Source organism: Diospyros lotus, chromosome 5 (assembly GCF_014633365.1).
Source record: "Diospyros lotus cultivar Yz01 chromosome 5, ASM1463336v1, whole genome shotgun sequence".
NCBI lineage: Eukaryota > Viridiplantae > Streptophyta > Magnoliopsida > Ericales > Ebenaceae > Diospyros > Diospyros lotus.
In genome coordinates, this window is record NC_068342.1 from 36,100,030 (window position 1) to 36,340,515 (window position 240,486).

A 240,486-nucleotide genomic window follows, 5' to 3' on the forward strand; every position below is an offset into this window, starting at 1 on the left:
TGAAATCTCCAGTACTATGATTCCAGAAAGTGAAATTTTAACTAGAAGCATACGCTTTCATGCAAAGACAGTAAAATTCACAACAACCAAACATTAACATTTTTTTTTTTTTGGTTTTTTGTGAAGATAGTAAAACTTTTTAGAGTATCCACCTGGCACCCTTGAGGCTTGACAAAAATAAACAAAACACCCGTGTGTTTTTTGAAATGTTGGGATCTCTCTCAGGTCAGCCATGGCAATAACAATTTGGCAATGCTGATTAGCGAGAGAGAGCAGAGAGAAAGAGAGGGAAGGAGAGAGACGAGGGAGGAAGGTTGCTCGTCCTCGTTGCTGTCACCATCATTGTCCTCAGCCATCTTGTTTTCATCCTCAAAGGGCTTGGCCATGGCCGAATCTCTCTCTCTCTCTCTCTCCGCCCACCAGCTAAACCCCATAACTAGTTACCAACCCCATAACTAGTTACCAGGTTCCGTCCTAACCTCTTGGAGCAGTGATTCAAATTACACATTTTGGATTGTGGTGCTTTTGCATCCTGGGGTCATAAGGAACACAATCCAGATCCACAAGAATGGGGATCGCAAGCATTGTATGATTTTAGTTAAGACAATTAAAAACTAGGCAAGAAACTTAAAACTAGAATAACTTGAGAGAGAGTTAGTTTGCCTCATCTTTTTTGTATTTTGCATCTTGAATTATATTCAAAATTTCAAACTTAACTTCATTTATATAGGATTCTTCATTTCATGAGTTGTACAATAACATAGAAAAGAATTTAATAGGAAAAAACTGCTGCTAATGGCAAAATATGAATCAAACTAATTTTGACTAGAGTACAACCAGAAAATGTACCACGACACGAAATAACGACCCAATTAAGCTTGCACTCTCCGTACCATAGAATTAGCATACTAATGTGCCTTTTACGTGTTCTCATACCACCCCTAAAAATGTACCTCATTCCTGGTAACTATGCCCCATTGTGGTACTAGTGATGCTGACTGTTTTAGAGAGAGAACGAGAGAGATGGGGTGTTGCCGTCAGCAAGGAATATTGGTTTACAGAGAAGAAAGAGATGTAGTTATTTTTGGTATTTTTTAAATTTCAATAGGTTATGTGATGATAGGGGGTAAATGAAGCGAGTTTAATGATGTCAATAGATGTTACCTTCATTTTCAATAACATGGACTTTGTGCCTTTTTGCCAAACCTCAAGGGTACAAGGTGAAATTTATCCAATCGTTTACTAGAAAGTTTACAGCCCATTTAGTGGTGGAAAACATTTTCTAATTTTTAACTCTGATTATATAACTAAATATACTTTAACATTTTATTTTTTCAAAAAGCATTAGCATTCACTTCTAGAAAATTTAAAAAACATATTTTTTGGTGTTTTCCCATTCATAATAAAAAGTTAAAAAATTAAAAAATTGAGTTTTCTATGTTTTTTATTGGAGACTCAACCACTGAATAGAAAATTAGAGTTGAAAAGTTAAATGTTTTCTGAAACTAAATGGGCAGCCCTCCCTTAGTTTTGCTGGAAAACTCAAAATCTCATGTATGAGTTGTTGAAGTTAAACCTTGTTTCATCGAAACGTTGTGCCAATCCCCTCCACGACTCTAGCTGATGAAGAAACCAAAATTCACAATTTAAGGTTCATTATTCTCTTATATGCTCTTCTTTCCTCTGCCTTCCTCACCAACCAAACAAAAAACAACCTATTATAAACCTACCATAAAACGACATCAAGGATATATTAATTAATTAACCAAATACGAAGTGCGGTCTAAAGTCGCAATCTCAGTAAAGATTTCGTGTTTACAGGCCTAATTAGTTGAATTATATTGTGTGAAGGTCCCCAATTTTGAACTAACAAAATCCAGCGTAAACCCTAATTGACTTAAGTCTCCGCCATGTGTGCGCGTGCGCGTGTGTGCGCGCGCGCGTCTATAGAGAGAGAGAGAGAGAGAGAGAGAGAGAGAGAGAGAGAGAACCTGCAATAGACAATGGAGCAACCTGCAACGCGCTCAATACAGTGATTGCAATTGGGGCATCGCGTCCACTTCTTCCTTTCGGCAAGAACCCCAAACACGATATCGTTCCCATCCCTCGTCTCTCCGCTATCTTCGCATCGGTACCCCGCGTGCCAGGGAAGCTTGCACTGGAAACAGAAGAGCCGCTTGCAATACGGACACTCCGATCGCTTCACATTGCCACCGCATTCGTTCAGCACCAGCGCCGAGCACTCCCGGTTGGGGCAGTAGCACCGGTCCAACCCTAGAAAAAAGTTGTCGCGGAGCACGTCGCACCACGAGTTGAATAGCTTCTGGCCGATGATCGGCCGGCAACGGATGGCATCCAGCATATGATCGCAGTCCACGGCGGGACACTTGACGTCTGCGGCGCCGTCGTCTTGGACCTTGACCTGGATGTACCTGGCGATGCAGTCCGTACAGAATGGGTGGACGCACTGGGCATTGTTCACGAATCTCCTCTCCGCCGGCCTAGGTTCGACGCATATTTCGCAGGTGAAGGGTGAGAATTCCGGCTCCGTCAGCGGTGTCCGTTCCTGCCAGGGTTTCTTTGCATTCGCGTTGCCCATTGCTAATGCTAGGTTTCTGGCTTGCTTTGTTCTGTTTTTATCATTTTTACTTGTGGATTTTGGTATATTTATCTTATTTTCAAACAATATAGGAGATTATTGTTATTTTTAAAAGTGTAAAAGATAATCTCTATAAATACGTCAAATTATAAAGCTGGTAGTGCAATTTACTAAAAAAACAAAAATTGTTAATTTAAGATAGAACTAATTACCTATCTATTAAGTAGAAGATTTCTGGGGTCGCGGTGATCCCAAAGTAAAGTAAAAGATTAATTAATTAGACTATCCCTATGACTCTATCGACAAGTCCTTTGCCCAAAATTAAATCAATGGAAAAAGTTGAGGAAGTCGCTGGATTTCAAGCTTTATTAAAGTTTAGTAAATTTTAATATTTAATAATAACTTTTGACATTTAATTAGCTATTAGTGATATACACTGATGTTAAATTTAGAACACATGTAAATGGATAATTTTTTTTTTATGTATTTTTGTATTTAATAAATGATATTTTATCCTCATTTATGATTTTCTAATTTTGTATGAATGAATTTTAAATTTTTTATTAGAGATTCCATTCTTAAATTGTTAAAAATATAATAATGAGATTCAAGTACAAGAAATCTCAAATTATTTCTAGTCTTTAGCTTTCTTAAATAGAGATTTTAAGTAACCGAATACGGACTAACACGAAAGTTTGCTACTTTGTTTAGTATGAAATACAAATGATAAGTGATGATGAGTCACTTGTCACAAAATATGAGATAGTTATAGTAAATGAGTGGGTGATTGTTGATTGAATAATGTATTGAATGTGATGTTGATAACAAATCACATAACTAAGAGAAATAATGATTTGTTATCAATTGTGATTATATAACTGATTCTCTAACTTGAGCTAATATGGTTGTCTTGTGTGTTGGTGTATTAGATTTACTAGTAGTGCAGACTCATCCAATTGCGAAGTGGGAATATTCACTATGCGACCTTATTCGATTAGAATGCAAAGGTAGGCATTTGCCAAATAGGATCTATTGTCTTTATTATGAAGCAAATGTCTTGTGCATGTTTTTTATTGGTTTGTGATAAGAAAATTTCTTAGCCAAATCATGATTGATTGAAAATGAGTTTTTAATGTATTATCTCATCACTCCAACTAAGGTCTATCGCATAGTACTAAATCAGTGAATTTAATCAATTCATAACTCTTACTCAGTCAGACGTTAGTAATAAAATGATTAAATTACACAATAATTGTCAACAAAATGAGTTCACTATGAATTGACTTCACTGCCATTTAGATTATCTTGATATGTTGCTAGATGTTACTTAAGATCGTTGAGATGTTTTGTGAAGATAAAGAGATTCTCAAAATAGACCGAAAAGTTTAATTGGCATAAAAAGAGTTTGATGTTTCCTAATTGTTACTTGCTGATTGTAACGCCCCGTTTTTCGAGCGCGTTATAACTTAAGACAATTCTGGGATGATTTTTTTTTTTTAATACTACTAAAACTAAGACTAAACAATATGATTGCTCTTATCCATCCCAAAATTTTCATTTATTTATCTCCAAAGAGAATCATCATCAATATCAAATGCGGAAACTAGAATTGAACTTCAACATACTTCAAACATTAATAATATTACATAATCGCCTCAACGAAATTAGTAACACAAGATTATTCAATAATAGTACTTAAGTCCTTCAACATAACATGAAACATGATGTAAGTTTTTTTTTTTTAACATAACATATCATAACTTAAAGCATAACATAACACAACTGATACATGATCGGGTCCTTATACAGGAACTAAATGCAGAAATTAACTTCATAATGCCTTGCATCTTTACAATTCATCCGCTTCTATGTCTTTGCTGCAAATCTCATCTGGAACGTTTGAATATTCTAGGGGTAAGGCCCACATTAGATGATGAATCATCTAAGTAAGAGTACACCATAATGCATATATTTGAATGCAATGCACATAACATCATAACTCTCATGTTTGGGTCGACTACACCTTAAGATTACCCGCCATTTTTCAATCTTCCTGCTAGACCGAGGTGTATGGGTACACCCTTGGCAAAGCAACGACACTAGTACCTAATTCCAAACCCATGCAATGCATGATCGTGAATCTCATCATGCTCATATGCATACTTTGTCATCAATACATGTAAATGCAATCCACATGACATGTTCACATCAAGACATGACAACATGATAGAAATATTTACATAAAATCAGGTTTTGGTGGAACCATTTACAAGCCATTTTCATAAACTAAATATAGTTGAATAATACTACTTACCTTGTAAAAAGATAATTTTGCCCCTAGTGTAATTTTGCTTCAAAATTCACGTCGGACTTCCAATTGTACTCAATTATGAACCTTGACGTACCCTGATACCATAATTACTTAAGAAAATCATATTTCTAATTTTTCTCTAATTTTTCTAATTTCTCCAATTTCCTCCTATTATTTCCTCAATATTATGAAATAAATACTTTCTCATAAAAAATTTTCAATTTCTCTTCACAATAATTTCTAAAACAATATTCCTAAACCCTAGAAATTTTCTCATAATTTTAAAATCTATATTCTATTTATTTCTCATTTTCCCTTTGATTTTCAAGCATCTATTGCCTCAAAAATCCATAATAAATACTAATCATGCATTTTTCTTCCAATTTCACCATAAAAAATTCTAGAATATCATTCTAATATTTCTAAAATTTTTAAAGAAATTTTTGAAGATAGCTTACCTTCTCGCGGAGTGATTCGGTATTCTTCTATACTGTAATGAAGTCTCGGTTTGCATATCCAACAATGCATTTTGCTACAAATTTTCACACGAACTACTAAACTCAACCTATAAGATTTTTCTAGAAATTTTTGGTATTTTTTTCTCTATATTCTTTCTTTCTCTTTCTTAAATCTCTCTCTTACTCTCAAATTCTTCTTTCTTACAACCTTTCTCTTTCTAATTCAAGTCCTCCAACCTTTCAAATTTCCTCTATTTATAGAGGTTGAATTAAGTTTAATATAATTGTAGTGATCCACTATCTTTTATTATTTTATCATATTTTTTAATTATTTTCACTAAATCTCACTCATAATTTTTAATTATTTGTCCATACTCTATTTTATCTTCCACATTTCTCCATTAATTCACCCATTATCTTCGATTATTTGGCCACACTCTACTCTGTCTCCCACATTTCTCCATTAATTCATCCATTATTTTTTATTATTTGTCCACACCATATTTTGTCTCCCACATTTCTCCATTAATTCACCCATTATCTTTGATTATTTGTCCACACTCTATTTTATCTCCACATTTCTCCATTATTTCATCCACTATTTTTAATTATTTTTCAACTAAATCTTATTTTGAATGGACTATTCTTTTATTTAGTCCATAAATTTAATCCCACTTTCTTAGCCTACTAACTCTAAGCCCATTTACTTAGTCTTTTTTTTTTTTTTTTTCAATTTAGCCCACTAATTCTAAGCTCATTTACTTAACATTTCTTTTCTTTTCTTAACTTAACCTATTAACTCTAAACCCATTTACTTAACATTTCATTTTTCAAGTTAGCCCACTAACTCTAAGTCCATTAGTTTTCTCAATTATAATCTCTAATGAATGTTAAAAAAAAAATATTTTAAATACAAAAATTAATTACTATTATTTTCAAAATACTAGGATATTACACTGATGAACCTAGAAAGTCATACACCCAAAAGAAAAATGATCAGAATGAGAATTGTGAGCTTGGATTATGTTCTCAATGCTATTAAGAATTAATGGAAGGTTTCATTGTCATTAAGAGTTAATGACGATCTTGTATGCAATAAATGAAGGGCTTTGTAGCATTGAATACCAAACTGTAAACTATTTTTATGATCGGTCAATAGTTTTTCAAAAGTTAAAAATTATTGACTACTCAATAAATACTATTGACAATTTTTGTTTGACAATTAACGCACAAAGGGTTTGGGAGTCAATGGACTGTCCACTAACTCCCATGTCACCTGTCAACTATAGATATGCATGATTTTGAATTGGAAAACCACTAATAACTCTTTCATTAAGCATTTAAAAAGGTAGATTAGAAGATTAAGGACGAAGTTGGAAATTGCTAAATTTTCTGTAGAATTCCTTCTCCTTCTCAACACTTTCTTCCTTCTTGTTCTTTTTTTCTCAATTTGCTCAAGGAGTTGAGCTAGGTTTTGAAACCAAGGAAAACTAGAAGTTAGCACAATTCTTGTGGCTTTCAATTAACACAAAATGAAGTATCAAAGAGTTTTTGAATCTTATTTGGTGTGGAACAACTAAACCATTAACATTTGAGAAGGAAAGAGGTTAACTTGTGATGTTCTTTCGACTTCATACTTTGAATCTTCAAAGAGGTATTTTACTAAATTATTTAATTTTATATTTAATGAATATTACACATTGATTAAACACCCAAATTTTATACAATTTTGTATTTAATTCCACTACAAACATGTGATATAAAATTTTAAAAAATGGCACAACCATATGAGATCCCCAACATTAACATATAAAACCCACATAATCATATGAGATCTGATCAGCATATTTAGCACTCTTATTTAGTTGTCAAAGCTTAACATTTAAGTATTCAATGAACATGATTACTACTCATTTTGGGCTTAATATTGTCAATATAGGTACACATTACATGCAAAGCGGACATGGAACAAAAAAAGAGTGATTTTGGTGCATGATGGGAGTTATAATAAAGCTTGGAGGCGTGGTCGAGTATCAATTTAGAAGAAAGCAAAAGAGTATCAAGAGTAAAGATTGGAAGATGATAAAGCAAGAGGCCAAAGAAGAAGGCTAGCGGTTTACAGGGAAATGCATACCGCTATAAGGTTTAGTTTCTGGAGCTCACGGTCTTATAGCAGAATACTTACCGTTGTAGGACTACTTTAGGAATTGCTATCTGGAGCTCACAGGTCTGCAGCAACAAGCATACTATGGTCCTACCGCAGGTAGCATTCTGAACTTCAATTCAAAACCCGATTTCAGCCCGTCTCCATCCAAATCAATGGGAAATGAGAGTTTTCACTATGCACGACTTTAATAACCTAAAAAGCACTATATAAAGATTTATTCTTGAGGGTTTTGGGAGTTTTTGGAGGGAAGAGAAGCGGACGGAAGATTAAAGATTATACTCTTGGGTTGTGTTTTTCTTTTCTTTCTCAATTCTTTGCTATGGATTCCAACTATTTCTTTTTCTTTTGATTGCGAGAATGCATTACTAAGTGTTTGTAGATAGGGTGAATGATAAAATCTCAACTTGTAATGGTTTGATTTAAAGTTACTCGGTTTACTATTTTCTTATTCATTCAGGTTGATTGTTTGTTATGTTCATAATGTTGTTTTAATGCTTGATCACCATTGAAACATATTTGTGATTTGTATTGCTTTAGAGAAATTCAATATGGATTAGACAGGTAGCAAACAACGTAGGATCCTATAATAGGTAGAGATACTATTATGCCCTATGAAATCATTTTGTGATGATCTCCGTGATTGAATGCATTTTATATGTTCGAAGCTTAGTCTATGATAGTTAGTCTCATATATATACATAGAACTGAATGACCATCGAAAGAGGCTTTTGGTTGTAATTGGATCATCAATTTTCAACCTAAAATAAGGAATAGCAAGATCTGAGTAATGAATAATTGAATCATAGAAGACCGACGGTGGATTCACAAACCCTAGTGCCTTATCCTTGTGAGTTTTGAATCAAAGGAATTGCTTTAGTTGCATCTTTTATTAGTTAATCACTTTTCATTACAATTGAAGTCATTGTTAATGTGTGTGTTAGGTTAAGGTTAAATCAGTTAGAGTAACCGTCAAAAATTAATCTTCGTGGGTACGACACTCTATTCATCACTGTATTACTTGTTACGATCCGTCCACTTGCGGGATAGAATTAGGCAGGACAAGATCTTCAACGTTAATGTATAAAATTTAATAATTTATTTGGATCAATCATGACCTGTCATGTCACCTACTAATTTAGTAGGGGAAATTCTATTCACAGCCCGCATTATTACTTTTCATAGGCACTCCGACCAAAATTCACCAACATCTTTCAAAAATCATATTTTACCCTTCACAGCCACAACCATCTTCCTTCCCTTACTCCCCACAACCACAACTACAGTTGCAGGCTCGCAGCCATTCATCTCTTTTTCACCCATCTCTTTCTTTCTCTCACTCTCTCACACCCATCTCTCTCTCTCTCTCTCTCTCTTTGTCCCCGAATACACACACACACACACACAAATATATATATATATATATATACACACACACACACACAGATATATATACACACAAACACACCTATATATATACATACCTGTATATATATATATTTACACACACTCTCTCTCTCTCACACACACACACACCTACACACACACACACACACACACACACACACACACACGAAACGCATGGCCACAGCTATGGAACCATGGTTCCCGACTGTTTGAGTTCCCAGACTACTAGCAGTCGGGGAAACAAGGGTTCCCCGACTTCCAACAGTCGAGGAGCTCAAGAGTTCCTGACTGCTGGCAATCGGGAACCATGGTTCCATGGCTGCGGCCATGCATTTCGTGTGTGTGTGTATATATATATATATATGTAGGTGTGTTTTCGTGTGTGTGTGTTTGCTTCGAATTGGATTTGCCCAATATACATTCATTTTTTAGTTCAACAACAGAGTTCGTTACAGTTAGTAGTTACCATGAACATAGTTCTTTCTCTCCCGCACCATACACACACAAACACATACATATATATATATATACACATGTGCGACAGCCATGGTCGGCCATGGATGCTGACCCTCTCTCTCTTTCTTTCTTTCTCTGCGATGGCTACGAGGTGGGTTAACGAGATGACCCACCACCATTGCCAATGTGGGTCACAACTGGGGGGGAACCGTCGAGCCACGGGATTTGGGGATCCCTCAAACTGCCGAACGTTGAGGTTTAGGGACCCTACCGAATCGCGAGGTTTGGGGGTTCGAGAAACCCCTCATCGCGGGGTTCGGGGATCCCTCGAACCCTTGAACGTTGAGGTTCAGAACCCCCATCCCCCGAATCGCAAGGTTCAGGGGTTCAAGAAACCCTCGTGGTTCGACGGTTCCCCCCTCCAAGGTGGGTCAGCCATTGGCAATGGCGGTGCCGACCCTCCTCACGGCCATTGCACAAATAGAAATGAAGTGTGTGGGGGGGGGGGGGAAGGGTCGGCTAATGGCAGTGGGTTGGCAGCCATGGCCGCTGCCTGTGTGTATATATATATACGTATGTATTTGTGTGTGTATGTGTGTATATGGTACGAGAAAGAAAGAGAGAGGTGAGACGACGATCGGGGGTGGTCGGATGAGATAGTGGGTTGTGAGGGTAAAATAGAAATTTTCAAATTAGTGAAGAATTTGATAAGGTATAGGCTATGAAGAGCAATTTTATGGGGTGCGAATAGAATCTCGCATTCAATAAATTTGTGAACCCAATGAATTTCTCTAGCAAGGTCCTTAAACCAACCTTTACATGACATCCAATTTGTAAAAGTGAAGGTGTAATATCCTACTTTCTAGGTGTATTATAATATTATTAAGATTTCAATATATTTTTTTAATAATTATAAGTTTTACCCAAAAATTAACCAAATCCTTTTTTTAGCACAAAATAAAGTTAAAGTGGGTAATCAAAGCGTGTTCTCAAAACAACCAAAAAATGCACAATGATACACATTCTCATTCGAATTAAATAAATAAGAAAAATTGATTAAAAAAAATAAAATAGTGTGGAACTAAACTTTTACCATATTTCTTTTTCTCTTAGTTCGACTTTGGGCTACAAAGCACATTTGAATATACCAATATAAAATAATAACAATTAAGTAAGGGTTAAAATAAATTTATATAAAAATATAAAAACAGTATGTCACGCTTCTATGTTATTAATTTTTACCATGTGATATAAAAGAGGTCATACAAGTTGCACCACACAAGTAATCTATAATAACAAATAAACCCACCATTTTCACCAATTAGCACATAGTTATTTGTTACTAAATACAATCATCACTCAATAATATATTAATTTTGCAGCATAAATGACAGATATGATGTGAAATCATCACATAATGATGATTGCATGTCCCATATGCTCAACATGAGACAAGAGAAAGATAGTCACTCACAAATTTTGTTATATTTACCTGTTTAGATATGTATATCCTATCTTGGTTTATATGTAAAATTGTTTACCAGACTTTTACTTGTCTTGGAAAGTGTCGTGAGTCTCCAATCATCTTTTTCGAATTTTTTTAGGTCTTATTTTTTATTTTTTTTCTATATTCTTTTCCATTAAATGAATGAGGAACACACACCTAACTCAAGTGCCTTTTTGTGCGCTTGGTTTGGTGCATGTTTCACACGCTTAATACTTACATATTTTTTTACTCTATCGTCTTTTATGGTGCTCCCTTGCTATTGATGACCCTTTATTCTTTTCTTTTTCTCTCTCTCGTCCCTTTTTCTTCTTTCATTCTTCGTTCCTTTTTAACTAAAACAAGTTTGAAATCGTTGGATTTGAGGTCTTACAGATTGGTTGTTTTGGCAAGTTGCAATTTTTCGACAACCTTTCTAAAATCACCAATCTCATTGTTTTCCTTTTTTTTTGTTCACAATCTTTTCCTCTCTATTTTTCACTATTGTTTTTTCATTGATTGAAAAGCCTCAATTTTTTGGCCAAGTCCATATTTTCTCAAATCTCAACCAAAACATCTCATTTTTGTCACATTCGAACTCTCAAAAATGAAAACTCTTTATCAAAACCATTTAAAACTCCCTCAGACCCCTTTTGTCAATAAAAATTGAAAATAAATTGTGAAGAAAACCCTTACCCAAACCTTTAAATTTATAGCCAAAATCAATGTCACCATGGTTGGAGCAGCCGTGCCCACTCGTGGTTTTCTTGACAATTTTTAGTTTAAAAAATTATAGTTTTGTCCATCTTTTCATTTCACAAAGGCACAAATGATTTCTTTTTTATTACACTTATACCCCTCTCAACTCAAGAAAATTTCACTTTAACCCCTCAATGAGTTTTAATTTTCTTCCCCTAAGTCTCTAAGATATTTCAAGAATATTTACAAACCAATCCCTAAAATATTTCAAAAATATTTGCAAATCAATCCTTTAATCGTTACTAATCTTATCTTAATATTTATCCAAAAACAATATCTTTAAATTTTAATTTATTTTAATCTTATTCATATATTTAATATATTATAATTATTCCCAACATTTTCAATACCCCTTTTAATGATTCGTTAATGAGTCTAGACGTTATTGGTAATTTATTTAGGCATTTAAGTTTTTTTCCTTAATTAATTGTTGAAAATAATTTATGTATTGATAAAGGACGATTAATGAAAATAGAGATGATAAATGTAAGTAAAAATAAAATTTATAAGCACATATAAATGGAATTTAAATGTGTAGAAGAGTCCAAAGTTGTGGGCTAAATAGACTTGGGGCCTAATATGAGTGGACTTTTGATTTGGGCTTAGGCCCGTATGTGTAAATATGTGAGTTGATTAAAGAAATGGGAAAAGAAAGAAAATTGGTAAAAAGTCTATAATGGGCTTAAAAGTAGTGTGTGTGTGTGCGCGCGAGTTGATTAAAGAAATGGAAAAAAAAAAAAGAAAATTGGTAAAAAGCCTATAATGGGCTTAAAAGTAGTGTGTGTGTGTGTGTTGTGTAGAAGGACAAATTGAGAAGAAGAAAGGACTGAGGTGATTGGAGTTAGACAACAGCCCATTCCCTCCATATTTTCTCTTGTTTCCTTCACAATCAATCTTTCTTCTTATCTCTCCATTCTCTCTTGCTTTCCTTCTCATTCATCTCTTCTTCTTCATCTTCATTTCCTTCTTCTATTCTCTTTATTTATTGCTCTTGGTTGGAGTTTCAAGTGAAGATTTGCAAATTTTGGAGTATTTTTCATCTCTTTAGAGTTGCACCATTTAAGACAAGTTCTCCTGCACTTTCTTTTAATGGGTTGTGCAAACATTTCTTTCCTTTCTTTTCCATTTCATTTCAAAAAGCTTCCATTGTAAATATTGTAATTTTCCATGAAAATGTCGGGTTGTTTTCAATTTTGCATCTTAGTAAGATGTTGGGTCTTGTTGGTGTTTCTTTGAGGTTTGTTTACCATATTTTTACTTCAAGGAATGATATTTATGGGTTAGGAAGTTAGTGGTGATCGTTTTGGGGTGTTTTGGGTCCGTTTTGTGCTTTCTGTATGCGTCGAATTGACTAATCTTGGGGTTTAGTCAACTTGGTAAAGGCCTATTTTCTCAAATTTTTGTGCCAGCCCTTGGCCCAGTCGACTAATCAGTCTGCTCAATTGACTAAGCATTAGTTGACTATTCCTTTCAATAATTGACTATTCCTTCCATTAGTCGACTATTCCCTTTTTTTTAGCACTACGCATGTTGCACTATTTTGACCATAACTTTTTGTCCTGATATCAGAATTAAGATTTTTTTTTTTTTGGTAACCCTAACTTGATAAGGTTCGATTTGGAGTATTTTGGGCACAATTTGGTTAATATTTGACCTTATTAATGCCTTGTCAAACACAAGTCCTAGTTATTAAAATAGTATGTTTAACTATTGAATAAAAGATTAATGGCCATGATTGAGGGTATTTCTATGTGAATTCATGGGTGATAACCCAAGTCTTAGAAGGTGTATAACTTTTATTGGAAAATGATTATGGGTGGTATATTGATTATGGGAAACGATATGGAATTGAATCTCAATGAATGATAAGAAATCACATGAATGACTATACCATGGGCTCATGAATGAATATGTTATTGAAATGTTTAAATGTGCATGATGTGATATGTACATTTCTATAATAGAGTATGCATGTTATACTTATGTGAAACCCTATAAGCATTATATGGCATTATTATTTGCGCCCCTATTACTATTATTTTGGCATGATGGCTATGTTCCATGGATGAGAAAAGAAAATGATATCCTATGAAGCGCTTGATGCAGGTGAGGTATCCATATAGCCCGGTAGGCGATGCTCAAGTCAATGAGTAGCAAATTTATATATATATATATATATTGATAGAGTTGTAACCTAGGAGCCAATCATAAGAGTTGTGAGTTGGCTGCATCTTTAATTAATCTTGGACATATTTTGATTAATATAAGTATTTTTCTTATAATATGTGACAATACGTTCATATTTATATTTTACTATTTAAATGAGTCCCAAAGAGTGTAGCAATGTCAATTGAGTTATGATGAGATCATACTAATGAGATCGAATGACTACTGCTTCATTTTTAAACTATTCCTAGTCATAGAACTACAGAGTGGGGGCCTCTATAGTACCGTCAAGACCAGTACACACTATGCATGCTTGTAAGAAGGGTAGTTAATCTCATTGACTACTTGTGTAGTGACATTAATGCAAATGTGTAGGTGCTTATTGGTGAATAAGTTCACTGAATGACCTAACTTGAGAACACTCAAATGGTAATTCTTACTAAATGTCAATTGGGAATTCTATATGGCGGCACGTGCTAGTAATCTCTTTTCTTGAGATACCACAGTTATCTTGTATGAGGAGTGTCATATTCTGATGCCATTGTACGGGGTCCAGTAAGATGGGTCCTTAATAGGGTGGTTATTGAGTATGATCTGAATTATTCAAAGGTATGTGAGTACGCAAGATAGAATCTATCGACCTTAGTAAGATTTAAAAGGTATATGTCCTATGTGAATGATGAAGTCACAACTCGAGGAGTCGTTGGCCAACGCAGATAGTTGAGAATTAATAAGAGTTATTAATTCGACTACAGGAGTTGTGGACTTAACTTTCATATACATAGTGTTAGTTATTAGAAATTTGACATTTTACCATACTTCTAGACTATACCGGGGCATTATGATAGAGGGATCAAATAACACTGAAATTTGTCACGGAAAGGTTCATTAGAAGTATCATTTGCATTTCATTATGATATGGGGGCCATGATATGTTGCTAGACATCAATCTTGATCTAAGGGCAAGATAATAATTTTTGTCATGAGATGAAATAAATTAAGAATCATAATCGAAGAGTTTTATTAGGAATAGGATTCTATAAATTGCCTTTTGCCATCTTCATAGTAAACCTATAAGGTCACACACAAACAAAAAAAAAGTTTCATGAAATTTTTAATGGGACCGAAAAATATTTTTGGGGCCCATAAGAATTCGTGGATTTTGGGGCGAGCTAGCACCCGCGAAAAAATTCATAGGATGTTGACAAAATGAGCAAAAAGTAAAACAAGGTGAAAAACCCAAAATTGGGTTTGAGCCTTAGCCCAACATGTCTAAAACATGCTTGGGCTTTTTATAAATCCCTAGTTTGACTAGGGTTTGTGAGATAATAGTTGGTTCTCCATTCTTCTCTAAACCCCCTTTACTTTCTAGAGAGAAAAAATGTGGTTTTTGTGAAAAAATCAAGAGATTTTTCAAGTGTTGGATTAGATCTTGTATGATTGATGCAAGGAGATTGAAGGGGCGTGCTCATCGACATCGATTGAAGATTCTTTTTGGTGTAGATTACTTATAGAGGGTGGGTAACATGTCGTGGCACAAAGATTCATCTATTTTTCATTGAACAACCAAAAAGTTTGTTTTTTATTATATGCTTCTCATTTTGAAAAGATTATATATTTGCAAACTACATCTGTTTATTTTGGGTTTTAAGATTAGCCAAAGAGTTTGGCTAATCCAAATAATTTTTAAATTTTCATTGCATTTGAATCTAAGAAACCCAACATATATATGTATACATACATGCATGTGAATAAATGGCTTTAAGAGCTGAGATGATCCATGTAGATGGAGGGCCATGTGGGCCAATGCGATGTATAAAGATCTATGTGATTATGCGAAATGAAATGCTGCATAAATCCACAATGATGATGGTATGAAATGATATTAGTAATGGGAATTGAATGATGGGTTTAAATTGTACTTGAGGGAGTCGAGTGTACTATATTTCTATTATCCATCCCTTCATTTTTGGTTCCGTTATTATATATATACTTGTTGAGTCTTCTGGCTCACCTTATTTAATCTTTGTCATTCCAAATAAGAGCAAGGAGATCATTGGGGGCGAGTTTAGTGGGGCTTGAGCCTAAGTTTAGAAGTATATAGAGACGTTCCCAACAAAAAGGTTCGTATTAATAGGTTTGCTGAGGGCACATTATCAGGAGATTTTTATTTTGTTAATTACATTAGGGCCTTTATATTCATTTTGTATAGGCCATAATACCAGGATGATGTAAACTTATATTATGGCTTTTGCTAATGATATTTAAAGTTAGAAGTTGTTATGAGCATTTTCTGAATCGTCTTGGACTATTGTCTAGACTGATTTGGGTTGGGGATAGCCCAATGATTGGGCCCAACTTCTCGAAGCCCAATGAACCTAAGGCCAAAGACATCTCAGCAAGGTCGCGTAATTGCTAAAACACGAGCTCCAACCGCAATAGCAAGTAAGCTCTTAGTGATGCCTCTAGCTCGCTGGTCGACTCGATCAACTCGCAAGAAGAACCATAAAACAGGATAACCGGAGATAATGTCCACATGTCTTATCCGTGGTAAACCAGGTCCCAGATAGTGTGGAACTTTTTCTCCTAGTTTTATGGAGATGATAAGGACACATTGTCCCTTACGATGTGGCCCCATTATTTTGACTTTCGTGTAAATTGTAAATGCCCCATTGTTTTAAATCACAGTCGACCAATTCTGAACGTCGACAGAAGTTGTGATGTTAGATTATATTGTTTTATATCATTTTTATGATGATCTCCTTTCGGATGTCCTATACTAGTGAGATTATCTGGAAGAAGGCTGCTACAACACCCCTATCCCCTCACGGTCACACATACATATTTCCAATCTTCGATCAATTCTCATAATCCTTTATGAGATTCATCATTTAATTTATTCATAATAATATGTACATTTTCCTTTTAATTTCTTCAAAAATTTCTTAAAATTTTAAAGTGTTACCTAAGATGAGTTGGAGTGATATGAATAACTTTAATTTTTATACAAAAGATAGAATTTCGATTTACGATCTCCTTGCAATCAAAAACAATATTAAAGTCAAATAAAACAAAAAAAAAAGAGTTATTCTCGAACACGCAGGGGCGGATGCAGAGGGGGGCTTGGGACTGGGCTGTACTTGGGAGTTTATATATTTATATATATATTACTATTTATTATATATTTTTTTACTATTTATTATATATTTTTTTTACTGTTTAATTGGGGCTGGCACGGGCTGAAGCCCGTGCCAGCCCCCCCTATATCCACCCCTGCGAACACGGATGACTTAATGTAACAAAATACAATTGATTATAACTCTTTAATAAACAAAAAATAAAGACAAAGACAATAGTAGTACAACAAATCGATACATGAATGAATGGTTGAACACCATCAACTTTAAATGGAATACTTGAGAATTGATAGACTGTCACTAACATTAATAGATGGCTTTTAAACTCAATTTTTCAACTTTCCAACTTTGGGAAGAAAACAAAGTTATAGTTTTCTAATTTATAATTCTTCCTCTAAGTTATTGTCAATTATTATTTATTTTTTTTTTGGGCCTCCAACTTCACTTAATACTTAGATAAATTAAGAGTTTTTATAAAACGACTTTATCGACCAAACTCAACAATTTAGTTGGTTGAATATGTATTTTGAGAGATGACCCGATATGCTAGAAGAGTTTGGTCGAATATACAATCATTTTGGTTGATCAAATTGGTTTTTTTTACAAAAATAGATAACTCATTGATCCGACGTGATCAAACTCGTCAAGGTTAGTCAATCAAACAACTTATTTTGATAAATCTCGAACTTGGGACATAATACTTTGGAGGAATAATTCTTAAAAGGGTGATGATTAATTTATTCATATTAATTTGTGAAAAACCAACCAGGATTATTTTTGTCTCTTGAAAATTAATTTAAGTTTAGATATATTTTTCAAAACCAATTTTTTATTATAAAATATTTAATTATACCATGAAGTTAACATATCTATTTATTCATTGTCACTCAGTCTTAAGTAGCAAAGCAATGGAAACTTTAGTTTAAAAGTATATGCATATATATATATATATATATTTTTTTTAATTTAAGTTTTGTAATTTTGTAGTAGACGACAGCAGTGATAAGTTTAAAATATCAAATTCCAAATTGATGACTCTAAATTGAATCCCCCATTAAGTTCTGGTGACATAATTTTTACCAACTATAAAATATCACGAATAATGATATCCAACACCTTAATTTAATTTACAACAATTAAATTTAATTTATGATTACTAAAAAAATGATAGATTATTATAAGTGTGATTCGAAATTTAAATTTGACTGTGATTAGAATAAATCTACAATTGAAGATTCATTTTCGTGGCACATCAAAATTTATCATCGTTGCTTATTTTCTTATTAGCATTTAGATTTATATAGTTTAATTATTTTTTTGTATATAAATGTGTCAAATATTCTAAAATTACTTTTTTTATAAATAATATCATAAAATTATTACAATAATATCACTATTGTGGTAATAATATTATTATAGTGATATTTTATTTTTTTTCTTAATTTAAATTTTTTATGTAAGACTTTTATATTTATTTGTATGTTTGATAATTTAATGGTGATTTGTTCTCGATCGTAAATTCGTACAAACTGAAAATATAACGCAATTGAGTTTATGAGATAAGTTATTTTTATTATTAATAATAATAAAAAAAACAATCAACAGAATGATTTATTTTCAACATGACCATAAAAGTCATCCGGAGGTGGGCTAATTTGATCCAAGTTGCTTGAGATTTTGCATAATTTGGGCATTAATTAATGTAAGTTTATTTGTCAATATGTCTGGTCTGGAGAGGGACATATCCATGACAAGGATGGAAGAGTAGCGAAGCAATAAAAAACTTGTGAGTCGAGACAAGGGACAAGGTACCATGGTTTCTTCAATTGCCATACGAGTTCTATTTCAGGCCACGGATGTAGTGACCGTAAATGGCAATTTAATTTAATTTTGAAATAATTGAATTTAAAAGAAATATTAAAATAAATTATAGCGATTAAATAAAAATAATAATAATAGTAAGTAGAAAAATAATAAGATTTAACTATAATTAATATATATGAGTTTAGGAGTGTATAAGGATTAAGAGGTTAAATATATATATATATATATAGGTTATAGGAAGAAATTGGTGGCAGCGTGAGGTTCTGGAATGGTCAATTAAATAGCAAGCAAGCTCAAGTTATCATGTAAGACTAAAGAAATGGACTAAATTAAATGAAGATGCAGCCCGCGCAGGTGGCACGCGGGCGTGTGAAGGCGGGCGCAGACTCGGGTTCGAGTCGCAGGGGGGAGTTGCGCATGCGAGACTGGAAATTGGCTTATTTTTTAATAAGCCAATTGAAGTTCAAAACGGCGTCGTTTCGAAGGAGGCGGTGGCCTCCCCCGGCGGCCTGCCGTGCGCTGCCACGTGGCGCCCCACTCCCTCGCTTCTTTTTAGCCGATTTCGGGCGTGAATTCGAGCAGTACAAACAGTAAAAAAATTTACAGAACAGCAGCGTGCCCGAGGAAATTTTGAGAGATTCTGGGTTTCAAAAATTGGATTAAACTCTGTTTAATTCTTGATTTAATTATTCAGGTAATTAAATTAGTAATTAATAATATTTGCGGTTAAAATTTTATTTGAAATTCAATTTTATTAATTTTATCAATAATTAGAATATTACAATTTGTATAACTTTGACCGCGTTTGGTCAAATTGAGCTTAAGGCTATCTTCGTAAATGCAAGTTCTCTATACCCACGTTGTCGATTCTTTCGTTATCAATTTATTTGACCTCCCTTCGTTGAATTTGGCTGTTAATAAATTATGAAATTTAAACGGTGTGTTTAATAATTTAATTTATTAACCTGGTTTCGAGGGTATTATTCGATGGTTGCCTACGGGGGTTTGTATCACCCTCAATCCTATGGGAATGATGTCGTACTCACCCGGGGCTAGGTTCTTAGTTGTCGGGTATTATTATGGATTTTCGGTTATTTATTGGCTAGAGCGGTTGGGCAATGGGGGCAATGGTTAGCTGTACGGTGACGGTGTGACTGTTATACGGTCTATTTTAGGCCGTTAGATGGTCTCTCCTGGTCACTGACCGCTGACCGGTGTCAGGCACTGCTGACCTACTCTACCGTTATGTGATTATAGCATGCCTGATTATTTTATTTTTGTTGCATGGTTTGGTATGCACATGGGTACGGGCTGCATGATGGGATCATCATGATTTGGTTATGCTTGATCACGGACATTTTAGATTGGTCAGGTTACATCCAGCACGGGCATATGCATCGCGTGTGATTTACTACGTGGGCAGAGCATGGCCTGATGTCTGGATGTATGGGCGCCTTGTATCACGTTGATGCTCATTACGCCTTGTATTTTATATGCATTGCATGGTTACTGGTAGTTATTAGTTCTCGGATGGGAGTACCGTTCCGAGGGAGCCTTTGGCTCGGCTGTCGGGAGTACCGGCAGGGATACGGATGACGGGAGTACCGACCCGGGACAGTGCGCACAGGTTTGTGGAGATTTATGTTACCTTTCAGGGCAGCGGCAGGTTGGTATAGGACTTGGGTGCCAAGTGTTTTATGTGGGCCCAACGGACCGGTATATGTTTTATTATGCCGCACTGTTGCATTGTTGCATCACATGACTTGTGTGTACATGTGGGTTTATATTTGGGATGATCTCCTCTTCTGTTTCATTTACAACCTTCCTTTTCATATAAACTTGCTGAGTCTTGCGACTCACCTTACTTTCCATCATTCCATGCAAGGGTAAAGCTTAAGTCGAGGGTGAGGACCGCGCCACCTAGCAGCCAGCCTTGTCGGTAGGGTGTACAGTTAGCTGCCCCTGTTTTCTCTGATGTTTTGTTAGGAGTTCTGACTCTCATTTTTGACTGTGCCCGGTTGTCCCTGGTATCTTTTATTTATTGGCACAGGTGTCTGTATATTTTTATATATTCCGTGACCGCTGTTCCAGCGAGGTATTTGTAGGCGTGCATGTATATTGTTTTGCTTCCGTTGTTGTATTTTTATATGTATGCATGCCAGGGTATTTTGTCTTATGTCTATTTCTCTCTCCTCTACGTAAGCGCTTTCGTTCGGATAGACCGGGTGGTTGGGATATCCGGGTAGGGGTGCTTACAACGGAGTTTGACCTCCTCCTGATGCAGGTCAATCTATAAGATAATGAATGAGCTCAACGATTTGGCGACAAATATTACCTCCAGGGGGTGTTTGGGTTACTGAATTTGATCGCTTATAAACTATTGAATTAGGTTGTAAGTTAGTAACTTATTTTTTGACGCGTTTGACAATATATAAGAGATTAAACACTCTATAACTTATAAATTTTTCTAACAACATTTAAGAAAAACTATCCCCAATTTTTCCAAATAAGCTCCTAGGAATTTTTTGCGTTAACCAAAGAAATATCTGATTTATCCTCAAACAAAATATATATTTTCAACATCTACCTTTCTTTATCCCCCTGCCTTCTTTGTTGCCATCGCCGCCAGACCCATCTCTAGTTGTCACCTCCATCTTCGGTCGCCGCCTCCAACCAGACCCATTGTCGTCTGCCGTTCTCTATCTGCCTACATCGTCGTTATCCTCCATCACTGTCATTCATCGCCTCTAGCCTATTGTCGTCGCCTTCATCTTCTCTTTCGTTGCCTCTATCGACACCTCATCTCACCATTGCCCCCACCGCCTCATTTGTTCACTGTATATGTATATTTAATTGTCGTTGCCAAAAATATAATAAATAAAATTTTGTGAAGCGGGAAAGACTGCAATGGAAGATTTCAATATTGTGTAGAGTCAGCCAACTATAGGTCACCAAAGTAAGAAAGTCTTACGAAATGAACTGCTTTTGTGGGACTTCTTTTCGAAAGAATGGTATTTTTGAAGGCTAAGGTCTTTCCAACAGGATTTGGGCTTCCCAAAGAGAGTCTTTCTGAAAGGGAGGAGTTTTTTTGAAAGAATAAACCTTTCTGAAAGGAATAGGGGGTTTTCGGAAAGAATGGGCCTTATGACATGGACCTCTAAAAAAGCCTTATGACGTGGACCTCTAAAAAATGATTGAGAAGGGCTTTCGGAGAGAGTCTAGATCCTCTTTTGGAAAGGATTGAAAATGGGCTTTCAGAGATAGTCTAGAACCTCTCTAGGAAAGGACAAAGGCGACCCTTGGAAAAGATAAGGGATTCCTTTGGAAGGGTGATCACGTAGCTTCAGAGAGGACTATGATCTTTCCAGGAAAAATGAAGTATTTTCGAAGAGAATTGCGAACAACCAACAAAAGGTCAAAAGGCTCGTGGGAGATCTTCCTCGCGAAGACCCTCTGATACTTAAGTTAGTTACCAAAAGAAATGCGTACAGAATGAAAACTAAGGCTTCAAAAAGAAAAATTTTGATGATAGATAATTACCCAAAGTCATTTTCTAAGTACTGTAGCATGACTTTTATAAGGCTCGAATCTAAAAAATCATCGCAGATACACGTGTCAATGGATCTGAAGAACACGTGTTGATTGGCATGTTTTCTTTCGAAAAGAACCGTCTCCTTATGGTAAAGGCCTTCCGAAAACGCCTTTTTTGCTATCTGAGGCTATTATTATTTTTTTCGATATTGGGGATACAACAATAACATAGATATATTTCACATATATACTCATAACATATAATTCAATGTAGGTTAAATTAATATATTTAATATTTTTATTAAAAATTAGCATTTTAATAAATTTTATTTATATCATTCTATAATATTTTTATTTTTATATTTTTGTCAAATTTTGATAGTGTATCAGTTTTTTCAAACCAAATACATAACTATATAATTGATAATTTAAAAATACATTTATTTAAACACACTGCTAGTTTAAACGTTACTTAATTTTTAAATTTTATACAACCTAAAAACTACTTAAAAAAAAAAAAGCCGAACACCGCCGAGGAATGGTGAATAAGTTAGTTGGCCAACAAGTTACTCCGAAATTTTGCGATAAGAAATAGAAGAAGAATGGTTAAGCAGAAGATAAGGAGTGACGAGAGACCCAGGGGCCAAATCCAGCGCTCCGCATCCCAGCCGCCGTCACACGCCACAAAATGCACCTTCCTTCCACACTCGTAGCAGAACTTGGTCCCGCATCTGCATCCACCAATACATATAGTCACATCCATCATCTCATCTGATATCCTTCTTTCCACCAAGAAAACAAAACCATCAAAGTATTGTGTGCCTAAATTAATTACAGGCTGTTGCCCGATTGGGGGGGGGGTGTTGTATGGGTTCCATCTCACGAGTCTCATGCTCCCTCTCAATTTGTTCACGACAAATTTTATGTTATTTGAATAATAATAAAAAATTAAATTAATTATTATATATTATCACGTATTTGTATTCGTGATAAAAATAAATTAGTAAATATTTTTAGTATATTCCCTAGGCGTCAGGCGTCCGCGAGAGAGGGAGAGAGAGAGAGAGGGCGAACCTGCATCTGACAAAGGAGCAACCTTCGATAAGCTCGACATAATGATTGCACTCGGGGCATCGAATCCAGTTCCTCTCCTCGGCAAGAATTCCAAACTCTGTATCATTCCCGTCCCTCGCCTCTCCGCATCGATAGCCGGCGTGCCAGGGAAGCTTGCACTGGAAGCAGAACGGCCGCTCGCAATTTGGACACTCCGATCGCTTCACATTGGCGCCGCACTCGTTCACCACCACCGCCGAGCACTCCTGGTTCGGGCAGTAGCAGCGGTCCAGCCCTAGCAGCGCGTTGTCGCAGAGCACGTCGCACCACGCGTCGAACACACGCCGGCCGATGATCGGCCGGCAATAGATGGCGTCGAGCATATGATGGCAGTTCGGCGCGGGGCACTTGACGTTGGCGGCGCGGTCGTCTTCGACCTTGACCTGGATGTACCTGGCGACGCAGTTCGTGCAGAACTGGTGGACGCACGTCGCATTGTTCTTGAATCTACTCTCCGGCGGCGTAGGCTCGACGCATACTTCGCAGGTGAAGGTTGAGAATTCCGGCAGCTCCAGCTCCGGTTCTTGCCGCTGCCGGGATCCTTTTCCATTCGCGTTGCCCATTGCGAGATTTTTATGGCTAAACGTCACTCGGCTCTGGCTTGCTCTGCTTTTCGTTTAAATGGTATCTTTATTTTCCCTTTTCCTTATTGGTTTGGAAAAAGATGAAGAATGTGTTTATAATTGTCCCCAGATAGACGTGAAATCTCAGATAGAGATAAAGATATATTCCAAGATGGATTTAATTTTAAATTATTTAGATATTATTTATATTTTGTTTTTATAATTTATTTGATAAATAGCTGTAACCGCAGAGATGGACAAAATTAAGTTTTATATATTCTATTATTACGTAAACATAAAACATCATTTTTGGTGTTCGAAACTTTTTTTTAAAAAAAAATATTTTTATGTATTTTTCTTAAAAGTAAAAATAGGGACAAAATTTATTTTTAATAAAAAAATTATAAATGCTAAATGCCACCTTTGAAGGCGAGTGATAATGCTTAATTTTTTCACTAATAAATTTATGTGTCATCGACAGCGGCCCAATCTTTCATGTCAATGTCAAGATAATGTTTGAATTGTTTAATAATTTTTTCATAAAATCCACATATCATCTAAAACATTAAAAAGATTGAGAAAGAAGAATATATCTAAAGTTTATAATTAGTGATAAAAATTTAATTGAACAAAGAGCATAAGATATAAGTCAAATCTTTCTTTCTTCTTTTCTATCATGCCAAGGTCGTTTCTCAATAAATAAAAAATGGTGTGATAGACTGAATGAGAAAAGAGAAGACCTAACTTTTAATTTATATCGTCAATAGTGGAGGGTACCTCCTATTTTCACATATATCTCTGTAGTGGAGGAGTCACCTCCTATTTATAAAAACAGTAAATGGTAGACGACGAATCTCAGGATTATTTGTTCCCACAATCAAGAAAAAATCTCGAAAACAACAATTTTCATTAAATATGAGGGTACCTCACGGGAGACTGCTCTAAAGAGTTTCTTGGGACCTTCTTGATGGGTTTGTTGTCAAGGTGGTACCCCGGGAGACCTTTCATTGCCCATCACTTTCTTCTAATTTTACATCGAACTTTGCTAGGCAGTATAATAGTACAGTTACAACTTTTTCTTGTTTGAATATGAACCCTGAAAACGCCAATGGCGGATCAAACAAACAAAGGCTGCCTGAGACAGACAAAACACAATTCATAATATCCAGTTTCTTCCCCAAAGCTGAGAGTCATAACAATACAATACTAAGGATCAAAGTTGGTACGAAATCTCCTAATTAATCTACAATCCAACTTTAATTACTTCATCTTCATCCTTTGTGGGTTTTCGCTTTCTTTCTTCTGTATGTATTGGGAACGAACTTAATTCATTAATTGTCAGCAGAATTGGATTCTGCGATTAAATCTTTTCTTTGATTGAAGATGGGGGAAAAGATATTTTCTTGGCACTTTCTCGGCCATTTTCTTCTTCCTATTCTTCTTCTTGTTGTGGGCTTGGCGTTGGAAGCTGCCGTGATGTGCAGTGGAAGAACTACGAGCGCTTTCGTCCGGCCGTCGGAGAGAAGCGTCGATATGCCACTCGATAGCGACGTCTTCCGTGAGCCTCCAGGCTACAATGCGCCACAACAGGCCAACTTCCTTTCCCTCTCTCTTGCTTTTCTTTTCTTTTTCTTAAGTCTTTCCTTATTTCTTTCAACTTTCATTCTAAAGCAGGCTAATAATAATAATATTATAGAGTCTCAATAATTAATAATAATAATTATTATTATTATTCATGTTCAATATGTTGGCCCAAATTGTGGGCCGATTATTGGTCAAATTGCCCATTCTTGTGTTGAGCTCATGGTAGGATTAGGTGAAAATGATTTGAAACTTAAGACATGATAATGATCATTGAGTTTAAGGATAATTTTTACCCCCTCAAACATGAAAAAGGATAAAGTGGCTATCTTCTCATAATACAACAATCTCTTCTAAGTTAAATGTGCACTCATTCAATTGCAAATATAAGGGTGAGTAAAGAACAAGAGAATCCAACATAAAAGAAAGAGAGAGAGTTTTTTTTTTTTTTTTTTTTTTTTAAGTTGGAGATTGGGGGTTTTTAGATAGTTAATTCAAAATCAGATAATAGTCTTACCCGAAGACTTGATTCAAGATGACTAGTTATATAGGAAAAGAGTCGAAGGCTAAAAATTGAATAAGATATTAAATATTAATTAATTTTTACTTAGGAAGAAAAGAGAAGATCGAGTAAGACATTAAATATTAATTAGGGATTAATTAATTTCTCCATATGAAAAATTTGCATTGCATATATCCTACATTGAGGGGAGGGAGAGGAGATCTCCATTTTCCCTTGTGTATGCCCAATCTTATACACGCATATTCAGGACCTTTTACTATCTTCTTATTAAGAGGTATTTGTTAATCAAGATAAAAGGGAGAAAATGTCATATATGGAAAGCATTCTGGATGTTTGGTATTTCTAACGTGTTTGTTAAGCTTATTTGACCATTTCCGGAAAAGGTCTCACGTGATCTCTTATCTCTCTCTTTCAAGATAAATTTATCCGACATTTTCCCTCGGATAAATTTATCTGGCTTTTTCAAGATAAGAATCAATTATTTATCTACCCCTTGTAAGATAGTTAATGCCATTTAATGCATTTTAAATATTTAAATTTATTAAAAAAAACTTATTTATTCAACTCTTATAATTAATATTATTTAATATATGTTTAAATTATTATATGTTTTGACAATTTTTAAAATTTAAATGACATTATTCATTTCATTGATTTTTAAAATTTAAATTTCTCTCTCTCTATATATATTTTATTAACTAATATAATTCCTTTCATCAATTTTTAAATTATTTTATTTAATTTTATATTTTATTATCTATTATGAAAATATGTTTTGGACATTTTTAATTATCTAGGTGGAATTATTGTAATTCTAACAATTATTATTTATACTTTTCAACTCTTTTTAAATTTATTTTTGAATATGAATTTAGAAAATAAAATATTATTTTTAATTTTAATCTTAATTTTTTTGACAATTCATATTAATCATAAAATACTATTTTAATCATAAATTTGGTAATAGGGATATTTTGATAAAAAAAAAAAAACTATTATTTTGATACTTATCATATGTATTAACAAACACATAGAAAGAAAAAGTACAGTTACCAGTGGATTCTAAAAAATTTAACAAACAATCTGATATAAACCTTGAAATGCTTCTTGCCCTTATCTTGACCATTCCATATCTTGGTTCAAAAAGCATCCCAATCTTATCTTGATACCACCTTAGCTTGCTCATTTTAACAAATGCCCCCTAAGCCTATAAAACCATAATTAATATAAAAATAAAAGTAAAAGTTTGTAAATTAGCAATCCGGATTGGAAATATTTGGAAATCGTTTGAAATACCACTTAATTTTGCAATAATCCCCCCACATATTTCAAATACTTCGAACTAAGAAAAGAATAACTAGTGCTAGGTTAACGAACTCGAGTGTAATGCCTCAAACCTAGTGTTTTTTAAACTATAAACTAGGTCTATTGAAAATGAAATATAATTAAGAGAATTGTCGGTGGAACTTGTAATTTCTATGAACCAATAATCTTTCTTGTAAATTATGATTCTCACCAATCATATTACACCCTTACAATTCTCGCTGCTCATCATGGTTTCTTTCTTGTAAATTATGATTCTCACCAATCATATTACACCCTTACAATTCTCGCTGCTCATCATGATTTCTTTCTTGTAAATTATGATTCTCACCAATCATATTACACCCTTACAATTCTCGCTGCTCATCATGATTTCTTTCTTGTAAATTATGACTCTTACCAATTATATTACACTCTTACAATTCTCGCTACTCATCATGGTTTTGTGCTAATAGGTCGTGCATTTACCTAGTTAGTTCATTCATAAGTGTTTTAGAGATTTAACCACAAATCTCATAGAAACAATCCCACTTCACACTCATATAGATGATTACATCAAGTGTATATTACAATCTAATACACCAACCATAAAAGAATATGCAATTCATTTAAAATCTATGCTCATCCTCACTATATATGCAGTTTTAACACTACTCATACATCATAGGAGGGATTTGAATTTTTAAATATATAGTGCTATACAAAATTGACAAATGACTTGTTATTATCTATAAGAACCTAATACATGAGACCCCAATCATATAGATTGGGTTCCTATCATTGCAATGTTTCAAGTTAGCTTTAATCCAATTCCTCTCAATGTTTATAATATTAATTTCCTACCAAGAGATTTAGTTAGAAGATTGGCCAAATTCACTTATGACTTTACATAATCAATTGATATAATTCCATCTTTAAGCAACTATTTTATTACATCATGTCTCAATTGAATATATCAATTTTTCCATTGAAAGTGTTATTCTTTGTAATGTCTATTAGTGCTTGGCAATCACAATGCATTGACACTAAAGGTGTAGATTTCATTCTTAATAGAATATCTATTAAGAAAATTTTCAACCACTCAGCCTCATTACTAGTCAATTCTAGAGTTACAAACTTTGATTTCATGGTGGATTTAGCAATAATAAATTGTTTGGTTGATTTCTAAGGCACTGCACGCCTACCAAGGATGAACACATAATCACTAATCAAATTTGTCTCATCTGAATTTAAGATTAAGTTAGTATCATTATATTCTTCTAGTACAATAGGAAACCCATTAAGTAAAATACCATAATTTATGATACCTTTTAAATGTCTCATAATTTTGATTAATGAAGTCTAATGATCTCGATTGAGATTTTGTGTATACGTGTTTAGTCTACGCACAACATAAGTTATCTCAAATCAAGAAAAATTCATTAAATGTATCAGACTCCTAATAACCTGTGCATACTCAAACCAGGCAACATGATCACCTCAATTTTTCTTCCGTTGAGTGTTAGCATTATAGGAAATACCTACTAGTGTCACATTAAAATTTCTAAAATTTTTAACAAGTTTGTCAATATAATGTTCTTGTGACAACATAATACCATCATTTTACTCATTTTGATCTTAACACCCAAAATGACACTAGCTTCAATTATGTCTTTCATATCAAATTTAGATGATAAAAACTATTAGTACCATGCACTCTTAAGATAAGTACAAAAAATAATATACAAATTTATAATCACACATTCATTAGCAATGATTTTTGTATACACTCATTTATCTACCTCAACAAAAGAAAAATCATTACTTAGCAAAACTTGATCAAATTTTTCATGCCATTACTTAACTAATTGCTTTAGTTCATATGAGGATTTAAAAAATTTACAAACTTTATTTATTTGATCGGAACGACACAACCTTTAGGTTGCATTATGTAAATCTCTTGTTTTAAATTATCATTTAAAAATGTAATTTTGACATCTATTTGGTGAATAAAAAGTTTGTGAATTGAAACTAGGTCAATTAAAACACGCATAGATGAAATTTTAGTCACATAAGCAAATGTATCTAAATAATTAATATTTTATTTCTAAGTAAAACTTTTGACTATTAATCTAACTTAAAACTTGTCAATAAACCCATAATTAATATAAAAACAAAAGGAAAATTTGTAAACTAGCAATGTGAGATTGAAAACCATTTGAAATACAATTTATTGTCGGTGAGATCTTCCCCATGTCTTGAACGGTGATGTCCTTTGCGCTTTCTATGGAAAACTTAGGGCCTGTTCTCTTTCCCGTTTTCGGGCCGTTTTCTATTTTCAGTTTTTGAAAACATTGAAAATGTGTTCTCTTTATCATTTTTCAAAACGCGTTTTTAAAAACAACTAAAAATTTTGTTAAGGAAACTCAAAACAACAAAATGTTGTTTTGGGCGTTTTCAGTGAAAATACACTGAAAACACAAAATATTTTGAAAACGCGGAAAACAGCCCCCAACCCCCCCCCCCCCCGCGGGCACACGCAGACCCACTTCCCTCCCTCTCTCTCTCCCTCTCCCCCCATCTTCTCTCTGTTCTCGCTCTCCTCTTCTGGCCATCGACAGCCATAGCCACCGCCGCCGCCGACCTTCAACTCCACCGCCACCACAACCAGCGCCCCTCAACGCCACTGCAATCAGTACCGCAACCACCATCATCGACCTTCAACCCCATAGTCGCCACCGCGACCAGCACCCCCCTCCGTCACCTTCAACCCCATAGCCAACGCCACCGCGACCAACGCCATCGCGACCAGCCCCCCATCGCCACCGCAACAGTATCGCGACTAGCGCCCCTCACTGCCATAGCCACCGCGACCACCCGCCGCCCCCCCTCCCAGAAAACCCTAGAACGAAGAAGATGAGATGAGTTGCGGCTAATTTGATTTTTTGTTTTGTTATTTAATTTTTTTTATTTTATTTATTTATTAAACTGAATATGTGATATATTTTATTTGTATTAATTTTTTTAAATGATATTTCTAAGGTTGTTGATTTTTTTTATTTTATAGTTTAAAATTTTGAATCAAATTTATAATTTATTAAATAAAATATCATAATAACAAAAAAAAAATCGTTTTTAAAATTTCAAAGTAAACGCGTTTTCTAGTTTTTTGTTTTGAGAAATAATTTTTCAGAATGACAAAAAGAATGCATTTTTAAAAATTTCAAAACAGACACTCAAAACACAAAACTCAAAATGAATTCAAAACTCAAAACACAAAACTCAAACACAAAGAGAACACCACCTTAATGATTTTGCTGTTTTTTCTATACGAAGGTTCATATAACACAGGGAGACCACGTGGGAAGAGCAGTGACAGTGTCGTGGGTGACCCGGGATGAACCCGGATCGAGTTCGGTTCTCTACTGGAGAGAAAATGGCCAGGACAAGATACAGGCCGAGGGCATGTACGTCACATACAAGTTCTACAATTACACCTCTGGTTTCATCCATCATTGCACCATTAACAACTTGGAGGTGGACACAAAATACTACTATGAGGTTGGGAATGGGAACACAACGAGGACTTTCTGGTTCATGACTCCTCCTCAAGTTGGTCCAGATGTTCCATATACTCTTGGCCTCATTGGTACAGTTTTATATTTGTCTTTGTTGTGTTCCTTTCATTTTATGGGGGCTGGATGGAAGGAACTTTGATCATCTACTCACTCTAAAAGTTTATGTTGATCTTATAATAAAAAGGACTTTAGAGGGCTTCATTGTACATAAATGATTGCTTTGCGTCCTTTAGCTGATAGAGAAGCTTGCAATTATTTGTCCAATTATATTGTGACGAGCGACGAGCATTTTTGGTAATCGGTGCAGGGGATCTGGGGCAGACATTTGATTCAAACAGGACGCTTACCCACTACGAGTTGAACCCCGCAAAGGCCAAAGCCGTCTTGTTCGTGGGAGACCTCTCTTATGCGGATGACTATCCATTTCACGACAATGTTAGATGGGATACGTGGGGAAGATTCATCGAGAGAAGTGCTGCTTTTCAACCTTGGATTTGGACTGCAGGCAACCACGAGATTGATTTTGCCCCTGAACTCGTAAGCACCATTTGGATTTTTTTCTCCTTCTTTCAAGGGAAATGGGCCCCGTTCTCTTTGCATATAATCTGTTTGAAAACATGCCTAGGAGAAAGTGAATGCTTGTATCAGGAGTGTGAGCACCATATATATGGATTTTCTTGGCATTTCTATGTGTACAATCTGTTTGAAAGTACGCCTAGGATAATTGAAAGCTTATATCAGGGGTGCAATCCCCAGATGGATTTTCTCGTTCTTTCAAGGGAAATGGTTTCTATTCTTTTAGCATATCTAATACATGCAATCTATATCTGTTTGAAAATATGCCTAGTAGAATTGAAAGCTTTTATCAGGAGTGTTGTGATTTGTTTGCAGGGTGAAACCAAGCCATTTAAGCCTTACACTTGTCGGTATCACGTCCCTTACAGGGCCTCCAATAGTACCACTCCCTTTTGGTACTCAATCAAGAGGGCTTCAGCTTACATCATTGTTCTGTCTTCCTATTCAGCCTATGGTAAGGCACTTGTCTTTGTGGGAAAATTGTATAAAAACAATTGTTTCTTTCAAAGTTCTATGCTATGTTTGGAATAAATGAATTATCTTGTTTGGTGTGATGCAGCTTAAAGTTTGGAATTCAGAATTTGGTTTAGTTATGTTCAGTTCCATGGAGTTAGAATACCTAGAATTGAAATCCATGTTTCTTTTTTCATACCAAACGGGGTGTTAATGTTGTCGGTTTCGAAACCAACAAAAGAAATAAATAAATAAAAAGGCAAGCCCATGCTACCAGGTAGTAACCCACTAGGTCGGGGTTGATGGACCCAGGGAAAGGTCTCAAGTTGGAGTCCCCCTTTGAGCACCCTCAGTGTGTCCATTGTGGCTTGGTTGGTTAACCATTCAGACCATAGATTTAATAGGGTGGGATACTTACTGATACTACCAAGAAGGTCCCTACTAGGGGGTTTCATCCCTAAGAAGAGTCTCTTGGTGCAGGCATTGCATGCAAACCCAAAGGGAAAGCAGGCTGTTCTAAGTCCCTTGACAGCTTATTGCTATCTCTTGTCCCCGTAGTTTCCCCTTTTATTCAACAAAAAAAAAAAAAAGAACAAATATAAACTGCTATAGTGATTTTATAGTAAGATTCACATGTTCATCTGTTTCAGGTAAGTATACCCCTCAATACCAATGGCTCGCAGAGGAGCTACCAAAAATCAATAGGAGCGAGACGCCATGGCTGATAGTTCTCATGCATTCTCCATGGTACAATAGCAACAATTACCATTATATGGAGGGGGAAACCATGAGAGTGATGTTCGAGCAATGGTTTGTGCAGCACAAAGTCGATGTTGTGTTTTCGGGCCATGTTCATGCTTATGAACGATCTGTAAGTCCACAATTCTCCTCGTGCTGGCAGTACCTATTTCTCATAATAAAATTAATATCCTTGGTAGAATTTCTTTATCATGAATAATGTGTTGAAGACATTTTTACAAGTATAAACTATTTTCATAGTGTTTTTCTTCTAAATATAAACCCATTCACATTGTTTTACATAAATATCACCGTCACATTGTTCTGTACATAATTAAGTCAAAATGTAATTCTCTTTGTGTTAATGGCCAAGATTTATGAAGTTTGATGGACAGCCAATGCATATGGATATGTTGCAGGAACGCGTATCTAATATTGCTTACAACATTGTAAATGGCATCTGCTCGCCTGTAAAAGACCAATCTGCTCCTGTATACATAACCATCGGCGATGGAGGAAACATCGAAGGCTTAGCAAACAAGTAAGATCAGAGCAAACTGTTGGCTTTCCTTATTTATTTATTTATAATTAGGATGCATGTAATTAGGGTCCTACGTTATAGGAGGGATTTGTATCCATGATTATAGTAATATGAGCAATTATAGGAAAGATTGTTTCTACAATTATAGAGCTGTATAAATCAAGGTGTAACAACAGTGAAAAATATAAATTCATCAAAAATCTTCCTTTAGTGTCCGTTCTCCACCTCTGTCCTAATCTCTATATTCCAATTTCTGATTTGGTATCAAAGCCACGTGGCTGAGAAGACGAACACCGCTGCACCCATAGTTGTTCAGTCCGAGACCTCCAACTTTAACATTGGAGTGGTTCTAGATGAGAACAATTATGATCTTTGGGCACCTCTTGTTGAGATGCATATTGCTAGTAGGAGAAAGACAGGTTACCGACGTGGGTCATTGAAGGCTCCTAAGGAAGATGATTCGAAGTATGATGACTGGTTCTCTAAGGATTAGCGAGTTAAAAGCTGGTTGCTCTCTGCTATGAAGCCAGAGTTGATGAAGCGCCACATTCGTTTGCCGATTGCAGCGGAAATATGGCGTGCGTTGAAAACTGTATTCGTGGATGAGAAAAATGAAGTCAAAATTTACACTCTTAACTAGAAGGCATTTCGCATTCGCCAGAGTGGATGGCCCATATCTGTTTACTTTGGGGAATTTTATGAAATTTTCCAAGAATTAGACCACTATAATAAAATAGCTATGACTTGTGAGAAGGATATCAAAATATACCAGGAGCTTCAAGAGCAGCAGCGTGTATACATTTTCCTTGGTGGTCTCGATGATGAGTTCGAACAAGTTCATGGCGAAATTCTTCGAAGAGATCCTCTCCCTGGTCTCCAAGCATCTTATGCTTATGTTCGTCGAGAATATGACCGAAAAATTGCTATGAAAAGTGAAGTAGACCAGGTTGAAGCCATGGTTGCTCGGAATCATATATCTCAGCGCCATATACATGGAGATCAATCAAAAGGTGATTGAGTGTCACGAAGTAAGTGTGCCCACTGTGGGCGTCCTGGGCATTCAAAACAAAAATGTTATGAGCTCATTGGATATCCGAAAGGATGGGATAAAACCAGGGACTCACGCCATGGCAAACCACGAGCATCCATTGCGGGAACAAATGACCCGTATGTTTTGTCTAAAGAGGAGAAGCCGAACCTTGTAGCAGAATCTGCCACTGATGATTGTAGTGTTGCCTTGATTACGGCTGTTAGTCACGAAGGTAAGGCCTTATCAACTTGTACTTCTGTTTCGAATAGTGCTTGGGTAATTGACTCGGGAGCTACCTCTCATATGACTAATGATTCCAAATTGCTTAAAACCATATATACATCCTCTCAAACAGATATCACTACTATAGATGGTGGTACTGCCCCAATCATTGGGGCAAGTACTATTGATCTTCCGAATAATCTTCACCTAGATACTGTCCTTGTTGTGCCATCACTCGACTATAATCTCCTCTCGATTGCTCAAATAACTGCTGCTTTATCTTGTCTTGTTATTTTTGGCCCAAACTCATGTATTTTTCAGGATGTTCGGATCGGGAGGATGATTGGCTCTGGCACTAGACAAGGAAGGCTGTACTATCTGGACTTGTCATCGGAAAGTTCTTGTCAACTTACTAGAGCTATGTTGTTTGATGGGCCTCAGATGAAGAAGTCCAAGTTTGTAGGTGATATTTGGCTTTGGCACCGACGTTTAGGTCACGCATCATTTGGTTATTTGACAAAGTTATTTCCTAAGTTATTTGCTACAGTTGATGTTTCTTTATTTAAGTGTGAAATTTGTGAACTGGCCCATAGCCATTGAATTTCTTTCCCCCCTAGTTTGAATAAAAGTTCTGTGCCTTTTATGACAATCCATTCTGATGTTTGGAGACCCTCAAAAGCTTCTACCCTTGGTAGCGCTCATTGGTTCGTTATTTTTATTGATGATTGTACTCGTATGACCTGGGTTACTCTTATGAAAACAAAGAGTGAAGTATGCTCAGTTTTTCAAAAATTCCATAAGATGGTTACCATACAGTATGGTGCTCATATCAAGGTCCTTCAAAGTGATAATGGTCGTGAGTATGTGAATGTTGCTCTAACATCTTTCTTGGATACTCATGGGATTGTTTACCAGACCACCTGTAATATCCCGTTCGAGCGATAGGAAGGATCGGAACAACTTACCCTGATAGGCCTACGCGAACTTCCTAGGAGGGTCACCCATCCCTGGATTACCCCAGGTTAAGCACGCTTAACTTGGGAGTTCTTTCCCAACATTCAGCCCAAAAGGTATTCAACTAGTGTTGTTTTATTTCTTACACTATCCTCGATATATACTAACTTCTCTGGGCTCTCGGGGTATTACATTCTCCCCCCCCTTAAGCATATGACGTCCTCGTCATGTGACCTTACAACCGGTCCCAGATCTCCCCCCTCGCATGGTCGATGTGGGATTCGCCTAAGGTGCCTACACGCACCCCCCATAGGGGCCTACACATACCCCTCTCGGGACTCAACCTCCTCGCTGAGGTTTGCCCTACCACCGCGCTCAGAGGCTCGAGAGTCGGCTCTGATACCACCTGTAACGACCCGATTGAGTGATAGGAAGGACCGGAACAACTTACCTTGATGGGCCTACGCGAACTTCCTAGGGGGGTCACCCATCCCTAGATTACCCCAGTTTAAGCACGCTTAACTTGGGAGTTCTTTGCCAACATTCAGCCCAAAAGGTATCCAGCTGGTGTTGTTTCCTTTCTTACACTATCCTCGATATATACTAACTTCTTTGGGCTCTCGGCCCGTTCGAGCGATAGGAAGGACCGGAACAATTTACCCTGATGGGCCTACGCGAACTTCCTAGGGGGGTCACCCATCCCTGGATTACCCTAGGTTAAGCACGCTTAACTTGGGAGTTCTTTGCCAACATTCAGCCCAAAAGGTATCCAGCTGGTGTTGTTTCCTTTCTTACACTATCCTTGATATATACTAACTTCTCTAGGCTCTCGGGGTATTACATTCTCCCCCCCTTAAGCACATGACGTCCTCGTCATGTGACCTTACAACCGGTCCCAGATCTCCCCCCTTGTATGGCCGATGTGGGATTCGCCTAAGGTGCTTACACGCACCCCCCATAGAGGCCTACACACACCCCTCTCGGGACTCAACCTCCTCGCTGAGGTTTGCCCCACCACCGCGCTCAGAGGCTCGGGGGTCGACTCTGATACCACCTGTAACGACCCGATCGAGTGATAGGAAGGACCGGAACAACTTACCCTGATAGGCCTACGCGAACTTCCCAGGGGGTCACCCATCCCTAGATTACCCCAGGTTAAGCACGCTTAATTTGGGAGTTCTTTGCCAACATTCAGCCCAAAAGGTATCCAGCTGGTGTTATTTCCTTTCTTACACTATCCTCGATATATACTAACTTCTTTGTGCTCTCGGGGTATTACACCACCTGTCCGTACACTCCCCAACAGAATGGCGTGGCAGAGCGGAAGAATCATCACTTGCTTAATGTTGTCCGAGCTTCTCTCTTCGAAGCTCATGCACCGGCATCATATTGGGGTGAGGCTCTTTTATCTGCTACCTATTTGATTAACCGCGTGCCTTCCCGTATTGTCAATTTTCAAACCCCGTACCAGACCTTATCCACCTTGATTGTAGCCCCATCCACCACAAATTTGCCTCCTCGAGTTTTTGGATGTGTGGCATACGTCCATCTCTATAAACACCAGCGTAGTAAGTTAGAACCCCATGCCATACGATGTATGTTTGTTAGCTATGGTCCTCACCAAAAGGGGTATCGCTGTTATCATCCTTCGACTCAACACATGTTTACCACCATGGATGTTCATTTTCATGAATCCTCCATGTATTTTTCAAAGGATGAATTTCTGGGGGAGAGCAGTCGTATAGAAATTCATAATCTTGATTATAATGATATAGCTCTTCCCGATATGGTCTATCATGATAGAATGAATGATTAGGCCCTAGAATCGCCCGTGGTTAGAGGGGAACAACCGCCCATGGTTGGAGAAGAGCAGGTGTCAGATGAACCGCCCATGGTTGGAGGAGAGCAGGTGTTGGGTGATATACAAGCCGAGACCATAAATGATCATTTGGCGGATGATGATTCAGGTGAGCAGGCCCAGATCGAGTCCAGTGGTTTCCCATGCAGTGATGACAGGTCCAGCAACCTAGTGCCACCTCTAATAGTGTCTAACCAATCAACTCCAGCTCTGAATTTCCCTGATTTGGTACCTCCGCGACACCTTCCACCACGAATCAATCGAGGTATTCCTAAACTTACATATGAACCCGATCCAAAATGCAAACTTTTGTATCCTTTAACTAATTATGTGTCTACTAAACAGTTGTCGGAATCAAATAAGTCATTTGTGTGTCAATTATCTAGTGTATCTATTCCCAACAATGTGCAGGAAGCTATGGCCAATCCCAAGTGGCAAGCAGCCATGAATGAGGAATTGCATTCTTTAAAAACAAATAATACTTGGAGAATAATTGACTTACCAACTGGGAAGAAACCAGTGGGATGCAAATGGGTCTTTACTATCAAGTACTTGGCAGATAGCTCGATTGATAGATACAAAGCGAAGTTGGTGGCAAAGGGATACACACAAAAATATGGCATTGATTATACAGATACATTTACACCAGTGGCAAAGATCAATATTGTCCGTGTGTTACTATCCTTAGCAACAAATCTTGGATGGTCGTTACATCAATTGGATGTGAAGAATGCGTTCTTGCATGGAGCACTAAAGGAAGAAGTTTATATGGATCTCCCACCAGGATACCAGATTCTAGATACAAGAAGAACCAAAGTGTGTCGATTACAAAAGTCATTATATGGTCTCAAACAATCGCCTAGAATGTGGTTTGGAAGACTTACTCAAGCAATGAGACAGTTTGGCTACAAGCAGAGCAATGCTGACCATACTTTGTTCATTAAACGGAGAGGAGGTAAACTAACAGTTCTCGTAGTATATGTTGATGATATGATAATTACAGGAAATGATGAAACTGAGAGAGTGGCTCTCTAACAATATTTGTCTACAGAGTTTGAAATGAAAGACCTTGGCTCCCTCAAGTATTTCTTGGGGATTGAAGTATCCAGGAGTAAAGATGGTATTTTCTTGTCTCAAAGAAAATATACACTTGATTTATTGAAAGATACAAGGATGGAGGCTTGCCAACCAGTTGATACACCTTTAGAGGAAGGGTTGAAACTTGGAGTAGAACCAAACCAAGTACCTGTGGATAAAGGAAGATATCAACGCTTAGTTGGCCGATTGTTGTATTTGGCACATACTCGACCAGACTTGGCACATGTTCTTGGAGTTGTAAGTCAGTTCATGCACAATCCTAGAGAGCAACATATGAATGCAATCACGAGGATACTAAGATATCTCAAAGGGAGTCCCGGGAAAGGTATACTGTTTAGAAAAAATGGGCATCATAAGATTGAAGGCTATACGGATGCAGATTGGGCAAGATCAATAGACGATCGAAGATCAACATCAGGCTACTTTACATTTGTTGGCGGAAATCTGGTTACATGGAAAAGTAAAAAACAACATGTAATTGCTCGATCTAGTGCAGAAGCAGAATATCGAGGGATGGCGCTTGGAATTTGTGAAATGTTATGGATCAGATATTTGTTAAAAGACCTTGGTTATATCAATTGTCAGCCAATGAAGCTATTTTGTGACAATCAAGCTACGCGTGCTATTGCACACAATCTAGTTTAGCATGATAGAACAAAGCACGTTGAAATTGATTGGTTCTTCATTAAAGAAAAGATAGACGGTAGGATTATTGAAATACCGTATATCAGGACAGAAAGTCAAATTGCTGATATCCTGACAAAAGCAGTATCAAGGCATGTGTTTGAAAGGTTCTTGTCCAATTGGGAATGTACGACATCTACTCATCAACTTGAGGGGGAGTGTTGGCTTTTCTTATTTATTTATTTATAATTAGGATGCATATAATTAGGGTCCTACGTTATAGGAGTGATTTGTATTCATGATTATAGTAATAGGAGCAATTATAGGAAAGATTGTTTCTACAATTATAGAGCTGTGTAAATCAAGGTGTAACAACAGTGAAAAATATAGATTCATCAAAAATCTTCCTTTACTGTCCGTTCTCCACCTCTGTCCTAATCTCTATATTCCAATTTTTGATTCAAACTATATATGTGTATGTAATCTATAGTTAAATTAGAGCCAGTGCTTGTAATATTTGCGTGAGGAATAATGGACCTTTTTTGCTTTGTGGGCAGCTTCACTGAGCCACAGCCAAAGTACTCGGCGTTTCGCGAGGCCAGTTTCGGGCATGCCATTTTGGACATTAAGAACCGGACTCACGCCTACGTGGGTTGGCACCGAAACGAAGATGGGTATGCTGTGGAAGCCGATTCGCAGTGGCTTTTTAACAGATACTGGTATCCGATGGATGATTCTACTACCCACAAGTGAACGATATAGAAAACGATGAGTTGTTTCTAATAGAATTGTCATTTCTCATTATGGTATTGCATGTTGCAAGAAGTTAACCTTTTAACAAATCAAATGCAATTGAGAAAGAATAATGTTAGGAGTTACAAGTGATGTCAGTGTCATCAATTATGTGACGTCTCCTTATTAGAGGAGGTTAAGAAGACTACGTGTCATTGTTTTCTTTACCTAACATAATTAGGAGACTAATACATGACTGATGATACCATCATAATTCTTAACATTATTTGTTTGAAAATATGCCTAATTGACCCAATGCACACCAACTATTATAAATATATATAAAAAAATAATAGAATTAAACTTGGATCAAAGGAATTGTTATAAGTGCAAATCAAAAGCCAAAAGGTAATAAGATCTTTCGCATTACGATTAAATTTATTATAATGTAATTAGAGTTGGCAAATAAGCCAAGCGGCCCATGGACCTGATCAGGCGGCCCGCCTCCCAATCCAGCCCAACCCAATATTGTAGCAAATAGGCTGAGTCGAGCTGGTACTGTAGCAAATGGGTCGTGTCAGGCTAATACTTTGTGGCTCGCGGCCTGACTTGGCCCACCAAAATGATCTGGCCCAACTCGCCCCACCAAAATGGGGGTGGTAATCAAAATAAGGGTGACCCATCAAAATTGTCTACTAAAATGGAGGTGGCCCACCAAAATGGCTCGACCTGGCTCGGTTCACCTTGGCCTATTTATTAAGGGCCATAAGGCTATGCTAGTCCCCTATTTTCCATTGTCGAACCCGACCCACCTCCTTTACGAGCCAAATTCAACTCGGCTCATGAAATGGGTGGGCCAAGCGGCCCATTTTCCAACTCTAAATGTAAGAGTATATGAATATGTTAATGTATTGTAACCTGTACAATCGGCCAAACCAACCAAGAACAAGCATAAAATCGAGAAAAGTAAAGAACACAAAAATATACGTGTTCGAATCAATAGATCCTACTCACGGTAGAGGCTCCGCCTCTAGTCAATCCACTAATAGCTTTCGATTACAACCGGATTACAAGATCACAACAAGAATAAAAACGTATTGCAAATACATCAACTGAAATCAGAAACAAAATACAAGAACAAGTATAGAATCTGTTCTACCGATCTCAAGATCGTGTCAAGAATCTAATCTATCAGTTACACCAAATCTCTCACACCTCAGGCGATTCAATAACAGAGATTAAAGCAATACAACCTTACCCTGTGATCTTACCAATAAAATCGAAGCCAATCGAACGAGAGAAGGATTCACAAGCGAGAGAGAGTCTCACTTCAAGAGCGCCGATCTTAGGGTTTAAAAAATGAGAGAGTAATAGCAGGTTTGGACAAATTAGGGCAAGAAACTGCCCTTATATAGCTGCAGGCAATCGGGTGGGCTTAGGCAAAGCGCATGGGCCACATGAAAAATGGGCTTGCCTCACAAAACTGATCTCGGCCCAAATGGCTAATGCCCAAAAAATAATCAGCAAATCAATCATGTATATATATTTAAATGTTAGTTAAATGAACATAAGATGAAACCTAAATATATAACAAAATGCATACAAACAGCATATATCAATTATATGAAAAATACATTTTGAATCATAAATCCTAACAAATTCCACCTTGATTCAAGAATGGATTTAATAGTGGACTTGACCAGAGACCTCTACAAACTCTCCCACCTACAATAGGAGCACATTGAGCAACAACACAGCTTGCTCAAACTTAAAAAAATGAGACCAACACGACTAATACATGCCTTATTTAAAACAACAGAAACCTCTATCAAGAGTTCTATAAACAAGACATCAGGGCTAACATTCAACCTTCCATTAGACACAGAAATTTCCTAAGGTTCCACCTTAAGACTGACAAATTTCCACCTCAAACTGTACCTTATCAGTTTGTTCAGGTAAGTATAATTCTACAAGGCCATCAAATACTACAAGACCAGGCACACATCAACATCTAGAAACAGATCCTAGACAGAAACCAGGAACTCATAACAACTCCCAATAAAGAGACAAAGAAAGCAACTTACTACCCATGGGAATCAAAAAACACAGGCATCTATGGGAAACTCTACCCCATACCATAAAACAGGATTTATACAGCCCTCTAGGTTACAAACCTAAACAAATCCATTCATGCCTAACATGCTTAACTCTAACAGCTCTCTTATGACCAATGTGTCCTAGTCTTTTAATGCCTAGACTCCAAGCCTACAGAGCTTCTATACTCTCATAACCATCAATTAGGTTGGCTGATTCTTCTCTAGCTTTATTTTTCTCAAGATCCTTCTTTTTTTTTAAACACTTTTTTCTTAAGTGACCTTCTTTCTTACAGTACCAGCAAGTCTTGGTTGTTGAGTATCCCTTTCTTGACCCCCCGATCATAGGTTTATCCCTAGTGGCATTTCTATCCACTTGACCACTAACCTGCAGACTCTCTGCAGAACTTGACCTATTATCCCTCTTAACCTCAAGATCCCTAAATCTAAGAGCTGACAACACATCTTCTAAGGTCAAAGAAGATCTACCATATTTAATTGCTGTTTTAAGATCTTTACAAGCTTCTGGCAAAGAGTTTAACAAAATAATAGCTTGATTCTCATCAGAAATTTTTTCATCAGCATTGGCTAATTCTATTGTAATCACTTTAAATTCATCTAGATTTTCCTCTAGGGTTTTTGCAGGGTTCATTTTAAATCCAAACAACTGTTCTTTCAAAAATATTTTATTAGTTAGAGACTTAGCCATATACAAGGATTCCAACTTAGATCATACCTTTGCAGTTGATTCTTCTTCATTTACCTGGCGCAGGACATTGTCTGCTAGGCTAAGGATGATCAAGGAATAAGCCATCTCATCCATGTCCTGCCTTTCTTGGACGGTCATGGAGAGTTGCTTATCCTTCTCCTCCTTTATTTCCAACAGAACCTTAGCACACCGATGTTGGACAAGCACTGCTTTCATCTTTTTCTGCCACATGCTAAAATCACCATGGCCATCAAATTTATCTACTTCCAATTTAGATGGAGCCATATAGAAAAAATATAAGCAGGCTAAAAACAGGTTAATCAAGAATCGAACAAGTTAAGTAGTCCAAACAGACAAGCTCTAAACCTTTTAGACAAATCAGATTTTAAACACTGATTTTAAAGAAAATAATTTTGGATTTAAAACAAAAACAAGAATTCAATACAATATTTAGCCAAAACAGAACGAAAGACTTATTAGATGATAAACAGAATCAAGAACTTCAGAAAGAGTTAGGGAAAGAAAAGATATAGGAATCAAGTAGATTTGAGCATGCTTTAAATAACTCGAGACAAGGAATTTAGGCAAATCAGAAATCACACATACATAATTATTGAAAAACAGTAATGATTATGAAATTAGGGCAAAACAAAATAGATCGCAAAATTAGGGCAAATGAGAAATTTCTTACCCAATCGAAGATCCGAAAAAGATCTTCGTGTTTACCTTTCTGGATTTGACATGGTTTGGCCCGGATCTTTAATCCCTAGGGCTCTGATACCACTTGTTAATGTATTGTAACCTGTACAATCGGCCAAACCAACCAAGAACAAGCATAAAACCGAGAAAAGTAAAGAACACAAGAATATACGTGTTCGGATCAATAGATCCTACTCACGGTAGAGGCTTCGCCTCTAGTCAATCCACTAATAGCTTTCGATTACAACCGGATTACAAGATCACAACAAGAATAAAAACGTATTGCAAATACATCAACTGAAATCAGAAACAAAATACAAGAACAAGTATAGAATCTGTTCTACCGATCTCAAGATCGTGTCAAGAATCTGATCTATCAGTTACACCAAATCTCTCACACCTCAGGCGATTCAATAACAGAGATTAAAGCAATACAACCTTACCCTGTGATCTTACCAATAAAATCGAAGCCAATCGAACGAGAGAAGGATTCACAAGCGAGAGAGAGTCTCACTTCAAGAGCGCCGATCTTAGGGTTTAAAAAATGAGAGAGTAATAGCAGGTTTGGACAAATTAGGGCAAGAAACTGCCCTTATATAGCTGCAGGCAATCGGGTGGGCTTAGGCAAAGCGCATGGGCCACATGAAAAATGGGCTTGCCTCACAAAACTGATCTCGGCCCAAATGGCTAATGCCCAAAAAATAATCAGCAAATCAATCATGTATATATATTTAAATGTTAGTTAAATGAACATAAGATGAAACCTAAATATATAACAAAATGCATACAAACAGCATATATCAATTATATGAAAAATACATTTTGAATCATAAATCCTAACAAATTCCACCTTGATTCAAGAATGGATTTAATAGTGGACTTGACCAGAGACCTCTACAAACTCTCCCACCTACAATAGGAGCACATTGAGCAACAACACAGCTTGCTCAAACTTAAAAAAATGAGACCAACACGACTAATACATGCCTTATTTAAAACAACAGAAACCTCTATCAAGAGTTCTATAAACAAGACATCAGGGCTAACATTCAACCTTCCATTAGACACAGAAATTTCCTAAGGTTCCACCTTAAGACTGACAAATTTCCACCTCAAACTGTACCTTATCAGTTTGTTCAGGTAAGTATAATTCTACAAGGCCATCAAATACTACAAGACCAGGCACACATCAACATCTAGAAACAGATCCTAGACAGAAACCAGGAACTCATAACAACTCCCAATAAAGAGACAAAGAAAGCAACTTACTACCCATGGGAATCAAAAAACACAGGCATCTATGGGAAACTCTACCCCATACCATAAAACAGGATTTATACAGCCCTCTAGGTTACAAACCTAAACAAATCCATTCATGCCTAACATGCTTAACTCTAACAGCTCTCTTATGACCAATGTGTCCTAGTCTTTTAATGCCTAGACTCCAAGCCTACAGAGCTTCTATACTCTCATAACCATCAATTAGGTTGGCTGATTCTTCTCTAGCTTTATTTTTCTCAAGATCCTTCTTTTTTTTTAAACACTTTTTTCTTAAGTGACCTTCTTTCTTACAGTACCAGCAAGTCTTGGTTGTTGAGTATCCCTTTCTTGACCCCCCGATCATAGGTTTATCCCTAGTGGCATTTCTATCCACTTGACCACTAACCTGCAGACTCTCTGCAGAACTTGACCTATTATCCCTCTTAACCTCAAGATCCCTAAATCTAAGAGCTGACAACACATCTTCTAAGGTCAAAGAAGATCTACCATATTTAATTGCTGTTTTAAGATCTTTACAAGCTTCTGGCAAAGAGTTTAACAAAATAATAGCTTGATTCTCATCAGAAATTTTTTCATCAGCATTGGCTAATTCTATTGTAATCACTTTAAATTCATCTAGATTTTCCTCTAGGGTTTTTGCAGGGTTCATTTTAAATCCAAACAACTGTTCTTTCAAAAATATTTTATTAGTTAGAGACTTAGCCATATACAAGGATTCCAACTTAGATCATACCTTTGCAGTTGATTCTTCTTCATTTACCTGGCGCAGGACATTGTCTGCTAGGCTAAGGATGATCAAGGAATAAGCCATCTCATCCATGTCCTGCCTTTCTTGGACGGTCATGGAGAGTTGCTTATCCTTCTCCTCCTTTATTTCCAACAGAACCTTAGCACACCGATGTTGGACAAGCACTGCTTTCATCTTTTTCTGCCACATGCTAAAATCACCATGGCCATCAAATTTATCTACTTCCAATTTAGATGGAGCCATATAGAAAAAATATAAGCAGGCTAAAAACAGGTTAATCAAGAATCGAACAAGTTAAGTAGTCCAAACAGACAAGCTCTAAACCTTTTAGACAAATCAGATTTTAAACACTGATTTTAAAGAAAATAATTTTGGATTTAAAACAAAAACAAGAATTCAATACAATATTTAGCCAAAACAGAACGAAAGACTTATTAGATGATAAACAGAATCAAGAACTTCAGAAAGAGTTAGGGAAAGAAAAGATATAGGAATCAAGTAGATTTGAGCATGCTTTAAATAACTCGAGACAAGGAATTTAGGCAAATCAGAAATCACACATACATAATTATTGAAAAACAGTAATGATTATGAAATTAGGGCAAAACAAAATAGATCGCAAAATTAGGGCAAATGAGAAATTTCTTACCCAATCGAAGATCCGAAAAAGATCTTCGTGTTTACCTTTCTGGATTTGACATGGTTTGGCCCGGATCTTTAATCCCTAGGGCTCTGATACCACTTGTTAATGTATTGTAACCTGTACAATCGGCCAAACCAACCAAGAACAAGCATAAAACCGAGAAAAGTAAAGAACACAAGAATATACGTGTTCGGATCAATAGATCCTACTCACGGTAGAGGCTTCGCCTCTAGTCAATCCACTAATAGCTTTCGATTACAACCGGATTACAAGATCACAACAAGAATAAAAACGTATTGCAAATACATCAACTGAAATCAGAAACAAAATACAAGAACAAGTATAGAATCTGTTCTACCGATCTCAAGATCGTGTCAAGAATCTGATCTATCAGTTACACCAAATCTCTCACACCTCAGGCGATTCAATAACAGAGATTAAAGCAATACAACCTTACCCTGTGATCTTACCAATAAAATCGAAGCCAATCGAACGAGAGAAGGATTCACAAGCGAGAGAGAGTCTCACTTCAAGAGCGCCGATCTTAGGGTTTAAAAAATGAGAGAGTAATAGCAGGTTTGGACAAATTAGGGCAAGAAACTGCCCTTATATAGCTGCAGGCAATCGGGTGGGCTTAGGCAAAGCGCATGGGCCACATGAAAAATGGGCTTGCCTCACAAAACTGATCTCGGCCCAAATGGCTAATGCCCAAAAAATAATCAGCAAATCAATCATGTATATATATTTAAATGTTAGTTAAATGAACATAAGATGAAACCTAAATATATAACAAAATGCATACAAACAGCATATATCAATTATATGAAAAATACATTTTAAATCATAAATCCTAACAAATTCCACCTTGATTCAAGAATGGATTTAATAGTGGACTTGACCAGAGACCTCTACAAACTCTCCCACCTACAATAGGAGCACATTGAGCAACAACACAGCTTGCTCAAACTTAAAAAAATGAGACCAACACGACTAATACATGCCTTATTTAAAACAACAGAAACCTCTATCAAGAGTTCTATAAACAAGACATCAGGGCTAACATTCAACCTTCCATTAGACACAGAAATTTCCTAAGGTTCCACCTTAAGACTGACAAATTTCCACCTCAAACTGTACCTTATCAGTTTGTTCAGGTAAGTATAATTCTACAAGGCCATCAAATACTACAAGACCAGGCACACATCAACATCTAGAAACAGATCCTAGACAGAAACCAGGAACTCATAACAACTCCCAATAAAGAGACAAAGAAAGCAACTTACTACCCATGGGAATCAAAAAACACAGGCATCTATGGGAAACTCTACCCCATACCATAAAACAGGATTTATACAGCCCTCTAGGTTACAAACCTAAACAAATCCATTCATGCCTAACATGCTTAACTCTAACAGCTCTCTTATGACCAATGTGTCCTAGTCTTTTAATGCCTAGACTCCAAGCCTACAGAGCTTCTATACTCTCATAACCATCAATTAGGTTGGCTGATTCTTCTCTAGCTTTATTTTTCTCAAGATCCTTCTTTTTTTTTAAACACTTTTTTCTTAAGTGACCTTCTTTCTTACAGTACCAGCAAGTCTTGGTTGTTGAGTATCCCTTTCTTGACCCCCCGATCATAGGTTTATCCCTAGTGGCATTTCTATCCACTTGACCACTAACCTGCAGACTCTCTGCAGAACTTGACCTATTATCCCTCTTAACCTCAAGATCCCTAAATCTAAGAGCTGACAACACATCTTCTAAGGTCAAAGAAGATCTACCATATTTAATTGCTGTTTTAAGATCTTTACAAGCTTCTGGCAAAGAGTTTAACAAAATAATAGCTTGATTCTCATCAGAAATTTTTTCATCAGCATTGGCTAATTCTATTGTAATCACTTTAAATTCATCTAGATTTTCCTCTAGGGTTTTTGCAGGGTTCATTTTAAATCCAAACAACTGTTCTTTCAAAAATATTTTATTAGTTAGAGACTTAGCCATATACAAGGATTCCAACTTAGATCATACCTTTGCAGTTGATTCTTCTTCATTTACCTGGCGCAGGACATTGTCTGCTAGGCTAAGGATGATCAAGGAATAAGCCATCTCATCCATGTCCTGCCTTTCTTGGACGGTCATGGAGAGTTGCTTATCCTTCTCCTCCTTTATTTCCAACAGAACCTTAGCACACCGATGTTGGACAAGCACTGCTTTCATCTTTTTCTGCCACATGCTAAAATCACCATGGCCATCAAATTTATCTACTTCCAATTTAGATGGAGCCATATAGAAAAAATATAAGCAGGCTAAAAACAGGTTAATCAAGAATCGAACAAGTTAAGTAGTCCAAACAGACAAGCTCTAAACCTTTTAGACAAATCAGATTTTAAACACTGATTTTAAAGAAAATAATTTTGGATTTAAAACAAAAACAAGAATTCAATACAATATTTAGCCAAAACAGAACGAAAGACTTATTAGATGATAAACAGAATCAAGAACTTCAGAAAGAGTTAGGGAAAGAAAAGATATAGGAATCAAGTAGATTTGAGCATGCTTTAAATAACTCGAGACAAGGAATTTAGGCAAATCAGAAATCACACATACATAATTATTGAAAAACAGTAATGATTATGAAATTAGGGCAAAACAAAATAGATCGCAAAATTAGGGCAAATGAGAAATTTCTTACCCAATCGAAGATCCGAAAAAGATCTTCGTGTTTACCTTTCTGGATTTGACATGGTTTGGCCCGGATCTTTAATCCCTAGGGCTCTGATACCACTTGTTAATGTATTGTAACCTGTACAATCGGCCAAACCAACCAAGAACAAGCATAAAACCGAGAAAAGTAAAGAACACAAGAATATACGTGTTCGGATCAATAGATCCTACTCACGGTAGAGGCTTCGCCTCTAGTCAATCCACTAATAGCTTTCGATTACAACCGGATTACAAGATCACAACAAGAATAAAAACGTATTGCAAATACATCAACTGAAATCAGAAACAAAATACAAGAACAAGTATAGAATCTGTTCTACCGATCTCAAGATCGTGTCAAGAATCTGATCTATCAGTTACACCAAATCTCTCACACCTCAGGCGATTCAATAACAGAGATTAAAGCAATACAACCTTACTGTGTGATCTTACCAACAAAATCGAAGCCAATCGAACGAGAGAAGGATTCACAAGCGAGAGAGAGTCTCACTTCAAGAGCGTCGATCTTAGGGTTTCAAAAATGAGAGAGTAATAGCAGGTCTGGACAAATTAGGGCAAGAAACTGCCCTTATATAGCTGCAGGCAATCGGGTGGGCTTAGGCAAAGCGCATGGGCCACATGAAAAATGGGCTTGCCTCACAAAACTGATCTCGGCCCAAATGGCTAATGCCCACAAAATAATCAGCAAATCAATCATGTATATATATTTAAATGTTAGTTAAATGAACATAAGATAAACCTAAATATATAACAAAATACATACAAATAGCATATATCAATTATATGAAAAATACATTTTGAATCATAAATCCTAATAGAATATATGCAAGTGTTTGCGTTTTCTTCAACTCCAACAAGTCAATGTTCCATATTCAACATTCAAATAATCTAATTTTCTATTTCTATTTTATTCATTTGAAAACAAAAATAGAAGATATTATTTTCATTTTAAATAATCTTGAAATATTTAAAAAATAGAATAATAAAATGTACTTTTACATTTTTATTTTCTAAATTCATAAAAACGAAGTATCAAAATTATAAAATAATATGTTAAATTTTGATTTTTAAATAAAAAAATTAAAATTGAAAATAGTAACCTACAAACTTTGTTCGATGTCTCTAACATAATAATTTTTGCGTAGTTGCAAACTAAATTAGGAAAGTCATGGCAGCCGCAAATAGAGAGCTAATTGTGATGCATATATGAACCAAAGCCTCGTTAACTAGACTCGGAGGGAGACTTAGAGGAAGACTTCCAAGGAAATCCTGAGGGAAAGTCTCGAGGGGAAGGAACCACCCAATTGATATGCATACTAACATTGGCCTGATCACGAAAGCTCACCAACATTAAATGTAAAAGTTAAGAATAAAGCATAAAAGTCAAAGTTGAAAAGGCCACAAAGGGCTTGAGAGATGCTTTGGGCAAACTCTAGGAAGGGATGACCAAAGAATCTCTAGGAGAGTCCATGAGGCCTCCTAGAGATGCCTCCCGTTGGATATTCTCGTGATAGATGTGCAAATAGATATTTTTAAAATTTTATTTAAAAATTATGTAATAAATAAGAAAAAATGCAATCCAAGTTGATCTTGAAATAATAGGGATGATTATCACAAATCCCTTGTCTCAACATTTAAGTAAACTCTTATTCTATAAAAAGAAATTATTTTTACTCATTCAAGATCTCTGTAATATCCAAGAATCTAATTTAAGCTTCATAATATTTACGCGATAAATGCCTTACACCCTATGACAATTTCTTTCTTATAGAGTCCTAAAAGCTTGAAGATAGACCTCTAGATATAAATTCTATTGTTGTGTTTAAGCAACAACAATTGACGTCATATATAAAAAAATCAATGAAAAAGCTAAACACATAATATATATGAGTTGGTTCACACAAGATCCCAAGAAACTAGAAATAGACAAAGTGAATAGGGCTATGACATGGACGACATTCCTAATCCCTAGAGACAGTGAGAGACTCTACTAGTAAAGGCACTTAAAGCCCTTGGGACAACCCCTCAAACTATCCCTTTGAGTGAGTATGAAACATTACAATGACAACATGAAGAAAACACTAGGCCTCTTGGGAGATGGTGATCTTGCTATAGAATGTCGTGCCTCAAGCTCCATCTGTTTCCTCCTTTACAAAACTATGTAAAAAATAGGCATAATGAACAACTGCTTGAGAACCATCCAGGGACCATGTGAGAGAGCCTCCCGTAGGAACATCCATCTCTCCTAGAGACTTTCTAGGAGAAAAAGGTACGAGAGACACTCACAAGATAACAAGAGAGACGGGGCGTAGCCCTAGTCTAAAAAGAAGTTGGGGTTGCTCAACCCCATAAGGAAAAACACCCAAAAATCCTGGAAAGTACAATAGTAAGAAAAGCTAGAATTCTACCCAGGCCTTAGCCTAGAAAGAAACAAGAAGGGGTAAATCAATCTATCTTTAGTGCCCATGAGATTGTAGACGTGAAAAAGATGATTAAACTGGTACTAGAGCAAAAGAAATTGATACCCATTGAAGAATACCAACATAGGAGAAAAATTCCCATTTATTCTTGAAATCATAGAAAAACCCCTTGCCCCTAAATTCAAGATGCCTTAGCTCAGTACTTATTCTGGAAAAAATAATCCTCATAATTATATTCAGAACTACGAATCAATGGTGTTGTTACATGGCTAGGAGGATGCTATCGTGTGTCAGGCCTTTTCTTTGACCTTGACCGATTATGCATGTACATGGTTCAATGGATTGGAAGAACAATCTATTTCATCTTTTAATCAATGCAGAAGAGAATTTATTAAGGCCTTCATAATCAACAACCATCCATGTATTTGCTTTGCAACGATAGAGTGGCAAGGAAACTCTCAAGGAATACGTAAATCAATTTAGAAATGTGAGCTTCGAGACTCAAGACTTGGAGGTAGGTGTCGTAATCATTGCAATCCTTCAAAGGACAAAAACAATCCCATTACATGAATTTCTCACTTTGGATCAACCTGCTTCTTTGGTAGATTTATTCACCTGAGTCAATAAGTACATTTTGCAGGTTGAAGTAATGGGATAGACATACGAAACAAAGAAAATGACAAGAAAAGGAAAGAAATGGATGTTGATGGCTCTCCAAAACTCAAATTTGAATAATACATTTAGCTTACAGATCCGAGATCAGCCATTCTGGCAGCTATTGAATGATTGGACCTTATCAAATTCCCCAAGAAGAGTAATAGACCTTTGGGGAGAAAAATGGATGCTTTCTACTAATTCCATGGTACTCATGTCCACTTCACTTACAAATGCCTCGAATTGATGATCAAATAAAGGCTTTGATCAGAGAAGGAAAACTAAGAAGATTTATTATGCATATCGAGATCTAGAAAGGGGAACAGATAGATTACCCCTAAGATAGGAAAAAAACAATCCAGGGTAGGAAGAAAACTTCGATAGGTGAAAAGAATGAGTTAGCCAACAAGAAAACAGATGTTCATGGTGATAGGAGCAATTCCAACTGATTCAGCAAAGGCAAAACAAATGCAGGTTTGGGGAGCACAATTCACCACTCAAATATCCAAGTCCTCAAGAACCCAAGAATAGCAAAGGCTCATAAAGGAATTGATGGGGAACACTTGAATATTAGAGATGCTTCAAGGAAGTACCATAAGCAAAACTTGAAACACTAATAATTGTATTCGTTTTTCAATATATAATGCCTGAATAAAAAACCTTAACTTTGTTACAATCTTTTTTTTGTGTATTATATTTTTAAGGACAATGAATGCATGAAAAAGACCAAAATCTCGGAAAGCAAACCAACCTAGCATCAAAAGAGCAAAACATGCAAGAACGGTCTAGGGTTTACCAAGAAGAATAAAGGATGGATGGACAAAACTAGCATCAGAAGTGCAAAAAAACATGAAAATGATCTAGAGTCTATCAACCGCAAAACCTAGAATTAGAAGTGCAAAATAGGTAAGAATGATCTAGAATCACAAACACCAAAAGCATGAGGATGGTCTAAGACAAACCTAGAATCAAAAGTGCAAAATGCGTAAAAATGATCTAGAATCAAAAAAGCAAAAAAACATGAGAGTGATATGGGACAAACCTAGAATCAAAAATACAAAATGCGTGAGAATGATCTATAATAAAAACGCAAAAAATGCAAGAATGATCCAAGATAAACCTAGCATCAAAAGCACAAAAGGTACAAGAAGAATTTGGGGACCATCATCCGAGACGTCGAAGGCTGTTAAGACATTCAGTGAGCTACAAGCACATTGGAATGCACATAGTATAAAACTAGAATGGCTACAAGACTTGGTGTGAAAAACCTTGTAGCTAGTGGTTAAACCCTAGCTCCGTTCAACCCAACTCAAGATCGCTTTGGTCTTACTTAGAAACCCGAGGAACTTCAAAGGCTTGGTATGAAAAACCTCTATTCAATTTAACATGACTCAAGATTGCTTTGGTCTCAAACACAAAGAACTGTTATGATATACTGGAATCATAAAAACTCAAGTTCCTATTGAACCAATGGAATATAGGTACCAAGGACTAACTATGAAAGCATGCAGTTATCCAGCAACTCAAAAAATCCTTCAACCAAACAAGTTCTCTCAAAGGATTAGGGAGCAAACACAATACCCCTCTCGAGAGAAAGAGAAAGTGAAGAGTAAGTGTCAAGGCAACTAAACCATAAACGGTTTATGATTCAAATGCTAAACTATGTTTCTAAGTCAAACACTTGAAGTTTTATTATCGTGTTTGAAAATTAAACACTTAAAATTTTATTATGCTCTAAGTGTTGCTACCATGATATGCAGAAAAGCAAACAGAAACAATATGAAACGGTATGGTAAGAAAAAAGAAGCAATGAGATGAAGAAAAAAGTCATTTTATTGCATTCAAAAGAAAAATCAAAAAAGCCCTAAAGTTTACTACTCAACCAGGCTGAGAGGAATCTCCACCAGAAGTATGGAAGACTAGGCAAGAGCTCAAAAGTTGAGAACAATATTTTATGTAAATACATGTAAGTATTTTTTTACATATTTAAACTATGATTACGTAAATAATTAAATAATTTTTTAAAAATAAAAAAATAAGAAAATAGAAATAACACTATTCATTTGGTGTAATAGGTTAGAGATGACTTGATTAGATAGTGTAAAAATTGTACCATTTTAGTGAAAAAGTTGCACCATTTTAAAATTTTGGATTGGAGATGGTATAAGAGAGGTTAGCAAAAAGTTCGCTAGTTCTCGGCAAGTCCTAAAAGATAATAGAGCTCAGGCGTTGGTCCAAAGTGGACACCACTTCTCCTTGAAGGCACAAAATCAAAGAAGACCACCACCTGGACCCCTCCACTGGGATGAAATTGGGCAGGAACTAAAGCATGCAGTTTTCCCTAAGGAAGTCCATCCCAAACTCAGTCAGAGGGAACCTAAGATTAGCAAACCAAAGAGGCTTCGTGGACTCCCATACAACCCTCATCCACGTTAGCAACACAAGTATTCATCCCCTAGGGACACCAGGTACATACAGGAGCGGATCTAGGGGGAGGCACGGGCTGCAACTCATGTCAATCTCAGCTCTCCTAGCAAATTTTTCCTGAAATTTGAATTATTTGGGAGAAGAGAGGGCTATAATGAATGATGGATCTAGAGCTAGCCCTCCCCAGATCCATCTCTAGATCCGCCTCTGGGTACATAGTCTTTAAGGAAACGATATAATAAACAAATCTTTCCCAGGCCAATTATCGAAAAAATAATACCTATTGCCTAAAATTAAGAATAATGTTATTTATTTAGATTAAAAATGTGATATATTTGTATTGGATAATAAAAAAGTATAAATGTCAATATTTATTATGCACATTTTTATTATCAAATGAAAAAGTACCACTCAATCTCCAGTTTAAATGAATAGTATTACTCTAGAATCAATTATATATTTTGGTACGTTATTCTTAACATTTTAAATGAAACTTACAAAAAGGGTTTGAAGAAACGAGGAATTCTATGGAAGACGAAAGCCTGGTCGAGGAAGTCTATGAATGGCTGAAGGAGTCTTCGGAGATGTTTGAGAGATTAAACATCTTACCAATATTAGTATGCATTCCACCCAATTGGTATGCATACTAATATTGGCCCATTCACAAGAGCCCACTAAGATTAAATCTTAAAGTTAAGAATAAAACATAAGGGTAAAAGTAGATAAAGCCTCAAAGGGCCCAGAAGACCCACAAGGGACTGCTAAAGAATCTCCGAGAAAGCCTATAAGCCTTCCGTGCAAACAACTACCTCCTTCAAAATCTTATCCAAAATTTGTGTAACGAATAAGAAAAAAAAACTCAATGCAAGTCAATTTCAGGATAATTATTACAAATTTCTCAACTCAACTATAAATAAGTGAGCCCCTTTAGTTGTAAAGAGCAATTGAGGGTTGTTGTGAAGAGCAATTGCAGAAATTGCCTCTGGAGAACAAAAGTGGTGGCTGCATATAGAATTCCCCTTTCTTAATCACATAGGGCATTGCACAATTTTTAAAGTCGGGAGGTTGGTGGTATTTTTAAAAAATACAGAGGTGCTCGGTGCCTTCTAAACAAAACCTTAGGGGTCTTACGTGATTTTTTTTATTAGATTGGAAACTGCTCACTCCCTTGACATCATAGTTTTTGGCTCTTCAATAATGAAGGTTTCTAATACTAATATACATTCCCGATTATGATATTACTTATTTAAAACTGGTTTGTTTTGTTGGGCAGTCAAATACCAACATGAGCAAAAGACGAGTGTAGCAGAAATGAGAATGTTAAGATGGATGTGCGACCATACAAGAAAAGATAAAATTAGAAATGAAGTTATTCGTAATAAGATAGGAGTAGTGCCAATAGAAGAGAAGATGAGAGAGACTAGACTATGATGGTTTGGTCATGTAAGAAGGAGACCAAGAGACGCTCCTGTGAAGAGAGTTGATGAAATGGAATAATTAATCAAAAAAAGAGGTAGAGGCAGACCTAAGAAGATTTTGAGGGAGACATTAAAGTTTGATATGAAATGTATGGATCTCAATAAAGATACGACAAAAGATAGAAATATATGGAAGTCTAAAATTCATGTAGCCGACCCCACATAGTGGGATAAAGGCTGTATATGTTGTTGTTGTTGTTGTTAAGTCACTTTTAAGATCTCTTTAATTCCTTCCACAATCCGTTGAATTTAACTTAAGCATTAAATATGTTTATAAATGAAATATTCTGTAAATTCTGATAAACATGAAATATTCTGTAAGTTCTGATAATTTCTTTCTCATAAAGTAATAAAAGTTTGAAGATAAATCTCTAGACATAAATTCTATTGCTGTGTAACAAACAAATTGATTTGGCTTTTGGAATAAAGGGGTGCTTGGATTTTGGATTATAACCAAAGGAAAGGAGAAATAAATTATTGAAATTAGGATAATTTGGGGTTAAGATTTCTCGAGCAATAATTGGATAGAAAACACACTCCTTATACAAATATTATTCGTTACTCTCGCATTTTTTGACATAAATAAAAACTTAAATTTAATTTGTAATTTTTAACTTATGTTTCATCTACTTATTCTTTTTTTTTTTATTTGCTTTAGGTAGTGTTTGTTAACCAAGATATAGATTGAAAAAGTAGAATATAAAACGCATTTCAAATAAAAGTATTTTCTATTGTATTTGTTAAATTTATTTGACAATCTTTGAAAAAAAAGTCACCTAACTTTTTATTTGATTTTTTTTAGATAAATTTATCTCTCTTTTTGTCGATAAATTTATCTTGATTCTTACAGATAAAAAAAAAATGACACGTGTCCTTTAGTACATTTCAAAAAATTTAACAAAAAATTTGATAAAAATTTTGAAATACTTTTCAACTTGATTTTGATGATTTTATATCTTGATCTGAAAAATATTTTAATCTTATTTTAATATAATTTTATTTTATTCATTTTAACAAACACTACTTAATAGAGATATAAACACTCTTAATTAATTTTATTCACATTCTTATTTTTTAATAAAAAAAACTTATACTTATATTTTTATATTAATTTTAATATTAAATAAAATTAATTAAGAATCCACTTTTATATCTGGAAAATGTTAAAAAGCCCAAAGGGCTTACCGACGAGTTTATCGAAAGGGGACAAAAAGACGATTTTGCCCTCACGCCCTGTTTTCTCCTTTCCCCTCTCATAGATTGTAATTGCCCTACTTCTCTCCTCTCCCTTCCCATCCCATGGTCGCTGCCCTAGTCTCGCCGCCGCCCTCACCTTACCTTGTCGCTATACCTCCGTTGCCTCGCTGCCCTCGCCTTCATCACCTTGCTGCCATCGTCACCTAGCGACAATAGGCGAGGCGAGGCGACGATGGCAGTGAGGCAACTAAGGCACAACAACAAGGCAATGCGAGGTTAGGGCAACAGCTATGGAAGCGGAGAGGAGAGAAGCAAGGTCGGACGCAGTGGCCCACTTTGTAAATTTAAATTTACAAAGTGAACGGGATAATTTTGACTTTTTGCTTTTGTTTTGGTAAATCTCTCTATGAACTTCCCGACTCTACAGTGGAGCTCTTTATATCAATACCCTTTAATGGCTAGCTATTGCTTTCACCTCAATTCATGATTGGGACATCTCCCTTTACTATTGATCAATATTTTATAAACTTAAATTAGAGATGGCACCAAACCATGCCAATCCTGGCTTCCTGCCCACCCCAAATAAAGTATAAATGGGTTTAGGGTAAATGGATTTGCACAAGGTTGCGTAAAAGGCCATTAATATTTAGACTTAATTTATTTAAGTAATATTTGTTAATTAAAATATAAATTAAAAAAATAAAAAATAAAAATATTTTTAGATAAAAATATTTTTTATTATATTTATTAAATTTATTTGACCACGCCTAAAAAAAATCACATAATTTTTTATTTATCTTTTTTAAATAAATTTATTTCTTTTTTCTTTAAATAAATTTATCTTAAATTTTATAAATAAAAAAATATGCATATATCTTTTAATATATTTTAAAAAATATAATAACCACTTTAATAAAAAAAATTAAAATATTTTTTAATCTTATATTCCCTCTTTCATATTTTAATATAAATTTATTTTACTCAAACGGTAGGTTAGAAGGTTAATATCACTATAAAAAATATCAATCTTTTGGGTTAAATTCATTATAGTTGCATTGCATGCTTCCCAGCGCTCTCCATGCATCCTTTCTCTCTCCATCATTTTCAACCATCACCACCAGTCACCATCATCATCGTCCTCGATGCCCAGCTCCTTGTGGCAAAGTTCAATTAGAAATTGAGATTATAATAGCCCATGACCTTGCGCCGATTCAAATTTTCTCTTGGGTGCAATTGGCTGTCATAGGCGGCGCCTATTATGATTTTAAAGGTTGCATCCCCAACTTTCAAATTGACGATGACAAATTAGAGAAAAGTTTAATAGACTTTAGAATAAATCTGATTATATTTATAAGTTTAGTTTGGATCTTCTTCAAATAAATTAGGTCTTAATCTTGGTTTAGACTTTCTCAATTAAACTTTATTTAAATCCTAACGCTTTATAAGGTATCACCACATTAAAAATGATTTATCTGTCTTTTTTTTGTAAACTGATCAAATGACTCATCAATCTACAATTCTACTCTCCCAATATTATTATTATTATTATTATTATTCGTTTTACTCTTAACGGTCTTGCATTCATTCAATGCACAGTGATACTTCCATCTGAAAGGACATCATCCTAATTTAATTGACTAATTATTTATTGAAGGTGAAATTACACTGGCGGAAGTGGTCCCCGACTCCCCGGAATTCCTCACAGCATTAAAATAGCTTTACCTATCACTTCAGGCTGGGGCGACTTTACTCCAGGGGCAAAACAGTTATTTTGGGGGTGGACCCCATTTCTCTCTCTTTCTCTCTCCGGAAATTCTATTTGCAACCATAAGTTTTGATCTCTGTAACCCACTTTTAATATTCCTAAAATACCCTGAGATGAAAACTCATATTTACCCTTTATTTAAATATTTAACGCTCAACCACCCATCATTACTTTTCAAGCGCGTGCACTTACTTTCTCGACCACCATCGCCACAGTCACTTTCTCACGCACAACTAAATATCACGCAACCATTATTATTCAACACCGAGCAACAGCCACTATTATTGAACATCAAACATTGCTCAGCCGAGTTCTCATCGCCATAGCCATTATTATCAGCGATGGATGATTATTATCTGTAAATGTTTACGCAAAGTTTGACAAAGAAGATAATGAGTATTCATGTTTTGGTGAGAAAAAACACAATTTATAACATCTATCACTAGTTTAATCACATAATTTATATATACATACAGGACAAATGAATTAAAAAATAAAAAATACACTGCTTTGGAGGCGAGGGGATGTCCCGAATCCCGAAATTCGGGCGATTTGGGATTCCCCGAACTCCAAGTTTCGGGAAACCCTTAACCGCCCGAACCCCAACGTTCGAGAAAAACCAATTCTCCCGAACTCATGAGTTCGGGAAAAACTATTTTTCTCGAAATCATAAATCAATTCTCCCTAATTCAATTATATAATTTATTATATAATATTATACTATTATAAATATATAGAATGCAATTGTATCCATTCTCCCGAACTCATGGGTTCGGGAGAATGGATACTATTATATATATATATTATATTATTATATATTATATGTATATTATATTATTATATATATTATAATTATATACATACATATATATATAATAATTTTGTGTATAAATTACTTCGAATCATTGTCTTCCAAATCTTTGGATTAATATTATATATTTTTTTTAAATTAATGTTGCTTTAATTTTAATTTTGTTTTTGAGTTAATTTTAATTTTTGATACCAATAAATCAACCTAATCTGATCCAAATTTCACTGTGCAAAATTCAGTAAGTTCGATTTCAATTTTGTATATCATTTACTTTCATATTTTATATCATTAATATCATTATTTTCATATTTTTAAAGAAACTCCTTAGCCCCGAAGGGTGAGATTCGGGGAACCCCTAACCCCCGAACAACGAGATTCGGGGGGTATGGGGTTCCCCGAATCTTGCCCTCCGGGAAAGCCCTCACCTCCCGAACAGCGAGATTCTAGGGGTGAGGGGTTTCCCGAACCTTACTGTTTGGGAAACCCCTAACCCCCAGAACAACGAGATTCAGGGGATATGGGGTTCCTCGAATCTCGCCTTTCGGGGAAGCCCTCACCCCCCGAATAGCGAGATTCGAGGGGTGAGGGGTTCCCCGAACCTTATGGTTCAGGGAATCCTTAACCCCCCGAAGGAAGAGCATTACCTAGTTCTGAGATTTCAGGGAACTCCAATGAAAAATGTGAGTGAGGCAAGCGAAGTGGGCGACGACGAAAGGTCGGCAGTGGTCTGTGAGAGTGGTCTAAAGAAGAAGAAGAACATGGTTTGATGCGCGAAGAAGGAGAACAGGAAGAAGACCAGGGTTTGATGTGAAGAAGAATAATTTGAATGCGCGTGGGGTGTGTTTTTTGAGGGATGAATGTTTAGAGGGTATATTTGGTATATAAATGGTTGGACAAAGTAATAAATATGATTACGAATAGTAAAATTTAATATTTTATGTGTAATGGTTAAAAAAAACAAAATTTATAATTGTAAATAGAATCTCCCTTCTCTCTCCCCTTGGAAAATAGGCCCCCCAAATGACCAATTTTGCCGCCCTGCGTAAGTCACCCAGCCCAGGGTGCACAAAATTGCACTCGGCAAAGGAGGCGACAAGATCACGACATCACGTGGTGCCGGGAGACTTTGGAGCGTGTGGCTAGGCCCTGCATGGCACGTGGCATTCTGGAAGTGGAGGCGCCCTCTCTTTCACTTTCACATTCAGAGTCACGTTCGCATGCGCGATTGGCCAAAAAGAGATTATTATTAATGAATAATAATAATAATAATCCAATCACCTCAATTTAATCGAGCGTCAACTAAATTATGAGTGTGGTTCATTTCACAGTTCACACCTAACAAAATTTTCTTAATTGCTTCAAAATGCCTAAGTACCATCCCAACGATTGAATCATTTCGAATGTTCTCGTATACATTATATTTTTGATACTCGTAAGTAGAGCATTTTATCTTGGATTACATGTAATCAAAATACCTCTCACTCAATTATAAATTTATTCTCCTAACCACCCCCTCTCTCGCCTTTTCCACGATCACCTCCAACGACCATTTGTCATCGCTTTTCTCTCGTCGTCTCATCTCTCATTCGTCAACCATCACTACATTTTCTTTCTCTATGGAAGGAAAGATATAATGACAATCGACGCGTCAAAGACAAGACAGCATAAGGCGACGAGTCAAATGCCGCTACCTTAAAAAGAGGATAGAGATGAGAGAAAAAATGACCACAGGAAAGAGGAGTCAATTTGTAATTAGACGAGGAATTTTGATTATTTGTGTTTGTGTATAGTGTAACGTGTACAAATAGCATTTTCATTACAACAATAGCTAATGTGATTTTAAATTTAAAAATATAATAATTTATTTATTTAAATATTTATAAAATATAATTATTAATTTGACCCTGTTATCTAATGATGTCAATCATAATAATTGAGATGACTTAATATTTAAAAATATAAGCCAAAATACATTAATACTTGGCCTTAAAATTGATGTATTTGCACATGGAACAACCGCCTACCTAAAGCAAACAAATTTGACCAAATAGAATTTAGAAAGTAATATAAATGGAATCTTAGGGGGGCATAGGCTTTATATTTTATAAGAGTTGATTATATGGTCAAATACTTTTTAACAACACTCTGAAGCCTATTGCGAAAATTAATTGATGATCTCTGTTTTAAGAAATGAACTATATAAATTCATTTGTCATAACTTAAAAACAATGCAGATAAAATAAATAAATAAAAATATTGATGTGCTATAGATAAAAACCCATTAAGAGACTAAAACAGTTTAAAATCCTAAAATAATTTTCTGGACTAAAAGTGATATCATGCAAAATGTGTAAATTTTTCCAAAGACCGAGAAACCGTCGTATTAGAAGACTAGAAGACCACTACGATCTTTTATAGACCTATAACGAGGGATTATTACTGTCTTTTAGAAACCGTAATTAAGCTTTGGCCTAAAACTTGTCTTGTAAATTTTCTCTTGAATAAAAGATCACAAATAAAGCATCAACATGATAATTTTAAAATTTAAATATTTCTTCAAAAAATTTTCAAAAAAGATTGACATTATCTATTAAAATTTTAATTCTAGTAAATTTTGAAGTATTAGGGATACTCATTAGAAAGATGAAGGAATCATATTTCTCTATAAATAGATAAATTCTTATATAAAAAAATATATTTTTTTATAGTAATTTTAATAATGCATTCAATCCTTTAATGAAATTTAATGTTTAACTTGAGTATTAGAATATTTGTGAAAAATTATTCTGCATTTTTTAATTATTTTTTTATAAAATTTAAGTAATTTAATGTTGATATTTGTAATTTATATTAGAGAAGGACAAACCTTACACGTAAATTGGGTCAAATAAAACTGTTAAAAGTCATCTCAAAATACAGTAAAAAGATAGAAGCGGATGAAAGAAAAAGCATTCAAACAAAAATGAGTTTCTTTCACAGGGGCCAAAATAAAAGCAAAAAACAAGATAGGACTCATGCCTTCGTCTAACTCTTATATATTCAAGGAGGTTATTGCCTCTCTTGCCAAAATTCGAATAGTAAAGAACCGATCGTAATATGTTGATGTTATTTTAATAGATCATGAGTTTAAATTCTGAACTTTTTGAGATATATTTTGTGATTTACCTCCTTCAATAAAATTAAAGAATTGAGCGTCGAGAGAAAGAGAGTCATCTAAGGAGTTTGTTAATTATAATAATAAATTTTTTTAAAAAAATACTGAAATAAATATTTCAAACATTAAGAAAATTTAGGTTACATGAAAATAAAAATGAAAAATGTTTCTGATACGAAACGAAAATGCAAAAATGGACATTTTTTAAAAAAAAAAAAATACATAAATGAAGTCTGAAAAAAATAAAAAAAAAACATTTCAAAAACAATTAAAAATAAAAAAACGACTCCTCCGTGCAACTTTGAAGAAGATATTCGACAAAGGGGACGCCAGATTCTATATTTTATTTACAGAAAAATAAAATATTTCATCTCGGTAACATAATCTGATAGGAATGATCACTTAATACTTAATTTAGCATCTATGGTCAATCGTTGACAACCTTCCGCAGACAAATATGGATCCATACGCGAGGGGGCTCCGCACCAGCTGTCTACCTTTATTTTTGTTTTTAATTTGTGTCATTCAATACCAACTACCAAGTACGGTGTGGGAGAGAGCGCGCGCTGAATATCTTTCACTTCGCTCAACGAAGCGAGATTATGAAATTAATATTCGAATTTTAATATTATTCATGTTCTAAAGTTATATCTAGGCGACACTAAAATTCAATTTACTCCAATTAATATAATTAAATTGATTCAATTTGTTGGTTATTATTTTTGTATCAATTTAGTTTGGTTAATTTTTTTTAAAAGTTCAATTTTTAATTTTTAATACAATTTTTGAGTTAGAATAATCGAACTAATTAAATCGATTGAATTTTAAAATAATATTATTTTAATATTTATAAAATAACGTCGTTTTATTTAATTCTATGTATTTATTAACGTTTAATTTAATTTTTTTTTAATTTTTTTGCATATCTTCAATTTAATCGATTCCATTTAGTTTATATAGTTTGAATTCGACTTTTTCAATTATTAGTTAGTTAGATTTTTCAAATTAATCGGTTAGTTCGATTCGATTGTACTCATCGATTCAATTTAATCGATTAGTGAATTTCGATCACCGAATTAACCATTTACACATCCCTAATAATACCAAGCATTACTTAGTTGACGCTCAATTTTGATACTTATAGAATTAATAATACTTTTTCAACAAATTAACAATTTTTTTCACAATCAATTATTTTTCAAAAGTTATAAACAATTTAAAGATTAAAAATGTTTATAGTTTTTAAAAGTTATGACTACTTTTACATAAATATTTTCAAAAAACAAAAAAACACTTTTTATACATAGCAAAAAATATTTATAATTTTTAACCAGTAGTTAATAATTTAAAAAGAAATATTATTAATTTCTTAAATAATTATTTTTAATCCTGTATGTATCAAAACTAAGTGTCAATCTAAAATTATTAGATAAAATATTATAAAACATAATGCATTTACATCCGCCAATAAAATTAAAGTAATAATATTCATAACAATGATGTGACAACCCATATGAACTGTATTTATTGTGTGCGCTTTCTTGTGTCACAGACGAACACTTAATGTGTAGAAAGATGTCTAATAAATATAGTTTACATGAGTTGCCACATTACTATTGTTTATCTCTATTAGAGATAAATAGCATTACTCATAAAATTATTTTATTATTAAAAGTAAAGTATAATAAATACACATTATCTATAAATAAAATGCAACAACAAAAATGATCAGTATTCGTTTTTATTAATTACTATTAAATACATACACTTTTAACAATAAATACAATCAAACATGGTCAAATATTTTTATGTGTTCTTTTTAAATCAAAGGGAGCGATTATAGACGAGATTGCAACGACAGGGAACGAACTCTGGCGACAGGTTCATCCGGGGAAGACTGACACTTGCAAACACTCCGACGCTCGAGTGAGTGAAAAAGTAAAGAAATGACAATGTATCGGTAGGTCAGAGAACATAACATACCTAAGTTCTGAAAAAAGCTGATTGATATAGGAGGAGGAGACGTCATCCTACATACATGCGTTGTGCGTTTGCAAGTGATGGGACTGAGTATCCGGCGTCGATGGAAGTTTCCAGGTGATAGCATGGTGTCAACGGGAACCTCATTAATGTCGATGGGATTTGCCATTAATAAGAATGGGATCTAGGGCGAACGCGTAGATACCCAGTAGAGGCTGCAATGATGTTACTGCAAGTTGGCGTAAGGCCATGATGAGGTCGAGATTGGACCAAGAGGGATGGGTCAAATTTGGCCATGAGATGGGTCGAGATTGAGCCCGGACGATCCACAGGCCCCCAAGTCGGATGCTGGAGAAGCAATCATTCGAGGTAGAAAAAAGGAAGTCTGGGTAATTTGCTGGCGTTGTAGCTTAACCGAGGCGGCTAAGGGGCCCGAGCTGACTCCCTCCTCCCTTTGTTGTGATCTCGATTTTCCTATTTTCGATCAGAGTCCTTCTCGAGATTGTGTTGATGTCCGAAAGGAGGACTCGGCTAGGGGATCGGTTTTGGTCGTGCTTGTAGTTCGGCTTCATTGTGTCGGGCGGCTGACGCATCCTCCATGTTTATGTTTCCCGCTGCGTGTGTCCGGAGATCGTCTAGGACGGTGAGAGGCTTTTCAAGCCAACGAGTTGGCGAAGGGACCTGCTCTCAACCCGATCATGATCGCATGTAAGGAGACTATCGAGTTAAGGTCTCTGATATGAAGGGCCTCCTGAAAAAACATATTCATGCCCGAAATGGTTCGTGTTCTCCTTGCTTCAAGTTGATGAGACTGGCCAACGTCTTATGATGAGCTCGGCTGGTGGAGAAATGAGTGAGAAAGTGAGTGGCTAGCTCGGGGAAGTCATGAATGAAGTTTGGCTCTAGGGACGAGAACCATAACATGGTCGACTTCTTCAACGTGCTAGGAAAGAGCCGGCACATAATTGGGTCCGAGCTTCCGCTCAGTAGCATTGTGGTGCTGAATATGGTGAGATGTTCCTAAGTGTCGGTGGTGCTGTTGTAAGACTCCAAAATGTTAGGGAGGCAAAAACCGTTGGGTAAAGGGGCGACCATGATGAACTTTGAGAAATGATGACTTGAGGAATATAAGGACACGAAAGGCGGGGGAATAGTGGTGTGGGTGGCTTGATGGTGTTGGTGATGATTACTTTCTATTTTGTAGTCAACCCGTTCGTTGGGTTGGTCGCACTATTGGTTTTGGGTCAACTCAACAACTTGGTTCAAGAGTTGTTAGACAGTCTGGAGAAGGACTTCTACGACAGCTAGGTTTTGTGGGAGACAGTCAGTGTCATTTGGCTCCTGGGTAGGGGGGCTTCTAGTTTGCACCATGGAAAGATGATGGGGTTGGTTTGAGAGGCTCTAGTGAGATTATGGGGTAGGTAAGTTTTATCGAGCCCCACGGTGAGTGCCAGATGTTCCTTCTTGACCAAAGGGAGCGATCGGAGACGAGATCGCAACGGCAATGAGTGAGCTTCGGCAACGAGTCCGTCCTGGGGCGGTTGACACTTGCAAATACTCCAACGTTTGAGTGAGTGAGAAAGTAAAAAAATAACAGTGTATCAGTAGATCAGAGAGTAGAACATACATTTGTTTTGAAAAGAGCTGGTTGATATAGGAAGATGAGACATTCTCCTACATGCATGTGTCGTGTGTTTGCAGGTGATAGAACTGAGTATCTGGCTTCGGTGGGAGTTCTTAGGTGATAGTATAGTATCGACAAGACCCTCATTAATGTGGATAAGATATGCCATTAATGAGGATAAGATCTGGTATAAATGCACGAAAAATCAATAGGGACTGCAATTATATTGTTATAGGCTGACGCAGAGCTAAGATGAGGCCGAGATTGGACAATGAGGGATGGGCCAGATTGAGCCATGAGATCGGCCAAGATTGGCCCGGGGCGATCCATTATGTAATAAATATATTTTATATAAAATGAAAGATAATAAATGCTCACTCGATGGTTGACTTAATTAGATAATGAAAAATTAAGAATGATACTATTGGATACCAATTCCAAAACCTTTAGAAAACTCCTATGAATAGTGTTATTAGTTTTTAATAGAGATGAAAAATGGTAATGTAATAACTGAGAGAAAATATATAGTATTATTATTTAAATTTTGATTATTAGACATCATTTTATCTTCTCTAAATAAATATTTTTTTCTGCACAAATTATCACTTTATTACTATTCATCTCTACCAAAAATAAATTTCATTACTCAGTAATTATACCATACCTTGCACGCGCGCGCGCAATAAGGTTCCATTCCTGGCTGCCCAAGTTATCGACTGCTTGCCGCCTTGTCCATCGTTTTCTTCGTGGTCAAAAGATGCGAGCTTCTTCTGCAGCTTTTTCCCATTGCACAATCTCCCGAATCTACCAGCTTCGCTTAGCAATGCGAAATCTTGGCTTTTATTGGGAAATAATTTTCAAACCCATTGTATAATCTCAAACCTTCAACTTGTCGGAACCGCAGAGCCCCATTCCTGCATGTGACCTCTGAGTCAATTCGTTGACTCTTCTCGTGTATAGTCGTACCAGTTTGTGGATATTCCCCGTATATTTAGCCCAATTTTTCTAATTGTATCTCCACAGATGATCTGTACATGTGTGTATGCGTAAAGAATATATATGCGAGTGATTAGTGAAGGAGATTGGATTTCAGTAGGCTAGGCCGAGCCTGGCGGGTGGCAAACGAGATCGTCGAGATGGGTTTTTCTGGGTTTCACGTTCTTGTTTTGCTCGCTTTGTTGCTGAATGCAGCGGTTCTCTGTAATGGCGGAACCACGAGTGCCTTCGTGAGGCAAACGGAGAAAACCATCGATATGCCTCTTGACAGCGACGTCTTCCGCGTGCCTCACGGCTACAACGCTCCCCAGCAGGTGTTTGTTCTTTGTTCTGGATGAAATTTAATAGGTTTGTGTTGTTTCTGGTTCCGAAGCTTGATTCTTGTGTTTTCACTCTGTGATAAGGTTCATATAACACAAGGAGACCACGAGGGGAAGGGGGTGATAGTTTCATGGGTGACCGTGGATGAACCTGGTTCAAATTTAGTCCATTATTGGTGTGAAAATTGCAAGGGGAAAAGCGAGGCCAAGGGCTCTGTTGTTACCTACAAATTCTCCAACTATACTTCGGGTTACATTCATCACTGCACTATCAAGAAATTGAAGGTCTCTTTTAAACCCTTTTTATTCCCTTGTTTTCTGTGTATCGCTCCAATTTCAAGCATAGTTGTGTTGCGTGTTGGGTCAATTATGGAAATGATTTAATTTTGTTGTTGTGTCGGTATGGCAGTTCAACACTAAATATTATTATGAAGTTGGGATTGGACACACCACAAGAACTTTCTGGTTCACGACTCCCCCTGAGGTTGGCCCGGATGTTCCATATACATTTGGCCTCATAGGTAAACTTCCTTAATTTCTGTTCTACTGCTGTTTTATATTTTGTTAACGATTTAACCTAGTGCTTTATGTTGGGTATCTGTTTCGAGCATCCTCGGTCTAGCTAGGGGAGTCTTTGTACCACTCGCTTCCAGTTTTCTAGATTGCAAAATGGTTTTATGTACTCAACATTTGAACTTGTTTTCTAAATTTTCTTTGGAGAATGAGAACTGGATATTTTGTAGAAAAATTGGAGATACAATTCTGGAAAACATTTTCCACAACTAAATGGCCCCATATTTGTTCAACTTGTCTGCTAACTGTTTTAGGGCAATGCTAGGTTTCTGTCCATTGTTCTTATTTGTGTTGCTGTGCGTCGGTATGTTGTTCTATATTTAACTTTTGTCGACTCTGGACTAACTTTTGCAGGGGATCTTGGTCAGAGCTATGACTCAAACATTACTCTCACTCACTATGAGTTGAACCCAACGAGAGGCCACACAGTGCTCTTCGTGGGGGATCTTTCTTATGCGGATAACTATCCGGCCCATGATAATGTAAGGTGGGATACATGGGGAAGATTTATTGAGAGAAGTGCAGCCTATCAACCTTGGATATGGACGGCAGGAAATCATGAGATTGATTTTGCCCCTGAACTTGTAAGCACTCCCCGCAGTGTTTGTACTTGGTAGAGAAATTATTATTCTCTCTCATCCTTTCTTAGTCGTGTCACAGCCATTTCTTATTCATCCAATGAGAGCTTGCAGTCTGCATATTCTGTGCAATTGAAAATTTTATGGAGTGTTGACTCGTAGGTGGACTATCTCCGTTTAAAGGTGTTTAATTTTGAGATATCTCCAATGCCCTCAATGACAATTCTATCTTCACATGCTTGTCAAGGCGCACTATTCTACTGCATCAATTATGATTTTTTTCCCTCGATCCTCTTAACTGCCAAAGGCAATTTTGAAGCACCGAATTAAGAAAAGAAAGATTATGCTACTTATTATCCTTGTTCAAACCATGTTATTATGTTTTGGCAATAATCTAGTTTTGTTTCAGCATGGCAGAGCTTGAAATTTGAATAGATTATGCTAAATATGATGATGCATTGTGAATAGGAATCTTGTACTTGGGTTTCCATTTAAATCTTTCCAAAAGTGATCTGTTAAGAAGGAGCTGCGTGTTTTTGCAGGGCGAGACAAAACCCTTTAAGCCTTATACTCATCGTTACCCTGTCCCGTATAAGGCATCACAAAGCACTGAGCCCTTTTGGTACTCAATCAAGAGAGGCCCAACATACATCATCGTCCTGGCTTCATATTCGGCATACGGTAAGGACTGAGGCTATTTGTAGTTTTGTACATTATGTAAGTAATGCCTAAACATAATTGCTCATTGTGTTAAAATCTTTAAGTTCCACGCATTAATGTTGCTTGATGTTTAATAATTTCTATTTGAGGGACTCTGCTACGGGAAAATAGGATTGTGATTTGTTCTATTCCACGCAATGCTTCTATGTTTCACCATTTTGTTCAATTATTGATGACTTTTAGGAAAATACACGCCCCAGTACAGATGGCTTGAGGAAGAGCTACCAAAAGTAAACAGGAGCGAGACCCCATGGTTGATTGTTCTTATGCATTCCCCATGGTATAATAGCTACAACTACCACTACATGGAAGGGGAAACTATGAGAGTGATGTATGAGGGTTGGTTTGTGAAGTACAAGGTTGATGTCGTGTTTGCCGGTCATGTTCATGCCTATGAACGTTCGGTAAGAGCATTTTACTATCCATGTCGTTACCTTTCCGCAGATTTCTTTGCTTATTTGGACTTTCTCATTGTATGTGGAAAAAAATTAAATATTAATTTAGCCTGGCAATGTAATCGCAGGAGCGTGTATCCAATATTGCCTACAACGTTGTAAATGGCATCTGCTCTCCTGTAAAAGACCAATTTGCCCCTGTGTACATAACCATCGGCGATGGTGGTAATCTGGAAGGCTTAGCCACCAAGTAATGCTTTGTTTCTACCATAGAATTGCTTTCCATCGACATGCATTCCTTCATTTCTCGGCCTAGGAAAACTAAATACATTCTCCTTTGTGGTGCAGCATGACAGAGCCACAGCCAGGGTACTCGGCTTTTCGCGAGGCCAGCTTTGGCCATGCCATTTTCGATATTAAGAACCGGACCCATGCTTACTATGGTTGGCACCGCAACCAAGATGGGTATGCTGTGGAAGCTGATTCTTTGTGGTTTTCCAACAGATATTGGCACCCAGTTGATGATTCTAAAAGCATGCAATGCTGATGACACCAAGTCCTGGAAACAACAAGAAGAGAAGAAGAACAGAGCAAAACACATAAAAAAACAAATAAGAGGGAAAGAAAGAGACGAGTTAGATGATCTGATGTTGCCTGTTGCTGTGGACCCCACCCTGTAATAGATTTCTATTGAAAGTGAATAAAGATGCAAAAACTCTTCGTTCTTGTCTGTTGATGCTTCTCCTTGTTTGTCTGGAAAAGCCTGCTGAGCAAAAGCCCCTTACGCTATGGTTTCTGCTGCACAATTGCTAGTGTATGCTGTCTATTGGCTTTTGGCATGGTTTAAAGAATTTCCGAAACATAAAGCATTCGATAGTCAAACAGTTGAACTTTGGTGCTGAAAATCATTTGTTAAAAAGAAAGATCGTCCCAGCATAAATCATTGGTTAAATTATCTGAATTTCAAAATAGAGTCTGTGCACTTATCATGTCGTACAAACTTTAAAGGTAAAGTCATAATCTCGAACTGAAAAGATAAAAATTTAAAATGAACATGAGAAAAGTGATAAATATATTTTAAAATAAACAAAAATAAGATGAGCGATTGCAAAATACGTTAGAAAGAAAAGATTGTGTTAATCTTTTCTCTATAATAATAATAATAAGAAGAAGAAGAATTTAAAATTATTAAATATATTTGGAACTTTTAGAAGATTTCTAGACTAGAGGCTGCATAGAACATTTTGAAGTTCTCTTCATAGTTATTGTTGGGAGAAGTTAGAGAAAAATATTATTCCGTCTCTAACTAGCATAATATTTTTTTCGATTCAAGGTTATCTCGTGACGCTCTAAGAACCCCTCTCTCTCTCAAGCCATCTTCGACCCATCTCCTTACTTAACTTTTTATTATATTATAAATAATTCATTTCATATTCTAATTTTGTTTCAAAAATAGTATGTTTTTTAACCACACTTCCTATTTTCTTTTCTATTTCACTTCTTATTTCATTTATTTATTTTAACAAACTTCAATTCTATTTATTTTACATTTTTTCTAATTTTCACATATATGCAAAATCAATAATTAAATACATAAATTAATAATCAAATATACAAAATAATCAGATACACACATAAGCAAAAATAATAATTAAATACACAAAACAATCAAGTACACATATATAAAATTAATAATTAAATATACAAATCAACAACCAAATACATAATATCAATCATTCAATACAAAAATAAATAAAAATACTCTCCAAAATCTCACAAATCCACTTACTACTCGATCTATTCCTCACCTTGCCATCGTTTTGCTTGCCACCTCCGCCTCCACATGTTGCCATTCTACTCGTTTGCCTCCTCATCCGTTGGTAGTCGTTCAATGCCTGCAAATCGTTTTCTCTGTTTTGCTCGTCGCCACATGCTGTTGTTTATCGCCAGGCGTCTTCTCCTTGTTTTGAATTTGCGTTTGCTATCGTTGGGTGGGAGAAAGTGATAGTTGAACAATTTCTGTTCTCCAACTTTATTGAGAAATTTAAAACTCAACAAATATTTGATTAGTGACAAAACAAATAAAGAGCAGCGTTGGAGCAGTTTCCTTGGAGATTACTCTCCAAATTTTGGCTTAGCGAGCAATTCCTGCTTGCGTTGGAGATGGCTTCATAGCTTATAACTACTCTCTATTTCTTTGACTGTCCCATATCTTCTTTCTCCCTTGCCGCCCAATTGCTCTATCCTCAGTGTTGTTGTTGATTTACAACTCCGATTGCTCTATTTCACTGTTGATTCACAAACAAAAATTGGACTAAGTCACTGTTGATTTACAAACACGAATTGACATTTCCTGTTCAGTGTCACCATTTACATGCAACAAGAATTGTTGCTACCTTTTGCAGCCATCGATTCACAAACACAAACTTCGATTGCTCAGTGTCACTGTCGATTCAATTTGAAAGCCTATGATTTCTTTTATTTTTCTTTTTTTTTCTATTTCATGGTCTTATTTCTTATGAATCTCGTATTGCTTTATTTTGACTCGAAGGGGTTTGATTCTTGTCTATCAGCTAATGATTTTACTTTCATTGTGATAATCTAATTGTGTTGTTATAGTTTTTTAGGGTGATGGAACCTTTTTTTGCTAGGGTTGTTGATTATTGTCACCCTAATTTTAAGACTACCGCTATTTGATCAAATAAACTCATTCAGAATTATTACAAATTGAATGTTGTTGATTTTATTAATTTGGAAGTGAAATTTGTCTAGTGACAGTTAAAGGGATATGTCCACTCTCATTTCAATCTAGCCATAACCTTCCATCTCCTACGCCCAGATCTACTGGAAATTGCTAGCTCCCAACCCTCAATCTAGCCATACCCTCTGTAATTAGTTCCCTTTTTTTTTCATGGCAGCTGCCTCTCTCATCTCTGCCTCTTCCCATAGCCGTCATCTCCTTTGTCTCCCTTCTTGGCTGTCGACCATCGGTGCATCTATCACGGCAAATACAAAGTAACATTTTTGTCAGAGGCGATGGACATGAAAAAGAGGGAAAAACAATTATAGAAGGTATTTTTGTTATTTTAGAGCCTCTCGATATGCCTCTTGAATAAAGTACCATTTCTCTTTTAATAGGAAGAAATATAATAATTTATTAAATAGTTTGAAAAAAATATTATTTTGTTAAAATATTTAAAAAATTATAATATTTAAAAAAAATTCCTTACTTCCTCCAGTTCGCCTCCTGTCTTGCCTTTTGCTGGTAAGGATTGATTCATTGAGCGCCTGACAATTGGAATTTGTGGATTCTCCTCTCTTTCCTCACACCTAAGGCTTGACATCCTTCATGCTTGAACTCCGAATTAGCAGTAAAATTTTTATGGTTCAGTCACTTCCAACAATCTTTTCACCTAACACTTGAAGCGTAACAGAGAGTTGAAGTCAAAAGAGGGGTTCCGGGGATTCTTACAGGGCGTTGTTCTGCTTTGTGACGTGTGATAATGGAGATTGGGCTTGCCGAATTGTTGATAGTGGCATGGATCGCTGGGACCTTGCCTATACTCATCGCCTCCATACCCTTTTCGCAGCTTAATTATTTCCATCAATTTTTGTTAGGGTTTGCCAAAAGAGGCAAGACAATGCAATCATCTGCACATGTAAGTGATTTTTTAGGTTGTTTTTGGACAAATTAATGGAACTAAGAGATGGGTTACTCTGAAAAGTTGGCATTTTGTGAACCATTTTTATTGTTATTTTTCCTTGTGTTGAAGCTTTGAGCAGATTTATTACATTAAAACTTCTCATGATTGCATCATTTTTTTTTTCCCACTGAAACAACTGTATGTTGAATTGAATTGTCGGGTTGCAGAAATTCACTTTACCCCAGAAATTCTTCTGCCACTTCTATGCTTTGGCTGTGGTGTGGACAACATTCTTGCTTGCAGTCACTTGGTTTTATGCGTATAAAATGGCCCCACTAATCTCCAAGCCATTGCAATATTCTACTCTGACAAGCTACTTGGCTGGGAGTTCACATATATTATTCTTTCATGAATCTAGTCCGCCTGCAGTGAAGCAGAGATACAGGGTGTGGAGCTCTGTGTTTCTTCTTTCGTTAATGGAATTTCAAGTGTTGAGACGCCTTACTGAGTCGATATATGTGTTTAAGTACAACCCTTCAGCTCAGATGCATATTTTTGGCTACATTACTGGGCTATTGTAAGTTTCACGGGAACCTTATCATATTATGTTAAATTGTATCAGTACATTTTTTCTTTTCTACTTGTTCTAGTTGATTTTTTACCTGGATTAATACATCTTGATCTTTGCATCTACCATCTACATATATTTCCTATCAATGTTCCAATATTCCACTATCTAATCCTCATTTAGTTTTGGATAAACTTTTTTTATCATCTTTGTCCGTCAAAATGAAAAAAGCCATTGTGAATTTAGAACTGATTCAGGCACTGTTGCAGTGGCCGCAGCTCATTTTTTATTGCATTTGGCCGATACAGTGTTTCTAAAAGGGTTGACCCCAACAATTTTTTTTTTGTAGAACCCATGTTGAAAAGGTTTGACAATTTTAAACGCTAGTGGTTGGTTATCTAATGCAACTCCCTTCTCTGTTCCTCTATCCGGGCGGGTTGTGGAAAGGAGGAATATTTTCATCACCATCAAGTCGTGAAGGAATTAATCAATCAACAGGCAGAGTCAACTTTTATGTCTTTAGGAATCTAGAATTACACATAAATGCATCTAAAAAGTCATGCCTGGTAGTTAGGGGTGCTCATTTTGTCTGGATCAGACCAGGCCAAATTTTTGCAAAATCTCAAGAGTAAAGACAGGACCAATCAAGGAGAACTAAACAATAGCATAGCATTTCCTTTGGTTTGTCTACTGTAGTATTCTGAGTTTCTGCTTTCTTTGCCTTATTTTCTTCTTGTTTGTTGTAATCTGAACTGGCGGAAAAAAAAAAAAAACACAAAAGAAAACTATTAGCATCTATTGTATTTTGTGACAATGGTGTATTTTTGTTATGTTGGACTTGTTAGTTAGTTTTATTACTTGTTGCTGTTGTTTTAATCAATGGCATTTCTGTAAATTAGTCAATAGGTTTTGGTTATTATATAAGGCTGAGATCTAAATGAATAAATCGATCGATGAAGCATTTTTAACTCTCTTGTTCCCGTTTCTGTGTTAATAAAAACTCATAACAGTGATACTACATAGGAAGAATAGAAAACTGAAGAGTTTTTATCCCTTTAGACCATGACTGAACAGAGAAGAACAGTGGGTATGTGGGTTTTTTGCTAACTGGGTTTTTATTTTTTTACTTTTTAGTTAATTTGGTCTTCAGTCCAAGATTGGGATTGGACCGGCCTGATTTTTTCTAAATACTTGAACCAAAGACCAGTCTGAAGACACTTTGGTCCAGCCTTCTGGTCTAGACTGCAAATTGAACACCCCCACTGGTAGTTAGTATGCCTACCAGTGTTGGATTGTTTTGGTGCTTGCTTGATGGTGTCACATTGCTTCGTCAATTCTATTGGATCAGTAGGCTCCTTTTCACTTTATTTGTTTTTTAATGCTTTTTGTTTTTATCTGTTAATATGGATGCATCTCTAGTAGATACGTTATAAGTTGCAACGTACACTTTTTTTTTTTTAATTTTTCTTAATTAATTTTTCAAATAGACTTAGCTTTACCAACTAACTCATTGGTTATTTGCTTTCTATATATTGGCAAAACCAATAGGATTAGACGACTAGTTGCATTGCCTTTATGAAGGTTTGTGGACAGGTTTTGATTATGCCCATTACTCATGTGATGCTCCCTTTTAAGGCTCATTGCAGCTATTAAGTTATTTCTAGGTCTTGCCTTGGTTGAACTTGAGATTTTTCTTTTCATCTCATGATGTTCCCCTCAGTTTGTGTTCATGTGGTTTCTTTGCCTCGTTAATGCAATTGTGTTTATCTCTGGTTGTTATGGTGTTTTCTGTTGGCTGGTATTTTTCTGCATTTTGTTTTACTGTTTTTACCATTTGATACACAAATTATATTTTATTGGAAATCTGTTGTGTTATCTGCACCTTGTTGCAGGTTTTTGTTAGTTTATGGATCAAAGACAACACCATCAGGCTAGTTTCTAACATTATGTCTCTTTTTAGAATGGGAAGGCCACTTCTTTTGTTATAGCAAATTCAGTATTTGTTTATCAATTCTGATTTGATAAGTCTGAAACTTTATTTCTAAAGGATTAATGTGAATGAGTAGTTATGGATAGGATTTTCTTTTATCATTGATAATATTATACTCATATAAGTTTTGCAAAGATTTTTCTGATCTTTGGTATCTTTTTGACTTTAGTTTCTATATAGCTGCGCCACTTTCCCTTTGCTGTGCATTTTTACCAGAGGCCTTTGTACTTGCCATGAATCAGATGGCTGACTTTCTTATTAAAGGGAAGACTCAGATTCCAGTCACAGAATTTGATTGGTGGGGATTTGTGAACCCTCTCCTGAAACTTAAATGGTACTCATGGAGTGGGATGGCTATATTTTTTTGGGGTTGGATACATCAATGGAATTGTCATGCAATTCTTGTAAGCTTTATTCTTCTCAAATATTTCATTTAATTGTTACTCTTAGGTTTGCAATTCTGTGTTTTATCAATAATTTGCTGGCCTTATGTTCCTCATTTATTTCTAGTTCACTCAAGTCTTTGTTTGTCTTGTCAGACAGCATTACAGAAAAATGTTACCATCCCAATAAATTGGTAGATAACTGCCAATAAAGTTGTTCATAAATGGAGGCTGCTACAGCAGTGTACGTGCTTCTTGTTGCATTTAACAAAATACTGAAAATAACTACAGATCAATTTTTTAAGGAAGAAAATATTTTTAGAAATTGGCCAGTATGTAGGAAAGATCGTTCTCAGATCTAAAAAATATTTAGGGAGAAACAAAGGCAATCAACAAACTAAGTTATGACAGTGCAATGCTCCAGCAGAGATGTTTTCCTCATGAATTTGTTGGTTCTAGAGGGAGTCCACGCTGTCAGATCCCTGCTTCATGAATCATGATGTGTGATGCACATTAACATGTGTTATATGCTCTAAATGTTACAGTGCAGCATATCGTTCAAGAGTATGAAATGAATTACAACCTTTTCGGTAGCGTTAGTTTGGGGAATGCAAATACAAAAACTAAACTCTGAAAGTACAAAAAAGATGGACATTTCATTCAAATCTTCTTGTCTAGCAACTTCATTAGATTATGTTCTTAAAATGCTATTATTTTTGTGTACCCTATCGTATATTGATATGTCTTACTTATTTTGAAGTCTTAAAGGTCTCTGCATGTATGGGTTTTATTTCATGGAAGTGTTAAATTGATGTAATGTATGATATGGTGACAATCACATCTCAAATGCATAATAGAGCTCATGTCAGATGTCAAATGAATGATATTTCATTTCGATAGTCCATTGAAGCCGTCCCCTTTTATGGCACTTTATGTAGCTGGGGAACTGGAATGGCAATCTTCATTGTACATTTGGGAGGCCCATTTGGGCATATTGCACTCTAATGCTGTCATTATTGACTGAATCTTCTAGTTTTTGATCAGGGCTCATTGAGGGATGACCCAGAACAAGTGGATGCTTATGTAATTCCTCATGGTGATTGGTTTGACTATGTTTCATCTCCACACTACCTGGCTGAGATTGTAAGTCACACATGCCCTACGGCCTCCCCCCCCCCCCCAAAAAAAAAAAAAAAAAAAAAAAAAACCCTCTAGATCTGACTAGCCAGGAGTAGTAGTTGAATATTTCTGGCACATGAGCTGGGAAAAACAAGGTTCCCAGTCAAAAAGATAAAGCTTCATACATACTGGCTCATTCTGTTGCTTGCTCTGTTTTCTGCTGTAGGTTATTTATGCTGGTCTTGTAGTTGCCAATGGTGGTTCAGACTTGACAATCTGGCTACTCTTTCTCTTTGTGGTATTTGCTCAAAAGCTTTACTAAATGAAAATCTTTCTCTTAGTTCCAACATGACACCCTCTACTTCCCCACACACCCCACCCAAAAAAACAGAAAAGGAAAAATAAAAAGGTGCTTTTATTCTTATAGTGAGATAAGTTTGTATTGGTGTGGCAGGTGGCAAATCTTGTTTTTGCAGCAGCAGAGACACAGAGGTGGTATCTACATAAATTTGACAATTACCCTCGAGACCGGTTTGCTATCATTCCTTTTGTTTATTAGTGTTTTTTGTACACAGTATCGGCTAAGGTTTAGACATATTGAATTGTTTGGCATGGTTGTCAATCAGTTTGTGTTCAAGTTGGAGAAGCTTGTTTGTATTTTGGTTCGTAAGAAATTTCAAAGCCCAAGTTTGAAAGGGAATGCTACAAATCCAAATAGCTAGAAAGACTGGGTGGAAGAAGGATGCTAATGCTAAAACTAGGTCTCTTCCAGAGGGTACATTTTGGAACATGGAAAGAAGAAAGCCATAGATGCTGAGAACCAAGTCTTCTGCAATATCATATGACCATTTTATTCTCTTCTACCCTTCTAAGGTTAGGATGTAGCCTTGACCTAAGACAACATCAACCTACTCTCTAACTTTGCAGTGAGCAAAGCTAATTTGGTGAAGAGACAAGTAATCATATTAATTGATGTTTTTTCTGGAATCCTGGTTAAATGGCAAGGAGGGGAACAATGGCTACCAACAGGCCAAGGATCAAAAGGACGAATTCGCCTTGGTGGGCTCATGTCTAATTAGCTACTTGGTGAAGGCAATAGCTTACCAAGGTGATGATCAATAACTAGGGTGACATCGTGTCTAATTAGCTACTTGGTAAGGCAATAGCTTACTAAGGTGATGATCAATAGCTGGGGTGACAGGATGATTAGCCACAAGGAGCGAAAGCCTGACAGAGCAATGCTGCGCAAAGACATGGATGGTGAAGAGGAAGAGGAAGGTAGGTGGGAAGCAATAATTGGTATGACAGTTGTGGCCATCAGTTTTCGGCGATGGCTTCAATGTAGTAGCTCCCCCCCCCTTAATTTTTTATGTTCATTTTTACCTTTTTATTTTAACTAAATTTATTTTTCAATTAAAAACTGTTGTTTTGACATAAAAGTAGATGACGTCAACTTTAAAGTTATTTGAGGGGTTGTGTTTGTAAATAATTTAAAGCACTTGAATTTTTAGAGCTAATTTTAAAATATATTAAAAGGGTAAAATCACGTTAAATGTGTTTAAATTTTACTTTTTTTATTTTATATTTTGGACAAAGTAATGCATTAGATTAAAAAAATTAATGATTTATTGAATATCATGTCTGTCTAATAGAGGATTACTTACTACCAATAAAAAATAAAAATTAATTATATTTAAATAAGGACGTCAAATTTTACATGATTCATTATATTATCTATAAGGTAAAAAAACATATATATTGTACAAGGCTTTCACACTATATCGTATTAATCTACATGTGTGTGTGTGTGTATATATATATATTCTATTTTTGCTTAGCATGGTGATGATACATTATATTATGTATAAGGTAGGGCACAAGTGATCTGCCTAAGTCAATGCCTGATTGCTGCTTATTGGGAACTGGCAGTGGCAACTGGCAAGGCACACTGAAATATCACGTAGTCAAATACAATACTAATATTTATAAGAACCTTGAGAATGTAATAATTTCAAAATTTAACTGAGAAATTGATAAAAGAAATGAATAAATTATTATTTTTTAATTTAAACTGATTAATTTATAAGAATGAATAAGTATAGTATAAAACAAGTAAAAGTACAAATATTGAGATGTATTCCGTCTATTGTTATTCCTAGATTTAGAAATAACATTGGGCGAAATAGGGGTGTCAAAAAATATCCGAAAACCGGTGAACCGAACCAAACCGTGCCTTTTGGATTGGTTCTATGGTTCAACGGTTAGGTTCTGGTTCTAAAAAATTAAGAACCGATATATTTGGTTTGGTTACTGGTTTTTCTTTTTAAACCGTGGTTCGAACTGAACCGGAACCGATATTATACTTGTATATATATTATAATTTTTTGGGTATATATATACATACGCATAAATATATTATTACTTGCAATTTTAATATGCTAGTTTTTGTTTATTTCTTTTTTGTTGTTGCTTATTGTTATTCATGAACTCTTTTATTTTTAGACTTTTATGCGCTATTGCTATACTAAATAGTCGATGTAATCTAATTTGATGAGGTAGTTTATGAATTATTTTGCTCTACTTTTACTTCAAGATTTGAAGCATTAATGAAGTTATGGGTTTATTTTAATTAATAAATTTGTTTGTAATTTCATATTTTGCAAAAATATTTAGAAGCTAAATGTTAATTGGATAGAGCCGAAACCGAATTGAAACCGGTCCGATGCGACGGATTGGTCATGGTTTGGTTTTATATATGTAATGGTTCGGTTACGGTTCTTATTTTTTCGGAACCATTAAAAATGGTTCGGTTACTGGATTTTTATAGAACCGGACCAATCCGAACCGTTAACACCCTTAGGGCGAAAATGCTGGATCTCTTTATGCAAGGGTAAAACTGAATATATTATCAAACGAGGGGATAGAAGTGAGATTTTCCTAAACCAAATGTTAGAACATAGCGAATCTCACGTTGCCACGTGTGTGATTATTATATAACAACCATTCCAATAATTTACTCCGACATCCATCCAGGATTCTAAGAGTTTGGTGAGGGTTGAGATCTAATCCAATTTTCCAAGCCCTCTCTTTGGTTCGAATTTTCTAGAGATCCAATCAGCATTTCGTCTCAAAGAAATCACAATGTCGTCAACGTTCAGTGGAGATGAAACCACTCCTTTCTTCGGCTTTCTCGGTGCCGCGACTGCCCTTGTCTTCTCTTGCACTCAAACTCTATCTTCGATTATACATTAAGGTAATGTTTGTTAATCAAGATATAGATTAAAAAAAATAAAATATAGAAAATATTTCAGACTTTTGTCTTTTTCAATGTATTTGTTAAACTTATTTGGCAACTCTTGAAAAATAAGTCACGTGACTTATTCTCTGATATTTTCCATATATGCTTCTCTCTCCTCCCTTTGAATAAGCATATTTTAGACTTTATAGATAAAAAAAAAAAAAAAACGATATATACGTCCTCCAATGCATTGCAAAAAACTTAACAAATAGTTTGATAAAAATCTTAAAATACTTCCTATCCTTATCTTGACCATTTTATATCTTGGTTTGAAAAATATTCCAATATTATTTTGATACAATCTTATCTTACTCATTTTAATAAACGCTGCTTGAGAAACACATAGTGTGCATCTTTTTTGTATGTGTTTTTCTACGGGTCTTGAAGATCATGTTGCGAGTGTTTGAGGTATGGGAGCTGCATATGGGACGGTGAACAGCGGCATTGGGGTGGCGTCGATGGGCGTGATGAGGCCAGAGCTTGTGATGAAGTCGATTGTTCCAATGGTTATGGCTGGTGTTTTGGGTATTTATGGCTTGATTATTGCTGTTATCATCAGTACCGGGATTAACCCTAAAGCCAATTTGTATTACCTATTTGATGGCTATGCGCATCTTTCCTCTGGTCTCACCTGTGGCCTCGCTGGGCTTTCTGCTGGAATGGCAATTGGGATGTTGGCAATGCCGGTGTTAGGTATTGCTCTCGCTGAATTGATTGTTTGTTTGTTTTTTTACTTATTTAAATTGTTTTTATATAAGATGGTTGAAACTGAAGAACATTTTTGTGCTTGGAAGGGTATAATGGTCCTTTAGCATGGTAAGTTTTAAGATTTCTCTAAATTTTCTCAGTAGGATTACACCACAGTCATGGGCTAGGCAGGCCATTTAGTAGCAAATTGAAGAAAACCCTTGAATGGTTTTTGTTTACCTGTAGGACAATAGGAGCACCAGAGGCTATGGATAGTGGACGTGTTCATCATGCTAGGAAAATGTGTCCAAGTTAACATATGTGGTTCAGTGGGAAATTTGAAAAATTATATATTGGGCAGATTATTGTGCATTTTTTAGTTTCTGCATCCTATGATTTGTCATGCTTAGTTGATTTTGAGTATTGATGGCCTGTGTTTGCATATGCAATACAAATAATTTCATGGTAGCTTAATGGGATTCTTATATTATATGGGGATATGCTATAAAGTCAAAGAAGTTGTTCCATATTGTATTTGAGATGGTTTCACCAATTTACAGCAAATTTCCAAAAGAATATCAAAGATTGTCCGAAAAAGGATATATGTTGGCTAGATTTAACATTATTCTGCAACAATTCTTTACATCATGAGATGTTGCATGAACCATGAAATGGTGTCTTGGTCTATTGTTAATAAAGCATTGTTGTTTGTGCAATTTTGTTCCATACTTGAAATGGTTGAGGAAGTAGAGTTTGTGGTTCTACAGTGGTGCTCACTTAATAGAGATTATATGAACTATTTAGATAGATTCTGTGGCAAGAAGCTTTGCATGGGTGGTGTTTAGACCATTCCACAGAGAAATTCCTAAACTTAGGGGGGAAAGTGAAGAAATTTATATGTTGTTCTTCATTGGAAATACTTGGAAACATAATTGCTTTACAAGCCATTAGTCAATCTTCTTTCAATAATATATTGACCAGGTTTGTGGCTTAGTCAAACTTGATCACTATGTGGATGCATATAAAGTTCTTCAATATAATGGGAGGGGCTACTTTGTTAATTTATAGACCCATTTGTGTTGGTATTTGTGGCTTGTATAACAACATTAATACAAGCCTTAATTCCATTAAGTGGGACTACATGAATTTGAGCTCTCCAATCATTTTTATCTATGACCATATGTTTTGTAAGGCCAGTAGATCCCATGTCATCTCTAAATTTGTGGTCTCTATACACTAATAAAAGTCAATATATGTGGAACCCTAGTCAGACATTATAGCAAATATGTAAGCTACACAAAAGACTAGTTGGACAGTGATAATAGAAGGCTAGGGGCTAGTCAGGCTGTTGGCTGCCTGTCCAAGGATGGCATTCACTTTTTTTCTTATTTCTCTCTCTCTCTCTTGCCTAAACACACACACCAAAAAAGAAAAAGGTTTAGGGAAAATTGTGTTCTCTCTCTCTCTCTCTCTCACACACACACATGTAATGGGTAAGCTAACCTTTATCTTTAACATTATTTCTATTTACTTGCCCAAACACACACACACAAACACAAAAAAGGTTTGGGGAAAATTGCGTTGTGTCTTTTAGGAGGTGGGTGTCTCCTTGGAATACATTAAATTTTCTTGATGTCATTTTGGTGTGATCTGGTGGTTCTTATTTCCACATTTTTTTGGATTGTAGAACTTGATAATGTGTCAAAGAAACTAGACTGCTTAAAAATTAGTTTGTAGAACCTGTATTCACAAGCCAATATGAGCTTGATTTCCTTCATCATCAGAATGTATAAACTTTGAAGCCTCGTTCAGTTTTAGAAAACTTCTTTTAGTTTTCAACTCCAAATTTACAACTAAACATATCCTAACATTTTATGCTTTAAAAAGTCATCCATTCATTTACAGAAAGTTTTGAAAATGTCTTTTCTTATGTTTTCCAATTTATAGTATAAAGTTAAAAAATTAGAAAATTGAGTTTTCTATTGTCTAATTAGAGATTCAATCATTCAATAGAAAATTAGAGTTAGAAAACAGAAAAAATTTTCTACAACTGAACAGGCCCTGAGCTTCTTCATATTATAAGAGCTTGATATGGCTGGTATTGGAGGAGCTCTTGCCATGACCCAAAGTAGCATTACTTCGTGGTTGATATGTTTACAACACTTCTGAGACAATGTTTATTGTACGAGCAGACAACTTCAATCCCTGCAGCATTAGCTGCAGTTGTTGCTATGCAAAAACTCACTTTTCTAATATTGTTTTATCTTAAGAGTAGAACAGAAAAGTGCCACTTTTATTTGATTAATTTTCGTGCTGGATTATGTTGAGACCCCAACCTTTTGCTTGCTACCAAATGTAGTACTTTTCTTTTATGGTGGCAAGGATTAAGCCAATATAAGTGAATAGATAGAAAAAGGCCCTTGTGCATGAAGCAATCTAATCCAATGGATACTGTCAGGACCTCATGTCCTGACAGCGGAATTTCTCCTTGCGAGAGAAGATTTAGGGTTGAAGAAAGGTAGGAAGGAGGAAAGAAGGTTAGGGAGAACAGAGGATTCGGGGGGGAAGAGAAGTTGAAAGAGAGAGAGAGAGAGTGTGTGTGTGTGTCTGATTCTATTATGGAATTCATTCGTGTTTTCACATTCAATTGGGAGGCTTTTATAGTTCCTCCTTAGCGCTAATCTTGGGCTGTTACAATTCTAACAGAAGCTAACAACTAACAGCTATTTTAACCGCCTACCAACAGCCTCTAACCACTAACTGCTACCAGTCCTACACATCGAAAGACCAAATTACCCTTGATTTATCATAGGGTCCTGACAATTACCCCCAGTTGAGAACTTTCTTGTCCTCAAGAAAGGGAAAGAAGCTTGGCCGCCTGCGGAAACTGCTGTAGTAGATCAGGGAGATATTCCCACATGTTGTCGGGATGGAGAAGGGTCCATTGAACCAGCACCTGCGTAAGAGGAGCCCCTTGCTTATAGATCACCCGCTTATCCAATATCAAGGCCAGTTCAGCTGGAGGAGGAGCTTCTGAAATAAGATCCGACAGAGTACCAGCTGCGCGCCCACCGACTTTTTGAGCAAAGAGACGTGGAACACTGGGTGGATGTGGGACGAGGCCAGGAGCTGCAGCTTATAAACAACAATCCCAAACTTTGCCATGATGGGAAAAGGCCCAAAAACTTAGGGCTGAGCTTGGATACTTGACTGTGAGTAAGAGCTTGTTGATAGGAGTGTCTTAGCTTCAAGTAAACCATATCCCCTATTGAAAACTCCCGTTCACTACGCCTGCGGTCAGCAAATTGCTTCATCTTATGCTGGGCTGTAGCCAACTCCCTTTGCAGCACCTGCAACACTTCCTGTTGCTGCTGTAAGTAATCATCAACAGAAGCCATCGAGGAAGACGGTAGTGTGGCTGGAAGGTGGGGAGGCTTATAGCCATATAGGGCCTGAAAAGGAGACATCCGAATAGAACTATGGTAGCACAAATTGTACCACCATTGTCCAAGGGAAAGCCACTTGTGCTAGGCCTCGGGCTGAGCAACACAAAGACAATGCAAATAGGCCTCCAGACACTGGTTAACCGGCTCCATCTGGCCGTCTGTTTCTAGATGGTAAGCTGTGGACATGTGCAAACGAACTCCCAATGACTTGAATAGGTCCTGCCACGTAAGGCTAGTGAAAACTTTATCCTCTCCGATGCTATGGTTCGCGGCACACCATGCAAGCTGATTACCTGGTCCAAAAAACTGTTGCCACTTCCTGTGCCGTGAACGGATGAGAAAGACCTATAAAGTGAGCAAATTTAGTGAACTGATCGACCACCACCACCAATACACAATCTATACCCTTCGATTTTGGCAACCCCTCTACAAAATCCATGGAAAGACAAACCCAGGCTTGATCCGGTTTTTCTAAAGGCTGCAACAACCCTAGTGTCGCCACAGACTTGTGTTTACAATGCTGGCACACATCACACGACATTACATACTCTTGTACACTCCTTGTAAGATCGGGCCAGTAGAATAGCTGTTTGACTTTGTGGTATGTATTCCTTATACCTGAATGGCCCCCTACCGGTGACCCATGTAAGGCTTGCAAAATTTTGGATTTAAGTTGTCTGCAATCCCCAAAAACCAATCTGCCACAAAATCTAATTAGCCTGTTAGACATAGAATACCTCGGTTTACTAGCAAGGTCGATGTAGCTGTTCTTGCAACTTCTTAGTCCATTCCGCCAAGGAATAACTTGCTGTTACCACCTGCATCTAGTCCGACACTACTATTGTAATGGCTGCAATGATTCCTTCCTCCAAACATTGGGGCAACACATTTGATGTTGCATTGTCTTTCCCCCTTCTACAGGGGAGGATCTACTAGTGAGCTACCTTGGGCTGAAGCCCAGCACAACCCACTACCAGATCCAATTTTTTAGTGTAAAAAAAAAAATATAATAATAATAACAACCCAGTTCAAAAAAAATTACGACCCACCCCAAAATCTATGATGTGCAGCTCTCCACTCCTGGGCATAACCCATTTATAAGTAAAAATTGTAAGTTCAAGACCAAACCCACCTAAATCCTATAATTAATTTCAAACAAGCCCAAATAATAGCTTCCTCCCTTAGAATCGTTGCCCTTTTCTTTCTATAGGAGGACGACCAAGTTCCCACCATTGTCCCCTTGATTGGAGTCCCTGGCGACATCTTTGGAACCCAATTGCCCAAACCTATTCAGAATCTGTACAAATATAGAGGAAGAGAAAGAGGCAGAGTAGTAGGTAAGTTTCAGAGTAATACAAGGAGATTATGAATTTAATGTTTTTGGAGTTGGAAGATATGGATGAGTTCAAGGGTTGATCCAGGAATCTATGTTGGGAGAGGCTGAAATTTCAAAAAGCTAATGTAATAAAATTCTTATGTAACCAAAAAGTTAATACAATAAAATTTCACTAAACTTGTGCTCGATGAGATTTTGAAACAAAAAATTCATCTACAATGGAAACTAAATCTATTGTGAGAGCAAGTTCTCTTTCGATGCAGAGTGTCATACAATCAACAAGGAATTCACCCTCCATTTTGTTACGAAGTGTCTTCAAAAGTTTCATTGCTGAAAATGCCCACTCAGTAGTTGCAGTAGAAACATGTAATGTCAATACAAGATGAATCAATCTAGTTATCATAATGTATGTATCTGACCTTCTACCCTCGATCAACTCCTTGGCACAATTCAACAAGTGTAGATATTTGAACCGTTGTTCAGGAATCACATCATGAACATAATACCGCAACTCATATTCCAAAGCACGAATATCTTAACTGCTAAAATCTTCATGATATAACTTCTTTGCAAGCGTACAAATATCATCATTATTGAATGATTCGAATGAATTTTTGGGATCCAAAGCCACATTGAGAGAAAAGAGTTCTACTGATTTATCATTAAATCGCGTACTTAACTCCATCAGTATAAAATCTATTGCTTCATTGAAAACATCGAAGTGATAATGGTACTCAACTGTAGTCTCATCACTACAACAACCAATTAGATACGGAGAATCTAGGTCCGATATGTGAATGTTGTGTGTTGAACAAAACCTTTTTACTTCCTAAAAAGGCTCTTCCCAACCTTTTACTCTCAATTCTTGAAGGATAAGTTTCACAACAGAAACATATCTCATAGTAGCCAAATTGTTTAGGGATTTTTTTCTGAAGGGCTTAACAAAGAACATAAGTTATTCTCATAATTCTATGCATTAAAAACAAGTTGTGCACAAATTCAAAACATGCAAAGTGTTTGTAAGTGCCACAAACTTCAGCTCGAGAATGTGCTTTTGGACAATGGACTTTTAAGATATTCAAGCACCTTGCAAGTTGCAGGTTGTAGGGTACATGTCTATCATTCTTTTTACAGAATCATAATGAGAACTCCAACGTGTTACTCCAGTGCGATGCAAATTACCTATTTGATTGATTCAACTTTCAGACTCACACTCTCTAATACTTAACATATGCTCAACTTCTTTTCTTTAGCACTTTGCAATTCACTAATGCGTTGAGAAGAAGAATTAATAATATTGATAATATTGTTCAAATGGGAAAAGAATTCCCAAATAACGTGACATCCTTAGCTGTAGAAACCAATGCCAGTTGTAACCAGTGAGCAAAGTAGTGAACATAGTATGCATGTGGATAATCTCTAAGAAATAATGCTTGAAGTCCATTCCAAGTACCGTGTATATTATTAGCACCATCATATCCTTGACCTCTCATTTTGCTAACCTAAAGGTTGTGTTGAACAAGAACATCGGATATCTCATTTTTTAGGTTCAATGACGTGGTGTTACTAATGCTTTTGATTGCAAAAAAACATTCTATCAAAATACCATGATTGTTCACAAACTTCAAAATAATGGCCAATTGCTCTCAGTTAGATTCATCTTTTGCTTCATCTACAAGAATACATAAGTGTTCATCTCTAACATCTTCACGAACCATTTGTCATACTCTGTTGGCCATAATGTGAAAAATATCATTTGAAATATTTGGAGCAATGGATTGAGCATTTTTTGGAGCATTACCTAGTACAACTTTATCAACTTTTATACTCAATTGTGCAAAAGCCTTTAGCATTTGAATAAAATTGCCACGGTTCAATGAAGATGAAGATTCATCGTGACCTCTGAAGGCACAACCTTGAAGTGCTAGCAACCAGATAGCTATAATTGAAGTCTTTAGGGGAAAATGATTTTTTTGAGATTCCTCTTTTGTTTGTGCATGAATTACCCTATCAATATGTTGAGAGAGATTTATTAAATCTTCAACCATTCTCACACAATTCAAGTGGGGTGACGAAGGTGCAAAACCAACATGAGTTAGAAAAACACATTTATTTCCTTGGTTAACCCTCTTCCAATTGTCAAATCCTACAGTAGCCAGCGTTGAAATATTTAGTGAATTACCATCGTTCAGAAGTACAAAACAGTAGAAACAATTTGCCTTATCTTCTAAAGATGAATATTCCAACCACCTAAATTGATTGAACCTATTTTTCTAAAAATAGCGACGTTGATTTCCAAAAGTGGTCTTTTTGTAATTCAAAAGTGATGGTTGATATTGCCCAACTAGTAGATATGCTCGTCTAATCTCATCCCGTGCATTAACGGAATATTCACACATTTGCTTTCTTTTCCCCAGATCCCGCTCAATACAAGAAGACTATTGAAATTCAGAATTTGAAGATGGAGAAGTTTGAATTCCAGAAGATGAAATTGAAGGAAATGGCATAGTAGCAATTGATGTAGATTCATTAGATTGATTTTGCCCACTAGGAATTGAAGTACTTTCACTAGTTTGATTCTTTCTTTCTGAACAAGGATAACAATGTTATTTCTTTCTTCGTAGAAGGTTGTTGTTCCATTCTAATTTCTAAGATAAACAAACAAAAAAATAGCACAATTCAATAATCGAACAATTGAAATATTCAACTTAAGATTAAGACAAATGTTTTTTTAATATAAATTAAGGTTAATTTGTGAAAAACATTCTTACATAATTTTCATTTCTAAATTATAGATTGAAATCCTCAAGTAACTGAAAAACATAACTCTCACGCATTGTAATTCAAAACAATAAGTAAGCACCCTATATCCAATTCCAATTGACAAAAAAAAGAAACCAAAGGAATCCCATAACTTGTTAAACACAATTCTCTTAAGATCACCAAAGACTTCACAAATATTGAAATATACACAAAATCAATTGATAATTTGGGGAAACACAAGAAAAACAAAGGTTGTTTCCAATAATAATAATAATAATAGATGGATCACAAATATTGAAATATATACACAAAATTAATTGATAATTTAGGGGAAAACAAGAAAAATCAAGAGCCACTATTCACCAATCATTCATTCATAGAGAAAATAAAAAAAAAAAAAAATTGTATGAGAAAAACATGAGACGTACCCTCTTAGGTCACACAAATTAAAATTGAAAACTAGAAAGAGAAGGGCGACGATTCTAAGGGAGGATACAAGATTAATATTAGGGAGATGATTTGGGTTCAATTTCTAGGGTTCAAACAAACTGGAAACTCATCTAGGGGCAGATCTACTAGTGAGCTGCGTAGGGCAGCCCACTACCAGATCCAATTTTTTAGTATAAAAAAAAAAATTAATAACAGCCCAGCCTAAAAAAAAATTATAGTCCACTCCAAAATCTGTGATGTGCAGCTCTCCACTCCTGACCATAACCCATTTATAAGTAAAAAATTGTAAGTACAAGACCAAATCCATCCAAATCCTAGCATTAATTTCAAACAAGCCCAAATAATAGCTTCCTCCGTTAGAATTGTTGCCCTTCTTTTTCTACAGGAGGACGATTGTAACATCCCGTATCGAGCGATAGGAAGGATCAAAACAACTTACCCTGATGGGCCTACACGAACTTCCCAGGGGGTCACCCATCATTGATCTTCCCCAGCTCAAGCATACTTAACTCGGGAGTTCTTTGCCTACATTCAGCCCAAAAGGTATCCAGCTGGTGTTGTTTCATTCCTTACTTATCCTCGATATATACTATCATTCTTTGAGCTCTTGGGATATTACATTCTCCCCCTTTTAAGCACATGACGTCCTCGTCATGCGACCTTACAACTGGTCTCGAGTCTCGTACCTGATTAGGCCCTTGGAGTATAAATCCAATTTCAAATAAACAAATACCAACAAGCCCAATAAATTACTTCAACCACTAAACATTTTTAAACATATCTCAGTTTTTGGCCGTAGTCGATAGGTACAAGTTCCCTACACCTACTGGGTTTACTCATAGTGGGAACCTTAACTTGATTCCAGTTTACATCTGGTTAAACCATAACTGTGACTCGTGACTAACACACAGAAAATATATTACATTATTAACATTTGAGGTTAACCCACACCCTCACTATCAACAGTCACCGCCAATTGGTGGCTCATCCAATAACACCGCCTTTCCCTTCTCGGATTCCGAACCACCTGTTGGGTTAGGGGGAAAAATATAAGGGTGAGTCCCAGGGACCCAGTAAGGCAGTAAGGGTAATATGAGTTGCAGTAAATTAAAATGCATGACAATTATAGCATAATGTGAAGTGTATCATGCATGCAGGCCTATCCACCTCACCCTGATCCGATTTTGGTGGCCCCACAGATTTCATTTAGGACCCCATCTCGAGACTCACACGGCCCAAATCTACAGCCCCATGTCTAGACACTTCTCCCACAGTCTAATACAAGCCATGCTAAAATAAATTTACTCACAAATCATAATAAACCTTATCACCCGTTAATCACTTGCTTCGCGTCGGTTTCACGTCCCAATTTCCTATACAATTGTAAAATAAAAATAATTTAATTAAACGCGCAGTTAATTTTAATTATCGCCGTTACATTGCTAATTAATTTAGTTAAACATGTCATTAATTTATAATTAGCACTATTAAATAAATTTAAAATATTTTTATACCTCACGTATACACACGGGCAGAGTTTCAGTGTGTTAAAATTTTCAGTGTTTAACAATAGTGAGAAGACTGCTATTTATAAGCAGAGAGGGAGAGAAATTCGACCGGGGGGGAAAAGTGCTGGGGCCTAAAGAGGCCCCAGAAGCTGCCACGTGGCAGCAGTGGAGAGGGGGTGGGTGGCGCATGCCCACCCACACGACGCTGCCTGGGGCGCACGGCTGGCGTCGTCTGGCGTCTCAAAACGGCGTTGTTTAGCGCCTCAGCTGGTTGGAAAAAATTCCAACCAGCTGCTCCGAATGTTGGCTCCACTGCGCCTTTACCATAGGTAGAGTTCTACGTCTTAATTGGCGGTCCTGGCGTTCCAGCACTACCTTCTGACAATAGCTTGTCGAAACGTCTTATTTTGAAACATTTTAGTATTCTATTTCGAAACTTGATTCCCAAAAATTTCATTTCAAACCCTACGTTGTTCCATGATTCGAAACATAGAGTCGGGACTATAAATATCAGAAAAGCCTCGAACTCGACATTCGTGTGTCTGGATAAATTTGTTTTCTTCTTGCCAAAATCTCCGGAATGATAAAACACGTTTTTTTTTCCATAAAGTTTTACTTTTCTTTTCTTTTTCTTTTTTTTTCATTTCTTTCTCTCTCTTTTTTTCCTTTTTTTTTCTTTCATTTTTTTTGTTCTTCCTTATTTCTTCTTCTTTCTTCTTCTCCTTTCCTTCCTCAGCAAACCCTGCGCGCGAACAGCCACCGGCCGCCACTGCCTTCTAGCGTCGCCACCACCTCCAACGGTCGCCACTGCCCTTTCTGCAACCGCCTCCAGCGCCTACTCCACCATCTGTCGTGAGCCACCGTGCGGTTTCTCCGCGCTCCCAGTCGTCGATCGCCATCTCCGACGACCCAAACGACCCTTCGTCGACCAGATCCGACCGCCGCCACCGCTGCCAGCTACCTCGCGCAGCCACTGGCGGTCTGGAACACGGGAGCAAAATGCATAGGCAGCGAAAACTCACCTGAGTTCCGTACCTGATTAGGCCTTTGGAGAAAATTTCATTTCAATTTAAATAGGCAAATACCAACATGCACAATAAATTACCCCAACTACCAAACATATTTAAACATATCTCAGATTCCGGTCGTAGCCGACCGGTACAAGTTCCCTACACCTACTAGTTTTACTCATAGTGGGAACCTTAACTTGATTCCAATATACTTCTAGTTAAACCATAACCGTCACTCATAATTAATACACAACAGATATATTACATTATTAACATTTGGGATTAACCCACACCCTCACTGTTAATGGTCACTGCCAACTGGCGGCTTATCTATCAGCATTGCCTTTCCCTTCTCAGATCCCGAGTCACCTACTGGGTTAGTGAGAAAATATAGGGGTGAGTTCGGAGACTCAGTAAGGGCAATATGAGTTGCAGTAAATTAAAATGCATGACAATTATAGAATAATGAGAAGTGTATCATGCATGCAGGCCTGTCCACCTCACCCTGATCCAGATTTTGGTGGCCCCATTGATTTCATTTAGGACCCCATCTCGAGACTCATACGGCCCAAATCTATAGCCCCATGCATAGACACTTCTCCCATAGTCTAATACAAGCCATGCCAAAATAAATTTACTCGCAAATCATAATAAACCTTATCACGCGTTAATCACTTGCTTCGCGTCGGTTTCACGTTCCAATTCCTAAACAATTATAAAGTAAAATAATTTAATTAAATGCACAATTAATTTTAATTATCGCCGTTACATTGCTAAATAATATAGCTAAACATGTTATTAATTTTTAATTAGCACTATTAAATAAATTTAAAACATTTTTATACCTCACGTATACACACTGGCAGAGTTTCTGTACTTCCCAAAATTTATCGCGTTGCAGCAGTGGAAACACTGCTATTTATAGGCGAGGGAAAGGGAGAATTCGGCAGGAGGTGAAGAATTTAGGCTGCAAAGAGCCCCCCAGATGCTGCCACATGGCAGCAAGAGATGAGGGTTGGGTGGCTGGGGTAAAGCCCCAGTAGCGTCGCGTGGCGCAACAAGGCTGCACGGCCACATGGCCGCGCGCCCCCGAACCTTCCACTCGTGGATCTATTATGGTGGCAGTGGGAGCAGAAATTGTCCTTTCTGATGGGAGGTAGTCAACATATCAATGAGGGAATTTTAAGCTTCCTATGTAGAGTTAACCAGGTGTTCCGAAACACCATATGTGCGGAGTTGTGGGGTCTGCTAGAGAAGCAGGTGTTATTCGCAAGAAAGCATATGAACGACATCTGGAAAGAGTGTACGGATGCCTTAATGTGAGATATGACCTTACAATTCAATTATGGTAACTTCATTCGCGCGATCGAGTGCCAAGCTATGGATTGGGAACCGTGCGTGGGGCCTGACGATCCGGCGGGGATCGGGGTATTTCCCACCGCACTTCCGATGGAGGCTGAGATGTGGGGAGCCACGGAGACCGTGAAGCGTTGCCCCTGGACCCTCCTTCTAGTGTATCGAGCAATGGGGACCTATCACAGCTGGCTGATGAAGCGACTTCCCGAGTTGTAGGAGATGCTATGAGTGCTACCTAGTTGGGGACACCTAACTGGTTTTAGGGAATGGATGGTTGGAATACCATCAATTTTGTGTATGATACTAGAAATGTGGATGGGGTGCTAATGTTGTACATGGGTAATTGGCTTGGTTAGCAATGTACTAGTCTAGCTAAGAGTGTGTTAATAGATTGTAAATTTGGGAGCTTATAACAAATAGATTGTAATTTCTTTGCGGTTAATAAATCTTCGCTGTTGCATTTTGATAATATGTGTTTAATGAGAAATGATTGTGGTGTGCAGATGGCACCAGTGACACGAGAAACTATCCGTAATTCCTAATTAGGAAATGTTAGCCAGTGGGCCGTAAGAGGGGGCCTGAATGTTCCAAAGAGATCCAAAGTCATTTAATGGGACGAGAACCAGTTGGTGGTCGCCAAGTGGATACCGAAGCGGCCAACTGGATGAAAGCATTCATGGATTTGCACCCTCCAACATTTAAAGGACAGCTGGAGGTTGATCCGAGCATAGCGAAGTATTGGGTAGAAGATGTTTATCAATTGTTGGAATACATGGAGTGTCCTAAGGATCAATGGGTGAGATGCGCTACCTTTGTATTCACCGAACAGACTAGGGTGTAGTGGCGGTCAGCAGCTGAGACGCTACGAGAACAGAATGCTGGGTTGGTGACGGCTGAGGAGCAAGCACAACTGATAAGTTGGGAATAGTTTAGGGAAGCGTTTAATGAGTAAAACTAGTAGGTGTAGGGAACTTGTACCGGTCGGCTACGACCATAGGTAGAGTTCTACGTCTTAATTGGCGGTCTTGGCGTTCCAACACTACCTTTTGACAACAGCTTGCCGAAACATCTTATTTTGAAACATCTTAGCATTCTATTTCGAAACCTAATTCCCAAAAATTTCATTTCGAACCCTACGTTGTTCTATGATTCGAAACATAGAGTCGGGATTATAAATATTAGAAAAACCTCGAACTCAACATTCGTGTGTCTGGATACATTTTTTTTTTTCTTGCCAAAATCTCCAAAATGATAAAACGCGTTTTTTTTCCATAAAATTTTACTTTTCTTTTCTTCTTTTTTTTTTTCATTTCTTTTCTCTCTTTTTTTTTTCCTTTTTTTTTTCTTCCTTATTTCTTCCTCTTTCTTCTTCTTCTTCTTCTCTCTTCTTCTTCTTCTTCTTCTTCTCCCTTCATTCCTCAGCAAACCCTGCGCACGAACAGCCATCGGTCGCCGTTGCCTTCCAACGTCGCCACCACCTCCGACGGTCGCTGCTGCCCCCTTTGCAACCGCCTTTAGCGCCTGTTCCGCCATTGGTCGCAAGCCACCGTGCAGCTTCTTTGCGCCCCCAGTCGCCGATCGCCATCTCCGACGGCCCAAACGACCCTCCGTCGGCCAGATTCGACTGCCACCACCGCTGCCAGCTACCTCGCGCAGCCACCGGCTAGCATCCCTCGGCCGCTACCGCGACCGTCGTCGTCCCTGTCGCTGTTGCCAGATCTGGGTCGATCTGATTTGACTCGATTCAAGTTCGACCCATCCTTGATTCGACCCATTAGATTTGACCCATCCATTTAGATCCGACCCATATCTGATTTGTTTAGATTTAGCTAGATCTAGATCTATCATGCCAAGGCGCAACATTCCAAGACCCCGATCTCGATGGGTGCTTGCGTAGTCTTGAATAGAGGATGCAATCCATAGTGCATCTTTGATCCTTACTTCCGTCGTGAGGATAGTATTACTCGTTTTGTCGCCATCTATGATGTTTTTACTATCAGAAATGTCGTCAGCCTCCTAGCTCCGCTTCCGGTCAGTGACCGATTTTGGGCTTCCGATACACTCCTCTTTGAAGCTCAAGCCCGGCTTCAAGATCCTGTCTATGGTTGTGTATCCCACATTCTAGCACTTCAACAGCAAGTTAGTGATTTGCAAGCTTATCGAGCTTATTTGCAAGATTCACTATTCGCATATTGTTCTTCACATCCCCAACTTGCTCCCCAACCTGATCAATACCCAAGCTGGAATTCCGATCTTCCCATCATCCAAGAGGACGTCGCTCATCCTAGTTTCTCAGAGGCCACTCTTCCACCTTACCGTAGCGAAACCAGCAGCAGCCAGATGCCACTCCCAGATGACATCGATGAGCTGGGACCTGTCGTGTTTGGCAACCATCGTCATCCTTGAGCATTGACCCGAACCATGCACAATGGGAACTAGGTTTTGTTCGCAATGGATGGTGTCGGAGTGTCCAAATACGATAGGGGAAACCATATTTTTAGTTGACCTAAATCAATTAAGAGATTTAGGATTTTTAAATTTCGGAGAATGAAACTTTCATATGGCTAGACGGTTAGTCTAGGTAGCCCTTGTAGGCAAATTGAGAGATGTATAGTTAGACAATCATTAAAATAATGTCAGCAAGTTATAAGGAGCCTATTAATGTGAGGTATAAGTACTTGCGGTTAGTGAAAAGTCGTAAGAAAAATAGAAAATACCAGGATATATGCTCGGAAAAATTAACGGGATTATTTCTCAATGATGAAATTGCCAATAATAGCTTGGATGCTCAGTTATGTGTAACTTGATTGAGGGCATGAATTATCAGGTGATAATTAAGAGTTGATATTTTTACCTCGATTTGATGAATTATTAAAAAAACTGCAAGAGGTTGAGACATTTGATGATCAATATATAATCGAGGGTAAAACAAGGGAATGAAACGTTAAAAGTACCAAAGCATAATATTCATTCCATATGTTCAAAATAGTTACAGGAGATCAAGCCATACAATTATTCAAAAGAAAAAGGCAAACCATAAAATTGATAACGTGTTCGATGCTCAAGGACGACGATGGTTGCTAAACACGACAGGTCCCAGCTCATTGATGTCATCTGGGAGTGGCATCTGGCTGTTGCTGGTTTCGCCATGGTAAGGTGGAAGAGTGGCCTCTGAGAAACTAGGATGAGGGACGTCTTCTGGGATGATGGGAAGATCGAAATTCCAGCTTGTGTATTGATCAGGTTGGGGAGCAGGTTGGGGATGTGAATAACAATATGCGAATAGTGAATCTTGCAAATAAGCTTGATAAGTTTGCAAATCACTAATCTACTGTTGAAGGGCTAGAATGTGAGATACACAACCATAGACGGGATCCTGAAGCCGGGCTTGAGCTTCAAAGAAGAGTGTATCGGAAGCCCAAAATCGGTCACTGACCGGAAGCGAAGCTAGGAGGCTGACGACATTTCTGATAGTAAAAACATCACGGATGGCGACAAAGTGAGTAACACCATCCTCACGACGGAAGTGAGGAGTAAAGATGCACTATGGATTGCATCATCTATTCAAGACTACGCAAGCACCGCATCGAGATCGGGGTCTTGGTATGTTGCGCCTTGTCATGATAGATCTAGATTTGGCTAAATCTAAACAAATCAGATATAGGTCGGATCTAAATGGATGGGTCAAATCAGATATGAATTAGATCTAATGGGTCGAACCTGGATCGAGTCGGGTCAGATCGACCCAAATCTGGCGACAGGGACAACGACGGTTGCGGTGGCGGTCGAGGGAAGCTTGGCGGTGGCCGGTGGCTGCGCGAGGTAGCTGGCAGCGGTGGCGATGGTCGGATCTGGCTGACGGAGGGTCGTTTGGGTCGTCAGAGATGGCGATCGGCTACTGGGGGCGCAGAGAAGCCGCACGGTGGCTCGCGACCGATGGCGGAGCAGGCGCTGGAGGCGGTTGCAGAGGGGGCAGCGGCGGTCGTCGGAGGTGGTGACGACGCTGGAAGGCAGCGGCGGCCTGTGGCTGTTCACGTGCAAGGTTTGCTGAGGAAGGAAGGGAGAAGAAGAAGAAGGAGAAGAAAGAGGAAGAAATAAGGAAGAAAAAAAGAGAAAGAAATGAAAAAAAAGAAGAAGAAAAGAAAAGTAAAATTTTATGGAAAAAAAAACGTGTTTTATCATTTTGGAGATTTTGGCAAGAAGAAAAAAAAATTTATCTGGACACACGAATGTCGAGTTCGAGGCTTTTCTGATATTTATATTCCCGACTCTATGTTTCGAATCATGGAACAACGTAGGGTTCGAAATGAAATTTTTGGGAATCGGGTTTCGAAATAGAATGCTAAGATGTTTCAAAATAAGACGTTTCGGCAAGCTGTTGTCAGAAGGTAGTGCTGGACCGCCAATTAAGACGTAGAAGTCTGCCTATGGTAAAGGCGCAATGGAGCCAACATTCGGAGGGGAGGCGACCTGGGAAATGGAAGAAGAAATGCGTGATAAATATCCTTACCGGTTTGATAATCACAGTTAATGTTGAGGATCTATGTATGATAGAATAAAGTGTACAAAATTTCGAGGACGAAATTTCATAAGGAGGGGAGACTATTACATCCCTGATTTTGGAAATAATTAATTTATGGATTTCAGGAAGATTTATCAAGTTGTGTGAGTGGTTTTGAAAAAAAAAGAGCAATTAGGATAATTAACTATTTTATGTGAGAATATTTATGAAAATAATGAAAGAGTATCATGAGTTGATTAGATGGATTTTTGGAAGAAATTTGGGACATAAGTGAAATAAGGAGAAATGAAGTGTTGGGCATGTGCGTTAATTTTTGAAAGATATGGGGGTTAAAGTGGAAATTCTAGAAATGGGCTGAGAGTTGGTTTAAATTTAGTGGGGGGCAATATATAATTAAGGTAGGAGGCAGCGCGGGTGGTTGCGCGCGAGGACGGCCGCCTGGCTGGCGCGAGATCGAACTGTTGGGGGGGGGGGGGGAATAATTTTTGGCTAAAATTGAATTCCAGGTAACTCCAAGTGCCAAACGACGTCGTTCCAAGGCGCGCTAGATGGCGCCCATGCCGCGGGGGTGCGCCCGGCAGACTGAGCGCACGCCATGCGCATGGCCATGTAGCCGCGCAGGCTGCGCCACACGGCGTTGCTGGGGGTTTACCCCAGCCACCCATCCCTCCTTTCTTGCTACCACGTGGCAGCATCTGGGGGGCTCTTTACAACCCAAATTCTTCACCTCCTACCGAATTCTCCCTTTCCCTCGCCTATAAATAGCAGTGTTTCCACTGCTGCAACGCGATAAATTTTGAGAAGTACAGAAACTCTGCCCGTGTGTATACGTGAGGTATAAAAATGTTTTAAATTTATTTAATAGTGCTAATTAAAAATTAATAACATGTTTAGCTATATTATTTAGCAATGTAACGGCGATAATTAAAATTAATTGTGCATTTAATTAAATTATTTTACTTTATAATTGTTTAGGAATTGGGACGTGAAACCGACACGAAGCAAGTGATTAACGCGCGGTAAGGTTTATTATGATTTGTGAGTAAATTTATTTTGGTATGGCTTATATTAGACTGTGGGAGAAGTGTCTAGGCATGGGGCTATAGATTTGGGCCGTGTGAGTCTCGAGATGGGGTCCTAAATGAAATAAATGAGGCCACCAAAATCTGGATCAGGGTGAGGTGGATAGGCCTGCATGCATGATACACTTCTCATTATTCTATAATTGTCATGCATTTTAATTTACTACAACTCATATTGCCCTTACTGAGTCTCCGAACTCACCCCTATATTTTTCCTCTAACCCAGTAGGTGGCTCGGGATCCGAGAAGGGAAAGGCGGTGCTGATAGATGAGCCGCCAGTTGGCAGTGACCGTTAACAGTGAGGGTGTGGGTTAATCCCAAATATTAATAATATAATATATCTGTTGTGTGTTAATTATGAGTGACGGTTATGGTTTAACTAGAAGTAAATTGGAATCAAGTTAAGGTTCCAACTATGAATAAAACCAGTAGGTATAGGGAACTTGTACCGGTCGGCTACGGCCGGAATTTGAGATATGTTTGGTGGTTGGGGTAATTTATTGTGCATGTTGGTATTTGCCTATTTGAAATTGAAATGGAATTTTCTCCTAAGGCCTGCTCAGGTACGGGACTTGGGTGAGTTTTCGCTGCTTATGCATTTCACTCCTGTGTTCTAGACCAATCAAAGGCGGCGAAGCCTGGACTCCACCTAGGGCTTCCGTATTATTTTAATACTTTATATTGGCAGGGGCATAGTCGTCCTTCGGAGCGGGCCTAGGTTGTAATGTGTATTGTGGTGGCACCCGGTAGTGAGGCTTAGGCGTCACAATGACCATGTTCCCATCATTGTCCCCTCGATCGGAGCCGCCAGCGACATTTCTGGAACCCAATTGCCCAAACCTATTCAGAACCTATACAAATATAAAGAAAGAGAAAGAGGCGGAGTAGTAGGTAAGTTTCATAGTAATACAAGGAGATTCTTGATTTAATATTTTTGGAGTCAGAAGATATGGTTGAGTTTCTAGTTTGAAGTTTGAACCCTAGAAATTGAACCCAAATCATCTCCCCAATATTAATCTTGCATCCTCCCTTAGAATCGTTGCCCTTCTCTTTCTAGTTTTCAAATTCAGTTTGTGTGACCTAAGAGGTATGTCTCACGTTTTTCTCATACATTTTTTTTTTTTAATTTTCTGTATGAATGAATGATTGGTGAATGGTAACTCTTGATTTTTCTTGTTTTCCCCTAAATTATCAATTGATTTTGTGTATATATTTCAATATTTGTGATCACTCTGTTATTATTATATTTTTTGGAAACAACCTCTATTTTTCTTGTGTTTCCCCAAATTATCAATTGATTTTGTGTATTTTTCAATATTTGTGAAGCCTTTAGTGATCTTAAGGGAATTGTGTTTAATAGATTATAGGATTCCTTTGGTTTCTTTTTTGGTCAATTGGAATTGGACATAGGGTGCCTGCTTGCTGTTTTGAATTTCAATATGTTTGTGAGTTATATTTTTTAGTTATTTGAGGATTTCAATTTGTAATTTAGGAATGAAAGTTATGTAAGAATGTTTTTCACAAGTTAACCTTATTTTATATTAAAAAGCACTTGTATTAATCTTGAGTTGAATATTTCAATTGTTCGATTATTGAATTGTGCTATTTTTTTGTTTGTGTGTCTTAGAATTTAGAATGGAACAACAACCTTTTGCAAAAGAAGAATAATATTGTTATCATTTTTTAGAAAGAGAGAATCAAACTAGTGAAAGTATTTTAATTCTTAGTGGGCAAAATCAATCTAGTGAATTTACATCAATTGCTATTGTGCAACTTCCTTTAATTTCATCTCTTGAAATTCAAGCTTCTCCATCTTCAAATCTTGAATTTCAATGGTCTTCTTGTATTGAGCGAGATTTGGGGAAAAGAAAGAAAATTTGTGAATATCCCGTTAATACACGAGATGAGATTAGACGAGCATATCTACTAGCTGGGCTATATCAGCCATCACTTTTGAATTACAAAAAGACCACTTTTGGAAATCAACATTGCAGTTTTTAAAAAAATTGGTCCAATCGATTTAGGTGGTTGGAATATTCACCTTAAGAAGATAAGACATTATTTCTATTGTTTTGTATTTCTGAACGATAGTAATTCATTAAATATTTCGACGATGGTTACTATGGGATTTGATAATTGGAAAAGGGTTAACCAAGGAAATAAATGTGCTTTTCTTACTCATGTTGGTTCTACACCTTCTTCACCCCACTTGAATTGTGTGAGAATGATTGAAGATTTAATAAATCCCTCTCAACATATTGATAGGGTAATTCATACATAGAGGTGTCAAAAGGGCCGGGCGGCCTGCAGGCCGCCCGGCCCAGCCTGGGATGGGCCGAGCTTTGGCTCGATCCGTTACTGTTCAAACGGGCTGGGCCAAAGAAATTAGGCCCACAGCCCAGCCCGTGGCCCACTAGGCCCAGCCCGTTGGGCCCTTATGGGTTGGGCCCATGAGGCCCTTATGGGCCAATTAGTTAGGCCCTTACTCATTTTTTTTTTTTTAATTATGTTATTCTTTAGTAATTATTGATATTAGATACTAAAAAATTTATATTTCGTAATATATATAAATAATAACCATCAATTTATTTAAAATTTTTAAGTTAAATTTTTTATATATTTAAATTATAAATAAACATTCTCCTTTTTATATGTACATTATTTTTTATATCAATTCACAAGAAAATTTATAAGGCATATAGAATTTTGAAATATAAAATGATGAAATAATATTTAAAACTTAAGAATTAAGATATAAAATATTTTAAAAAGAAAAAAATTGATTTTTATAAATGTATTATTTTGATATTTATATATGTATATATTATATGCATTATTTAAAAAAAAAAAAGGGCCAGGCCCGCTAGGCCCTGTGGGCTAAGGGCCCGGCTTGACCCTCTAGCCCACGGGTTGGCCCGGCCCTTTTAGTAAAAGGGCCGGCCTGGCCTGTTTAAAAAGCCTGTGGGCCGACTCAGGCTGGGTCAGGTCGGGCTGGGCCGGCCCTACCCTTTTGATATCTCTATTCATGCACAAACAAAAAATGAATCTTAAAAAAATCGTTTGCATCTAAAGGCTTCAGTTATAGCTATAGTGGTTGCTAGCACTTTAAGGTTGTGCCTTCAGAGGTCACGACGAATCTTCATTTTTATTGAACCGTGGGAGTTTTATTCAAATGCTGAAGGCTTTTGCATAATTAAGTATAGAAGTTGATAAAGTTATACTAGGTAATGCTCCGAAAAATGCTCAGTACATTGCTCCAAATATTCAAAAGGATATCTTGCACATTATAGTCAACAGAGTACGACAGATGGTTCATGAGGATGTTGGAGATGAACACTTCTGTATTCTTGTAGATGAAGTAAAAGATGAATCTAACTGAGAGCAATTGAGCATTATTTTGAGGTTTGTGAACAATCGTGGTATTTTGATATAACATTTTTTTGTAATCAAAAGCGTTAGTAATACCACGTCATTAAACCTAAAAAATGAGATATTCGATTTTCTTGTTTGGCATGATCTTCAAGTTAGCAAAATGAGAGGTCAAGGATATGACAGTACTAATAATATGCGCAGTACTTGGAATGGACTTCAAGTATTATTTCTTAGAAATTATCCATATGCATACTATGTTCACTGTTTTGCTCACATGTTATAACTGGTATTGGTTTCTGTAGCTAAGGATGTTAGCGTTATTTGGGAATTATTTTCTCATTTGGGCAATGTTATCAATATTATTAATTCTTCTTCTCAGCGCATTAGTGAGTTGCAAGATGCTAAAAAAATAAAGAAGTTGAGCATATGTTGAGTATTGGAGAGCGTGAGTCTGGAAGTGGAGCCAATCAAATAAGTAATTTACCATGCACTGGAGTAGCACGTTGGAGTTCTCATTATGATTCCGTAAAAAGGATGATAGACATGTACTTTGCAATTTGCAAGGTGCTTGAATATCTTAAAATCCATTGTCCAAAAGCAAGCTTTCGAGCTAAAATTTGTGGCGCTTACAGACACTTTGCATGTTTTGAATTTGTGTTTAACTTGCTTTTAATGCACAAAATTATTAGAATAATTGATGTTATTTGTCAAGCCCTTCAGAAAAAATCTCTAGACATTTTGGTTGCTATGAGATACATTTTTACTGCGAAACTTATCTTTCAAGAACTAAGCAAAAAAGGTTGGGAATAGTTTCTTCAGGAAGTAAAAAGGTTTTGTTTAACACACAACATTCATATACTGAACCTAGATTCTTTATATCTGATTGGTTGTTGTAGTGATGAGACTATAGTTGAGCACCATTATCATTTCGATGTTTTAAATGAAGCAATAGATTTTGTACTGATTGAGTTAAGTACGCGATTTAATGATAAATCAGTAGAACTCCTTTCTCTCAATGTGGCTTTGGATCCCAAAAATTTATTTGAATCATTCAATGGTGATGATATTTGTACGCTTGCAAAGTTGTTCTATCCTAAAGATTTTAGCTGTCAAGATATTCGTGCTTTGGAATATGAGTTGCGGTATTATGTTCATGATGTGATTCCTAAACAAAGGTTTCAAGTATCTGCACTTGCTGAATTATGCCAGGAGTTGATCGAGAGGAGGTGGTTAGATACATACATTATGATAACTAGATTGATTTATCATATATTGACATTACCTGTTTCTATTGCAACTACTGAGTGAGCATTTTCAGCAATGAAACTTTTGAAGACGACACTTCGTAACAAAATGGAGGATGAATTCCTTGCTAATTGTATGACACTTTACATCGAAAGAAAACTTGCTCTCATAATAGATGTAGTTTCCGTTGTAGATGAATTTTTTGTTTCAAAATCTCGTCAAGCACAAGTTTAGTGAAAATTTGTTGTACTGACTTTTTGATTACATAAGAATTTTGTTACATTAGCTTTTTAAAATTTCAACCTCCCTCAACATAGATTCCTTAATCCACATAGATTCCTTAATCAACCCCTGCCCTTCTGTATTGAATTGTATAGTCCAATCCCATCAATTTCTCATTCCTTCCCTCCGCAGCTAGGTTTGTAGTTTATGCTATAGGAGAAATTTCAAACTCTCATGATCAATACATATCACAAAGGTCCTACTCTCCAAATAATGCAGCCATTTCTCCACAACTATCAATACCTCCAGTAATTCCTTATCTTAGATGCTTAGTCCCACATGCTTGGGAGCTGAGGCTTGGCAGAGATAAGTTATAGGTCAGCCCCCTTGCGTATAGCCCCCACACCCACATTGCTCGCATCAGTCTCCAACTTCTCAAATGCTAAAACAGGGGCCTCATCATTGCTTTCTTCAACTTCTCAAATGCTTCCTCTGCATGCGAGTTCCATTGGAAATTATCCTTTTTCAACAATTCGGTTAAGGGTCTACTAATAATCCCATAATTCCATACAAAACACCGATAGTACCCCGTTAACCCTAGGAATCCCTGCACTGCTTTCACATTGGCTGGCCTAGGCCAATTTAGCATAGCAACCACCTTTTTGTGGTTTGTACTCACTTCTTGGGATGAAATGATGTGTCCCAAGTACTCAATCTGCCTTTGGGCAAAAGCACACTTCAACTTCTTCACATACAACTAGTTGAGTCGAAGGATCTCAAATGCAGTCCGAAGATAGTTGAGGTGTTGGCCAAAGGTTGGGTTATAAATTAGGATGTCATCAAAGAAGACCAAGATGAATTTACGTAGAAAAGGCTCAAAGACTTGGTTCATCAAGGATTGGAAGGTTTTGGGGGGGGGGGGGGGCTTTTGTTAAACCGAAGGGCATGATGTTGAACTCATGGTGCCCTTGGTGTGCCCGGAAGGTTGTTTTGTGAATGTCATCCGGTCTCATTTGGATTTGATGGTAACCAGCCCTAAGGTCAAGTTTGGAGAAAATGGTTGCATGTTTAAGCTCATCTAGGAGGTCTTCAATTATTGGTATAGGAAATTTATCTTTGACGGTTATGGCGTTCAATTGGTAATAGTTTATGCAAAATCGCCATGATCTGTCTTTCTTTTTGACCAGGATGGGAGAAGGGAATGGACCATGGTAAGGTTGGATAATAGAATGCTGCAACATATCTTTGACAAGGTTTTCAATTTCAGTCTTTTGTTTAGGCAGATATCCATAAACTGGATATTGACAGGTTCTGAATTAGGGTTCAGTGGAATAGCATGATCAAACGCACCTTGGGGAGGCAAAGATAAGGGTTCCACAAAGAGATCCTTAAACTCTTCCAATAGATTATGCAAGGAATCAGATTCATGTACCTGCCACGAAGTCACCAACAGCTAATCCCCTAACGACTGAATCTCCTCCTCCTCCTTAGTGGCCTGCAGCGAGAAGAATTGTGCCACTTGTTTCAGCTTCAATTTTAGCAACCTCCGCAGCCTCTTTCCCATTATTATCTTGTACGTCCCCGTGTCTGTACTTCCCACCAATGTCACTGCCCGCCCTTCCTTCTTTAGTAATAGTCACCTCCAGCTTGTTGAAATCGAAGCTGATGGGACTGATGGTTTTCATTTAATCAACTCCCAATACCACATCGCAGCCTCCAAGCCTCAACAATCTCAGGTCCATCACAAACATTTCCCCTTGCATCTCCCAACGAAAATTCACACTAGCCAATTTGCTTATCATTTTTTCTCCATTGGCCACTGTCACTGTCAGTGGCTGCGTATTGGTGGTTGTACATCCCAGCTTCTTGGCCATTTTATCTAAGAAACTATGCGTGTTGCCGCTGTCAATCAGGACCATCAACTTGTGGTTCCTAACCTTTGTCATGACCCCGAGGATATGATTGTAATTGGAGAAAAATCCATGGTGTATAAGTTGTAGACCTAATTGTAGAAGTCTAGAGGTTATGCGAAAATAACCAACTCTTGTATAAATAGTTAGCAAGGCTGTTATAGTAGTTAGTTGGTGATATTTTTTGGTATTTCTTTCAATTGTAAGCCTAGAGGCTGGCATAGTTAGAGAAAGGCATGATTTGAATAACAATTGAATTCCATTTTCTCTCACTCAATTCTCCTAGTTCTCCCTCGGTTTTCTCCCTTCTCCCACCATTCTTTCTATTCTCTTCTCTCTTTCCCTCATTTTCTGCTCTTTCTTCCTCTAATTCTTACCAATTTACTTCCTAAATCCTAACCAAACCCTAGGGTCGTAACATTTGATATCAGAGCCAATCATTCCTCGGCTATGATTATGGAGACTTTAATAGCTGAATTCAGATTCGATTCTTAAAAGGCGGTGATCAGGAAGTTCTTGGCAGTTAGCTAGGGCGATTCAGGCATTTAATTCCGACGGGCTAGGCGATTTTCGTTGCTTCAGGCAAATACAATTTGGCTTGGAATTGAATCGGAATCGAGAGGCGAAGTCGTGCAAAGCAAACATCGGCTCGGTATTGAAGGCGACATTGGCCAAGATAGTTCCGACAGTGATCGGACTTAAATGTGGAAGGCGACGCTCCTCAGCAAGGAGATCTAGGCATCCGATCCTAATCCTAGCTGCAATCTGGAATTGGCGATAAACTCAAGTGTCCTTGATCGCGTCCCAGATCTGGTCGTTGCAAGTGACCAAGGCGAGAAGGAAGGCACGACTGAAGTAGACTAAGGCATCAGAGAGAAGCAAATTGGAGCGATTGGAGGCTATAGCGATTGCGATTGAGTCCGAGCAATCTCGAATCCGCTATGAATCGGACCCAGAACAGGAGGATCGTGATCGGCATGCGACCATAGGCTATTGCTCTCAGTGACGAAGTCAAATCAGGTAAGGAGGAGTTACGCAGCAAAGCTAGTGGTTCTCCAGGCCTTGGACGGTGATCGGGTTAGAGAAGAAGGCACCGAATCCAACGAGAAGGAAGTCGACTCGAAGGTAGAAGAGATGAATCAAAATTGGGCGGGCTAGGCACTCCAACCCAACGACTACTGCAAGGCAGAATTGAACACAGATTGGAAGGCGAAGAAGAAATCAGATTGTTAAGGTCGGTATTGGATGAAGAACAAGTTAACAACTGTCAATTCTTGGGGACAAGAATTGTTTGAAGGGGTGGGGATTGTCATGACCCTGAGGATATGATTGTAATTGGAGGAAAATCTATGGTGTATAAGTTGTAGACCTAATTGTAGAAGTCTAGAGGTTATGCGAAAATCACCAACTCTTGTATAAATAGTTAGCAAGGCTGTTATAGTAGTTAGTTGGTGGTATTTTCTGTTATTTCTTTCAATTGTAAGCCTATAAAGAGGCTGACATAGTTAGAGAAAGGCATGATTTGAATAACAATTGAATTCCATTTTCCCTCTTTCAATTCTCCTAGTTTTCCCTCGGTTTTCTCCCTTCTCCCACCATTCTTTCTGTTCTCTTCTCTCTTTCCCTCCTTTTCTGCTCTTTCTTCCTCTAATTCTTACCAATTTACTTCCTAAATCCTAACCAAACTCTAGGGTCGTAACAACCTTCTCTTCCACCTTGATGGTCTTACTGTTCACCAACTCGCGCAATGCATGTAAGGAAATCTCGCCATCTCCTGCTTCTTCCCCCACAATCTCGCCATCACCTTGATAGTCTTATTGTCAATGGCTGCGTATTGGTGGTTGTACATCCCAGCTTCTTGGCCGTTTTATCTAAGAAACTATGCGTGCTACCGCTGTCAATCAGGACCATCAACTTGTGGTTCCTAACCTTCTCTTCCACCTTGATAGTCTTACTGTTCACTAACTCACGCAATGCATGTAAGGAAATCTCGCCATCTCCTACTTCTTCCCCCACAATCTCTTCCTCTTCCGGATCTTCTTCTAACGTTACTATCTCCTTGCCTCCTTCCAACATTAGCAATTGTTTTCAACATTGGTGCCCCGGTACATACTGATCTCCACACTTGTAACATTGACCAGCCTGCCTTCGCTGTTCAAAAGTTCCAGATCGGCCTTCCATCAGCTGATTCGCCACTGTTGCATGTGGGATCACATTACCTTTCTTTCCTTGGCCGAATTTCACCAACTCTTTACTTCCCCAACGGTTGAGGACCACCCGACCGCTTTGAAAGGAAAATTTCTGCTTCTTTAATAGGGTTTCCACCAACATTTCTTGCAGCAGAGCACTTTCCGCAGCCTGAGTTCATTGTTCAAGCCGCTAATAAAACTCAAAACGAAATAACCCTCACTCGAAGCAGGATTTAAAGTGTGCATAAGGGACTTACGTTCCTCAAATTTCTCTTGATATTGCTGAACAGTTCCTCCCTGTTTCAGCTTATTAAATTCCTCCACTACATCTACTAAATTGCGATCTCCAAACCTGGCACAAAACTCCTCAACGAAATCTAACCAGCTGTTGCCTTCTTGTGATCCATGCCACCCTTGGAACCAGGAATAGCCACATCAATGATTAGGTAAGTTGACGCCAAAGTGATCTTCTGATGCTCTGGAATTTGATACAGAGCAAACAGTTTTTCACGACAATGGATCCACCACTGGATTTTGACCTTCAAACATTGGCAAATCCAATTTCGGCATAGGGAATTGAGGATGAGACTGGATCACCTGGAGTCCCGGCCTCCTAACTGTCACTTGATCCTCAATTATCTCCCCTGCCCCCGCTGGCTCAGCCTCCAGATCCAAAGATTCTGCCAACCTAGGGCGTGGTCCTAGCCTAGACAAAACCAGTTCAGTTTGTTCTTTTGAAAGAAAATCAGAAGACAATCACACTTGATTTTGTCCTGTGAACATCAACATGAAGCTTTGCACTTGATCGCGAACCTCATGCATTTGACTCACCACCTCTTTGCACATCTGAGAAAATTCTTGATCTAGCTTACGATTGATCACCTCATCAATAGCTCCTATCCGCTCTTGTATGTCTGATATGGCCGCAAACACCTGTTGAAGTTGTGCCTCCATCTGTTTCATTCTTGTGCCATCTGCCATCGTCTCTTGTATATGATTATTGTCGTAGCCCAAGGTTTGATGCTCTGATACCAGATTGTCAAGACCTCATGTCTTGACAGTGGAATCTCTCCTTGCGAGAGAAGAACTAGGGTTGAAGAAAGGTAGGAAGGAGGAAAGAAGGTTAGGGAGAACAGAGGATTCGGGGGGAAGAGAAATCGAGAGAGAGAGAGAGTGTGTGTGTGTGTCTGATTCTATATGGAATTCATTCGTACTTTCACATTCAATCGGGAGGCTTTATAGTTCCTCCTTAGTGCCAATCTTGGGCTGTTACAATTCTAACAGAAGCTAACAACTAATAGCTACCACTAACAGCTATTTTAACTGCCTACCAACAGCCTCTAACCACTAACCGCTACCAGCCCTACACATCAAAAGACCAAATTACCCTTGATTTATCATAGGATCCTGACAGATACTTACTGATATTTCATGACTGAGTAATATTGTTCTATCAGGGAAGGAGCTCTTCCCCACTATTTTATAAAAACAACAATGGTCAGTGGATTGAGTCTAAATCTAGAATGGGAAAAATATTATAGCATTAATGAACAACTGTTATTAGTGATACGGTGATTTTATCTGTAAGTATGAACATTATGGCTTTGAATAATAAAGGGAATGAAAACATGATATCAAAAATGAAAATGCTCACAGAATGTGAAGTATTTAACATGAGTGTATTAGTATCACTTCCTAAAAGTATGTTGTACGGTATTGTTCAAATGTTCTATTCCATAATTCTGTTGAATGGTTCATATAGCAAGGATCTTTGCTTCTTCTTTAGGAATTCGTCTTTGGTTACTGATTTCATGTCAGTTTTGCTTGATCCACATCTAACATTTTGAAGTTGTAATTTGGTTGGAGATATCTCTCTTACCCAATCTGCAAAATCTCATTTGAATAGACTTCTCTCTTGATTATTCCCCACGAGCAAGCATCTTGCTTCTCATACCTCTGGCAGTCTGCATTCTCAGGCATGTTCCTGGACTAGTGTATGCGTGTCCTTGCTTGAGGGATCATTGAAAGAATTTCAATCTGGAGTTGTGCGGTAATACTACAGTGATTGATTGTGGTTTACGGTTAGTTTGTTAATTCTGCTGTATCTAATACCCCTTTTGTTGGTTTTATTGTGCTGTTGTTTGATAAATAATCAGTTATTATCAGCAAGACCTGTTTTAGATACACGGATTGGTTTCATGAGTTGGGTGTGCCAGATTTTTCTATTTCTAGAATCCAAGGATTCTAGGACACCAGTAAATATTCATATTTTCTCTCTTACGGTATATTGCATCATTTGTATGGTGTGTTAAAGCGTGGACTCCTTGGTTATCTTAAAGCAACTATGTTGGGGAAGTAAAAATCAAAATTACAATGAAGATTAGGTACGTGTGTGTATTAGTAGACTTGAAGTATTATTCCACATGTTGGGTGAATGTCCAACCAGACATGTCTGGGTTATCCTGCAGCTGTGCACAAGTGTCCTGGTGGTCCTTCATGCACCTCGAAAAAGTGTATAACATATGTAAGAAGTAATATTGACCATGGTTTCATAAATCTGGCCACATTTTGTCTCGTCACGCCAGAAGAACTATGTTTATGGAGTGAATTGGCGACTTTAGAAACATTATTGAATTGGGCCCATGGAAACATTAAAAATTATTCTGCAACTTTCTCTGTCTCAGTACAAATATGAAGAGTGGTTGGTTTCCCGGAATAGTTTCCTTGATGGAATCATGGTGACAGAACAAGAAGATTTAGAAATATTAGCATTTAGCAAACTGAAAAACCTTTCAATCTTTTTCCTTTTCTGCTCTCAAATCATGAATTGTAGTTAATTGACTTTATCTGTGTGATGCAAGACTCTGCCATGGTAACCCTACATGCTTTTTTTCTGCTTTTTGTGGGTTTGTGCTAGGTCAGCTGGATAAGAATCTCAGTTTAGACACTAATGTTATGAATATAGTACATTCAATAAAAATCTCATATTTCCGTTAAAGCATGTATGCTGCCATCTTAATCTAAATTTTCTCCTCTTTTTTTTTTTTTTTTTTTTCATGACTCGGAATATTGTTTGCATATATTAATGAACTTGGGATTACTGCCCTTGTGCGGTCTGTCGCCGTTTGTGTTCTCAATTTTGACAGATAAGGTAAATTATAAGTGGAGGTTTTGCCTCACTGCACAGGGTAAAGAATCGAATTCATAATTTACTGGTATGAATCTCAATTTATTGTGGTTCAATCACTTGATTTTGTCCTGAGGCCATTATTAATGAACTTAATCCATGGTTTCTTCCTCTCTGAATATTCGCGCATTAGATATATGCACCTTTTATCATATGCTGGTTGTTGTTTGGCAACTCTTGGGAGTGGGGTTGTTTTTCTCTCCATCTCTATGTAATTTCTCGGGGGAAGAATCACATTCAGTGACTGCATTGTGTTGCGCTAACTCTTATCATAGTTTAGTAGTCCCCCTGGGCCCTGTCATGAGAAGACGGGTCTCGTTTTGCACGGCTAATGCATAACAGCCAAAATTGTTTGTGGGAATGACCCTGATTCTCATCTTTGCTGAACCCTGGCCCTGCACGGGCTCATTGTTGGTATCATATTACCTTTCCGTAGATTTGTTTGCTTATTTGGACTTTCTCATTGTATGTGGGGAAAAGTTAAATATTAATTTAGCCTGGCGATGTAATCACAGGAGGTGTATGATGTATCCAATATTAATTAGAACATTGTAAATGCCCATCTGATTATTTTACCCGAATAATATTAGGAGTCATGACTGATGATGGTGTCATCAGTTATGTAGCGCTTTCTTATTAAAGAAGATTAAATAGACTATGTGTTATTATCTCATTTGTGTAACACTTTTTCAAGTGATGATGTGACATATCGTCATCAGTCATGACTTTTATTTTTACTCTTTTATCTTCGATCATTTTACGCCACTTAATCATTTGTAACTCTATCACTTGGATACTTATTTACAACTCTCTTATTTGGATTTTTGTGGCCTTTCTCCGATTATTGGATATAACATAAATATTTTGAAAATTTTTAAATAACATTGGCTTGTTTTGTAAAAATTATTTTTTATAATTTGTTAATTCTAATTTTACTGCTAAATATGTTCTAATATTTTATATTTAAAAAAGTGAAATGTCATTTATTTTCAAGAAATTTAGAAAATATCTCTTAATATTTTTAATTTTATAAGATTCATTATTTAATAAATAATTAAAATTAAAAAAAGTTAAAAAAAATAAACTAACAACCTTATTAAGGTATATTAAACTATGTACCTCTTAAATTTTGGTTATTTTACAGAGATTTTTTTAACTTTAAAATTTATTCAATTAGTCACCACACCTATTTTTGTTGCTAATGATATTAAATTGATAGACCTTACACTCTGAAAACTTTGGATTTTTGCCTTAGATATCTTCTAAACTTTATTTTTATCAAATTGGTCTTTAAACTAGGTAAGACCTCAACCTAAAAAATTACATTAATTAAATTAAATTAAGTTAAAATTATTTTTAATATCCATTTAATTAAGTTAAATTTAAAATAAAATAAAAATAAATTTCAAAATTTTCTATGCTTCATTAGAATCTATAGTCCATAGTTGGTCTCTCTATCGATTTGTTGAAACCTATTCCATTAGGTGGAGATAACAATTAATCAATAGTCCAATTTGGTCCCTTTCTAAATATTAGGAATAATCCTAATTTAAATTAGTTTAATTAATTTTTTTTTATATAGGGTTTAAGGGGTTTTGTACATTTTTGGAAAAAAAATTGAGGACTAATTTGTCAAAAAAATAAAAATTTAAAAAATGTCCAGAATAAAAACTTAAAGTTGATAAAATGCATCACTAATTTATTTAATACTATTAGTAAAATAAGGTATCGGAATTCATTTTGAAGAATTTAATAAATTTTAAAATTTACCTACCCTATTATTTCTTTAAAAAAATATACAAATAAATTATCATAATACAACGGTGCTAATAATGATGATGCATCATCGTTCCCCTCTTGGCTGGCAAGTTAAATTGACTTCTCTCCATTAAATCAGGGCACATAAATCACCGTCACCGAACAAATTTTCCGTCGCACCGCCCATGCCCCAACACCCCTCTCGATAACTCATCAGGCCATCGCGCGAATCTTTTCTGTACTCTAGAAATTTGAATTCCGATCAAAGACACCAGCCTGTGATCAATGAGCATACACCACTGAAGAAGATAGGAGATTGTTTGAGGAACCGTGACGATGAACAGTTGCTGATGAGAGATCCGCCGGAGATTCGGTAGAATGGCGGATAAGAGCTCGCCCGAAGATGAGACGAAGAAGGAGAAGGAGAAACAGGGCGTTGCGGATCCAGATTTCTTCTGCTGCATCCTTCAGCCTTCCCCTCCCAACTCCGATCCCAATTACATTGGAATTCGTCGCCTTCTTCTCCATAGGAAGGCCCAATCTGGTGCTCTTCGCCGCAAGGTTTGCTCATATGATGCGTGGACACGCTTGTATCTGCAATATGTATGCTTGTATATCTGTTACAGGATTAGATCTATGTCCGTAGAATTGTGAGTGTAATTGTCAAAATTGCGGCTTTGTGTTTACACCAATAGTACGGTAGTCCGATATCGTTGAAAACTTCAAGGCGTTCAGAATTGTACTTCTGAAAATTTCATGAAATTGCGCTGTGACAATCAAATTGTATAGGTAAACGAGGTATTGCAGTATTAATAGGGGAAAGTTCTCTTAAGTTTGAAGGAACTCCGTTTTCACTCCCGGTGAAGGTCAAATGTTAACTAAAAGATAAAATAGATTTCTAATATGACATTGCTGTTATTCAAGCTTGGATGGTGTCTTAGGCCAATTCCCATCATTAACTTGCATCTAGTTAGGTTGGTTAAATGCATACCGTAATGAGCCTTTCATCCTGGTTTGGAGGTACTTATGTTGTGGATAGCGTAATTGCTGGGTTTACTATTGAATAATTTCTGGCTCTGCAAACCAGGCTGGATGGCATTCTTGTTTTGAGCTTATAGATCTTACAAAAGATGCTAGTTACCTTCCCTTTTTTGTAAAGGAAATATGGCCTGAAATCCATTTCTTCGTGAGATGGAGTTTTTCATATTTAGGTTGTCCCTATCACTGGTCATGTATTCACCTGCTCCTCTAGTAGTTTGTTAACTCATTTGTTATTCAAATGACAAAACTGGAAATAGAGAAACTGAAATGATGTGGTGCCACATCATGACTATATTTTTAATTTGAAAAAAGAACTGCTTCACCTCATATTTGTCCACAGCTATTCAAGAAAAACCAAGGATTTCAGTATTAAAAAAAATGCAGTTAGAATGTACATGAAAAATATGGACTAAAATTGAACTGTTTTTGACATTTTTGCTCTTCGCTTGAACTTGAAGGAGGCATAAGGTTAACTTGGTTTGTAATTAAATCATTTTTTTGGGGATAATTTTGTCTAAATAAAATGTTATGGAGCTTCAAAATCAGGGCAACACCAAATGGCTTGTCCCTTTATATTGATGATTACTAATTCATCAAGGGACTTCTATTACAGTTTAATTTTATAGTAATCTCCATTGATTTGAGGCATCATTACACTGAAGCTATCGAGCATCTAATGAACTACGTGAAATTTATTGCTAGTATTTATTTGTTGTTATATGTGTCATTAATATTGACTTGGACCAACCAAAAAATGACTTGAATGCACTGATTTGTGTTGAAGGATTGGAGATGCAATGGAAAAGGTTATGTGGCCTACCGCAATTATATTAGCAGGCAAAGGAACTGGGAAAGTAGCCACCCAAGCAGTCCTGGAAATAGGTTGCTGAAATTTCACTAGATGTCTACAAGTAATTTGAAATGGATCATCATCATGGTTACTGAGATTTGCATATATTTGCATGGATGCCTTTTTTTTTTAGAGTATTTCTATTATCTATAATGAGTGAGGGTATAATTCACTGTAGAATTAGATTATCAGCAGCACACAAGCGATGGATTTTGGACACACATAAACCACATAGATTTCATTGATCTTTTTAAGAGAATGTACACACATATATTATACATGTAACATGGATATATGTATATATATATATATATGTATCTTGAATATATGAACTTGAGACACAAAACAATGTGATTATTTCATTTGGGGGGAGGCATTTAGCTTGATTTATACACTCGGTTTACCAAATTTACACTACGTCTGGTGTGTAATAGAAAAATTGTAATATATGGGGAAAGAAAAAGAGGTGAGCTCTGTAACATAGATTCAAATCATATATTATTCATTCAAATTGCTGCAATTGATAATATTTTATCTTCCAATACAAACTGTAGGACGGAGACAGTAGAACTGTCTTCAATCAGGCAGCTCTTGTAGAAATTTCGGTTTTTTTTTTTATCACAAATGGATTTCAAGCTGATAACAGTGTCCATTATTTTTTTCTCCCATCCCTTTTGCTTAGGTTGTCAGCACTCAAACCACATTTTCTGTTTTCGTGACCTTGTAGCTTTCTGATACTAGTTCTATTTAAATTCATGTTCCATACAATTCTGACATCAGGTTAATTTACTGGTTGATGCATCAGTGGGCGGTGGATATCATCTCCAGGTCCACTCTCCCTTTATGAGATGGACAGCTGGAGTGCTAGCAGGGTATGTGCCTTATTTTATAATTTTTTCTTTTTTTTGTCTGTTCAAAGTTTGATTTTCTGGATTCTGTTGAAGATGTTTTGCCCACTAGGAATCCATGAGTTGTTTTATTCATTTGCAAGAGGAGTCCATTTTTGTTTCCCATGCATATGTTATACATGCAACATGATAGAAAAATTCAAGTAGCATGCTAATAAAGGAACATGCATCCCTTTTTGTTGGTGTGAATCTGTTTTGTGGAAGTTGATAAAAGTCTTGGTTTAACTGTCGGCTAGTTCACCTATTAAGTTGGAGGTGCACCTAAAAGTCATAATATGATATGGCTTATCAAACTAGGTTGCGACATTAGGGGCAAAATTAACCTCTGATCTATTTAAGAATTTCATGTATTGGTTGCACAGAAAGGTTCTGACTATCTGGCTTCATTCCCCCACGCAACTCCCATTCTCTATGTTTGTTGTAGCAATAATTCTGAACTTCATTTTTAGTCCAGTTGTGTGCACGTGCGTGCTCGCACATTGAAAATCTCCATTGGCTGCAATAATTTGAGACTGTTTGGTGATAATCAAGGTTTTCTTGATGCTTATTAATGCAATATAAATCATTCTTAGCAATCACAATTGATCACAAATTATTATTCCATCTTGATTTTGGGAGTTAAGACACAAGTTGCTGGTTATGATTTGATCTTTGTTGTGTTTGAATAGCTACCTTTTGATGCCCAGTTATGGAGTATAATTCATGTATATATGGTTCCCCTGTCATTCTCATGTTACTACATAACCTGTTTCTGGCCTGAGTTTGCTGTAGTCCTTTAGATCCATAAAATGTTAGGAAATTGCATATTGGTATCAATGTCAAAGTTGTTTTCAATCAAATACTTCTACTAAAACAAAAAGGTTGAAATCTGCAGAATGGAAAACTACTTGTCTGCATGTTCAAATCTCAAGAACAATGTCTTTTTCCTCCTAATTCTTATTTCTTTTTCTTTTTGGCTTTCATTTTCTTTTTTTAAATAATTTGGGCCTGAGTTTTGAGAACTCCATGACCGGTTTTAGGATTAGGGTTTTTCTATGGAAAAGACAGTTGCATGTCTGGAAAAGCCAACAGCTGTAGATAGTTATTGATTTACCTGTTTTCCTATATAATTTTAGTTGGTTACACGATTATTTCTTCACAGGACCCACGAAGTGACAGTGCAGCTTTGAGTCATAGTCCCAGCTTTGGCTCCAATGCAAGTGATGTTGATCACCCACGTAAAAGAGCTGAACCTGGGTATTCCTTTGTGGGGATGCATTGCGTCTTTGACCAATGCAAAGCCATGGGTAACATTCATTTTTTATCAATCTAGATTGATTCATTGCTGCCTTTCAACATTTTCCACAATGTACATTTTCTTTATCACAGACTTGATTTTGTAGTTTTATTTTACAGTCACAGTTGTGAAGTTTGGTCATATGAGTTCTGATCTACTTGCATATGGGGCATCAGATGGCACCTTGACAGTTTGCACTGTCTCCCAGCCTCATTCAGTTATCAAGCAATTAGTAGGGCATTCAAAAGATGTCACAGGTTGGATTAACTGGTATTGAATCGATAGGCTTTTTTAAAATTTTTGCTGTAGTTTGCACTCAGATAAACTTATGATACAAATTGCTAATGATATTGTGTTCAATAAAAAATAACCTTAAACCTTTCTGTGATCTGGTGGAAGTGAAATACTACACAGATAAAAGGTATTAGGTCTAAGACTCTTAACACTATTTTCTGTTTTTTGTCCCACTTTACTGTTTCTTAGCTCAGCTCCTCCTTCTGCAATTTGTTTATGATATATATCAATTAAATGCTGTTTTCAAAAAGTGTGAGTAACTTTGCATCTTATGGATCAGTAGGATGTATTTATTACACATGGGTGCTAGGTCTCATATATTTCTCATGTTCTTTAAGTGAAGTCTCCTGCTACCAACATGCAGCAGTGGAATTTGGTTCTTTTTTTGGACGGTCCAAAAAATTAATTTCATTTACAGTATGGTGTATAAATTTGATTCTGAAAGTGGTCTTATCAGCATGTTATCGAATGGTAGTCATAATGAGAGTCTTGACATTTCTTCTAAGAAAATCTAGACTAATATATCCAACGCATGCATGGATAGGTATGACTCAGATGAAGAACTAGATCACGTTAGAAGAGCTATTTCATGGATAGAATTTTTTGCTTACCAAATCATGGATACAAATTGAAGCATCTCAACCAAGCTGTTGATGAAAAATTGAAAGAGATAATATGAAATAAATATCAAGAAGTTGTATCCCGATTAGGATAGTAGAGCTAATATATATATTAGCATGCATGAGAATGTTATTGCAAGTTCTTCCTCAAGCTAGAGCATAAATATCATGCATGTGTAGCTTGGAACAAATATTACTCATTTTAATCACATTCACTGACTTGGTAAAAGCATTAGCTAACTTATCTAGTGTTCTCACGTAACCTATCTTAATAATCTTTTGTTGGAGCTTCTCTTGAATGAAGTGGCAATCAACATGTTTGGTGCACTCATAGAATACTGGATTGAATGCATTGTGAATAGCTTCTTGATTGTCACATTGTAGCTTGATAGGAGTTGAATTGCCAAACCCAATTTCTTCTAGTTGCAAAATCCACATCAATTGGCAAGGGGATTGAGCTATACTTATATTCTAATTCTGTTGTTGACCTGGCTACCATTTATTGCTTCTTGCTTTTCCATCACACCAAATTTCTTCTAACAAACACACAAAAACCAATAGTTGACTTTCTATTTGATGGGGATTGTCCAATCTACATCTGAGAAACCATCTATTCTAACCTGACCTTGATCACAATAGAGGAACCACGACCAAGAGTCCTCTTGAGGTAACACAAAATCCTCATAATTGCCTCCTAGTGAGTAGTTCATGGGGCTACCATGAATTGACTCTCTCCATTGATCGAGAAAGCAATATTTAGTCTTGCCACAACTAGCAATTCTAACCACTAGATGATGATAGCTATCTGGATCAATTAACATCTCTCTATCATCAGAAGTGAGTTTCACATTTAGATCCATAGGAGTATCAACTAGCTTTACACCCATCATGCCTATGTCTTGCAATAGGTCTAGTTGATATTTCCTATTAGAATCACTGACATCTCTCCCAAAACTACGACATTTCCTGGATTCACTCGACAAGTCTTTAGGTTCTTGCTCTCTTGCCCAAGTTAGTATGTTTTTTTCAAATATTGTTCCATTGAGTTTGTGGGGGATTGATTCGGGTGCAAATGATCACATGACTCACGATGCTACTGTTTTTGATGCCTATAACCCCTTCACTTTCCGTAAAAAATGTCTTGCATATCCCAAAGCTATCTATTAATCTCATTTTCATTCATAAAATCACCAAAGACCTTCGTTCAAAATAACCTTTTTTGACTCCCATTATACTTTTTAGGATCTAGCCTTGGGGAGGTCGATTGGATTTGCTAGAGAATGTAATGGGTTGTATTACCTTGAGGACTTGCAAGGCTGTGAAATAAAGGAAAACTGAGTACCTTCCTTCTTTTTTGCTTCATCAAAGAAAACCAAGGTCTAGGCATATCATCTTCACCTTAGACATCCTCCTTTCATGTTGTTAAAACATATGTTTCTTTCCTTGTTTAAAGATGTTCTTGTTACAGACTTTCATTGTGATGTTTATCAATTTTCCAAACATCATCATGTTTCTTTCCAAACAAAATCAATAAGATGCAATAAACCTTTTCCCTTGATACACTTTGACATCTAGGGGCCTTGAAAAATTCCTAATATTAATGGGGCTAGGTGGTTTGTATCTTTTTATAGATGATTGTAATTGTACCACATGGTTGTTTCTCATCAAAGAAAAATCAGAAGTTAGTATCTTGTTCCCCAAATTTCAAAAAATGATTATCGCTCAATTCGGGGAAAAAATCAAAAGAGTTCATTCTAATAATGCAACAGACGACTTTAATCAAACTCTCTCTTCTTTCTTTCAAAAAAAGGGTATTATCTATGAGTCATCTTGTGTTGACACACTCCAACAAAATGGGGTTGCTGAACAAAAAAACCGCCACCTCTTAGAAGTAACCTAAGCTATCTTATTTCAATTAAATGTTCCAAAATTTCTTTGGGGTGAAGCAATCTTGGCAACTGCCCATCTTATTAATTGACTCCCCTCTCAAATCTTGGGAAATAAAAGTCCTTTACATACATTGTTCAATTACTTCCCCAATTCTATTTCCATCCAAAGCTTCTCTCCAAAAGTTTTTGGTTTGCGTTGCTATCGTGACCCTTGACTATTATAGGGGCAAAGCTATAATTGAGTTACAATTACAGTTAGGGGGTATTATTGTAATAGGAGGGGTATTATTGTAATAGGATATAATAGTTTGTTATAGATATTTGGCTGTTTGTTAGGAGCACATGGGTGCTGTTAGAAATTAGTTAAGAAGCTAGCTATGCCTATAAAAAGGTCAATTGTTAAGAGGAGAGGATTATATTTTGAATTGATAAATAAGAACTGATTTCTCTCTACAATTCTCTTCCATTCTCCTTCTCATTTCTCCCTACTTCCTCCCTAATTCTGTTCAATCTCCCCCTTCAATTATTCTTTGTTTCTTCCCCAAATTCCTTCCAATTACTTCTAAGACCCTAGTTAAACCCTAAGGTCATGACAAATTGGTATCAGAGCCAACGATTCTCGGCTTTTGATAGGTGAGTGCAAGTAACAATTTCGATCAGATTCTGAGGAATCAAAGGACAGGTCATAATCGAGAGAGAAAAACAACTCTTGGTTCACGATTGGTGACTGGAGGCGAGCAAGCAAGTCCGACCCAGACGGTGATAAGCGATTCTTGGTGAGGCGGAGCGTTGTGAACAGACAATGCTTGCAATTGGTGAGGGAGTCCATCAAATGCATTCTTGGAAGCTCGTGGCCTGCTGTTTGTGCATCGTCTGGCGAATTCAAGTAGCAGTGTCAGTGGCGAGTTAGGTTGCTTAAGGCGAGGACGAGACTCACTTCAAAGGCGACTTTGAAGGACGGTAACGGAGTTGACCTTGGCCATCCAGCAAGCTTAGGGAGCGACAGTAGTGATGCGGGTTGGTCGGACGATTGGAGTGGGTGACCAGAGGGTGACGCGAACAGCCAGGAGGTCGTGATTTGGACTTGGGAGTGTTGCGATCCAGTGGGTTGGACTCAAGGGTTTCTCAATACAGCGGGTGTTGCGATTTGGACTCGGGAGTGGGTGTAGCTATTGAACTAACAGTGAGTTCTGGTGATTTTGGAATCAGAGGCGATTGCAATTGGGTTGGGAGCCTTGGACAGTGATTGGGTTGAGAAGAACTGCCATTAATTTCTGTAGGGGCGACTAGGCTAATTTGTCCCGACAGTGCCTTCGATGAGCAAGGAAGGCTGTCAATTAAGAATCAGCTGTAAGTGGAGAAGCCGAGCAAAGTAATTTTGGCTGGGAATTAAAGACGACACAAGCCAGGAGAGTGCCGACGGTGATATCGAGTTGAATCTGAAGTCAAATCAGAGTGGCGCAGCAGGTATTGGATCGGAAATGGAGCGAATGTGAAGGTGAAATGGAGTGACTATTAAAGGTGGAACAATAGGGTGAATTGTTGCTGTTTTTTCTGAGTTGTTGTGGTCGATCAAGAAAGGGAGGTGAGTGTAGGAGACTTTTGCAACAGGCGAGCCAAAAAGCGTAATCAGATATGCTGCCTAGTGGTTCATTGTGTTGGAGAATTAAAGATTGCTAATTGTGGTGAGGCGATCGCTTGTCCTGGGCAACTGTTGTAAAGTGGAAGAACAGGTTGTTTGCGACTATTTTCCGAGCTGGGCAGTGTGGGTCAACAAGCCGAAGCACAACAGCAAATTCCAACAAGTGACCCTCGGCTGCTAATTTTAGAAACATGTACAGAACTCCCATTCCTTGGTCGTCGAAGTATGCTATCAGTGAAAAGTTGGCCATGGGGAGTAGTGCATATATGAGACCATTGGAGTCTCAATTGTAGTAGAAGAATGTTGCATTTTCAGTGGGAAATTTTGCTCGTGAATCCATAGAAAGTAGTGGAAACATGAGGCAATTGGAGCCTCAATGGCAGCAGAAGAAGGCTTCAATTTCAGCTGGCAACAACAAGAATCAGAAGTAGTTTATTCAGAAGAATCAGGCTTGGGAAAAGTTGGATAGTGTGTCTAGTCGAATTGACAAGGGAGCAAGCAGTGGGATTCATGAAACGTGCGAGGAATTCGGTCGTATGTTCCACGAGAAGTTGCAAGAGTTTGCGTTGATACTGACTAAGAAGTATCATTACAACTTCCCGGTGGAATATTTCGATGATTATCGAGGAAGTTTTAACAAGGAAAAATTCCTTAAAGTGGAGCAGTCGAAGGAGGACAGTCTTGTTGAAAGTAAATCCTCGTTGTACTCCAGCTACCAGCAAATAAAAGTATTTTCACTTGAGGAGTCCCCTATTGAAGATATGGAAGGCTCCAAACATACTGCTCCCTAGGTCTTGGCTATGGAGAGGGTTGAGGAGTACATGGAAGAAGAGATTGGGAAGGAGGAATCAATCAATTGCCAGCCTCTCAAGCACTGCCACTGGTGCTAAGACTCTTGATGCCATTGATCCTGAAACAACAAAATAAAGAGTCTAAAGAGAAGGAACAAAGGATTGCATCGAGCACCTTGCTTGAAACATCTCACATGTATGTCATTGGCATGGGCACACAAGACAAAGAAAAGTTAACATTGCAGCCAGAAGAGTTGGAGGATGGGGTTGTAGGACTGACGGCGCATTTGGAACCATTTTTAACGGAAATAAGGAAGAGGTGGATGGCTGAAATTGGTGTTGCAACAAGTCATAGTGACGTTATCGTTGAGGAAAAAGAAAAGAGGAAGCAAGAGACAAGGGAAATAAGAGATAAGAACAAGAAAAGGCAAAAAAGAAACCAGTGGGTGAAGATGGGCATTGGATAAAGAAGCAACGGCTAGGTGGTAATAAGTTTCTTAGGAACAAGAAACATTTCAAGGAGGGGAAATTGTCATGACCCTTGACTATTATAGGGGCAAAGCTGTAATTGAGTTACAATTACAGTAAGGGGGTATTATTGTAATAGGGTATAGTAGTTTGTTATGGATATTTGGCTGTTTGTTAGGAGCACATGGGTGCTGTTAGAAATTAGTTAAGAAGCTAGTTATGCCTATAAAAAGGCTAATTGTAAGCGGAGAAGATTATATTTTGAATTGATAAATAAGAATTGATTTCTCTCTACAATTCTCTTCCATTCTTCCTCTCATTTCTGCCTACTTCTTCCCTAATTCTGTTCAATCTCCCCCTTCAATTATTCTTTGTTTCTTCCCCAAATTCCTTCCAATTACTTTTAAGACCCTAGCTAAACCCTAGAGTCATGGCAGTTGCTTACCTACATATTCATAGAAACCACCAATCCAAGTTAGATCCTAGATCAAAAAGATGTGTCTTTGTTGGCTATTCTTCAACTCAAAAGGGATACAAATGTTATGACCCTTCCAGACAACACACTTTTTTCTTCCTTGATGTCACCTTCCATGAAGTCGTACCTTTCTATAAACCCCTCCTCACTCATCTTCAGGGGGAGAAATTACTCAATGAATATGTGTGCTTAGGTTCCACATATTTTCTTGAGAGCCTTGGTAGTCTCGCCACAAATCATCCTTTCAAACCACTCAAACCTCCAATAGAGCCAAATAATCTCATGCTGATCCGATCATAACCACAGCAGCTGATCCCATTGAGGCCAAAATACGTCCATACTCTGAGAATGTGTACCCAGCTGAAACAGCAACCTTGCTGAGCCTTGAACATACTCTAGATCCAAAAAACCAGATTCCAGGTGCTCCTTTAGTGAAGTGGCTGAAGCAATATTCAAGAAGAGCGCAACCCTCACTAGTTCTAAAGCAAAGTCATGAATCTAACTTGAGTGCAGGTAATGAAAACACTCTGAATATACCTCCATTTGATGCCAATGAGTCTGTTTTATGCGATAACCAACCAAGTTCAGAAACCTATCTTGACCTCACCATTGCCTTAAGAAAAGGGACAAGAATGCACCCAGCATCCCGTATTCGACTTCATATCCCCACACTGACTTTCCCCTCAACATAAAAGTTTCCTTAGTTTCCTTTGTACCTTGAATTCAATTGAAATACCAAAAATTGGACATATGTGATGAGGGAAGAGATGAGGGCCTTAGTGAAGAACAAGACTTGGAATATTCACTTGTCCCAAAGGAAAAAGAGTAGTTGGTTGTAAATGGGTCTACACAGTGAAGTTTAAAGTTGATGGAACTCTTGAGAGATACAAGACAAGGTTAGTTGCGAAGGGTTATACATAGACTTATGGGGTGGACTATCAAGAATCTTTTGCCCTTGTGGCAAATATGAACACTGTGAGAATCCTATTATTTCTTGCTATCTACTTAGATTGGGAGCTTCAGCAATTTGATGTAAAATTCCACCATGGAGACTGTTGGATCCTGGAGACTTTTGTAGATTGAAGATGCTGGGTGAAGGTGCCTATTTCCAGCTTCTACAAGCTGCTCTGGGAACTCTTAAGTATACATATACACTATGCTTGGCTGGCTGGATGATGAAATCCCCAGGCAGGTTAGTCACTGCGGCTGAAGGTTTTGACTTCAGCAAGGCTTAAAGAGGCTGGGGAACTGAGGTAGGCAGATTTTTGATAGTGAAGGTGGATCAAGGTTCTGATTGGTTTCATGATGGCTGTGATTCTCTTGGATGGTTGTTGCCATGTGTTGAAAGAATCTGCGACTGCAGAAAATTCTGAGTTGTAGAGAGATTTTGTTTCTTTGTTTCATGTTGTTGCTCGAAACCTTTCGGTTAATGTAATGATAGGAAATGGATGGAGTGCTGGTTGCTGTAATGGTGATAGTTTGGAAATTGAGAAGAGGCTGTGGATTGGTGTTTGCTATGATACCAAAGTTGATGCTGGACGGCAAGGAGAGTTGCAGAATGTAGATAGAGAAAAGGGGAAGAAGAAGAATTTATTAGTGCCCTCCAATTACATCCATAGGGCCTACCTATAGATTAAAGATAAATCATACTAAAAAATAAGCCTAATCAAATCTTACTAAAGATACCTAGTCATACTAAATATAAAATCTAATCAAGTTTTTGTTAGAACTTTGTTTCTGACGAGGAATTCTCTCACAATTCAGTGGGGAATTGCGGGAAAGTTGAGATGTAATCGGGAGAATTGAGTGATGAGGGAGAGAACTGAGAGAGAGAGAGAGAAATAGAAGTGTGGAGGGAAATTGAAATCTATATTTTCTCATTCGTGCTCAACTTGGCCGCGGGCTTGGCTTATATAGCTAGCCTTGGCGCCTCATTTTGAGTTTACATTTGAATTATAACTGCTTCTACTTCTCTTATTACAATAATGCCCTATTCTTAACTACCCCCTGTTATTACCCGAATGCCCTCCCTTAGCTGATGGACTATGACAACTCCCCCCGGTTAAAGACTCTACTTGTCCTCAAGTAGGTTAGAGTAATCCTACTGCTCGGGGAAAACTACTGGAGCAGATCTGACAAGTACTCCCATGTATTATTTTCTGGATGGAGGTTTGACTAGCACACCAACACTTGTGTGATGGGTTCTTGCTATTTGTAGATAATTCTTCTTCCAACAATAACTGTAGGTTATGCCTCCTACTGGCTACTCTGGGCTGCTGGAGGCAGGGTAGGACTCGCCGATTGTTGTCGTGTGAGGGTTTTAGAAGTGACACATGAAATATAGAGTGAATGGAAGACTCCCTTGGAAGCTGTAACTTGTAGATAGCCTTCCCCACTTTTTCAATTACTTCGTAAGGGCCATAAAACTTTGGGCTGAGCTTGTTTACTTTGTGGGGCACTATGGTCTTCAACTACGCTTGTCTCAGCTTCAAATACACTCTGTCCCCCACCTCGAACTCCCTCTCACTTTTGTTCTTATCCGCAAATTGTTTCATCTGGTTTTGTGCACCGGCTAACTCCTGCTTGAGAGTTTGCAATATTTGTTGTCGTTGGGCAAGGTAATCATCCACTGTGGCCATTGGATTATGGAAGAATAGGTGGTTGGTCCCTGAAGAGTGCTTCAAATGTGGTCCTTCTTAGGGAGGAATGATAATTGGTGTTGTACCACCATTGTGCTAGAGAAAGCCATTTATGCCACCTGGTAGGATACATTAAACATACACATTTGAGATAGGTTCCTAAGCATTGATTCACTCTTTTGGTTTGCCTGCCAGTTTTGGGGTGATAAGAGGAAAACATATGCATATGTGTTCCCAAAGACTGCCTGAGCTCCTTCCATAACAAGCTAGTGAAGATCTTATCCCGGCCAGAAACAATCACCTGGGGCAGACCGTATAGCTTACCTACCTGATCGAGGAATACTCTGGCCACTTCTTGAGCAGTAAATGGGTGGGTTATGCTTATGAAGTGAACATATTTTGTGAACCTGTCAACCACCACTAGCACACAACCTTTCCCTTTCGATCTTGGCAACCCTTCTACAAAGTCTATGCTGATATTGGTCTATGCTTGATCGGGTATCGGTAGTGGTTGCAAGAGCCCTGGAGGGTGTATGTTTTCATGTTTGCATCTACTGCAAATGTCACATGCCTTGACATATTCTTTTACTGTTTTCTTTAGTCCCGACCAACAAAACACTTGCTTCACCTGGTTGTAGGTATTTAGCTCCCCTGAATGGCCACCCACAAGGGAGTCATGGAGAGCCTTCAACACTCTCCTCCTTAAAGGTTCATCCTCCCCAATTACCAGCCTGTCTTTATGTTTGATCATTCCATTTTTAAGAGTGAAACCCGGTCTACTATTAGGGTCAATGGTGAGCTGTTCCATCAACTTCTTTATCCACTCACCTTGGTTTAGCTGGAGATCACTTCCAAGAACCAGTCACGTGTTAAGGTAGAAATAGTTGCTGCTCCCCCTTCCTCCAAACATCTTGACAATGCATCTGCAACCTTATTTTCATATCCCCTCCAGAATTGGATTATGTAATCGAGCCACATTAACTTCGACATACCTTTCCTCTGGAGATGGGTATGAAGTTTTTGTTGCAGCAAGAATTTAAGGCTTTCATGATCTTTTTTTATTATAAATCTACCCCCTTCTAGGTAGTGCCTCCATTTCTCCACTGCTATTAGGACAACCAAGAGTTCCTTGTCATAAACGCTTAGACCCGAATGTTTAGGAGCTAAGGCTTGGTTGATAAAGGCTAGGGGTCTGCCTACCTACGTCAACACTGCTCCCACTCCAAAATCACTAGCATCCGTCTCTAGTACAAAAGGTTGGTAGAAATCCAGAAGACCCAGCATGGGCACCTTGCTCATAGCCACTCTCAGTTTTTCGAAGGCTTCTTCCGCTTTATCATTCCAGTGAAACCCATCTTTCTTGAGTAGTTCTGTCAAAGACTTGCTAATGAGACCATAATCCTTCACAAATAGCCTATAGTACCTTGTAAAGCCCAAGAATCCCCTCAAAGCCTTAACACTGCAGGTCGTGGCCAAGCAGTCATTGCTGCAACTTTTTTAGGATCAGTACTCATTCCTGCACCAGAGATGATATGGCCTAGGTACTCTACTTGGCATTATGCGAATGCACACTTAGACTTCTTAATGTACAACTTGTTGAGCCTGATGACTTGTAGAGTGATCCTTAAGTGCTCTAAATGCTGAGTTATGGTAGGACTGTACACAAGGATGTCGTCAAAGAATACTAAAATGAATTGGCAGAGATATGGCTCAAATATTTGGTTCATGAGGGCTTGAAAAGTGGTTGGGGCATTGGTTAATCCGAAAGGCATTACCAAAAATTCGTAATGCCCTTAGTGGGTTCTAAAGGTAGTTTAATGAATATCGTTGGGGTGCATGCGAATCTGATGATATCCCAACCTGAGGTCAAGTTTAGAAAAAACCTTGGCCCTATGTAATTCATCCAATAAATCTTCAATAATAGGTATAGGAAATTTGTTCTTAATAGTAAGGGAGTTTAGCTAGCGATAATCAATGCAAAATCTCCAACTACCATCTTTTTTCTTAACTAAAAGCAAGGATGATGCATATGGACTGTTGCTGGGTCGAATGGTAGAGGAGTGTAGCATTTCTCTAACCATCCGTTCTATTTCTTCTTTTTGTTTTGGAGGATATCTGTAGGATCGAAGGTTGATTGGTTCAACATTGGGTTTCAAATTGATGGTATGGTCTATAGGTCTCGGGGGTGGTAGAGCCTTTGGTTCCTCAAACAAGTCCCCAAACTCATCTAGGAGTAAATTAAGTGAGTCTAGTTCAGTTACCTCCCAAGAAGTATGAGCTGCCTCTATGGAATGTAGTGATGTTGGCTCTCCTCCTCCTTTGTCTTCCTCCACTTCCCAGGCCTGTATGGAGAACAGTTGTACCACCTTTCCCCACTTGTTCTTAAGCAATTTGTGCAACTTCTTGCCTATAATCATACGGTAGGTCCCTGCTTCCACATTACCCGTGAGGGTCATCTTCTTACCCCTTTTTTCACATGTGACCTCCATCTTATTAAAATCAAAACAAATGGGACTGACTTCTCTCATCCAATCAACGCCTAATACCATATCACACCCTCCTAATTTGAGAAGGCGCAGGTCAGCCTCAAATTCTTCGCCCTTGCATTTGCCAACAAAAGCCCACACAAGCCGATTTGCACAACACCTTCTGTCTGTTAGCCACGGTGACTAATAGGGGATGGGTTCCTGCAAAGCTGCATTTTAGTTTCTTGGCAGTAGCTTCGTCCAGGAAGCTATGGATGCTTATGCTATCTGTGAGGATCATCAAGTTGTTTCCCCTTGCCCTGCCTTCCACCTTAATGATCTTGTTGGTGATTACGCCCTGAGAGCATGTAAGGAGATTTCCACCTTCTCTTCTCCTCCTTCCTCCTCTTGACATCCTTCCTCTTCTTCCTCCTCGCCTTCTTCCTCTGCGCCCTCCAATAGCAGTAACTGTTGTTTACATTGGTGGCCAATCGTATACTTGTCCCCACATCGAAAGCAAAGACCGACCAGTCTCCTCTATTCTCTCAAATTTCCTGCGACTGATTAGGGAGGCGTTGGGAGAGCCAATCCTTTGCTGCTCTGTCCCCAAGTTCCTCCTTCCTTGGTGCCTCCTGCCGATTGTTTTGTTGTTGAGGCATCATCTGCCATCCCCTATTCACCCCCTTTTGCTTCCTAGCCCATGCTTCTACTGTCATTTCTTGTAGCCGAGCACACTCCATGGCTTGTTGAACGGTCAAGGGTCGAAACATTTTTACAGTGGGGCGAATCTCTTCGTTCAGGCCACTAATGAAGCTTGATACGAAGTACCCCTCAGTAAGAGTGGGGTTCGAGATCAACATGAGAGCCTTCAATTCCTTGAACCTCTGTTGATATGCTTGCATTGACCCCCCTTGCTGGAGCTTATTGAACTCCTCTACGATGTCCATCATTCCTTTCTCCCCGAATCTACCACATAGACCTTCCGCAAATTCTTCTCACCAGCATTCCTCTCGACCACCTCTCTAATTCTGGTACCAAGCGTCACTCACATCATTCAAGTAAGCTACCGCTAACGATACCTTCTGTTGTTCAACCACATTGTATAAGTTGAAAACCTTCTCGCATCACCTCATCCACCATCAAGGATTGTTGCCTTCAAACAGAGGAATCTCCATCTTAGGCATCAATGAACCGATCGGATTTGATCCGGTTGCAGTGCCTTGTCTCCTCGTCCCTTCGTTTTCCTCCGTCATCAGTTGCTCTATTGCTACCTCCGCAGATCCCTCCGATCTTAAATGACCTCCCTGGTCATTGAGAATTGGTTTTGATCGTCCTCTTGGAGGAAACTAAGGTGAGATCCTTACCTGAGTCTGTTGCAAGAACATCAGCATAAACTAATGCATTTGATCGCAGAGAGTCTAAGTCTGGTCTCGCATCTAATCCTCTGGTCGCGTGGTTTGCGCTCTACTCTCCTCGCACCACACATTGACTGTCCCATCGATCCTCCGTTCAATTGAACTCTCCAGCATCTCCGTTCGATTTTGCATTTCGGAAATGGTGGACGTTACCTGTTGGAGATGCGCCTCCATCTGCTTCATCCTTGTTCCGTCTGCCATGGCCTAATCCAAACGCCCACGAATTGCTCTGATACTAAATTGTCAGAACTCTATTTCTGACAAGGAATTCTCTCACAATTCAGTGGGGAATTGCGGGAAAGTTGAGATGTAATCGGGAGAATTGAGTGATGAGGGAGAGAACTGAGAGAGAGAGAGATCGAAATAGAAGTGTGGAGGGAAAATGAAATCTGTATTTTCTCGTTCATACTCAACTTGGCCGCGGGCTTGGCTTATATAGCCAGCCTTGGCGCCTCATTTTGAGTTTACATTTGAATTATAACTACTTCTACTTCTCTTATTACAATAATGCCCTATTCTTAACTACCCCCTGGGATTACCCGAATGCCCTCCCTTAGTCGATGGACTATGACAATAGGATTGCAGATTTCATGTATTAAAGATCTATTTAGAACTTGAAAGTAGTTCATAATTTGTCAGAATATACTATTGATCAATTAAAACACCAATCATAAGTAATGTGCAAAAATTAGTTTTCAGAGCACAAAAAAATGTTGGAGCTTTGAAAATATTGTTTTAAAACTTACTCAAATTTTTATGAGAGCTTTTTCTCCATCCTTGAAACACAAATATAAGAAAACTTGAACTATTAGTAAATATAATTTTTTTTTGGGTAATTATGGGCAGGGCTCCCTCAACGGTGTATGCCTGCACCAAGCATCTAATCAAAGCCTAAATTTGCTACTATTGCCCATCTCAAAGGAGATAAAGTTGTAGAAAGTATTCAACAACATATTAAGTCTTTGACCCACTGTGGGGTCGACTACATAAATTCTAGCTTGCTAACCATTTCTATCTATGACATTCTCTATTGTAATACCCTTATAACTCATATCAAACTTAAGTATTCAATGAAAGAAAATCTTCAATTGGCAGTCCAACTTTTAATACTTCCTTCTTATTCTGTCTCCTAAATGCTAGTTTATTTATTTATTTTTTCCCCCCCACAGATTTCGACTTCACTTCCAACAATCAATATATTGCATCCTCTTCAAAGGATAAAACTGTGAGAATATGGGAGGTATCTAGAGGCCTTTGCATCCGGGTGATATATGGAACTTCTCCTCAATTTTCTATTCGATTTCATCCTGTAAGTATACTGGGGGTTAATAATCTTCAAGAATTCAAATAAATGGTGTTTGTGTTTAAATATCTTGTTTGTTTGTATTATATGTGAAGTGTTGCGAATTGTAGCTTTGAAACTAAGAAAACAATTTTAAAGAGAAAAAAGAAAATCAAAATCTCGATGATTAATACCAGATCTTACTGGATTTATATTTAAACCTCTGATTTCTTTTAGAAAATCAAAATCAGTCTTTCTTTTTATTTCCTCCCACAAACCTTCAATATCAAATTATCAATATTAGCTTGTAGGCTATAATGTTATTTCCTTTTGAAATCTTATCCATGTTTAACTTGTAGGCTTTATACTTTTCTTTATGAAAATATACTTTATATTTATTTGAGAAGTAAAAATTACATAATTTCTGGACTTAATGACTCGATTAAGATTGGTTATTTTTTTTGTACCTGTCTGGTTGAATGAAATAATTAATTTCACCCTCTATTTGTTATCTTTTTGCAGGTAAATAACAACTTCCTTTCTGTTGGCAATGCAAATGAAATCACTGTAAGTTTTCACTCTTTCTTTGTAAAAAGTTGCATGATGTTTTCTCCCTGCTTGTGATTATGAGACAATAAAAGCACAAAAATGAGAATGTCATCTGTATTAGATTATGCATACCATCTTGGCACCAAGACCAATGACCTGACACTAGGTGGCCTTTCTGACTTACCTGATTATTATAGGCCCTAGGATGAGTGTTTAGACCTGTAGGACTAGCTTGTGCTAATTTTTAACACCCAATTCTTAGTTGATTTCATTTTACCTTTTGAGCATTTTGAAATCATTGCAAGAATTGGAACCATTTAATCCTTTCTTAAAAATGAAGATTTTAGTTAGTCAGCCACTATTGAGCTTTAGTATTTTTATTTAAATTGTTTATTTGAATATTACTATTGGTAAGTCATGTTTCCATGTTGTATAGATTAGCTTCATAATATCAACTATGTGACGAAACACCATCATATCAATTATTTTTACTCACCGTCTCATGAAATTTTTTCATATGGAAATGGTGTTGGAACTTTATCTCATCATTCGCTTGCTAGAGGGGTGCATTAAGAAGGACATGCAGTGTAAAATTGTCATATTGTTCTTTTGCATGGATTTTTATTGTTAATGTGACTTTCAGAAGTCAATTGACATTATGAATGTCTAGCCATTGACCCTAACTTAGTTATGATAAGGTACATTTGATAATGATGATAATTTGAATATTAGTATGGATTAGAGGCTTGCTTGGGCCAATAATTAGTTTCAGGAATCAGGATTGGAATAGAGTAGGTCTAATGTTGGTTTGGGATGGCCTCTTGGCTGCATTCCCTCCCTTGATAATAGAGTTTACCATGAGATGGGCCATCAAGATGCTTAAGCTGTAAATAAAATATACCCATTGAAAAGAGAATCAGAAGGAATACAGGATATGTGCAGTAGAAGACAAAATTCATTGGTACTTACAAATGCACTATCATTGCCTAAAAATTCCCTAACAGATTGTTACATACTTCTGTAAGAACAATTTTATCTGCACTGCAGTCCTTTTGTTGGATGTGAAATGTGTCTTTTAAGTGTTGAACCCATCTAATTAAAGTGGCCAAGGATAGTAGGATATGGATAAATTTCAACATGACTTTGTTTATGAACCGGGATAAGCTTTTTCTTTTTGTTATTATTATACAATGGGAGTTTTATGCAGGTTTAATGGAGAAATTATCAATTTAAGATAATTTTCTGAGCTCGTGTCTTCTTAGCCATGTCATATTCTTTTTGAAGCAAAAGTGTTTCAAAGATCCTAATCTAGCAAGCACAAACAGTTCTTGATGTGACACAGCCTGATGTACAGAAGATTGAAGAAGAGAAGAAATTGGAGGGAGAAAGGGAATAAGAAGAATTGGGGAGGAGACCTCAAGAAAGAAGAAAATTTTCAGGAAGGGAATATGCAGCAATCATATTCGCTTTAAATAATTTCAAGAATCTTTTATTACATTAGTAAACTTTTTAGTCTTAAACTGAAAAGATCAATCAAATCTCCAAACAAATCTTACGAAAAATAAAAGAAAAAATCTAAATATAAATCCTAATATCAGAATTTAAAATTTAATAATTCTATTTTCTTATCAATTCTACGAAGATTCATCGTTGGTATCTTGAATGAGATAAAACAGTATATCAAAAACTCCTCAATGCAAGAAAGTTCTCATCCAAGTTGTTCTTTTATTTTTGTGGAATTTCCTGAAAACTTGACATGTTGGGAACATTTAAGTTCCAAACGTTTCCATTGTTAATAACATTGCAGTCTGAATAAAATAATTTGGAAGCATATATCAAATTGCAAGTTTTTCTTTTATTTTTGTGGTATTTGGAAGCATATATAAAATAAAAACGATGGATTTTTTTTACCCTACTAATCTTCCTCCTTAAAACTTCTTAAGTTTATTTCAAACCCGTAAAACTCCAGTTTGTTTTGAATCAAACTTTTCCAAATTCAAGGGATTTGATCCAAGTGAAATGCATTAAAAGACTACAACCAAAAGGTACTAGTAAATGAGGGGGCAATCAAGGTGAAGTGGAAGAAGTATTTTTCGAAATTATTCAATGAGAGTGGAGAAACAAGTGCCATATTGGAGCATCTTATGGGCCATTTAGTTGCAGAAAACAGTTTGTGTTTTCTGGAACGTTACTCCACAAAAGCCACAAAATTAGAAAACTTGTTCAAATAGAAAATGGAGATTTGGGTTGCACGGCTTTCCTAAATTGAACTAAACCAAGAAAACACCTAAAAATGAGGTTTCTAGGTTTTCTTTATTAATTTGGAGATTTGGAAAACATGGTTTTCCAAAAACTTCCCAAATCATCTCTATCTCTTCTAACACAAGTTATACAAAGGAAATTAAAACGTCTTTCTCTTTTTTAAACATATGTTCCAATTTTCTAGTTTAGAAATTAGCTTTTGTATTTCTAACATTTGAATGCATCTTCCGAATTTTCTATGGAAAAGAAAAACTAGAGATTTTATAGAAAATTGGAGATAGAAAACTGGAGATCATTTAATACAACTAACAACCCCTTAGTAACTTTCAAGAAGACAGGAATTACATGTTTTAATCCTTCCAGGCAGTTGGGAGAATGGTACTTGCAAGATGGTCATAGGGAGGAATTTTCAGAGATTGTTCAGGAGTAAATAGGCTCAGGTAACCCAATTATTTTCCATCCAAACATTGGAGGAGATGGCGGATGGAAGGGAACAAGAAAGGGAGTTGTAGATGGCCACCCACACTCCAGACCAGAGCAAATCGGAGGTACAATTCTTACACCAACTTAATATGTTTTTGGCCGAGTATGAGGACCTATTTGTAGAACCTAACTCCCTACCTCCCAAAAGAGCCTTTAACCACTCAATCAACCTTAAACCTAACTCAAAACCCATTAATGTGAGATCTTATAGATACACTCCACATCAGAAAATCGAGATTGAAAGAATAGTTAAGGACATGCTTCAACAGTTCCTAATCAGGCCTAGCTAAAGCCCTTACGCCTCTCCCATCCTCCTTGTCAAGAAAAATGATGGATCATGGCGTTTTTGTATAGACTATCGACAGGTCAATGCCTTAACCATAAAGGATAAATTTCCCATCCCTATAATTGAAGACCTATTTGATGAACTAAAGAATGCCACATACTTTTCCAAGTTAGACCTTCGCGCCGGATATCATCAAATCTACATGAATTCTGATGATATCCACAAGACGACCTTTAAAATCCATCACGACCATTATGAGTTCTTGGCGATGCCATTTGGGCTCACCAATGCCCTAACCACTTTTCAATCACTCATGAACCAAGTTTTTGAACCTTACTTACGCCATTTTCTTATGGTTTTCTTTGATGATATTTTGATATACAACCTAACCTTCAATCAACACTTGAAACACCTAAGGACTACATTTGAGGTTCTTAGAAACAACCAATTGTATATTAAGAGATCCAAATGTGCCTTCGATCAGAAGCAAGTAAAGTATTTGGGGCATGTTATCTTGAGGGCAGGGGTGAGTATAGATTCGAGAAAAGTGGTTTCTATGGTGGCTTGGCCAATGCCTACTAACATTAAGGCCCTGAGAGTTTTTTTGGGTTTGACAGGGTACTATAGGCGGTTTGTGAAGAATTATGTTATCATCAGCCAGTCTTTGACTGAATTGTTAAAAAAGGAAGGATTTCATTGGGGTCCAGAGGCTAAGAAGGGCAATTGAAGGGGACTATGAGCAGGGCTCCGATGCTCGGGTTACCAGACTTCAGCAAGCCATTCATACTGGAGATTGACGCATGTGGTACAGGGATGAGAGTTGTGTTGATGCAAGAAGGAAGACAACTGGCTTATCTTAGTTAGGCCTTGTCCTTTAGACATCTGGGACTAAGTATATGAAAAGGAGCTTTTGGCAGTAATAATGGCGAGGCGGTTGAGAGGTGGCGGCATTATTTGGAAAGAGGTCAGTTTATAATTAGAACTGACCATGAGAGCCTTAACTTCTTACTACAGCAAAAGCTTCATATCCACCTCCAAAGGAAGGGAATGGCTAAGCTTATGGGCCTAGACTACAGCATACAGTATAAGAAGGGGAGAGAAAATGTGGCTGTTGATGTCCTGTCTAGGTGTCTAGAAGAAGGAGAATCAGCTGCCCTTACTGTTATCACCCTGATTGGTACCAGGAAGTTGAGGCGAGCTATGAGGGAGATGATAAAATAAAGGAGTTATTGGAGCAGTTGATTTTAAATCCCGATGGGAAGCCAGGGTATACATTGCATCAAGGGGTAATGAGGTACAAAGGCAGAGTCATAATTAGTGGAAGTGAGGTATTAAGGAAGAAGATACTGAGTTCCCTTCACGAGTCTCCAGTGGGAGGGCACTCGAGAATTCATAACACATATCATAAGGTGAAGCAAATCTTTTACTAGCCTCACCTCAAATGATGTGTGATCGAGTATGTAATGGCTTGTGACATGTGCAACAGATGTAAGTACGAAATTGTGGCCCAGCCAGACTTGTTGTAGCCCTTAACCTATACCTGCACAGGCTTGGGAGAGCATAAGCATGGATTTTATTGAGGGTCTACCTAAGTCAGAAAGGAGGGACTGCATTTTAGTGGTGGTGGATCGATTCACTAAGTTTGCACATTTCATTGGCCTAACCCACCCCTACTCAGGCCAAGAAGTAGCTAAAACTTTCTTGGATCAGGTGATGAAGTTGCATGGGATTCCCAAGTCAATAATTTCAGATAAGGACAAGATCTTCACAAGCTTATTCTGGCAGGAATTAATGAAATCCCTAGGGGTGAAGCTTAAAATGTCTACAGCTTACCATCCTCAAATAGATGGTCAGACTGAAAGGGTTAACCAATGTGTGGAAGGCTACTTGAAGTGTTTGTGTTTCTTGAATCCTAAAGGGTGGCATAAGTGGATTTCCCTGGCCCAATGGTAGTACAATACTAGCCACCATGCATTTATCAAGAGATCCCCCTTCAAAGCATTGTTTGGATATTAGCCTCCACTACTACTAGTAGTGGGGGAGCACACCACAATAGCCACTGTAGAGGCATACCTAGAGAAGAGGTAAGAGAGTTTTACAACAGCTCAAGAAAGAGTAAACATTGGCTCAAAATCGTATGAAACAGTATGTTGATAGGAAGAGGAGTGAAAGGGAGTTTAACGTGGGGGAAAGAGTATATCTCAAGGTCAGGCTAACACACCCTAAAGCAATTGCTAAGGGCCAGGTGAACAAACTAAGCCCCTGGTACTATGGACCTTATTTGATTGAAGCCAAGGTGGGAAAGGTGGCATATCAACTACAGTTACTTGAAGGGTCCAGAATTCACCTAATTTTCCACGTCTCTTTGCGCAAGAGATCAATGGGAACACAACAGGTGTCTTCCAGTTTACCACAGCTATATGTAGATGCAGATGTCACAACAGTGCCCAGCTCTATACTAGACCGAAGAGAGTTGTACAAGCATGGGGCCTCTATCATTCAAGTGTTGGTGAAGTGGTCGAACCTTTCCCAATATAACAACACCTGGGAATACTGGCCTGATCTGCTAAGGCAATTTCCCCAGGCAACCAGCTTACTTAGTATTCGTAAGGACAAGAATTGTCTCAAGCTGGAGGGAACTTGTCACGGTCCTAATATGTAGAAGTAGAATATACTGTGTAAAATGGGGGGGGGCTAGCATACACATGCGGCAGTTAGGGAAGGCGGTTAGCTAATTCTAGAAGAGGGTAGTACCTATGTAAATAAGCTTGGTGGTGGGGATGTAATTGCGGGACCCTATATATAAAGGACCCGAGCACATGTAAGGAACTATTGAGAATATTAAATTGAACCATTCTACCATTTTCCTCTCATTTTTGTTTCTCTCTCTCCCTCTCAAATTCTCTCGACTCTTCCTCAATTTCTCCCTTTGTTTCTACCGTTCTCCCGAATTCTTCAGCGAATTCTAGAAAATTATCATCAGATCTCTTAGGATCTGACAACTTCTTATGATATAACTAGAATTAACTTTCCTTCATCTCTTAGTCTGTTTTCAGGAGTGCAAGCAGACCATACATTGTCTTCGAGATAATTGTTGCCTTTTCAACAATCACATTCATTGCATTATAAGGTCCCTTAGGAGACATCTCAGCATTGTAATTTTCATCCTCCTCAATAAATGGACTCAAATTCTAGTGCCATTAAATTATTTATCCGAATAAAACTTTCTATTAGAAGGTTGTCACAAGCTACTTTTAATTCTTTATTTTTTTTCGTAATTCGGGAATTGAGGGAAAAAGGGATAACTAACCACACATGTAAACAGTAGGTAGGCGCGACAGTTATAGCTGGCGAGAGGCATTTGAGCGAGAAGGTCTTTTCATTTGAATTGTAGGGAGATCAATATAAAAAGCCTAATCTCACTTGATGAAGGCATGAATGAATTGATTCCAAATTGGAAATTCTCTCTCTCTCTCTCTCTCACTCTTGAAGTCTTTTGTTCCTTCTTTCTAAATTCTATCTCTATTTCTCTGTCAATTCCCTTTCTCTATTGAATTCTCAAAGAATACCGAGAATTCCTCTTTGTCAGAGCTTGTGCCCTGACAATTTAGTATCAAAGCGATCCAGGCCAATCAAAGCTGCGGGGAGATCCGGTGATGGCATACGGCACGAGGATGAAGAATATGGAGGCACAACTACACCAATTCGGGTCCACGGTCTCGGACTTGCAAGCGAGAGTTAATCAGCTAGAATTGGGATCAAATCATAATCACGAGGCGATCATCTCCATTGACCGCAAATTGGATGGTGCAATCAATTAGATCCGAGAAGAAGTAGGAGCGTAAATCCGAGAATAGCTACAAGGATTCATGGTCATGTTTGCGCGATAACAACCGGTAAGCCTCTCCCCATATTTTCCTCCTAGAGAAAGGGTGGATCCAATTCTTCCCGGCCATGGAATGAGTCAAAAGAGACCGGGAGCATTTGAAATTGGGGAGGAGCCAGTGGAAATGAGGGAGAATGTGATCGGTCAAAGGCAAGGAGTGAATGGAGGCCTTAGCCACCTGGGGATACCAATGCCAAAATTGGATATCCCCGTGTCTGATGGAAGTACGCCTTGATGGTGGATTAGAAGATGTGAGAGGGCCTTTGTGTGGTCTGGAATCCCTGAGCACCAGAAGGTGACCCTGGCTGTGACCTACCTCGACGATGCTGGGGATGACTGATACCAAGGATGAGTCAAGACGAGGGAGGAATGTCTATGGGCAGAGTTTGCAGCAAAATTTTGTGAGAGGTTTGGGGAGAGAAGAATGACAGATATGGTGGAAGAGTTTAACAAAATTAGGCAGAATGGATCGATGGCAGAGTATCAAAGAAGGTTCAAGGGGCTAAAGGCGTTGATGCTCAACCATAACCCCTACCTTATGGAGGCTTATTTCGTCTCCAATTTTATTAGTGGGTTGAATGAGGAGTTAAGGCCCGTGGTGAAGATATTGCAGCCACAAACCGTTAAGCATGCCACTGATAGTGCCCGATTGCATGAGCTAATGGTGGAAGCGCTCATGAAAAGGCAACGATTTATGAACAAGGGAGGAACACACAATGTGTTAGCTCCTGTTGGAAAGGCTCAAGGAAGGGAGAATTGGAAAGGAGTACAAGGAATGCAGAGTCTACCCCTGCTGGCCCCTAAGACACAAGACACAAGGGGAGAGATTGATAGAGGAAAGGAGGCATGCCAACCTCTGCTTCAAGTGTGGGGACCAGTACTTTCTCGAGCACTAGTCTAAGAAATAATTGCTCCTGGATGGTGAGGAGGATCACTTGGAAGAGGAGGAGGTACTGGAGACTAACGAAGAAGGAAAGGAAGACAATGGTGAGATTTCACTACATGCATTAAGGGGCTTAGCTAACAATAAGATTATTAAAGTGGAAGGTAGAGTGGGGGAGTGCAAGGTTATGATTCTTATAGACAGTGGGAGCACCCATAGTTTCATAGATGGAGGAACGACCAAGAGGTTGAAGTGCTCACTAATTAACACACAACCCCTCATGGTGACAATGGCAAATGGGAGTAAAGTGGTAAGTAAATCAGCCTGTGCAGGCTTTTGTTGGACCATACAAGGAGAGAGCTTCAAGGCAAATCTTAGGTTGCTCAATTTGGGGGACTGCGATATAGTCTTGGGTGTAGACTGGATGAAGCACGTAAATCCTATATGTTTTGATTTCAATAGGATGGAAGTGACCTTCGAGAAGGAGGGTAGAAGGTTGACACTAGTGGGAAGCAAGGAGGTGGGCATGTGTAAAATGATCACAGGGAAAAGGCTACAGAAAATACTCAAACGGAAGATGAGTAGGGTGGCCCAACTTTTCTCTATCCAAGCAGTGGAAGAAGAAGAAGAGGAGGAAAAGGGAAGAAGTGAGTTGCTGCTTGTGGTAAGCAGTCCGCACCAACCAACTTGGGAGGTAAGACAACTTGACTCATTAGACTTACTATTGGTTGAATATGAGGATCTGTTCAAAGAGCCTACAAACCCTACCTCCACCTCGAGCCCATGACCACTCGATCAGCCTTAAACCCCAATCTGAACCTTGTAATTCCAGAGCCTATTGTTACCCCCCAACCTAGAAAACTGAAATAGAGAGAATGATCAAAGAAATGTTGAAAAACTCTCTAATTCAACCAAGCCATAACCCCTTTGCATCCTCGATACTATTAGTTAAAAAGAATGATGGTTTATGGCGCTTCTGTGTGGATTACTGACAGTTGAATGCCATGACTGTCAAAGACAAATTTCATATCCCACTTATCGAAGACCTTTTAGATGAATTGAGGGGGGCAATTATTTTTTCCAAACTCGACCTTAGAGCTAGCTATCACCAGATTAGGATAAGCCCAAAAGATGCCCACAAGACTGCCTTCCACACCCATCAGGACCATTACGAATTCTTGGTAATGCCCTTTGGCCTTACAAATGCACCAGTTACATTTCAATTCTTGATGAACTAGATATTCAAACCACACCTATGGAGCTTTATACTTGTGTTTGTCGATGACATTATGGTGTATAGTCGAGATTTTGACCAACACCTTACACCCTAAAGGGTACTTTTGAGATCCTTAGAGTCAACCAACTATACATCAAAAGGTCAAAGTGTTCATTTGCACAAAGGCAAGTTGAGTATCTAGGGTATGTTATCTCTAGTAAGGGGTCAGCACCGACCCTAATAAGGTGGCAGCCATGCAAGCGTGGCCAAGGCATACAACCCTCAAAGCCAACAATTTGTGAAAGGGTATGGTGTAATAAGTAGGCCACTAACACAATTGTTGAAGAATGATGGATTTAGGTGAGAACCAGAGGCTGAGGCAGCATTTGAGGACTTGAAGAAAGCCATGAGTGAGGCTCCGATGTTGGGGTTGTCGGACTTCAGCAAGTCGTTTGTAGTTGAAACAGACGCTTGTGATAATGGGGTGGGAGCGATACTGATGCAGGAGGGCAGACCCATAGCCTTCCTCAGTTAGGCACTGGCCCCAAGACATGAAGGGTTAAGTATCTATGGGAAGGAGTTTGTGGTAGTCCTATTGGCGGTTGAAAAATTGAGGCAATATCTTGAGGGGGGCCAATTTGTGATCAAGGCTAACCATCAGAGTCTTAAGTATCTATTGCAACAGAGACTCCACACGCAACTACAAAAAAAAGGCATGGCAAAGTTAATGGGACTTGATTATACAATACAGTACGAGAAGGGAAGGGATAATGTGGTGGCAGATGCCCTATCTCGGTATACGGAGAAGGGAGAGACAACAACCATTACAGCGGCAATACCAAAGTGGTATCAAGAAGTAGCAAGCAGTTATGAGTCTGATGAGTCAGTTAAGGAGATATTGGAGCAGCTAGTGTTGGACCCTAAAAGCAAGAAGGGGTACGCATTACAGAATGGGGTGCTACGGTATAAGGGAAGAATAGTGGTTGGAGACTGCCTACAGGTTAAGGAGAAGATTCTCCATGCCCTACACAGCTCTCCTCTGGGTGGACATTCAAGGATCCAAAACACATACCTCAAGGTAAAGCAACTTTTTTTCTAGCCTAATTGAAGGAAGCAGTAATTAAGTTTGTTATGATGTGTGATGTTTGTAAACGATGCAAAAATGAAACGGTGGCCACACTTGGGCTCTTACAGCCCTTGGACATTCCCGGACAAGCCTAGGAAAGCTTGTCCACGGACTTTGTGGAGGGGCTCCCTAAGTCAGAGGGCAGGAATTGTATATTGGTGGTGGTTGATATTTTCATAAAGTTTACCCATTTCATAAGCCTATCCCATCCCTACTCCACTCAAGAGGTTGCGAGAGTGTTTTTGGACCAAGTTATAAAGCTGCATAGGGTCCCTAGGACTATCATTTCTGACCGTGACAAGGTCTTCACTAGCCTTTTCTGGCAAATTCTATGGAAGAATATGGGGACCAAGCTCAACATGTCATCGACTTACTATCCTCAAACGAATGGATAGACTGAGAGGGTCAGCTAATGCTTAGAGAATTACTTAAGGTGCCTGAGTTTTCGGCAACCAAAACATTGGCACAAGTGGCTAGCTTTAGCTCAATGGTGGTACAACTCCAGCCACCATAGCTCCCATACAAAGGTCACCATTTGAAGCTCTTTTTGGGTATAAACCCCCCTTCCTCCCAGTACCCCCGGAGTTTACTAAGGTGGAAACACTGGATGTCTTCAGCAAAGGCAAGGGATTCTTCAGCAGTTAAAAAAAGACTTAGGTATGGCACATAACAGAATGAAGCAACAGGCAGACAAGGGAAGAAGTGAAAGGGAGTTTTCAGTGGGAGAATCAGTGTACTTAAAGCTTAGACCAACACAAGTGAGGGTTGTGACAGGAGAGGCCACAACTAAGTTAAGCCCGAGGTACTATGGTCCATTCCTTACTGTAGCGAGATTGGGTAAAGTAGTTTACTAGCTCCAATTACCGGAAGGTTTTCTAATTCATCTGATGTTTCAAGTGTCATTGCTTAAAAAGTGTGTGGGAGACCAGCCTGCAAGTTCCAACTTACCCACCCTGGGCAAGGGGAAAGAGCCAAAAGCTATCTTAGACTGGAGAGTGATCTATCAGCAGGGAGTTTCCCTAATGCAAGTGTTGGTGAAATGGAGTCAATTGCCTACCGAAGACAACACATGGAATACCTCCTAGATTTGCTCAAGCAATTTCCTAGAGTAGCAAGTTTGCTTTCTATTTCTTGAGGACAAGAAATTCCTCAATGGGAGGGTAGTTGTCACGAGCTACTTTTAATTTTTTTTTTTGTAATTCGGGAATTGAGGGAAAAAGGGTTAACTAACCGCACATGTAAGCGTTAGGTAGGTGCGACAGTTATAGCTAGCGGGAGGCATTTGAGCGGGAAGCTCTTTTCATTTGAATTGTAGGGAGATTATTTTAAAAAAGCTGATCTCACCTGATAAAAGCATGAATGAATTGATTCCAAATTGAAAATTCTCTCTCTCTCTCTCTCTCTCTCTAAGTCTTTTGTTTCTTCTTTCTAAATTCTATCTCTCTGTCAATTCTCTTTCTCTATTGAATTCTCGAAGAATACCAAGAGTTCCCTCTCTGTCAGTGCTTGTGCCCTGACAAACGCATGCATGCCTTGTATAAGATTAAGTCGCTAACTCAATTTTATCTTTGTCTCATAGTGTTGTAATTTTAATGTTGTTGACATTGGTTTAATCCACTTCTCTTATGGGTTTCATTTTTAAATTTTCCATTCCAGGTGTTCAATTTCAGCACTGGGAGAATAATTAATAAAATAGTCTTTGGAAATGAAGTTACTGCTCTGGACCATGATCACACTGGTCAACTTATTTTCTGTGGTGATGCTCAGGTTTGCTTCTTCTCATATCCATTTTCTCATCATATTTATCTGGTGAATTCTAGTATTATCTTAGAAACACCCAAAATGGTAAATTTACAGGGATGTATATACACAGTTTCTATGGACTCTCACACAGGCTCATTATCTCGGTCCCATCGTAATCGATCTGGCAGCAAACGCAAATCTCCAGTAACAACTGTGCAGTACAGAACATTTTCGCTGCTAGCTCAGGGACCTGTGTTGCTGACATTTACACAAGATGGAAGTCTATCTTTCTTTAGGTCTGATTGGGAGTTCTCTTCTTTTTTTTCAGGTTCATTATTCATCCATTAATAAGCAAGTAATATTTTGTCTTATCAAAATAAAAAAACAAGTAACATTTTGGATCTTGTAGTGTTTCACTGGAGATACAAGGTTATTTGACACTCCGTTGCTCGCTAAAACTGGTCCCGCGGATACACAGCATCCGAGCTTCCTTCTGCCCTCTGCTGTCCCTTGAAAAAGGAGAATACATAGGTCTGTATGTTCAATCTTAAAGTCAGATATTTCTTCAATTTCAACATGAAAGACACTAACAAAACCAAAACATCTTCTTGGTGTTTATGGATTTTGTTTAATACTCTTTACTTAGTTATTGACTTTATTCTCAGGTCCTTCACAAGGGGAGGGGTGGGAAAGAGGGATTTGTTTCTGGAATGCCTAAATTTTCAAATAAAAGTGACCCGAAAACACTCACGCCCCCCCCCAACCCCCAAAACCCCCCACCACACATACACACAATGTATACTTGCAACATAATGTTTGCCTATCAGGCATTGAAGTATAAATGAGAGAACATAACTAGATTTAAAAAAAAAAAATAAGATTAGGAGGAAATTTGATATGATGCCAAGAGCCATATGATATGATTGTATTGTTTCTGGAAAGAGATCTCTCAATGCATATGCCTTTCCATGCTTTGCTAGTTTCATCATTTGGATGGATTGTTTTTGAGGTGTACAACACCACACCAAGACTTAATCCTACCAGGTGGGACCAATGAAATAAATTCTAACTCATCATTCATTTCCATCTATGATCATATTTTATGTAAAACCTTTATATTCTATAATATTATGTATAAGAATTTCCTACCAATTGTTCTTTGGTTTTGTTAAAAGGATAAAGCTTAGTGTTGTACGTAGTGTGATGTTTCTCTTAGTTGTACCTTGTATATATAGATAACTAACTATGAATAAAATAATCATCTTTTTTTCTTTCTCCCAAAATAGGTATCAAAGCCATAACCCTAAACGACAACCAACCCTAACCTTGATCCTAAATAGTTGTTATTGTTGCCACCATCTATCATCGCAACCTTCATTACTGTCAAGCAACAATAACTTCTTTGCGATGTTTCTTCCTTATGTGATCTCTCAAAGATCATGATTACTTCTAGATCCAGCAATATCTCAAGCACTTTAAATTTGGCGATTTTAAGTTCATAACAATTTAAGACTAGCAGTTTCAATTCATGTCATCTCCTTATATAATGACCTCCTTTGTGATGCCTTAAGATCCATGGATGCCTCGTTGCGACACCTTTGGATTTAGTTCATCTGATTTGCAACACCTCCTTGCTGTTGTTGGTTTAGGTTTCGGTTTGTGTCATGACCCCAAGGATATAATAGTAAATATAATAGTAATTATAATTTAATTACAATTATCATTTACAGTTAGGAGCAGTTATTTGTAGTGGAATATTATTTACAGTTATGAAGTAGTGGTGACCCTTTTGTAAAACTGTTAGATAGCTTTTTATATATAAAGTAAAGGCTAAGAAAAAAATGATTTTGTTTCACCATACTTAGGAATACATGATTCTTCTCTTCTTATAGGTAGGATACAACAAAACTAGGAAACTTATGTTAAAAAAAAAAAAAAAAAACAAAAACAAAACTTATTTACAAAATATTCCTATTCTAAAAAATCAATCAATTGATTGGAACACCAATCAAGGGATTGGTTTCCTTTCCATTTCCACACTCCCCCTCAAGCTAGTTTGAAGATATCTTCCATGGCAAGCTTGCTCACTAAATTTTGAAACTGTTTCCTGTGCAATTCTTTTGAGGACATCGGCAACTTAATCAATTATTGGAATGTAAGGCATATAGATTATCCCATTGTCAAGTTTTTCCTTGATAAAGTGCTTATCCACCTCTACATGCTTCGTCTTATCATGGAGGATCGGATTTTGCACAATAGAGATCGCAGCTTTGTTATTATAGTAAACCTTTGTCGATAAGGCAATGGCAACCTTCAAGTCCTCTAGTAATCTTTTTATCCACATAACCACACAAATCATGTAGGCTACTAAACGGAATTCGGCTGTAGCACTACTTCTGGCTACTACATTTTGTTTCTTGCTCCTCCAAGTGACAAGATTACCTCCCACAAAGGTGCAATAACCTGAAGCATATCTTATATCTGTAATGCTACCTGCCTAACCTACATCGGTATGGACCTCTATTTGTCGGTGTCCTTGGTTTTTAAAAAGCAATCCTTTTCCAGGTTCTCTTTGGTTCAAGATCTTACCCCTATGGATCTGAATATTAGATATCAGATTGTTATTGGGACAAGAGCCTCTTTCTAACCCTGGGCGTTACCATCAACTAGTTGGGAAACTTAATTACCTCACAGTCACACGTCCTGATATTTCATTTGTTGTGAGTGTGATAAATTCAATTCTTGGATTCATCTTATAACAGTCACTAAGATGCGGTTATTTGTATTCTTTGGTATATTAAGGTTACCCCCGGTCGGGGTATATTGTATCAAAATCATGGATATAGTCATATTATGGGATATACGGATGTTGATTGGGCAAGATCACCTAGTGATAAGCGATCCACATCTAGATACTGTGTATTTGTAGGTGGAAACCAAGTCTCTTGGAAAAGTAAGAACAAACTGTTATTGCTAGGTCCAGTGCAAAAGCTGAATATAGGGCAATAGCCGTAACATGTGAGCTAATGTGGCTAAAACAATTAATTGAGGAGTTAGGAGTTACGCAGGTCAAGTCTATGCAATTAATTTGTGACAATCAAGCTACAATGCATATTGCTTCTAATCTTGTGTTTCATGAGAGTACCAATCACATTGAAATTGATTGCCACTTTGTTAAAGAAAATGTGCTCTCTGGAGATGTGGTTACAACATATGCGGGTTCCAATGATCAGTTGGCTGATTTACTCACCAAGTCATTTAGAGGTTCTCGTGTGAATTACATTTGTACCAAGTTGAGCACATTCAATATATATGCTCCAGCTTGAGGGGAAATGTTAAATAAGATAAGTAAGAGATATTAGTGTAATTAACTTAAAATACTTATATATATACTTATATTATATATTTGGTAGAATACACATTATTTTATTCACACAAATCAAGTGGAATGAGGACCATCATTCGAAGATTCCAACTATTCAGTTGTTGGAGGGATATTTCATATTCGAATTAATAACATTTGTCTAAGTTTTTCTTTTGATATAAAACTAAAGCTCAGGTTTTGGATTGGTTTGATTCGTTTGTAGTAATTCTCCCCCTAGTTTCGACTCTATCATGCTTGGCACCTATAAACTAAACAAATCTTGTTCTTCATTATTTTGAGCACCAGTTTCCCTGGATTGTTTATCAGAGTGCATTGGGGTGTCAATCATGTTTGGTAGTGGTTTAGAAATTTTCAAGGGGGTGTTAAGCATGCTTGGTAGTGGTTTAGGAATTTGCAAAAAATTAAAAAAATTATCTTCTTCTGCATTATACTCCCCTCCCCCTAAAGATGATTTTTTGTAAAATATGGTTGATTCTCCATGAAAGACACATCCATGCTTATGTGAGTTTTCTTTGTCAGAGGATTGAAGCACTTGTACCCTTTTTTATTTGGAGCGTAACCAACAAAAACACATTTTTCAGCTATTGGATTCAATTTGGATTGAAAAATTTGTGGAATGTAAATAAAGCAAGTACATCCAAAAAATTTTAAAGGTAACTCAGAGTATAATCAGCAAATCGGGGAAATTTTTTTTATAGAATTCAAAGGTGTCTCAAAAATGAAGACTCGAGTTTGCATTCTATTGATTTGATAGCAAGCAATTAAAACAACATCTCCCTAGAGGTATTTTAGGACATTCATAGAAAACACAATAGCCCTAACTACCTTAAATAAATGTCTATTTTTTCATTCAGCTATGCCATTCTGCTGGGGAGTGTCACAACATGTTGATTGATGTCAAATATCTTTTTCTTTTTGTGAGAAGTCAGAGGTAGAACTCCAACTTGAAAAGTCAGCATAACAAGTGGAGGGATCCTCCCTTATATATAGCCCAGGTCTCCCTTGTTGAGGTGATGTGAGATTCTCACACTCCCCCCCACGCCAAAGCTTCTCCAATAACTGATACATGTCCAGGTGATCGGGTAGGGTACTGTTCCATGACCACGACCGAGGGTAGTCCCCCAACCAAGGGTTGGCTCTGATACCATGTAAGAAGTCAGAGGTAGAACTCCAACCTGAAAAGCCAGCTTAACAGATGGAGGGATCCTCCTCCTTATATATAGCCCAAGTCTCCCTTGCTGAGGCGATGTGGGATTCTCACTCTTTCAAAAACTTCCCTAAACATTCATTGAAATACTTTATTTCATTATCAGACCGAAGAATACAAATTTTTATTTTAAATTGGTCTTCAATCATGTAAAAAAATCCTTGAAAATTCTTGCCACTTCAAATTTCTTTTTAAGTAAACCCAACTTAGTCTAGCATGATCGTCGATAAAAGTTTCAAACCATCTTTTGCCAAATAAAGTGATAACCTTTGAGGGTCCCCAAACATCACTATGAATCAAATAAAATGGTTTGAAAGGGCTGTAAGTTTTGAAACAAGTTCGACATGATGATCTTTAGACAAATGGCAACTTTCACATTGAAACATAGAATAATCCATTCTTTTAAACAATTTAGAAAACAAGCGTCTTAAATAAGAAAAATTAGAATAGCCTAGTCTAAGATGCCATTGCATTTTTTTATCAGAAAAAGAAATGGCATCTTAGACTAGAATGTGTATTTGATGTATTTCCTTACATGTATTTAGACACGTATAGAATGTGTATGTCACGACCCTAGGATTTAGCTAGGGTCTAGGAAGGAATTAGGAAGGATTTGGGAGGGAAATGGAGGAGAATTAGAGGGAGATATAGAGCAGAAATTAAGAGAAATGAGAGAGAACTAGGAAGAATGAGAGGGAGAAAATATGGAGGGAAAATATGAATTCACTATATTGTTTCAGCATGCCTTTCTCTACATACTAGGGCCTATTTATAGGCTATTCAACAGTAAATGAAATTTGAAAAATAGCACCCATGTACTCCTAACAACTCACAAAATGCCTCCTACTAACTACTACAACCTTATTGTAATTACAATAATACCCTTCTAACTACCCTTGAGTTGTGACATTCCCCTCCCCTTGAAAGGTTTCTTGTCCCCAAGAAATTTATTACAACCAAACTATCGTTTCTTTATCCAATGCCCATCTTCACCCATTGATTTCTTCTTCGTTTTTCCTTCTTCTTATCTTGTTTTTCCCTTTTTTTCCTTTCATCTTGTTTCGCTTTATCCTTCTGCTTCCTCCATTGCTCCAAATCAAAAACATATTGCTGAAAAGTTTTAGTGTAATCAATATCATGCAAGCATCCTCCCTTAACCTCTAACCATTCTTGAACTGCCCTCCATTGGTTATCCATTTCGATTAAGGCACAAGTTTCCTCCCAATTGACTGATTTCTCAGTTGGAGTTACCTGATCCATAGTAGGTAATTTAGCAACTCCTTTCATTCCTATTCCTTCAAGAGAAATAAATTTAAGGTCTCCACAATCTACGGCTGTTGTGATTGTTTTCACTCCAAGATCTTTGGCTCCCGGATTGCTAGCAAACATCTCAGCTTCATCCTCAACAGTTACCTCCTCCAACGGTGTTATATTGAGGGTTTTAGCAGATGGATTTCCAGTACCAGTGAGAGTGCTTGGGATGCTGCCAACCATTGGACTGCCATCCCCCAATTCTTCGATCCCTTCTACTGCTTCTTTTTCTTCCTCATCAGCTTCTTTCATCTCTAGATTAACAGCCTTAGAAGCTCCATTGATCATATAGGTTTTGGTCATTTCTCTAAACCGGTTACACAAGTCAATTACAAACTGCGACCAGCTCAATTCCACCCTTCCCCAACTCCAATTCTGGAACCAAACGTATGAAATTCCACTCAAATTACTTGCAGCCATTTTTACCTTCTCCTTTTCAGTTACTCGGTGTTGGTAGAACACCCGTTCACATTGTCGAATCCACCATTTTGGCCTATCCCTGTCAAATACCAGAATAGCCAATGGAGCAATAGTGGCCCAATCAACACTTGGAATTGAGGTCGATAAAGTCCCATTAGCAATCTGAAATTTATGTGAACACATTATCAACAAATGGTCAAGCTGCCTACGGAGGTCCTTAATTTCCTTTGTTGCAGCAATTAGTCCTTCGGCCATCTCTTCAGTTCAATTTCTTGAAATTGCACCTTGTAACAGCCTCTTGATCAGCTTCCAAAGACCCTCCAGAAACTTATTTCGGTACTCCAAACTCACCGGAATTCAGTCCCTAAAATTGCTTCAATAAATCACCCAGACCTACTGATAATCGATTGCCGCAACTTAGCAGCTTCGAGTTCAGTCAATCTAAATTCACTAGAACCTGAATTCAGCAACCTATTCTGCCTCGGTCACTACTTTGCCTCGACTGCAACTGATCACTGCTAATATTGCTTTGGGAGCTGCCTGACTCACAGCCGAGGAATGATCGGTTCCATTGCATTACATCAAAGTCGCCTCCCACTCTCAAACGAAAATCACAGCTGGAAATTAATAACAGAGAAGTATCATCTCGCTCGCGGTAATTCCTCCAGATTGCCGAAATTCACCCCTGTACCGTTTCTAATCGCACCTTCTTTCACGACTCAGTCACATGCAGTGACCTAGACCTGCTTTTTCGCTCCTCACCGCGCTTGCCTTCTCGCCTCAACCACAAGCAGCGAGTATGCCAGAATCAAAGTGATTCAAGGATCGCCCAATCTCACCCAATCACCGACATCTACTTGAAATTCTTCTGAATTCTTGAATCGTCCACGACTCTGCTTCAATCGTGCCTCAGCTTCACCCTTCAAATCCGATTCACTTCCGATCGATGTTTGCTTTGCTCGGCTTCTCCATTCAAATTTGAGTTCAGTTCTGCCTTGCAGCTAGTCGTTTTCTACCCCGATTGATGCAAGTCAAATTCCCCCAACGGAGTTGCCACCCAATCACCGTCCACTGTCTCGCTTCCGAAGCAACTTCCGCTGCCTAACTCCTTTTCCTACCTGATTTAAGTTGGTCACTGAAAGCAATTGCAATTGCTATCGGCTTCGATCGGCTTCTCTTCGATGCCTTAATTTCCATTTAAATCGCTACTCAATCAATGGCCAGAAGTCGCTGACCCTCTAGCCCTACCGATCCACTTCCACGCAAGTGGTGGCTTTTGATTCGCCTCTGCTCACCTCAATCAATACTCGTAGCAGTCTCCAGAGAACCGATTCTTTTTGTGGACTTGCTGAATTAACTTCACGGAATTGCTACTCTGATGCGCCTCAGTATTAGCCGATAATTTCTTTGCTCCACTTCAGTTCGCCCTTCCGATAATCACCGTCGGGATTCTGGCCAAGGTTAGTCTGGCTCTGCTCGGTTCCAATCTGCTTTCAAGTCCTTCAAACTCCGATTGGAACAAATGCTCGAAATCGCCAGTCACAGCCTAGAGTCAACCGGCTCTGTTTTGCTTCTCAATTTCGAACCAAGTTGATACGAATTACCGAAATCACAGCCGAGGAAGGACTTGCTCTGATACCATTTGTCACAACCCTAGGATTTAGCTAGGGTCTAGGAAGGAATTAGGAAGGATTTGGGAGGGAAATGGAGGAGAATTAGAGGGAGATATAGAGCAGAAATTAAGAGAAATGAGAGAGAACTAGGAAGAATGAGAGGGAGAAAATATGAATTCACTATATTGTTTCAGTATGCCTTTTCTCTACATACTAGGGCCTATTTATAAGCTATTCAACAGTAAATGAAATTTGAAAAATAGCACCCATGTGCTCCTAACAACTCACAAAATGCCTCCTACTAACTACTACAACCTTATTACAATAATACCCTTCTAACTACCCTTGAGTTGTGACAGTGTATGTAGTCAATTGGTAATTAGTTGATAATTAGGGTAATTAGTCTTCGTAATTTAGGCTGTAATTATCTCCATAATTTAGGACTCGTAACTGTAAATAATATGAGCTACTTCATATTTGGTATGGATGTCTCTATGAAGTTTGTATTCTCATCATTCTATTGCTAAGTCATTCCAGTTGAAGCAACAACTTAGATCTGTTAAAAATGATGCCTTGTCAATTAATGATTATGTTCTTAAGATCAAGACAATAGGACATTCACTGGCAGCCATAGGGGAGCCTCTTAGTGATAAGGATCTGCTACTTGCAATCCTTAATGATTTGGATCATGAATATGAGACTATAGTAAGTCTAATTACCTATCAGATGGATGAGATAGATCTTGAGAAGCTGCAATATCTGTAATATCCAGTAATTAATATTAAGGGTATTTTTGGAAGTTGTTGGGTCAAAATGAAATTTATCAAAGTTTCGGGCCAATGTGTAATATTCAAAACTTGAACGAAAAGGCAAGAGACCAAACCAAGACGAAACTTGGAGGGTAAAAATGTTCAAAGAATTATGGGATGTCAAAATCGAGAGATTTGCAAAGGTTTTGGGTTAAAATTTTGTAATTAGGGGCATTCGGACCAAAGTGCAGAATCTAGAAATTGGTGGAGGGTGGTCAAAACGAGGATTTTTCTAGACTTTTAAGGGTTTATTGACACATTCTAAACTTGAGGGGTTTAATGGAATAGGTGAGAAGTCTAGGGTTTGAGTGAAAGGGGCAGAATCGTAAAATATCAAAGTTTTGGGGGTGGAAGTGCAATTATCGAAAGTTGGGTGTGAAACCTGCAAATCACCGGCCAACTTTGCGGCGGCCGTCGTCGGAACTTGCAAAGGGCATCAAAATGATCTCCAGGCCATGATGGTTCAATTGAACCTAGCTATTGGCCGAGATCTATGGCAAATCAGTGGGAATTAATTTTTAAAGAAAAACCAAATCTGGCCGAAAATTTCAAAGCAATTTCATCGCGATTTGGTTTGATTTTGGGGCTTCTAATGATCATATTCGAAGCTTAGGAGGTAGGAAAGCTTTCTATTGGTCGAAGAACCGGTCGAAATCGGGTATAAATAGGGTTCGAATGGCCGAGGGTTTCAAAACAAAATCGAGGTTGGTTGGCCGTGTTTCAACAAGAATTGAGCCTTGGGAATAAGGGGCTTTTGTTCCTTGAGTGCTAGGGAATTTTTCTGGAGAATTTGGGAGGTTTTGGTGTAGGTTTTAAGGGGTTTCAGAAGCTTGGCCGGAAAATCGGGCTTCGCCGGAGCCGACCCTGTAAACGACTGTTTGAGGCCTTTCCGGTGGCTTTTTCCGACGATAGAGGGTACCCCTAGGATCGCCTCTTCAAGAGCTTCAAGGCCATATAAGTTGTTTGGCCATTTGAAGTTGTTGCAGACCGCCGTCGCCGGAGAAGACAAGGTGCGTGACCAGCACGCGCGGACTTCAGTCGCAGCCCACTCACTCGGCGCATGAGGGCGCGTGGAGCACGGTATTTTTTTGAAATTAATTTTAATATTTTTGTAAAATTATTTTAGGGATATTCATGCAAAAATATTTGAAGAAATTAGGTGTTTGGTATTTATTATGGATTTCCGAAGGAAAGAAAGGTTTGAAAAAAATAAGGAAAATTGAGATAAGTATGGGAAAAATAAAAATATTAATTTCTATAGTAATAATGGCAATCAGGGGACGACTTGACTATTAGAAGAAAGGAATTACACGATTTTCGAGGTGCAACACGCTTTTCGAGGCAAAAATTAGTTTTTTCCAAATTAAGGTGAGAGGTTCGAATCCAGTCTTACTATTGTTTGAAAGTGTCTTGAGGTGTTGGTTGTGACTTCAGGTAAGTAGTTACGCCTCCGAAATTTGAGATACTTCGTATAGGTGTTTACTTATGTACTTATATACCATACGATTGGAATAATGCATTGATTGTTTAATTTCTTGAAAATTTGGTGCATGGTACGTTTTTCTTTTCATATCACCGAGGTCTTAATTTTGTGTTATTGTTATCGGGGCGGAGTCTTCTTGAGAAATGGGGCAAGGTTAATCCCGGTGATCAAGTGACACGATAGGGCACTCAAGGATTAAGTATGTCGCGGTAAGGTCAACCCCAATGGTGTGTGGAATGGAATTTTCCACGGGAGGTTGAATATGCTAGGGAGATTTCTCATGTTAGACATGTTGCATGTGATTTTTGTCTTATACGTCATATACATGTGTTATTCATGCATTCGGTAAACTGTATCATGCCATCACTTAGATGATTTTATCATCTAATTTGGGTTATGCCCCTGGAACGTTCAATGTTCCAGTCAGAGACTGCTGCAAGGACAGAGACGTGGCTGGTTGAGGGCCATTAGTGTTGGGGGTGTTAGCTGATGTATCGTTTCGGTTGTTGGAATTTATTTTGATATATGTACGAACAAGCGCATGATAACGTTATTTTCATTTTATTATGTTGTAATACGTATCTCGCAATGTATGAACCTTGTGGTAGGCCACGGTATTTATGTTACGATAATATGTTCCGCTGTCTATGTTATGACTTGTTTAGTTGAGACTATGGATCTTGTTAGCTAAACGGGCAAGACTGGGGTTCTTGGGATTATTACCTACATGTGAAGATTGCTCTTGAAATCACCGTGGGTGCTGGCCATTTTATGCAACGGGTGTTTTATCTGCATGTGAAGATTGTTCTCATGGCGCCGCATGTGACAGACTTGGAGGAGAAAAAAAAAAAAAATCTTGAAAACCGCCTTATAGTGACACGCCCGGCAAGGCGGGGTGTTACAATATCTCTTATTGATGCATGAACAAAGGTTGCATTCAAAGAATTTAGCTCATGCTGTTGTTAATGTTGAGTCAATTATGCCATCATCTAGTAGTCAATTGGTTTAGGACTATGAATAAAATAATCATGTTTTTTTCTTTCTCCCAAAACAAGTTTTCCTCCACCTCTTTTGTAAAGTTGCTCTTTTGTGACCAAAATGTCTCAGGTTCAACTTGTGGAAACAACCTCTTTGCAAAAAGTAAGGAGAATGTTGTGTACAAATACAACCCACCTTTGACCCTTGCAAAGTGGGAAGCCTTGTGCACTGAGGGCATCCCTTTTTTCCCTCTTTCACTTTTACTATAAACTTCTCCCATTACATCCATTCTCATAGGTGTCTATTAGTCTTCTTCTCTCACATGTCCAAATCGTCTTCAATACGTTTCATCTATTTTGTCTTCAATAAGCATCGCTCCAGCTTTATTGTGGATAATTTCGTTTTTCCATTTGTAATTCCACTCATTTTTAATGTTCACATCTGCATGGTAACATCCTCATCTAGTTATGCTATTGGGGGAAATTTTTCTTTCTTAATCTTGTTGCTGAAGTTGATGAGTCTTTTAAGAATCCTCTTTCATAAAATTATGAGAGATTGCTTCTGTTTTCATTTTCCTCTTGATGCTCATCTCTGCATGTTATATGTAAATAAGAGAAGTTATTTTCTTTAAATGATTGGCAAGCTAGAATTCATTTAGCCAATCCCACATGGTAAGATCAAGGCTTAATAAGTTATTATTGTAATGGCTTGGAGTGATCTGGTCTTGAGTTCTTTTTACAGATTTTCTAGGATCATCTTCCTAAGGTTTCTGGAATATTAGCAGTCATGTGCCTTTTTTTTTGGTAACTCAGCAGTTGTTTGTCTTGTTGACATTTTTATCTGTTTTATGCATGAAGTTGTTGGAAGCGAGGATTCATGTGTCTATTTCTATGACTTAACTCGGCCGAAGCATGCATGTGTAAACAAGCTACAGGTGGATTTAACTAGCTAACCTGGTTTTGATGGTTGACAACATTTGTAGTTTCTTCTTCTTTTTTAATGACTAGGCATGTATGATTTGCAGGGACATAGTTACCCCGCTATAGGTATTGCTTGGAACCATGGAGAGAACTTGTTGGCTTCTTCTGATTTTGGCGGCACTGTTATTGTTTGGAAGAGAGCAAAGACCACTTAATCATGTTCAGAGGTAAAATTTACACACAATTGAGTAAAATATAAGAGCTTTAAAATTTTGTTTGAATGAATTCTCAGTCAGGGAAATATTAAAACATTTAGTGTAACATTCAAGTAGTATTTACTGTCGAGTGTTTTTGAGGGATTACGAAATTTGAAGGGAGCCATCAGGACATGGGCTCTTTTCTTCCTTTTTTTTTTTTTTTTTTTTTTTGTAATCTTGCATTTATAGTTCAATCAAGACTTGAAATCAATTTTTTGTACTATTTTTAATAAGAAATTTGTTTAAAAAATCTTAAATGGGTACAAAACTTTTCTGCTCACATTGATTTTTGATTTATAAGGACTCTGGCAAATTGGCCATTAACTGTGCAATTAAACATTTTCATTTTTTTTAGGATATTTGTGTTCACCATGTTGTACTTGATATCTCGGCTTCTGAATGTTATCTGGTCCTCTTTTTTCTTTCTTCTTTTTTTCTTTTTTTTCTTTTTTGGGTGGGTGGAGTGGAGGGGGAGGGGTTTTTGGTTCATTTAACCAGTACTGGAAGCAAAAAAACTGTGCAAATTGACCATCAACTGTGCAATTAAACATTTTCAAATTTTTTTAGGATATTTGTGTTCACCATGTTGTATTTGATATCTCGACTTCTGATTGTTACCTGTTCTTCCTCTTTTTTTTTTTTTTTGGCTGGGGGGGTTGGGGGCTTTTTGTTCATTTAACCAGTACTGGAAGCAAAAGAACTGCTTAATGACACCAATTTTTTCAGCCAATATTCAGTTGGTGTATCCAGCCTGTGTGGGTGGACTATAACTATTTAAAATCCTTTAAAGAATGGGCCTAGAAGACCCTTCATGTTAAAAGATTTTGGTGAATTTTTCCTAAACAACTCCCATAAAGATTTATTTAGATTTGATTTGGATTTCACACCCTTATATGGATAGATTTTTGAAAAGAGATGAAGATTGGTCAAGACAGTCCCACATGAGGTGGATGAGGTGACTGTTAGGCATACCAAATCTATGTAGGTGAACCACAATTATTCAATGGTACTTCGTCTACTTCTTTAAAGATCAGATAGAATGCTCTTTTTGTTGGAAGATTTCAATTAATTTTTCCAAGTAAAAACTCCATGAAGATCTACTATGATTTGATTTTGGAATTTTACACCTTGCATAAATAGAGGTTTTTCATAATGTGGCATTAGAGCCATTTGGCCAATTCAGTTAATTAGATCTAGTTGGTCAACTGGTTTGGAAATTTATGCACGAGAAAATTTTTGATAAGAGAATCAGGAGAAGAATACAGGTGAAATGTAACTGCATTTCATGAAACAAGAATGTAATACAGTGCTGTGGTACACTAGAAGATATTCTATTTAATGATAAAGGATACTTGCTAAATCAGGATGTAAGAGGAAGCAAAAAAAATTCAAAATAATGGGGTCTCTAAGGTTTTCAATTGATTTGTTAGTGGCAGTAGTTTTTTTTTTTTTTTTTTCTAAATTCTGTGAAGAGTAAAAAGATTGGATGAATGAGCCAAATCAGGATGGATCAAGTATTAATCAGATTAGATCAACAATGATAGGGAGCGGTGAATTTGTTCGGTGGCTGTCAAGTTCTTGGGAGATATGTATAATATTATAGAAAGGCCAGATAGTATGAGGTTGTCACATAACTTTTAAATAATGACAAACTTCTTGAGTTTTGTGATAAAACCCCTTGATTGCAATGACTTCATCTTATGACATTAAAGTCTGAAGAATATGTTAATGTGAGAAAGATTGGTGAAGGCTCTTAGGATGAAGTCAGAAAAGTTGGACATGAAGAAAATGAATATTGACAAGATGTAAGGGACCATGCAAATAGTATGATCTAACTGTATCTTGAAAATAACACTTCAAGAAGTCATAAATTAAAATAATCCAACAGAATCAGAAAAAAAAAAAAATAGAAAAGAAAAGAAAGCAATCCTACAGAACTTAGGGCCAAGTTGCAGAGTTTGCGTAATCTAACTCATATTGTCTGTTCTTTATAATATAGTCAATAGTCATATATCTTAAGATGATGAGATGATCGACCTTCACAAAGAAACTAGACAAGTTAACTAGAATACCTATGTAGTTGGATGCAATCAATTGCCAGGAGGAAGATAGGCACTTCTCCTTTTGATTTTCTTACATCCATCATATGAGCATGAGGGCTAAACCAGTATCTAAAAACAATACCCTCGAATACATGACATTGCCGCTATTCTCTATTACTATCCCATGGGATGACTGGAAAAGAGAGTGATAGATCATTAGGATGGTATAAGAATCAGTTGGCTAGTTAATTGAATCTAATTCTCTACAAACCTCTATTTACCATATATGCAAAATTCAAATCAAACCTAGATACATTTTAGTTGAGATTTCATTTAAGAATCTCATCAAAATCCTGCAACATGACTCAATATTTACATTTATTTCTCCTTGACCGATCTTCAAATTCCATCCACTTGAGTTAGATGCACCTAACAATAACCCCTTTTACCCTTGTGTCAATAGAATCTTATTGCGCTCAACCATGTATCTTAAGAAATCTCTATTTATGCAAGGGTAAAAGGGGGGCACCCCCAGTACAAAAGGCTCCCCATTTTGCAAGGATTGGGGAAATGATCATTTCTGTACATAGCTTAATTTGTAAAAAAAGTTGTTTCCACAACTCACGCTTGATCTCCCAATCCCAAAAGAATAACCTTATCGTTGCTACCAAGGCTTGCCCTTTCTATTTGTACAGTGAAGTGACATCCAAATCAAATCTAGATAGATCTTTGCTGGAATTTCATTTGAAAAAAATTGATGAATTTTCCAACATGAAGGGTAGTCAATTTTACTCAGTGACATAGAGACATCTTAAAACATATTGATGTGGGCAAGATTAATAACCTCGCTACAATTAATATTGACCAGATCACCTCCTTAAGAGGTCACCTCAAAGCTATGTAATACTCACACTTGGAATCCTCAACTAGAGAGGAGAGCTCACAAGGAAACCTTGTATTTGTATGGCACTTCAATGGAGAGTTGTCTTGCTCCCTTCCAATGTGGGTTTCACATAAATATAGTGCTTCAAAGGGAGTGAAGTGTTGTTTTTATTCAATAGTGCCTCTACTATGTCATTGGCCATTGGTTGGAGAAGACTCGCCATTGAGTCTTGATTATCTTCTTCCATTCATTTTCATAATATGGGGAGAGAGCAACAACTTCACAGGTAACAGAGGCGCCATGATCTCCAGGAAGGCAATTTTGTAAGAATTATAATTGATATATTCCAAGATTCGAAAAGGTCCACCCTCCAGACGAGAAAGTTGAGTGGGAACTGGTAGGACCGTTCCTTCCTCAAAGGAGAAGTATTCTTTTTCAAACCTTTGAGGCCTCTTGTGCTTGTTTGTTTGCTTTTGGTATCTTGCTGTTTGTCAGAGAATTTTCTCTCGACTCTTGCACTTTCATGAAGCTTATTGATCTCCTCAGAGCATTTTTCAACATTAGCACTAAATTGGTGTGGAGTTGGTAGTGGTACGAGATTTAGAGGACTAAAAGGTTGTCTTCCATACACAACTTCACATGGGCATCATCCAATGGCTTGGTTAATTGAATTGCTGTAAGCAAACTTTGCTTGGGGTAGTACCACATTGCATTGTCGAATATGCTTTCCAATAGTTGTGCAAGAGATTTTCCATGCTCCTCCTATTCACAACCTTAGTCTGACTATCAGTTTGAGGGTGACATACAGTGAACTAAATTGCAATTGATTTCCTACCTTCCTCTAGATCATTTGTCAGAAATGACTTGGAAATTTATCTCATTCTGAAGTAATGATCTTTGGGATGCCATGAAGGCGTACCACCTCTCTAAAGTATAGTTCAACAATATGCGAAGTATCATTTGTCTTGGTCCTAGGCACAAAGTGAGCCATCTTAGAGAACTAATGGCACATACAATCCATATTTCCTCTATTATGTAGTAGCATAGGGGGTTACTTCCAAGGATCCAACATTGGATAAAAACAACACTTCAGAACCTTTGGAGTACTATATTTCAATAAATCCCGCATTGGATGGGAATAAGAGAACACTCTATTTGTAGTGCTACATAAACCCCATTGGTTTACCTATAAGTTACATTTTTTGAGAATATATTTGAGTGTTATAGATACAAGGTTTCCTTGTAATCTCTTCTCTCGAGTTATGATACACTCTGTATGATGTAGCCTTGAGGCCTAGATCGACATTCTCTAACATGTTAGTCACTCAATCTCATATGTTTTACCTCCCTTCAATATCTCTCACCAAACCCAATTTTTGAAGGATTTGATAGGCGCTTGCTCTGACATAATCACAAAGAACCTTTGTTCCAGCTTTAGCGTAATCTTTCTTCCATAAAAAAGAGGAAACACTAGCTTGAATAATCTTGCTTATAGATATCTTTTCTCCTGGGGGAGTATGTTGGATCCAATTCATTGAGTATGTTGATTTAAACTTAATAAACCCTATGGTGGGAGAGAAGCAGAACCCTAATGCAGATGGTAAGTCAGAGAATTCAAATTCCAGAAATCATTCTGTCGGCCATTATCGGTATGTCCTATTGCTTAGTGGCTGAAAGGCTTCAACAAGTTTCCCTGTAACAATAAAAAAAAAAACATATGCAGGGTCGCCTACATGAACTCAATCTCGTCGTTCATATATTAGGCCCTTGTAAGTTATATCTCGTTACACCTAACAGACTCCCACCAATTTTTCTTGGTCTTCCTCAGCCTCTTTTGTTAAAGACTTGTTCTATTTCATTCACTCTTTTCACAGGAGCCTTAATTGTATCTCACCTGTATTCCTCAACAAGTTTCCCTCTTGAGAAACTGCAGGTACTGCTGGAGAGTCTTTAATATGCTTAGAGAGATTAAGTTAAATCATATATTTGACTGATATAGCTATTTCTTCTCTGCCTTTAAGTTAGTTCTGGCGAGTAGATTCCTACAGTATGCAGAATGTGGATTGGCCAATTATCTGCTGATGTTTATCATAATAATAAGATGAGAGGTAATGCATCAGATAGAATGAGACGTGACGTATCTATGATGGTACCTCAACAGGCATTCACGTCTTCTGCTGAGATGGAAAGAATGAGGGGGAGGCCATTATCTGACAGAGTCCATATGGAACTCTGGGCTTTTGATTGGTCACTCCGAACATAATTTTACTTGTCTTCATAATAGTGCTGCTTGTTAGTAAATCAATGTATCCCGGCATTGTCTTGAAGCTTAGACTTAGCTTGAAATTTGAAGAGTTTATTTATCATGCCATTAGAATTCTGTGCTTTGTCAATGTAGTGGACTGTGGACAGCTTGATCTAGAGAAAAGTGAATATCCGTTTCTTATGTAGACCTCGTCTTATTGCAGGTTGTGATGTGAAATACTATTTAAGAAATGTCGCCCAATATCTGTTCAGGCTGAGGATCTGTTTATGCAGGCGTTTGTTTTGGAACACCGTTACCGTATCATTGTTCGGACACTTGTACTGTTGGAAATTAGTAGAATTAGATCTGCCCTGCTTAGACAAATTCGGTAAGCATATTAAAAATGTGAAGCACAGGAGGACCGTACACGAATGATATTGTAATATGTACAAGAGACCAATTTATTTGTGCAGTTGAGTTGTTTGAAGCTCTATATAGATTGATGCAACTTTCGTTTTCTGGGAGAAAATTGATCTTTCTTTCTGGTCCAGGTAGGTAGTTTTGGATTCATTAGGTTCTCAACGCAGAGACCAGCTTTGATTGTTTCGGATTGTATTGAAGATGCTCTAACAGAACAAATAAAAACTAAATTTGCTATCTGAACAAAAAAAAAAACCTAAATTTGCTAGAGACCTTTTGATTGTTCCATTTCTTGCTAGTAACCCATTAGTGTTGAGAGAGGCATTCAAACAATTCTCTTAGTTGACCAAAGATTTTCCGCCAAGGTTCCCCCTTTGTTACTCTTTGGTGTTTGGGTAGCCGAAAAATAAGCGAAATATTTTGCATGAAATCCAAGAGATGAGTCACCTGAAAATGTCGGGTGAAATATGTTTGTTTTTGAGATGAAATTGTGAACTTCACTATTTTGACAAGAACAATCTTACACAAGAAACATTGCAAACCTTTTTATGTTTAAAGTTTTAATGTAAAATATTTTGTAAATATAAGATGAGAAATATTATTTTTCCAAGCCATATATAAATGCAAAGTTAACATTTGTATGCATTTCATCTTAATCCAAGTCAAACACCATATAAGATAAAAATTCACTTTTTGTGTAAATTTTGTTTAGCCAAATCTCATTTTTCATGCGCAAGAATGTGGAATATTTTTTCGGCCTTACAAGAACTGGGAGGGAACAAATAAAAAAGCAGCTGCCGAATGGGGTTATAAACTCACTGTGGAGGCGGGGAATGAAATGCACCACAAGATCCCTTTTATCATATATATTGCTGCTGCTTAGAAAGGTGTAATAATTATTCAAGATACTTTACAGGAAACCCCTAATGGTTACACGCACCATTCACAAACACGGAGAATTTACATTACATAATTACAGGCTACCAAACAGATGCTTTTAACTTCCGAAAGGAAATCCATCAAACCAAATCAACATGAGCGTACAGTTCTTGAACCAATCAGTTTCCTTTCGCATCAGCTCAGAAACATTGCCTTTCGTCTCTTTGAAACCTAATAACCTCCCAACACTTTTATGTCCAATTTCATCATTTGTAGCTTCTGGAGCATATCACCTTCGCCGGCGCTTTGCCTCAACCTGAAATGCCCATCACACCGATGTTAGACAATGGTAATAGGAATCATGAAAGCTGCCAACGCCAACGAAAGAAGAACGGTATCGGGAGTAATTATGAACAGGTGCATGACCCCGCCCCATTTGGAGCGGAATGGGTCTCCAACAGGGCCGGGATAAATTGCCATCTCTGAAACACATTTATAACACTTGCTTTGGAGCAAATTACTGTGCTATTGTACTAACACTGATGAGCAAAATGAGAACGCAAAGCAGCAACAAAGCAAGCTTCCAGAAGGTTGGAGATATTTCTACCAGAGAACATAGCAAAAAGATTGTTGAGCTTCCACCACTGGATGTACCACACGATAAATGACATAACTGGTGATCTTAACTCGTAGAGAAGCAAAGGGAAAAATGGGCCAACTCTAAGAAGCCAAAGCCTTGAAATTCTATGAAAAGGGAACACATTTCATCATTTTCCACCTAACCCTTGCAGGCAATACTACAGTATCCTACAGGATCAGTGTTCAGAGGTAAAATTTACTCTCTCAACTTTACTTGCAACAGAGTTGGCATTGTAGGTAATAATACTCTTGAGATTTGACAGAATCAATGACCGTAAAATTAAAGTGCCATAGAGGCAATTTACACATTGTAAATGCTCAGGGCACGACTCTTTAATTGGATTTTCATCAGTCAAGGATCCATGCCCTTTTTCCATTTCATTTCATGTGCAGTAACTACTGCCAAATTATGCTTTTTCAAGTTCAAAGATATCTAATAAGAGAAAATGGCTGGCTTGATCTTGTCACCCCGCTCCTCTAGAAAGAGCAAAAAGGACAAACATGCAGACATCAATATCCAGTGAAATCTCCCCAGATATAGAAACGGCTACTTAAAATAAAAATGGCCAGAAAATAATCAAGGAGATAAACTGCCGTAAAACACGAATGATAACCGAAAAGAAACTTTCTGAAGGTTAACTTCCAGCACAAAATTTGCTAGAAAGTTGCTTCATTACTCTCTATTTGAGGAAAACGCCCACCTATATCCAACCTCCCCATCAGGGGATGTCCTCTCAAACCAACTTCAAATTTCAATTGAAAGAGGTATGAATATAAGGATATAGGGCCGGGCCAGTAGTAGGGCCGGGCCACAATAAGCCCACAAAGATGTGGAAAGCTCTAGAAGTTCACATAACATGCATATAATGATATCACCTTCAAGAATATGAAGCAGCCTCAGTTCCTTGATCATAAAGATCAGAGAACCATGAAGAAACACAGTGCCCCTTATTCGCCCATTATACAATGGGCTATGCAGGTCAAGCTTTTCACCAACCAGAGATAGTGAAGGTGACAATCTAGCTTGCGTTTAGATTATCTGATCAAAGAGCAACACACACAACTTTTGTCCTTTTAGTTGCACATATACATCTTCTGTTTTTCCATTTAACAGTTAGATTATCTGCATGTAACATAATTGGAAGTTTAAAAAATTAATCTGCAGCAAATACAGCAACAGGAAACATATGTTCATGCAAGGGAGAGGAAGGGAGGCAACCCTTCAAACTGCCAGCCCTACTCTTTGCAATATGTTGTGCTCAGATGTGACCTAAAACTACTTCCAGTAAAACAGCACCCTAATCTCCAAGAATTCCAGTGGCTACATCTAAGCACATTAAATTTTCATGCCAATATCTTCTGCGTCACTCATTGTACATAAATGTCCCAATAAAGGTAACAAATATTTTACTCCCCTAATTAGAACAAGGAGGGATAACATCAAAAGGCAAAGGAAATAAAGACCAGTTTCAGATATTTTACTTTCAACAGTGTTGGAAAATGGATCTTCACTTTACTTTTGTCTCCCAAACGAATATCCACAAAAGATCACCCAGACAGAACATCTGCTTGATGCCCCTCCATTTCCAAGACAGGGACATCAGAAGTAGATTATTTTATAAAGCCGGTAAGTGAAATTAATCTGTTAGACTTGCCTCACTACTTAAGAACAGAACCTCAATTGGTAAGATTGTAAGAAAAGGCATACGTGGAGTCATTTCTCAAAGAAAAAGGGCTTACTTAGAAAGGAGTGAAATTTGTCTGGGATGACACATGTAAATGAAGCTTTTTGAAACTCGAGGAGAGGTTTACCACTACAATTTTGGCTTTATCTAAAGGGTCAGGAGGTTTTGTGGTATACACTGATGCCTGGATTGTGTGCAAAATGGTAATGTTATAGCTTAAGAGTCTCAACAATTGAGATGGCATGAACTGGATTGACCAACCCATGATTTGGAATTAGTTTTGGTTATTTATGCAATTAAGTTGTGGCATCATTGCCTGTATGGTGAAAGGTTTAAAATTTGCACACAGATCATAGGAGTCTGTGGTATGTATTTTCTCAAAAGGAGTTGGCTTGCTAGTCTGACTGTAAAGCTGGATTTGATGGAACAAGTTACATAAGCTTTGGGTAGAGATCCTAGGTTTTGCCAGTGGGTTGACAAAAATGGCAAAGTAAAAGATTTCAGGTGGACAATCTTGGATGAGGCATACCAAGCCAAGTATTCACTTCACCCTAGAGCAATGAAGATGTATAGAGATCTCAATGAAGTCCATTGGTGGCTAGGGATGAAGAAAAGTGTGGCTCAATGAAGGGCACAGTGTGATATGTGCTAGAGGATCAAGGTGGAACATCAAAGGCTAGTGCAACCACTGGATATACTTGCTGCCCCCCCCCCCCCCCCCCCCCCAAAAAAAAAAGAGAGAGAGAGAAAAACAGCTAGATATAACTGAGTGGAAATAGGAGTATGTGACAAACTAATGATGATTTTGTGACAGGGTTACCAAGGTCTCCTAGTGGAAATGATGCCATGTGGGTTATGTGGCATGGAAGAAAGTAACAAGGTTTCTTGTCTTTTTAATGAGTGCATCAGCCACCCATGTTCTTTTTGAACTTCTAATGCCCACAACGTGTGTACACCACCCTATCTAGATAACATTTGTTAACTAAGATATGGGCTGAAAAAGTGGGATATGAAAAACATTACAGACAAAAGTGTTTTCCATTATATTTGTTAAATTTATCTTACAGCACTTGGAAAAGAAGTCATGTGACTTCTTCTCTGGAATTGTTCAAATAAATTTCTCTCCCCCCTCCCCTCCAGATAAATTTATCTTAGACCTTACAGATAAGAAAAAATGACCTATATGTCTCCCCCAATGTATTCCAAAAAAATTTAACAAACAATCTAATAAAAATCTCGAAATGTTTCTCAGTCTTATCTTGACCATTTCATATCTTGATCCGAAAAGCATTCCAAACTTATCTTGATATAACCTTATCTTATTCATTTTAACAAACACGACCTTAGAGGATAAAAGGTAGCTTATAACCTATGCTAAAAGGTTAGTACGTAGAAGTGCAAAAATGCATGCTAAAAGGTTAGAACCTAGAAGTGCCAAAAAACCACAACTTTTATATGGCACAGGAAACACGTGTTGGAATATTTCAAATACATCTATGGCCATTTCAAGTTCAAAGACACCTTTGAAAATGTGTCAACACCCTTTTTCTTAGAGAGTGATCAGACACAGTACCTAGAAACATCATTATGAAAATAATAATAATAATGATGACGACGACGACGACGACAATAACAAAATCTCTGGATTTGAGAAAGAATTTATATTGTTGACTCCTCCACTGATTAGTTCAACATATTTAGTAGGAAAGGCCTAGGCTGTGTCAAACTGCGTGCACATAAGCACGATATAGGTAGATAGAGAGAGAGAGAGCAAAGATATATGTATACAGATTTTAACTAAATTGGATCAAGTTAATAATCAAAAGATTTGTATGAGATGTCTTGGATTACATTTGGATGAATAAACTTGAGATCAATTTATTTGGTAATACAATATATAATGAATGTATGATAGAGTGAGTTCTTAGACTTCAATAAAAAAACCTAAGGGCTATCCTTTTTGCACAACTAGAATCTTGGTTAAGGTTTTGCAATAGCCATCTCTAACTCATTATTTGAAAACCCCTCAAAATAAAACAATTAAATCCTTCAAACTTTCTTCTTGTTTTCATTTTTGATAACTGAACAGATAATGGGCCATAATTGTTAAATAGAATTCTGAAAAGAAAGGTAGTGACAGAAACTACAGTATATACTAATACACAAGTACAAATTATCAAGAAAATGGTAAAAAACACTAACCTCCCCTGAGGTATGGCTAATTCAGGAGACTACCCCTCTATTTTAACACATTACATTTCATAGCCCTAAGGTTTAAAAAAATTGTAACAATATGCCCCTTACCTTAAACAAACAGCAGTTAAATTAAAAAAAAAAAAATACCAAACTACCATCAATCTCTCCCCAAATCTTTGTTTAGCAATCTCCTCGTCTCAGGCCTCCAGTGGCAGCTACCTCTCTCTCTCTCTCCCTCCCTTCCTTCCATTATGTCTAATTTTCACCTCGACCATGCGATGGCTCAGTTGGACTGAAACCCAGCAAAATCACTGGGTTTCTCAGGCCATATCTCTCTCCCATCAACAATTCATAGTGGTATGGAAGGAATATAAGAAGTCTATTTCAAGTTGTAAATATTCTACTGAAGAAATAGAAAATGACAAAGAGAAAGTCGTCTTTCCTATGAAAAGTTTCATCAAACACTTGGTAGACAAAAGCAGGTGGTCTGCTTTGTAGATCCACTAAGACAAAAATCAGTAACAGACATGAAACAAATGAAGCCTACTGATTCAACCAGGACATCCCAATCTATCGAATGAAGGACAGCCAAAATGTTTAAATCTAGTCCTAGTGCAAAAGTTATTCCAAATTGTTGTATGTTTGCATCGAGTGTAGCCTAGAAGAAATAAGTGAAGTCAACTTTATTCAAGCGGTAGAATTGGTTAAGTTAGGTTATGTACAACAGTAGCTTATGTATGAGGGGTATAATAGGAAATGTGCAGTCTTTTATATTCCTTGTAATATCAGCCCAAAATGTCTATAAATAGAAGACATGGGGCAGTCGCTTGAGTCAATCTTGATCATTCTAATTTTTACGAGTGCTATGTTGAGAGGAAAGCCTAGTTATCAAGATAGTCTTTGTAATCTCATTGTTGTTGTACTCATGAGAGAGTGGGATTCTTGTGTACTGATTTCATCATTTCTTAGTGGATTGCTCTCGGAATCTAAGAGGCTGGATGTAGGATCGACTTATTGGCAATCTGAACCAGGATAAACTATAGTGTCTTCTTGTGTGGTTTACGCATTTCTTCTTTATTTCAATTCTGTTCTTATTTGTGCTTCTGTGTTGTGAGTTCAATTGTGTGTGATTGTGTCTGGAATTGGTCGAGAGAAGTGCATTCCAGTGCTCCCAATTCAACACAAATTATTAGATTCCCACTGAAATTAACCTAAAATTCATGAAAGTCTATTCAAAATCAGGCGTGTGGGTCAGTGGGTGTTTTTCTTTTCTTTTTTTCCTTGGGAAGGGGGGGAGGAGAGAGAGAGAGAGTGGTGATGATTCATGTCGCAGGGGATGATGCACTTGTCATACCCAGTGTTATTGTTGCCACCGAAAGAGAATGTCAACGAGTTTTGGCTGGTGGGCTGCATGTAGGAGTCATTGGTGCCAATGAGCACCTTGATATCATCCTTGGAAAAGCCGTAGCAGTGATGAGGCAGGCATACATCCAGTGCACGTCGTTTACGCCCTTGAAAGCAAGCAGACTGCAGTTCAACCACGAAACCCAGCATTTTATTACCCCAATGATGCTGGGGTTCGATTCCAGCACCAGCACTGGCAAATAATAGTGGTCGGCCACCACCAGTTTTTTTAGTTTTTTTTTAAATTATTTATCTGTAATTAGAGAGGAGAGACAGATAGAGTGTGTGGGGGGGGAGAGAGAGCGGGGGTTAATTTACCTTATTTTTTAACAGAATGGTGCTCGCTGTAATTTTTGAAAATGAAGGGGTGGTCCCTGTAATTAGGCCTTACTTTAGGATGGTTAATGTAATTTATTAAAAAGAAAAAAAAAAAAAAAAGCTTGCAACATGAAAGAGGAGTTATTTCTCAACCCATGAAAAGGGAAAACATAGGATGTTCCCTTCAATAACCAATTAGGATTCACAACTCCATCAAAAACACTACTATTTCGTTCATGTGAAATGCCCCGCATCACAAAAAATAAAAAAACAAAAATAAGGCAATGAGCATGCATCCTTTTGTGTCAAAGATGGCAAGAAAAAGAACTCTAGCCTCAAATAGAACCAAAATAATCCAAAGTGATGTGCCAAACACCTAAAAGTATACAAAAGCAAACTCCCCAAAACCACAAGACAACAAAGAACCAGTCAATTCACTAACCTTCCTGTTATGATTAGGAGCTCTTTTGACAACTCAATCAATGTTTCGAAATGCCAATTCTCTCAACTCCCCACCCGAAGTCAATCCAACCAACAGAAACAAAAAACAGAAAAACAAGGACAGAATTTAAATGAATAAAAAACCAGAAACAATCAAACCACAAATCAAACAATAGGCGCAAGATATATCCTGGTTCAGATTGCTTTAAAGCAACCCTACATCCAGCCTTCAAACACCCCAAGAGCAGTCTTGATTTATTCAGAAACCGATCAGAACAACAGTGCTTCCTTGGCCGAGCACACCCACATTATTCTCTCCAAGATTACAAAACTATATTCTAATCACACAGCCTTTCTCTTAGAGAATACACAAGCACTCGACAGAAACAGAAAATGAGAACACTCTGCTTCACTAGCTACCCCTTGCCCTCTATTTATAATAGTGGGTGGATACCCCAATGAAGACTTTAAAATATTTACAGTTTAAACCCCCAACTTATCACTAATTACAGTTTGGGTTACAACTTCTATTTAATACTTCATTGGCCCTCAAAAAACAATGCTATAACTAATCTTATTAACCTATACTCTAGACAACATTTTAACACTTCCATTATACAAAGAACACCCTCTCCAAAGTGGTGAAAAAGGCAGTCAGACAAAGAAGACAACCCAGGGGGAGTCCTCAACTTCCATATCACCTCCTAGGAAAAAAGGTTTCCCTCACCATAGAAAATGATGTAGAATGTGTGCACTGAAAACAGTTACCCTCCTCACAAGCAACAAACCCATTTGTCCTCCCCCTTCCTTCATATTGCATAGTCCTTAGCATATTCAAGAAAGGTGTCATGTAATTGAAGTCCTAATCTTGAAGAACGTTTGAATTGATCTCCTAAATGGCTAGTCCTCTTCCAAGTTCCTCAAAGCAAAAACTCTAAAGCCACTAGCTAATGAGAAAGGCTTTGTTTAAAAGCCTAAACTTCCCAACACCCAATCTTTATCAACCATTTATTACAACAACTCACAAGCTTTAATCTCACTAGTTGGGGTCCAGTACATGAATTCTAGACCTTCATTCATCTCTATCCATAGCAATATCCTCTGATAAATGATTATATTCTATGTCATGTCTAAGAATTTCTCACCAAATTTTCTTTGGCCTTCCTCTCCCTCTTTTGCTACACACTTCCTCTGTACATCCACTCGCCTAATTGGTGCTTCAATCAATATTCTTCTCATATGTCTGAATCATCATAATCGTGATTCTTGCATCTTATTCAACATGCACCACTCCAACCTTATTACGCATCATTTTGTTTCTTATTTTGTCTTTTCTTGTATGACCTTATATCTACCATAACATTCTCATCTCAACTAGACTAATATTGGTGCTTAACTACCAACTTTTTGAGCCACAAGAAAAATGATCTAATAGTAATAGGCATCTAAGAAAACATCATCTTAGCTTTAAAGGGATTTTATGATCACATATAATGTTGGGCACATTTCTCCACTAGTAGTTCGTCATTGATTCTATGAAGAACATTCTCCATAATTTCCCCCTAAAACATCAAAATTGATTGTTCTTGTAATAGCTTGATCTCCAAGTCTCACAATTACAACATTCACATTTCTTCACTTTTTTTATCTGTCTCACACAGAAGCACGAACACAAACATAGGGACACGGGATTCTTCAAAAAAAGTAGGACACGACATGATTGAGATACATTAATTAATTAAATAATTTTTTATATTTTTAAATATAAAGTATCAAAAGATCCAAACTCACAAACATGCATTTAAAATTCATAAGCCAAAATTCCAAATGAATAACTGCAGTCTAATTAGCAATCAACTCACAGTCCATTCGTCTTTATCCCTCACAATCCGATCGATGTTTAAAGAGCTAGAGAATAGAAGCATGAAGGGTATGAAAACTGAATAGTCATGCAATCCAAACTTGGAAAAACAAAATAATCATGCAATTACCAAGTCATGAAACTAAAGAGTAAAAAAGAAAACCCTTACTTTTTAGTTTTGATGTGACTGCTATCATGTTCCTAGGTTTTGGTAGGAATTTGGAAGAATCCAAGGGAGAATTAGATGGAAAAGGGAGAAATAGCAGACTGAATTGAGAGGGAACAAACATAATCAAGAGAGAGAGGACAGAGAACTGAGAGAAATCAAAGAGGAAATAGAGAGGGAATTGATGAGAGGGAAGGCTGAAAGTCAATTATCATTCCATAACATAATCCTCATCCTCCTCCAAGTAGCCTTTTATAGATCAGCTACCTACTAACTGAAAGCATATTCTAGAATAATAGCACCCATTTGCTCCTAACATAATTACAAAATATCTCCTACAAACAATTGTAACTCAATTACAGTATTGCCCCTCTAATACCCCTAGGGTCGTGACAATTCCCCCCCTCCTTGAGAGAGTTCTTGTCCCCAAGAACTTGCAACAATTGGCTATCGTTTCTCCATCCAATCCCTATTTTCACTATCCGATCCATTCCTCTTCTCTTTTTCTGCTCTTTCTTTCTCCTTTTGGCCTTTTCTCCTTCTCTCTTACGGTCCTTTTCTTTTGCATTTTCCTGCAATTGTAAGATATAGTCCTCTAAGATCTCTTTGGCAAAGCTCTTTTCTCCAAGTGTTCTGTATTCTGACAAAACTCAAAATGCTACTTAGTTTTCCCCCCCAAGAGATTCCAGTGATTTCCTTGATAGTGCCTAAAAGATCAGTACAGTCTTTTACCGAACATGGACAATTTTTAACTTCTTTTTCCTCCTCCTCCTTTGGTTCTTTCCCGTAAATCCTTAATTACTAGACGTGCATTGACAACAAGTATTGGAGGAGTACCTATTCCTTCCAGAACAACAAACTTATAATCTTCAAAATCCAAAGACGATGTGCTCGTAACTATCACGACCCCAAGAATCCCCAAGGCTATAATTGTAAATATAATAGTAGTTAATTTACATGCATTTATTATGTTGTACTCTAGGTCGATGTTCATGTTTGTACCTTTTAGCGAACAGCCTATAAATAGGGTAAGGTAGTTAGAGAATGGATGTGATGAATGACAATTGAATTCCAGATTTTTCTCTCAAGTATGATCTCTCTCTCTCTCTCTCTCTCTCTTGTTGTTCTAACTACATTCCCCCTCAATTCTTGATGTATTTCCCTCCCTTTCAGTCCACATTCTCCCTCCAATTCTCTTTGTTCGGATTATATCTTTCTAATTCCTTCTAAATTCCTTGCAAACACTAGCTAAACCCTAGGATCATGACAGTAACCTTCCCCAACTTCACAACACTTTTGCTTCCTGCTTGCAAAAGATATAATCCGAAGATTTATCTTCAACAGATTTTTCTTTTGATGGTGTCACATTGACTATTCCTGCAACTGTCATTCCTGTCCGGACATACTAATTGCATAGGAAGAGATGAGAAAGTTTTGCAGGTTCCTCAATGGTTGAAACATGGCCTCCATCACGACTTTCATCTTCGAAATGATTTATAGCCGAAATATCTGATGAATCAATATTTTTTTCCCATTCATATTGTTCCTCAGTCTCCTATAAGTCAGAATTCGGAGAAAGTAATCCAACAGCAATCTCCTCACAGATAAATGATCCTTCAGTTGGAATTACATGTGTTATGATTAGGAGCTCTTTTGACAACTCAATCATTGTTTCAAAATGCCAATTCTCTCAACTCCTCACTCGAAATCAATCCAACCAACAGAAATAATAAACAGAAAACAATAACAGAATTTAAATGAATGAAAATCAAAAACAATCAAACCACAAACCAAACAATAGGCGCAAGATATATCCTGGTTCGGATTGCTTTAAAGCAACCCTACATCTAGCCTTGAAATCATGTCGAGAGCAGACTTGATTTATTCAGAAACCAATCAGAACAACAGTGCTTCCTTAGCCAAGTACACCCACATCATTCTCTCCAAGATTACAAAGCTATATTCTAATCACACAGCCTTTCTCTTAGAGAATACACAAACACTCGACAGATTTTGTCATTACAAACAGAAAATGAGAACACTGCTTCACTTGCTACCCCTTGCCCTCTATTTATAATAGTGGGTTGATACCCCAATGAAGACTTTAAAATATTTACAGTTTAAACCCCCAACTTATCACTAATTACAGTTTGGGTTACAACTTCTATTTAATACTTCATTGGCCCTCAAATACAATGTTATAACTGATCTTATTAACCTACACTCTAGACAACATTTTAACAACCTAAAACTTCTTTGCAAGCTGGATCAACATGTCGTCCAGCACGTCCATCTTTTGGTTGAAAGTTTTCTTCAATGACTGTACACTTATTTCCAAGGAGTGCATAGCTTCTTTGGTCGTTGCCATTTCCTTAGTTCAAATTCTTCAAACTGAATCTACCTCTGAATCAGTCTCAAAAAAATCGCCTACCACCTAACTTCAGCAACTGAGGATCGCCTACGATCAGCTTCCAGGGACCGCTTGGCTCTGCTCGTCCTCCAAGTCAGATCGCCTGAATCAACAACCTCCTGTGACTCGATAATGTTAACCTTAGGACTCTTAGATTATACCCTTAGGTGAGAAAACCCTCTCCAACACTCTCGAATGCAATGAAAATTATAAGAACAGAAAACATGAACAACAGAAACAGAAATAATCAAGTCAGAAACCAAACAATAGGCGCAAGATATATCCTGGTTCAAAATGCTTTTGGCAAACCTACATCCAGCCTTCAAACACCCACCAAGAGTAGTCTTTATTACAGAGAATCAATCAGTACAGCAGCAAGAAACATCCTCCTATTCCCGAGTACATCCAACGCTCACTCTCTAAGAATTTCAAAGCTGTCTTGCACACCAGCCTCTCCCTCTCAAAGTGAATGTCCGCTCAGTATAAAAAAAGAATGAGAAAATCTACTCCCTTGCCCTCTATTTATAATAGTGGGCGGATATCCCAATGAATAGTATTAGATATTTACAGTTTAACCCCCAAACTATAACTAATTACAGTTTGGGTTACAACTTCTATCTAAAATCTTCAATGACCCTCAAATACACTGCTATAACTGATCTTATTAACCTATACTCTAGACAACATTTCACATATCAGTTCACGAGTCAAGAACCTAAGATCGGCAGCAACCTTAAATTCACCAAGTCAGCCGATCGTCTCCTAAATTCACCGAAACCTGAACTCAGCCAACCTAGTCCACCTTTCTGTTGGATAATCGATCGCCTCACAGTAGTCGCCTAGGTCAAATAGCTGAGAATTCCTCCTGCTCGGCTTCACCTTCAAATACAAGCCACAACCTAGGTCATGATGCAGTAGCCAAGAATCGGCTACTATGAATTTGCCTCCTTAGAATCTGCTTCGCCTTCAAATTCCGAGCCTCAATTATCAGCCGAGAATCAACCACCTGAGACCAACCGCTGATAATTCAATGCGCTCTGTTGAAGCTAAGACAATTCGCTAAATCATCATCAAAAATCACACGAATGTTAGTCGAAAATTGCTTTGCTCACAACCGAGAATCAATCGGCTTTGATTTCAATTGTCATGTTCCTAAGATTTGGATAAGATTTTGATAGGAATTTGGAAGAATCCAAGGGAGAATTAGTCGGAAAATGGAGAGATAGCAGACTGAATTGAGAGGGAACAGAGATAATCGAGAGAGAGAGGGGACGGAGAATTGAGAGAAATCAGAGAGAAAATTGAGAGAGAATTGATGAGAGGGAAGGCTGAAAGTCAATTATCATTCCACAACATAATCCCCATCCTCCTACAAGTAGCCTTTTATAGGCATCAACTACAACTAACTGAAAGTATATTCTAGAATAACAACACCTGTGTGCTCCTAACAGAATTACAAAATATCTCCTACAAACAATTGTAACTCAATTACAGTATTGCCCCTCTAATACCCTTAGGGTCATGATATTTGTATAGAGGACACATGTATCCTACAAGTATTTGCATATGTCCCCTCTCATACCTTTTTTAAAAAATTTTAAGAAAGTGTCAAACATGCCATAGGAGTGTTTGATACGTGTCAAAGATGTGTCGAGTGTCTGACACATTGACAACACGGGTATGGTAACCCCTAGTAAGTGTTTGCGCTTTATAGGTCTCACGCTTCTAATTTTACTTAAATTATATTCTACATACTTAGTTTGTTTTCGACCTACTTAATTCAAGTTCTAAGGTGTTTTTCCACAGTTCAAGTTCATTATTCAAGTCTTTTTTTGTCTCATTCATCACTTCTTAGATGTGCTTTGTGAGTTCATCCATCATAAGAGCAAAGAGGTAAGGGTTACCGTGTGAATTTGTAAACTTGAAAACTGAAAAGTACTCTCAATGCAGGGCCAACGATAATCCTAGCAGCTCAAACTCCTTAATCTATTTGTTGTTATCCAAGAAGTAAGTGATCCAAAATCAGTAAAGGCATGTTTCTTTAATACTCAAGTACAAAATCTATTCAATTAGAAAAAAATAGTACAATATGTATGCATTTCAAATCCATGATCAGAAGCACAACCTTAAAAAGGGAAAAAAAAAAAAAACACAAATAGATTCAACAAAGCTTGAACTCTGAACTATTTAGGGTTAATTACATGACTCAATTTTACTGCCTGCCAGTTCACCTTCCTGTTTCCCTTGGAACACACTATTACTTAAGTCAGACCTATCTTTCCAAAAAGGAAATAACCATATTCATGGACCCTAGATGGTGAAGAATTTTCAATGTCCCTAATCAAATTAGGGTTCATAAGATTATAAATAAAATTTTGGATCTGTCCAAAAAAACATGAATCAAATAGCTCACATAGATTTCACAAGCACAAAGTCTTCTAAAAGCTCACGTGCAATGTCAATGATCACCTTCCGGCTTCCACCTATCTTGGAATTGATGGATTCCTTCTTGCTTTTCACTTTGACAACTTAGAAAGCAAAAAACTTGTATATCTAGTACTCATTACTAATAGGGTATTAATAAACAAAGGCTAGGGTATGTAGCATGGGACCCAATGGAATCTCTTCCTTATTTCAAATTAGTCCATACAATAGTTACCCATTTTGTGGAACAACCCCCCCCCCCCCCCCAAAACTGCGTTTCCAATCACAGGAATCAGTTCGCAGTATGAACGTGTACTGGAACGGGGAGGGACACGACTTGGATCGCCAAAAATGGCGATCCCAAATATAGAACTTCAAAGGTCCAAACTCAGAAATCATCTGGAGATGAAGGAAGTTCACCTTATCTTCACATGGTGAAATTGCAAGTAGTGTAATCAAAGGAGAGACGCTCCCCTAGGTGTAATCAAGAAAAGGCAACAAAAAGAACAGAAAAATGAGAGGTTGTAGGCTTGGAAAATCAGAAGCATGTGAGGAGTTACAAAAGATCTAATATGAAGAGGAAAATGAGAAAGAAAAGAGAAAAGCAAGCTCAAGCTCGTTTTGCTGCTGAGGCAAACAACTTCAGTTTGCTTTGATTTCTTCCATATTTCATACTCTTCTATAGCTGTGAGGGCCACCAGGTGCTAGACTTGAGCGAGGTGAGTTGGAGAGCAGTTGTCAGAGATTGGCAACTGTTGTCACACACCACGAACACTTGGCAGGTGACAGCATATGGCTGATTGTTCTGGCGACTTCTCTTTACTGGGAGGGTCACTTGTAGCAAGCAACGACCACCATCCTCTAATTCCCCTTTGGATAGGTGGTCTAGTGTGGGTTGTCGTAGAGTGGCGTCAAAAGCTCTAAGTTCTTATTTTATAAGACTTCGGTCTCTTTCTATTTTATACATGTTATTTTGTGACTGCTTTAAAGAGTGTTAAGTAATAAATAAGAAGAAAACAGCTATTTGTAATAAGTTAACGGATATAAATTACAATAAATCTATTTGGATAGAATCTATCAAGATAGAAAGGCATTTAATTAGAGATGGCAATTGCAACCGAAATCGTGGGGAACCAAACCGAAACCGAACTGGTCAACATGGTTAAAAATCGTTTGACTGGGTAATAGTTTGGTTTGGGGAAAAACCGAACATTGTTTCAATGGGTATGGTTTGGTTATGGTTTTCACTAAATCCAAACCAAAACCCGAACCGAATGTGTGGGTAATCGAACCAAACTGAACCGAATATACATATATATAATATATATTTATTTATTTAATATATTATATATACACATAATATATATATTGACTAATGCATTTTTTTACAAGCATTTTAACTAATGCATTACAAATATATAAAATATTTAACATTTATAAAGTAATTAACAAATAAAATAAAACCTAATCTTAAATTATTTTATTTTTATCAATCAAATAATTATTAATAAAAATAACAAATTAAATATTTAAAAAATAAATAAAACCTAACGGGAGATTATGGATTAAACTAAAAAAACCATAGTTAAAATCAAAATCGAATGGTTTGGTTATGGTTTTTAATTTTTAAAACCAATGGGTAATGGTTTGGTTTTGGTTTTGGTTTTAGTAGTTTAAGTTTGGTTTGGTTATGATTTTGGCAAAAACCGAAACCAAACCATTTCCAACCCTACATTTAAAGCTTGTTTTATATTATTTTAAAATATTTTAATGATATTTAACAAAACAAAAGGAAAATTTTAACCTTATAAAAAATCCAATCCATCACTCGTATGCTTCCCTCTTAAAATTCCCACCTAAAACTACTGCCCAACACATTAAAGTTGCACATTTCCAAAGCAAAAAAATTAGTTATGAAAATAGCGGTAATCAATGTATTCTTTTTTCATTCTCCTCCTATTCTATTTCATTCATTGACACATAGGTTTACCGAAAGTGGGGCTTGCCTGAACTGCTGGGCAGGCTTCATCACTGATGAAGCTCGCCCAGCATTGCAGTTGAAGTCCGCCCGAACTACATCCAAATGGGCGCCCGGTGTATTTAAATTGAGGTGACGATTTCAAGATGAGAATATTTTTGTCTTTTGATGCCATCGGTCATCCCGTGCATCAACTAATTTAGGCAAAGTAGCATTTTTCATTTCATTCCACGAGTTGGCTGGACAAGAGCTTCTTAACTAGACAATGGAGAATGAGAATGAGAGAAATTATATTGAGCATAGACGTAATTTATTGGAAGAGCTCTTTGGTTTCGAAGAAGATGATAGTTTGATTGGTGAAGAATTAGAAAGTGAAGAACAATATGATTTTGTGGTAGCTTTATTCTATTAACAACCATTTGGAAGAACCCAATAACGTCAATGTGGAAGAAAACCTCCACCAGGTATGATATTTAACAGTATTGAGAGTCTGATGAATGCTTATCAAGAACATACAAGAGTTTCGGTGTTGCCAAGAGATCAGCTCATAAAAACAACGATGAAAGTTACAAGTATGTTACAATTTGCTGTGAAAAAGGAAGGAAACAACAATGTGAGAAGTCTACAAAGAGGATAAATTGTCCTGTAAGAATAAATGCAATTAGGAGAGACAATGGAGTTTGGCAAGTTTCAAAAACAATATTAGGACACAACCATGAATTGCAACCTGATATGTCTATTTTGATGCCTGCTCATAGGAATCTAACAATTAATATGAAGAGACAACTGGAAGCCAATGATATTGCAAGCATAAGACCGTGTAAGAATGTTAGAATGCTAGAAGTTCAAGCTGGTGGGCCTCAAAATTTAGGATGCTTGCCTAAAGACTGCAAAAATTTCATTGAGAGTAAGAGAAGGCTGAGACTAGGTGATGGAGATGCAAAGGCCATTCGGAAGTTGTTTGTAAGGATGCAACAAAAAGACAGGGACTTTTTTCATTTGATGGACTTCAACGATGAAGGCAAACTAATTAATGTGTTGTGGGTCCATCCTCGTGCGAAAGCCGCCTATGAAGAATTTCATGATGTTGTCAGTTTTGACACAACATACCTTGTGAACAAGTATAGAATGCCTTTTGCTACAATTGTAGGCATAAATCATCACAGACAATCAATTCTTTTAGGTTGTGCACTAGTTACACATGAGGACACAAGATCATTCAAGTGGCTTTTTATGAATTGGCTCGAAGCAATGGGAAGTATTCATCCTAATGCTATTTTAACCGATCAATGCGAAATATTCATCCTAATGCTATTCATCGATATTGCTTGTGGCATATCCTTTGCAAACTACCTCAGAAGTTTAGGAATGTTGTTGAATTCAACAACGCAATTATCGAATTCAAAGCTCTCGTCTATGATAGTCTCACTATTAAACTATTTGAGAGGAACTGGAATGAGTTCTTCAGGAAGCATGGATTGGAAAGGAATGATTGGTTAAAGGACCTTTTTAATCAAAGGCAAAGTTGGGCACGAGTTTATCTGCATCACAATTTCTGGGCTGGTATGGTTTCTACTCAAAGAAGTGAGGGAATGCATGCTTTTTTTTATGGTTATGTTCACTCTATGAGCACATTTAAACAATTTGTTGAACAATATGAGATTGCAATGAGTAATAAGATCCAGAAAGAGTTCCTTACTGACTACGATCAAAGTGTAAAGTGGCTAAATGCATATCAGAGTTTGATTGGGAAATACAATTCCAACAGGCATGCACAAATTCAATATTCAAGTTAGTTCAAAATGAGATCAGGCGCTTGTTGTACTACCATGTTATTCTGCCAACTGAAGAGAAAGCAAGGGCAACAGCTACTGGGGTAGGTATTGAAAAACATAAAATAATAGAGAGATGTATTTTAAATAATTGGTACCATAAGGAGTTTATTTACACTGTTGAGTACAGAGAGAATGGTGATTATTTAAGCTACAATTGCAAGAAATTTGAATTCAAAGGCATGCCTTGCTACCACATCTTTAAGTTGATGTCCTTGAAAGACATGAAAGTTATCGGTGAAAGATATATATTAAGGAGGTGGAGAAAAGATGTTGTGAGACGCCATTCTAAGATTTTCTTTCTGCCACGCCATTCTCAATCATGTGAGGATAACCTCCAGCAAAGAAAATCTTAGAATGGCGTCTGACAACATCTTTTCTCTACCTCCTTAATATATATTTTTCACTGATAACTTTCATGTCTTTTAAGGACATCAATTTAAAGATGTGGCAGCAAGGTATGCCCTTGAATTCAAATTTCCTGCAATTACAGCTTAAATAATCACCATTCTCTCTGTACTCAACAATGTAAATAAACTCCTTATGGTACCAATTATTTAAAATGCATCTCTCTATTATTTTATGTTTTTCAATACCTACCCCAGTAGCTGTTGCCCTTGCTTCCTCTTCAATTGGCAGAATAACATAGCAGTACAACAAGCACTTGATCTCATTTTAAACTAACTTGAATATTGAATTTGTGTATGCCTGTTGGAACTGTATTTCCCAATCAAACTCTAATATGCATTTAGCCACTTTACACTTTGAATCATAGTCAGCAAGGAACTCTTTCTGAATCTTATTACTCATTGCAATCTCATATTGTTCAACAAATTGTTTAAGCGTGTTCATAGAGTGAACATAACCATCAAAAAAAGCATGCATTCCCTCACTTCTTTGAGTAGAAATCATACCAGCCCAGAAATTGTGATGTAGATAAACTCGTGCCCAACTTTGCCTTTGATTAAAAAGGTCCTTTAGCCAATCATTCCTTTCCAATCCATGCTTCCTCAAGAACTCATTCTAGTTCCTCTCAAACAATTCAATAGTGAGACTATCATACACGAAAGCTTTGAATTTGATAATTGCCTTATCGAATTCAACAACATTTCTAAACTTCTTAGGCAGTTTGCAAAGGATATGCCACAAACAATACCGATGAACAGTGTTAGGCATAACATCAGTGATAGTTGATTTGATGGTTTCGCATTAATCGGTTAAAATAGCATTAGGATGCATATTTCCCATTGCTTCGAGCCAATTCATAAAAAACCACTTGAATGATCTTGTGTCCTCATGTGTAACCAGCGCACAGCCTAAAAGAATTGATTGTCCATAATGATTTATGCCTACAATTGTAGCAAAAGGCATGCTATATTTGTTCACAAGGTATGTTGTGTCAAAACTGACAACATCATGAAATTCTTCATGGGCGGCTTTTGCACGAGGATGGACCCACAACACATTAGTTAGCCTGCCTTCGTCGTTGAAGTCCTCAAATGAAAAAAGCCCATGTCTTTTGGTTGCATCCTTACAAACTTCCGAATGGCCTCTGCATCTCCATCACCTAGTCTCAGTCTTCTCCTACTCTTAATGAAATTTTTATAGTCTTTAGGCAAGCATCCTAAATTTTGAGGCCCACCAGCTTGAACTTCTAGCATTCTTACACGGTTTTATGCCTGCAATATCATTGGCTTCCAGTTGTCTCTTCATATTAATTATCAGATTCCTATGAGTAGGCATCAAAATAGACATATCCGGTTGCAATTCATGGTTGTGTCCTAATATTGTTTTTGAAACCTGCCAAACTCCATTCTCTCTCCTAATTGCATTTATTCTTACAGGACAATATATCCTTTTTGTAGACTTCTCATATTGTTGTTTCTTTGCTCTGTCACAGCAAATTGTAACATACTTGTAACTTTCATCACTGTTTCTATGAGTTGATCTCTTGGTAACACTGAAACTCTTGCATGTTCTTGATAAGAATTCATCAGACTCTCAATACTGTTAAATATCATACCTGGTAGAGATCCTTCTTCCGCATTGACGTTATTGGATTCTTCCAAATGGTTGTTAATAGAATCAGCTGCCACAAAATCAAATTGTTCTTCACTTTCTGATTCTTTGCCAATCAAACTATCATCTTCTTCGAAACCAAAGAGCTCTTCCAATAAATTACGTCTATGCTCAATATAATTTCTCTCATTCTCATTCTCTATTTTCTGGTTAAGAAGCTCTTGTCCAGCCAACTTGTGGAATGAAATGAGAAATGCTACTTTGCCTAAATTAGTTGACGACACGGGATGACCAATAGCATCAAAAGACAAAAATATTTTCACCTTGAAATCGTCGCCATCAATTTAAATACACCGGGCCCCCGTTCAAATGAAGTTCGGGCGGACTTCATCATAGGCGACTTTAACTGCATTGTTGGGCGGGCTTCATCAGTTCAGGCAAGCCCCACTTTTGGTAAACCCATGTGTCAATGAATGAAATAGAATAGGAGGAGAATGCAAAAAGAATACATTGATTACAGCTATTTTCATAACTAATTTTTTTGCTTTGGAAATGTGCAGCTTTAATGTGTTGGGCAGTAGTTTTAGGTGGGAGTTTTAGGAGAGAAGCATACGAGTGAAGGTTTGGATTTTTTATAAGGTTAAAATTGTCTTTTTGTTTTGTTAAATATCATTAAAATATTATAAAATAATATAAAACAAGCATTAAATGCCTTTTTATCTGGATAGATTCTATCCAAATAAATTTATTATAATAATTATGAGAATAGAGAAGTAAGATGGTGGGTTGGGTAGGTAAAATTTAATATATTTTGCTCTTCTACATGCAAAAAGTCTTATCTTGGAATTTGTACAAAGGCATGCTGGAAGTTGTCAGCTTCATCAACTTGTCTATACAATATTTGAGAACATTCACCTTTTTCAATGTACACAACTTAATAATATTAAAATATAACATTTAACATTCAATTTAATTTAAAGTTACTAATAACCAAGATTAATTTAACTCAAAAATTTTATATTTTTGACTAAAATCCTAGATTAATTTATATAAGATATAAGATTTTATGAATTAAAATTTATATTTTGACTAATATCCTAGATTAATTTATATAAGATTATAATTTGGCTAATAACCTGTGGAATGTGTTCGAGGATAAAACCATGAATCATGATATTATGGCTAATAACCCATACGATATCATACTTTGACTAATAACCTAAATTAATTTAAAATTTTACTAATAACATAGATTAGTTTCATTTATAACTTAGATTAATTTATATTTTTACTAACAACCTAGATTAATTTATATAAGATTATACCTTGACTAAAAACCGATGATATGCATTATAGGATAAAATGATGAATCATGATACTATGTCCAATAACCTATTGACTAAAACCTAAATTAATTTAAAATTTTACTAATAACCTAGATTAATTTATATAAGATTATGCCCTGACTAATAACCTATGGTATGAGTTCTAGGATAGAATCAAGAATCATGATAATGAGGCTAATAAACTATATGATATCATACTTTGACTAAAACCTAAATTAATTTAAAATTATACTAATAACCTGGATTAATATATAAGATTATACCTTGACTAATTTACATTTCAACTAATAACCTAGATTAATTTACACAAGATTATACCTTGACTAATAATCTATGGTATGTGTTCTAGGATAAAATCATGAATCATGATATTGATCAGGATAATGATAACATAAATGATTCTGTTACCAGCTCGGAGGAGATGAGATGGAGTTCTCTAGATAGTGAATATGTTGAAATGCCAAATGAAGAGGAAGTTACACAAGATTTCTCAAGAGCTTTGCTTACTGCCACATACAAGTCATCGTCTAAGCTTGTGAAAGGAAGCAATTCTAAAAAGATGGGGGGGGGGGGGGGGGGAAGGTAAATTATAAACAAGCTGATTAGAGAGGGGTTTTGGGATTGTTAGCTTTAAATTTGTTATGTTAGCAATTTCAATTCTTTTCCTTGTTTTGGTTCTACGATGTTAGTTTTATGTAATTGCAGACTTATTTTTAGTAAAGTTGAACCTTATTTTCATTGCAATATCTCATGAATATAACAAATTTTTTCCTTCAAATTTTAATAAGCATACCAATATATTATTCAAGGCAAACCACAAACCAAACTGGCATACCAACCAGTCTTTCCCCCCATGAATGTATATCTAGCTAAGTAGGATGCCTCATACCCAAATATGTACTGCAAAACAAAACATACCACATGCCATGTAACTATGGTCCATTCTAATAATGATTGCAATCATGTCCATGGCATTGACAGATTTACAATTTTTAATAATAAAGGATTAGAGACTTGTTGCACCACCCCTTTACATGATAATCCTTCCACCAACTAATATTCCATATAAATTATGGGATTAAACCAATGCAAATATTATTGCTCCCAAATTTATGTGTGTGTTTCTATCAAGATATTTTGGACAAAAAAATAATTTAGAAAATCAAACACAAGATATTTATTATATACAAAATAAATATTTATACTCTCCAAAATCCAAAAATTGACCACCGAATTTTATCCAAAATCCAAGAGACAATCATGAATATATTCTCCTACAATAGGAGTGGTGGAGTACTTATAGAATGAGGACAAACCTCACATACTTGTTATATAATCCAACATGTTTGGGTATTGGGCACCTATTAGGCATCATGTTTGATAGTGTCGGTATATAACTCATATATAAGACTTAGCAACATTCTTCAGTCTAGTGATTATTTATAACATTAATAATACCCTCTTATTACAATGATAGGTCTAAGACTATTCTTATAGTGGCCCTGTTCAATATTTGTCTCTACAGATATTCACATGCTACTAAGAGTCTCTACTCTAGCAATAGAAACACGCCACTCTGTCACAAATAGTAGTACAACATGTGACACCCTTTTCGATGAACATCTTGCCCCTCAATTTTCATAGGCCGTGAACAATTTTAAGATTACAAGGAAAATAAAATTATGTTTCCCTGTTAGCAATCTCTATTACCAACCTGATTTCATACAAAGTAATCTTAGGACAAAATATCATCCAATATGATATAATAAATAAATAATACCCACAAAATGCATGCAAGAAATAAAATGTCAAATTCTATTATCAAATAATAAGAGTTATGGCTTTGCAGGGCATACAAAACTTTCAGATGGACCACTCTTGAACCATCTGTTCCACATTAAAGTCTTTTCTTTTCTTTCCTGTTCTTGGAAGAGGGTTGGTAGATAAGTAATCAGTATTTGTCTAGATGCATCTTAAATTTAAACTATCCTCTCAGCTATCGTAAAGTCATTAAGAATGGACAAATGCTATCATAAAGTCAATCAAACCATTACCAGACAACCACTTTTTAGAAGAAGAACAAGAAACAAGATGCACAATAAAATTAAACCTTTCTCATCCATGGCCAGATTTAAGCCCGTTTCCATTTATAAATGTTAGGAATTATTGGTTACAAACAGACAGAGTAAAATACCTTTGTATCTGAATGCCTGGAAGTAGCATGAGAATTCTGCAACTTCTTTTGAGCTTCAGAAGAACAATTTTGGCAAAAGAAATGGTCAAGTCTTTTGGCTTCTTCTGCAGTCATGTCTATACAAGCTGGGTGGAACCTGAAGGAAAAACAACTGCCGATGACTTCTGGTTAAAAAAACCTACAATTGACAATTCTCAGCAAGTTGGATACTTTGGTCGGAAATGTGGAGTTCTGGAAACTTGTTAAGGATGGACAAATGTAAATCACATGGAGGATCATTCACCAATTCTATATCTGAATCTATAATAACATAAAATTAATGCCTTCAAATGGAGAGGGAAAGGAGGACCCAAAGGATTAAGTTTTATCAGAAACAAGAAAAGTTAAGAAAAAAAAAATTAGGATCCACCTGAGGAAAAAGGCATAGCCCAGTCTCAACTTTAAACTCAAAATGAGTTGCCTTCCCCCCCCCCCCCCCCCCCCCCCCCCCCCCCCCCCACCCCCCAACCTCTCTCTCTCTCTCTGTCTCTGTGTTGGCTGGATAAAACAGGTAGGAAGCTGACTCAAAGTCATCTTGTCAGGAAACACCATATATTGTCCTCTAATGGACTAACCTCATTCCCTGCTAGACCTCAATGGTATGGATGTAAATGGGTCCCCATTTACATATTTTTTTTAATAAATTTTCAAATAAGCCTTATGCCTATATCCCCCAATTATGAATTTTGATACCTGTTTTCTTGGGGGATTTTAAATGAGGTTAATTAGGGACCCATTACATCCCTACTCATTGGTAGCGCCATTGGTTCCCCACTTAACCTCTGAATTTTATGATGTTAGACCACCTAAGTATTAGCAGGTTAAGAACCAAGGATATATATCTCAAACTTGTATCCTAACATTCATAAATGAACTGATAGGATTTGATGCCTCATAATTCATATGATGTCAGATAAAATAAACTACAGGCCTCAGCATGGTGGTTCTTAGAGTTCACTAACTCTTTTTCTTTTCTTTCTTTGATGGCCATTTAAGAAAAATGAGGTGCATTGCACGAGGTCCCCATGATGTGATATTGGAGCATGTTCCAACTTATTTTCACGTTAACTGGGTGATGCTAGAGTCTACGATTGACGTTTTGTGTTCATGGAAGCGGGGAAGCTTGGTGGGAGACAGTGCCATACTGCCATGTATGGATACCTAATCCCTTCTATTTTATGTTGCACATTGGTGGGAGAAGAATAGTAGAGCACTTCAGAAATGAGGGAGATAGATTTTTCCTTAAAAGAAAACTTTATTGTTTCCCTTTTGTGTAAGCAAGAGAGGTCCCAAATTTCTCCATAGATAGTTTAGTTCATTTTGTATATGCCCTCGGTTTGTAAGTAGCATTGCAAGTTTTCATCATACAAGTTTCAAGGTTTAACCCTAAAGGCCTTTTTTCTCCTAGTTGTAGGGTGGTCTTGGTTTCTAGTAGTTATTTGGGTCTTCATCTTGCTTCCTCTTTTAATGATAAAGTTGTCTAGGATAAGATTCTTGAAACTAAAAGTTGGTTAGCATTCAAAAAGATAGCAACTGTGTTTTTTTTTTTTTTTTTTTTTTTTGGGGGGGGGGGGGGGGGGGGGCGGTGTTAGTGAGGTAACCCTCACCAAAAGCACTTTCCCTACCTTGGATACTTATACCTCGTCATAGTTTATGATGCCTAGCTCAATAGTGAGAAGGTTAGAGAATTACAACCAGACTTTCTTAGGGGTGGAATGGGAGATTAGACTAATTTCATTGGACAAGGTTTCCCGTCTTATCAAGGGGGATGGTATGGGCATCAATAAGCCTGGGCATTTTAATAATGTCTTTTCATTAAGTAGTTCTGGAGTTTGTCATCTAATAGAGGTAGTCTTTGGCATAGAGTCATTGAGAGTACATATGGGGGCAGGTTTGGGATGTTTCTTTTTTATGTATTTTTTTTTTTTTAAAGGTTGGTGGTGAGATTTTGGACAGATAGCCACCATGAACATAAGCCATTTATGTGATACTTGTGACTGATATTTCCAGTCTCCCCACACCCCCCACCCCCCAAAAAAAAAGTAAAGAGCTAACAAAAACGAGCTGGCAAAGAGCTTTGTGGAAATCAACACCTCACAAGGTGGCCTTCTTTGTACAGACAGCTTCCCTATGGTCCATTCTTAGTCTTATAACAATCTGAGGAAGAGAGGTCAAGAGGTGCTGCTTTGATTTTACAAACACAAACAAAAATGATACCACTGATAAGATTTTGCATTCAATAGACTCTTAGATATGTAGAGCTTTTATCCTTTACTTCAGGTTCAGTGGAGTATGTCGCACACTGCTTTGGAGGTATTCCATGCTTGGTACAGGCTTGTCCTAATAGGAGGATTAACACTTGGGTGACATTTCCTTTTCCTTTTCCTTTTGAGTTGTAGATGAGAATTCAAAGCATAGTTACCAGGTTCCCTCCTACCCTCTCGAACCAAAATCAGGATCACACATTCAGGATCGTGGTTTTTTTTTTAAGTCCTAAGATCACAAGGAACACGATCTAGATCCCCAAGAATGGGAATCCCAAATGGAACTAAACAATTAAAACTATGGGGAAAAATTTGAAGTTGGAATAATTTTCTTTAAAAATTAATGAAAGAAAGCTTGCCAACTTCACTTTCTTGTACATTCTATTGCATTTTGAACTATATTCAAGCCTAACTTCATTTATATAAGATTCTTCAAAATCCATAAGATTCTTCAAATTAGTTGTACAAGAACATAGAAAAGAATTCAAAACAAAACAAACCAACTTCTATAATAGCAAAGCATCAATCCGATTAATTTCGACCCCAGTACAACTATAGAACGTAGCACAGCCCCAAATAACGAACCAATTAATCCTACCCTCTCCATACCACAAAATTAGCATACTAACATACCCCATAACTGTACCCATTCCATGACCTAGAACATACCAAATTCCCAGTAATATGATTCAAATTGAACATTTATTATATTAAGGGAACCATTCTTGTTTCTTTCTTCTTTTCTTTTCTTTTTTTTTTTTTGTGAGGGATGGTTCCCCCTTACCCTAACATTCCTTTTTGTCTTTTTGTATGACATTTAATTGCCTGTAGTTGAATAGGTTTTCCTTATCCTAACATTCTTTTTTGTCTTTTAGTATGACATTTACTTGCATGTAGCTGTATAAGCTTTTCAGGTTTTATTTGGGGTTCACCCCCTTTTGGCACCTTTGCTTTATATATTGTTTACTTATAAAAGAGAGGACACTTAGAATGTGAAAAGGATTTGCTCAATTAGTAATTCATCCTTTATTTATTGGAATTGAACTTGGGAGTCTGTTTATTGGGAAAATACACGCCAAACTATTAGGCATTTCTAGGGACTGTGTTCAAATAGTAAATTCAAAAGTTGTGAACTCACCAGTCAGTGCAGCCTTCACACTGGACCATTAGATCATCAGGATTGTAAGGCATCTCACACTTGCAATACCTGCCATGTAAAGATCATTCAGGCTATCAAAATATACATGAAGGAATTAACATATTGAAATAAGAGATTAACATCTAACATAAATGAAGTACGCAATCAGTCATCAGTCTACCAGCCATACTCCAGAAATCAAATTATGACGCTCTTATATGTAACTAATATCTAAGTGCATAAGCCACCCAATTGTCTATCTGCAGTCTATAAGGTTTAATTAAACCAAATTTGCACATTGAAAACTACATCATCTTGAGTCCAACCTAGATAAATCAATAACCTAATTTTCCGAAGCCTTCCAAAGCATATCAAGTTATCAACTAAACTTCAATTTGAACAAGATGACAAAAGGCAAGCAGTAATAATTTTGAAGTGCTCAATTACTTTTCCACATTCAGAATACAATGAAAAACAATTTAATCAAAGTACTGGAGATCGTAGGAAAAAGCTCAAACATACACGGCCACTCTATCGGGATTGAACGCTCCAGTTGTTGAATTATACTCGAAACGGCAGAAGTAATCGTCGTTGCCGACAGCATCAAGCTTTGTGTAACTCTTGAAGTTGTGCACAGTGCACTTGCCTTCGATTGTGTCGGCGCTCTGAACGTCATAGTGATCAGAGAGGAAGAGCTCCTTGGAGCCATGGAACTGCCTGCGGCCGCCAATCGACTCCTCAGGCCGGTAGTACCAACGCACGTGGACCCTCACATGGCCGCCTCTACTGTCCGACTCGATCTTCTCCACTTTCGCCACGTACGACGGCTTCGACGGATCGGATGGTCGCATCAACACGCAATCGCCGGCTAGCGAGGCCGTTGGCGACGCAAATTAGCGTGAAATTTCCAGGAAAATGAGAGAGAAAACTGGAGGAGGGAAAGAGACGGGCAGTCGCTTACCTCGGATGGTTTTGTTGATGGCTTTGACGGTGTAGGAGTCTAGGGTTCGTCTCGGTGCTCGGGCTTTGGCCATCGACTGTCTTCGACTCGACTGAAATGACTATTTCAACAACATTCGAACAATCTCTTCGAGGCAGATAGAGAGGGAGGGAGAGGAGAGAGACAGACAGAGAGGGCAAAGAATACGTTACAGACGGGATTTTTTCAGTATTCCTTCAGGGGAGACAAACAGACTGTATACGCTGTTTCGCGAGCTATGGTAAACTCGTAGTACCACATTCATCTTACGGCTGATGGTGCTGCCACATCTTTCGTCAAATTCACGTTTAAATTGATTTGCAGGTTTTATTTTACTGAATATTTTCATTAATTAACCAAGTTAGGCCTCACATGTAGTTGTGTAGTGTTTTAATCATTCGGATGAAAGCGTTTAATAGGATGATGCTATTAACTAGCCTTAATGTAAGATTTTATTTTTAAAGAAATATTATATTCACAAATAAATTTGTTTTTGCCAAATATAATAATAATTTTTTTAGTATGAAAAAGTATCGATAGGTAGTGAATGACTAGTTCAGGGATGACTTAAGTGCAAATGACCTTCTTATGAATGACCTGTATGGAAAAAAATTAATTAGAAGCGTAAGTAAATGTTCCGCATTGATTACCTAAAAATGTCTCTTAAAATTCTTAAAAAGACTTTTAATTGAAGTTTCTGGTGAAGTCTCTTAAAGATCTCAAGAAATACTCTCATATGAGATCATTTGATCTCAATCATTCAATCTTGATTACTCAATTAATATCCATGATCTCATTTATCTAATAACTTTATGCACTCGTCGTTTATTTCAGTAAATTCCCTATTTCGATAAGCTTTTTGACTTTTTTCTTTAGGTTTGAGCTTATCTTTTGAGCTAAGTCCATTTTCTTGAGCAAATAATTTAATAAATAATTTTTATAAATAAATATGGTACATATAAATTTTTAATAATTATATTAAAATTTAATAATCTTTATATATGTAAAAGTTTGATAGTTTGAAAAAAAAAATCCCTCAAAACTTGTATTAATAATTTACATTTAGTACTCATTTCATTAATAATTTGTATTTTGTAATTTTTATTAATAATTTAAAATTTTCAATTACTTTGAAATAATAAGTACTAATTACTATAAAATTAATAATAAATTCTAAATACATGAGTTTTTCAATGTTAATCATGGGTTTTTCAATATATTATTATGTGAATATTAAATATTTAATTAATCCATCAATCAATTAAAAATAAAACTATTTATGAGGAATATGAATAGACATTTAAAGTATTAATTAAGTCACATAAAATTATCTATTAAATAAAATATTACCTTTATATAATATAATAATATATAATATATTATATTAAAGTAGAATAGTTTGTAATTTTTTTTTCCTCCAAAAATTTGCCAAGCTGTTTTTTGCCTTTAAAATTTGTATTAAATTTGCATAAGTTTTATGAGAAATATTAATAGGCAACTTGAACTATTAATTAAGTCGTAGAAAATTATCCATTTATTTAAAATCTTATCTTTATATATTTATTCTCTCTATATATAACATTAAAATAGGATAATCAAGTAAAGAATTTTGTGAAGTGTCGATCAATAGTGAATTTTTTCATTCACAAATTTGCATTAAATCAAATATAATGATTAATTAATTATTAATTTTACTTTAATAATTATATTATAGTCTTGAAAATATGATATCTTAACAAATTCATAAAAAATTATTAAAGGCTGTAAAATGTTTGAATTTTTCAATGCTAATTAATATTTAAGCTATCACATTTTTAAAATTATGGAAGAAATCAAAATTTATATTTTTAAAATTTTTTTATTATTGAAAAATTGATTCTTACTCACGTTTAAGAGTTTTAATTTATATTTATAATATAATAAATAGAAAATAACGATGAGTGAATATATTATAAATTTTATAATATTTATTTATAAATAAATATAATATAATAAATAAATAAATATAAATATTTTGTCAAGTGAACTATTTAATGTGTTAATTATTCTTTAACACATTAAATGACGGTATATTGGATTAAAACTGTTTTTCATTAATATATTGAATAATGAATAATTAATTAAATTTTAATTTAATAAAAGACTAAGTATTAAAAAATTATAATTATTAATTCTGTTAGAATTATTTAAAATAATAAGTTTAATATTTTATTTTTAAATTAAACTCTCCTGTGTATTATACGAATTTACCACTAATAATTCATAATAGTAGGTAAATGCATTATTAATTTTAAATAAAATTATTATAAATTTATGTATATCACATCAAACTTATTAGTGACCATAATATTTTCCTTTATTTAAAAATAATGGATCTAGCCTACTTGCAACTAAAAGATCTCATGGGCCCATACTCTTTAGGGCCTTTCTGATAAAATTATCATTAATTATAGAATATACTAAATTACTGATTACTAAAATTCATTGACTACAATAAAATTTTATATTTATTTTTTATTAATCTTAAGACCCAACCAACAAGTTGGTCATGAAAGAAATAAAAATAAGAATAATAATATTCGGCCCAATCAAATTATCTCGCCCAACTTTCAACATAGAGCGGGATTTAATTCACTGGGACTGTATGCATTGAACGGACCAAATTTACCTTTCATAATATATATATATATAAAGTTTTAATCTTTTAAATAATGTAATTTAATTTATATTAAACAACTCTAACGTGATAATTTAAATATAAAAAAATTAAATGAGTAGACCTTATATAAATATTATATTTGAATTGTCTGTTTAATTAAATAATATTATTTAAAATATCAAAATTATATATATATATATGGAATTGAACTAAATATCTGTGTGGACAAAATAAATGCCCAGCATTAAAAGGCAATGCGCGAATCACGCGAGGGAGGAAGCGAGCAAATTAAATGGTTTATGGTTAGCATATCTAGTGGGGCAACCAAGCTGGAGATGACGCAACACTGCCGGCCAATGAGGATTAAAAACTGGTCCGATTTGAGAGCTGGCCTCGTACCATCATCCCATGTATATGTCGGCTGATGATGTCAAGCGGAAGAAAAGAAATCTGGGAATTGGCGAAGCACCGGCCTTTCTCTCTCTCTGTCTGGCGAATGGGGCGCCAGCGGTAGCCGACCGCCGCACACGACCTGTCAAGCGAGCAAATTATTGTTTACAAGGACTGTTTTATGATCTTAAGAATATATAGTCCGTCCGTAGTTAAGGTTGATAGCAAGTGGGATGTGAATGGTATTCTTGGGTGGCTTACGGTGTGAGGTCGTGAGGAACCAAATTTTCCCACCAAATATCGTCCCTCTTCTTGCTTCATTTGACTGTTTTGATCAAGTTTGTTATTGACTTGAAAAAGGCGATCGAAGCATTGTCGTGGCCCGCGAAGACCGTCGGCAGCTTCTCAAACCATCGTTAGCGAAACGAGCAGTGGGAAAAGACGCCCACCAACAACCATGAAAACCCGTAGGAAAAGACTTTACACAAACTATGATAAAAATAATATTTTTTTTATAATGAATTCAAATTCACTGAGTTTAATTAACTTTTTTGACTTAGCTTATTTTTTTATTAAAAAAAAATGTATGTTTTATTATCAAATTGTGATAGAACACATCAGTTCGGATACAATTTTGAAAGCGAGATAAATTCTTGATAGATTAACGTAACAAGATTTCAGCATTAGAAATGATATAATTTCTTAATTTTGTAAAAAGTTATTCATACCATAAATTTTCATTTATCATTCGTCCGTTGATGTAGAGCACTATAAAATTTGATTTTTGTGTTTGATTTTTCAAATGACTATTAAAAGTTAGGGTGAATTACACTAATTACCCTTAAAGTTTAACAAATTAATATAGAGTCTAAACTTTTAGAAATGATATGAATCTCTCTTAAAGTTGTTATTGTAACACTCTAAATATTTTTAGAATATTTGGAGGCCGAGAAAATAAATTTAAATTTAATTTAGAAAAAAATGAAATTATCAATAAGATTTGGGTGAGTGTGTAAATCAAATTGAATGCATAAATGTGTAAATATATGTGTGAAATTAGAAAATAATATAATTGATCAAATAAAATATAAAAAAGATAAATAAATATATATACATATCTAAAAGAGAGAACAAAAGAAATGGATATGTGTGTGTGTGTTTGTACATAATGTGTGTATATATGCATATAAAGGAAAAAATGTGCAAAGAAAGATTTAAAAGGAATCTAAGGTCATTTTTATAGAAAGGAATCCTACAAAAAGGGACCCTAAAAAGTCAACTCCAAACAAATTGTGAGGTTATTTTCGTAAAAAAGAACACTATAAGACCAATCTCGAAAAAGTTACTACACTTGTTACAATCTACTCACCATTTCGGCGAGCAACTACCAATTGCTAGGTGCACTAAAGAGATTGTCTTGGGTAGTCCTCTTGCATCAAAAGAGATGACTTCAAAGTTATTCCTATTAATTCTCATTAATCTTTTTTTTTCTCCCATATCTTTTATATATATATATATATGTATATATGTGATGGACAAATTCACAAATATATAAAATCTCTCAATTAATAAAGAAATGAATCAATATTGTTCCCACATCGATTATATATTAACTATCACAATTAATTAATTCTATTATTATTTAAACTATTTAGAAAAGTTGTTATCAAACTAAACCTCAATGAAATAGAATTAATTAATTTAATTTCAATGGATCAGAAAATAACAAGAAAATCCAATATTAATTTATTATTAGGATATTTTGAATTCACTTAAATCAATCTTATTTAATTTATTTGAAAAATAATCTAATTTTAATTATCTATATAATGGTTGAATAATCCTAAAATAATTGATATTTTCTCCTGAGTCATACCAATTATATTGATTAATATTTAATATCTATTTTTCAATAATAATAATAAAGATCAACCAATTCATTAAGATTAATGATAATTTAATTTAATTCCACACAAGTCAATTCTTTACTCATGTTCCAACTATTTTCTTATGGAATTTTTTACCTAGGTCAAATCATAAAAACTTTCCTTTCGGTTTCATTTTATGACAATAAATTAATTAAATATTGGTCAGAAATTAAATACTTTTAGGAACAATAAAAAAATTTAATAGATAAAGAAAGTTAATTCAAATAAACATAAATTTTCAATGATTCAAGCTTCATCAAAAACTCTATTAAATAAAATTAATTCATGGTAGATTTATTGGAGTCCATAAAAGATAAATAAATGACAGATTAATGCTCCCTAAAAATTTGGAACAGATTTGGGTGCTTGTTGGTCCAATAGATATGTCTTCAACAATGTCTATCACACGCCCAACCTCACCAACCACAAAGCCTCTGCCTTACGTTAGCTCGCTCGCCTTGTGTAGGGCTGATGCTTCAGCCTCTTCATTTTTCGTTACCTCCTCTTTCAATTCCTTAATATTAATTTATTAATTGATTATTAATTAATTTATAATATCAAAATTAATATTATAAATTAATCAAAAATGTCTTCTTTAAAACCCAATTTCTTGAATTTAATTCATTTGCTTACTTCCTACAAAAATATATTTAAATTATATAAAATCCATATGAACTCACAATTTATGTAGAAAAAATAGCACAAATTAAGATAAAAATATGAATAAAATTAAGTCCTATCAATATGTTACATAAAAAAAATGTGGCTTAGAACCTACCACCTTTAAAATAAACTTTGACCTAATTCCTCAAGATAGCGTAGTTGGCCAATTGCGTACGAGAGAGAACTTGGTAACCACAAGGTCATGAGATCGATTCATACCCCATGTGGAAGTGTCGGTTGTTGCTATTCGAAGAGCCACAACCCTTACCTATAGGCAATGACTCACCTAGTCCTATTGTTAAGGTCGTGGTAGTTAGACCCATAGTTTATAGAGAGGGTGGAATGTTCTAGTTGAAGGCATCTAAGAAGGCAAGGACACCTCGATTTACACACTAAGAAATGACATTTGACCTATATTTTAAATGGTAAGAAATTAAAGTTTTTCACTAAACTAAAGAATAAACTTTTGAAGAAATTAGAAACCTTACCCTAAGAAATGAAGTGGTGCCCAGGCGTGTTGAGTATAAATAAGAGTCATAAGGGTAGTCTTATAGTCATTAGAAGAAGAGAGATCCAAGTATGAGAGAAAGAGAAAGAGCATAAGGAAAAATAAAGGCTTCCACCAAGATGAGCAATGAGATGTTGGAAATCTAGTAAGAGTAAGCAAGGTCTTCACCTAATTAAAAGGCCTCAATGTGAGATTCTCCTACCCACAAAACCCCTATTTCATGGCGTTTTTGTGTTGTATGAGAAATCGATTTTCAAAAAATATATTATATTTGCTTTTTCATTTGTATCCATGATCATGTATGTGTTAGTGCTGTGTGTTTTAATGCAAAATTTGGATGACATCTAGCAAGTTTGTAATTAATACATTTATTGTATCTTTGCATATGTTAATAAAAGGCAAGATTTTCTTTATTTATATTCTCTACAATCAATTATATGAATAAGTCCCTAGATCTTCTACTTGAGAATTTTATTATCAATGTGTTGAGATTGTATGATAGGATTCTCTAATAACATAACTTCTTAAACTATTCCTAATCCTTAGATTATTTGGATAGGGACTACGATTAATTGAGTATGGACTAGTACAAGGGTTACTACCTCATTTAGTATGAGATACTAATAGAAGGATGGTGTGTCATGCGTTATATGACATGAGATGTCACTAATAAACCTATGGGGTGGTCATTGGAGAACGATTAACCGAATGTAACGCCGATGACTGACCACATGACATGAGGGATAATGGTTAGCTCGTCAAGTTGCAATGGTGTTGTTAATCCTTAGACTTGAATCGACACGGTTGTTTATGTATTGGTGTGCAGGATTTGTTAATTAGTCAAACCATCAAATTGGGATGTAGGAACTTTCATCTATGTGGTTTTGTATTACTAGTATATAGAGACATGTTTTGGGGATAAGATCAATCACTCTCATCCGTAATTGATAGGGTGAACATCTTATGTGATCTACTGTTAGTGTGACGAGACAATACTTGGTCAAGGCAGATTAAATGTTAGGAAATGAGTTTCCTGAGTTGTCATCTAGTCACATTGACGAGGTTAGACACATAATTACTAAGTTTTTGAGTTTATCACTCAATGACTCTCATTCAGTCGGGACGTTAGGTGATGGAATGATATAACACACAGTAATCGTCAACTATAATAGGTTTACTTGAAGTGAAACTTCACTATCATATATACTGTCCTAAATCATTGCTATGCATTATTCAGGAACTCTCAAATCGTTATTGGGATATGGAGAAATCTCGATAATAGGTTAAAGTATTAACTGGTACCAAAAAGGGTTTTGGTGCTATCTGATTGGTAGTGAGTAGTGAACCTAGAAAGTCATACACTGTATAGTGTTGCGTTTGGTAACGACATCGTATGCCCAAAACGTCTCAGGAGATTCCAGGTCAAAAGTTAACCTGGTTGCCCTGAAAGTCAACTCTTGCATTCAAGAAAGTCTACTATCGGGGGCATTGAAAGTTGACTCTTGTTACTTGGAAAGTTGATGCTTAGTCCTAGCTACCAGCCCAATTGAGCGCCACATGGCGCAATAATTGAAGAAGCTAATGGGGGTGGGTGACGGAATTAAAAGAAGATTAAATTGGAATTGGAGAAAAATATTAAATAGGAAAACAGAGGGTTTTCTGTAAGCGCTCGTCTATCTTCTTCTTCTTCCTCTGTTTCCTATGCAAAATTATGCTGCTATAAATTTATATGCGTGAATGTCACGCGTAAAATTTTGATACGCGAGTATTAGTGATACAGAGAACCTCTGTATTTAGCACAGGAAAAAGTGACTAAAATGGTACCATACTGCATATTAGGTGTGGATAGATTAGGACTACCACAACTTGAGGTGGAATCAATCTCAGTACATATATAGTTTCTGTACTCCATCCTTACATCGAATAGTAGGTACACATTTATTTATATTCATGTAATGAAAATACTTGTTGTTTAAATATCCAAGTAATATATGATGCATATATTTTATTTCGTTGCGTATATCTAATACATGATAAAAATTTTGTTTTTACCCGTACTGCCATATACGTGATTTCCTTCAGTATGGCCATATTATCTTACTTTACTTGGCTTAAGCCTAAGGTGACACGTGATAAGGAACCTTCCAAGAAACACTTAAAGTGTTGATTGAGAAAGCTCTTGGAAGCATGTTAACATTATCATAAATGGAACTACTTAGTAAAAACTTATTTTTTCTTTCATGCACCTATTTTATGTAAATATTTTATTTTAGAGGTTCCTCGCTTAGAACCTTCATCTTCTGACATGGGCTTACTTTCTAGAACATTCAAACATTTTAGATGAGGCTAGAACATTCAAACATTTTAGATGAGGCAAGTAGTTCAAGGGAAAGGAAGTTATTGAAGCATAGTTTTAAAAGCTTGATTATTTCTTTTGTGACATGCCATATTTTGTAAATGATATGCATGCTCTTATGTGAAGCACTAAAAGCATATATATATATATATGTTTTATTTTAGTGATATTGAATGTATCAAACATAAGTTTTCATTTAAAATACATCATTTGTTTTTGTGAAAATAGATTACTCTTATATTCATACCTTGAGTTATTGTGATTTAAAAATTTATTCTAAAGATTTTTAGTTGTAACGCTTGAAAAGTATTCTTTTTAAATTCTGTAAATTAATATCAGAATCCCCTTAACATTCTACAAAATTTTCAATTAAAGAAGTTTTTAGATAAATTAATTAAAAATTATTTTTAGATAATTTTTTTAGTTTAACATTGTATTCAGTACCCATTCATAGTTTAAAATCTTAATTGAATAGAAAAGAATTTAAAAGATTAAATTAATTTTATTATTATATTAATAACAACGAATTAGTAGTATTTGAAAAAAGAAAAAAACAACTAAACTTGATTTAGTTTACAATTAAAAATGATTCTAAAAGAGTTTTTGAACAATCACAATCTTAAAAATTGAATTAACATAAATTAAGAATTGTCACGACAAAATCTCTAGTCAACACTTTAAAAACAATAGAACAATATCATCAAATTATTATAAATAAGAATAAAATATTTTCACAAAAACCAAAACAAAAAAAAAGAGAGAAAGTGTCACATCGAGTTTATGATATATTTTCTTGGATTTATTTTATATCTGTTTGATCGAAATTTCCTTTCTAAGTTAAAGTTTATCTTTAGAATAAAGTTAAAGATAAAAATAAATATGATACTTTTTTTTGGAATTTTAGTTTCTTATATTTTATCAAAAATATAGATATTATATCTTTTTCTTGGAATTTTATTTGTCTATTTTTAAAAATCAAAAATTTATTTCTAAGTTAAGTTTCATTTTCCCTAAGTTTTATTAAATCAAAAATATAATATAGCTAAAGACATGATGTTGGTTTAAAATATTTATATATCTATATATATAACATCTAGGAAATTTTTGTTTTAAAATAATCTTTTCATTTAAATAAATATTGGCGTGCCCAACAAAATGGATCCCAAAAAACCAACTGCGAAACAATTATAAAGGCCCTAGAGGTTGAATAAAAACCCCCCCAAAAAAAGGCTTGGGTGACTTGCCTAATGGAAAAGGTCTTCAAAAGACTTTCGGTCAACTTACTTCTAGGGTTAAAAGAAAGGGCTATCTAAAAGACTCGAGAAAATCTCTCGAAGATATCTCTGAATCATACTCTTGGCAAGAACAAGAACATATCAACTTAACTCTAGAGTCTTCTCCTTGAATGTTGGAACATATGATGATAAACTCAATTTCAAAAAAAATAAGAGACTTCCCATCTGTAAACTCGCACCTCTATAAATATGAGATGACCATTCATTTTCAAGTATGCTAAAAATACTATAATTAACTCTTTGAGTTTTTTTCTAGTTTCTAACTTAGAATTGGAGTGTTTGTATGGAAAAAAAAAACCTTACACCATCTGACTAATTTCTATCTTGCAAGCTTTCAAAAATATAAAAGACAATTCCAAAATTATAAATTTTATTATTGTATTCAAGCAATAACAAATATAAATTCTACAATAAAATATAAATATGATATTTTTATTGGAATTTTATTTTTTATATTTTTATCAAAAATTCTTTTCTAATTAAGATTTATTGTTGGAGCAAAGATAAATATAGATATAATTTTTTTCTTAGAATTTTATTTTATTATAAATTTGTTTCTGTCAAGTTTTATTTTTGGAATAAAGATAAATATAGAATTGATATTGAAGTTAATATAATTAGAGATGTAATATTAGTTTTAGAATTTTATTTTAACATTTAGAGGCTTCTGGTTGGAAAAAAAAATATTAAAAATAGATTATTACACGGCACCATAATATTTGTATAGGAGAAAATTATTAATTTTATAAATTAATTTTCTTTATTCTTAAATATTTGTATAATAATCATATTATTATATTATTGTATGTATTAAAAATGAGAACTTTGAGAATGGCGCAACATTCTTTGTCCACGTGGCAGTGCGGTTTAATGATTAATATTTATTTTTCTATAATTAATGTTTTATGTTTATTTTTCTTAAACATAATAAATATTTTAATTTAGTAATATATTTATATACATAATTTTTAATTTCATTTTATTGCCCACAAATAAAATTGAATTTCAAAAGTCCACAAAATATACAAAAATAATAATAATTTATCAAACTCCATTAATTTTTAAATTTTTAAAAAATTATCACTACAAATATAGCTAAAAAAAACAAAAATTTTAGCACTTAAAAGGGGTGTTTTTAAAAAAAATAATAATAAAGAGTAAAGTACACCAAACTGTAAAATCTTTTTGAAAATAGCTCAAACCATACAATAATGAGTTCATTGTAAACTTGTAATTTCAAACCACAATTTGCATTGAATTGATCTTCTATTAGACAAATTTAAAATTAAAAAAAAAAAAAAATCATTGCTCTCATAGGAAGGTCCTTTTTGATTGTGATGGGGGGAAACAGAGCATCCTGAAAAACTGGGGATAAGTCAACAACTAGAAGCATCTGTGGTTGAGAAGCTTCCCTGTGAAAGTTTGAATGAAAATTGCACGGAATTTGATTTTGATTTCCCATATTTACTAAAACTAAAACATATCATCAAAGTGCTTATTCATCTTGAACTTTGGCTTAGTGAAAAAAAAGCACAGGAATAGACCCAAAAAAAAAAGCATAGGAATAGGACCTAAATTCCTCCCAAAGCTGCAGCCTAATGCCCCAAGTGGTGAACATACAAAGCCCAAGATTCAGACCTGCTCAATATTTTGTGGCATCTTTTCGTCTTTTTACATTGGTTACTGCTAATCTCTTCACAACAGTAATCCTGGATGCATCTCCACCAAGTTCTTCAAATACAATCAGTTGATTTTGGGTCGGCTTCAACCACGAGCGAGGAATGTGGTACCTGAAACAACCGAAGTAGATATATTTAGCAAGCTATGATCTCTGTTGCTGCATTTCGTTCATTCATTTTGTAGAAAGTTCATACCATCTTTGAGTTGGCTGACCACAACCGACTTGGCACTTTTTAGGTCGAAATGTCCCTGAATAACTACACTTGGTGCAATCACCATTAGCATAGACAGTCCAATATCTTCCAATGCTATGGCCGTTGATCCAAACCTGACCCTTTCCCATGCTAGCCATGTCCAGGGCCAATGGGTCATCTCCACCCGGTGCATTGAAATAAGCCTGCAAAACAGTTAGTCGATGCCAATTAGTAAACAACAATATCACAGTTATTCTTCAGGTATTCTTATTTTTTTCATTTTTAGTATGCATTGAGTACCCTGTTTATTCAATTTGATGACATCATTACTAATAATCTATTATTTTTCTTTCTCCTTAAACCATTGCCAAACAATCCTTTACTCATTTGTCATTGAACTCGCAAGTGCATCCTAAATGCCAAAGGTCTGGTACTCTATGGTTCAACTGCCCTTATTTAGGGAACCTAAAATTGGGTCAATGAAATCACTAAACTGGCCTGCAGGAACAATAGTTCCAAAATAGCTCACCAATGAATGTCTATTTAAGTCCACATTTTTTTTGTTTAGACAATTCCTGAGTGCAACTAGCAAAAGATGGACCATCCAGAATCTGACTGCTGTCACTGAGCAATAATAAAAATAATAATTATAATCTGACTGCTGAAGTAGCTGGTCAATTGAGATTTCTAACCAACATACAGTACCAACCTTTTAACACAAAAACAACAGAGAAACTGACATGGGCCGGTAGATAGTATTTGAATGATTACTAGACACAAACTAAAAGAAGGTTTCCTTTGTTCCTTTACCTTGTACCATGTAAGAGACTGGTTCTTTTGTGCAACCGTGGACTCTTTCACCCAATCAGAAGCTGAAATTCCATTTGGCGACGCTAGATTCATTGCCTCTCCTTTGAGCCCAACCTGTGTACCAAAAGAGCTCATGAGGCCAAAAACAAAGCCTCATTAAAATATACCAAAGTGAAGATTCACGGACCTTGTATGACCAGTTCTTCCAGGATAAGTCCTTCCTCCCGCTGTCTAGACCATTCAGAAGAACTGGTCCCAGGACTCCGGTCTTCCGTGTTTCAAAGCGAAATCCATTGTTCTTCAATAGTAACAAACGTCAAGTAAGGTCAAACTTGGCAAAGAAACATAAATCAGCAAGAAGTTTTTCATCAGAATAAGATGGCAGAGGGTAAAACACATTCCTGAGAGCTCAATTTATTAAAACAATGTAAGTGAAAAGATAATGTTTACTTCATACAACTTCATTAATGAATTATAATCTTTTAGTAGTTCCAGTTCTTGTAATTTGGATGTAGAAAGTTACTATGCAATCTGTGTGAATTTTCTATTCTACCATGCTAGGGTACAATAGATCGTTTCAGTTAGATAATGTGTCAACGCCAAGGAAAAGAATGTTCATGAACTGACCGGCAATCCAACAGCTACACTGAGTAGAGAAATCCTGTTCATTCCAGCGTGCAGGTCGACATTTCCTGTGAAAGTAAACTTTCTGTCCTTCCGAGTTCCAAAGGCAGAGCCTATAATTGAAGTTTAATCAAATCAAATGAGCTTTTTAGTAAATTTTCAGCAGGTATCTGTCACTTGTTGAACTAATCAGATACTAGCTGGGCATGGTTGAGTAGCATAAGTTCTAAGAACAAATAATTCAGCAAATTACCTGATAGGCGTCCATTTATGAATACATGCAAGGCATCACCTGCTGACTGCACAGTGAGAGTGGGACGTTGGCCTCTACGCAGTTCAGACGGGTTTATTTTAACACTGGAAAGTTCATTTAGTCAGAAAAACATGACAAAAAAACCCAAAACAGATATGCACAAAAAATCTGCTGAATACAATTGAAGAATTCTGGCACACCTTGTCATGTACCAGAGGTAGTCGCTGGTATCTCTAGTAACATTTAATTGCTCCAGGAGACCAGAAACTGTGATCTTTGAGTCATCCTCAGCCGAGGATATGTCTTCACCAAATGTTGCCCATGAAACAAGCTCAGCATTAGTTGGCAACATTTTCACATCAGATGTTTGATATCCAACCTGCAAGAGAGATGGTAAGAATTATGTCATCCCACTTCATAGTTCACACACAAAATCCTGGTATATGATGAAAATTACATATAAAAGATGCTTCTAGCAATATTTTTGAATTATTTCAGTAAGCCTCTAAACTTTTTGGCTATATGTTATATCTAGAAAAGGATAAAGTATTTGATGTAATCAATGTGGGATGTTGATTAGGGTGGCAACAAAGGCAAATTCATATGGCATAATATAACATGAAAGATCCTACAAAAGTGACTACCTGGGAAAGACTAAAGAAACTGTTATCATAGTAATTAATTCCATCCTTAGCAATTTCAATGTCTCATCAAAATTACCTTTGCAGTGTTGTAGACGACATTTCTGCAATCAGGAAGAATGCTGATGGACCAAGGTGGGAGGTCATAATGCCTGTTATTAAATGTCACCCTCGAAGATGACTCTGTATGGTAGTTCGAAAGAAAAGCTGCACATCCTGACTTAGAAGAGAATACATGTGCCTACAAAATGTTATATTCTTAGCCAATATTGTCCCATGAAGAACAGAAAAGGCAACATCAGGCACCAATAAATCAGAAATAGGGGGAAAAGGGAAAGAAAGGAAAGCTGTAAGCAACTTCAAGAAATAATGTCTTAATAGCCCATCAAAATTATTTCTAGCAGATTGCTCAAAGCTTGTCAAAACACCAAAACCTAGAATTCCTTCAAGCTGCTTCCCTCTTTTAACCATACTAATGGCTCGTCTCTCATCTCCTCTGCCCCTTCCCCCACCAAAAGACGTTAAAAGATAGAGTAAATTTCAGTGCCTCATTTGCAAGATGCCAGTAGAAAATTTTGGGGTTATTCATGCAACATAGAATACAGGAATTTGAAGGATATTTTGATTTTGAAGAAGGTTACAAACCTTTTCATAATTTCCCAATGAAGTAATGGTAGGATCAGCAGAAACTAAAGCTTGCTCACATAGCTTAACAGCTCTATGTAGCTCCTTCAGATGACCGTACTTAGGTTGCCTAATCAAACCTATCCATACAGCATTATTAAAAAAAATTGGCTGCAGACTGCAGTTTCAAATAAAGAAAGGAAAAGGGAAAAACCAAGTCAAATTACTAAGCTGGATATTTTTATTTTTGGGTGTTAACTACTTTTCCCACCATATTCATCAATGGGAGCATCATAGTCATAGCTGGTAGTGATGAAAGGGCCTCCTGCTGTTCTTCCAAAATTGGTCCCTCCTTGATACTGTCAGAAGAATAAGATCATTAGAGCAATTGTTAAACTAAGCTTCTAAAATTGGTATAATGCATAGTTGTCACATTGAGATACATATTTCGAATAGAAAGAGACCTAATTTTAGTATTGTGAATTGTATTGTATTGTACAATACAGTAACAATTTCATAAATAGCTTAAAAGATACGATATAAAAGATGTTTGTATCTATAGAAATACTCAAAACAATAATTTTAACCCAAGTTTAACAATATCGTCTCATGCATGGCAGTAAAATAAGCTACCAGAAATCCAAAATTAACCATAAGTCTTAAATGAGTCGTAAAAGCATGTATAGGAAAGAGCGGAAAAAGTCGGAAGAACATTCATAGGCAGGGCAGAGAATCCCTGGCAGCAACCAGAATTGAACAATAAGAACAGAGACCAGAAGTAGGGACTTTTGGAGAACAATAATGAATAATTGTCAAGAGACATATGAACAGTCTTTGTATAATTGTATGAATATTAAGCTTTCTTTTTAATCAAATATTGATGTATATTTTTAATTCAGTAGCTGGAAATAAATTACTCTGGAATCTGTTATGCTATTTAGATTCCCATGTGACTCATTGTATTCAAAATCATTTTTTTGTGTCACCCGAATCGTGCAATATACAAATCATATTGTATCGTATCATATCTTATGATACACAGAATACATGTTGCAATACAAAGCAAAATATGATACATCCTTCAATTCATATTGCTGAGGAGGCATATCATATCATACAATATGTATCAGCTACTGTATGATACTAACAACTATGGTATAACGCATATCATCATCTTCCCGACAGCCTCAAATTACTTGAATGTAACTTCCCAGAATAGCAATTATCTACCAAGTCCTACTTGATTAAAACACAATTTGGTGATCTCAAATTGCCAATTGTAACTCCAAACTGTAATGAACCCAAGCTTCAGTCGCCAGTTTTCTTGACTTTGTTTCTCATAAACCAATTTGATAACTGCATAATACTTTACAACGAAAAAATAAAATATATATACATAGTCTTTTCTGTTCTTAATGTAATAACCATGATTTTTTTTTTTTTTTTTTGTGCTAAGTATAATCATGACCATGAGATTTTGGTGGAACAATTTCATAACTAACTTTCATGAAGTACCACCCAGAATAGTAGTAATTCTTTTAAAATTGCTAACCATGTAATAATTCACAAATGAGCCTCCCTTTTGAATGAAGCGGGCAACTGCAAAAGCTAAGTCTTCAACTGGTCGCTGGTGAATGGTGCCACCAAATTCTGTAAACCTTTAAAGTCAAGGAGAACAAGTAAATATGCATTAAAGCAGCAGGATTTCCACAAAGCTGGCAGCTTGCAAACTTACCAGCCACTCCAAGCCTCAGTCCACATTGTGGGTTTGTAAGGTTTGTTTGGGGAGAAGTAATCGCAATAAAAACCATTGCACGTGTTTATCTGTACAAGGTTTAACAGTCTCAAATCACATGTTTGCCAGTGCAGAAATGTAGTCAATGTCAGAATAATTTACGGAAAAATCCAAAATGACCAAAAACTGTTTAAAGAACTCACGGGCATTAAAAAGGAAAACAAGAGGCAAAAAACATAGCTTAAACCAAACTCAGATAGATGCATAATTGGAGGTAAGCCAAAGATTACAGACAAATTATTTGAGATTGCTTACTATTGGATCGGGAGCATCATCTTGCTTGCACATAACCCATGGGACCCCTGTACCAAATTCAACAGCCATTTTCGCTGCCCAGGTCATGTATGCATGGCCAGCACTACCAAATGCCTTGGTCACAGATCCATACTCATTCTCAATCTGCAAGATATAATATTTGGAATGTTTTCAACATTTAATGCAAATGTATATGCCTTAATTTCCCTTTATTTCATTATGTGTGTGTGTGTTTCCCATTCTTTTCATATCTTTCTTCCTTGTACAACGATCAGAACAAAAACCTGTCCATCCTTTTCATACATTTTATGGAAAGCTAACATTATTATAGCAAAGTGTATCATCATCATCAACTTACACCTTATCCTAACCAAGTTAGGGTTGGTGGCATAACATTTATAATTTTAATTAACTTCTAAAAATCATGTTGACAATACAAATCAGTGCAAAATAATAATGGGGCAAAATTATATGCCAGTGTCTTTCTTGGCCCAACCCTCCATTAGGGATGTAATTGATCCCTGGTGGGTCCCAATTAACCCAATATGAGGATATAGGCATAAGGCTTTTTTGAAAATTTATTAAAACAAGTACGTGAATGAGGTTAATTGAGGCCCCATTTACATCCCTGCCCTTTAGTGAGGGAATAATAAGATGAAGTTCCATCATCATCTACATATGAAAAAGTTTTATAAGATGGAGGTGAATAAAACCATCTACACCAAAATACCTGGGAAAGGATGATAGGCCCGCCTTCGGCTTGAAATAACTTCTCATCCTTCATCATTTGTACAATTTTTTGGGTGAACCTTTGCATTGCCATCTACACCACAAAGTAAAATATATGGCAACTATAAAATCGGGAAAAAAAATATTGCTAATTAACGTCTGTAATTTTTTTGCTAGAGAGGGAGAGAGACTTTGAAAGGTTCATTATCTGTTCTGAAGCTGATGCCTGGAACATACTTCAACCAAACAGGAAAACCCCTAAGAAGACAAAAGCAAGGCAAAATTAGACATCTGCTGAAGAAATTATTTTAAAGCTGAACACGAGGCAAGAACAACAGCTACCCAAAATTCCATTCTGCACAAATGTAAGGCCCAATGCGAAGATGCACGTACAGCCCCGCTTTCTGGATCGTCTTTATGAACCGAACCAAATCATATCTTCCCTCAAAGTTATACTAAAACCCACAAACAAAACCTGTTTCTTCAATAAAACGTACAGAAAAAGATTGAAGGAAAAATGAACTAAGTGAAGAGAAAAGTAAAATACATTGCCAGGAGAAGGCTCGTGAAGGTTCCAAAACACATATGTGTCTATAACATCCAAACCTCCATCTTTGGCCTTCTGTATAAGCCCCTCCCACATCTGCATTGTACCCAAGATCAATTTTGTAAGAAAATTTCACAAGAAAACTATATTTTCCCCGAAAGTGCGAGAAAGCTAGGGAACCTGAGGGGTGCTTCTCGGGTAATGAATGGAGCCGGAGAAGAGAATTCTCTTCTGGCCATTGATGATAATGGCCTTCCTGTCATAAGCCACACTGCATTGGGCCAACTGAGCTCCACAAATCAACAACACCATGCACAGCAAACACCATTTGGAAGCTAAGTGCGCTTCCATGCTTTTTTTTTTTTTTGGTTTCCCCTCTTCTGGGAGAGAAAAGCAAAGCGTAGCGAGAAGATGATGATGTTCTGATACTGCTCTACTGCCGCTGCTGCGAGTTGAAGTGGAATAGAAAAATGTGATAAGTTAAAAGGGTTTGATTTTGAACATATAATAATTTAAATAAAGGCCACGTTTGGCCAAAGTGCCACTCATAGGATCGAATAATCCTTCCGAGTTTAATTTTAATCCATTATCAAAATCCAAACCAAACAACAGCTGTAATGTACTTCTCATCATCACTTAGAAGCCGGGCACCTACTCATTACCGTATTTTAATTTTACCTTATTTTAAAATACAAAAGAACTAAAATTTTAATTTCAATTACCAAACAAAAATAATATTTAGGTGCAGTTTTCAACATAATTAATTAAATTTTGTTTACATAATAATTGCAATGCCGTGTTTGGTGTGAAAATGCAATTAATGGCGGAGATGGAGAGAGAGATCGACGCGGGAAGCATGTAAAAAAGTCTCAACCCAACTGGATGCTTTAATTCCTTGTCGAGTGAGCAACTAAAAGTTCATCCTAATCATGTACATATATGTTTATTTATATATTTAGGAAAAGATCAATTATATTACTAATTTTTAAATTTGACACTTTATAACCCATTAATTATTTTATTTTAATTTTTACTATCACGATTACTAAACTTTATATTTTATTTTTTGTTATAGTTCAATTTATCTTTTATTTTTTAGATTTCTTTAACGAAAGCTAAGGTGATATACATTAATATCAACTCAAAAAATACTTAATGTTAAAATTAACATAAATCAAAATTTAATGATTACAATGACAAAAATTAAAATATAATTATTGTGTAAGGTCAAAAATTAAAAATTCATTAAAAGATCAAAAAATGCTAAAAGTCCAAAATAACTCATTGGACTAAAATGTGTAAGGTCCTGCACATACGCGTAAATTAAATAATTCTAATATTTTAGAAAAAAGATAAATAATTATTTATAAATAATTTTAATTTTAAAATAATTTTAGAATATTAAAATAAAATATTATTCATAAGAATTGTAATTCGAACAAATTTCATAATGTCGAAATATAAGTTATCTATAAAAATCATAATTCTGAATTATTTAAGATTTTTTTATATCTCTCTATAGATAAGCAGATACCCATTTAAAAAAATGTACGTTTATAATACTGATTTTAATATAATTTTCAGCATTTACAATATCTAGCTTAAACATTAAAATATTTACGAGAAGACCTCCCGACGTCCTTTAATTATTTTATTTCTTATATGTTTAAATAATTTGAACGTTTTTAATCAAATAAAATTATTATTGTATCTGTACAACAATAACAATAAGACTAAAATATCCTTACTCACATTACATTGAAAAAAGTGCAATACAATATGCGCAATGACATTTTAGTCTTTTAGCTCTCATTTTGTAAGCTTGTTTATCAACTTTTTTGATTCTTAAAATTTTTTTATAATTAATTTATTATAAAATATAAAATTTAAAAATTAATGGTATAATATTTTATCAAAATATTTGTAATTATAAAAAATCTATTGCCATATTATTTGATAATTTTTTTGATGCCGTGGTCAGGAGTTTAGAGGGCCAGCACATTGGATACTTGTTGCTTTTAAGGCAGAAAGAGGGCCTGCCTTTTTGAAAAATAGAATTAGTGGGGGGGCCCAACGGAAGGACTTGCCATGTGAGGGAGTCCATTCGCTCGCCCCTTTACGCATTCTCTCCATCTTTTTGCCTTTGCGATGCTTGTGAAATTAAGACGCTACGTGTCACCTTATAAGGTCACAGTCCGAGGGTCCGAAACGTCATTTTGCTAGTCCTGATTAAGATAAATTAAATTTAAATTTTGAAATTGATCAAATTAGGTATAACTTAACCAACCAACCAACCCGGCCAAAATTGGATACAGTTAGATATATCAACAGAAGTGCACGTAAAACAAAATTATGTAATTTATTTGAAAATCAAAGTGTGTGTGTCAAATCCATATTAACTAACTCATTTCAAAACAATTAAAAATCCATTATCTAGAAAAAAAATAATTAAATCTTACCCCATCATCTAATTCAAATAAATTTTTAAATCCATCCCGATTTATCACATCCTAATTATAAACGAGGTCATAATTAAGTACGAGGCAAGATGTAACGTTTTTAAGAGCATCTCCAACCCATCCAAAACCCCAAGTTTGAAACAAAATGCCTTTCATGCCAACCCCAAATTTCACCCCCAAAATTGGGGTGGTGTATGGTATTCCCCCAAATTAGGGGTAGCACTGTTCACTTACCTCAAATTTGGGGTAAGGTGTTTATCTATATTTTGCCCTTTCATTTTAAATGTAAGAAATTTTAACTCTTTTTTTATATTTTTTTATATCTTTTTATCTACTTGTTATTAGTATTCATAATATTTAAATAATATTAATGAATTGTAATCAATTAGTGAATAATTATTATTAAATGCACTAAATTATTTTTTTTAATTTTGTCATGTTGAATATAATGTTTTGTTAATTGAGATAGTAAATGTAATATTTTTATAAGAAATTATTATTAATAATTAAAATTATGTAGTTAATTGTGTAATTTATAGGTAATAATTTAAGTTGATATATAATAAGTAAGTAAATAATTTTGAAAATAAAATAAATATTTATAATAACAAAAAAAAAAGAAAAAAAAGACTATTCCCTTACCCCAAATTTAGGGTAAAGGGTTGAAGAGAATTTTATCCTTACCCTAATTTTGGGGTAAGTCTTACCCCAAATATGGGACAAAGGGTTGAGATGCTCTTAATTTTTGTTATTATAAATAAAAATTTATTAAAAGATCAAAAAATTTTAAAAGTCTAAAATATCTATTTGGGTTAAGAGGCGTAGATTTTCTTATAATTGAGGTGTCCCGCACTAACGTGCAAACTAGATAATTATAACATTCGAAAATTCCTCTGAATATCTCAAGAAAATAATAAGTAATTATTCATAAAAAAATTTAATTCTAAGAGTATTTTAGAATATTGGGATAAACAATCGTTCATAAAAAATTATATCCCCAAAAAAATAACAAGATAAACGTTTTTTATAATAAATAGACACTATCCATAATAATCATAGTCCTAATCGAATTAGAAAAAATCAAGATAAACATTATCCATAAGAATCATAACTTTAATAAGATTAAGAAAAATCAGAATAAACGTTATCTACAATAATCTCAATCATGAATTAATTAAGATTATTCCATATCCTTTTATAAAGAAATAGACACTCATTCTTAAAAAATGCACATCTCTAATATTACTTTCAATGATATTTTTATTATTTTTAATATTTGATTTAAGTATTGAAGTGTTTGTATGGAAATTTCTTTGTATTTTTTGATTATTTTTTTTTTATAGGTTCACAATAACGTTTTTAATAAAAAAATATTATTATATCTTGATAATAATAATTTATGTTAATAAATAATTAAAATGCTATGTGTGGCAATTGAAGCCTATACTAGTTTCAACAAATAAAGTAAATATTATGTTAGTTGTTTGAAATGTACGAGGATCACGTGTTTCAAGTACAAATTGAAATTGGTGGCCACGTAGAAGATATCAACTCTTCGTCCTTAATTTGGTTCGATTAGTTATTGACAAAAGGACGGGATAGGACCAGCCTGCATTTGACCTACCCGGCGGCACCATTGGCTTTACAAATGTATTTCGCATAAAATTATTTTAAAATACAATTTATTCCATTAGTGGTTATAAAAAGATATTTGAGGTGCTCCATCGGTTCAAACTGGATCCAACAAATCAAATTGAAATCAAAATTGATAAAAGATTTAAATTAAAAATAAAATTAAATCAAATTAAATTAATTCAATTAACATATAACACTATACTGTATATATATAACTATGCAGGAAATGTATTTGATGTTTGGTTTCAAAATCAAAATTGGACAAAAGATTAGGAGCGTCCTTTTGTTATTTAATTTTCAGTTTTAAGTTTTGAATTCATTTTCAGTTTTTTGTTTTGATATTTTATTTTTAGAAAATTAAAAACGCGTTCTCTTTGTCATTTTTAAAAAACTATTTTTCAAAATAGAAAATTAAAAAACGCGTTCTCTTTGAAATTTTGAAAATATTTTTTTAATGATGTTTTATTCAATAAATTTGTTTATTAAGTAAATTATAAATATTTAATATTAATATATTATTAAAAATATATATACATTTTAAAGTTAATGAATTTTAAAATATTTTTTCCTATTATAATAATAAAATATGAATAAATAAATATATTTTGAGTTTTAATTTTATTTTGGATGAACACACTTAAAATAACTTTTTGTTGTTTTGAGTTTTTTTTATATTTTTTTTTGTTTAAAAAATATATTTTTAAAAACAGCAAAGAGAACGCGTTTTTATTATTTTAGAAAATTGAAAACTAAAAATGACTTGAAAACAGTAAAGAGAACACAACTTTAAATTTTCAATTTTCTTGAATCGAAATTATTCAGTGTAGGAGAACGCAACCTTAAATTTCAATTTTCTTGAACCGAACTTATTCAGTGTAGGATCAGACCGGGTTTTTATATTCTATCCAATTTGAATAAAAATTTAAATGTTCTTAAAATTAGAAGAATTTTAATTTTTCCATTGGCAAAGTTATTTTAGTTGGGAAAATGTTTCCAAGAGTATCAATTTTTATTGACAGATCGTTTCAGTTCTCTTGCAAGATTGGACTAAAATAAATAAATGGTTAGTGTTGGCAGAGTCAATTATTGCGCAAATTGTAACCAACCCGTTTGCATTATCCATAATACACGCAATATTTATTATATATTTCAAGTTGATCCAAAATCTCTTCTAATCTTAATTTTAGCTAAAAATTCGTATTGTCTAGGAAAACACGTAATTTCGTGTATTTAGAGACCAAATTAGCGTTTAAAACACTAATTAGGAAAGCACGAGGGGAAGAAGACAAGAGAGCATGCCTTGACTCACACTACGCCCTTTTCATAATAAGCCATATTACCATCATACGCGTTGGCACACTAGACAAGGCAAGGCAATTGAGCATCCACAGTGGCCCTTGGCAGACAAAGAAATATCCATGGGGTCCCGCTACAATGCGTTCACCTCCTCTGGACATTTCAAGGCAACCAGCCAACAGAAGAAACAACATTTATCTATTGTAGCCCCACGACCATAGCTCAAAGATTGAGATATTACATGAATTAGTTTCAAAAAGTCCTGAACTTTATTCGTTATATAATTGATTAAGGGTTTTATGTTCGAATTTCGTTACTGAGTTCCATGATTAACATTTCCTATAAAAATTTTAGGGATAAACTGCAAGAACTCAAATGAGTAACTTCACCTTTTGATTTCAAACATTTATCTATTGTATCATACGTAAAAGTTTATTAAAACATAAAATCTTAAAATAACTCTTTGAATTGAAAGACGTAAACTTTTTTATTAGTAGAGTCTGTATCAATACGCAAATGAGATAATTCTAACATTCAAAATTCATCTCAATATTCTAAGAAAAGAATAGGTAATAATTTATTAAAAAAATATAATTCTAAAATAATTTCAAAATAAATATCATCCATAAAAATTCTAATTTTAATGAATTCCAAAAAGTTCTAAAATATGTATAATAATTTTAATTTCAGATTATTTAAGATTATTTAATATTCCTTTATAAATAAGCGTACACTTATTCTAGAAAATATATGTAATATCCCCCCCAAAAAATAATAAGAATAATAATATAACCATAATAATAATAAACGAAATTAAATTAATTAAACTAAATTAATTGTGTATTATTTTGTGGCTGTGGGCGATGCTTGGAAGCTACGCCATTTTTGTCAAATGGAAAGTAGAGAAGAACAAAGGAGCAGAGAGTGAGAGATGAGAGACAGGGGGAGGGGCAGAGAGTGAGATGGAGAGATCGGGTGAGGGAGAGAGCTCAGCTGCGAGAGAGAGAGAGAAGGCCAATCGGCCATGGCAGCCGCTGCCATGGCCGACGAAGAGCAGCTGCGGCTTGAAGAAGCCGCGGCCACGGAGCAATCGGCAGCGGCGACGGCACGGAGCAGCGGTGGCGCGCATAGTCGTGGAAGGCGGAGCTGGAGGCGGGGCTGGCCGGTGGTGCCGCTGGCCAGAGGCGGCGACTGGTGGAGCTCGGTCGCGACAGGCGGCCGCTGGTGCGCTGTTGCAGGAAGAAGAAGGAAGCCACGGCCGCGCGGAAAAAGAAGAAGAAGGGAAGAGGAAGAAGAAAGGAAGAAGAAGAAGAAGAAGAGGAAGAAAGAAGGAAGAAGAAAAGAAAGAAGAAAGGGAGAAGAAGCAGCGCGCAGGAGCAGGGGCGTGGAGAAGAAGAAGAAGAGAAAAGAAAAAGGAAAGAAAAGGAAAAAATAGAAAATGGGGCGATTTTGAGATTTTGTCGGCATGAGAAGCGATCAGGTATGTGGGTAAAAATTAGTCGAAGCATGTCATGTTTAAATTATAAATTTTATGCTATTAAAATTAATTAATTTGGGTCCCGGTTGTGTTATTTGCTAGGAAATGATTTAATTTACCTCGGGAGCTTGAGAGAGGTCGGAATCAGCTAATTTCAGGCAAGTTCCAATCCCTTTCCTCGTATTCTTTAATTCTCGTGAGAAACCCCGTGATTTCCTATATTTTATCACCTCTCTTACTTTAATTCGGCACATTGCCTTATTGGTTGAACTATTATTCATTTGTTTTAATTTAAATTAAATATGAGACTTCTATAATTTTATTCGTTGTGAGCCTAAGGGGGTTTGTACCGCCCCCATTTCTTTCGGAATGATGCTGAACCCAGTTGGGGAACTAGGTTCCTAGTCATGCGGGTTTACTTATAGTTTTTCTCAGATTTATTTATGGTTCGGTTAGAGCTATTGAGCAGTGGGGTAGGGGTCGATTGTTGGTGACGTTGGGGTAGACTATGGTACGGCCCTGATGTGGACCGTCGGGTGGACACCCCTAGTCACTGGCCGTTGACCGGTGCCGGGCATTGTTGACTAGTTCTGTCGGTATGTGATTTAATGCATGACTAGATACATTGTATTACTGTTCATGATTTAATATGCACATGGGTACGGGATGCATATTGGGATATCCATTTATTGAGTATGCTTGAACACGGACATTCTAGTTTGGTTAGGTTGCATCCACCGCGAGCATATGCATGGCGTGTGGTTTACTATGTGGGCGGAGCATGGCCTGATGCCTGGATGTATGGGCGCCTTGTATCACGTTGATGCTCACTACGCCATTGCATTTCTATGTGCATTGCATGGATACTGGTAGTATTTAGTTCTCGGACGGGAGTACTGTTCCGATGGAGCCTATGGCTCGGTTGTCGGGAGTATCGACGGATACGGGTGACGGGAGTACCGACCCGGGATTGCGCGCGCAGGTTTGTGGAGATATTTGTTGCCTTTCAGGGCAGCGGCAGGTTGGTATGGGACTTGGGTGCCAAGTGTCTTATGTGGGCCCCAAGGACTGGTATGTACTTTTATTTTGTTATGCTATTGAGCTGTTGTGTTGTAGTGTCTCATGGCTTGTGTGTACCTGGGGGTTTATTTTGGGAAGAGTTTTCTGGTTATGTTCAGCCTTCAGCCTTTCTTTCTTTATGCTTGCTGAGTCTCTCGACTCACCTTACTTTCCATCATTTCAGGTAGTGCCAGCATGGGTCTGAGCAAGGGAGTCAGCGTCTAACGGCAGAGTCGGTGTGGTGTACAGGCAGTCCTGTCAATCCCCATCAACCTCTGTCAACTCTGATGGTTGTGTAGGGTCTATTCTTTTATTTCTGACTATGCCAGGTCATATCTCGTGTCTTGTGTATGTCGGCACAGGAGTTTGTGTTTATTTATTTATCTTGTGACCGCTGTGTTAGCGGGATACCCATAGTGCATGCATGTCTTGAGCTTTGCTTCCGCTGTTCTTATTTTCGTGTATGCATGCCGGGGTGGTTTTGTCTCGTGTTTCATTATTTTTCTCCTCCCGTAGGCGCTCCCGTTCGGGTAATCCGGGTGGTTGGGGATATCCGGGCGGGGGTGCTTACATTGTTGGTATCAGAGCGTAGTTTGAGTCAGTTTTGAGGGACGAGTTCCTGTACACCAAGGTTGTCGGGTAGAGTTAGGGAGGTCTAGACGAATCGAATAAGGTCAGGCTATGTTGAGTTGTTGATTCGTGTGGTTGTAAATTACGAGTTTTGTAAGGATGAGAATTATGTGAGAAACATCATGTGCAATATTTGAGGGTAATATGTGATGAATAGTATGGACCTGGAAAGTCACAAGTTTGACCTGCGATGGACATTCGGTTGCGAACTGTGTTCGCTAAGGCCAAGTAGACCGGACACTTGACTTGTGGTGGACTTGTTGGGTCCCTAATCATTGTCTATTGGTGATGTGGATTAGAGATAACACGTACCTCGATTAAGGGAGCTTTTAAAGCTGCATTTAGGGCGTGCATTGCTCATGATAAGGGCGTGTATGGCTGGATTCCTTCCTGGTTGTGAGTGAGCGAGGGATACTCTAGACTTTCTTGAAGATTTATCAAGGAGGTTGCCTTAGTAAGGGATTGACCCTACTATTGAACCGGGTAGTCTTGAGGCATAAATGTTCCTTCCTTTCGAGCAGATGATTTGTTGGGCTAATGCCAAAGTGTTTTCTCACGATTGCTTGTTGTACTCGTACGACCGTTTTGAGTTTGTGGACATGTCATTTGGGCTGACCGACGTCTTCGCAGTATCTATAGATTGGTCGGGACCGGTGACAGAGGTAGAGGTCTGGAGTTTCCTTGGTCTCACCAGGTGTTGTCGACGCCCTATTAAGGCTTGTGTTAATCTCATGAGAGATGAGGTCGTGGTAGAATGTGATCTGGAGGTTCATGATTGAATTTTGCCAGGAGTGGTACGGAAAGGTCCCACCATGTAGGAATGTGCTATAGGAGTCCGATGGTAAACAGTAGATCCGTAGACACCGAGATGTATGCCTGGTGTGAATGTATTTACGATAAGCCTAGGGTCGATCTTATCCCAAGAGAGATCTATGATGGGAAGTAACTGAGGGACTATTACGGGAATTGTGGACTTGGAGTTTACAGCGGTTATGCTGCTTGGAGATTTGACCTTACTACTTGCCTAGGGTATAGATGTTTAGTTCTCACAAGTGGAGCGGAGTACAGGTGACGTCGCGGTTGGTGTGACGAAGAGCTAAGGCTGTGAGATTCAATAATAAATATGGTAAAGTAAAAGTGGTAGTAGACGTTTTGGGCTGTCGTGGAGCATCCGTGGAGTAAAGTGAATTAGAAATAAGAAAATCCCTTTAAGATTGTTGTTGTGAAAGATACCTGGGTATATAGCCAGGACCGGAGTTAGTTGTATGTCTAAGTAACTGTTGGGTTTTGCTGTAGGGATAGTGGTTGCTATGAGTACGCTCGGTACTAATCACGAACCACATGCCCTAGGGTCGGTTATTAACCGATTGAAGGGATGAGATTTCTCTGGGTGCTGGTCAAGTGGTACATCGGCAGTAACATGAGATGGCTTGTTATGCCATTCAGAGGAACGCTTAACCACATCTTTAAGTTGCTTTTCGTTTTTGAGGCGACTTATGAGATGCCTTAGGAATTAGAACAGTTGCGGATATGGTAAGGTGCTTTTAGTCGAGCCGACTACCAAGCAGATAACACCGGTTCTAAAGATTGAGTCCCAACTACCGTATAAAGTCTTGAGAGAAGGTATGGTCATTTAGTTGTTTGGAGTTAAGATCAGTAGCAAGACCAGGTTGAGGGTTGGTGGTCACCGAATAAGTCAAAATTGGGTGTGTTGATTCCTTTAAGAAGGGGAGATCTGACGACATTTAAGATCTCGAGGTGTATTGAGGGGAGAACGTGTAACCTTTGATAGTCCTGATTAAATGGATACCCCTATTTATTGACAGGACCCCGAGCATTCATGGTAAATTATGGGAGAAAGTACTGCCGAGAAAATGCTATGTATCTGGTTAAGAATCAGTTGAAAAAGTCAGACTAAAGGATATTGCTGCTGAACCCTTGATTGAGTATGTCGTATCGTTTCCATGTTTCCATGGATCATAAGTACGTGGCAGGTTCAGGTCACGTTACTGAGTATTAGCCGTTTGTCCTATTTGAGGATGGTTCCACTCCAATCACTACCGGTTGCACTTGATGTAGGTGTATTTGCATTGAGCCTTGGGTTGTGGATCGGTTTATTATTAGGATTGAATGTCGTTGAATTTTGAGTTGCCTTTAGGTTGATATGTGGTCGAGATAGCTTTGGGGAACGGCTGAGTTATGATGTGGTAATAGGAGAACATTGTGGTTGTATGTAATATATGATTGATGACGTTCCTTAAGCTAGTTAAGGTATTGGCGATTATATCGTGGCCCTATTGAGGTGATGGATTGTGAAGTTGTGCTAGTGTGTTAAGTCAATGGGAACTGGAAAATGATGACATGGAATGTCCTGAAAGAGATGTTAGGTAATCTCATGAGAGTTGTGAGCATATCTTAAGGATAAGGATTGAACGCGAATTTCGAGGACGAAATTCTATTAAGGAGGGGAGAATTGTAATATCCAAAAAAAAATAATAATAAGAATAATAATATAATCATAATAATAATAAACGAAATTAAATTAATTAAACTAAATTAATTGTGTATTATTTTGTGGCTGTGGGCGATGCTTGGAGGCTACGCCATTTCTGTCAAATGGAAAGCAGAGAAGAACAGAGGAGCAGAGAGTGAGAGATGAGAGACAGGGGGAGGGGCAGAGAGTGAGCAGAGAGTGAGATGGAGAGATCGGGTGAGGGAGAGAGCTCAGCTGCGAGAGAGAGAGAGAGAGAGAGAGAAGGCCAATCGGCCATGGCAACCGCTGCCATGGCCGACGAAGAGCAGCTGCGGCTTGAAGAAGTCGCGGCCACGGAGCAATCGACAACGGCGACGGCACGGAGCAGCGGTGGCGCGCACAGTCGTGGAAGGCGGAGCTGGAGGCGGGGCTGGCCGGTGGTGCTGCTGGCCAGAGGCGGCGACTGGTGGAGCTCGGCCGCGACAGGCGGCCGCTGGTGCGCTGTTGCAGGAAGAAGAAGGAAGCCGCGGTCGCGCGGAAAAAGAAGAAGAAGGGAAGAGGAAGAAGAAGAAGAAGAAGAAGAAAGGAAGAAGAAGAAGAAGAAGAAGAAGAGGAAGAAAGAAGGAAGAAGGAAGAAAAAAAGAAAGAAGAAATGGAGAAGAAGCAGCGCGCAGGAGCAGGGGCGTAGAGAAAAAGAAGAAGAAGAAGAAGAGAAAAGAAAAGAAAAATGAAAGAAAAGGAAAAAATAGAAAATGGGGCGATTTTGAGATTTTGTCGGCATGAGAAGCGATCAGGTATGTGGGTAAAAATTAGTCGAAGCATGTCATGTTTAAATTATAAATTTTATGCGATTAAAATTAATTAATTTGGGTCCCGGTTGTGTTATTTGCTAGGAAATGATTTAATTTACCTCGGGAGCTTGAGAGAGGTCGGAATCAGCTAATTTCAGGCAAGTTCCAATCCCTTTCCTCGTATTCTTTAATTCCCGTGAGAAACCCCGTGATTTCCTGTATTTTATCACCTCCCTTACTTTACTTTGGTACATTGCCTTATTGGTTGAACTATTATTCATTTGTTTTAATTTAAATTAAATCTAAGACTTCTATAATTTTATTCGTTGTGAGCCTAAGGGGGTTTGTACCGCCCCCATTCCTTTCGGAATGATGCTGAACCCAGTTGGGAAACTAGGTTCCTAGTCGTGCGGGTTTACTTATAGTTTTTCTCAGATTTATTTATGGTTCGATTAGAGCTATTGAGTAGTGGGGCAGGGGTCGGTTGTTGGTGACGTTGGGGTAGACTATGGTACGGCCCTGATGTGGACCGTCGGGTGGACACCCCTAGTCACTGGCCGTTGACCGGTGCCGGGCATTGCTGACTAGTTCTGTCGGTATGTGATTTACTGCATGACTAGATACATTGTATTACTGTTCATGATTTGATATGCACATGGGTACGGGATGCATATTGGGATATCCATTTATTGAGTATGCTTGAACACGGACATTCTAGTTTGGTTAGGTTGTATCCACCGCGAGCATATGCATGGCGTGTGGTTTATTATGTGGGTGGAGCATGGCCTGATGCCTGGATGTATGGGCGCTTTGTATCACGTTGATGCTCACTACGCCATTGCACTTCTATGTGCATTGCATGGATACTGGTAGTATTTAGTTCTCGGACGGGAGTACCGTTCTGAGGGAGCCTATTGTCACGACCCGAAATCTGGTATGTCATGACCGGCACTAATCCCTAGACCCAGCGGCCCCAAAATGGACTAGTAAACCTCTTCTCTAGCTCGATTTGAATAAAACAATATTACTGACAAGATATAGAACATGAATAAAATACCAATTCACCTTCTAACATAATATCTCAATATTTCATATACAGCAGCTGTACAAAATATCTATCACACTGCTGTCATAAATACATATCTGATCCCGTACCTCGGGCCTTTGGCACAATTTTATGCCAACAAAAATAAAAGACAAAACATCAGACTCTTCAACACGTGTATGTCTCCACAGAGAATCCTATAATACATCCGAAATCAAAAGAGGGTATGATATCATACCAGAAGATCTGCGGGACCAATAATCAAAAGGAGAATTCCCTGAAAATATTTTTAATAAAACGAGGTGAGTCTTGTGGACTCGCGAGTATAAGGTATGTCATGCCCACTAGGAGAGTATACAATAAAATGCTAGGATGATCATCATGAGTATAATAACGTAATAACAGTATAAACAGTGGAAATATGAACCATAAGTTTAAATAATTTGAGGTTTCAAGGAAAACATAGTGTAGGAAAAATAGGTGCCTAAAGACAACCCCCATAAGTTGTTCCATAACCACCTTAAGTCCCCTATACTTTTGTATGAGATGCATGCACTGATTCTGAGGACACACTAGTAGAAACTGGCCTAACGCCTATATACACATGCACACAAGTATATATATCGGCACATACATCATCATCACACAATATCATCATAAAGGCCCACGTGATAGCAGTGCTGAAACATACTATCCATGTCTCTCATGGCCTTGGCATGCCAAGCCTCACAGTACCATGATCTTTTCCTGCTGTGAGTCACCAGGGAATCTACTAGATAGTCCTCTAATAATAATGCAAATGATACCCTAATTTATGCACAAGACATAATCATTTATCATTTCATGTGGTGCCTAAAATACACCATATCATTCAACACTTCATATTTTCAAAACAAGAAATCAGTTAGGGTATCTTTCTGTTTATGTCTCTCCTAGTAGGATGAAAATATTTCATGCAATTTAGAAACATTTAAAAGAGAATATTTTCTATGATTCGCATATAGAAATCATTCACAAGTTATGCATAGAACAATTTATATACGTGCATAAAAATATGGTAAACATAACATATCCTGTCTACTCGCCTGGAAAACGATGACTCAAGTCCGAGTCTGAGGAGAAGATCGAGCAAAATCCTGAGAATCTGAGCCTACAATAAATAGAATGGGGTGTCACATTTAGGTAACAAGAATAACGACGTAATGAAATTACCGAAAATCCTAACCATTGCCTAACACCCTGAATCGATTATTTGGTACCTTGGCCCACGCAATACTCAAATCTGGCGTCATGAAATTCGTCGAGCTAAGCCATCGACTACGTCATCATGTCTCGCTTTGCTTGCTACGCGTAAGTGTATAGTGGAACTACACACCCACTTATAGGCTGCAATATCATAATATATATATATATATTTACCCATAAACTAGTTTTCTTTTAATGTAAATAATATATTTTTTTTTATCTAAATTCCTCATTTATCAAAAATACATACATATATATATTTATAACTAAATTGATAAATTTTCTTAAAAACTTAATAATTAATTAATAATTTAATAAATGATTTAAAAGGAATAAATATCAATATTCTAGCCTCAAAATAGAAGGAATTCATCAGAAATCAGGATTCGAAATAAACCCACGTCATCATCATAGGCTAGCCTAGAACGCACTCGGGGTCAGTCTTACTCGGCCTCGAGTCATCTAATAGGGCTTCGTCCTTAAGACTCCGATCAACAAAATGACTCGCCAATCATATTGCCAATTCTAGGAGACCTAAAGAGAACCCAAATTAGATCAACCTCGATATCCTGAGTAGGACCAACCTAACCAAGTCATCCTAGGTCCACGGACAAGCGACAAGGGAGAACAAGCCGAGTGGGCCAGCCCAAGGGCTGCCACAATTGGGTCAGTCATGCCCAACACATTGGGCCATCCTAAAACCCAATCGGGCCCCGCCATCCTAGGCTAAAACCTAACCCGACATGCCCAACCCCAAAAGCCCTCATTTCATTTTTTCTTATATTTTATTTATTTTTATTTTTCTTTTCTTTTCTTTCTTTTTCTTTTCTTTTCTTTTCTTTTCTTTCTTTTTCTTTTCTTTTTCTTTTCTTTTTCCTTGCCATCAAACTGCCGCCGCTGGCGATCGCCGCCGGCCGCCAAAATCGACCGACCAATATACCAATACGAAGCCCTCGCAACGAATAACAACATATATTAAAATGAAACCAATCGGACGGTCAGATCTTAATAGATCTGAAAATTAGTTTTCGGCCAAAAATATGGGCAAATCTGGCCGTCGCCGTTCGCCGGCCGCCGGCCATTTTTTTTGACGATCTGAAACTACCCCAAGGTGCGCAACACTAAGGAGAGAAACATACCCAAAAATGAGAAAGATCAGACGGCTAGATCTTTGTAGATCTAGAGTCAAAGTCTCGGCCAAAATGGATAAACAAACTGCCAACGTCGCCGGCCACCGTGGCCGGCGATTTCCGGCGATCCAAGACCGCCACCCAACCCCCTCAAGCAAACCGACCAACATATCCAAGAATCAAAGAAATCCAACGGTCGGATCTTCGTAGATCTGACCTTAAACATTCGGCCATCAAGCCCCATTGCGCCTCAACCCACATTCCACAAAAACAACAAGAAAAATCGAAAAGATGAAGCCAAAGCACTTACCTCCTTATAGATCGGGGGCACTTTAACAGTGAAAACGAAGTCGGATCGTCGATCGAACGGTCGGATTGCTCAAAATCGTCGAAAATCCGAGAAGGGAAATGAGAGAATAAGAGAGAGAGAGATTCTGATTTGGGGGGGGGGGGCGCCGAGCGCCTCCCCCTTTTCTTTTTATATTTTTTTCATTTCATTTTTTTTAATTAATTATTATATAAATAATTTAATTAAATTAATTCTTTTTTTGGGGGGGGGATCTTTACACCTATGGCTCGGTTGTCGGGAGTACCGACGGATAAGGGTGACGGGAGTACTGACCCAGGATTGCGCGCACAGGTTTGTGGAGATATTTGTTGCCTTTCAGGGCAGCGGCATGTTGGTATGGGACTTGGGTGCCAAGTGTCTTATGTGGGCCCCAAGGACCGGTATGTGCTTTTATTTTGTTATGCTATTGAGCTGTTGTGTTGTAGTGTCTCATGGCTTGTGTGTACCTGGGGGTTTATTTTGGGAAGAGTTTTCTGGTTATGTTCAGCCTTCAGCCTTTCTTTCTTTATGCTTGCTGAGTCTCTCGACTCACCTTGCTTTCCATCATTCCAGGTAGTGCCAGCGTGGGTCTGAGCAAGGGAGTCAGCGTCTAACGGCAGAGTCGGTGTGGTGTACAGGCAGTCTTGTCAATCCCCGTCAACCTCTGTCAACTCTGATGGTTGTGTAGGGTTTATTCTTTTATTTCTGACTGTGCCAGGTCATATCTCGTGTCTTGTGTATGTCGGCACAGGGGTTTGTGTTTATTTATTTATCTTGTGACCGATGTGTTAGCGGGATACCCATAGTGCATGTATGTCTTGAGCTTTGCTTCCGCTGTTCTTATTTTCGTGTATGCATGCCGGGGTGGTCTTGTCTCGTGTTTCATTATTTTTCTCCTTCCGTAGGCGCTCCCGTTCGGGAAATCCGGGTGGTTGGAAATATCCGGGCGGGGGTGCTTACAATATATGTCTCTGATAATGATTTCAATACAATTTTTATGATTTTCAATGTATAATTTAAATATCAGAATATCTGTGCAATGATCTTCCTGTGCTCTCTAACTGTTTTTTTCTTGCAAATTTTGATGGCTTTACGATGACGTTGTTGGTCAAATAAATTAATTGTTATATTTTAACAACAATAATTTCTATTAAAAAAATAATAAGACAATGAATGGATCAATAAAACCACATTTATTTCCAATAAACTCGCTGCACACATTGCGAGTCCAGGTGACTGACGTTATCCACAACCAGAAACGGAAAGAAACCCAACACACCATAAACCCGACCCGAGCCCAACGAAATTTTAAAGCAAATGAGTGTGCGCCTTTACGAGATGGGTTCGGCTCAACTTGGGTCGGGTCACTTTGCAGCCCTGGCGCTAAATCCAAATGAGGAGTGCTTGGACCAGTTTCTGAACATGAAGAAGGGCATTGGAGTGGGATCAGCCCACACTATAATAAGTTTGGGTCGGGCCCAAAGCTTATGTTTTTTGAATCACGGGGCAGCGAGACGACTGTTCTTATAAAAAAGGACATTTATAAATACAATTTATTAGAATTGAACACCAACTAACCTCGCAAGAAACATTATATTATTAATTTAAAATGGACAGGTTTTCAGCTTCAAATTATACCGAATCTTGGCATTTTGAAGAAAAGGCTCCTTACCATTTCCAACAATCTACCTAATCGCAATGGACATTGCACCCAAAACAACTGTTTCACCCTCTCTTTGTGGGTTTTTTTTTTAAATTTATTTTCTTGATCTATTTTAAACATTTTTTTTTATCCCTTAGAATGGGAAATATCAATAATAGAAGGTTATTCTAATTAATATCGTGACATAAATAAACCCAAAATAATGGTACTAAAGATGCTATATTATATTCACATTAAGAATCCTTTTAAAAAATCTCTAAGAATTGTTCTAACTAGTGGTGTGCCCAATATAAGTAAAAAAAAAAATAAATCTATTTTTAAAATTATAATAATCCTATTTGTTTGAATATTAAAATACCATGTTTTATTTAAATTTTTTAAAAATATAATAATCAAATGAACAATAAAATTAAAATGTAAAAACTTATTTAAAATAATAAAAAAAAAGAAAAAGAAAACATTAGAAAGTCCTGAACACCGGAATAGAGGGGGCAGCGTGTTGGATGAGAGCCCCAACGCATTCACCGCGACGAGTAAAATCCAAAACTCGCCACGCACGCACGCGCACAAACCACCTCCGACTCAAAAAGAGATTCCCGGACTTTGCTTCCACCATGGGCCCCACCCGCGTCACCCCTTCCATCACCACCATCGAATCAGTTTCCCAGTTTGATTCTAACGCTAAGGCGGGCCCCACTCCCCTCCCCCCACCTTTTTCTTCCCCCTTCCAAGTTGATAATTGAACCCTCGTTTTGTTTTGTTTTTTTAATAAATAAAATTCAAAAACTCAAAAACTCACCCATCATGCAATGATTGCTGCCACGTGTCGCCCATCCCTCCCCCCCCCCCCCCCCACATACATACCTTCCCCGCCCCATTTTGTCAACCCGAGCTAGATATACGTGGGTTACCAACTAAGCCATTTTAAAATCGTCACAGTTGGTTGGCATTTGCATTAGCTAGCTGCCCCTTCTATTAAAATCAATCAATTGGCTAACTTTTCAAAATTCATTTTCTGCTACTATATATACACACGAAGTGCGTTTCCGGTGCCTCTCTCTATCTCTCTCCCCATTTCTGTATTTTTTTTTTGTTTTATTTGTTTGTAATTAAAATTATACTATTTGAGTTGCTAATATATATTATAAGTATGAAAATACAATGTTTAGAGTACGTGCCGGCCTGGGCATATCCCTGCGGGCCACAAGACTGGTTATTCTAATGGGAGTTTGGTGCGAAGGGCTCAACCGACATTCTTATTAATAATAAGGTTGTCCATCCATCGAGACACTGCTTCGTTTTCATGTAACGTAATCCCACGGCCATCTCATTACCACTAGAATATTCAAATCCTATCTCTTAACTGCGCACTAGACAATTTGAGGTGATGTAAGCCTTCTGTACGCCAAAATCAATTTCTTTCTCCCTCTTATTTTTTTTCTTCTTCTTCTTCTTCTTATCAGTGGGTTGCGATTTTCCATTAATTTTAAAAATAAAGTGCAATATGCACTGCACTGCACTGCAATGCAATGCAGGGACAATAATGGGGCGTGTTTGGTTAGGTGTGGAAGGAAAAGGCCAAAAGCGGGAGCCAAAAAGCCAAAAGCGCAGGAGAAATGGCGAAAGAGGTGTCGGCAAGTTTTTATCATCCGAATTTTATTGGTTTCGCAAAATTCAATGAAATAATTATTTTATTTTATTTTTAGACTAATTTAATAAATATTGAAATTTAAGAACCCGGTAACTTGCTCAAATTAATAATAATTGTTGAAATATTAATAATAATAATAATAATAGTTTACTTACATGAATATATATATATATAAATTACTCCCAATGTGTAAGTAAATAATATTTCAGTATTTCCCTGCTGTTACCCCGCGGCCAATTGAGCTTTCACCTTGGATTTGGGTTTCGGGAATCCCGAGGTTTCTGTTCTATCCTGCGACTCTGGCTCGTCCCGTACTGCCCTCCGGCAGCCTTTCTCTCCTTCTATTCCTTCTCGGCCCCCCGGCAATTTTTTATTTTTAATTGCTGTCCCGTCCTTCATCTTTTTGTATTTCCATTTGTTACCCCATGGTTTTGACCTCTTCAACTTTCCCCCACTCGATCATTGTGTCCCAAGTAATACTATTTATCTCTAATATAGATAAACAGTGATGATATGATAATTTATATAAAAATATTTACTAAATAATATGAAATGATATCTAATAATTTTTTTTTATATTTTTTAAATAAATATATAAGATTATTGAACATTTTTATATAGACTATTATATCATGGTTGTTTATCTCTATTATAAATAAATAACATTACTCTTATGTCTGTATATAATTAATTTAATTTTATTTAAATAAACTCAATTTAACTCAACTCGTCAATACCATTAGATAAGACTTGGGCTTAACTCAATATCTTTTTTATCATCATTTTGATATTTTATTTGCATTATGTCCTTTTTCACATAACCTACATAATTTCTAATCACAAATAATAATTACAAAAAAGTTATTTATTATCAAATTTAATTTTATTAAAATTTAAAATTGACTATATAAAATAATTTATTCATAATATTTTTATTCTATTAATGTCTCGTGCTTTAAATTATTACTAAATTTTAAAATTAAATAATGCAAAATTTTAATTGATAGTGTGATTTGAAAGTCAAAAAGTAAAAATACAAAAAAAAATCTGAACATTCAAAAATACATGAAGATCAAAAAATTAATTATTAAAGTGAGACATATTTTGTTCTATCCTACTACCTATAAAAAGATTTTCTCATTTGAATCCATATTTATTGGGTATTGGTTATCTTTTTATTTCCCATCTAAATTATACATATAATTAAAAATTAAAATAAAATTTAACAATTGAAACCTTACTTTGTTAGCTCTGTGTAATCAATGGCACATCACACTCAAAACTCAATAGGGGTGAATTGAATGTTTATAAATTTTAAAATTTGTGTAGGTTTTAAAGATAAGTATGAAAATAGTGAAATATAAGAAATATGCTAAAAACACAAAAAAATTAGAAAACTAGCATATTGTGCTATTCTAACTCCTTATTAAATATTTTAAAATCTATTATAATCTCATACTTTTTTCAAGTACCTTAGCAAAATTGCTAAAAATTTACAACTTTTTACTCGTACTCAAGTTGACACTCTAGTACAATTATTAGGACTTATAACAAAATTGCAAAAAAGAATAACTTGAGAATTGATACTCTTAGTTACGAAAATCTCTCTACACCATGCAACAAGACTTTAACAATGTATTACAAAAGATAAACAATCTTGTTTGAGAGAAAAATTAAAAATATAAGCATTAGCGAGAAAAATAATATCACTTATAAGTTTTTATTACTTGATCAATCTATCTAATGCATCATTGGACTAGTGTTTACAGGCTTCTCCTATACATTGTACTTACTAGCTATTTTAAGACTCATTGGAAATATTTAAAATCTGTAAAAACTAGCAATTTAAATATGTTAAAGAATAAATAGTCGACAATTTACCAAACAATCAATATATATATTTTTTTTGAGAAATCTGAAGTAAGCTTATGGGTTTGGACAAATGGTTAACATTCTTATAAAAATAATTGATTGTTTTGACAATAAGTTGACATTATACGATGCTTTAAACAATTTTGAATTTACATGAGAATAACTAAAACTTTAAATTTGTTAAAGGACCAAACACAGTCAACGATTTTAACAAATCAATCAATAGTTTTGTCTTGATTTGACAACCCAAATTTCAAAGGCACAAAATAGTCAACTGAAATCTTAAAAAGGTCGATTGTTTTACCTTAGGACATAGCTAAGTGTGCATGATTTGAAATAATTTTATCACATTTTAAAAAATATATTTGATTTAAAAAAAATATAAAAAGATTGATTAAAAAAACAAAAAAAATTACATATATTGAAAGCATATATATTATATCCTCTGGCATAATATGAAATATTTATTTTTTATTTTTAAAAATAAAATATAATTTATTTTCAAATACTAAAATTATAAATTTTTTCACCACCAAACACATGATCAAAGGACAAAATAACAATTCACAACAGTTATTGTGTTTAAAGTCCAATTATATTTTGCATATTTCTTTCAAACAAGGATGATATGTTACTTGCGTGATGTGGACTAGCAAGAAGGTAGGTGTGTGGAGCTCACGCCTCTTTCTTTCTCAATTTGCCCACGTTGAAAAAATTTTATGTTGCTCAACACGGATAACATAAAAGTTATGTGTTTTCAAAATAACAACAGGTGATAATATGAAAATGAGAATGAACTTTCAGGTTATATCTCAATCATAATGTACTAATTATTAGCAATTTAACATTGTTAGACGATGATCATTGATATATAAAAAATGCTATTTGTATTATTTGAGCTATACTTTATATTACATAATATAGTTAAAATGATAAAAATATCCCTAACTTAAGACGGTGAAATACATGACTAAGATACCCCTCATCTAAGGTGGTGAGACGATGCGAAACGATAAGACGTGAGAAGTATTTTAATCTTTTATATATTTCCTCAATAGAATTATCAAAATTACGATTGTACGTAAACTTTTAACATCACAAGCCTTGCAAAAATGCCTTACCAAACCAAATCATATGACTGATCATCCTCAGTGCCCATTCTCCAAGATACAAATGCATCGTCAAAGAAAATGACCCTCGATCTCTTTGATCAGACAATAAAACAAAGAATGATGAGAAAAATATTATTAAAATGATTTTGCAATGAAGGAAAATAAATGCAAAAAATAAAAAAATTATAGGTGTTTTGTTATTTCTTTTGTTCATAAAATAATAATTTTTTAATAAAACATATAATTTAAATTCAATAATATATATATATATATATATATACTTTTGATCAAGGTTGACTCAAGTGTTGGTGGGCTCTAAGTGACCCCTCATCTATTTCTTGTCGAGCGTTGTCTTGTGTCTGTCACTTTGCGCAAGCATCGTGGTTGAGCAATTGGTAACGTCACTGCCTAATCGGTGACAATACATTTACCGTGGTCTCATTTCTTTTGCCAGCGATCGTGTCTAGTTGACATTAGTCGCCTTCTCCTATCGCTGTTGCTCGATTAGTGTCTCCTCTTAACTTTTAGGTAGTCGATAACCTCTTGAAATTTTTGTTGAGTATACAATTTTTTTGGGTTCTTTTTATTTTTTAGAGGTCCTAGAGATCTATGCCTTAAGCCGATTCTACTTATGATTATGAATTATTACGATTAATTTTCATGTGTTTATTTTTTTAGGGTGGTTGGAATACCCACCAATATATTGATAAAATAATAGAGGGGTTTGGTTCCTTTCATGCGAAGGTTAATGAACTGTTAAGAACCTTCTACAGGAAGAAAAATACCAGTTTGGAGAACTGGCAATGAAGTGGACTTTGGTGTGCGTTTGCCATGTTAACTACACTCAAATACGAAATATGGGCTTATTTGACTGATTTTGCTTCAATTTTCACGTGCTCATTGCTGATGCCAAACATCGCTTTTTCATTAAAATATAAATAAATATTGAAAACAACAATAAAATAAACCTGCCCTATTTAAAGATAAAATATTAACTCCAAGATGAATTTGTCCATGAAAGAGCGTAAACGTGATGTCTTTTTGTCTTTAAAATTTAATTACACTGATTATTACACTACACTCAATTGAGTGTAATTTTGGAATCATCACGTCTGGCCAATAAATTGGAGCAATACATATTAAAGAATAGTACTGGGGGAGTTGTCTTTAAGAAAAAAAAAAAAAAAGGGAAATATTGAGAAATCGAGGTCAATGTTGTGCGGGGCAGATGTGGAAAACTTAGAAAGAGGTGGGGCGAAATGATGATACATCAGAGTGAAGTGGTCCACCGCAATAACAGCATTAGTTGGGGGAAAGGACAAAGGACGAATGATTTGGGCACCCAAGTGGCTCATCTCTTATTAAAATCACTTAAAAAAAATGGAGGAGGAGAAGAAGAAAACTAAGCAAAGAAAATATACAATAAAAGTATGGTGGATATTGCAGCAGCAAACCAGACCTCTATTCCATCCTCAAGATGAGGGAGACATTTGGAGGTTAGAGAGAGAGAGAGAGGGGGGAGAGAAGAGGTTTAAGGGAGGGTTTTTTGGTCCACCAACTGGTGGTTAGAGATTGAGCTCCTTAACCAAACGTCATCAGCAGCAGCTAGAACCAGGTCAAGCAACAGCAACATCAACAACAACTACTGGGGGAAGAAGAAGATGATGGGAAGAAAGCAAAGCAAGGCTGGAGAGAGAAGAACCCATTAAAGGATCTAGACAGTGATGGAAAAAGAAAGTTATTATTATTTCTCTTGGACAACAAGGGTTTGAGTTTCTCAGATAAAAAGAAAGAAACCCGTTGAGGTGTTTTCAGGTAGATATAGAGAGAGAAAAAGAGAAGGGGGTTTGGTTTGTTTGTCTATGATATGAGCCTGTAACTCTCACGTGGGTGTCAATGGAATGATGGATGTAGAATATATGATAAGAAAAAAAGTAGTAAAAGGGTGATGATTTTCGTACTTTGAGCTTTATTATCACATATATATATTTATATATATAAAGTTCGTTCGTTTTCTGGGTTTTTCTTTTCGGGTTTTGAATTGGGAGAAGGAGAGCGTGTGATGAGAAAGTGGCGGTTCTTGAGTCTCGGGATCGCCATGTTTCCGTTCAGCGAGGATTGTTTCGGCGGATCAGGGCTTTTCTGTTCCCCACAAGAGACACAATTCTTGCTGGATTTCAGGTATTTTATTAATCGCTATTATATTTATTCATATATCTCTTGACTTTGTTTCCATTCTCTCTTTAGCTACTTAGAAATTTGTTCCTTCCTTATCTCCCTTCCTAGATGATGATGATGATTAATTTTTTTGGCCTACTGGGTAATGGGGTTTTCTCCTTTCGTCTTCCTCCTCTAAATTTTAAACGATTTGTGAGGGTTTAAGAAATTTATGTATGTATGTATGTTTACTTTTATTTCTCTTTTAGATTTCCCAGATGGTTTATTTGATTTCTATTCTTTTCTGTCTGTTCTTTTCGTTTTGTTTTCTACTTCATTTAGTTGGGCTAATCCTTCATGGTTCTCATATGGTTGATATCTAGAAGTCAAGAATTTCAATATTCTGTACTCATGCCTGTCAATTTGTCAAAAACTGAAGGGATTGACCAAGAAATCTCACTGTTGAATATTGGCCCGCCGCCCGTAAATCTCCTTTCTTAGTGGAGGAAACCCTTTGATTTATGCATGTGATTGCCGTACAGAAAGTTGAATTTTGATCTAAGCTGAGGTTGCTGATTTGATTTTTAGGCGTTTCACAAGGCATAGTATATTTTGACTGCCCTCGTGTATGTGAACTTGTCAAGGGCCAATAATTGATTCTGATTCTAGAATTCTATTGTTGTTAAATTTTACCGAACTTCAATTTGCATCAGATCCCAATTTGGAATTAAATCCTAGAAGCCGATTGTATGGCATTTCCACTGGTGCTGAGTTCTTATTTTGATACCTGTTCAAATGCCATCTCATTGATTTTATTCAATCAGTGACCTTGAAGTATAAACAACTGATGAATGATGATCACTCTTATTAATCATTTGTAGTTTACAAAGCAACTAGGCAATTGAAGTCAAGGCAAGTTTTGAGACTCATAAAGAGAAAGGATGGCTACTTATTTCCCTAGTTCAGATAATCAAAGAGATGCTGCCCCAACCCTTTACTTGAGGGAGCCTTGGCCCAGTTCTAGTTCAGATGCACCAGTTAGTTCCAGTAACATGATCATGTATATGAACTACTCGTCTTCCGGATCATGTACAGATGCATTGGCTGGGAGTTCCGAGCAGCAGAACAGCTGCAATGACATTCTACCCATGGGTGCTTCTGTTTCTGCCCCAACACAGCAGGAAATCCTATCAAATCTTGGAGGATCACGGATTGGCGAGCATGATTTTAGTGGCTGGGCGAATGGTAGAAATGAGATGCCATTCGTACACCCAATGGGCACTGCCTCTGACATTCTTCAGGGGGTGCAGAATTTTCAGGGTCAAGGATTATCCCTTAGCCTTAGTACTCAAATCCCATCTGCAATGCAAATGCCTTCTATCGATTACAGGAATCCGACTTTGGGTTTTTCTACCTTCTTGAGTCCTAATTTGTCGATTTCGGTTGAGGGGAGTGGCAGAAGTGCATCTGTTAGGGATGATGAAAAGTCACAGAATACACAAACAAGAAATGTTGAGTATATGCCTCCTGGTTTTCTTGGGGGCAATTCAGATGCAATGAAAACAGACATATCTCCATATGGAATGTCAAGTGTTGCAAGAACAATTCCCAATTCAAAGTACTTGAAAGCAGCTCAGCAACTACTTGATGAAGTTGTTAATGTTCGAAATGCTCTGAAGCAGGATTCCAAGAAACAACCTTCAAAAGAAATTGACGGGGAGTCAAAGAATGAAACCATGTTGCCCCCTTTGAGTGGCGTGTCTTCCAATGCCCAAGAGAGCATCAACACCTCCCCTAGCGAGCTTTCAGCAGCTGAAAAACAGGATCTGCAGAACAAGTTGACAAAGCTTTTGTCCATGTTGGATGAGGTAAGGCAAACACTTGGCATCATTTGTTGTTTCCCAACCTGTCATATATATATATGTGTATATATTCTGCTTTTAATGATCAAATATCCTGTTCTCTATTCATTTTCCAGCAGTTTTATCCTATTATAATTGCTATAAGGCTTTGGTATTTCTGAAGCAGAATTATTATCTGTTTGCTTTTTTTTGAATGCTTAACGGATAGATGTTGAAAATTATAAGAGATTGTTTTGACTGCATGTTCTGAGTTACAACTGTGGATCTTATTGTGCAAACCTTGGAGTTGAGTACATGTTTTTTCATATTGGATGTGATTTTTTGACTTGAACTTGCACAGAATTTGAATCCAGCTTTTGGCCTACAAGTATGAATGCACTTCCTCTATCATGCATAAACAACTAAAAGACAACACTGTCTTTACTTATAACTTGATTCTTGAATGCTTGAAAATTTGGTTAAGTTGCCACATTTAAATCATTTCTGGTTCTGCCAGCCTCTTCTCTCAAGTTCCCTAAACATTCTAAGAAGATCAAACATAGACCTACATCTCTTAACAAGACTTCAAGTGGATTAGGAATTGAGAATTGATTGGTCGCATGAACAACCATCATATTTCTAGGGGCTGATATAGTGTTGACAAAATGATTATTAGCATCTTAAAAGTACCATTTTCAATTGTTTGAGAGTTGTGAACTGGGTAGGACAGAAAATTTAATCCACACTCTGAAGAGTGATATTATAAGAGCTTGTTTATGCACACAACCAGAACTTTTCCATCTAGTAGGGGTTAGTTTACCCCATGAATTTCTGGTGCTGAGTCATGGTAAATATAATTTTAGAAGTTCTTTTCCACGTGTTATGAATATAATTCTTATCAACATCATGGTCACTTCAAAACTGATACTATTGAGGACCCAGCTTTTTTTTTTTGGTAGAGGTAGTTGGATGGTTGAGGTGATCTGGCATGGGTATTTTAGCTTCAAGGCATAGCAGTATCTTCCCCCTCCGACAGGTAGTATTTTTTTGGTGTTTTGATTTCTGATTTTGCTAGAGAGATTTTTGTAGATTTTTCTGGCATATAAAATTGCTCCATGTGGACAACTAAGAGCTGAGGTGCTGATTAGCCGTTCAGGAATAAAATTTCTCTTAGTGCATCTTCTCACTGCTGGTCTGTTAGAACTTTAAAGGTTTAATTAAGGTGGTTGGTGTTATTTTTCTTGGGTCACTGAGTGTTAGTCTACTTACAGATATAGTTCTTGTTGTTGGTCTTTGAATACAATAATCAGAACGAGTGGTTGTTGAGCTGAGTTCTCATTCCTGAAGGAATTTAATATGAAGCTCAGAGCTTCACGATTTTTTAGAAGATGCCACTTTTCTGATAAAAAAGGTGAGTTTTTTTCCTGACATTTGCTAACGCTGTTGTCTGCATAGGGTCCCATTCATAAGAAGACTGATAAAATTGCACAAGATCCACATATATGACTTTCCTCTTCTGGAAGGCCCAATCAAACACTAAAATGCTGCCTATACTATTCCCGTAGTGTATTTCTTGCTTTTGTACTTCACCACCCTCATGATCATTGTATAGATCATATTTTGTGGGAAAGTTGTCCTTTTTTGGATGCCAAGGCATACTTTACAATCTCCTTTTCACATCTACTCATTGGTAACTTAAAAGTGGTCTTTATGTGTTATTGGTCCCTGATATTCTGATTAACTTTGGTGCACTCTGTCCTGCTACACTGTTTTGTCTTCCTCTCAGATTATCATGATCTAGTTTCTAAGTTGAATTGTTCTCCATGCTATTGTGTAATCTAGGTATTAGGTTATGGTGTGATGGTCCAAGCTTCTAATGTGTTACCTAGTTCAATTGCCACGTTTTGGTTGTTTTCCTATTTGTTAATTGCAAAATTATTACCATCACGCTTGTGTGATAGCAGTTGTAATATACACAGCAACAAACATCACAAGCCTTAATCCCGCTAGGTGGGTTCAGCTACATGAATTTTAGGTGTCCAACCCTCTCTATTAATGGTCATATTTTTTGTAAGACTATTATATCCTATGCTATTTTTAAGGACTTTCCACCAAGTTTTCTTTGATATTCCTTTCCCCATTTTTGCTACGAACTTATTCATTTTATCCATTCGCCGTGCATGTGTTTATCTGCATCATATCTTCCATGGTCACCGCTCCAACCTTATTGCATATAATCTCTTTTCTTATTTTGTTGTATTGTGAAATCACATTAGACATTGTTAATAGAATAACTTGTGTTAATTTCGATTCCTGCATTGGTCTTATATTTTTCAAATATGGTATACTTATACTTGCAGCAGAAAAAGGGGGGATAATGTTTATCTATCTTGACAGGTTGATCGAAGGTACAAACAGTATTATCATCAAATGCAGATTGTAATATCATCGTTTGACGTTGTAGCTGGATGTGGAGCAGCAAAACCATACACAGCACTAGCCCTTCAGACAATTTCCCGCCACTTTCGTTGCTTGCGGGATGCAATATCTGCCCAGATTCGAGTGGCAAGAAAAAGCCTTGGCGAGCAAGATGCTTCAGAAAATAGCAGAGGAGTTGGAATATCACGCCTTCGCTATGTGGATCAGCATCTCAGGCAGCAGAGAGCACTTCAACAGCTTGGCATGATGCAACAACATGCATGGAGACCACAAAGAGGGCTGCCTGAAAGCTCAGTTTCTATTCTTCGTGCTTGGCTATTTGAACACTTCCTTCATCCGTAAATCCCTTGCCCTTATTTTTTCTCTCTTAGGTCTCATTTGTGAATCTGTGCAATTCAATTGATATTAATGGAGTCGTTTCATCTGCAGCTACCCTAAAGATTCTGAAAAGTTAATGCTAGCAAGGCAAACAGGCCTGACAAGAAGTCAGGTAAAAGAACTTTCCATCATTATCTGGCTCTCTGCAAGATATTAGGAGTTTCAACGGATTCATGGAGGCAGATTTTAGGATAACTGGGTTGGTTGAGTTTGATATTGCAGGACTGACTTTTCATACTTCATCATTGTTGCGCAAATCACTGCTAAACTATTATTATTTATCATTGGGCATGAAATTGTGTTCCTTCCCCAGCTTCTCTTCCTCCTCTCTGATTCCCTCTGATTCTTCCTCTCGATCTCCCTGTTTCTTCCGGCTCTTTCTGTTTTCCCCTCTCTTTCTCAAATTCTGCCCTAATTCTTCCTAAAATTGGCCTAATTCTCTGCTGAAACCCTAGGGTCATGACAAATTGCTAACAGTAATTAGAAGATTATTGATGAAAATTTCACCAAGTCAGTGATAATGAAAACGGCTAGATTTTCAGTGTTAATGTTGAGAGCAAGTTAACTGGTAACAGCAACAATCACAAACCTTAAACTGACTGGGTGAGGTCAGCTACAATAATTCTAGACCTCCAATTATTTCTATTTATGGCCATATCCTTTCTAAGGTTATGATATCCTATGTCATGTTTAAAGTTTTCGTACCAAATTTTCTTTGGTTTTTCTTACCCTCTTTCTACAGTTTGCGTAAAACTAAGCCTGTTAGGGACAAAACAAAAAGGCATGTGATTTTGTTCTGCAGTTATGATTGGCAACATTTATGTAAAACCCAGAATGATAAGGACAAGAATACTGCCTCAACTTAATTGTTCGGGTAGGTTTCCTTAAAACTAGTTCCGCAACGGCCAAGCAGTTTGATTAGTTTTTCATGTTATGTTGTACAGCTGCAGTCTAGACTCTAGAGTGAGTGTTTCAATTTGGAATGTTATTTTATGCCTTGAGAATTATGATTAATCCTCAGCGTATAATATATGTATTATATTGGCGGCTTGAAAATGCTATGTAAGCACGGCATATATTAGCAATTCAAAAATGATAATACTATGGTTAGTGCGGTTTTCTTTGGAAAACCTCAAGGAACAGCATTACATAAGTGAAATATAATAGGTTTGCTAAGCACATCTTGTATGCACTTGAAGCATCTTGATTTTTTGTTCTAATTTGATATATGGGTCAATCTTTTTTAACCCCCTCTTGTGGGTCTGCATCAGGTTTCAAACTGGTTTATAAATGCTCGGGTCCGTCTCTGGAAGCCAATGGTAGAAGAGATGTACAAAGAAGAAATTGGCAGCGGGGAGATGGATTCTATTTCTTCATCTGAAGCTGCAGCTAAAGCAACAAAAGGCGATGCAAGTGCATCTGAGGATAGAGGGGAAGACTTGCAACAAAGCCCAACATCTGCAGCATTTGAGCGATGCAGCAGCGGGCAGTTCCTCGATACTAAAAACAATCTCATTCCCGATGTAGAAATGGCGGGAACAACAAATGATACCCCTTTCCCAACCGGGACTCATGGTGGAGGAACTGAAATCGAATATGGCGTGATGAAATCAAGGGGGGAGCAAAGGCTTGGTGTGGATGACAGTGGTCTTTACCCGGAAACATTGGTGCACTCTGATGAAGGCGGCGGGAGGTTCATGAGAGCCGCGGCTGCTGCATACCACATGTCAGAGCTGGGAAGGTTCGGGAATGGAACTGGGGTCTCTCTCACGTTAGGATTACAGCACTCTGAGGGCGGCAGTCTCCCCATGTCCGTCGACACTCATCACAGTTTTCTTGCCATGAGAGGGGACGTCATCTATAACACCGAATCTTCATCTGTTGAGCCTCAGCCTCAGCCTCAGCCAGCCGACTACGACTGCATGGATCCTGGCAACCGGCAGCACAGATTTGGCCCCTCCCATCTGTTACATGATTTTGTAGCTTAAGAAGCATGCTGATGAATATGTTTTGAGCTCCTCTATTGGAAGAAGAACAAGCAAGGGTACTGATGGCTGTGCTGAGCTTTGAATGTTATCCAGGGGGCTTGATTTCAAGCCTCTGGACATGGGATGACACGGAACTTCTTCACAGATGTATTATAGCAAAAGATTGGATTAAGGTTAGTATATATATATATATGTAAAGATGAATATTTTTTGGTTACATATGTTGGAGAAACCTTGTAGCATTACTTCCAACTTTAGCATTGAAAAGAGTGGATCATCTTGTTTGGAATAAGGATCTCCCTTGGCCATTTTGATACACATTGTTGTTATTTATTTACTGCATCTTGTCAAGGTTACATCATCTTTATATTTGATTTTGCTGTAACATTTGTGGGTGTACTTATGTATTTTTTATTTCTAATTGATGAGAAGGTATGGCCAATCATTATAGTGTGCATTGAGCAATAACTTACAAATCACATTAATTAGATATTCGGATAAATTTTGATGGGCTCACCTTAAAGCCAATAATATTTAGAGCCTTTTTGTTCATGATAGGCTAAATTTATATTTTTTATTACTTATTTTTACGTTTTATTTATGTGATTATTTAAATTTTTTATTATTGTAATTATACTTTAAATTTATATTTTTGAATTGATTTAACCTTTATAATTTGATTTTTTTTTTCTTGTGTTTGATAACTTGAACTTTTTATTATTTGAATATCTATACTGAATTTGTATTTTTGAGGCAATTTAACTTTTGTTGTACGTTAATGTAGAAAGAGTGTGATATATGCTTTGTTATTTTATTTTATATTTTTCTTTACAAATGAAAGTACAATAGTTAAAAGTAAAAAATATAAGTTTTGAGGTGTAATTGAAATTTTTGAAAAATTTAATTTGTTGCACAAAAAAATATCAATATACAGAAGTTAAATTGATTCAAAAATTAGGTTTAAAGGTGTAATCGAAATAACGAAAAATTTAAATGACCACATGAGCAAAACGTAAAAGTAAATGTCAAAAATATGCATTTGGCCATCGATGATATGTAAAGAAAATTATTATTTTTAAATAGATAAATGAAGTTTATTCATTTTATATACTGCTTAAACAACAAAAATCATAATTTGATTGTATAACAAAAATAAGAATTTGACGTTTTTGATAATAAATAAAATTAATCTTAGTAAAAATTTAAATTTATAACCAAAACAAAAGCATCAAAATGATTTGAAAATTAACTATATAAATTAATGTCTTTCTTTTATTATTAACTTCTCTCTTTGATTTTTAATTTTTTTTGCTAAGATCTCTATGATGCTTATAATAAAGATGGAAAGGTGTAGCCAATTGGCAAAGGAAGAACTACTAAGGTATTGTTTTTTGGGTTCTCAGATTCTGTGTTCGAGTCATGTTTAAGGAAAAAAGCTAAGCAGTTAAGGATTATCTTGAAACTTAAAAAAATATTAGGTCGCTCTCATGTCAGTGAAAAAAGGCTAGGGATAAAAATTGGTTATTGGGTTTCTTGATTTACATCTTCTATTGAGATCGTGGGGCTGAGCAGTAGGAGACCCTTGTGATGGTGCGTTAACAAAAAAAAAAAAAAAAAAAGACAAAAAGGTGACAATAATGCCTATTGTATACTTCTGGAAGCTTATGACTATTTGCATGTTATATTGCAAATGAGAAAGTTACTAGGTGTGATTTAGTGAAAATAAAAACACTTTTGTTCTTTTTTTGGTGTGAAAAAGAAATTAAAATATTTAAAATATTTTTTGTTGTGGAGCAGAAATTAGAAGCAAAAATATAAATTAATTTTTAAATAAAATTACTCATAAAATATAATCTTTATAAAAATAATTGAATAGAATCGCTTGATAGAGTTTTTAGTTTTATATTAAATTTTTATTTTTTTTATTATTTAGATATAATAATAAATTTATAATTACGAAAGAATATCTAATTTTTAGAAGATTTGCGAAACAAAAAATAGTCAGGATTGTGGGGGTGTTTCTTACTTGAGCATTTTTGTTTAAGTCATATCTTAATTGGAGATATTTGAGTTTTTTTGGATTGTTTGTTTCGGATTTTAAGACAACTATCTTGGAGACTAGTTGATATATTTTAAATTAGGAAGAGTTTCCCGAAGGTACTTCAAAGAGGCCTTTGAAAGGGTTTCCCAAAGGTAAATGGGAGTAACCTTTGATAGAGTCTACCTCTTTTGATTTTTTTTTCTTAGATGCGTTTGATATGAATGGAAAATGATGGTGAAATTTATTTTTCATCTAAATTTCATGAAATTCTATTAAATAACTTTTCAATTCCATAAAATTCAAATTTCATATTAGTTCAAAAAGTGAAGATTTTT

At 36.6% G+C, this 240,486-nt stretch overlaps 10 protein-coding genes across 15 annotated transcripts in view; 6 read left to right on the top strand and 4 right to left on the bottom strand.

Moving 5' to 3' along the window:
* The window catches only part of LOC127802469 (E3 ubiquitin-protein ligase RSL1-like), a 3,546-nt gene extending 926 nt beyond the window's left edge, over positions 1 to 2,620 (bottom strand). The window contains exon 1 of the mRNA XM_052338303.1: positions 1,992 to 2,620. Within this exon, the coding sequence (XP_052194263.1) occupies positions 1,992 to 2,599 (608 nt within the window). The 5' untranslated portion in view covers positions 2,600 to 2,620. The remainder of the gene's footprint in view (positions 1 to 1,991) is intronic.
* Positions 2,621 to 22,756: 20,136 nt separating this feature from the next.
* On the bottom strand, positions 22,757 to 24,082 carry LOC127802558 (E3 ubiquitin-protein ligase RSL1-like). Its single transcript, XM_052338413.1, has 2 exons — positions 23,370 to 24,082; positions 22,757 to 23,026 (listed from the first exon to the last, which is right to left on the bottom strand). The coding sequence occupies exons 1-2, from the start codon at positions 23,969 to 23,971 to the stop codon at positions 22,846 to 22,848; spliced, it is 783 nt and encodes a 260-aa protein (XP_052194373.1). The 5' UTR covers positions 23,972 to 24,082; the 3' UTR covers positions 22,757 to 22,845.
* Positions 24,083 to 25,201: 1,119 nt separating this feature from the next.
* Positions 25,202 to 39,802, top strand: LOC127801111 (purple acid phosphatase 2-like). Its single transcript, XM_052335968.1, has 7 exons — positions 25,202 to 25,561; positions 30,714 to 31,026; positions 31,263 to 31,492; positions 31,847 to 31,985; positions 32,635 to 32,855; positions 33,142 to 33,263; positions 39,607 to 39,802. The coding sequence occupies exons 1-7, from the start codon at positions 25,355 to 25,357 to the stop codon at positions 39,800 to 39,802; spliced, it is 1,428 nt and encodes a 475-aa protein (XP_052191928.1). The 5' UTR covers positions 25,202 to 25,354.
* A 27,114-nt stretch (positions 39,803 to 66,916) lies between these two features.
* LOC127802892 (purple acid phosphatase-like) lies at positions 66,917 to 70,500 on the top strand. The gene is made up of 8 exons (XM_052338969.1): positions 66,917 to 67,498; positions 67,589 to 67,789; positions 67,914 to 68,025; positions 68,432 to 68,661; positions 69,198 to 69,336; positions 69,559 to 69,779; positions 69,899 to 70,020; positions 70,119 to 70,500. The coding sequence occupies exons 1-8, from the start codon at positions 67,325 to 67,327 to the stop codon at positions 70,315 to 70,317; spliced, it is 1,398 nt and encodes a 465-aa protein (XP_052194929.1). The 5' UTR covers positions 66,917 to 67,324; the 3' UTR covers positions 70,318 to 70,500.
* A 2,520-nt stretch (positions 70,501 to 73,020) lies between these two features.
* LOC127801642 (polyprenol reductase 2-like) lies at positions 73,021 to 113,103 on the top strand. 4 transcript variants are annotated; one of them, XR_008023104.1, is made up of 8 exons: positions 73,021 to 73,429; positions 73,642 to 73,991; positions 76,142 to 76,376; positions 77,400 to 77,498; positions 77,701 to 77,772; positions 77,929 to 78,005; positions 81,160 to 81,465; positions 112,956 to 113,103. XR_008023104.1 is itself a non-coding variant. In XM_052336940.1 (6 exons), exons 1-6 carry the CDS (start codon positions 73,274 to 73,276, stop codon positions 78,031 to 78,033), a joined length of 1,017 nt encoding a protein of 338 aa, XP_052192900.1. In that variant the 5' UTR covers positions 73,021 to 73,273; the 3' UTR covers positions 78,034 to 78,174. The 4 variants fall into 4 exon arrangements, 1 of the variants encoding a protein (XP_052192900.1); XR_008023105.1 differs by lacking the exon at positions 112,956 to 113,103 and adding an exon at positions 88,659 to 94,666; XR_008023106.1 differs by lacking the exon at positions 112,956 to 113,103 and adding an exon at positions 81,706 to 88,319.
* LOC127802234 (LOB domain-containing protein 18-like) lies at positions 93,939 to 95,734 on the top strand. The gene is made up of 2 exons (XM_052337945.1): positions 93,939 to 94,063; positions 95,329 to 95,734. The coding sequence occupies exons 1-2, from the start codon at positions 93,939 to 93,941 to the stop codon at positions 95,732 to 95,734; spliced, it is 531 nt and encodes a 176-aa protein (XP_052193905.1).
* Positions 113,104 to 113,194: 91 nt separating the features above from the next.
* On the top strand, positions 113,195 to 161,366 carry LOC127801641 (uncharacterized). Of its 2 annotated transcripts, XM_052336939.1 has the most exons (13): positions 113,195 to 113,377; positions 114,642 to 114,739; positions 115,513 to 115,579; positions 116,757 to 116,901; positions 117,011 to 117,148; positions 130,759 to 130,898; positions 131,394 to 131,438; positions 143,219 to 143,329; positions 143,420 to 143,601; positions 143,715 to 143,836; positions 155,369 to 155,445; positions 155,536 to 155,658; positions 161,082 to 161,366. In XM_052336939.1, exons 1-12 carry the CDS (start codon positions 113,195 to 113,197, stop codon positions 155,644 to 155,646), a joined length of 1,419 nt encoding a protein of 472 aa, XP_052192899.1. In that variant the 3' UTR covers positions 155,647 to 155,658; positions 161,082 to 161,366. The 2 variants fall into 2 exon arrangements, 1 of the variants encoding a protein (XP_052192899.1); XR_008023103.1 differs by lacking the exons at positions 155,536 to 155,658; positions 161,082 to 161,366 and having other exon boundaries at positions 143,420 to 143,633.
* A 735-nt stretch (positions 161,367 to 162,101) lies between these two features.
* LOC127802525 (chromatin remodeling protein SHL-like) lies at positions 162,102 to 189,691 on the bottom strand. Of its 2 annotated transcripts, none has more exons than XM_052338367.1 (5): positions 189,473 to 189,691; positions 189,034 to 189,379; positions 188,512 to 188,580; positions 185,071 to 185,221; positions 162,102 to 162,473 (listed from the first exon to the last, which is right to left on the bottom strand). In XM_052338367.1, the coding sequence occupies exons 1-5, from the start codon at positions 189,543 to 189,545 to the stop codon at positions 162,447 to 162,449; spliced, it is 666 nt and encodes a 221-aa protein (XP_052194327.1). In that variant the 5' UTR covers positions 189,546 to 189,691; the 3' UTR covers positions 162,102 to 162,446. The 2 variants fall into 2 exon arrangements, with proteins under 2 accessions (XP_052194327.1, XP_052194328.1); XM_052338368.1 differs by having other exon boundaries at positions 185,071 to 185,206; positions 189,473 to 189,688.
* Positions 189,692 to 200,697: 11,006 nt separating this feature from the next.
* LOC127802723 (beta-galactosidase 3-like) lies at positions 200,698 to 207,921 on the bottom strand. The gene is made up of 18 exons (XM_052338709.1): positions 207,622 to 207,921; positions 207,442 to 207,537; positions 207,237 to 207,349; positions 207,086 to 207,152; positions 206,896 to 206,988; positions 206,166 to 206,309; positions 205,851 to 205,939; positions 205,668 to 205,773; positions 204,387 to 204,474; positions 204,137 to 204,255; positions 203,571 to 203,732; positions 203,051 to 203,229; positions 202,851 to 202,954; positions 202,601 to 202,710; positions 202,161 to 202,271; positions 201,974 to 202,087; positions 201,164 to 201,366; positions 200,698 to 201,079 (listed from the first exon to the last, which is right to left on the bottom strand). Exons 1-18 carry the CDS (start codon positions 207,790 to 207,792, stop codon positions 200,932 to 200,934), a joined length of 2,217 nt encoding a protein of 738 aa, XP_052194669.1. The 5' UTR covers positions 207,793 to 207,921; the 3' UTR covers positions 200,698 to 200,931.
* Positions 207,922 to 230,709: 22,788 nt separating this feature from the next.
* On the top strand, positions 230,710 to 238,438 carry LOC127801813 (BEL1-like homeodomain protein 7). The gene is made up of 5 exons (XM_052337236.1): positions 230,710 to 231,488; positions 232,346 to 233,332; positions 235,703 to 236,082; positions 236,174 to 236,234; positions 237,394 to 238,438. Exons 2-5 carry the CDS (start codon positions 232,406 to 232,408, stop codon positions 238,108 to 238,110), a joined length of 2,085 nt encoding a protein of 694 aa, XP_052193196.1. The 5' UTR covers positions 230,710 to 231,488; positions 232,346 to 232,405; the 3' UTR covers positions 238,111 to 238,438.
* Positions 238,439 to 240,486: the final 2,048 nt, after the last annotated feature.

Coding starts and splice junctions, on each gene's coding strand:
- LOC127802558 (XM_052338413.1), bottom strand. CDS start 23,971: ATGGGCAACGCGAATGGAAAAGGATCCCGGCAGCGGCAAGAACCGGAG. Junction 23,027..23,369: donor TGCTCCTTTGTCAGATGCAG/GTTCGCCCTCTC, acceptor TGGTGGATGCAG/ATGCGGGACCAAGTTCTGCT.
- LOC127801111 (XM_052335968.1), top strand. CDS start 25,355: ATGGGGGAAAAGATATTTTCTTGGCACTTTCTCGGCCATTTTCTTCTT. Junction 31,027..31,262: donor ATATACTCTTGGCCTCATTG/GTACAGTTTTAT, acceptor TAATCGGTGCAG/GGGATCTGGGGCAGACATTT. Junction 32,856..33,141: donor TTCATGCTTATGAACGATCT/GTAAGTCCACAA, acceptor GATATGTTGCAG/GAACGCGTATCTAATATTGC.
- LOC127802892 (XM_052338969.1), top strand. CDS start 67,325: ATGGGTTTTTCTGGGTTTCACGTTCTTGTTTTGCTCGCTTTGTTGCTG. Junction 67,499..67,588: donor GCTACAACGCTCCCCAGCAG/GTGTTTGTTCTT, acceptor CTCTGTGATAAG/GTTCATATAACACAAGGAGA. Junction 68,662..69,197: donor TTGATTTTGCCCCTGAACTT/GTAAGCACTCCC, acceptor GTGTTTTTGCAG/GGCGAGACAAAACCCTTTAA.
- LOC127801642 (XM_052336940.1), top strand. CDS start 73,274: ATGGAGATTGGGCTTGCCGAATTGTTGATAGTGGCATGGATCGCTGGG. Junction 73,430..73,641: donor CAATGCAATCATCTGCACAT/GTAAGTGATTTT, acceptor GTCGGGTTGCAG/AAATTCACTTTACCCCAGAA. Junction 73,992..76,141: donor GGCTACATTACTGGGCTATT/GTAAGTTTCACG, acceptor TTTTGACTTTAG/TTTCTATATAGCTGCGCCAC.
- LOC127802234 (XM_052337945.1), top strand. CDS start 93,939: ATGGGACGAGAACCAGTTGGTGGTCGCCAAGTGGATACCGAAGCGGCC. Junction 94,064..95,328: donor GTTGATCCGAGCATAGCGAA/GTATTGGGTAGA, acceptor TTTTACTATCAG/AAATGTCGTCAGCCTCCTAG.
- LOC127801641 (XM_052336939.1), top strand. CDS start 113,195: ATGGCGGATAAGAGCTCGCCCGAAGATGAGACGAAGAAGGAGAAGGAG. Junction 116,902..117,010: donor TGACCAATGCAAAGCCATGG/GTAACATTCATT, acceptor TTTATTTTACAG/TCACAGTTGTGAAGTTTGGT. Junction 131,439..143,218: donor GCAATGCAAATGAAATCACT/GTAAGTTTTCAC, acceptor TTTCCATTCCAG/GTGTTCAATTTCAGCACTGG.
- LOC127802525 (XM_052338367.1), bottom strand. CDS start 189,545: ATGGCCAAAGCCCGAGCACCGAGACGAACCCTAGACTCCTACACCGTC. Junction 189,380..189,472: donor CATCAACAAAACCATCCGAG/GTAAGCGACTGC, acceptor CGGCCTCGCTAG/CCGGCGATTGCGTGTTGATG. Junction 185,222..188,511: donor TGTGAAGGCTGCACTGACTG/GTGAGTTCACAA, acceptor AGTCATCGGCAG/TTGTTTTTCCTTCAGGTTCC.
- LOC127802723 (XM_052338709.1), bottom strand. CDS start 207,792: ATGGAAGCGCACTTAGCTTCCAAATGGTGTTTGCTGTGCATGGTGTTG. Junction 205,774..205,850: donor ACTGAGGCTTGGAGTGGCTG/GTAAGTTTGCAA, acceptor TTGACTTTAAAG/GTTTACAGAATTTGGTGGCA. Junction 203,230..203,570: donor TCGTCTACAACACTGCAAAG/GTAATTTTGATG, acceptor TCTCTCTTGCAG/GTTGGATATCAAACATCTGA.
- LOC127801813 (XM_052337236.1), top strand. CDS start 232,406: ATGGCTACTTATTTCCCTAGTTCAGATAATCAAAGAGATGCTGCCCCA. Junction 233,333..235,702: donor TTTTGTCCATGTTGGATGAG/GTAAGGCAAACA, acceptor CTATCTTGACAG/GTTGATCGAAGGTACAAACA. Junction 236,083..236,173: donor TTTGAACACTTCCTTCATCC/GTAAATCCCTTG, acceptor TTTCATCTGCAG/CTACCCTAAAGATTCTGAAA.